General features: G+C 41.4%; 6 protein-coding genes across 13 annotated transcripts; 2 read left to right on the forward strand and 4 right to left on the reverse strand.

The window, feature by feature from the left end:
- Positions 1 to 8,709: 8,709 nt before the first annotated feature.
- On the forward strand, positions 8,710 to 19,577 carry GALK1 (galactokinase 1). The gene is made up of 8 exons (XM_075177836.1): positions 8,710 to 8,902; positions 11,321 to 11,510; positions 12,675 to 12,794; positions 14,373 to 14,508; positions 15,617 to 15,798; positions 15,891 to 16,041; positions 18,304 to 18,466; positions 19,443 to 19,577. Exons 1-8 carry the CDS (start codon positions 8,759 to 8,761, stop codon positions 19,512 to 19,514), a joined length of 1,158 nt encoding a protein of 385 aa, XP_075033937.1. The 5' UTR covers positions 8,710 to 8,758; the 3' UTR covers positions 19,515 to 19,577.
- Positions 18,632 to 88,847, reverse strand: ITGB4 (integrin subunit beta 4). Of its 3 annotated transcripts, XM_075177831.1 has the most exons (42): positions 88,515 to 88,847; positions 62,955 to 63,032; positions 59,610 to 59,692; positions 58,900 to 59,001; positions 58,481 to 58,685; positions 57,064 to 57,160; positions 56,122 to 56,293; positions 54,148 to 54,411; positions 53,168 to 53,257; positions 52,092 to 52,214; positions 51,838 to 52,005; positions 51,587 to 51,663; positions 50,455 to 50,666; positions 49,856 to 49,959; positions 49,557 to 49,655; positions 48,778 to 48,907; positions 48,502 to 48,624; positions 48,295 to 48,401; positions 47,667 to 47,700; positions 47,062 to 47,247; positions 46,852 to 46,955; positions 46,212 to 46,270; positions 46,106 to 46,129; positions 45,393 to 45,541; positions 45,130 to 45,309; positions 44,233 to 44,381; positions 43,166 to 43,373; positions 42,755 to 42,903; positions 41,653 to 41,833; positions 41,292 to 41,429; positions 39,021 to 39,203; positions 38,688 to 38,819; positions 38,281 to 38,475; positions 32,158 to 32,322; positions 27,926 to 28,072; positions 26,919 to 27,038; positions 26,686 to 26,835; positions 26,208 to 26,396; positions 24,366 to 24,521; positions 23,958 to 24,122; positions 21,091 to 21,207; positions 18,632 to 20,366 (listed from the first exon to the last, which is right to left on the reverse strand). In XM_075177831.1, exons 2-42 carry the CDS (start codon positions 63,022 to 63,024, stop codon positions 20,230 to 20,232), a joined length of 5,643 nt encoding a protein of 1,880 aa, XP_075033932.1. In that variant the 5' UTR covers positions 63,025 to 63,032; positions 88,515 to 88,847; the 3' UTR covers positions 18,632 to 20,229. The 3 variants fall into 3 exon arrangements, with proteins under 3 accessions (XP_075033932.1, XP_075033934.1, XP_075033933.1); XM_075177833.1 differs by lacking the exon at positions 38,281 to 38,475 and having other exon boundaries at positions 88,515 to 88,846; XM_075177832.1 differs by lacking the exon at positions 27,926 to 28,072 and having other exon boundaries at positions 88,515 to 88,846.
- A 14,564-nt stretch (positions 88,848 to 103,411) lies between these two features.
- On the reverse strand, positions 103,412 to 125,115 carry SAP30BP (SAP30 binding protein). 2 transcript variants are annotated; one of them, XM_075177828.1, is made up of 11 exons: positions 124,981 to 125,114; positions 124,056 to 124,159; positions 121,662 to 121,709; positions 109,473 to 109,515; positions 107,950 to 108,038; positions 106,570 to 106,661; positions 106,366 to 106,426; positions 106,003 to 106,054; positions 104,654 to 104,712; positions 104,394 to 104,478; positions 103,412 to 104,256 (listed from the first exon to the last, which is right to left on the reverse strand). In XM_075177828.1, the coding sequence occupies exons 1-11, from the start codon at positions 125,069 to 125,071 to the stop codon at positions 104,084 to 104,086; spliced, it is 897 nt and encodes a 298-aa protein (XP_075033929.1). In that variant the 5' UTR covers positions 125,072 to 125,114; the 3' UTR covers positions 103,412 to 104,083. The 2 variants fall into 2 exon arrangements, with proteins under 2 accessions (XP_075033929.1, XP_075033930.1); XM_075177829.1 differs by lacking the exon at positions 121,662 to 121,709 and having other exon boundaries at positions 124,981 to 125,115.
- A 31-nt stretch (positions 125,116 to 125,146) lies between these two features.
- Positions 125,147 to 188,201, forward strand: RECQL5 (RecQ like helicase 5). 4 transcript variants are annotated; one of them, XM_075177826.1, is made up of 20 exons: positions 125,147 to 125,229; positions 130,076 to 130,231; positions 132,529 to 132,650; positions 134,550 to 135,068; positions 137,504 to 137,609; positions 137,700 to 137,811; positions 138,858 to 139,020; positions 142,708 to 142,790; positions 167,007 to 167,240; positions 167,406 to 167,505; positions 167,593 to 167,623; positions 170,033 to 170,091; positions 178,350 to 178,423; positions 178,589 to 178,682; positions 179,197 to 179,331; positions 179,971 to 180,707; positions 180,805 to 180,859; positions 180,972 to 181,232; positions 186,990 to 187,065; positions 187,153 to 188,201. In XM_075177826.1, exons 2-20 carry the CDS (start codon positions 130,099 to 130,101, stop codon positions 187,251 to 187,253), a joined length of 3,195 nt encoding a protein of 1,064 aa, XP_075033927.1. In that variant the 5' UTR covers positions 125,147 to 125,229; positions 130,076 to 130,098; the 3' UTR covers positions 187,254 to 188,201. The 4 variants fall into 4 exon arrangements, with proteins under 4 accessions (XP_075033927.1, XP_075033925.1, XP_075033926.1 ...); XM_075177824.1 differs by having other exon boundaries at positions 125,148 to 125,216; XM_075177825.1 differs by lacking the exon at positions 125,147 to 125,229 and adding an exon at positions 125,237 to 125,623.
- Positions 152,007 to 163,481, reverse strand: SMIM5 (small integral membrane protein 5). 2 transcript variants are annotated; one of them, XM_075177823.1, is made up of 4 exons: positions 163,333 to 163,481; positions 156,540 to 156,693; positions 153,734 to 156,413; positions 152,007 to 152,564 (listed from the first exon to the last, which is right to left on the reverse strand). In XM_075177823.1, the coding sequence occupies exons 2-3, from the start codon at positions 156,664 to 156,666 to the stop codon at positions 156,319 to 156,321; spliced, it is 222 nt and encodes a 73-aa protein (XP_075033924.1). In that variant the 5' UTR covers positions 156,667 to 156,693; positions 163,333 to 163,481; the 3' UTR covers positions 152,007 to 152,564; positions 153,734 to 156,318. The 2 variants fall into 2 exon arrangements, with proteins under 2 accessions (XP_075033924.1, XP_075033922.1); XM_075177821.1 differs by having other exon boundaries at positions 156,540 to 156,697; positions 163,333 to 163,476.
- A 5,588-nt stretch (positions 188,202 to 193,789) lies between the features above and the next one.
- On the reverse strand, positions 193,790 to 233,339 carry MYO15B (myosin XVB). Its single transcript, XM_075177830.1, has 43 exons — positions 233,263 to 233,339; positions 232,812 to 232,847; positions 230,633 to 230,690; positions 228,599 to 228,729; positions 228,158 to 228,253; positions 227,830 to 228,065; positions 227,572 to 227,741; positions 224,151 to 224,223; positions 223,687 to 224,001; positions 220,956 to 221,047; positions 220,784 to 220,854; positions 220,580 to 220,667; positions 218,088 to 218,186; positions 216,735 to 216,886; positions 216,214 to 216,540; positions 215,598 to 215,682; positions 215,361 to 215,501; positions 214,933 to 215,128; positions 212,429 to 212,516; positions 212,158 to 212,290; positions 211,910 to 212,019; positions 211,682 to 211,741; positions 209,945 to 210,020; positions 209,667 to 209,785; positions 209,249 to 209,367; positions 209,029 to 209,170; positions 208,835 to 208,946; positions 207,927 to 208,072; positions 207,595 to 207,722; positions 207,017 to 207,080; positions 205,877 to 205,949; positions 205,598 to 205,671; positions 205,437 to 205,513; positions 204,458 to 204,576; positions 203,251 to 203,345; positions 203,048 to 203,125; positions 200,299 to 200,395; positions 199,701 to 199,849; positions 199,403 to 199,527; positions 198,950 to 199,083; positions 196,793 to 196,926; positions 196,136 to 196,276; positions 193,790 to 194,246 (listed from the first exon to the last, which is right to left on the reverse strand). The coding sequence occupies exons 2-43, from the start codon at positions 232,812 to 232,814 to the stop codon at positions 194,190 to 194,192; spliced, it is 4,983 nt and encodes a 1,660-aa protein (XP_075033931.1). The 5' UTR covers positions 232,815 to 232,847; positions 233,263 to 233,339; the 3' UTR covers positions 193,790 to 194,189.
- Between the last annotated feature and the right edge of the window lie 55,019 nt (positions 233,340 to 288,358).

The following is a 288,358-nucleotide window of genomic DNA, read 5'->3' on the forward strand; positions in this document are numbered from 1 at the left end:
GTTTAAAGACTACAGTAGCTATCACAGAACATGTGTTGCAAATAAGACAGACTTTAAAAAATCATTGTACAGTAGGTATTAAAATCATCTTTATGTATTTAATGTTACAAAAAAAATATTCTTTTTATATTTTTAAATAATAATTATACTTTTAAGAGTTGTTCATTTATTTTCTAATAAACATTTTTTTGTATACGTTCTGATGTGACCTTATATTGCACATATTCTTGTGTGTATACTGCAGTTTGTTCTGTGTCTGTAAGGCAAGTACCATTAAGGTACACACTGGAGGTTTTTCAGCCAACCATCGGGCCAATCACCTGATATACGACCGTTCGGTCAGATATCGCGTTAGTGTGTTTACACCTACACGATGAACGACAACTGTTCCAAAGAGCTGATCGTTGTTTCATTCGGTCAGTCGTACGGTTTAATAATCTCCTTCTAGTCACCTTCTGATCGTGCAGTGTGTATGCTCATGTTCACGGTCTCCATGGAGTTTACAGAGTCATGATATTTTCAGCCGATGGATGGCAATGAATGTCCCGGTGAATAAATGTAGAGAGTGCTGTAGACGGAATAATTTGTTCTGAGACTGAATATTTTTGTTTCAGAGTCACAGAAGCTAATGAAATTCGTTCCGACATGTGGATAGCTATAACAAGCCGGTTAATCAGTGTGACAGGAATGAATGAATGAATAAATATTGTGCTATCATTCTCTAAACGACTATAGGACCAAGATGAAGAGCACAGATCTGAAGGTACATCGTGTGTAGTGTGTACGCATGAATCACCCTACTGATCTGACCTTCTGCCATAGGTACAGTCGCTGTAGATAACACATCGGTTGTACAATTCTCCAGTGTGTACCTAGCCTTAGGCAGAGTGTACTTACACACAAGTTCGCAGTGGCGCACGCAGGGGGGGGTTTCTGAGTCTCTAGAAACCCCCCCTGCGCTAACTAAGTAGCCACTGTCCTATACAGCAGCCGCGGCGCTGTCAAAGAAGCGTCCGCGGCGGTGCTGTATTGTATACAGCACCGCCGCAGACGCTTCTTAGACAGCGCTGGCGAAACGGAGCCGCGGGCGCATGCGCAGCAGCTCTCTCTCGGTTTTTTTTTTGGGGGGGGGGGGTTTCGGTCTGCGGGGAGAAACCCCCCCCCCCCCCCCCGACAATCCTCCGTGCGCCCCTGGTTCGAAATGGAAACGCATCTTGAGATCCGCTTCTATTTGATTACAGTCAGAACTACAACTCTCGAATCTGGGCCACCGACTTTTCTTATGTGATTACCTGCATGAAATGAAATAGCACACCTGAAAAACTACATACAGTCTAGCCTACAGCTACAGGAGCTTTTATCTCGTTTAGAGGAAATTTGAGAGAAACTTATGAGACTTGTTAGTCGGATAGTTTTGTGTTTTGTTTGCTGTTGGAACGGTCTCGAGGTGTGTTATGCTATTGTATAAGTAAATCGATTGGTAAAATAGTAGCAAATGTATTAGGCTGTCAGGCTGAGATTAAAAATAGCATCCATTCATCACCAATCACTTACACAACATCATTTATTTTATATTAATAGATATTTCTCATATGTACACAGTATCAGGAGGACAGAGTTCTATGTGAATACACTACATGCATTATGAGCTATAAAGGTTGTTTGACATTTCAGACACAGTTTGCATTGTGTCATGTGAACATCATTTATATTTGCTTAGCTAAGCCTTCAATAGTTGCTAGAAAGCCACTTGCTACTGGCTGTTTACTCTGCTTGTAAGTAAATGTAATTGTTGAGGAATGTTACAAGTTGCTTTTGAAACTCTGAGCTAGTGCAGGATTTTCTTCACAGATGTTTGGATCCTAAGAAAAAAAAACCTAAAAACCTCCAATTCCAAGGTGTAACTACCACAGTGGTGCTTGCACCTCTCCTGTCCAAACCCCGTCTGATTACAGGGCTTTTTTTTCACCCTGGGGCGGTAGATGGCGGCTCTTACGGTATTTTCCTAAGGGGCCCACAAGAGTCTAGTCATGCTCCTGCTCCAATTTTATAAGGGGATGTCAACTTAAGAGAATGAATATTATACAAAAACATGGATTTGCCGATCGCTGATTAAATTAATAGGCTACGATTCCTTCCCAAGTACGCAGCCTATGGAATATCTTTCATTCCCAACACTCCACAGAGACTGCACTGACTACGGTGGTAAATGATTGTATAAAGGACAGTACTCCCTTCTAATTCTCCTGGATCTCTCTGCTGCATTTGACACTGTTGACCCCTCACCTCTCGCACAAGCAATACATTCCCTAGGTTTTCAGGACACTTCTATCCAGGTTCTCCTCTTAATTATCAAATTGCTCCTTCAGTGTTTATTTCTCTGGATTCACTTCTTCTCAGCTTCCTTTATCGTTTGGGTTATTACAAAGCTTGGTCCTATGTTCTCTTCTCTATCTACAACACTTCTCATGGAAAACTAACAAGCGCCTTTGGATTTCAGTATCAGCTCTATGCGGATGATAGTCAAATTAATCCTCACCATCTGTGTCGCTGTGTGTTACTAAGTTTTCAAACCATTTCATCTTGGATGTCTTCTTGTCACCTCAAGCTCAATCTGTTAAAAATTCAGCAAATAACATTCACAACAGTCAACAGTTGCTGCTTACTTAATTTCTCTATTTCTGCTGACAGCACAGAATACACCCTGTTCCCTCAAGCTTGTTGCCTTAACTCAAAACTGTCCTCCTTCACCACATCTAGTCCGTCTCCCAAGTCCTGTAACATGCAGCTAAGAATTAATTTAGAGACTACACACATCCTTCACCCAAGACACTGCAAAAACCTTCATTGTCGCACTCCAAATATCCCGCATTGACTATTGCAATACCTTTCTTATTAGTCTCCCTCTAATCAGACTTTCATCCCTACAGTCTATTTTGAATAGTAGTTATTCCAATTGTCCTTGCAAAATATTCTATCCTCCAAACCTTCAAGAATTCCCTGAAAACTCACCTCCTTAGGCAAGCTTATAAAATTCCTGAACCATCTACTTAACCATGCTAAAGTATTCTACCTGATTACCATCCCTCTACATAATTCACTCAAAGCTTACATTTATTCTTCTATACCATACCTGCTAACCATCACGATTTAGGCCAGACAGTCATGATTTGAGGACTCTATCCCACCTTTCCGATCGGGGCAGCTTTGTCGTGAACGCTGGGAGGTTAGGGAATTATTACTGAAGCTGGGTACACACTAAAGAAATTCCAACCAACTTTTTATGCCGAGCGATTTTACATGCGACCAATGGCCCGATCGCTCGGTCCATGGACTGCATACACACTAGGCTTGTTTAGGACGATAAAGGGAAGAGCGGACGTCCCGTTAGCGACTTTTTACAGCCATGTTGTCGTGAGCAATGACTGTAATTTTGTACTCACTGTTGTGGATCAGTCGGAAGTTTATACACACTACACAGCGGAAACGAGATTGGAACGAAAATATTAAACGGTACGACCAACCAAATGAGGCGACAATCGTCCATTTGGGCAGACTTTCGACCATCGTGTAACTGTACACACTGACCCGACTTTTGAACGAGCGGTCGTATGTCGGCTGGTTGAGCCAATTATTGGACGAAAACAGTGTAGTGTGTACCCAGCTTTATTCACTGTTGCTCTGCATGGCACAGCAGCGGTAAACGGGTAGCCTAGCACTTCAAAAGCGCTAGGAACGTCCCCTGGGGTGTGGCCACTCCTCCCCATCATGTTGTGGCTACACCCTCATTATGCAGTAGCCATGCCCCCATCCCGAGGCCACCTACCCATAAATTGGGAGTTATGCTATAATCAAACAACCATTTGACCCTGAAACCAATATGACTGTGACCAAATCACACAGCCCCACTAAACGCTTTTTCACAGTGCAATCGGTTATGATTAACTAGTGCTTGTAATGATTTGCTGAGGAGTCAGGAGTAGGTGAAAGATAGGGCATTTATTTCTGAACAAACACACAGTAGAAAAGAAATAGTGGAGCCCTGAGGCTGGAGATTGGAGCATGGGAAATATGAAAAACGGTGTCTAGTCCAGGATAACAGGATAAACAAAAACACAATCATGGTATAGCAGGAGATATATACATAAAATACCAGTCTCTGAAAAACACACAGAACAGCAAGGAAGCTGCACACTTGCAGGAATTCAGGAATATGTAGACAGAGGAACTAAATTCTGGGAAATGCAGACAAACTGTGAGCTTGAAAAGACAGTGATTCCCATGGTTAAGCCTAACGGCGAAACGCACGTCGGATATATGTCCAGGGGATGTTGGAGACCCTGAAGCTGTGGGGGCCGGCTGGCAGAGTCCAGTGGCGGCTCATGTATTTAAGTCATTTCAACACATAATAGTGAACTGGATTTTTTATGAGGGGAATATGGGAGGAAGGTTAATATTTGGTTCCCTCAGTGTATTGGTTATGTGATTAGGTCCTATGGGTTCATTACTAGCAGCATATTACATTTCAAGTAAGATTGCTATAACCTTATTAGCGTTTATACAGCATTTTCAATATGAGATATGACAATCATTCACTTAATAGGAAATGCATATATCATCATCATCACCATTTATTTATATAGCACCACTGATTCCGCAGCGCTGTACAGAGAACTCGCTCACATCAGCCCCTGCCCCATTGGAGCTTACAGTCTAAATTCCCTAACATACACAGACAGAGAGAGACTAAGGTCAATTTTGATAGCAGACAATTAACCTACTAGTATGTTTTTGGAGTGTGGGAGGAAACCGGAGCACCTGGAGAAAACCCACACAAACACGGGGAGAACAGACAAACGCCACACAGATAAGGCCATGGTTGGGAATTGAACTCATGATCCCAGCGCTGTGAGGCAGAAGTGCTAACCACTAAGCCACCAGGCTGCCTAATAGTACTATATAGAGGCTGCTCCCCTTATTAGGACCTTTTGATATAGAGCAGAGACAGCTACTACGTGTGTGTATTAGATCTCTTATTCCCCGTCATAATTATCTCACTATCTTTTGGTACTAGTATTAAACCATGGGTAGAAGTGTGTACACCAGCAAAGCTGACACAAGTGTGTGCACTTAACAAACCATTAAAGCTGATATAAGTTTGTGCAATAATCTAGTGGATATTTGTGACACATGTTATTAACACTACACTGACACTGTTCATTATATGAATCTGTGTGCAGGTGGCCAGAATAAGGCTATCCTATAGAACCTGATTATTAATACGTACAAGCTACCAATAGAGTGGACATAAGTGTGTGTATTAATAAAGTGGATATGTGTGATATGTGAGTGTATATTTACTAAACTGTGGGTTTGAAAACATGGAGATGTTGCCCATAGCAACCAATCAGATTCTAGCTATCATTTTGTAGAATGTACTAAATAAATGATAGCTAGAATCTGATTGGTTGCTATAGGCAACATCTCCACTTTTTCAACCCTGCAGTTTAGTAAACATACCCAATAGTATTTACACTGCACTGGTAATATCTACAATATGGGTTTGTGTGTTGGTGATAACGACTTGAAAAATAATACACACATATTGTGAACCCTGCAGTGGGTCTAAGCTTTTATTATTTTATTTCACTTTTTCTTTACTTTTTCACTTTCTTCATTTTATATTTCGCCTTTGGAGACCAGACTGAATATTTTAAAATGAAAACAATAAAAATAATTTTATAATTGTACTTGGACTGGAGTGCTCCAGAAACCAACTCTTTCCTGTGGTTATACCACAGGTATATGCAATTCTGTAATGACAGTAACCAGCCAGGTCCAAGGAACATGGAAACAGAACACTGGTTAACAGCATAGCCAAAGCACAAGGACAAAAGATCAGAATGGCTGGATCATGGCAGTATACCTTTCATGGAAAAGCAATCATTGACCAGTCAGGTATAGAGAATATAAAGTTAGTGATGCAGGTGATCAATGAAGGGATGGAGATTAAAGCCTGCAGGTGAGGTGCAAAAGTTCGCAAGAGCAGCACCTCTGGTAAAACAGAGGTACTACAGCACTAATAGAAAAGAGTCCTGATGCAATCTGGCTGGACCAATATGTAATATGTGGAACTCTGTGGTAATGGTATTTACAATACTGTCAACACTGACAGTGTTTACAGCTATATGATTATTACGAAACTGAACACAGCGACATGGAAAAAATAGCTACTTACCTGTAAACAGACAAAGCCAAGATCTGATGTCAGGAGAGGGCGACACTTCCAAATGACGTCACTTTCAACCGCAACTTAGACATTTCGGGTTTTAAAGTGGAAACGCACGGACCTATGTAAGTACTACCTTTACGTTAGTGGTTACGTTTAGGCAGCGGGTTAGGGTTAAGCTGCGGGTTACAGTTAGGCTGCGGGTTAGTGTTAGAAATACAATTAACATTACCATTATGAAATTGGCCCGTGCCTTGTCGCTTTAAAAAAAAGTAAATACAAATTGCGGTTGCAAGTGACGTCATTTGGAAGTGTTGCCCTCTCCTGACATCGGATCTGGGCTGTGTCTGTTTACAGGTAATTTAGTATTTTTTACATGTCTCTGTGTTCAGTATTGTAATAATTATGTAGCTGTAAACACAGTTGGTGTTTACAGCATCGTAAATTCGTACTACACCCGTGGAACTAACCCTCAAGTATCAAACTCCTATTGTGCTATAGATATACTATCCAACTGTCCCAATTTAGACGGCATATATTTCAGGTTTGCAGACTCCAAAAGGGGGGGGGACCTACAGTAAAGTGGGTGTGGTTTAATAATAAAGTAGGCATGGTGGACAGATTAAGGCGTGTGCTATATGAAATATAGCGTGTCCTGTATGGGCCCAGGCTTTTTTTTTTTTGACTGGATTAATGTTGGGAGGTTTCATGTAGATTGTAAACGTACAAGCAGGGGCCTCTTATGTCACTATCTCTAAATCTCTATTATTTCTGTGTTTCCAAATAATAAATGTTCCTAAACTTTAAAATGAATTGCTTCAAAGAACACTCGCACAAAATCATGTTTTAATTTGTTGTGTAAACCTGAGAATTCCGATTTCATCCAACACAAACAATATAAAAATTTTATATAACTAAGGTGCAATTTATTAAGCTGCGATGAGCCAAAAATCTGGAGAAACCAGCTGTTTTCTTCAGATAATGACCAACACAGCTCTTCTTTTAATTTATCAAGGAGTTAAAGCAGGAAAAATCACAGATTTCTCCTGCCTCAACCTGTTTAATACTGGTCACTACAGTCCCCATAGATTTCTATGGGGACTGCGAAGTGACCCGATTTAACAAACGGTGAAAAGCCATTAAAAACTAATGCCATCTCAAGATGGCATTAGTTTATCTTTTCAATAATCGTCCCCGGAGAAGATACCATTGATACGTCGTCTGGTCCCGTTGCTATGCGCGACCTTAGCCACGCATGCGCAATAGGCGCACAGGCGAGTTCCTCCACTTGTCGGCACCGTTAGGAGTTTTTAGTTACTTTAGGATAAGAGGTTCGCCAGGGCTCGCTAATAAGCCATGGCTTAGTAAATACCAGCGGCAGAACATTTTGTACAAAATGATACTTACTGCTGTCCAATGATAAATTGACTCCTTAATACACTTCTTTAAAGTGGACCTGTGTACTATATAAGTCCTATGTATGTCCCTGAATGCTCCCTTCACTTGAGAGGGAGGGATATCTCTGTGCATTATAGGCAACTACTGAAAAACCCATGCTGGCTCCTGCGGCTTCCTCCTATTTCACAGGTCCCCTGCGTTATATATAATGCACATATACATTTCTTGCTCTCTCCCAAGCAGACGGAATGTCAGATTACTCTTTTCTTTGTCAGACAAACATAATGGAGAATGTTCTATGTAACTCACCCTTAAGATGTCACTTGATTGGTCCTCTTTAATATACATATCTTCATTAAGATAAGAACAAATAGAAGAACTGCATTCATCAACTAAACTTCTTCTTCTGGACAGAATTAAAAACAAAGAACATTGTTACGAACTAACATTTCCAAGGATCAATCTTCAAAACCCAGGACTGTCCTGATTGGCAACTTTTACCATCCTGGAATATTTACGACAATATTCTACTTATGCTTTTCACACTAATTTTCCAAATCCATATAACTGAGCTGAATTAATTTTTTAACAATATTTATGCATTGCAATTCTCTTTCAGCGTGGCCTGAGAACGATGGGCCATCAAACACGTCGCCTTTTTTTCCCCCCAACAATGGTTTTTACTATGGTTTCCCAGTTAACAGGGTGCCAAATACAAAAAGTAAAATAGGGAACATAGAAGAGAGGAGGGGGGGGGCATCAAGGGGGAGAGGTGGGTTCAAAATGGGGGCGGTACACAGCAGCCTTTATTATTTTTAATAAAACAACAATGAAGTTATAAATATGTTATAATTGACATTATCCATCAATTGTGATCCCCATCAGGATTCTGGAGGTTGCTGAAAAGGACCATTGGCAGTTGAGGGATTATATATTGTTGAGCTCTCTGCCAGGTATTTATCCCAGGTTGCAAAAATTGTAACGTGTGAATTGCAGAATCACATTCCCTGGAAGTTAGGTAGAGGTAATAATTATATGAACAGTGCCAGGGTGGCAATACTGGGGCAAGTCACGTGTCACACGCGGGCGTGTCTATTGCAGACACGGAAGTAGTCACGTGACCGTGCTGTGATGTCTGCTCCCGAGGATGAAGCCAGGCGACTATTCGCAGAGACTTTTGGGGGGGATGCCCCGGACATCGCAGTCTTCGCCCCCGGCAGAGTGAATCTGATCGGGGAGCATACAGACTATAACGGAGGCTTCGTGCTGCCTATGGTGAGAGCTCCCCGGGACTCCGTCCTCAGCTGTGGGCAGGGGGCTAGGTCTAGTCACGTGATCAGTCACATGACACTGCTGAGCCTGACTCCTATGTGTTAGGAGATGCTAGTGGCACTGGAGCGCCATGGGGTCAGGGTGTAATGGTTGGCACAGTGCCTCAAGAATATCTTATACAAAACAGATGTGGCTGATTGAAGTATATTACCTATATACAGGATCTTTAAGTTCTCAAATCCTATTAATTATATTTCCAGAATACTGTTGGTTTCAAATAGTGACAATAATGTAGATATTTTGGGCATGATTCATTAAAGAATGTAAATGCCAATGTGTGCCACAATTTTCATTTTACCCCCTGCACATGTGCAAAACCAAAGCATATGCCAAAGAACGCAATTCATGTTTGCACATAAATGACAATTACGACAGCCTACGATATCATTGGTGGACCAGGGAGGGGAATCGGCCTATGCAGGTATTTAATGTACAGTAAGAGTGTGCCAAGCTCGAGCGCACGCAGCAGCGTCCAATTCAAGCTTTGGGTATCTCTAAGGTACCCAAAGGTCCTCTCATCTCTTCTCCATTCACACTGACTATGACATCACGCCCGACAGTCAGTGAGGAGCGCCGCAGCCAGAACAAAGCATGAAGAAAGAAGCTAATAAAAGGTAAGTAAAGAAACGGAGATGCAAGGGGAGGAAAGGGACTGCTATAAAGAAGGGGGGAGAGAGGCACAGAGTAAAAAAGAAGGGGGGAGAGAAGCACAGAGTAACAAAGAAAGGGGAGAGAGGCACAGAGTAACAAAGAAAGGGGAGAGAGGCACAGAGTAACAAAGAAGGGGGAAAGAGGCACAGAGTAACAAAGAAGGGGGAAAGAGGCACAGAGTAACAAAGAAAGGGGAGAGAGGCACAGAGTAACAAAGAAGGGGGAAAGAGGCACAGAGTAACAAAGAAGGGGGAAAGAGGCACAGAGTAACAAAGAAGGGGGAGAGGCACAGAGTGAAAAAGAAGTGGGAAGAGGCACAGAGTGAAAAAGAAGGGGGAAGAGAGGCACAGAGTGAAAAAGAAGTGGGAAGAGAGGCACATAGTGAAAAAGAAGTGGGAAGAGAGGCACATAGTGAAAAAGAAAGGGGAAGAGAGGCACAGAGTGAAAAATAAGAGGGGGAAAGAGGCACAGAGTGAAAAAAAAAAAGGGAGAGAGGCACAGAGTGAAAAAGAAGTGGGAAGAGAAGCACAGAGTGAAAAAGAAGGGGGAGACAGGCACAGAGTAAAAATAAAAAGTGGGGGAGAGGCACAGAGTGGAAAAGAAGGGGAGGAGAGGCACGGAGTAAAAAAGAAGGGAGAGAGGCACAGAGTGAAAAAGAAGGGGGGAAAGCAGCATGGAGGGCGCAGTGTGAGCATAAGGGGGCACAGTAATGTGTGTGTGATGGCACAGGGGGCTTGTTGCAATGTAGTGTGTGTGAGGTAGGTGGTGGCTAATTAATGGGTGCTATTTTGTTTGTAGGGTGATGGTGAGGCAGTGATGGTTGCGGGAAATAGGTATTGCTGGGGCTGTTTGCAGGAAGGGAAATAGGTTTATTTATTAAATGTGAATACTATTATTTTAATGTTGGGGCTGGAGGAAGGCCTAATTATTAATTGTGGGTGCTATTGATTTAACGCCGGAGCTGGCAGTAATTTTCTAAATGTAGCCATTTTTCTTCCAAATAGGTCCTCCAACATTCCAGGATCCGGACAAGCCACAACTAAAGAAACCAACAGCCACAGGTGGTGAAAGTGAGAAGAACAGGTAGGAGAGAGCAGCATAGTGTGTGAAATGTTGTGATTCTAGTAGGGACAATGGCAATTTTTGGTGAGTGTTTTGCCCAATGTAAGGTGCAGGCTAAGACTGAACTCTTTCTGTACACACTGCATTCTTTTTATACTACACAGTGGTGCTAGATGTCCTGAAAGTCAGGAGTGCTTGGACATGTGTCACGCTCCGGTAAATTCAGGACCTAGTGATTTAGATGTGCTAGCCACGCCCCCAATAGTGCATTGCCACGCCCCCAATTGTATGACCACACCCCTGAAAAATCTTGCGCCGCCGCAATTTTTTTTAGCTTACTCAACTATGAGGAGGGGCCCCATGAATTTGTTGTACCGGGACCCTGAATTCCTCTTGGCAGCCCTGGGCACTTGTTACATATTTGTGAATGTGTGTCTTCCATTTCATCTGATACATTTACCAGTTGCAGTTTTCTGGTCTGTATTGTTTAAAAGTTATTTAACATACATTAATTCAGCACGTGTTACTGCAGCCGTAAAATAATGGTGATAATGGGAGCAGAGAATTATGTAGCAGGTAAAATCGATCATCAGGTTTGGAATGGAGAATGTTGTTGTATACGAGATATAATTCTACATTCCTGTACAGGCTCTGCCTCTCATCACTGTCCTAGTGGGCAGCCAGCGGGATGATGGAAAGATCTGTATTGTGACCACAGCTGAGGGAGCTGACGAGCCGCACAAAGTAGAGTTGGAAGCCCCCAGTGAAGAAAGGACCCTAACTCCTGGGACTCCTAAGTGGGCTAACTATGTGAAGGGCGTTATTCAGCATTATAGAGGTAATGCGGGATTACGAGTCAGAACTTCTCAGTGTGTACAAAAATGGAGTTTGTCACTTGTCCTGATCTCTGCTGCATAGTCTAACCAGACTTTGAATATGTTATACATTTCTTATTGTTGGATACTGCTTCAGTTTTAAGACTTGGGGCTAGATTTACTAAAAATTGTGCATGGTGGCGGTCTTATACCGCCACACAATGCCGGCGGTCTAGTGCTCTAAACTGCTGCAGTTACTGTAGGGCGGTTTGGGGCTGCGATGTAAAATGTCTGGTGATATGTGGCAGATTGTTAACAACTAAAGACAGGGTTTGTTTTTTTATATACCTGCTTCTGATTGGCTAGTTTTTTTTTTTTTTATACCTGCTCCTGATTGGCTAGTTTTTTTTTTTTTTTTTTTTTTTATATACCTGCTTCTGATTGGCTAGTTTTTTTTTTATACCTGCTCCTGATTGGCTAGTTGTTTTTTTTTTTTTATACCTGCTTCTGATTGGCTAGTTTTTTTTTATACCTGCTTCTGATTGGTTAGTTTTTTGTTTTTTTGTTTTTTTTATATACTTGCTTCTGATTGACTTGATAGCTTGAACATGCCGTTTAAGCTATGTTGCCATTCATAACATAAGTGGAGGCACTAGTGACTTATAAATTATGTCGGACAATCATTATTTGTTGATTATTATTTATTATCATTAACTTATGGATGAACATTTTATTTCTCATTATATTAAGGTGGCGATATTATTGTTTTATTATATTATGTGGCCACATATGTGCATCATAAATAATTACATCCCCCATTAACAATCCAATAGTATTGCCAGTTAATATGATTTAAACATTTATATTTCCCCCATAATATAATACAATAATAGTGTCCCCTTAATATAATGAAAAATAAAATTTGCCCCATCACTCAATGGTAAATTAATGTAGCCCCATAATCAATAAATAATGATGTTTCCCATATTACCCAAGTCAATGATCATGGTTAAACCGGGATGGTGATTTGTAAAGTGGTGGTTTGTAAAACCTGAGGTTTTCAGCCTTTTAACTGGTGGTTTTAATAGCCAAAAACTTAGTCAAACCGCCCTTTAGTAAATCTAGCACTTACACTAAAACAAACTGAAATACTTTATCACCTTGTAACACATTCTGTCCTCCATCAGCTGGGCCTCTTCCTGGGTTTAATGCAGTGATTGCCACCAGTGTCCCGTTGGGAGGAGGTCTATCCAGTTCTGCATCTCTAGAAGTGGCTACTTATACCTTCCTACAGCAGCTACGCCAAGGTAAGAATGGCCACGTTCCTGTGTCCCTAGGCTGCTTGTGAAGGAGACTTGTGAGTACAGTGGAGTTTTCAGTGCTTACATGGGTGAGCAGGCAGGAATGGGGTTCTTATAAGAATTTATTTGCAGGAACAGAGTACCATTAAAAATGGTACATGCATACGGGATATTTCATTCAGTTGTAGAAGTTGCTGGACTTTGCCTAATGATTACAAAACATCCTGTCTGTAGTCAGCTAGGTGGGACGAATAGGAAAGGCAAGGTAAACATTTCTGGAATGTACAGAGAGCGTTGCTTGGTTGTACCATTGGATCTATATGTTAAAGAGGTTGGACAGTATGGACAGTAAACGTGGCTCTGGATTGACCAGAAGCCGTGGTCGCTTCAGTCAGGAGCTGCAATCACCACACATTCTGCTCACATAAGTGTTTGAACATCTAGATCAGTCCTCAAGGGCTACGTTTTCAGGATTCCTTTAATAATGTACAAGTGAGTTAATCTATTTGGCTGGCTCAGTAATTGCCCCACCTGTTTCTAAAGACAGAAATCCTGAAACCATGACCTGTTGGTAGCCCTTGAGGACTGAACTTGGACAGCTCTGATCTAGATAGACTGGTTTTGCCCAAACTGACAGCTGTGTTGTCTGCTGACTGTCAGTTTATGTATGAATTCTGGTTCAAGTGGAGATTTTGGGGAGAAGGGGCACTATTTAGGTACATGGGGGGGGGAGGGGGGCTATCTTTAAATAGCTCCTCTTAAAAAGCTATAAAGAATAAAAAAGAAAGTAAGACGGCAAAAAAACATATGGGGCAACGTAGTGTAATGTGTACTAAATGGCAGTGGGTCTATGCTCCGTGTAATAGGTTACAATTGACATGATAGAGTTGCAATTTCCAAAAAATCAGAACTGTCTCTATACAATTACACCCAGGGTTGAGCTGCTCTTCACTATGATCGATGCCACAGAAAGTTCAGTATAAAATGGAATATACAGAGAAAAAGATCTTGCCACAAGTGTTTAACCCAGAAGGATAGAAGTTGGGGTGAATGTGATAATATTACCATAGAAGGTGACTGCGCCCAGTATTTGCTTTGAATATCAGTGTTCCACATGTTTTGCTGAGGTCATGTCTGAGCCGCTTTCTGAACACATCCCAGTTTTGAAGTGTATTTATTTTTGCATTCTAAGTTTGATGAGATTGGTTCCATCGAGAGTTTATACAGACAGAAACTTTGAACTCTTTTTTTTTCCTTCTCCCAAACCATTTCCCAGTTAAGCTTGTCCTCTGTTTTCACTGCCTCTCCATTGCCTAAATAAATCTTGACAATCTTAAGAAACTTAGAACTGCAGAAATAGATACACTTGAAACGCTGACACAACCAGAGAGATTCTTGCATTGAGCAGCTTAGAACTCAGCGAAACAACTAGAACTCTACCATTAAAGTGAGTAGTTCTGTCTGTAGATCGAAACCTGGGGGCAGGTAACGGTAGTACCCGCACTCTTGTGGCACTCCTGTACGTTCAGTCTCTTCTTCAGTGTAAAAATGTTTATGCAGTGTTTTGTGTGTCTCTCGCCTTAGATGATGGTGATGCTGTTCAGAAAGCGCTGGCATGTCAAAAAGCTGAGCATACATTTCCTGGTGTGCCCTGTGGGATCATGGACCAGTTCATCTCAGTGATGGGAAAAGAGGAGCATGCTCTTCTCATAGACTGCAGGTCAGTGTGAGAGGCACACAGGAGTCCAGGGAACAAAAATATTTGAGTATTTTTCTTTCTTTTTTCCTTTTTGAAAGATTCTTTTTTTTTTTTTTTTTTTTTTTAATTTATTATAATTGGCATATTGATATTTGCCAATTTCACATTGACACAATAAGGATTATAACTCCTTTCTATCTGAATATTTTTCGTTCTTAAAGGATTGCTGCTCAAGCAGGTTAACTTTTTATTTACACCTCTACTGACTCTATTAACAAGGAAAGGTTAATTATATGTTAAGTATATTTTTTATATTTATTGTGATGTGATGATTGCTCTCTTAGGCTGTGTTTTAGCATCCGTGGACTGCTAAGGTTGACCCTTTTGCTGAATGCAGCTCACACCTAATATCGAACAAAGAGCATACTTGCCAACTCTCCCGGAATGTCCGGGAGACTCCCGCATTTCACGTGAGTCTAACGGACTCCCGGGAGAGTGTGGCAATCTCCCGGATCTGCCCACTACTTAGTGAAGTGGGCAGAATTAGGTCCAAAACGCCGCGATTCACTGGTAATCGCTGCTGTAAAATTATGCGGTTTAATCATTATGTCATGGGGCGGGGCCAAAATTACGCAATTTTTGGCGCCCCGCCCCCTGCACGCCCACCTTCTTCGGCAGGCTCCCGGATCATACTTGCCATAAGTTGGCAAGTATGACATAGAGTGAAATGTTGTCTATGGGAAAATACACAGGAAATATTTAAAGGGGTGCTTAGCGCAAGAAAATTCTCCTAAGAGTATTTTATTGTCATTAACATCTTTTCCATGTGTGCTTTACTATAGTTGTCTGCAGCTGCAGGTTATTAAATGCACTCTATAGGTTACAGTACCACGATAAAACTGACATCTAGGCTATAAAGGAATACATGAAATTCTCTCACACTTCAGCATTACTTCGGTGCGAAGGTTTTCCAGCCATCAAAAGAGAAGAAACACAGACAGTGATATTTGGTTGCAATGTGCTATAAGCTTAATTTTATTTCTCTATCCTACTTTGTATAGAAGATTTGTTAAGCTGCTCTAATCAGTTTTCTAATGTAGACCTTAGTTGTCTTTCCTTCGTTTTCCAGGTCTCTGGAGGTCACGCCGCTACCTCTGACAGATCCCAAACTGTCTGTGCTCATCACCAACTCCAATGTGCGTCATGAGCTGACGGGCAGCGAGTACCCAACTCGCAGGAGGCAGTGTGAGGAGGCTGCAAGGGCCCTGGGCAAGGAGACTTTGAGAGATGCCAGTATGGAAGATCTGGAAGGTAATTGGGTTTTGTTACGTCTAGCAGAGCAATCACTGCATCTGTTTATCGCACTGCTATGTATATGACCTGTCACGTGTTTCTTATTTCAGCCAAGAAGGAGAGTTTGAGTGAGGTGTGTTACAGACGAGCGCGCCATGTCATCACAGAGATCGAGCGCACATCTAAAGCAGCGCAAGCTTTGGAGAAGGGTGATTACCGATTATTCGGTATACTAATGGTGGAGAGTCACAACTCCTTAAGGTAAGAGACACGTAAGGGATTAAATGTATCCTTGTGACCCTGGAGGATCCCTCACCCTGTGCGCGTGGCTCAGACAGGTGGTGTAATGATGTAGCCAGACGAGGTCGCTGATGCGCTGGCGTATGGTGGGGATAGTAGCTCAGACAATGAGGCACGGATGCATTGGGAGGAACAGTCTGTCAGACTTGGTGAGAGACTGGCACATTTGCAGGAACAGCCACTCATATGGTGGAAGGGGGCACTTGGGACACCCATATGACCAAAATTTGCTCAGGCCATAAACACTCCATAATTTCATTTGGGTGCTCAAATACATGTAAACAGTTGTAGGAAACAATCCCCACTGATTATGTTGGTTTGGGTGCATGGATTATAGAAACGTAAGAGGGAGGTAAAGGTTTCTATGGGAGAAATGGGGACTGTCCTGGAAAACCAGGACATATAAGAGCCATACCTAGAACTGATTTGTATATTTGTTTCAGTGAGTGAATCTCTGTAGGCCTAGATCCCTGGTGATTCCTGTTTTTATGAGTGAGCTGCAGTTTCTTGATAAACTCACTTTTTTTCAGTTTAAAACAACAATCACAAACTTGTTGGACTTTGTTGTGCCCAGAGCTCCTGCCTCACTCTAGTTCCACCTCTGATCACAAGTAATTGGTGTCAACAATTATGTTCATTATATTGATATTATCAGTGATGTCACTGACGTGATGTCATTCTTATGTCATCACTGATATCACACATTTTATGTATCTCATTGTGAACCATTTATTTCTATTTCATGAGCAATCTATCAAGTTGTGATCTCACAACTTGCCCGTTGTGACCTCATCAGTGTAATACAATGTGTCTCATAGTCTGTGAGTCCCTCATTAGAGAATCTATTTTGATTTAATTGGTAGTACCATCCATATATACGTCATCAGTTAATTCACCCATTATTTCTATTTCCTCAACAATGTAACCAAGTGTTATGCTACCAGTGATATCACCAATTCTGTTGTCATTTATTTTGAGATCAATAATCATTTCTATTGTCAAGTCATTGGCCATGTTAGTGATGTCCTCTACCGTGTATGATAATCCTCTTTTCTTCCCCTTTTTTAACCAACATATCCTCTCCATTGCAGCGTGTTCGCTAAAATGTAATTTCAGGCGAAACCATTCGATGTAATATTTGATGTCCGTGTGAGATCATATATTCTGATGTCATCAGTAATGGCCTATGATGATATTTCAGTGAACCCCCATTAGCGCATCCTAATTCTGGTAAACCTTTGAAAGGTGGTGTCACCATTTCTGTTACTGCAGGATTTGGTAGGCAACAAAAACTAAACTGACAACCTCATTTAAACAATGTCACCCGTGATGTCACTCAAAGTCCTCACTCATAATATTACTTTATATCGCCCACTTTAGGCTTTAGGAACTGTTGTTTCCCATTGTAATGAATTCTGAATTCACTAATGCGGTCACTCAGTGTATGGCACCCATTGTGCACTCATCAATTGTGGTGTCATTTGTAAGGTAACCCTTCTGATCTCTGTGATATTTACTTCATTCTTGCCAACCTTATGTTGGCCAGGTCCGGGAGATCCTGTAGGGCACGAGGGGTGGATGGGCAGAGGGGGCGGGGCTTTGTGACTTGCATCATTTTGGCCCCAGCCAAAAAGACCCCAAACAAGCATTACATCACTGGGGGCAGGACCAAAATGACGCGAATCGCGAAGCACCCGCCCCTTCCGCCCGTACATGTCGCCTCTAATTTAGTGAAGTGGGCAGATGTGGGAGAATCGCCAGCTCTCCCGAAATTCCAGGAGACCTACCCGAAATTCGAGAGTCTCCAGGACATTCCGGGAGAGTTGGCATGTATGATTTTACTTACACTTTAACTTTTTAGGGGGAGATTCAATTAGCCAGTGAATCGTCCCCGGAACAGTCGCAAGACACTTTGCGGCGGAGATTTGACAGAAAATGAGCAGAGATTTCTATCGTAAGCAACTGAATCGCTCCCAAAATGTTGCTTATTATAATATCATCATCTCTGTCACTCATGTTGCATCTATGATGTAACCTTTAGTTATGTAGCAATAGAATGAGCTCCAGGTGGACTCCAGGGACTGGGTTACTCTATATTCTGGAGGACTATCACTTATTTCTTTTTAATGTAAAAATACATTCCTCTCCCATATTTGTGGCTGCGGTGTGCTCACCCTCCTCTGCTACCTCCATCCTAGTTACTTCTGTGATATTTCTCTCTAGGGATGATTATGAGGTCAGCTGCCCAGAACTGGATGAACTGGTTTCGATAGCCATCGAGGTTCCTGGCGTTTATGGCAGTAGAATGACGGGCGGAGGTTTTGGTGGCTGCACAGTGACTTTGCTGGAGACTTCGGTTGCAGAGAGAACCAAACAACAAATTCAGGTGACAGAATGATCATCCCATTGTATAATGCATTCTATGTCCTTGAATGTGAAATCAATATAGGACTATATGAAAAATAGGCACCACCCCTGCCTATATGATTTATATCCGCCTACCGCGTGTCTGTAAGATTGCAGTAAACAAAAAAGAACGTTACAAGGCAGCTGTATGAAAATGCATTTATTATTACAAAAGTTAAACCAGCTTTAAAGATGGAAATAGTTTGTAAACAAAGCAAAAAGCACTAACATTTGGACAACTGGTTTTTAATATATTTTCTAACACAATTACACACAAGTGGTCCTGGGTCCATGGGAGAGATTGCATTACCTTCTCCCAGCAGTGTTATTCATTAATCCCAATTTATAACAATTGTCCTTTTATAACTGGGCACTGTGAGTCTTCTATGACGCTAAACCAGTAGCGTGTTTAAGGCACTCGGGAACGTCGAGAGAGTCGGCTACAGCACCAAGTTACTGCTTTGTCTATGATAAAGCATTTAAACTGTTTATTTTTTATTTGTTTTCACCTGATCTGCTTCCATCCACTTACAATGTGTAACGTGTAGAAATGAAGCGCTCGCTGTAGTGTTACCAACAATACAGGTATAAGGATAGTTGAACACGTGGCTGTACTTTACACCGTATTACTACAGATCTATTTGTGTCCATTAGTTCAGAGGAATCCCATAGCTAGAACGTATAACATTAAAGGGTAGACTTAATAAAACTTCTACAAGGAAAAGTAGAAGTTTGCTCATATCAACCAATCAGATTCTAGCTATTATTGCTCTAGTACATGCTAAAAAATGATAGCTAGAATCTGATTGGTTGCTATGGGCAACACCTTCGCTTTTCTTATTTTAGTAGGTTTAGTAAATCTACCCATAAGCCTTTGCGGCATGACTGGGGAGACACGGTGGCAAAAGAGTGTGAAATACATATAACGTGACATTTTATTTCTTTTTGTACTGCAGGAGAGGTTCAGAGGATCGCCAACGTTTTACATAACCAAGCCATCCGCCGGATGTGGGGTCTTGCCACGCTAACAGTGGATAGTAAATATAACCTTCCAGTTGTGAAATAAAATCTTTTGGTTTATCTCTTCTATATTCATGTGTTGGTTGTAAATGATTCAGAACTCCTATTATGAGGTAATATAATCCTAAATAAGTGTCCTGCACCAGCGTTGGAGCCCGTGCCAGCCTTACCAGGACATACTGCCACTTGTACGGCCAGTGGACTTTTTTTTTCTATGTATCCTATTTGGTTTTCTTAATCCTCTATAGCAATATACCTGCCACCAATACGAATCCCATATACCTTCAGCAAGTTCCCTCTTTAACATATACCTCAAATGTACATAAATTCTCCCTTTGACATATATAGATATTTGTTTTTTATAAAAAAAAAGTTATTTACAGAGCATGAAAAAGAAAATATTTAAATAAAGTTTCTCCCCCTCAAAATAAGATGATTACTTTAGCACACATTAAAAAGCTAGGCGAGTGCCTTTATATGCATGGCCTGAGGAAACTTAAGATTTTTATTCCTCTGGTACCTTGTATAGCACCTGCGTCAAAAATGTTCCGGTCGTATCCTAGTCCCTACCATTTTTCTTTGCAAGATGAGCTCAGCATCCCGCATGACGTGAGCAGAAGCATAATAGCGTCTCCAGCGACATAAAGCGGTAAGTAGGAAGTGACGCCAAGCGTCGCACGCGGCTGGTAACCCATTGTCCAGTGCACCCAGGAGCCGCCTCTCTCAGGCCTCGTAGAACTGGCGCTCCACCTGCCGGCTCTGAGTTCCACCTGACATCATTGTGCGCGTGACGTACTCTTTGGTGACCTGCTGGGTGACTGTGCCAGAGCTTTCCATGCGAGTGCTGACAGACATGCCATCTGTAAGTGGAAACAGAAGCAGTCAGGAAATGTGACGCACAATCAGAGTTCAACAACAACTATAAACAGTAGATGGCGCCATTATTATCACCTATAATAAAGATGAACAATAAGGCAGTATAAACACATAGCACAGGTAAACAGCTATATGACATGGCCAACAAAAAGCACATAGGAAGTGTACCAGCTTGTATTCTAATACAATTATTTAACAAATACTTCTACGGGCTTAATACTATTTATTTTACCTCCATGGGGCACTGGGGTAAAAAACAGACATATCTTATAAGACCTGTATAACCTGAAGTGAGAGAACACCCTTCATCTCTGAACGCTGGAGTGTGACACCCGACTCCTCCTTGGAACGCTCAGACATCTGTCCAAGGAGTCTACCTTGTGCGTTTAAAAAGGCACAAGGTTCTATCTTTAGTGGATGTTGGTAGATAATCCGGCTATGTATGTATTTGTGTGCGTGTGTATAAATATATAATACATTTAGCATAGCAGATATTTTTCAGCGAGAATAATACTGCTAAAACCAAAACATTTTTGTATGTAAGTTATTCCATACCTACATAATACTGAGGCTTTTTGCTTGTTCTTTCTACTGCACATTTGTCTATAGTTGGTACACTTCAATTATAAGACTATTATGCATAGCATGGGGAGACACTGAAGGGTGAATACTACACACCTGGATGCTAGTGCTAAAAGCAGGATTTACCTGTGAAGAAGGGCTCTGACATCGTGGAGTGGGTGGTACTCATCTGACTGTACTCCCCGGGGAGATTAAAGACCTCTCTGCGTGTCATCTGCTGCGTCCCAAACTGAGAGAAATTCCCTATAAGAAAATAGATGATTAATAAATCGGAGCTACTTGTAGTCCACACACAAAAGGTATAGTCAATGAAATGGTGCTATGTGCTGTAACCAGTAGCAACGTATTGGCTGTCATTTTTTTTGTAGTGTAGTTTAAGAAGACTGAAGTCATACCAAATCTGGTTGCTATGGGTTACGACACATTTGAGCACAAAGCACCATTTCATTATTAAACGCTACATTTGCCCAATCTACAATAACTCTGTTCTTCCTGAAATAAGGAGATATCACATATTTGCTGCATCAATAGTAAGCTGTTCACAGCTTTGTCAGTCTCTGAAATAATTGTACTGAAGAAATCTGAATTGTAAGTCGCAACGGAATTACCTACCATATTGCAATTGTTCAACAATTTGCTACAGGGAATTACAGCTCATGTTTAATGCCGCAATCCAAACAGCAACCAATCAGATTCTAGCTGTCATTTTGTAGAATGTACTAAATAAATGATAACTAGAATCTGATTGGTTGTTATAGGCAACATCTCCACTCTATCAAACCTGCAGTCTAGTAAATATACCCTTAAGTCTCAATTTTCTTAAATTTGATAAGCCAGAAATAGCCCTGTAGCAAGAAACGCATCTGATTAGACAGAAGTCTCTGGTCCCCAGCTTGCCCGACACATACTACACACTACGACCAATAACGGTGGCTTTGCCATCCCTAACTTGCAGATGTATTTCCTATCTAGGTTTTCTCCTCAGCCTGGGATCTTGGAAGCGTTGGGACTTTAGATGTAAATGAATGGGCGAGGGTTAGGGGAAGATGGGGATTGGGGGGGAGGTTCTTGAATTTTTTAGAGACTTTTTTAGAGACTTTAACAGAATAAATAAAACGTTATTAAAAAGAAAATCTTGAATGATAAAATCTCCACTGCTCACCTCCATATGGATTGGAAGAGAAAAAGAGTCTTGACCTAAGAAGCACTCCAGGTATAAAGTAAATAATCAGTTAATACTAATATTTTAATGGTATGCATTAAAAGAAGTGTATGTCGGTATACAACTAGATAAAAAAGCGAAATATTTAAAAATAATAGTGTTGAAAAGAGTAGAGTTAAAAGTAGTATAACCCTGTGGTGGAGCCAATCTTGAGAGTACTGAAAATTGGGGAAGATCTGCCAGGTAGAGGTTCCTTACACATGTATATACACGATAGGTAAGGTGAGGAATAACCAAGGGAAGTGATTATAAGGTCCTATAGTATGGTAACTATGTTACATTCACCAAAACACTATTCCTGTTGTATCTATATAGACTCTAGATGGCAGTAGAACGTAAACTTCCTCCCTATAATTATAAATCACTGGAGAGTGTCCCTCTGTTATAAATAAATCAGAGTCTTAACCATAGTCAGAAGCTGAATCACTGGGTATTCCCAGATAGGCAAAACATACATAACGTGGCTTTACTTGTTCCCTTATAGCATAACTACAGGGAGACCACTCATTAGTGCAGCCTATATTATTGCCTTACCAATAAACTGTACAGTGCAATAACAAAGCGCCTTATTTTGTTATAATTGTGCACTTGTAACCAAAGGGATTCACCCTAATAGGAGACAGTGTGGTGCAATGGAAACCACTCATTCATACATCCTATATTATTGCCTTTCCACAAGGCTGCACCATGCAGCAACAAGATACCTTATTTAATGTTGTTATTGTGGATTTATAGGCAAAGGGATTCCCCTGGTAATAGGTTATATAGTACAATAATAGGTCGCTGTACTTAAATTTGGTGTGCACTTATAGAGAGAAGGATATCTACTCTAAAGGTAAGTTATTTCTTACAGCGGTAGAGCGCCGTGATTGTTATTGTTATGCGCTTGTGAGCAGAAGAATTTGTTTTATAGGTAAGTAATTCGATTCAGCGGCGAGACACCGCACTGAGAAATGTGTTAGTTTGTTTCATAAACAGAGACGTTCCCCCTAGTAGTGAGCAGTTAGATACAGCGGCACAACGCCGCGAATGGCTCTGCCCACTTCCGGGTTTGACGTCACCTATTGTGACGCCGGCCCGACGTACGTTTCGCTTAGAAGCTTAGGGAACAAGTAAAGCCACGTTATGTATGTTTTGCCTATCTGGGAATACCCAGTGATTCAGCTTCTGACTATGGTTAAGACTCTGATTTATTTATAACAGAGGGACACTCTCCAGTGATTTATAATTATAGGGAGGAAGTTTACGTTCTACTGCCATCTAGAGTCTATATAGATACAACAGGAATAGTGTTTTGGTGAATGTAACATAGTTACCATACTATAGGACTTTATAATCACTTCCCTTGGTTATTCCTCACCTTACCTATCGTGTATATACATGTGTAAGGAACCTCTACCTGGCAGATCTTCCCCAATTTTCAGTACTCTCAAGATTGGCTCCACCACAGGGTTATACTACTTTTAACTCTACTCTTTTCAACACTATTATTTTTAAATATTTCGCTTTTTTATCTAGTTGTATACCGACATACACTTCTTTTAATGCATACCATTAAAATATTAGTATTAACTGATTATTTACTTTATACCTGGAGTGCTTCTTAGGTCAAGACTCTTTTTCTCTTCCAATCCATATGTTATATATATGACCTTAGCACCCCCTCACAAAGTTTAGTTACTTAAGCAGTGAGGTTGGTCGTTGTCTAGTGCGGAGCGGTTTTTCCCTTTCCCCTATCTTCCCAGCCTTTCCCTTTGGGAATACTGCTCACCTCCATCCTGCGATTCAATTGTAATGATTCCCTCTCTCTCTGGTCCAAATCCTTGTGTAGTTTTGGCTTGTACCTTGAACTTGTAGGGCAGGTTCTCGTTCAGGAAGGGTACGGTCAAGGTGGTCTCAGGAATGTCACCTTCCACATAGATGTTCCTCGGCTCTCCTGAGATTGACATGGACAGTTGATGTAATCATGTATTTGTGTACTACTCCTATACAAATGTTTATATATGTTTTTGTAGGGTACAAGAAGGACAGCAGAATATCTATGCAAAGTCCCTAAGTGTGCATGGATTATTGACACAAATGATAACAAGTTAGTAACCCAAAAATAAAAACATTTTACCGATGATGTGTTAAGCGTTGTAGATCAGTGGTAAGTCTCAATCTACTTCAACACGCTTACCTCCTCCATGCAGCATCTCACAGGTAACCATGTACCCCAGGATTGTCCCGTTGGGTTTTCTTGGTCTCACCCAGCTCAGCTGCAAGGAGTCCGGTGTCAAAGCTGTGAAAACAAGGGGTCCGGGTGCGCTTGGGGTGCTCAGAGTGAATGGTGAACCTGAGAAGGAGAGCGACAATTAGGACATTATCCATATACTAACGCTAGTTCTCTAATTCTAAGGCAGGAGATTGTGTCTGCGGAGCATTCGTTTCATCTGTAGCAAAGGTGAACACAGGCACTGGTTAGTGGGGATCATTTTCTCTTTTAGAAAGTTAGATGCTGTACGGAAAATATCCCACCGCATCCCTAAGCTGTAACAGCTTCCACTCAAGACTATGCTGTGACTTTAGGATGTATTGTGAACGGCATTCAATTTTGTGAGGTTTAGCTTGAATTGTTTATGTGGCCGCACTGTCATTGACCATGGTCATCCAGTATGTAGAGTTAGAGGCCCAGCAAATGTCCAAGTCTTATTACAGTTCCTGTGTTATGGTGCAAGCATCTTTCAGAATTCTCTCCTTATATGTATCCATGGGGATTGCCAGTGCTCCACTGATAGGGTTCCTAAGTTTCCCTTTCACTAGTGTCATTTTCAGTTTAATGTTTCTATTTAATGGGACTCTGTGCCTGAAAAAATGCTTATTGAAATAATAATTAAAGAATACACAAAGGAGAAATACACGCCTGTTATTTGAGCCTGTATGTGGCTCGCAGTGAAGTCTTCTGCTGCACTGAGGACCTGATAACCCTACTTATAAGCCATGTGGAGGATGAGAAGACTTTTCTAGGGGCACTAACACCAAATTAGTGAAGCTTACTTGGCACTAAATAAGCAGGTTCTGTGATCACAGACAAACAGGTCCCCACTGAGATCTGAGGCACAGAGTCCAGGGTAACTAATGTTTGTAGGCTGAGCGGTGTCACCTTCACAACATTCTATTCAGTCAATGTCACCAGTTCAGTGGATTCTATCCTTCAAGTGGTTTGTAATAAGCATCCATCACTCCCATTCTGGGAGGCTTCAGGAAATCCCCATGTGCCCCAATTGCAATTTTTTTCTTTACTTGCTGTGAAATCCATTCATCCTAGGCCAGTGTTGGCTAACCTGTGACACTCCAGGTGTTGTGAAACCCTTCTAGCAAGCTGCTATATATTGGCAAAGCATGCTGGGACTTGTAGTTTCAGAACATCTGGAGTGTCACAGGTTAGCCAACACTGTCCTAGGCTAATTGCCAGATGCAGACCTCCCTTCTGAGGAATCCCTCTATTTAAGAATCAGAGCTTTCGGTTACACAGGCGTTTAGTAGTGGTCAACCAACAGGATGTGAGCACTGCAGAGGGTGGAAGTCTTCTGCTAAGCTGCCTCTAAGGGGAAGCTAAGCCCCATCGTGTCTGTGTTGGGCAATATATTTTTAGAGAAATAGATTGGAGTAATTAACAAATAAAAATAGACCCACACAGAAACTGAAAAGTGAGGGTGATATGTAACCTACACAGAGGCATAGAGCAAACCTTGTAGATATGTCCGACCATTGACAAGAACACTCATCATAGTGTTTAGCAATAAGGTGCCTGAAGTATAGCTTCATGGTTTGGTGCTAGGGTGCTAGGCAGTGCTGCTTTCATTGTCTATTCATCCTGTGTTCGTATTGCTTCTATGTGGATGCTATTTTGTAATCTCTACTTACAAATTGAAAGCATCGACCTTCATTCTCTTCCTCTGTGATACCTTATATGTGGGATCAGGATTCATGTAAAGCCAGGATAGAATTCTAGAGAACTCCTTAACTTGCTATTAGGTACCTGGTACAGGACTGAGAGGACTCTGGGGATCCACTTGTGACTCAATGGTGATGACGCCTTCTCGTTCAGGCCCCCATCCCTCATCGCTTTGTGCCTTCACCCGAAACATGTACGAATGGTTAGGGAGCAAATCTTCAACTACAACAGAGTTCTCCCTGGGGTTTGGGATGTCGATGGTTCGAGATTCACCTGATAGAAGAAAGGGTGTTGTACATCTTGACTCTTACATTACATTATAAACTATTCATGGCACAAGCTGTCAGTCAGTATTACAGTTCATAATAACATAATATTAACATATTGTTTGAGCCCTCTTTATGTCCTGTGAGAACAAGATAGATCTATTACACATAAAAGGCTCTCATACTTTTCTTGTGCCGATTAGTCCGCTAGAAACTAGAAGACAGAGCTACTTGGATCACAAACAACTACTAAGGCCATTGCTGGAACTTTGCTAGCACAAAAATTGCTTACATACCGCCATGGAGCAGCTGATAGTGGACCTTGTATCCCAGAACCTCTCGTTCACACTGAGGCTCCTGCCAGCTGACCTTTAAGGATGTAGGTCCCAATGCTGAGAACACTAAGCGGGTAGGAGTGTCAGGGATTCCGGGTGAGAGGCGGGACTCTGATTGGGTATAAGGACAGCTGTTAGTGCGGAAAATGGCTGCAGTCATAACAAGACACATCGGTAAAGTCTCCTACAGTCACCTTGTATGGCCACATCCAAGCTGCTAAGGGCATCGCGAACGTCCTCCGAGTGAGTGCGTCCTCTTCCAGTGCCAAGCATGAGTGGGGGTAGCCCCAGTCTGCTGGTTTGTCCTGATGCACCTGCGCAGACATAAGGTAGCGTTAATGGCAGTTTGGATACAAATTATACAAGGAGATCTGTAATTGTGAGCCGGGAAGTCCACATAGAGAAGAGGCTGGAAGCTCACTGGTCCGCATGCTGAGAACAAGTGCAAGACATGAGCACGGCGCTACTCGCTTGCTCAGATCCCTTTGAGAAGCAATGCTCTTGCCTAACAGCTCTGCTTCCAAAGATGTCGTTTGAACCGAGATCGAGCCGGAGTGTGAGCAAGCCTTGAGAGCCACACAACGTCTGCAGTAGGGAGCAGACACTGGACCCGCGTGCGTGGCAGGATCCAATGTTTGAGGATGGGTGGTTACAGCAGTGCAGAGTTAACCCCTCCCTGCCCAGAGACACCAGCGGTGAATTGTCTCTCTGGCTATGGAACGAGGGGCTTCAGCGGTGCATTGGGTTAAGGGGGTTATTGGGCCAGCCGCCAGGTTAACCCATTCACAATCAGAGAGGTCTGCCATGTAGTGTAAGAACGTTAAATATTTATTGCAAATGCACTGCAGGCCCGATCTGACAATGAATAAGGGAAAGCAATCCATGCATTGCATCCAGTAAACCCTGAAAAGGATTGTGTGGCATTTTAGTAATTCCCTATATAATTTGTGTTAGCTTTATTACGTCAAAGTCCCATACACTCTCGTAGATAGTTCAAACAATACTCCCCACTAGAACTCATTCCCACTTACTGCTATGGGGTCAGTCAATTGCACTTCTACTCAGGATTACTACAAAATGCAGCACAATCATTTTCACTTAGTTGGGTCTCACTGGTCAGGTGTTCGACAATGAGGATGGGATCAAGCATCCATGGAAAGCAATGACGAATCAGCATGAGCGAGACCTGTTTCCATGGTACCTATCACCGCGCGTGTCCCTCTGGGACTGTCGGCCATAACTATAGTGTCCCGGCTTGTGCAGTTGCCATGGTAACCCTTCACCTTTGCCCCAACAAGGAGTCTCTGAGGGTTCTGCATGCGAGGCAGAGACCCTCCACCACCCCGCTCTGCGGGAAGGGCAGGGAAAAGAGACAGCAGAAGATGGTGAGGAAATAATGGAAGTTTAAAAGAGTCTACAATAAAAAAGTCAAAGTACAAAAGGCAAAAATAGAGAGTGATTGAGGAAGAAAGAAAATCTGTGCAGGAATGAGATGCAGGTTATACGTGTAAGAAATATAAGTAATATTTTCATTCACGTGTTATTGGTCCCGTGCAGTTCAACCCACTCAGGAATTGTTTCTATATTTTTCAGCACATATTCTTCACTTACATGTTTCAGTCATAACATACTCATATTAACGATAAAATACTCATATAAACAAATACATTGTTATCCATACACAGAGAGAATGAGAATTCATGGACCCGTTTTCACTCACACTTTCACAACCTTGATGAATAGGTCCGGAGTGTGGGTAGGTAAATGACAGCTGGAGAGAAGAGCTATAGGAGGTGTGAGTGTGGGTAGGTAAATGACAGCTGGAGAGAAGAACTATAGGAAGTGTGAGTGTGGGTAGATAAATGACAGCTGGAGAGAAGAACTATAGGAACTGTGAGTGTGGGTAGGTAAATGACAGCTGGAGAGAAGAGCTATAGGAAGTGTGAGTGTTAGTAGGTAAATGACAGCTGGAGAGATGAACTATAGGAAGTGTGAGTGTGGGTAGGTAAATGACAGCTGGAGAGAAGAACTATAGGAAGTGTGAGTGTGGGTAGATAAATGACAGCTGGAGAGAAGAACTATAGGAACTGTGAGTGTGGGTAGGTAAATGACAGCTGGAGAGAAGAGCTATAGGAAGTGTGAGTGTTAGTAGGTAAATGACAGCTGGAGAGATGAACTATAGGAAGTGTGAGTGTGGGTAGGTAAATGACAGCTGGAGAGATGAACTATAGGAAGTGTGAGTGTGGGTAGGTAAATGACAGCTGGAGAGAAGAACTATAGGAAGTGTGAGCGTGGGTAGGTAAATGACAGCTGGAGAGAAGAGCTATAGGAAGTGTGAGCGTGGGTAGGTAAATGACAGCTGGAGAGATGAACTATAGGAAGTGTGAGTGTGGGTAGGTAAATGACAGCTGGAGAGATGAACTATAGGAAGTGTGAGTGTGGGTAGGTAAATGACAGCTGGAGAGAAGAACTATAGGAAGTGTGAGTGTGGGTAGGTAAATGACAGCTGGAGAGAAGAGCTATAGGAAGTGTGAGTGTGGGTAGGTAAATGACAGCTGGAGAGAAGAGCTATAGGAAGTGTGAGTGTTAGTAGGTAAATGACAGCTGGAGAGAAGAACTATAGGAAGTGTGAGTGTGGGTAGGTAAATGACAGCTGGAGAGATGAACTATAGGAAGTGTGAGTGTGGGTAGGTAAATGACAGCTGGAGAGAAGAACTATAGGAAGTGTGAGTGTTAGTAGGTAAATGACAGCTGGAGAGAAGAGCTATAGGAAGTGTGAGTGTGGGTAGGTAAATGACAGCTGGAGAGAAGAGCTATAGGAAGTGTGAGTGTTAGTAGGTAAATGACAGCTGGAGAGAAGAACTATAGGAAGTGTGAGTGTGGGTAGGTAAATGACAGCTGGAGAGAAGAACTATAGGAAGTGTGAGCGTGGGTAGGTAAATGACATCTGGAGAGAAGAACTATAGGAAATGTGAGCGTGGGTAGGTAAATGACAGCTGGAGAGAAGAGCTATAGGAAGTGTGAGTGTGGGTAGGTAAATGACAGCTGGAGAGAAGAGCTATAGGAAGTGTGAGCATGGGTAGGTAAATGACAGCTGGAGAGATGAACTATAGGAAGTGTGAGTGTGGGTAGGTAAATGACAGTTGGAGAGAAGAACTATAGGAAGTGTGAGCGTGGGTAGGTAAATGACAGCTGGAGAGAAGAACTATAGGAAGTGTGAGTGTTAGTAGGTAAATGACAGCTGGAGAGATGAACTATAGGAAGTGTGAGTGTGGGTAGGTAAATGACAGCTGGAGAGATGAACTATAGGAAGTGTGAGTGTGGGTAGGTAAATGACAGCTGGAGAGAAGAGCTATAGGAAGTGTGAGTGTGGGTAGGTAAATGACAGCTGGAGAGAAGAGCTATAGGAAGTGTGAGTGTTAGTAGGTAAATGACAGCTGGAGAGAAGAACTATAGGAAGTGTGAGTGTGGGTAGGTAAATGACAGCTGGAGAGAAGAGCTATAGGAAGTGTGAGTGTGGGTAGGTAAATGACAGCTGGAGAGAAGAGCTATAGGAAGTGTGAGTGTTAGTAGGTAAATGACAGCTGGAGAGAAGAGCTATAGGAAGTGTGAGTGTGGGTAGGTAAATGACAGCTGGAGAGAAGAGCTATAGGAAGTGTGAGTGTTAGTAGGTAAATGACAGCTGGAGAGAAGAACTATAGGAAGTGTGAGCGTGGGTAGGTAAATGACAGCTGGAGAGAAGAGCTATAGGAAGTGTGAGTGTTAGTAGGTAAATGACAGCTGGAGAGAAGAACTATAGGAAGTGTGAGTGTGGGTAGGTAAATGACAGCTGGAGAGAAGAACTATAGGAAGTGTGAGCGTGGGTAGGTAAATGACATCTGGAGAGAAGAACTATAGGAAATGTGAGCGTGGGTAGGTAAATGACAGCTGGAGAGAAGAACTATAGGAAGTGTGAGTGTGGGTAGGTAAATGACAGCTGGAGAGAAGAACTATAGGAAGTGTGAGCATGGGTAGGTAAATGACAGCTGGAGAGAAGAACTATAGGAAGTGTGAGCGTGGGTAGGTAAATGACAGCTGGAGAGAAGAACTATAGGAAGTGTGAGTGTGGGTAGGTAAATGACAGCTGGAGAGATGAACTATAGGAAGTGTGAGTGTGGGTAGGTAAATGACAGCTGGAGAGAAGAACTATAGGAAGTGTGAGTGTGGGTAGATAAATGACAGCTGGAGAGAAGAACTATAGGAAGTGTGAGTGTGGGTAGGTAAATGACAGCTGGAGAGAAGAGCTATAGGAAGTGTGAGTGTTAGTAGGTAAATGACAGCTGGAGAGATGAACTATTGGAAGTATGAGTGTGGGTAGGTAAATGACAGCTGGAGAGAAGAGCTATAGGAAGTGTGAGCGTGGGTAGGTAAATGACATCTGGAGAGAAGAACTATAGGAAATGTGAGCGTGGGTAGGTAAATGACAGCTGGAGAGAAGAACTATAGGAAGTGTGAGTGTGGGTAGGTAAATGACAGCTGGAGAGAAGAACTATAGGAAGTGTGAGCGTGGGTAGGTAAATGACAGCTGGAGAGAAGAACTATAGGAAGTGTGAGTGTGGGTAGGTAAATGACAGCTGGAGAGATGAACTATAGGAAGTGTGAGTGTGGGTAGGTAAATGACAGCTGGAGAGAAGAACTATAGGAAGTGTGAGTGTGGGTAGATAAATGACAGCTGGAGAGAAGAGCTATAGGAAGTGTGAGTGTGGGTAGATAAATGACAGATGGAGAGAAGAACTATAGGAAGTGTGAGTGTGGGTAGGTAAATGACAGCTGGAGAGAAGAGCTATAGGAAGTGTGAGTGTGGGTAGGTAAATGACAGCTGGAGAGAAGAACTATAGGAAGTGTGAGTGTTAGTAGGTAAATGACAGCTGGAAAGAAGAGCTATAGGAAGTGTGAGTGTGGGTAGATAAATGACAGCTGGAGAGAAGAACTATAGGAAGTGTGAGTGTGGGTAGATAAATGACAGCTGGAGAGAAGAACTATAGGAAGTGTGAGTGTGGGTAGGTAAATGACAGCTGGAGAGATGAACTATAGGAAGTGTGAGTGTGGGTAGGTAAATGACAGCTGGAGAGAAGAACTATAGGAAGTGTGAGTGGGGGTAGGTAAATGACAGCTGGAGAGAAGAACTATAGGAAGTGTGAGTGTGGGTAGGTAAATGACAGCTGGAGAGAAGAACTATAGGAAGTGTGAGTGTGGGTAGGTAAATGACAGCTGGAGAGAAGAGCTATAGGAAGTGTGAGTGTGAGGGAGGCATGAAAGCAAGACTCATATGACAGTATTTGCAAAGAGACAGGTGAGAGTTGGAGACAGTCAGAAAAGCGAGTGTGAGGGCAAGAGAAATAGACAAAGGATCATAGAAACTCCAGTGAATGTGACATCCTCCCCATCACTCACCATGTCCTGACATGACAGTTGTGTGCTGAGAACTGGTACTGCCAAACCTGTATGTCTCCTGGTGCACGCTGGGACTGAGTTGTTGGTACCCGGTAGTCACTGTGCGAGTTAGGCTGTTCCCGGAACCAGGGAAAGAAAAGTCCATGCGTCCATTGAGTAATTGTTCTGCAAGAAAAGGCGAATGGTATTGTTATTGTCATGATGAAAGAAATCTCAATGATTTTTTTCATACGATTTCGAAGTATCACAAGCCCTTGTATTTATGTGTATTATGTTTTATCCACTATAAAGCTTGAAACCGCCAAGTGGGCAGGCTGGAATGTGAGATAGTAATCTAGCAAGTATGACCTCAGGGACACTTAAAAAGATACCCTATAAATAGTGTATTTTAGCCTCCCTTGCTATATGCAACATTCTTTTATTTGTTTATTTTTTTTATGTTTGTGAACAGTTAATCGGTGCTAAACTAATGTATATGTGCTGTACTAATTACTATACACTGGCAGGCCAATGTATGAATATCAAGTCAGTATGTGCTGGGTTTTCCTATATATGTCACTGGATGTCAGAGTACAATGACCAATGGGCTTGTTAGTATTTCCTGAACTAATCAATGATTGTGTGATGTGAATTCATCCTGAGCTACCTAGTATGTGCCTACTAAACTAGTCACCAAACTACGCAATTCAGTATATTTCATTGTGTAATGAACTAGTAAATTTGTGCTGGGATGCTCATTGTGTATGTGACCTGTGGTCAGTAGGCTGTGAGGCTGGTGGATCTGTGCAGGGATCCTCATTGTGTATGTGACCTGTGGTCAGTAGGCTGTGAGACAGGTGGATCTGTGCAGGGATCCTCAATGTTTATGTGATCTGTGGTCAGTAGGGTGGGATGCTGGTGGATCTGTGCAGAGATCCTCATTGTGTATTTGATCTATGGTCTGTAGGCTGTGAGGCTGGTGGATCTGTGCAGGGATCCTCATTGTGTATGTGATCTATGGTCTGTAGGCTGTGAGGCTGGTGGATCTGTGCAGGGATCCTCATTGTGTATGTGATCTGTGGTCTGTAGGCTGTGAGGCTGGTGGATCTGTGCAGGGATCCTCATTGTGTATGTGATCTATGGTCTGTAGGCTGTGAGGCTGGTGGATCTGTGCAGGGATCCTCATTGTGTATGTGATCTATGGTCTGTAGGCTGTGAGGCTGGTGGATCTGTGCAGGGATCCTCATTGTGTATGTGATCTGTGGTCTGTAGGCTGTGAGGCTGGTGGATCTGTGCAGGGATCCTCATTGTGTATGTGATCTGTGGTCAGTAGGCTGGTGGATATGTGCAGGGATCCTCATTGTGTATGTGATCTGTGGTCTGTAGGCTGTGAGGCTGGTGGATCTGTGCAGGGATCCTCATTGTGTATGTGGTCTGTAGGCTGTGAGACTGGTGGGTCTGTGCAGGGATCCTCATTGTGTATGTGGTCTGTAGGCTGTGAGACTGGTGGGTCTGTGCAGGGATCCTCATTGTGTATGTGATCTGTAGGCTGTGAGGCTGGTGGATCTGTGCAGAGATCCTCATTGTCTATGTGATCTGTTGGCTGTGAGGCTGGTGGATCTGTGCAGGGATCCTCATTGTGTATGTGATCTATGGTCTGTAGGCTGTGAGGCTGGTGGATCTGTGCAGGGATCCTCATTGTGTATGTGATCTGTGGTCTGTAGGCTGTGAGGCTGGTGGCTCTGTGCAGGGATCCTCATTGTGTATGTGATCTGTGGTCAGTAGGCTGTGAGGCTGGTGGATCTGTGCAGGGATCCTCATTGTGTATGTGATCTGTGGTCTGTAGGCTGTGAGGCTGGTGGATCTGTGCAGGGATCCTCATTGTGTATGTGCTCTATGGTCTGTAGGCTGTGAGGCTGGTGGATCTGTGCAGGGATCCTCATTGTGTATGTGATCTGTGGTCTGTAGGCTGTGAGGCTGGTGGATCTGTGCAGGGATCCTCATTGTGTATGTGATCTATGGTCTGTAGGCTGTGAGGCTGGTTGATCTGTGCAAGGATCCTCATTGTGTATGTGATCTGTGGTCTGTAGGCTGTGAGGCTGGTGGATCTGTGCAGGGATCCTCATTGTGTATGGTGATCTTTGGTAAGTAGGCTGTGAGGCTGGTGGATCTGTGCAGGGATCCTCATTGTGTATGTGATCTGTGGTCGGTAGGCTGTGAGACAGGTGGATCTGTGAACCAGCCTTACAACCTACTGATCACGTTGGGCATTTCACTGTCATCATGTACGTTCCTCTGTGCTGCACTTATTCTTCTCCTGAGTACCTTGGCTCTCTCAAACTGGTCTTCAAAAGTCAATTTATATTAATTTTATGTTCTAAACGCCCAACAGAAGATATAGATTTCTGAATAGACATTTGTAAACATCCATATGGCAATCAGATAGCGTTAAACTTCATATATATTTTTTTATAGCTGCTGGCAAACACAGAATATAGACACAATATATGGACAAAAGTATTCTGAACACTTGACCATTACACCAACAGGGACTGTAATGTATTTAAATACATGTACTTTAATATGGAGTTGGTCTCCCTTTTGCAGTGACAACAGCTTCCACTCTTCTTGGAAGGCTTTCCACAAGATGTTGGAGTGTTTCTGTGGAAATTTGTGCCCATTCATTCTGTAGAGCATTTATGAGGCCAGGTACTGATGTAGGACAAGAAGGCCTGGATCACAATCTCCATTCCAGTTCACCCTAAAGGTGTTCGATGGGGTTGAGGTCAAGGCTCTGTGCGGGCCAGTTAAGTTCTTCCACATCAAACTCATTAAACCATGTATTTGTAGCCCTTGCTTTGTGTAGTCATGTTGGAATAGAAAAGGGCCTTCCCCAAACTTTTGTCATAAAGTTAGAAACATAGCATTGTCCAAAATGACTTGGTATGATGAAGCATTAAGATTGTCCTTCACTGGGGATAAGGGGCCTAGCCCAAGCCCTGAACAACTGCCCCATACCATTATCCCTCCTCCACCAAACTTCACAGTTGGTATAATGCAATCAGGCAGGTAACATTCTTCTGGCATCTGCCAAACCCAAACTCGCCCATCTGACTGCCAAACAGAGAAGCGTGATTCGTCACTCCACAGAACACGTTTACACCACTCCATCCGACACTTGGCATTGGTCTTGGTGATGTAAGACTTGCATACAGCTGCTTGTCCATGGAAACCCATTCCATTAAGCTCCTGCTGCACAGTTTTTGTGCTTACATTAATGCCAGTGGAAGTTCGGAACTCTTCAGCTATGGAATCAGCAGAGCGTTGGTGACTTTTACGCACCATCTGAATTAGCAATCGTTGACCATGCTCTGTGATTTTACGCGGCCTTCCTCTTCGTGGCTGAGTTGCTGTTGTTCATAAATGCTTCCATTTTCTAATAATATCCCTTACAATTGACCGTGGAATATCCAGCAGGGATGACATTTCATAAACGGGCTTATAGCAAAGGTGGCATCCTATCACAGTACTACGCTTGAAGTCACTGAGCTCTTCAGAACGACCCACTTTGTATCACAAATTTTGCAAATGGAGACTGCATGGCTAGGTGCTTGATTTTATACACCTCTGGCAACAGGTCTGAGTGATACACCTCAATTCAATAATTAACAGTTGTGGCCAAGTACTTTTGTCCATATAGTGTATATGCATTATTACTACACTATAAATAATGGTTTTATGGGCAATCTACACATTATCCGGAGAATATGAAGGCATAAGAGACCATGGGCCTTATGCAGAGTTGAAAGCAAAAACATAAGTGCAAATTCGATACTGTCTTTTACTCTGTATTAAGAGCCTTCTTAAGATACATGTGACCAGGAATAGTTCCATGTTCTGAGGTCAGGGCATTGGAAATTCCTGGTTATAAATATAACGGCTAACAGCTCATTCGCGATGTGAACCCCTAGCGGTGCCAGTCTAGCGTTGTCAATTATGTTTTTTCATTTGCCGCAGACCCGGATTATTATATCAAGATGCCAGCATTGCCAGCCCAGACAATAGAAGGGGTGAAAGAGGGTAGTATAGGGTAGTATTTATGGCACGTAAAGAATTTTTAAAAAATGGTGTGTGTTATTTGTATTTTTCTATGTCGCAATACAGGTCCCAGTGGGCATCAGTTGCTAGAGATGCTGGCACTTGTGGTTCACCAGGTGGCAGCATTCCCAACCACTCAATGGCCTGAATATTGGTTGCGAGCTTTTCTTTATTTTTTACATCAATTACAAGATCATGATCATCAACACGGATGTCGCACCAGATACACTTCCTAAATGCATATCTGCAGCTGCTTCCCACTCTACATAGTATGTGAAGAGCGTTAACACGCCCTTACTGTACTATCGCTACCCCATCCCCCTCCTACCCTCCCCCGTTCCGCCTCTATATAATGTAGAGCTGCAACGGGGAGATCTAGTGCAGACTGAAATGTATATTCCCGTTGCGCATGTGCAGTAAGGAAAAGCGCATTTTTTTTTTTGTTTCGGAGTTAGGTCCGGCTCTTCATGATCACATTGCCTGCCCAATCTATAACCTAGAATACTCACCGCACTGTGCTGGTGGGGTCTGCAGGAGGAGGAGGAGTATCAGCATTGTTCCCCTTCACCTCTCTGCTGTGTCTGTCCCCAGCCTCTACTTATTTTAAAGCAGAAAGCATGGGATGGTTAATGTAAGGGACAGGGAATTGCCATGTAGAGGCACTGAATGTTTGTGTTATGGTGACCATATTTGCAGGCAATAGGCTGGAGGCTGGCGAGGTTCGGACACTCCGTTGTATGTGTTTTGTAGTCAGTATATGTCAGTGTGCAGTGTGGTGAGTCTAGGCTGGTGTGTATAGAGACGTCATTTGTAAGCTTAGCTGCTCCCTATTGGTTCATGTGGCTAAGAACTGAAAGATGTGGGAAACAAAGACTGTACAGTGCATTGAAGGGACAATAGTGCATTACATTTCTTTATTACAGCTGTCCCCACGTTTAACGAAGCCACTTTTATAAGCAAGAATGAGAGTGTAAACTATACATATGTTTCAGTATATATTGGGCTTGGTGACTGAGCTTTATTACTAGGGAAGCGTTAGTTGGTAGAGCTACATAATAAATTAGGGAGACATAACTGGATTCAAAATTGCCAACATCTCCATAAAGAAACCCCAACCCTATTGGCTAATATAGAGAGGAGCAGAGTAAGGCAGAAGCAGTGAGAGGACGAGCTTGGAAAGATACCCGTTTTACAGCTGCTAAGGCAGGTAGTATCATACATGCAGGAATAGGAACTATAGAACTATATAACTGTAGTCAAAAGCATTGATATGAGCAAAACATTTTCATATCGAAGGTTTCATGATATTATGTAGTGTCCTGTATTGAGTTTTCTAACAGTCTTTGCCAAACCTAGCATTTCTTTTCATAATTTTAGCAGCCAAATATATTAAAATACAGCTTCAATATATCACATATCAAAATTATTTCCACACCCAGTCACTTCATCAGAAATAACAGTGAATTGCAAACAATGATTTATTATTATAATGGGACCTCCCAAAATTGTGGAATCAAAAAAACAAAAATGGGACACCAATATGACCTGGTCCTGGGAACCCTATGCATGACAAAGAAATACCGATTTGTGACATTTTGTCATATATGCGTAGATAATATCGTTTCTGTCTCCCTCTTGTGGATCCTAGGCAGATTGCATCTTCAATCCCCCTTTTTTTTTTAAATTAAAGAATATTGTAAACAGTAGATTATTTTATTTTAGTTCTTTCTGGTTACTTTGGAAATACTTTGTAAAAACAAAATCCTTGATATATTTTTTTCTCATGCAGTAGAGTCCAAGCCCACGTGTAAAATGGCAAATGTGCGCTCTAAGTATACGAGCATGACCAGGAAAGTCTTCTCATTACAGAAGTTGAACCAATAGTCCCTGTATCCGTTGACTTATGCACCACACCAATGAAACATACATCAGAATGCTGACAAGACAATCATGCAACTGCAGGCTGTTAGCACTGTACACTGATAGGGCGTTGACGGGAGGGAGGAAAACACATAGTACTGTACCCCCCCATTGTCCTGTGGTCACCTTCTGGAGTTGCACGCACGGTCCCCCTCCTCATGAGAGAGCTGGAATTGTCTGTATGGTCTTGGAGGCTCTCTGTGTCTGTGGACATGGTGCTGCTGACGGACAGCCGTGGGATGACTTCTACGGGGAGTTTCCATGAGACATGGCGCAGATCCAGTTCTGACCCCAGGAGTGGTACGAATTTCCAGCGCTTGCCTTCAAGGGACAGGGGCGTCTTAGATGGGGGGGCACATATCGGGGAGGAAGGGTGGGGTGGGAAATGGGAGATTGCAGGGTAAGGGACAGTGTGGTGCTAACAGCCAGCAGACTGAGCCTGCAGTACATGACTAGCTGGTCTGGGTACATCTTTCCACCCTTCCCACTATACTAGGTGTCATAAGGGCGGGTGTCATCAGGCAGCTCCTTACCTGACTCATCAGTGACACTAGGCCTCTTGCTTCCCACTGGAGATCTCATGACATCCGAACTATACATGAGATAACTGTCGTATTCTTCTCCTCCCTCCGCATCAATAATAGGAACATCCGGGATAATAGGAACTACAAACAACCAACAGCAGGGGCAATTCAGTAAAAAGTCATAATAACATAAATATTTCTTCCATATAATAGACAGGGTACCACTATAAAGCTGTATAGTGTATATGTTGTGTGGTAAACCACAGCTTGATGATACTGATGCAATATCGTGTGTTTAATTGTTTAATTCTAATCATAGTGTAAGTTCTGGAGGGTACTCACTGGACATTGGCCGGGCCGGCTGGGTGGCCAGGTTCATGGTGGCTTCTCTCTCTGGTCCCCAACCTGCTCCATTGCAGGCTTTCACAGTGTACCGGTACGGCTGAGATTCCCGCAAGTTCTCAATGAGAACCATTCGCTTCTTTGGACCATTGAGTTGAACTTTCTTCATAGCTGAAATAGGTTCTGCCAGAAACACCAAGACATAATATAACATAATTGATGTGTCCATATGCCACAGGGTGAAGGTACCCAGGGGTTGTGCTTTAGTAATGGATAACCTAATTCTGCACTGCGATGTCTGCACCATGTAAAGGGTTATAACTGTTAGGAACAATGTGAGTAGGTGCAATATTTGTGGGGTCCTTTTAAAGTTATTGGTTAATTCTCAACTTATCTGATAATCTATAAAAATGTTAAAACAATATTTTAAAGCAGGAAACTTTTTGCTACCCAAATCATCGGTTAAACCTAACTAGTAAAATAAATTAATTACTTTAAATCTCATATTGCTTCCATATGTTCCAAATAGGGAAAACCATTTCCAGAAGGCAAGCTACAACTGCTACCACCTCCTCCTAGCCCCCTATCATCACCTTCCAGAACACAGTACTGTACCTGCTACCACCACCACCTTGCCCCCTATCATCACCTTCCAGAACACAGCACTGTACCTGCTACCACCTCCTCCTAGGCCCAGAACACAGCACTGTACCTGCTACCACCTCCTCCTAGGCCCAGAACACAGCACTGTACCTGCTACCACCTCCTCCTAGCCCCCTATCATCACCTTCCAGAACACAGTACTGTACCTGCTACCACCACCTCCTAGCCCCCTATCATCACCTTCCAGAACACAGTACTGTACCTGCTACCACCACCTCCTAGCCCCCTATCATCACCTTCCAGAACACAGTACTGTACCTGCTACCACCACCTCCTAGCCCCCTATCATCACCTTCCAGAACACAGCACTGTACCTGCTACCACCTCCTCCTAGGCCCAGAACACAGCACTGTACCTGCTACCACCACCTCCTAGACCACTACCATCACCTTCCAGAGCACAGCACTGTACCTGCTATCACCTCCTCCTAGGCCCAGAACACAGCACTGTACCTGCTACCACCTCCTCCTAGGCCCAGAGCACAGCACTGTACCTGCTACCACCTCCTCCTAGACCACTACCATCACCTTCCAGAACACAGCACTGTACCTGCTACCACCTCCTCCTAGACCCCTACCATCACCTTTCAGATCACAGCACTGTACCTGCTACCACCTCCTCCTAGACCCCTACCATCACCTTTCAGATCACAGCACTGTACCTGCTACCACCTCCTCCTAGACCCCTACCATCACCTTTCAGATCACAGCACTGTACCTGCTACCACCTCCTCCTAGACCCCTACCATCACCTTCCAGATCACAGCACTGTACCTGCTACCACCTCCTCCTAGACCCCTACCATCACCTTCCAGAGCACAGCACTGTACCTGCTACCACCACCTCCTAGCCCCCTATCATCACCTTCCAGAACACAGCACTGTACCTGCTACCACCTCCTCCTAGGCCCAGAACACATCACTGTACCTGCTACCACCCCCTCCTAGGCCCAGAGCACAGCACTGTACCTGCTACCACCTCCTCCTAGACCACTACCATCACCTTCCAGAACACAGCACTGTACCTGCTACCACCTCCTCCCAGACCCCTACCATCACCTTCCAGATCACAGCACTGTACCTGCTACCACCTCCTCCTAGACCCCTACCATCACCTTCCAGAACACAGCACTGTACCTGCTACCACCTCCTCCTAGGCCCAGATCACAGCACTGTACCTGCTACCACCTCCTCCTAGACCACTACCATCACCTTCCACAACAATTCCTCCTATTCTGTATATAAGATGCTCGTCTCCAAATGAACCCAGATGTGGAGTATTTAAAATCCAAAATAATACATTAGAACCAAGTTCAGTTGTCACCTGAGCTTCATCTCATTCAGGGTTTCTTAATATGTTCTTATCACATAGCACCTAATGTCTATAAACGTCTACCATGTTTGGTTTTAGTTCACTTGTGTCTCTGCAATAATTGATAAAGGGAGAAATGCCTAAGTAGAATGGATCAATGTCCACCTGTAGCAACAATATAGTTAGTTGTTCATTTAAAAGCTGGTATCAAGTGAAGTGCAAAGATCTCTAGTTCGCCACATTACTGGCGGAGGAGGAGGATGAGACAGAAGTTAAATTAGTATTAGCATATACTTACGGTTGTCCTCATTGACCATGCCGTAGTTCACTTCGTAAGCTGTAATATTGCCGTTGGTCTCGGCAGGTTCTGCCCAGCTCAGCTGTGTCACCGTGCTTGAAATGACATTGAAGGCCAGACGGCCTGGTTCACTTGGGACTATGGAAGAAAAAAAATAGAGGTTACATTTACCATTGTGACAACTTTGTGGTACAGCACAGCATATGGCATCACAGAGCATGTTATAGCAGAATACATTATGAGAGCAATGCTGTGCTCATTAAATCCCAACATGGATTCAACACGTACAACAGGTAATAACGTATATGGGACATCAGTGCTCCAGTGTTCCATAAACTGACTCTGAGCACAGAGTACTTACCATCCTCCAAAGTCTGACACGTCACTATATCCGAATAAGGTCCCTCTTCCAGGGCGTTGTAGGAACACACTCGCATCTCGTAGTCACAGTACGGATATAGGTTGACCAGCTCCGCTGAAGGTACCTTGGTGTCTACTACAGTGGCATCCGACTCAGAATCTCCTTGAATCCAGTACCGCACCTAAATGGGGATAAAGGAAATGTAACAAAACTCAGGATATCACACACATTCTGTAATCAGAGTCCATGTTCTGGAGACAGTATATTTTCTACGTCTGTTCCACTGAACTGGACAATGACAGACTGAGAAGGTCTAGACGAACCACCGGCCATTCTGCCACAAGGGGCCGTGCCATTGTCATCCGTTATTCAAACCACCACAACATTTACATATGACCAGTGTGTGCTTTAAAATATAAATATTGACATTTTGAGGCATTATTAGCTCTACTACTAAGACAAATATCGCCAACTTATGTCTAAGAAATTATAATTTTTAAATTAATTTCCTTCATTTTGCTGTCCAAAATGTACTGCCTGAGACAGGCAGCAAGTTTTGGACAGCAAAATGCAGGGAATTAGAAACATCCCATTTTAGGTCAAACATCCAATAAGAATTTGAGTTGTATTTCTTAAGATTCTAGAATGTTTAGTAATTCTACTCCCTCTCCTTTAGTTATAAAGCTATTGGCATTAGAAAGTGGCTACAGAAGATTCGGAGGGCAAGTTATGGATTAGTCAATTAAGTAAGTAAAGATGGCCACATATGTGTACATCGAGTTGGCTAATTTGGCCACTGTATTACCGATATTGCAATTGCACAGTGCATGGCCCAATCTGGGAGGACAATTAGGCCTGGGGTAACAGCTAATTTTCTCATGTAATGTTTTATGTTGTCATTCTCGTTTGCTTTGATTATTGTAAACTATTAATCTATTTTTAAAAACAGAAGGTATTTTTGAAAAAACATGGCTAGCATAGTATCAAGTTTTTAAAGTAATACTGACTCAAAAAAATGTTAATTCAATATGATTAATGCAGCACTACCAAAGTGGGTTTATCACACAAACATTGGTTCACCAAGGATGACAGCGTTGCTTACTTTGTAACCAGTAATTTTTCCAGGTGGAGGCATCCAGTTGGCTCGGATTTTCCTAGCGCTAACAGCCTGGGCACTCAGATTAGCGGGAGCGCCGATCTTCCCACGCGGCGACTGGAGAGACTGTGCTGGTATCGTCTTCTGCACAACTTCTGCGGGGTTATATCAGAAAAGGAGCGGGGTATTAAAAAATAAAAACTAACTGTCGCCACTGGAGAAAATGTTCAATAACCCAAAGCGAATCAGACCCCTGCTTTCATTGTCCTACTTGTACTACATTCATGAAAGCCAATTTGTGATTGGTCACTGCATAACTGCACTCTCTTCATAAATTTTCTCCAATGTTTCCAAAGTCTTTTAACTGTTTTTGCTAGCGCCTAGAAGCCACTGCTAAGAGTTTCCGAAAAAGCTCACCTGCGCTGTCGTCAATGGTGATGGTACACTGTGGGTACTTGCCAATCTTGGCACCGTACTTTGGGTTACTCAGCTCCAACAGGAATTGTATAACCTGTCGGTTTCCCAGCAAAGTGTCCACCTCTGATCTGCCGAGCAGAGGAACCAAAATTTCTGACTGCGTTTCGTCTCCTGGGAACGTGACTTCCCCCTCGGAGAACGCGTAATCCTAAAAAAAGAAAAAGAAATGGGGTTTTTTTTTACACAGCAGCCAAAAAAAACATGGAAACAATCACAGGGACAAAGACAACATCCGATGTACCATAATGTGTATATCTCTGCAGTAAAGTGGAAAATAAAAATTCACAAAAATATTTTGAATTGTTGAAGAATTGGAGAATTGCACAACTCTGTAATTCCTTAAATGTCTGAACGGCTATTTACTCCAAAAAATCATTTAGAGGTTCCCACCACATCCAAGTCACTGCCTGATGCTTCAGAATCAGGCAGTGGTAGTATCCGTACCAGGCCCATGGGCTCTGGAGGGCTATTACCATCTTACAACGGGAGCATTCTCCACTTTGCTGTATATGGAAGAGTTTTGGCAAAGCTAAAAACAACAAGTAGTCAACAGAATCCTCTTTGATCAACTTAGATAAAACAAACACCTAGCAGCACAATGCATAATACACAAACGTATTTAATGGTACAAAACTACAACATTGCGAATATTACTACTTATATTTAAAATATGGACAAGGAATTAACGCTACTTTATGAGTTGTCTTGAATTAGAGACAAACGAGCTGTGCTTTTGGAGTGACTGTGGAAAGTTTGAGAAAAATGGTAAATGTATTATCCATATAAGTGTAACCAATAATGATCAACTGTACAAACCTTGGTTGAATGGTGTCAAAAGAGATGTGTAGATATGCGCTATGTAATCTGGTTGTAAATGACCCTTTACAGACACCCCAAAATCACACATTAAGTTACCAGTCAGCAGGTAGCGAGGTAACGGAATCATAGAATCGTGTCACATTCACACACAGGTTAGAGATACAGTTCTCCAACAGAGCAGTGCCCACCTTGCCCTCGCGAGCCGTCAGGTCCTGTGATCGGTAGGTAACCTGTGTCTTGCCACTCTGCAGAATCTCACGGGACAGTGGAACACGGGCAAATTGGTCCTGGCGGCTGTAGGTATACGCTGGCTTCACGAAGGTCACAATACTCTTAGCTGTGACATAGAGATTGTGTTACAAAGATTAATATGTCTGGTACATGGCTCTGTGATCAGCAGGAGGATGGAATAAATTGGCATATTACAAATTTAAGACAAAAGGGGGGAGAGACATACACGACGGAGAGTGTGAGAGAGCGATAGAGAGACAGACATACAGACAGAGAGTGAGAGACAAAGACAGAGAGTGAGACACAGAGAGACAGACAGAGAGAGAGACGGACAGACAGAGAGACACACACAGAGTGAGAGAGACACGCACACAGACAGAATGAGACAGAGACACATAGACAGAGAGATAAAAGCTGTAGAGAGTTAACATGTAGGAGTATAATGTCAAGTGTGTGTATATATTGATTAATAGCACTGAGGCAGTTTAATGAAGTGGAGAAACAGTAAATAACTTTATAATTGACCCTAGTCTCTCTCTCTGTCTGCGTGTCTGTCTGTCTGTGTGTATGTGTGTGTCTGTCTGTCTGTCTGTCTGTGTGTCTGTCTGTCTGTCTGTCTGTCTGTGTGTCTGTGTGTGTATGTTAGGGAATTTAGACTGTAAGCTCCAATGGGGCAGGGACTGATGTTAATGAGTTCTCTGTACAGCGCTGCGGAATCAGTGGCGCTATATAAATAAATGGTGATGATGATAAAGTATAAAGAGAATCCCAGAAAGAACATGTTGAATGATTTATAGCATAATGTACAGAAAGACATAGTGAACATATATGATATCTAACATCACTGCTCCCACCTTGCTCTTTTATGATGGTAATGTTAACATTTTTTCGTCCCAGGCGGGCAATCCCTGTGGGAACATCTAAAGCTTCCACTAACAGCTGCTTCTCGTCGTCATCCTCTGGTCTGATAAAGAGGGGAACTCTCACATCCACCATCTCCACTCCCTCCTGGAATTCCACCAAGCCGTGGGCATCTGCAACAGACACACAGGGGTGAGGAAGACGGGGAGACGTGAAGACAACGCGTAGGCCGCAGTTAGAGGACCGCTGCCCTCACCTCTGTCGGATGTGACTGTATAGTAGCCCGGGGTGACCTTCATGTCTTGGAACGCCTCTTGCGTGACATGTTTCTCCGTGACTTTAACAATTTCAGGTTCAGCCTCCCGTGGAGCCATCAATACTGTGTCTGTGATTGTGTGATCCTGTCTGAAGACAATTATGTTACTAGGTCATTTACCAGCGAAGGGCACAGAGAACACGAACCGCTATTCCTGCTGTGGCCTCACAGATCAGCAGCTACAGCTGACTTTACCGCAGAACGACATGCGCAGCAAGTTCCCTCTTTTTAAGGATGAGCAAATACTTCACACATATTCTCAATAAGAAGTCGGACTATGTGTAATGCCACAAAAACTACATCAACTTGTTTTCAGGTTCAAGATAGTAAAATCAGATTGCAGGGGAGAAAGCGACACACATTTGAAGGCGCCAGGAAGACAAATGTATTATAAAAACAGAAATCAAAGTGGAGGTGAAAACATGATAGTAGGTTGGACATTCAGATGAGAGTTTTCCTTTTCCTGACCAATCACAGTGCAGAATCTGTAATTACCAGACTAAGCATCTGCAGAGATAAACCACGAAATAGAAGAGTAGGAGAATACACCGACGTATGTGCTGTACACGTTTTGTGATTGTGCGCGTTTCACAGTTGTATGGAGAGGGACAAACAGGAAAACAAATAGCAAAATAATACGCTTTTCTTTGTACCTTTTGCCGGCATTGGACTGCAACCTAAAAGGACATAAGAAGAAGTGCTTTAATTTCATGCATTGTGCGAGGTGAAAATACTACTATAAGCAGAGGTCAGTCTTACCGGAAAGATGTCTGCTTCACCTTGTGAGTTCCAGGTATCACTTTATACACCTCGTTCAGCTGAGGGGAGAGAAGTGTGTATTAGAAGCACCGTTCCCTGACCATGGTTCCTGGTACACCAAATAGATGTGTGGACTATGGGCATCCACTAATGTCTTGGAGTTTATTTCTAGCCTTGGCCACTTTATGAAGCAGGACAGAATCCTCAGTGCCTCCGTTTCCATGAATTGATAACCAATGTAGTCAGTACTTTTGCAATGCTAATACTTGGGTTAGCAGTCATTTTTGGGGTTTTTTGCAAGAGAAGCGTAAATGTAGTAAATAGCATGAATACTGTTGTATTAATAGTGTAAGGATCTGGGGCCTGTTTCATTAGTGATCTTATCTTGTGCAAAAGATAAGATGCTTATTTTAAGAAGAAACAGGGAGATAAGAGTGAAGTTAAGATGGATTTTCATCTTAACTTAAGAAATTCTTCACTTTACGCAGTGGATTTTGCTTCTTATCTCCCTTTTCTGGGCATGAACAGAGTGGATTTGCTTAAGATAACCAAAAAACAACAGATAAGATCACTAATGAATCAGGCCCCTGGATCTCAAGTCCCAGTGTGTACATTAAACTTAATTCCCATCAACGCTCACCGTTTCCTCGACTTCTCGTCGCAGTTGGTCACATTCCCTTGTCTGAGGCTTGGACAGGTTTTCGGTAAAGAGTCGAGCCAACCGCAGCGAGACACCATATGGGACTGAGGGAGAGGAGGAGTAGAAGGATATATTACAGATACTCACTGGATACTGTTTCCTAACCTCCCTCTAATTCTGTCCCTGATCGCAGTTGTGTTTCTCTCATACCCAGCTCCTTAGGATTCAGCTCTCCCTGTGAAGGAGGTGGTCGGTGAACATTGTTTGTGATCTTCCATCTAACGGTGTCCCCTCCTTTCATGTGTCCAGATCGTACAAGCGGAGTGTTCAGGTAGTCGGAGGACATCAGGCTTTGCCGCAGCATGTAGTGGTCTTCCTTAAATCCCACCGTGCGTCCTAGGACAAAGACCAAAGTGTTTGCCTATATTGGCTCGTAATCCATCTGAGTTATATTACGCAGCGATGTACATTGAGGGGATCGTGGTATATAACAAATAAAATATAATGACATAGTACAGGACTTAAAGGTGGCCCTGCCCAAAATAGCATCCAATCCAAGAGGTGTGAGGAGCAACTGAAACAAGTTTGCGGAATACAAATTGCAGCTTGTGCTCAGGAAAGGGCGTGTGGCCACTGTAACGTGGACGGATGATCAGCCGCCAATAACAAAGCAGACATGGGCGATCATGTGCAGCTACCGACGGTGTAGTACGGTTGGAATGAGGAGAGACGGTGGAAGGTAGAGACGTGAAAGATGAACTAGCCATTGTACAAATAAAATATATTGTGGTCATTTTGGTAGGGTGACTCCTTACCTTGCCCACAACACGGCAGTAGAGCCAGACATGTCTGTAAATAAACAAAAAAAAGAATAATTCAAAAAATAAAATAAAAAGACATGGTTCAATCCCGAGGTAGGGGACAATTACCCACCCTCTTCTCTTCCATTAACAAACTGACACTCAGTAACACATATATGATTTAAGGAACATCAGGTCCACACAGTCTAGACTTTCTAACATACAGTAACTGTATCTGTTTTGACATTGTCCCACTACAATTCAAATGGTGTCATGAATCACATGCATAGTGCCCTGGGGGTAAGTTTATCAAACTGCGGGTTTGAAAAAGTGGAGATGTTGACTATAGCAACCAATCAGATTCTAGCTATCAGTTTGTAGAATGTGCTAAATAAATCATAACTAGAATCTGATTGGTTGCTATAGGCAACATCTCCACTTATTCAAACCCACTGAAAACTCTCAGTTTGATAAATTTACCCCCTGGAATTCTTTCTTCAGTATCCTTAACATGCACTAATGATGTCTATCAGATTCTGTCCATTGCGGGGGGACTTCCTAACTACTGTAAGATATTAGATTATTGATACCTCCTATAGAGCCGACACCGTCTGCTCTGTGCAGTCCAGTTTCTCATTCTTACCTTGCAGCAGGCGCAGTATTTCCAGCACAGGAGAAGTAACAGGCCAAGGAGCAGCATCAGGAATATGAGCAGAGGAATGAGCCACAGAAAGGCACCCGGGGGGCACTCTGCGGAGTAAGAGAGGAATATCTGCCATGAGTGACTGCTGGAGGCGTGAGTGCACTGGCAACGATGGGTAATGGATACAAGATGGGAAGAGTGTCTGACCTTTTTTCTTCTGCACCATGACAGTGTAGTTTGTCAATATGGAACCTATTCCCTCCACCGTGTAATGATAGGTACAGTCATCCTCTTCATCACGGAAAGAGCATTTCTCCGTCCTCTCATCAACTACAGGAACAGAAGAGGTAGACAAAATAGTGAGAACACATCAACCGGGGCACCACTGGCGACTGAGTGCAGTTATAACATAATGTGCCCATGATCATGACAGATTCTGTGTTCACCGGGCTATTAAGAGAGCGGACACCGGCATGGCTATACCTTTTGTGAGCTCATCCACCATCTTTATCTTGATTTCGCAGCCTTCGCATTTTTTGCCCTTCTTCTCTCCGGTGCCCCACGCCTGGCACTGGACGCACGTTCTTACATCCTCGCATGCCCCCAATAGGCGCTAATCATACACAGCAATAACAAAACGTTAGTCATCAGCCACACACACACAAAAAAAAAAAGTTGCCAATAGCCACAATTTTGTCCACGAGGTCGCCCTCTAGAGGTTCACAAGTGCATGTGTTAATGTGCTAAATGCTGTGAGTACACAACAGTGTTCTTACAGTAGTACAAAACACTGCAAAGTTCTTGTATGTATGCATATAAATTAATTAATATACATTATCAATAGCTATAGGCTGTAAAATTGCTAAACTTTTTCAGTTTTCACTAGTTATGGGTTTTGTTTTTAATTATTTGTTGTTATTCTTTGATATTGTTATCAATAGGGATGTTTGTGCCTGGCACCTGCTTTGTATAAAAAAGCGGGTTTGAAAAAGTGGAGATGTTGCCTATAGCAACTAATCAGATTCTAGCTGTCATTTATGTAGTGCACTCTACAAAATGACAACTTGAATCTGATTGGTTGCTATAGGCAACATCTCCACTTTTTCAAACCCGCAGTTTAGCAAATAGTAGTTTAAATATGGCATTTAGTGAGCTGCCGCTGGTGAGCTCTTTTGCAGTGTACATACAGCAGGTGAGTAATTACTACTTGTTTCATAAGCCAAATTCAGTGGATCTTATCTGTGGACATGCAGCAGACCTACCAATGAACTGCTAAATTCACACATGGCATCTGTGAACTGAAACTCGGAGTCACACTGGCAACGTCCGCACACACACTTCCCTCGGTTGTTGCACAAGCCCTGCAGAAAGAGAGATTGTATCAGCGTAGTCTTATATACAGTATGTTACCCACCAACATCAAGCACTTTACTACCCCATAACTACAAAGTTTCAAGACAAGCAGTAACTGGCGTGGTATCATGGGAGTGACTGGATGGCGTTGCGGTACATGACCTTGGCTCACTCCATGCTCATCCCCCACCATTGTACACATGCTCACCCCGTTTCTATCCAGGCAGGTTTGATTGCTGATTGGGCACTCACAGCCAGGCCCTTCCCAGCCAGGCTTACACACACAGCCTCCCATGTAACACCGGCCTCTGTCTAACAGAAAGGAGAATGACAAATATGATGATGTTATTCTACACAGTTCATTTTCTTATTGCGAAATTAAGTCATATGTCCAAATATGGGCCTGCTGCAACTGTGTGTTGTACCAATGTCTAATATTTTTGCATTGCTAGGGTGGAACAATCCTGAAACAAGACCGTCCGAATCTTCCCCTTGGGCTTTAAGATGCAAATCCTATTCTTTTTGCTATGAGTCTTCCATATATTGCTATTTATCGCTATGCTTATTCTTGGACAGGGTTAACGTCTTACCCCTGCAGGTTATAAAAAAAAATGTCTTTCTCTGAAACCACTTGAGTTATATCCACAATGCAATAAGGCCCATTCTACATGAGCTACTTTGGAACTAGTCCCAAACAGACATCACTCATTTCCAGGAAAGAACCACAAATAGCTTGTGTGAGGTTCTAGAACACCAGTGATACTTGTCAGGTGCAAGGTCGCAGCTGCAGAATAAAAGCTCTCTTACCATTGCACATAAAGCCGCTCGTGCGCGGGCACTGGAAATTATTGAACTGGCAGAATTCCCCTTCGTACTGGTGGTCTGGGGAGTCAGAGTAACATTGGCAAACTCCGCAGAGGCACTCTCCTCGTCCCGAGCAGATCTCTTGGCTCCCTGGGGCCACACATGACTGGGTGTCTACGGTTTGCCCAGATTTACAATTACAGAACTCTCCTCTCCTGTGAAACACATGGACATATCACCTTGAGCAATCTCACCATACATAATACTCATTTACTCACTACAAAAATATGACAATCTGTTAAGAGCTCAGATAAAGGCATAGTGAGAATAAATGCAGCTGTTGCCATATTCTATAAACAGACACAGAAACATACTACAAATCTATAGAATCCTGTATCCATATTACCATACATTTTTACATACACATTAGCCTAAAACCCTTGGGATCGTTTGGCATCTTATGTGATGCACCAACATACATCTCCTCTCTTGTCTCAAAATATCTCCCAACTCGGCAACTTCGTTCTGCACAAGATCTGCGTCTCTCATCCACCCTCATTACATCCTCACATTCCCGGTTACAGGTCTTTTTTTGGGCTGCACCCACACTATGGAATTCTCTCCTTCGCACAATAAGACTCTCCTCTGGTCTACAAACTTTCAAGCGTTCTCTGAAAACCCACCTCTTCAGACAAGCTTATAATATTTTTCAACCACCCTCTTAACCTCACTACATTACCCTATTACCACCCATTACACAATTTCACACAAGACAACTACCCCCTGACCAACATTGTTGTGTGACAGGATCATTTAGCCTATGAGTCACTTTTACCTTTGCAGCCTGGCTGGGGAGAAATGCAAAATGTAGACTTAGCCTTAGCCTCATGTGTCAAACGCCCATTGTCCCATAGATTGTAAGCTTGCGAGCAGGGCCTTCTCACCTCTCTGTCTGTTTTACCCAGATTGTTTATTAGTTTGCTTTGTTTGTCCCCAATTGTAAAGTGCTACGGAATATGTTGGCGCTATATAAATAAATAATGATGATGATGTATCAAGAGCTGCCACATTCTACAAAACCACATCTGTATACAGCAGGATCCCAAGAGGAAATTAAAAAGGTGAATGATCTTACCAGGGGTCCTTGCACTCACAGTGTCCACATACAAAGTCGCCATTCCCATTGCACTTTGGAGAATTTACTTCTTTTTGCTACAGACAGAAAGAATAAAAGGGTGTAAAACAGGAATGATGAAAAATCTGCCGTGGACGGCATGGGGGTTATTTATCATGATTATACTGCTGATATATATATATATATATATATATATATATATATATATATTTTGATAAAATAAGTCTACAGAAAAGGACATTCACACCCACCTGCTCACAAGGACACACGTCGCACATGATAGAGGCGTCAATCTGCAGCCCGTTGGTAAAGGTGGACGGTTTGAGGATGACATTGCCCGATTGGTCCTTCGAGGGCAGGTTGCAAACATTCTGCCCACCAACCTGCTCTAGAGCCTTCACGTTCACCTTGAACGTCCCCTGAAAGGACACGATAAGCAAACTCTTTAAGTCATCACCCTCTTTCCAGGTCTACCATAAGCAAAAGTTAATACTGTGACACTCACCACTTCACCACGGGTCACCTGGAAGGACCCAGCCTCGGTCAATTTGGCCGTATCCGACGAGACTGTAATATTCATGGAACGTGGAGTGTTATCATCTCTAATGTCCATTCTGGAACGGATTTGCTATAAATAAAGTGTAGTGTGTTAGCACCGTTTACTTCTGCTGAAAGCCCAAATCCTTTGACAAGTTCGCTCCTGTGTACCAGTGACACAACTAAAGTTGGGTACACACTACAGTAATTTCAACCAACTTTTTATGCTGAGCAATTTTACAATGCGATCAATGTTTTCGATCGCTCGGTCCATGGACTGCATACACACTAGCCTTGTTTAGGACGATAAAGGGAAGAGCGGACGTCCCTTTAGCAACTTTTTACAGCCATGTTGTGGTGAGCAATGACTGTAATTTCGTACTCACTGTTGTGGATCGGTCGGAAGTTTATACACACTACACAACGGAAACAAGATTGGAACGAAAATATTAAACGGTACGACCAACCAAATGAGGAGACAATCGTCCATTTGGGCAGACTTTCGACCATCGTGTCACTACACATACTGACCCGACTTTTGAACGAGCGGTCGTATGACGGCTGATTTAGCCGATTATTGGATGAAAACTGTGTAGTGTGTACCCAGCTTAAGTCATAAGACGATACAACATAGAAAGGTCAATAGCAGCCCAAACCCATGTGCCATAGAAGTGCAGGCTGTACGGATAACCAATCCTGGTCATCAAAACTCCCAGCAAAATCGAGAAGTGGCACCAAGTCAAGTAATACACTTTATTCAAAGCCACAGATATCAATGCAAGACTTGACCTGTCCACAATGCATTCCTCAAAGTCATTATCAGCCATAGTAGACGGTACACTGCTCATCTGTTTATATTACTGAAATCATTAAATGTATGGTAAGTGTTTCCAGAAGATGATTGGTAGAATCATAGTGAAATCACCATATCTATAAGAGATGCATTGCAGCAAATGTGCGATACGTATTTATTCATTAGATTGTAGACAATATCAAATAGACAAAAACCACGATCCGCAACTGGCCTCAAAACAACTCTCGTACCTTGAAAGCCTCTTCCAGGAGCTGAACTATGTTAGAAGAATCCTCCTGCAATACCCCAATTTCAGACACCTTAAAGTACTTGCTTAATTTCTGTGGGACCAAAAAAAGAATAGTTATCATTCACCATAGAATATGATATTCCACAGGACAGCAATCACATGACTTAACATAAATATATGGAATGAAGCACAAACATGGTACTGACAACTTTTGCCCTACATGATTAACTTAAAATTAATATGTATTAAATGTCACTTATGCTTTTCTTAATATCCGTTATGTATACCCTAGCAAAGAAATAGATATTAAAAGTGACTTTAAACTGTAGCAGAGATTGCAGAAATGAATGCATAGGAAAAGTCTTTCAGTATATTTTAACGGGGACTAAATGTACTAAATAGACCCCAAAATGTATAGTTTGCAAATATAACGTTTTCTAGATACACTCTTTAGCGGTGTAGGTTTATAGAAGGTTTATTTGATAAAAACTTCCTGGGTGCGCGTATGCTGTATGTTTACTTGATGTAGCCCTCTGTAACCTTGTTTGTATTCGCATGAATTAATAGACGACCGTAACCTTTTAGGATTTGGATACACCATAAAACAGTTGGGATGTCCGTTTTTGACCTCTTCTGGATTAAGTTTATTCTAAGTAATGCTCCCGGGTGTCTCAGCTTCTTTCCACCAATAATCTTTAATGGACAATGATTGTTTCCCCATAATTTAATCTCCTGAGGCACTCAAATAACCAGGATAAGTCACATTGGGTCCTGTAACTGCTTTACCTTAATTGGGGCCTACAAGAAAGTATGTGGTCAATTTTATGACCACAGCAAACTTTAGACTACATGGGAGTCCGCGACATACATCCTAACTAAAAAGTGTGGGCTCCAGCATCTGCCATCAGGCCCGGCACTCACATTAGCCAAACTTAGGCATTTGCCTAGGGCGCCTACTGACTTAGCACATGTACCACTTACATCATAGTAGCTATAGGAATAGTCAGTGACGGCAAAGATTGGAATGATGTTATTCTTGGCAAGAAGTCGCACAAGAGTAGGAACTGACGGATAATCCTGAAGGGTGTCGTATGTGTAAAGGCCGGTGGAGTCCAGGTGGCACTGTTCATCGTTTCTGCTCAGGATCCCGTCGAGGACGTTCATCCCATCGGCCTCGTAGTGAAAGGCTGACTCCGTGGAGAAGACCAGGATGTGAGTGCTTCCTGTTCTCCACCCGATTTGGTTCTGTGGGGAGAAGAATTGTTACTACAGGCATTAAGCTGTACTACTGCGCTCTCATAATGAATTATGTCCTGCATTTTCTTCCCTTGCCTTAGATCACCCTGTTGGATGCTATTATTAATCCCTCCATGATGCCGGATCACATGGACGCACACACTATACAATTTCATGGTCAGTGGTTAGTAAAACGCATGGCACAATATGATTAAACAGAAGTTAGGGAAATGTTCTACATTCTAATTTCCATTTAAAATATAGAAGTGTTAAAGGTTAAGGGCTAGATTTACTAAGCTGCGGGTTTGAAAAACTGGGGATGTTGCCTATAGCAACCAATCAGATTCTAGCTGTCATTTTGTAGAATGTACTAAATAAATGAAAGCTAGAATCTGATTGGTTGCTATAGACGACATCTCCACTTTTTCAAACCCTAAATCCCAAACTGACAATCCAGCACTGCGTTCACCGGAGGGTATCAGAGGATCTTATATTAGTGATCTATTGATGAAGAATGCTTTATCTACACTCAGTGTACTGCGGGAGGGACCAATCAGACAAACCTACCGACAGTCCCCAATTTCTAAGGACTGTTCTTACTTGTAAAGGGTTTCCCTGAAAATTTTTGTCTCTGGAAATGTCCCTGTTGTTAAGTATTGAGCAATAAATTCTTATTTGTTTTGGTGCATTTTGGATGCAATTCTTACCATTTATTTTTGTTATCTAGGCTTCACAAGATAACATCCATTGTAACAGACTATTTAAAATACAACAAAGTGCACTATTATCACGCTGTAAACATTTCCTCTGTATTTATTTTATGGGTGATCTGTAAACCCTTGTAGCTGGGTGCAGATGCAAAGATCAGGGCACGCACGTTGAAATGCTCTTGGAACAAATAAAGAAACAGTTCTTATCTGAATTGTCAAGGTTTTCCATACAATATAGGCTGGGCTTTTAGACTTACTAAGATTTGACCCCCACCTCAAGAAAAGAAAACGAAACCAGAAAAAAATACTGGGTCAGTATTTAGATTGTGTACAGTTTGGACAAGTCTTACTAACCCTTTACCTCCATAGCCGTTATCTGCTCACAATATAAATAATGATCACTGCAGGTCTATGCATTAATAAAATATGAAGGTGCTCTATATCTAACTTTATTATTATGGAGCACATCTGTGTCATCCCCAGGCAACTGCGTTTACTAAAGTTGGAGTAGAACAGTTAATAAGGTGAGTGCTGCTCACTGATATTGAGCAGTATTGATCACCAATCGCGGTAACTAACTTGGAGGCTGTTACCGTTCTGCTTGTTTGTGAAGGACCCTATATGACCAACTGCAAATTAGTGCTCCTGCCCAAACGTCCATATTCCCCAAGGGGTCCAGGGTGAAATTCCATGGACGTCTGCTGCAACTTTTATTGCAACAACACAGAACCCTAATGTTCATTGATTTATTCATTTCTATAGCCATAGGCAAACCGAGGGGGGGTTTTCTAGTGCCCGGAAAACCCCACCCAAGCCTGGGGCACTGTATAATTGAGGTGGCTGTGCCCTGTATATTTTGGGGATAGGAAGAGTTTGAGAGCAGCCAAGCACTGTCTAAAATTATAGCCACTCCCTCATGCATGCTTGTCACACCCACTAGCGGCATGGTGTGGAAACCCCCCTCTATAAATCCTGCGTTTGCCCCTGATAGCGGTAATAATTTCCTTACCGTACACACAGCTGTCTGAAGGATGGCATCAAACCCACCCTCAGGAGCATCCAGATTTCCAGAGATTCTCTCTTTCTTCAGCTCCTCTCGGAAGTAGTTAATATTGTCTGTGAGGCGGATGACGTTCTTAAAGGAGAAAGGGGGAGTGCTGTCGGGCCAAGGTTGTTTCAGCCTGAAATTGAAATCACACCGGATAGATTTCATTCTTGTCCCTTGAACACATAAGACCCAGAGCACGCTTCCATGACTAGCAATTATACTTCATGTCTGAAACTCCAACTAATCATATATTTCACTGAAGATGATCACGTTGGCAAATTAATGTGTACGCTAAACTTACGCACAGTCAAACAATATTCATAAGAATGCAGCCTACAACATCAGTGAATTGATGGGTTGTACTGTCATGAATATTGGTTCACCCACAGAATGGCTATATATGAGCAACTGCCATGCCTACATCTGTCCAGAGGTAGTTAAACTATTTACAGATCTTCAGAACATTGTTCTGTATTTAGTGAACCGATATATTTATGCACAAAAATAAAAGTGGTGCCCTAAAAGAGAGAACTATAAGTTCTGGATGATACAAAATGATATGCAAAATAATCCACATCCCCCGTCCATCACACCAAATGCTGCAAGGAGAACACTAGCTGGGACCCATAGTAACCGGTCAGATATAAGCGTACATTAGTCTGAGTGCACTTGTCTGCAGAAAGCGGATGTCAATCTCTCTGGTTGTTATGGGTAACAGAATGTCATCTCTCTTTGTACCATGTTATGTTCTCACTTTACCACGTGTTCTATAGCACAAAGTTTGCATTAGAGGACAACAAACGCCTAACCCCACAATCCACTTTTCTAATTAACCATCCCTCCTCATAGTGATCACGTTTTACTTCATTTCATTACCAGAACACAGCAATCTCTCCTACTTACTTCTCCAGTCTCATGTCTGTCTGAGGAACACTCACTTTATCCACAAACTTCCCAAAGCCGATAGTGTAATTACTGGAGAGTGTGCTGACCACATCAGCTGTTAAACAGGAGAGAACAAAAAGAAAATTAATAATAAGGAAGAGTTAATAAATACAATGTCGGTTCTTCATCTCCTTTTCCCCACCGCAGACATCCGAGAAGATTTTTCACTGGTTCTTAGAGCTCTCTTTTTTCACGAACGGAATTTGATTCTTCCTACACGTCTGCTCAGCCCTCCATTCTCTCCTCCTTCCCCCTATTCTTACATATCTCTATTCAGTCTTCCATCCCAGTTCCGCACTGAGGGCCCGATTCACTAAGGAACGTAAATGCCCAGAAAAGGACTATGCACCAGTGAACCAAGTACATTCAATTTCATGTTGGAATGTAAAGGACACTTCCAATAGCCTGCGATTTCATGGGCGGGAGGGGGAGGGGAATGGGCATATGCAATGTACAATATGGGAGTGCCAAGGTTGAGGGCACGCACATCCGTTCGATTCAAGCTCTGGTCATCTCTAAGGTACGTGATTTTCAGCCATATCACATGCACCAGCTACAGATCTGGGGGTAATTTCCGATTAATAGCATACTTGCCTACTTTCTCATAGCTCTTTCCGGGAGAGGGGCGTGACTGGAGGGCGGGAGGGGGCGGGGTGCGGTAGAACGCTGCATTTTGGCCCCGCCCCCAAATGTCATTGAGTCGCGGGGCCAAAATGACGCGATTCACCGCAAATCCAGTCATTTTGGGGTGCCAGTAGCAGGATGTGGGTAGATTTGCAAGCTCTCCTGGGACTCCGTGAGACCGACCCGAATTTCGGGAGTCTCCCGGACATTCCGGGAGAGTTGGCAAGTATGATTAATAGTGATGACGGCTGCGTATGTATGCTAGAACATGTGTTTGCAATCAACTGTAAAAATGCTTTTTGCATACAGCACACATTAATAACATCATGATAAATGTATTTCATGGGAGAAAAAAATTAAAAAAAAAATGACTTTTTTTAAATGTTTTTTCATTAATGACTATATTATTAACAGGTGTTAATGTATTTAATAATATTTTTTTAAATCTGTACATTCTGTTGGGACTCTATATTCCACATAAGTTATTGCAGGTATCCTGCATTGTGTTATGTCTGTCTCAATACGACGTATGTGACGTATATGCAGAGTGTACCGAGACCGTATTAAACTAGAGACGTTTCCACAGATCCGCTTGTAGTTGAATACGGACGTGCGTATGTCCCAAATTACTGGTGTTATTAAAGAAACGCACATTACACTCGTTTTGTATTCCTGTCTTAGGCCCTGTCATTCCTCTCCTCCGCTCTCTCCATCATCCCTGTTTTCCGCATCTCACAGGTACAGTCCTTACCCAAATTATCCCCCATTTTCTTAAGATTTTCCAAATCGTCAGACATTGAGTAGGAGAAGTCCATCAATATGTACAGATCCACAGGTGTGTCCAGAGGCTCAAACACACGGAGGTTAAAGGTGTGCTCCTCCCCAGCGCGCAGACGCATGGACATCCGCTGGGGGAAGACTTGTGTCCTACTTAATCTTGTGTTAATCTCTTCTTTCTGCAAAGCAATGAAGACAAAGAGAATCAGGTACAGTACTTCAGCAGTAGTGTGCAGGAGAAAGATAGGCTGGGGGCAGGTAGTAAGGTAGCGGAGGATGAGACCACCTGTGACTCTCAGATATACAAGTCCCATCATACTTTGCATGCTGGGACTTGTAGTTCCATAGCTGCTGGGTAGGGATGTACTTTTGGGATGTGCTATTATGTCTCACCAATAGAGTTTTGAATTCACTCTTCATGGCTACAATTCCTGCGTTACTGCATCCATATTGAACAAGATTCTCCCGCAGGTCACAGCGAAAATTGCGAAAACTCTATGAGAAATAAGAAAGTACTGAATGACGACCATTCCATTCCCTTTATAAACCATCATACTTTTCTGAAATATGTCATTTTTATTGTCTCAATATGACACCACAAACATATACTGAAATACTGTAAGGACCGTGTCATCACATCCTACTGAGAAATGGATGGAGAGGAGAGTAGTAACCCAGATTTCCATTGATTGTATTTTAATCCATATTCTCCCAATACATCTGGAAACCGTTTATAAGTTCTATAAAGTATTCTACCATATTTCTGGGAACGTTTGTCCAATGTAAGAGTCCCTGGTTTGGATGGATTAATAACGTGCTCTATTCTTAGCAATTCGTGCTACAACATTTTTTTATATGTTTTTTGCCTATCTATAGTCTTTTGTATTATACTATTAGAGTATTACTATTGTCATGAAGTTGTTTTTGCTGTCAGTATATACTGTACAAGGTGGAAAGGAGTACCACCCTTTTTCATAAATACCATAATAGCAATTTAGGAAATTACGCAGACGGTACACAGTGCTCATCTTCTGAATGTGGTGGTGGTAATATAAGTCTTCCACAAACTCACAGTTCAGGTGATTAATTCAGGAGCTTCTTACCTCATCTATGCAATAGGAGCAATCCTTGTCCACTCGAACACATTCTGTGCAGGTCTTTGCTCTGGAGGCCATACATCGGTTAACTGGGAACATCCAAATATTTACATAAGAAGCATGAAGTATATGGGAAGAAGAATACCCAGGTAGATAGACTTACATGCACACACAGATGTAAGGGGCTTCCCATTGATGGTAAAAAACAACAACATATTGAAATCTTATTTTAGTACAGGAACTCAATGATAATCCAGGTTTTCCCTGCGTTTAAGAGGAATCTCTCAGAAATTGCTAGAGCCAAGAATTCTACAATCTCCGATTTCTTCTTTTAAGCTAAAATATCAGTTCAGATCTGTTCCTTTGCACACTCACCCCATGTTTGTTTCTGTTTTATGACTGAAAATTGATGCCTAATCCATGCAAATAAAAGCTCATAGACCACTGGACACCCGCTCTCCAACTATAGGCTTGTAAGGTTGGCATTGTACATATATGTGTGTTCAACTTACCCCATATGTTATCTTTTCTATTTTCATATTTGTATTATGACATTGTTATGGGTCATTTTAAATGTTGCCAGGTGGGTTCTGGGTAATTATCGGGGGCGTCCCTGTCACATGATCCCCAGAGGGGCTGGAGTACCATGTCCAACCAGGAGACAGGAAGTCCTGAGCAGCTGGCAAACAGATTTTGGTAAAAGTAATGGAAGGGGCTAAATTGGGAATGGCCTGGCTCTTATGCAGAGGGCCTGTGAGTGTGTGGGTTTGGGAAGGAACATCCCGGGTAACAGCCCCTTTATGACAGCTGCCAATCACTGATAGGTCCTCTAGCTATGTGTGGCAAACCTGCCAATAAAAGTACCGCTGTACTCACTGATGTGACTTAGAAACCCTAAAAGGTACCGGTTATCCTCATGTAGCACATAAGGTGCCACGAGTGGCCAGTCAGAGTTGACCAAACCTAACGCCGGTATATTCACTGAGACTGAAACTGATCTCACCCTATGTTGACTGTAGTTTTAGGCTGTTGAACTATGGGACCACTGACGGCTTCCTTTTGTACAAAACCATCCATGCAAAATCATTGCCCAACGCACACACATTTACAGTTAGGTGTGCATGTATGACACATACTACATATAGGGTTGCTAGATCAGCCATCTACAACCAGAGGTATGAGGTCAATGTTCAGTTAGTTTCATGAGATTAATCGCTTAAGAAAACACATTTGGAATAAAAGCAATGAATCATTACAAAAGTAACTTTCCTGTGTTCCTATTTTGAAATAGCATTTCTTGTGCAGAATCGGCTAACATTGTATCCCCGACTAATTATCTATCTTATTAAATTCTATGGACACCGTTAAGCATGAGTAGTTCACTTGAGGAAACTAAACACTAAACGGCAAAAAAAAATTTTTTTCAGGTGTGAGCCATTCATGTAAAATGGGAGGTTAATTACCAGTAACAATTTGTTTAGGCCAAATTGGGGACACAGAAGAACAATTGTGTTAAGTACCACCCAGAAGACAAAGGGCACTTGCCTAAAAAAAGAGAGACCCTTTCTCTGCCTACCTAACCCTCAACCATGAAAGAAGGCATTTAGGTTCATATCATAGTGGCCAACTCTCCTGGAAAGTCCGGGAAACTCCCGAAATTCGAAATTCGGGTCAGTCTCCCGGACTCCAGCGAGAGCTGGCATTTCTCCCGCATCCCCAAATTCCGTTGTTAAAATTACGCGATTCACAGAGAATCGCGTCCTTTTGGCCCAGATCCCCTCCCCCCACCCACGACAAGACGTCATTTTACTCCCGCCCATTAGTCACGCCCCTCTCCCTACTGAAAGTAGGCAAGTATGGTTCATATAGCAACAAGTGGTAGGAAGGACCAAAACAAAAAATGTTTCTTCGCAAGTGAAACCACAAGTCTGAACAAAAAACGCTCAATAATCCAACCAAATTAGGCAAAGAGGAAGCACATCCGAGGACGGGAAGGTCTCTGTCCTCCATGTAGCCTCAGAGAAATAATTTGCTTTACATAACGACCTTCCAAACTTATCACTTTCGCTTGGTACACAATTCCCTACTAACAGTATCCTCACTCCAAAAGGAAGCACTCACTACCAGATAACACCCTGACGCCACCTAATGACTCCTAGGGGTATATTTACTAAACTACAGGCTTGAAAAAGTGGAGATGTTACCAATAGCAACCAATCAGAGTCTAGCTGTCATTTTGTAGAATGTACTAAATAAATGACTGCTAGACTCTGATTGGTTGCTATAGGCAACATCTACACTTTTTCAAACCCTAAGTTTAGTAAATATACCACCTAGTCTTCTAGTTTTGGTTAATGAGATGTTGTCAGAACTAGTGGTTGGCATTCATCACTACTTACGTGTACAATTACATTTAATTCAATGGGGAAATGATTGGGAAAAACCGAATGTGTCCTGGGTGAAGTTAATCATGTTGTCATATAATTTATGTGTTTTTGGTTTTAACTGGCTAATCTGGCAACATATGTATAAACACATAAACAGACTCTCCCAGCTGCAGAAGAAAACACAATCTGAACTGCTAACAGAGGAGGGATGTGTTTTCCCCTAATAACTTGTTTCTAAAGCTGGCTGCTATTAGACCTCTCTACCATCATAGTCATAAACATAGTTTTCTAATGTGTGACAGTCTCCCTGGGCAACACAACAAAAGGGATAAATGCAGCTGAATTTTGGCAGACTGACAGCCATTCCTATCAACTGTGAAGCTATTTAATTGGCTCTGCTCTCAATCAGCTAGAACACATCAGTTAAGAAAAATCTAGATTTACATATTCTATCCTTATGCTTTATGTAGCCTGAACACTGCTGCTTCATAGCGCAAGGAAATTTAATGCAGAGATGTAACTTGCATTCCTAACGCTACAAGTTCTTTGCGTCCGACCTATGCAGAACACATGCGGGAGAACCGTTCTGTAAAGTAGAGTGTTATGAGTTTGAAGCAGAGAGCAGTTGAACTGAATATACTTTTTACATTTCTGCAATATCTTGAATTTGGATGATAAAAGCAGACTTCTTTTAGGGCTCTAGATAAGATTAGAATGTGGACATAATGTGCACTTGGCGGCTTGAACTATTACTATGTCTGGGGTCAGGTCAAAGGTTAAGAGGTGTTTAGAGGTCTGCCTAATGATTATTTGTAGCACATGTAAAACAACTTAAAACTGACCATGAGAGAAAGACAATGTTTTTATTTAAATGCAAGTAAGAGACCATTTGTTATTTTCCAGTGCTGGTGCAAATATAATATGAAATCACAAGCAAAACAATGAGGGTGAATGAAGTACTTACTCTTAATGCTGTTGGTGACAGAGATGCTCAGAAGCAGCAGAAGAGCTCCCAGAGTGTGAGGGAGAGACATCTCCCCACCTGTAAGATAAACAAACTGCTTAGAGCGCATATTGCCATAAAGAACACAAAATAGAACACAATAGACTTGGCGGAATGTACAGGTAGAATTTGGAATAAGTTGCTGGAAAATGCATTTTTTTTCCAACCTAACTAACCAACATGTGCCAGAAATATTTTGTGTTTTGTTATATACATAAATGGTCAATGTTCAAGCACACAGACTACAGTTAATTTTGTCAGCAGCCAAATAACCTACTAGTATGTTTTTGGAGTGTGAGAGGAAACTGGAGCACCTGAAGGAAACCTACGCAAACACGGGGAGAACATACAAACTCCACACAGATAAGGCCCTGGTCGGGAATCGAACTCAAGACACCAGCACGGTCAAGCAGCGGTGCTAACCACTGTGCCACCGACTACCAAAATTAATTTTTCAACATCAATAACTTGTAGTAGAACCATGGAAATTCCATACCTGGTTTGAAAGATACTTACCAGTGGCAGAGTAAAAGAACTAGAGACCCTGGTCAGTGCTTATGTGCAGGCCCCCATATCACATACGTTTGTCAGGGGCCGGGCTGAATAATTAATGTACCCACTTTGGACCTAAGCTGAGCTTCTGTTTGGATCACTTATGACATCACCCAAAGTGTTTGAATATATAAACAACAAGCCTCGTACTTTCAGAACTTTTCGATTCATTGTGATAAAAGCACTGACCCCAGAGCTTATCACCGTTTAATGGGTATACTTGTGTGTGCCAACTGCAGCTCCTGGCCTCACCTGAAACACCCCTATTATAAACTAACTGTGGGGAAGAGAGGTTTTCTGTGGAAATAACTGGAGAGCTCCTTTAACAGAAGCAGTCACTACACAAGATAAACTGTGCACAGCAACATGTCCACTACTGGTTCCGTTCAATGGCTATTATTTAATTCTACTCAGGACTTATTTAAATATATTGCACCCCCTCCACAGCCTCCCTCCAATATCATCATCATCTATTTATTTATATAGCGCCACTAATTCCGCAGCGCTGTACAGAGAACACACTCACATAAGTCCCAAAATATCCATAGCACTCTTTGTCCCAATTCCCACCAGCATAATGTAATTAACTTGGCGCATGTTTAAATGTGTATAATAGGTTAGTAATTATTACAATTGTTTTAAACCAAAGAACATTTTAAATGTTTTTTTTACGATAATATTAACAATACAATGTTTCCTGGAAGTCGAGAGGCCTGGAAACAAGAGTGAAAAGTTTAATCTAACTCCACCCTGGACAGCTACCGTTTTGTCTGACCCTGCACAACAGACTTGTACTACACTTAATAAGACTCATTTCCATAACCCTCAGTGTAGAAGGAAACTGATAGCAGCTATTACTTATTGCGTACAAGATGACTACTGAGGACATTCAGTACATACACATCACGTGACATCACTGTCTTTACAACTTGCTGTCCCACAATACGGTGAGGATGTAGCTAGATGTCTTGCTCACAAAGCACCAATGATGCATGTGCAGGTTACTATATATATATATATATATATATATATATATATATATATATATATATATATGCGTGGGTATGTAAAATGTAATGGGAATGTAAGTTGATGAACTTCAATGGTTTTATAATTGAAGCAGTAGGAGTAGCCACCACTGTTATTTATATACACATGTAAAATGTATTTATTTATTTTTTAAAAATTATATAGTAAATATAGTATTATAATCGCAAAAAATACAAATATTATTTTAAAGAAGGCAAAGTCAGATTCCGATATAATGAAAAAATGATGAACACAACAAAACTACATTATGGTCAGTGGCTCGGTTGATGGATGGAATTCAGAATCGTCCCCTTGACAGTTTATTCTGGAACAACATTGTCCAAGACTTTAGACAAGGACCAAACAGCCTCCCATCAGATGTGGTAGAGGCTAACACAGCAGAGCAATGTAAACATGCCTGGGATAAGGGTAGCCTTACAAAGAATAAAGGATCAAATAGGGTTTGAGGTTACCATAGGTTAAAGAAATGGGCGGACTAGATGGGCCAAGCAATTCTTATTTGTCGTCAAATTCTATGTTTCTATGTAAATATACATAGGTTTTGCTTGTCCAAAAAGCAAGGTTGTTTAATAACACAATCCAAATGTGTAGTAACCAATCTGACATTTGCTTTCAGTGTCTAAGCTTTAAGCTACACAAAGGATTTCTTAAATGCGACAAAGAGTTATGGACGTATTGCAGATTGCTGTATCTTTGTCAGGTATTTGATTTTTTAAAAGTAACATTTGGGGCGTATTCAATTGTTAGCGTTAACGCTAACAAACGAGCGCTCGAAAAATCTTACCGTTAATACGGTAATTACTCGCGGAATTTCAGCTCGCCGTGAAATTCCGCACGTAAACTACCGTATTAACGCTTTTCGCGCGCAATATTACCGTATAAACGGTAACGGTAATATTTTACGAGCGCTCGTTTTGCAGCGTTAACGCTAACAATTGAATACGCCCCTAAGGGTATGTAGTCATGGTTGGCTATACAACCACATAGGCCTTGTTGAAGATGAAAACAGTTGTCACAGACCTAAAAATAGTGATCTATTGATCACTAGGAGTAAAACTTTGTCTATAGTCATTGGACAGTGATTGGCAAATACAAGATGAACAGAGTTGTAGTTAAAATATATTCTGCCACTGAACCAGTGCGTCAACTTAGAGCTGCATCTAACGTGCAGAAAGGCAGTAAAGATATTTCATTGTACAGTTACTCAATGCTGAATAAACAGAGCACTGTGAGTGGATATGAATCCTTACTAAAAGATGCAATTGGTTAAACAGTGGTACTTATCGATACCTATTATGGCTATGACCAGTAGTATGAAATGTTTGGTATTGGTATATATGAAAATATAAATATCGCCATTAAGGATTTATTCATTCATTCAAGCATTCTCTATAGAAGTACGGCCACCTAGTTCTGTTCAAGATGTGCCCCCACTTTGCAGTTTGTGCACTGAAAAATGCACATTTTGGAAATAGTGAATCGCCATTTCAAAGTGCAACATACTACCACGTTATGACTACCCACTTCATTCATTTAAAATGTTCATTTTTTCCTTCTAAAATAGTTTCATTTAGATCTTAACGAAATCTTAAGAGTTAGGGTGTGTCAAGACTTTATTTCACATGTTATTGTTATCCGTTTTAATATCTTTTGTAAATTGTTCTACATATGTCTAGAAATGTACTTCTCTCAGCAGCACAACTGGAATGTGCCTTAATGCATCTCATTAAAAGTATAGGCCAAGGAGAGAGTGTTGTGGCTGCTTGCTAGGAGAATGCCCGTTCCTGATCGCCAACAGACACCTATAAATCAGCCTGGTTCAGTAAAGAACAGTGTTGGCTAACCTGTGATACTCCTGGTGTTGTGAAACTACAAGTCCCAGCATGCTTTGCCAATATATAGCAGCTTATTGCTGGAAGGGTTTGCTGGGACTTGTAGTTTTCTCAACACCTGCAGTGTCACAGGTTAGCCAACACTGGTATAGAATCTAGAACTCAGGGAGCAAAATAAGGTAAGTTATACTTGATGGGCAATAGCCAGGCCCTCCGGCACTCCAGGCCCGCCGTCCTCCACCATATAGACTGAGGAACCACATGGTGCCCTGCAATAAACAGACTCGATAGAGGTCAAAACTGAACTAAGAGATGATATGGGGGATACTCTGCCTGAATGGAAAACTAACATTGCAGCTCTGACAAGTAAAATGATGTAGCTGGAAATTCCCATACTGCACATATTTCTATCCTGTAATCTGATCATATAACTTTATAAGCACAGCTTACAGTTATACAAGACTGTTATGAGGAACTCGAGAATCATCATAGATGAAATATTGGAATTCTGAAACGTGGCATAAAGCTCTAATGAGGTTTTTCCTTTAAACTGCCTGCAGCAAGGAATGGGGCTATACGTTTTATTCACTATATCTCAGAACCCGCTATGGATGAGGGACATGTTTTGGCAATTGCCGCGTCTTCCTTACCGTACAATACTGTATAGTTCTACTCAGGACATTTCCCTGCTCCAACCAGTTATTTACTCTTCAATGATTGTTACTAGAGGGTTACAATAGTCCTTTATTCTTCAATCTTGTTCTTCTTGACTTCAGAATAACTCACCTTTGACCTATATTATCAGACAATGTAGTGTTTCATCCTCCATTAGGATACTGCAGTCAATATTTGTTTATCCTGATGACGGACACCCAATCACATTCCTCTACACTATCTCTCCCCAGTCTGAATTATTATCCCTTCCTCTGGCTTTTCTGGAATTGAGATACCATCAGTTTATTTACTAAAAAGACCTCTTTACAACATGATCATTTATTGTATACAAACACTGGTATTAAACACAGGGGATTGTTTATCTATACAGAAACAATACGCTGTGGTGACCTGTGTTTTTAAGATAGGTGAACATTATATTTACATATTCTATACTAGGTGCATTTTTACCACTTACTATGGCCTATTATTGGGAGTAGTCTCGCTAGACAATTTTAAGATACTAATTGTCTAACTATTGAGCTTTAGGTTTTTTTTAGGAAACTTTTATCCTATTTTTTGCACTTAAGAGACTACTTAGAGTGATCTCACAGTCCTCGCCTTCACGTATATGGGTGATTATATTTTTTGTTCCTCATTTCACTTGTCCTTTTCAATGGATTCTAAAAATTCTAGCTTCAGCAACTTTAAGAGATTATCGTTGGCATAATCTCCACCTGCCTGACTCCAATTATACTCTGATTATACGCTCTTTTCAAATCCTCACCAATCATATTCGCAAACTATATTTTCACAGAGAGACACAATATGACATCTAAGGCAGGAGCCAATAAGGCTGTTGGATCAGATCACACCTCTGTCCTGTAAGGTTTTCCAAGTCTCGGGTGGTTGGCGAGGGCAGAGGTGTTTGGTCCTTTATCAATGACCCTAGGGATGCACAGCGGATTGAGTAGGCCTTGACATCGAACTTAGATTAATGACACATACCAGTTATCTCCTTTCACAATACTGTTATGCACAATAAGCAGTACTATGAGGGATCTTTATTCAAATTGCCATATGACACATGAAAGCGTCACAATTTGAAATTGACAAGCTCAGGGACCAACTCTCACTTCCCAACATAAACACAACCTAAGAAGAGGATTTTTGGAGACAAACCTGGGACTTCAGTGAATAGAAAAATTATGACAACTACACAAAAAAATCCCATACAAAATTCCATGCTACCCGACTTCTGATAGCCCTGAAACTTTTAGAGTGGCATATCATCATCATTTATTTATATAGCGCCACTGATTCCTCAGCGCTGTACAGAGAACTCACTCACATCAGTCCCCGCGTCATTGGAGCTTACAGTCTAAATCCCCTAACATACACACACACAAACACAAACACACAGAGAGACTAGGGTCAATATTGATAGCAGTCAATTAACCTACTAGTATGTTTTTGGAGTGTGGGAGGAAACCCACGCAAACATCGGGAGAACATACAAACTCCACACAGATAAGGCCATGGTCGGGAAATGAACTCATGACCCCAGTGCTGTGAGGCAGAAGTGCTAACCACTTAGCCACTGTGCTGCCCACTTTCTATTCCAAATTGTATCATGCTTGCCTACTTTTTTGGACCAGCCCTCCAGTAGATCCCAAAGGGTAAGTGTGGTGGCGTGACAGCATGACTTCCATCATCACAACCCCACCCCTCGTTATCACTCACGGCGAGGCCTGCTAACGCAAGTCAAATCATCATTGCCCCTGCCCGCTTATAAGAGGAGGTCTCCGGACAGTAGACAAGTAGGAATCGTATTTAAGTGATAAAGCTAATGATGTCAAATCCCCATACCGTCCAACTGTCCTGATTTTAGAGGGTCATACCATTTTGCGGCCTGCAAAAGGGGTGGGGCTTACCGCAAAAAGGATGGAGTTTCGCATAAATTTGTTACCATTTGTGGGTGGGGTTTGTGCAGAACAGGGGTGGGGCTTATTTTGTTTTTATTTTGGGAGATATGAATCACCTCTAAGAGTTGCTTACAAGAGGCTAATCTATCTACACACTACCGAAAATTTCTCCCGATGCGATATCTGTAACAATTTTACCCATGAAAGCCCCAATCAGCATGCCGATTCATGTGTACACACTATACAGGTTTTACACGATTTACCTTTAGATCTGTGCTCTTCATCTGTAATAACCATCGGCTGAAAAGATAGTGACCCTGTAAACTCTATGGAGATCTGCCTACACTGCAGGCCGTGAGTGCGTACACACTGCAGAATTGGAACGACATAGTACCATCGCTGAACGAGAATTTTAATTCAGTTTAATGTGATACCAGGCCGTACGTCTTTTATCGTTTGATTGGCTCAATAGTCGTCTGAAAACCCTGCAGTGTGTACCCAGCCTTAAGTGTCCCAGTAGCTGACTGTGCTTATCAAGTATTGCTTTTTGTTGATGACATTTTAAAACTGACATACCCATAACATAATTTTCAATCCTTGATCCAGAGATTTGGCAGGCTTTATATCAATGCTAATTAATCGAAAAGTCTTAAATCCCCCTCAAATGTGATTAAATTACTATATATTTTTTTTATTTACACTTGGCTTGTAACCACATACCTATATTTATTTTTTACGATTAATTTACATAATGCCACCATATTTGTGTTGGCAAACTGACAGACAACTGTAATTGAATATGCCTGCTACATTCAAACACACACTTCACCCACACTTATATATGGTGTGGCTGAATGAACGACCCCCTTTACATCTTGCTCCAATATTGCAAAATCAAGTTGAGCCGCGGCCTATCTAGCATACATTGGTTAGATATAGGAAATCATGCATGCTAACAATTTAAGATATTGTCCCGAAAAATAAATGCTTCCATGTTGGAGAAAAGTAGGTGCACTCAGGCATCAAAAGAGAACTCGGCAAGTAACGCCCCTAATCTGACAAATTGCTATCACTGGATAGTGCAAATTGGCTCGTAAATCCTTACTCTTACTTGTAAAATCGGGTACATCTTCACAAAAGTAGACCTGTTACATCATAAAAGAACAGTTTTGCACTGCAAGACTGTAGATGTAGCCTTAGTGAGAGGACATATATCTATATATATAGATATATATAGATAGATATATTGTGGAAAATATGCCCCTTTGCCACAGTTCCTCTGTAGGGGTTCTGATAAAAACACAGCTAGTCTGCAGACAGGGTTAAAGGTTCCCTGGGATCCTCTTTGAGCACACACACACACACACACACACACACACACGTGTTCCACATGGGTGTGATTGGTTTGCTGTGGTTTGTTTGTAGTGCTTGGGGTGGAGGATAAAGACACTGTCTGTATGTGTGGGTGGGACCACCGATGCCAGTAAGTGGCCGGCTTGCAGACAGGGATGTCATGTCTAGTCAGATGTAGGTGGTGGGGAGTTTTGTGTACTGTTTCTGGATATGATTGCTGAACCAGCGTTGGAACAGTTTACCATCCTGGTTCAGCATACCTGTGTCCGATTCCTGTAAATGCTGTACTTTCTCACAATATATATATATATATATATATATATATATATACAGGGCTGGACTGGCCATCTGGCACTTCTGGCAAATGCCAGAAGGGCCGATGGCCAGATGGGCCGGTCCGCATGTCCGCTGAGCAGCAACACTCTGCGCGCTGCTCGGCGGACGGAGAATCAGTGACAGCCGCCTATGCAGTAATCACCTGTCACGTGGTGCCGTCCCATGTGACTGCTCGCATAAGCGGCTGTCACTGATTCTCTTTCCGCCGGGCTCCGCGCATAGTGCTGCTGCTGGAAGTAAGGTAAGTGTCTGTGTGTGCGTGTGTAATATGTCTGTGTGGCAAATAGTGTGTGTGGGGCTATTAGTGTGGCTGTGTAGCAAATAGTGAGTGTGGCTATTGTGTGGCAAATAGTGTGTCTGTGTGGCTAATAGTGTGTGTGGCTAATAGCGTGTCTGTGTGGGTAATAGTGTGGCAAATAGTGTGTGTGGCTAATAGCGTGGCTGTGTGGCTAATAGCGTGTCTGTGTGGCAAATAGTGTGTGTGTGGCAAATAGTGTGTCTGGCTAATAGTGTGTCTGTGGGGCAAATTGTGTGGCTAATAGTGTGTCTGTGTGGCAAATAGTGTGTGTGGCAAATTGTGTGGCAAATAGCGTGTCTGTGTGGCAAATAGCGTGTCTGTGTGGCTAATAGCGTGTCTGTGTGGCTAATAGTGTGTCTGTGGGGCAAATTGTGTGGCTAGTAGTGTGTCTGTGTGGCAAATAGTGTGTGTGGCTAATAGTGTGGCTGTGTGGCAAATTGTGTGGCTAATAGTGTGGCTGTGTAGCTAATAGCGTGTCTGTGTGTGTAATAGTGTGGCTAATAGTGTGGCTGTGTGGCAATTAGCGTGTCTGTGTGGCAAATAGTGTGTCTGTGTGGCTAATAGTGTGCGTGGCTAATAGTGTGGCTGTGTGGCAAATAGTGTCTGTGTGGCTAATAGTGTGGCTGTGTGGCTAATAGCATGTTTGTGTGGGTAATAGTGTGGCTGTGTGGCTAATAGTGTGTCTGTGGGGCAAATTGTGTGGCTAGTAGTGTGTCTGTGTGGCAAATAGTGTGTGTGGCTAATAGTGTGGCTGTGTGGCAAATTGTGTGGCTAATAGTGTGGCTGTGTAGCTAATAGCGTGTCTGTGTGGGTAATAGTGTGGCTAATAGTGTGGCTGTGTGGCAATTAGCGTGTCTGTGTGGGTAATAGTGTGGCTAATAGTGTGGCTGTGTGGCAATTAGCGTGTCTGTGTGGCTGATAGTGTGTCTGTGTGGCTAATAGTGTGCATGGCTAATAGTGTGGCTGTGTGGCAAATAGTGTCTGTGTGGCTAATAGAGTGGCTGTGTGGCTAATAGCATGTTTGTGTGGGTAATAGTGTGGCTGTGTGGCAAACAGCGTGTGTGGCTAATAGTGTGTCTGTGGGGCAAATTATGTGGCTAATAGTGTGTCTGTGTGGCAAATAGTGTGTGTGGCTAATAGTGTGGCTGTGTGGCTAATAGTGTTTCTGTGTGGCCCCATGTTGTTATAGTGTGCGTATGTGTGCGCGCGTGCAGTATTTTAATATAATATGTGAGGGAAGGGAGGATCTTAATATAGTGTGGGAGGTATGCTATTTAATGGTAGAGTGTAGCTGGGGGCTAATTATTTAAGGTGAGGTGAAGGAACCTTTAATTTAATGCTGGGGTGGTTTAGGGCTATCAGTTGAATATGGGGCTGATTTTGGGAAGGAGGGCTATTTATTAAATGTGAATATGAATTATTTATTGTCGGGGATGGTTGTGAAAAATGGCTATATTTATTAAACTTTAATGCTATTTAAATTTATTGCTGTTTGGAGGAAGGGAAATATGTTTTGAGTAAATGGGTATACTGTTAATTTAATGTTGGAGCTGGTTGGAGGGAAATAGGTCTACTTATTAAATGTGAATATTATTATTGTGTGGACTGGATGGAGGCCTAATTATAAAACGTGAGTGCTATTGTTTTAACACCGGGGAGTTTTCCAAATCTCATGTACCCATTTTTTTTTCAAAATAGGGCATCCAATATTCCAGGATCAAGACTGAGCTAAAGAAAACAGCTGCTACAAGTGGTGAAAGTGACCAAGACAGGTAGGAGAGAGCAGGACAGTCTGCCAACTGTCCTGAATCTGGTGGGGCAGTCCTGAATTTGGGTGAATGTCTCCCTTAGTCAGGATTTGGTCCGACTGCAAGGACAGTTGGGAGGTATGTCCCGCTTCACAACATACTGCTTGTGAAGGCAAAGCTGTGTGCTTCTAACAGTAGTGCCTGTGTATTTGTCTAAAATGATAAATGTAATGTATTATTATAATGTATGTATCAATGCCCCATGTTGGCCACACCCACAACACAATGAGGTCACGCCCTGCTCGGCGCTGCTGCTGTGCGGTGGCACATGTTTTCTTTCCTGCTAGAGCTAAGGTGGGCCTGTGTACTTTAAATGCCAGGGCTGATTTTTAGTCCCAGTCCAGCCCTGTATATATATATATAAAATTTGGAAGTCGGTCAGTATTGGAAATTGGGACAAATCTGTAGAGCCTAGGACTGTCTCACGAAAGTAGAGGTCTAGTGTCTGTGGCCTGGGATAACTGCTTGAATAAAAGGATACAGCTCCATGCCCCTGGCATTATTATTTTTTTGGCTCATATCTGTGTGCAAATCCATTTATAGTTCCACCCAGCATAAGGAATATTGGCTTGAGATGATTTGAAGACAGAAGAGTGTGTCTAGTGTTAATAAGATCACATGTATCCAGTTTGTCTAATCCAATTGTGAAGGTAATTGTAACTAGATCTGGGGAGAAGGAGAAGACATTCTGATCACTGACTGTATGGGTAAACTCAGAAGACTGAACGAAGATAAGATAAAATAAAATATACTTATTTATAATTAATAGACAGCTAAAATGTGCTTCATAAAACAATCTCTACATCCATACACATAGAGGGATTTCACAACATTCCTTAATTGGATACAATCATTGGGGAGCTTGTCCCACATGGATTGGAAATTGTCGAGAGTGGTTTTGAAGGAGAGAGATCTGTGCGTGTCACTTGTACTGTACATGTAAGCTCTATGGGCTAGTCTCAAGGTCCATTTTACAGAGTTTTTATTTTATTTTACAGATTCACTGTTCAACCTGACAAATGAGAGATTACTGGAGTTGAACGGAACTTTCACACCGTAGAGGACACACTTATGAAATGTACTACGGAATGTGATTACACAAGGCCATTATTGCTCACAATTCACACTGTACCAAAACTTCACCAAAAACAGAGTATTGTAGAATTAAACGGCAACTGAATGACATGATATAACCCATCCGATAGAGATCAATATCTGCTATGGTTATAATTTAGTTGTAATACTCAATACCCTGTGAGACACTTTAATAAAACCTTAGTTCCTGCCTCCGTCTCTAATGCATCCTCGTATGTTCTTAGGGGCCAATCATCCATGAGCCAAGCTTCCTCTGAAGATGTACATTTTGATGCATTGCTGCTAATGGGACAACCCAATGGAAATGTAAGTCCTAGGAAATGTCCCTATTTATCAATACAGAGAAATACCAGTCAATGAACAGTGCAGCGTTTATCCTTCTGTACACAAAGAATAAGAGAAGAAAAATGCGCCATCATCACCATTTATTTATATAGCGCCACTGATTCCGCAGCGCTGTACAGAGAGCTCATTCACATCAGTCCCTGCCCCATTGGAGCTTACAGTCTAAATTCGCTAACATACATACACAGACAGACAGACAGAGAGAGACTAGGGTCAATTTTGGTAGCAGTCATTTAACCTACCAGTATGTTTTAGGAGTGTGGGAGGAAACCGGAGCACCCGGAGGAAACCCACGCAAACACAGGGAGAACATACAAACTACACACAGGTAAGGCCATGGTCGGGAATTGAACTCATGACCCCAGTGCTATAAGGCAGAAGTGCTAACCACTTAGCCAACGTGCAATCTGAAGGTACAGGGAAGCTACGTATCCAAAAGGTTCTCCAGTAAAATCCACAAACAATAAATATATGGAAACGATCCACAGTCCAAATAGTCCATATTACATATGTCTATAATCTTCAATATGCACATTAATACCAATTAAGATTTTCTCTATCAACGACAATTCCAGCTTCCTCAGGGAAGAGCAAAATCCAGATCAGGCTTATTCAGAGTTAAACCAGACTATTGCTAGTATGTCGTTTAATATAGTTTTACTAAAAGTGTATAAAACTTCAACCATTTGAAATGGTTTTGGAACTGTGTTTGCAGACTCCAATTATCCCTCCAAGCAGTAACATCATTTGCATTATTACAAATATCTCTGATTTCAAAACAGAAATCGAGGTGATTCAAGCGCTTCAAATATTCCCCATATAGAAATGTGATAAACACACATGAATTGAATAAACGTTATACTTAAATTCAATGTATACTTCTAAGTTTCTTCTTATGTTGATAGTGAGCATCCAATGCGGATCAGATAGACAAAAAATAGGTAATATAGTGTAATAATATCAAAATACCAATGATGAAATATAATGTGAATATTGGATTATTTAAATGCTGCTCTTCAATATTTTCGGGGTAGTGGGTCCACAATCCCCAATGGTATTGCACTCACTAAAAGAAGTAAAAAGTTGCGCCTCAAACATATGTCATGAACTCCTCTCTTATGTGGATCTTGGAGATGAATGGTACTAATCCCCTCATTGATCGATCGTAGTAGATAGAAAAAGAAGAAAAACGGGGGGAGAAAGCCTTGTGTGATATTGTATGAGAAATTTTAATAAAAATACACAAAAACACACCTAATACGCATATTATAGAACATGATATAATATCCTAAAATAAATGTGCAGAATACTCGTACCGATAAATAGGATTATTCAAGCAGAAAAAGATCTTATGTCCTTCCAGGGATAGGACCGATGGCAAGGAATAGTCCCAGCAGGCGATAGTATGGATCGGTCAGTACATCTGCAATCTTATCCTCTATCTATCCATGATATTTACTTTTTAAATATCTCTGATTGCCGTTGTCTGTGGAGCTCCTAAGAGGGAGCTCCACAGACAACGGCTTTGTACCTTCAGGAAGTCCCGTGTACAGAAACTCAACATTTCCTTCCCTGGTTCCTGTGAGTGAGACTGCTGTCTGATCTTGGATATATGCTTTCATTACTGATTCCTTTTGGAGAGTGCAACTTTTTGCTAATATCTTTCTGCACAATGCCCTGGTCATAAGAACCATCTCTTCTCTATTTGGGAACATCCTGATTGGTATTGCCACGGCCACCAAGATGAATTTTGGGCCCCGCTATATCAACTTCTCAGGGTCCCTACCATAGCCCCGCAAAATGGGTGTGGCCAGACCACTTTGGTGGCTCCTCCCACTACACAGACAGGTCTGCCCCTCCCTCTCTCTATGCCTCTAGGGGGGGTATTCAATTGTTAGCGAGATGCGTTAAAATTTCGCGCTCGAAAAAAAAAAAAATGCCCTAGTTTTTTCCTGTTTGAGCGTGCGTTTAAACCCCCCCCCCTCAATTCAATTGTTTTTTTGCATTCACCCCCTCGCGCTCTATTATTGGTCCTAGCGAGTTTGAAATGAGGAGTGGTTAAGGCACTCATTTTACTATAAAAAAATAAAAGTAAATTAATGCAATCAAGAATGGCCCCAGCACTGCAAAGGAGATTGGGCCCCTACACTGCAATCAAGAAGGGCCCCAGCACTGCACAAGAGAATGGGCCCCCACACTGCAATGAAGAAGGGCCCCAGCACTGCAAGCAACAATGGCCCCCCCTGTACAGCAGAATTAAAGATTTTACAAGGAGGTACATTTTTTGAAATTTACAAACATTTGAACACTGGGCAAGCATGGACATTTGTAAGGTACAAATATTTGTGGGACAGTGGGCAAGCCGGACCTTTCTTCGAAGGTAAAAATATTTGTTGGGACTTTGCGTAAATGAGTGTGTGTAAGTAAAGCATCATAAAACTGAGGATTTCGTCCATGGTGAATATTTTTTTTTTTTATTAAAATCTATGGTGTACATGAGGGTGTTTACTGTATTTCTTGGGGTTTTATTATTTTTAATAAAGATTTGTGGTTGGAATGAGGGTGTTGTGCTTTTATTTAACATTTTGCTTTGTGGAACTACAGATCACAGCCAGCCGTGGGTGTAAGAGCATGTTGGCACTTGTGGTTCTACTACAAGTACAAACATGCCCTGGGTGCTATGGGTACGCTGGTGCTTGTAGTTAGACAAGTAGCAGCATGCCCACACTATTTAGGACAACATGGCTGGCTGGGACATGTAGTTCCACAAGTAAAAAAAAAATGTGGGGTTTTTTTCATACAAAATCCCCATTTATTAGGGGTAGTAGGAAGAGCCCTAGTGCTATCGGCACTGGCCTGGGTGTCCCTAGGGGGGTGGGCCGCTTACATTTTTCAGCGGACCACAATCCCTAGGGAATCCAGGCCAGCGCTGAACAGTCTGTGGGTGTTTAGTCATTATGGCCGTGGGACCCAAACTGTTTCCCCTCCCCCCTGTTATAGTGCCTATCACCCCGGCTGGTTTGCCTAGTGCTGGTTCAATTAAATTAGGGGGAACCCTACGTCAAATTTTTCACACATCAATAGCCTGCCAGCACTAGGGCGAAGACTAAATAGAGTGGGGAGCAAATGATTCTGCTTTTAAAAAAAAAACAAAAAAAAAAACAAAAAAAAACATGATACTTTTTGGCACAACCACCCCCTCCCCCCCCCCTTTAAAAACAAAAAAATAATATATAAAAAAGTTTAAATACATGCACCACTATGGTTTTTTCTAAAGGGGGAAATTTCCAAAAATTATTAATTATTATACACTTTTTTTAGTACTTTTCTTTTTTTAGGTTACTTTTATGAACTTTTACACCTATTTTCTCAGTTTAATGTTTAAAGGCAGCATTTTACGTTTCAGGTGAACACTGTACAACGTATTTTAATTTTACCTTTATGATTCATATCTGAAAATTTAAATTTTTGGGCTTAGTGGTCAGCGGACCAGTGTCAGAGTGTCACTCGGTGAGTGTCAGAGTAACTTGTGTGCTACCTGTCTCCTGTTCTCTTCGTAGATCTCTGTGCTCTCCAGTTCCTGTGTACCAGTGCTGCCTGTGTGACTATTCTCATTCTCCTGTCCCTTTGTACCGACCCGGCTTGCTGACCATTCTCTATTGTTATCCGGTGCCCCTGACCCGGCTTGTTGACGCTGCTACCGTCCTCTGTCTTGTACCTCTGCCGCCAGCCTGTGTACCAAATCTGGATATCCCTCACGCTGATTCTGTACGGCGTTGCTCCATTGTGTACCAGTCCCGGCTGTCTGACTACATTCTCTACTTGCTCCTCCCTCCGCTACACTACATCTCGAGGCGAAGAGGTGGGCCACGACCAGCGGCTCCCGGCAGCTAAGCCCATCCCGCCTTGCCGCAGTTCTTGGTGAACAACGGGGAGTTCTTTAGACTCCTTTGGTAAGTCAGTGTCAATCAAGATTAGTATCTTATCTAGCTTATCCGTTACACCCTTTAAGTGGGAAGTAGAGCATTTTGGACCGGGATGTGTCATGTTGACCATATATTGGTGACAACCACCAGTGCAATGCAGAACTTATTCTGTTGATCCCCCCACCCAGTTCACTCAGTGCACTCCATGAATACAAGTGTATCCTTTGTACAATGCAGAGCATAAAATATCGGTGACAGTATCCCCTATCAGGACAATGCAGACTGTAGTCTGCCCCCGCTCCCTATTGAAAAGGAAATACTCTTTACCGCTGGTTCCAGTTACAACACAGGTCCGAAGGCTCAGGGTAGCTTTTGATGTCAAAGACAAGCAGTGTTCTCAGCCAATCAAACGCATTATAGCAGACTCTCTGGTTGTGCAGATGAAACCAGGTCTGTGTCCCGTTCCCTGATTTATTGGGACAGGAAACCCAACAGGTGGAAATCCTAGGCTTTGTATTCTATAGTGGTCATCATAGATGGCTGACTTGTATTTAATATTAGCTCTTTGCAATGTCATTTTGTTTACATTAGCTGCACAATGTAAAACTATGGGGCCTATTTATGAAACAATTTGGTTCCTTAAACTCTTAAACTTCTGTTTTTGTAGGATTATGGCAAAATCAAGTATGGTGGCTGTTTATGAAGACTCTAACGTCGTTGTTATCACAGATATCTCTGGTGTTCACTCTAGTTTCCATCGCTACCACCAGCCACATATAGAACAATGGCCAATTTGCTTTTCGGAACTTGCCCTCTTTCCTATCTGAGAGCAGCATTAGCAGCTCTGCTGAAAATGAGCAATCTGCGTATGAATGGACTATTAGCCACGTATGTGCAGTACACAGAGGCGTCTTTTGCCACTTATTTACATTGGGCAATTGGGAGGGTATGTGTTCACAGGAACAGCCATTTATCAGAAGCACTGTCCCAGTTGAACAACATAAATGCCTTTCCCACTCTTTTTGCTGAGGCAGGCTTAGCATGTCACAAGAGTATCCAATGTCAGTACTCCAGGGTCACTGTCACATATAAAAAACATGTGCACTGTCTTTGTTACAAAAACCGCAGACATGCAGTACGTACCTGAACTAGTTAAAAAGTAAGAATAGTGCCTGCAGCCCCAATAATGAAACATTTAAACCAATCACTGCTGACAGGTATAATTCCAAGAGATTGGAGAATTGCATTTAGACCCCATGGAGCTACAGACAAGATTCTGGTCTGTGCCCCCTTTTACCCTTCCATTTTTTAAAAAATAAAACACACATAAAAACAAGTTACAGCAATGTCAGGCCCTCAGTATAACACTAGACCTATAAGTCTCAATTCTAGGCAGATTCATGGTCAAACAATATAATATCCAAGGCTTTGCATTTGCTGCTGGGTGATCATTTTACACGTTTATTTTGTCTTGTCAACTGAGCATACTTGCCAACTCTCCCTGAATGTCAGGGAGACTCCCTGAAATAGGGGTGATCTCCCTCACTCCCTGAAGAGTCTGGCATTCTCCCTGATGCTGAGCCAGTACAAGACGTGGTTGGCTTCACCATCTGTGGCAGGATGACACAGTTCGGAAACGCTCAGCAGGTCATTGTTACCTATCATCCTGTCTTGTTAAAAGAAAGACGAACTACATAAATAACGCAACCAGCATTTCATTAAGGAAACTTATGTAAATTTTGTTAAAGCTTAAATTTAAGTTAAGTGTAGAGAAATATCACATCTTGATGTTACATTTTCTGATGCAATATCTTAAGACGTTTTGGGGCCAGCTAGGATCAGTGGACTGGGCTACCCCCTGACCACATGAATGTCAGAATCTGTATAAAAAGAGCACTGTTTGACCATGTAATGTATCATTCCATCTGTAACTTCTGGAAAGATCGCTAGTACCACAAACCGGCGTGTAACTGTCCTTATTAAGACTACGTGAGCTAATAAAACATCACATCAGATCCTGCTTTGACGATTACTTACCTGTGCTGTAATTCCTGTGACCTACAGATTACACCAATCTAATCCGTTAGCCGACTGTTCTGAAGTTGGGACCCAGCATCCAGTACCAACACTCTGCCCGCTACCCACAGCTCTGGCCAGTGTGAAAGGCCAGGGGGAACCATCCACAGCAACCCTGATCTAAAGGAAGACGTCAGGTGTACCAGCAAGGGGGTACACTAGCAGCGAGAGTTACCCAGAAGGAACTGGTTTTAGATACTGGTGAAGTAGCTTAGTAGAGGCAGCAGCAAGCCCCTCCTACTGCGTTTAGAGGAGCGCAATTTGGGATAAAGAAAGAGGACAGTGGCAAGGCAAGCCCAGCCCGTCCCCAACAGCACAGACAGGATGGCATAGGAGGTCAGTCCTGTCAAACCAACTTTCCTGGAATGTCTGGAAAACTCCTGAATTAGGTGGATCCCTCTCTGACTCCCATGCGAGAAGGCAATTCTCTGTGGGTGAGCCCATGAGGCAAAATGTACTGTCAAGCACCCTAGTAAATTCCTAGTGGCACCATGGGTATCAAATACCTGTTAGAATGCCCATGTGGTTTAAAGTACATAGGAAGGACCATTTGCAAAGCCCGACAACCAGAACATAAACATAACATTATAAAATGTCTAGAAATGCACAGTGTATCCCAACATTACTAAGTAAACCTTAACTGTGACCTCTCCAACCCCAAATTCAAAGCCATCCAGGAAGTAAATAAGAACTGGAGAGGTGACATCTAAAAAATATCAACCATATGTAGACTAAGTGAATTTACACACTGAAAACATTAACCCCTACTGGTTTAAAGATTGATTTAGATTTTAACTCCTTCATATATTGAGAATATTACACCCCATAAACACATAAGACAGACACACACAGACACACACACACACACTCTCCTCGCTACTCTCCGCCTGACACCCCGAGAAAACATGAAATTCTTAACAATAATTTAATATTTAGTATTTTATTATGTAATTTTTTTAAATAATTGACTTATAACTACACCTTCTCCTGCTAGATTGCATCATACTTGCCAACTCTCCGGGAATGTCTGGGAGACTCCCGAAATTCTGGTAGGTCTCCCGGACTCCCGGGAGAGCAGGCAAGTATCCCACATACTGCAACTTGCTTCTTAAAATGACGCCTTTCGCTGTGAATTGAGTCATTTTGGGCCCGCCACCCGCGACAAAACCAGCATTTTTTCGCAGGGGGCGGGGCCAAAATGATGTGATTGACCGCGCCCCGCCCCTCCCGCCCTCCAACCACGCCCCCTGCCCGGGATCTCCTGGAATTAAATTTTCAAAGGTCGGCAAGTATGCAATGATTGCATATATTTTCCATATACCAATGATTCCATTTTCTATTTTCCTATAACTTTATCTAATTAATATTTTTATTGTTAAAATGGCTATATTTTACTGTATTTATTCTGAAACGGATTTACACTTGTGATATTTTTCTTTTCAAAAAGTCCTTTTATTCAGGTTACATTAGAGAGATGCATATAACTATAATATGATGATTTCACGCTTACAATTATTACCAATATATTACAACTGTGAATGGTAACACTTTCAAATACTGTTGTATACCTTCTTCTAAACTACTGCATTTAAGCAGTCCTAGATACCCCCCATATTCAGGCAGCGATGAAAACTGCTATATAGCATGCAGAGTCCAGGTTGTGATGCTGCAATTTAGATCAGCTCTGTGTCCCAATTCCCATTGTCTCACAAATATGAAGCTGTTAAAACATTGTGAAGGTAGTGTGAACTTGCACGGAGGTGCTGAGCAGTGTCATCACACCGAAGACAGTGTTGTTTTGAAGATCTACTTGAATATCACCTCAATTCGCCTGGATCAGAGTTCAAAGGTCATTGTCGGATATAGCTTCTTTAATACTTTTGGCTGCCTTGTATATTCAGCTACCTTATACATCAATTGTTCCCTACACCACTTAGCTTTGTAAACTAATTTGGGCAGGTCCATCTTTACCTTCTTTTTCATGTCACTGTATGTAATGTGTTTGAACCCCCTCAATGTACAGCACAATGTAATATGTTGGCGCTTTATAAAGAAAAGATAATAACATTTGTATCTGTATTTAAACAAGATCCAAGCGCCAGGGGCAAATGCAGGATTTGTAGAGGGGGGTTTCCACACCACGCCACCAGTGGGCGTGACCAGCATGCATTGGGGCATGACTATAATATTAGACAGTGCTTGGCTGCTCTCCAACTCTTCCTATCCCCATAATATACATGGGCAATGCTGCATGGACTACTGTTAGGTGCACTCAGCTCTCCCTTTTCAAGCAGAGCCATGTGAAGCGGGGGCAGGGTCCTGCCACCTCAATTATACAGTGCCCCAGGCTTGCAGGGGGTTTCCAGGCAGTGGAACCCCCTCGGTTTGCCTATGAAGCGCTCTGCAGACTTTTTATGTGTAAAGCAGTGGAAGAAGGTGATAACGTCAGAGAAGGGGTTCTGGTGGTACCGTAACGCTGTGGGAGTATGACATGGTTTGGTGCAGCCATTCCCTTAGAAGGCAAGGTCAATGCTAATTTCTACTTCATTTCTACTTCATGGTGCAGACTAACATCCTTATTCCATGTTACAGCATCTCTTTCCTGACAGGAGGCGATGTCTTCCAGGATGACAATGCCCTATCTAAAGCAGGTCTCCCAAACCTTTGATGAAAATGACATTGATGTTAACCATGTCATGGTCTTGATAATCAACATATTGGAACCCAGTAGAGAATTTATTGCATATTCCTAAATGAACCTTTAGACCATACTTGTCAACTTTGGAGATCACCCTCCAGGAGACCTCCAAAGTTAGCCCTGTCTTGGCGGTGTGGGCATGCTAATTGCATCATTATGACTCTGCTATACAATACCAATTTTGGCCTATTATAGCAGAGGGTGTAGCCAGGATGATGCAATTAGCCTCCCCCCCACACACATACACTTCACCAACGAAGCAGACAGGATTCGGGAGGTTGCCCTGCTCTCACGGCAGTCCGGGAGAGCGCCCAAAACTTCGGGAGTCTCCCGGACATTACAGGAGAATAGGCCTTAGACTGTGTTTTCCACACCCACTAGTTAAGCGACTTTCATACAGAAGAATGGTGCTGCACCCCTCCTGCGCAATTCCAGATGCCGGTAGACTCAATACCATGGCCAAGTGACTTAGTATTTCCATTTATTGTCTGCTACCTGTATATGTATATATGACAGCATCTCCCACTATCTGTATGGATCTTTAACAGAGCACACATATTGTGCTTCTCTATAAACCACTAAAATAAATTAAGGGCAATATCGGTGGTGTTGCACTACGATATTAAAACAAAATAGGTGGAATTAAGTGCTCCCTATCCACTCCTCTCTATACTGCCCCCCCCCCCCTCCCCACCAAAAAAATGAAGAAAGGCAACATAAAAAAATTTGCAGAGTGAAAATCAACTTCCTATTTGTCCACAAAAAAAGTGGGTAGACAACGAAATATTATTATTATTATTATTATTATTATTAATTTTTATTTATAGGGCGCCACAAAGTATCCGTAGCGCCGTACAAGGACAAACAATGGCACAGTACAAGGTGAAACAGCACAGTACAAGTAACAGTAAGCACTATAACTCTGGGGGCTCAGGCACAGCATGAAAGAGAGGGAGGGAGGGGAAAAGTGAGTATAGGCAGGTAACTTGGGCCCAAGAGGGTGGGCACGGATGACAGGTTGAGAGTCACTGAGGGGAGCGGAGAGAAGCGAGAGGAGACAGAGGGCAGAGGGACTGAGAGGAGGTGAGCTGAGTAGCTGGAGAGCGCAGTTAAAAGTGATGGAAACAGAAGGTAGGAGAGCCCTGCTCAAAGGAGCGAACAATCTAAAGGGAGGGGAAGACAGACAGACACATGGATGAGACGGAGAGACGGGAGAGACGGAGTCGAGGAAGGGGGAGAAGGGAAGAAGGGATGAGAAAGAGAGGTAGCCGACCGGTGGGAGTTTAGGCATGAGACTGGAAGGCTTTAAGGAAAAGGTGGGTTTTTAATGTACGTTTGAAAGAGGACAGATTAGGGGAAGTTCTGATGGAGCGGGGGAGCTTGTTCCAATGGAGGGGAGCAGCGCGGGAGAAGTCTTGGATACGTGCATGAGAGGAGGTAATCAGAGGGGAAGAGAGGCGACGATCGTTGGACGATCGCAGTGAGCGGGAGGGAGTGTGAATAGAGATAAGGTTAGAGATGTAGGGAGCAGTGGAGTTGGCGAGGGCCTTGTAAGTCAGAGTGAGGAGCTTGAAAAGGATTCTGTAGGGGAAGGGGAGCCAGTGAAGGGCTTGGTAGAGTGGGGATACAGAGGTGGAACGGCGAGAGAGGAAAATAAGCCTAGCAGCGGCGTTAAGTACAGATCTAAGGGGAGCGAGATGAGAGAGGGGGAGGCCAATAAGGAGAAGGTTGCAGTAGTCCAAGCGGGAGATAATCAGAGAGTGGACGAGAGATTTGGTGGCATCCTGGGAGAGGAAGGGCCGAATGCGGGCAATGTTGCGAAGCTGGAAACGGCAGGATTTGGCGAGAGAGTGAATGTGAGGGGCAAAGGAGAGAGAGGAGTCGAAATAATGTTGTCATCAGTGTAATCAAGGTGTGAAACATATATATGGTCATAAAGACATTTGCTAAGACATCTTGGAGTAGATTTACTACACCTACTAAAACATAAGAATGGAGGTGTTGCCCATAGCAACCAATCAGATTATCATTTACTGGTATATACTAGATAAAAAAGCTAGAAGCCGATTGGTTGCTATGGGCAACACCTCCACATTTCCTTTTCAGGAGGTTTAGTAAATCCACCCCTTTGTGTCCTCATTACAGGTGGGAAACACCTAGTCAGGTGTAATATTAATGCATTTGTATTATGGCAACCATAATATGTAACAGATGCAATAAGATTACAAGAAATTGTTGTTGTTCAACAGTACTCTTATGGTGATATGTCACACCTCTGCTTACACTGGGGTCTGTTAGAGTGCTTTAAAGATGACTACATAACACAAATACACAGTGAGCTATGTATGAGTATACACAAACAAGTTGTGCATAGACAGGGACAAAGTAATAGGATACAAAACATGTTTGTTTGAGGAATTTAACAAATGACACTGAAAGTAATGGAATTTGACCAAATTTAGAACATATTGTGCACTTTCAGCAATGTTTGAATTTGCCACGACTATGTGATACCACACACCTCCACATTACGTTTAGCACGCAGTGTTATGAATTTGACAGAAAAAGTCCACACACACACACACACACACACACACACACACACACACACACACACACACACACACACACACACACACACACAATAGATAGTGCAAATAGCACTTTTTTTAGTTTGAGGACATGATGCTGAAACCATATTAAATTTTAGGCACCTTGTAGCCAATGCCTATAAACAGCACAGGAGGTCATTTGATTGGCTAAAACCAACATTTATGGGAATACAGTCTATCACTTTGTGTGTCAGTGATGTCACTAGTTCTCATAGGCTGCATTCTCACAAACAGTGGCTCAGCGCACAAAATGGCTGCCTGCGCTGTGTGTGGGAAGTGGGCGCACCTCAAGACTGTAAGACTTATATTACTACATAGTCCTTGCAGAACTGGTACTGTAACCAATAGCATCCAATAAGATATTAGCTTTAATTCATCTGAGTAGGCTACATTAGACTGCTTAAAGCTGACAGTGGTTGCTGTGGGTTACAGCACACATTACTCTTAACAGCGTGTTATTAAACTAGCCTATAAATGTTATTTTGTTTGTATTGCTATTTTAGCTTTTGAGAAGTGATAGAGAACTAATCCTGGCTGAAGAAGATGTGTTTGGAAGACGAAGACAGGCACACAGCAGCAGGAAGACGAAGACAGGGCACACAACAGCAGGAAGACGAAGGCACAATGTTAGTAGTACAGGTAAATAAAACGTTTTACTTCTTTATTGTAGCATTTCACAATAAAAAATATAATTTACCGGTGTTCTTTAAAAAAACAAGAACATTAAATTACTTATGTGCACGGGAAATACGCTTCTACAGTATCCCTATTTCTACATGTACTTTGTATGGTTGATTGGTTTAAGAAACAAACAACTGTTATCTCTCTTTATGGTAAGCATAGATATTGCAACCAAAGACTTCTTTTCAGTGACCTTTCCAGAGTGTTTTTCACAAGTCGGCAGTGGAAGCTGGGATTGTATATTCACTTACTGAAACAATGCCCCCAGTATAGTAGACAATGTTCCCTTGCTGTCATATAAAAGCTGCCTAAAGCCAGTTCTGCAGTCATAAAACTGTCTGACATTTTGCCCCTTATTCTGGGATAAGTTGTTTTATTACCTAATGCCAATTTCCTACATTGATGAACCCCTGTGAACAAGACATTTGTGTGTCCAGGGCATATCTCTCTGCCGCTTACCCCAAATGCCTTTGGATAGTCTTTATTTGTAAAAATGCCAGATTACACTCATAGGGGTATATTTACTAGGCTGCGGGTTTGAAAAAGTGGAGATGTTGCCTGTTGCAATCAATCAGATTCTAGCTATCATTTATTTAGTGCATTCTACATAATGAAAGCTAGAATATGATTGGTTGCTATAGGCGACATCTCCACTTCTTCAAACCCGCAGTTTAGCAAATCTAGCCCATAATCTCAGCGGTGATTTACCTTCCAGGTTAAAATTTGTGGTCACAATTATTCACTATAAAGTAACATGTTGGACCTAGTGCGAATGTCTGTGGCAGTGAGTATATATATATATATATATATATATATATACACACACACACTCTAAAAAAAACATACTAGCAGGTCAATTGGCTGCTACTGAATTGACCTTAGTCTCCCTCTGTATTTATGTGTGTATGCTAGGGAATCCAGACTGTAAGCTCCAATGGGGGCAAGGACTGATGTTAGTGGCGCTAAATAGCTGATGATGATAATGATGATTTTATATATATATATATATATATATATATATATATATATATATATACACACACACACATATATACACACACCCAGTAACACTGCCTGCAGCAAAATCAATGCACCATACAAACCACAGTACTCAGTTCAACATTCAAAGACAATGCCTGCAGCCATGATTTCTGCTGACATGTACCTGCTCACACCCATTAGTCTTGAACTTAAAGCATCTAGTTACAATGAAAGAGGAGTTATAACAGAACGACCATTGTATAATTTATGTGCCCTATCACACAACTATTTCCCATGCAGCAACAAGTTGAGACACTGAATTTTAATGAAGCATTTTAACCAAGCAGTGCAGTCAGAAACCTTTTCAGAGGCAAAACTTGTGGAAAACCTTAGAAAGTTCAACATTAGGGAAAGAAAGTAGAAGCAATCTACCCTCTCTTCTAATTCAACTGCATGGGACACTAAGGTGATTAAATCAAACTGTTATGCAACATCAGGTTGATGGGTTTTTGTGTAGAAAATCAGAATTTGGTGTTATTTAATACAGCCCCCCCCCCCTGCCCACCTTCACATTATACTATGTGGGTAGCTAAGATTGACGTCATTTGGATTGCAAGCTCTTCTCACAAGTAAACTCCACAGTCCTAATTACCAGCCCTATTTACTACCCCATGTATTAAACATTGCAACCATTGTCCTCTATAATCGCAGTTCTCTCACAATCATTTGTAACTGCTTAAAAATAAATCGATACTGCCAGTTCATGGTGGCATTATTAATTAGAGGCATTAGTAATCTACTGTCCAATGTATGCATTTGTACAATAATGTCATTTGTTTTCCAGTTCCACAGCGCACATGTTAAACTGACCATGTACTAACATGCATATGTAAGACCAGATGGCAACACGTCATTATATACTGTACTAAAAAAATAAAGATTCAATTAGAATTGAGAGCAAGAGATTACCTGTAAAACCTGACTGTAAGGAAACATTAACCCTTGCAATCTGTCACGTTACAGTATTCTATGATAAGGTATTGCTCCTTCTCTTGTACACCACTAAGGAGTATGTTGGTGCTTTGTAAATAAAGAATTACAAGGCTAGCCTGTTAACTGAGGGCAGCTCAGTTTCTGTTATTCCATCTTCAGCTTCCATGTTATTGTATTTTGTTTTAATTTCCATGCACAGTAAAGTGACAGGGTCAAGTGACATTGTCAAAAAAAATCTGATTTTTATTTATTTATTTTTTTTAAAAGTCAAGGGGCTTTACAAAAAATATTATTTAAAGTACTTACCAGAGACGAGTTTCCTCCAAATCAGAACCAAAACCCAAGCAGTTCGCCTCTGATCCTGCGCAGAACCAGAGAAGTACAAAAAGACTATATAGGTATCCCACCAAATCTCAGCTCTGCCCTTTTGTAATCCTTCACGGCTGATGGGGTCCTATTCAAAACAAGGTCCAGAGAGAAAGTTTGGAGCCCAGTCTGCAGCTGGAGAGACAGGTCTTTCCCTCTCCTTTTGTGTTAAAGTGCAGAAGAGGGAGAGAGAGGGAAATGTTTTATGGAGCGCTGTGCGTGACTCAGACCTTGCTCTGCTGTCTCCGACATTCCACAGCGCTGTGCACACCTGGAGGGCAGGTACAGAGCAGGAACAGCCCTACCTCCCCCTAAACATGTGCCCCCCTCCCCTCCCCTCACTTTCTCTCCACACCCGTGTTGCTGGAAGGAAGACAAATCCAGCCACCGACTATTGAGCCTTTCAATCCACACAGTTACTGCAAAAAAAAACGATTGTTTGGTGGGGAGGAGGCATGGAGGGGGCAGGGGGGAGAACAAAAGGCAAAACAGTGCATGAAACTATCCTCCCCCCTGTCGGGAATACAGAATTTTGATCAACCGAACAGCTACGCTTCATTGATTTTACACTCAACACTCTGCAGTTGTTAACAATGTTACTGCAAGTGTCAGAAACATGTACTGTATATGGATGTTGGGGTCTGCAAACCTGAAAAACTGAAAAATGTCACCTATTTATTCTCTGAATTCTAATCCTACTGCAGAAAATAAGAGTGCAGATTCCCTGATTTCATATCTAGCTTATTACATGTAATTTTTTTTATGTCCCATAGATTGTGGGCTTGTGAGCAGGGCCCTCTTACCTCTCTATGGGGTCTATTTATCAAAGTTTTCTCCCCTTGTAAACACTAGAAAACAACGTTTTCGGGGATTTACCGGGAAAATCCGTATGTATTATTCCAGCATCGCGATATCTGCTGCTTTGCACCTATTAGTGTTTTTCTGAGCACTGCAGATTACCAGTGGCGCACGCAGGGGGGTTTCTGAGTCTCTAGAAACCCCCCCTGCGCTAACTAAGTGGCCACTGTCCTATACAGCAGCCGCGGCGCTGTCAAAGAAGCGTCTGCGGCGGTGCTGTGTATTGTATACAGCACCGCTGCAGACGCTTCTTAGACAGCGCCGCGGCTGCTGTATAGGACAGCGCTGGCGAAATGGAGCTGGGTTTTTTTGGGGGTCGGCGGGGGGGGGAGAACCCCCCCCCCCCCCCCCGACAATCCTCCGTGCGCCCCTGATAACAGTGTATGGGGAGTGCTCAGTATCGCTATGTATGAACGTGTGGCCATTGAAAAGTTTCTCATTTTCTACATGTTAATCTACACCATCTGAAGCTGGCGTACATTAACATATCTGAAAAGTTTCGCAGCTGTCAGCTCTGCTCTGAAGAGCAGGGCTGGACAGCACATGTGTGGAGGGATCATGTGATCCCTCCCTGTCACTTATCGTACCTTGTGAATTCCAAGATGTTAGTGCGCATGCACCAACTTTTTCGGTTGGCGCATGCGCACTAACAAAAATAAGAAAAAAAATAAGAGAAGATCACCGCAGCCTTCAAAATTGAGAAAAGACTGCGATGATCAGGTGAGTCACTACTGTCCCTAAGAAGTTTTTTTTAATACATTGCCGTTACTTTTCAATCCTTATCAAGGAGATAAGGATTGAAAAGTATCAACTGAAAAAAAAAAGGGTCATAAATAGACCACTGTATGTATTACCCAGTATTGTTTTATTACTGTTTGTTCCCAATGCTAAGGTGCTACAGAATTTGCTGGCGCTATATAAATAAATGATGATGATGATGATGATGTGAGTCTCTATAAGAATTCAGTATGTGACCGGGCTGTGTACTTTTGCATTGAATTCTGGGGTGTAGCGATTGTGTGCTTTATGTTATCCGTGTCTGAACCTAACCAGGGGAAAGACATAAATTACAAAGGATTAAATCGAATGCGATAAGAGATGATTTAATAATGTATCTTATGTAGAATCATATTCTACATTACTGTATAACAGAAAACAGATGGGAATAGTCGCAAAAGCAGTTATACTGGAGAGCCTTTAGGTCCTTAGTGTATAATATGAATCAAGACACAAAGTAATATTACTATTTCCCAGTGGATTGATGGCTGCATTCTCATTGGTTCAGTCCGCAACTTGTTCGCCTGCATTGTGGCAAGGTGACTGGTTACGTTAACTCTGCCATGATTTCTTAGAGCATTATACTATGGCGTAGAACATTGCAAAACTGTGCATGGCTTCACATCATAATTGATTGCTAAAGTAATAGTTTGGTCTTCTGTACATAGCAAAGATGGGTAGTTGTAATAACCGCATAGGCGGTAGCTGTAGCTTTTGTTAGAAGCCTCCCAAAAATTCTACACACAGCTGGGAGAGAGTTCAACACATTGGCCATTGTTCAGGGAAAATCTCAACAATATGGATCATGTCAAAATGTGGATAATGTCAATATTATCCAAATCATACTGGATTAGCCAACCATCATTTTAAAATATTTTTTTGGTAAGTCTACTTGCTCTTGGGGACTTTATTTCTGTCAAACATTGTAGGTGGGATATATGGCTATTGGATATATACAGCAGGGCCATCTTAACAACATTATGGGCCCCCGGGCAAAGCAGTGCACCGGGGCCCCTTAGATATAGATATATATATATATATATAGATGTATACAGATATAGATATAGATATATAGAGATAGATAGATGTACTTGCTCAGTTACCCTTGAAGTTTTTTTTTGCAGGTTTTTTTCTTTTGCAGGATTATTTATTCTCATTAAGAGCCGTGCCTATGGGGCCCCCTTGCCCGTGGGGCCCCCGGGCAGCTGCCCATCGTGCCCAATGGAAAAGATGGCCCTGATATACAGGGCCATTGAGTACACAGGGGTGGAGGTGATGACATACCGAAAAAGTACTTGCAGGATTTGTCTGCTCAGTCTGCGCTTCATAGACCTCTGTCTGCTCCCCTGCCCGGCAGCTATAAATCAAAACTTATTTCCCCTTCACTTCTCAAATTCCTGTGATCTTTTCTGGATACTGGTCTGGTTTTCCCTTCCCTGCTTATCAGTAAACCCAGAGATAAAAAAAGGTCAATACAAAATCTTCACTTTACTAGAAAAACATTTACAACAACCATTGGGTATGACTCTTACACCTTCATGGTTTATACACACATTTATAACCCATTGCATTTCCCATCTAAAAATATCCGTTTAATCCATAGCGCCTAAAGCTGGGAACACACTACAGGGTTTTTGGCCAATAATCGGCTCAACCAGCTGACATACGACCGCTCGTTCAAAAGTCAGGTCAGTGTGTACAGTGACACGATGGTCGCAAGTCTGCCCAAATGGACGATTGTCGCCTCATTTGGTTGGTCGTACCGTTAAATATTTTCGTTCCAATCTTGTTTCCATTGTGTAGTGTGTATAAACTTCCGACCGACTGCTGCTTCAGTGTGTACGAAATTGCAATCATTGCTCACGACAACATGGCTGTAAAAAGTCGCTAAAGGGACGTCTGCTCTTCCCTTTATCGTCCTACACAAGGCTAGTGTGTATGCAGTCCATGGACCGAGCGATCGGACCATCGATTGGATGTAAAATCGATCGGCATAAAAATTTGTTGGAAAATTCTGTAGTGTGTACCCAGCTTTACACTGAATCAAGCTTTTAATAACATGAAGATAAACCACCTTGTTAACTGTCAGTAAATTTACTGACAATCACTAACAATTAGACATAATGTTCTAAAAAGATAGAAAACTTCATTAATTCTAATAGACATAACCCTTCTAAATAGGATTAAGGATTAATTCCTGTGTATTTAATAATGACATGTGATTTAATTATTTATATTGTGAGGAATGCAACCCTAACACATATACACAAATAAAATAATACATTATATAGCATTTATTAGAAGCAAATATACAAACATTGTCCTATTAGATGTTGTGGATCCCCTGGGTTAGAATTAACCTCGTCATATATCCCTTTTGCATTCTTTTCTTATTTCTCACATCTATCATTTTCATTTATATTTTGCTAAAGGACAACATAGTTGGGAATAAGAATTTTAAGGATTTGTAATAATAACTTAACGAATAATGGGCAGCACGGTGTCTCAGTGGTTACACTAACAATTAGCCACATTTTTGTCCATCAGTAGCAAAAGAAAATAAAAAAAATATAGATTAATAAAAAAAAAAAATGACAGTACTGAATTTCACATAGCATTCACCCCACTAATGGCTTGGGGTTTAGTCCCTTATTTTCCATCCCTGTCCCCATTTTCCTCTAGACCTTGCTACACTGCTGAAACATTTTACAATTACACGTGTCAGTAAAAAAAAATGTTGGCCACTAAAAAGTTTTTGGTAAAATTTCCAAGGGATAGCAATCCTGGTTATGACTTTGAAATCATGTGTTTCACATAGCCCGGCCCCTGTTTCATGGTGTAGAGTCTGGCAAAGGGCGGAGGATTGGGGCACCCAGCATACCAAGACTTATTTGAATAATAATTGAGCGCCTTGAAGTTATTGTGCTGAGCAGGCAGTGACCTTTGAGCGGTGACGGGACAGAGTGTGTGGGAACAGGAGAGCCGCAGAAGCTATCCTTCCTTTCTGACTAGAAGCAGCAAAATATTCTTAAGTGTATCGTATTCTTTAGGGGAATAGAGTGGGCATTTGGAGTTTGTTTTGTCTTTTGTGGGTGGTGACACTTGTCCGTCAGAACCACACAAACACAGGAGTGGCACTTTGTCATTCACTAGCACAGTCCCTCAGTCAGCCAACCCCTTACATTTACATGAAGCCTTTCTGGGGCCTTTAATTTCTTTCTGCCACACTGAATGTTGGACACAGTCTCACACACAGGTTTAGGGATATTCCAGAGAGAGTTAAGATCAGCTCTTCACGTCCTCAATTGATATCCAAGGTTGTAAATGGAGAAAGTTATTGGATACCTAAAAAAATAGAATTTATTCACCTGCACCTAAAATCTAAACATTTAAAGCAGATATAAAGTTGATAATGAAAATGTCTGTTAAACTGTGTAGGATGCATCTGTTCTTGCTTTTGGAGGAAGTAAATGTGCTATGTACTCTACATAGGAGTGGAATGGCATCAAACCAGCTGTGGAGGGGGGCAGCACAAAAGCAAAAGCCTTCTCTAGAACCAGCAGAGGAGAGATTCAGTGGGTGGTAGTCAACATTCCGCTACTAATATTGCCGACCCTGACATCTGCGACATCAAAATTCCGAACAGTAATAGGGCGACATGTCAGAAATACAGACTTACCAACACACACACACACACACACACACACACACCTTGAATAAATTAAGAGTATAGAAAAGGCCGGCAGTTTAAATTGACATCACTTCAAAAGGCGACACTGACATTTCTGGTTTTAAAGCAGCAATGCAAGGACCCGACGCAGTATAATCTAATCTAAGGGTTAGGTTTAGGGTTAGGGTTAACATTAGGGTCAAGCGCTGGGTCCCAGCATTGCCGCTTTAAAACTGGAAATGTCAGTGTCGCCTTTTAAAGTGACGTCAATTTAAACTGCCGGCCATTTCTATAGTAGCAATTTATTCAAGCAGTGTCGGAAAGGTTGTGTGTGTGTGTGTGTGTGTGTCTGATGGTAAGTCTGTATTTCTTACATGTCGCCCTGTTAGTCTTCGGAATTTTGATGTCGCAGATGTCAGTGTCGGCAATATCAGTATCAAAAAAGCGTACCCCACCTGATTCAGTTACTTTCCCGACCAGCAACTACAATTGCTAGTCTGCTACCTTGCCTCCCAACATTTGGAAATCTGGCATCGGGCCAAGGGGCAGGGGCGGATCTAGAGAATACTTCTACCCGGGGCGATTTAGGCCCCGCCTCCTTTTTGACATCTGAGGCTGCCAGCGGCTGCATACTATGTGCATCTGAGGCTGCTGGCGGCTGCATACTATTGTGTTTAAAACACAATCAGAGCGGCCGGGCAGCACATTGTCCCTGCCTGTCACTGCCGAACGGACCTGCACATAGTGTGCAGCCGCCGGCAACAAGCCCCTGCTAGATCTCCCCCCCCCTGGATCCGCCCAAGGGGCGTGGTCATGTCACAATGGGGGCTGTGGCTACATCAAGATTTGGGTCATGGCCACACAACCTGGGGGGCGCACCTAGCGCTTTTCAAGTGGGGCAGCACAGTGGCTTAGTGGTTAGCACTTCTGCCTCACGGCGCTGGGGTCATGCTTTCGATTCCTGACCATGGCCTTATCTGTGTGGAGTTTGTATGTTCTCCCTGTGTTTGGAAGGAAACATCCAGAGGAAACCCACACACACTCCAAAAACATACTAGTAGGTTAATTGACTGCTATCAAAATTGACCCTAGTCTGTCTGTATGTCTGTGTATGTTGGGGAATTTAGACTGTAAGCTCCAATGAGGCAGGGACTGATGTGAGTGTGTTTTCTGTACAGTGCTGCGGAATTAGTGGCGCTATATAAATAAATGATGATGATGATGATGAAGTTCTAGGCTGCAACGTCCTCTCCTTCCCTCCAAACACCTTGATTGCCATGCAGAGCAGCAGTGAATGACACATACCTCTCAAATTTCCCCGCAGGACAAAGCTGTCTTGAACTTGGTTGGGGGGCAGAGCCTTTAGATTGGGACTACCCCGCCTTAATCTGGACAGTTGGGAGATATGTGCTACTTTATATATGAAGTGTTCCCCTCACCTCTTAGATTGTAAGCTCACTTGGCCAGGGTCATATTTACCTTCTGTCTTTGGCATTTGTTTGTGTCATAATTTCTCTGTGGTACAGCACTGTCAGCACCTTATAAATAGAAGATAATATTAATAATAATGATTTGGCAATGCATTGCTCTGATAGACTGCTCAGAAAATATAATCAGGGCTTCATTGGGTGCAACATCTATAGTTGCCAATTGTCTCTAATATCCAAGAACTGTCCCCAGTTTTAAAGATTTGTTAGTGGAAAAATGTGTCTCTGTGAGTCAGTGTTGACATCTACACAGTGCAATGCCTGTTGTTTTGCATACTGGATGCAATTCTCACGATCCGTTCTTATTCTTTTGGCTTTCCATTTATTGAATAGGAGCATAAAAAAATTAAAATTAATTACTTTATAACAAAGTTCAAAAAGCATGATAGGGAAAGCATTCCTCGAATGTGTACCTCGACTGTGCCACATGTGTCATGGAGATGATTTCTAAATTGTTGGCAACTACGGATGTCTATTGAACAGTAAAGGTATTCTAGTAAGAGGTTTCTAGAGTAAACACATAGATTCTGATAATTAAGCAGAAATAGTGCATTTTTCTACTGTAAGAACAAATTAAAACTTTGCTTTTCTTTAAAGATTTTGATCATGTTGTGTTTTGAGTTTCCACATGAAATATATACCCCCTGTGACAGTACTCACAGGGGGTATATTTACTAAACCGCTGGTTTGAAAAAGTGGAGATGTTACCTATAGCAACCAATCAGATTCTAGTTATTTATTTAGTACATTCTACAAAATGACAGCTAGAATCTGATTGGCTGTTATAGGAAACATCTCCACTTTCTCAAACCCGCAGTTTAGTAAATATACCCCACAGTCTGTCACAGTACTACACAAGACCAGAATGCCAGAAAATGCAAAAACTCATTTAAAAGAATGTCTTGGCGTTGCTTAAGTGCACAAAATGGTTAGACCTTGGCCAAACTAGAAGTGTGATTAGGTTTGCAGAGAGACGGAACAATCTGAGGCTCATTGTGCAAAAATTTAAACATCACATAAACATTTAACCCCCAACCATATTACAACTCCCCCTTTTATGACAATAAACACGGCATCTCAGCTGTTTTGCTCTACGTAAATAGGGCTCAAAGACGACAGAACATTTTAATGTGTGAGTGCAACTTTAGCCAGATTTTCCCCTCTGTTATTGGAACACAATGTCTGTCAATGTCATGCACAACCTTCCTTCTCATGAGACGTACAGAATTTCGAGTTAGTCTAAGGGATGAGTCTGGGCTCGATCTGCTAGAGGCGACAGATTTAGAGGAATGAGGGAGGAGTCGCTATGACGCGTGTCAAGAGAGTTTGCCAGTACAATGTGATCCTGAACGGCGCTACCTCAGGGCTCTCCTGAAATCAGGGCTGGGTTGTTTTATGTATTCCCCAGATATGTAATGTCAGTACTGCTATTCTTCCAAAGGCAAAGAACTTGTTTTCACAAAATGAGGCATTGGTAAGCTTTCTACCTGCACGCTCCAATGGGGAAACTCCATGATGGGCCAAAAATGAAAGTTTATTCTATTAAAACTCTCCAAAAAGCTTCAGTCCAGTGTTCTGCAGAAATGAGGTCCTGTAGCACCAGGGTTTTCAATCCTGGTTATTGAAAAGGGGGCAGCCCAACATCCTAGCTCAGACTTGCACCCAGAAAATGCAAATGGCTGTGGACAAGACCATAGGAAACGTATCATTACAATCCAATGGAAATATATATTTTTTTGCCCTGCTATGGAAAATACTGTTTGCTCAAAATGGACTCTTAAGGCAAATATTTCACTGGTGTAACAGTCTGTAGACCAAGCATGTCTAACTGAGAACTGTATGAACAAATGAAGTGCCAACAACCATTATTCTGGATAGTTAAGGACAACTGCAGAGAACCGTTTCTCTTGTTTCCTAGTATCTTCTTTTCCTGTTTTGACTCTGGAAATTAGTGATAACAGGCAGAGCAACTCATACCTATCACTTCTCACCACCCTACATCCACAGTCCACTAAGGGCTAGATTTACTAAACTGCGGGTTTGAAAAAGTGGAGATGTTGCCTATAGCAACCAATCAGATTCTAGCTGTCATTTTGTAGAATGCACTAAAGAAATGAAAGCTAGAATCTGATTGGTTGCTATAGGCAACATCTCCACTTTTTCAAACCCGCACTTTAGTAAATATACCCCTAAAAGTTTAAGCTGCTTCATGAACAAAGTTCTACCACAAGGCACATAGGACTAATTGTCATCTATGAAAAAGTTGACATGGAGCGCTGTAATTGGTGTTGAACACAAGAAAATGCTAAATTCTGCTTGTTCATAGAGGACAAATTGTCCTATTTTACTTTTTTCTAGAATACCACAGATACTAGGAAGAACCATATGTAAACAGTCCTAACGCACGCCAATTTTGAAGTTCTCAACCCCAATTGGTGGGTGTGTGTGTGACTGCTAAAATGATATTATATTCTTGTTCTTTTAGGCTGAAAAAGTGAGAATTATGCTCTTAATAATTCATTCTCCATGAAAGAATCAATGGCCGCCAAAACTCTAGTTGGATTACAGTTTAAGTAAAGACAGGTTAAAACACACACCCCAGACCAGGGGTAAGCAACCTGCGGCTCTCCAGGTGTTGTGAAACTACAAATCCCAGCATGCCTTGCCACCTATGTGCTGGTTATCTACTGGCAAAGCATGCTGGGACTTGTAGTTTCACCACACCTGGCGAGCCGCAGGTTGCCTACCCCTGCCCCAGACGGTATATATAGCAGATACTCCTCTTCCCCTATGTATTTGAGTCATGGAGACTTTAGAGGAGAAGGAATTATTGGTATCGGTTTTGCACTACAGTCCTCCATGGCAGACATAACTCTGGGATGTGCCAAAGCAACACAGTAGGGAGGTAAACACATGACGACCAAAACCAGCCATATATGCTGCAAATGAAAAATGTATTTTTTGGCTGAACTTAGGACAGGTCTAATGACTAGCAACAGTATGAATAGATGAGTATCCAGCCGCTTTGGAAAGCCACACTGCAGATGCCTGAGCATTTGCTTGCCCAAAATGTTGCCACTGCTTGGGTTGAGTGGGCAGCGAGAGGATCTTTGGTACCATATGCCCATTATTGTACATTATGCTTGTATGATATCGTATCTGATCCACCTGCAAATGGCTTGTTTAGAAGGAGCACATCTTCTCTAGGCCCAGCCAGCATCACAAAGAGTTTTTCTGTGTTTCTGTCCTGGACAGATATATGGAAATTGTTCCCTATAAGTCAGGGAACGCAGTTTTGTCATTTTCATCCTTTGGCTGTGGACAATAAGATGCAAGAACAACCTCCTGATTAATGTGGAGCGTAACACTAGGTCTATCTAGAAATTCTGGATTGGCTCTAAGCGCCACTTTATCCATATAGACAGAAATGGCTCTAAAGCAGTGTTGGCTAACCTGTGACACTCCAGGTGTTGTGAAACTACAAGTCCCAGCATGCTTTGCCAATATATAGCAGCTTATTGCTGGAAGGGTATGCTGGGACTTGTAGTTTCACAAACACCTGGAGTGTCACAGGTTAGCTAACATTGGTTTAAAGTGTCTCCAACTTTGCGAGCAGATGTAATTGCCAGGAAAGTCACCCACAGTGTCATCCATAGCAATTAAACTTCTTGCAGTGGTTCACAAGGGTTAGACATCAGAGTGTTTAGAACTAAGGGTCCCATGGAGCCACAAAGGATCTGATGGAGGGACAAATTCTCTTCACTGCTTGGTACAGGCAGATAATCAAATCTTCTGAGACGAACTTGGCATCTCAAAACACAATGAAAGCACACTTGCACCTTGAGTGTAAATAAAGCAAGACCTTTACTGAAACCATCCTGGAAGGATCTGTGGAATGGTTGTTGCTGCTGGATTAAATTTAGAGTTACACCATGCAATACATTTCTTCCTGTAAAAGAGATCTTAAGGATTTTTCTTCCTTGCTGGTAACAGTGTTGATTACTTGTTCCGAGACTCCGTTTTTCCCCCAGCAGCTTCTGCTCAATCTCCATGCCCTCAAAGCCAGCCCCTCTGGATTTGGATAAAGAACTGAGACTTGATGCAGTAGGTCTGAACGAATAGGCAGAGACCAGGGTTCCAAGGCTACAGGAAACCATGGATGGTGAGACCAAAATGGAAGAATTGCTATCACTTCCGCTTTTTATTTTTTTTGTTAACAAGTGAATGAGCGTTAATGGAGGGAATACAGATCTCTGGAGTCCTTCATGAAGAACTGGAAACTTTTGCCATTATGACCACTTGAAGAAGCCCACCTGGAACACCTCATGATGGAGGAACAATTCTCTTGGGCGAATCTGCCTGAGGTCATCTGCTAATACATTCTGCTTTCCTGCTACATGCAACGCTGAGAATGCCTTCAAATTTCTCTATGCCCAGAACATAATCTTTGTTACTACTCCCATCAACGTCCAGCTACTGGTACCTCCCTGGCGATTTATGAAGGCTGCCACTATCCTGCTGTCTTGAGCATGTTCTGAGATACTTCCCATTTAGATGAAAGTGTTGAAGTGCCTTCCACACTGCTCTCAAGTTCATAACATTCATGGAAAAACTTTTTGGGTTCTGTGACCAAGTGCCTTGAGCCATATCTTGGTTCCTCGTTTCCTCAACTCTAACATCAGAGTGATTTGCACCTTGGCAAAAGTTCTTGTAGATGTTGCCAGCCCAAAGGACATGCAGTTGAACTGAAAGTGTTGGCCATGATCCTGAATCTGAGGAATTTCCTTTGCCGAACTGCAACAGGGATATGAAAATAGGCATCATGTAGTTCTATGAATGCAATAAAAGTTTCCTTTGCCAATGGCCGTGAAGATAGAATTCAGAGGTGAAAAGCCCCTGATGACTTTGACAAGGAAGAGTCTGGAATTTAAGCCTGTATCAATTTGATCTGGAGGAACAAGATAAATTAGTAATGGTTGCGGTTTTCTAAGGCTGCCAATTCTGCCTTGGTTGAGAGAGCCCGGGACGGAATAAAGAAGCTCGATTTGGGATACAGATGAAACTATCTTGTACCCATTCCGTACAATGTCCAACACCGACTGATCTATGATGGAGTGGGCCCATATCTGTGATTCTGCCCCCTAGTGATGCCACTGGGGACTGATCCTGATAATCATTGTGGAGTCTTCTGATTTGATTTCTTTTCTTTGGTCCTAAAAGGACTTTTTGGATGTGATAGGCATTTGTTGTCTGCCATAATGTCTCCCTGGCTTATAGCTTTTTACCCCTCTGATGAGCCAAGATAGAATACCTAGTCCTCCTATCTAGCCTTTAAAAAGGGATCGATACATTTCAATGGAATAATTTTCTTGATCCACTCCCATAGGTTTGTAAATACGCTTAATAAAAAGTTCCTCATTGTCCAGATTAAACATCCTAGGTGACACTTTAATTTCTCCAGACGTCACCACTGGAGGAATCGCCCAATGCACTGGTGAATCACACTCTGCTCACTTCACTTGTCAGTGGTTTTAATGTTGTGACTGATCGGTGTATATAGTGTTGCCAGAAGTTCGAAAGAAATTAGCACTAGGCCATTAAAGGCTGCTGCACGACTGATTGTTTGGGAAAACGAGACACCCTGGGGTAAGTACAAGTCTGTATTTTACATTACCATTAGGGACCTGCACGCGTAACTAAATGTTGAGTTTTGGATGGAGTTCTTCTTAAAATATAAACAGAAGTTATTTTGGGTAATTACTAAACTACATAATACATTTTCTTTGATATACTGTAAATTGTTCTTTAGAAAGCAAACTATCATTAAAAAAGATTAAATTGAATTACTATACAAGGACATTATATGTAACATCATTTAAGATATTCCAACATACCAAATTACTACATGGGACCAGAGCGGCTCACTCGTGCCTATTGGCAATATGTTGCCGGTGGACATCTTTATGGCGGTCTGAAAGAATACTGGGTTTGCTAGTGTGAGGCAGACATGAGAGAAGCGAGGGGAGAGTACAAGACATCCGAGGACTCATCACATGGTGGAATTATTCCTAAAAAGAACTGAGAACTCCCAAAGCTGAATGATAAACGAGAATTGATCTTGTATAAAAAACAAAATACAAAACGTGGCATTTATTATTGAAAAGTCTCTTTTGAAAATGGACAGATAAGTTCTCCCTAGGGTGTGGAACGTGCTCAATGAGCGAGGGGAGATACCACTTGCCACGCTCACCTATAGACCAGCATTTCTTAACGCCAGTTCTCACACCTCCCTAACAGGTCATGTTTTCATGATTTTATTAATCGTGCACAGGTGAGTTAATCTATTTGGCTGGGTCAGTAATTCATCCCAGTGGCAGAAATCTTCAAAACATGAGCTGTTGGGGAGGTGTGAGTAGTGGCGTTAAGAAACGTAGCTTTAGACATATACAGTTATGTCAAGGTGTAAAAAACATTTGTAATATTATTAATGCCTTCCAGTCTCATGCCTAAACTCCCACTGGTCGGCTTCCTCTCTTTCTCATCCCTTCTCCCCCTTCCTCGACTCAGTCTCCGTCTCTCCCGTCTTATCCATGTGTCTGTCTGTCTTCCCCTCCCTTTAGATTGTACACTCCTTTGAGCAGGGCTCTCCTACCTCCTGTTTCCATCACTTTTAACTGCGCTATCCAGCTACTCAGCTCACGTCCTCTCAGTCCCTCTGCCTCCTCTCGCTTCTCTCCGCTCCCCTCAGTGGCTCTTAACCTGTAATCCGTGCCCACCCTCTTGGGCCATAGTTACCTGCCTGTACTCACTTTTCCCCTCCCTCCCTCCCTCTCTCCCTCTCTCTCTCTCTTTCATGCTGTGCCTGAGCCCCCAGAGTTATAGTGCTTACTGTTACTTGTACTGTGCCATTGTTTGTCCTTGTACTGTGCCATTGTTTGTCCTTGAACGGCGCTACGGATACTTTGTGGCGCCCTATAAAAAAAATTAATAATAATAATAATAATAATAATAATAATAATAATAATGCTTGTGTCTGGAATCTTGCTGCTGACTGCCAGTTGGCTATTTGACATGGTTGCATCCACTTATGACCGGTCATTACATAAAATTGATCCAACTTATTTGGAACTTCACTATATACTACTCATAGGTAAGACAAAAGGTGCATTTATCATCATCAATTTATATAGCGCCACTAATTCCGCAGCGCTGTACAGAGATCTCATTCACATCAGTCCCTGCCCCATTGGAGCTTACAGTCTAAATTCCCTAATGTACAGAGAGAGAGAGACAGACAGAGAGGGAGGGAGACAGAGGGAGAGACTAGGGTCAATTTTGATAGTAGCCAATTAACCAACTAGTATGGTTTTAGAGTGGAGGAAACCGGAGCACTCAGAGGAAACCCATGCAAACACGGGGAGAACATACAAACTCCTCACAGATAAGGCCATGGTTGGGAACCAAAACTTATGACCCCAGTGCTGTGAGGCAGAAGAGCTAAGCACTAGGCCACTGTGCTCCCCACTTATCCTATAAATAAGTCTAAAATAAGGATAGCAAACAAGCAAAATAGAACTCTATCAGACATGGCACAAACCTTGAAATTGGGATTATCTGTGTCCGTTTGGAAGACTGGTCTGTACAACACCATTGTGGAAAACATAAATTTTGTATGCCAATAGATCCCTACTGTTAATGTTCTCATCCTTATGTCAGCCAGAGGGAGAGTGATTGTCTTTCTGATAATGTGGAAGTCAGCGAACAGTTTGAAAGCTCACTTTCATGTGGACCTAGCTAAAGTCACCAGTTATCTACTGTGCTCAACCATTTCGCCTGTCACTAAGTAGTTGTCAGACATTTGGTGCGCCAGCCTGGAGTTCAAAAATCTACTTTGTAGAATGTACTAAATAAATTACAACTGGAATCTGATTGGTTGCTATAGGCAACATCTCCACTTTTTCAAACCATCAGTTTAGTAAATATATCCCCAGGTCTGGTAGAGCAGAATGTGTTTGTGGTGCATCATACACAAGCAGTACTGCATGGAGAGTTGATAAGTTTATCAAACAAGCCATGAAATGAACAATTGCAGTTGCCATTTTATAGCATAGACAAGGCCTGTAAAAAGCATATAAAACGCATTATTATTTTGCTGAAGCACATTTTACATACAGTTTTTAATGGTAAATGAAGAGTGGCCTTGGTCAAAAACAAACACGTGAAACGTGTTCCGAGAGTGCAATGCAGTAAAAATGTATTATAATCCCACAGATTTGAACTATAAGAAAAACTTAAATACACCAGACCCTATTTTTCATGATTTTCTTTCAGTTAGGTCTACTTCAGCTTTATGATATTACTAGTACCACGTAACTGGATTCCTGATTTCTGAAATGGGGAAAACAGTTCAGAGAGGAGGAAATAATTATATTAAAGTAGAAAATAAGAGAGTTTAATTGGGGATAAAAGAAAAAGAAAAAAAAAATTGTCTTTTATACATCTGAGAAATAATTTCCCAATCTATACATAATTTTCCCAGCTGAAGAAATCCTGCTCCTCTGGCGGTAAAAAGTGGGAAACACGGTCCCCATCCCAATTACTGTCCTGGGATCATGTTGCAAGAAAACGCTCCAGCTGCTGGTACATCCATAAACCGTCCGTGTCAGGAAACATCATGTTTATCAGCAGAGTCCAGGATGTTATGTCCCCTACCCATGTCACTGCTTGGCCTTCTTTACAATGGTGCCCACAGCGGAGATGACCGTAGTCTTTGATCCGCTTGCACTGGTGGTTACCGTGACGACGGAAGGCAATGTGGCAGTGGTGGTGAGGATGGTGGGCTGGGCAATTGGTATCGCGGAGTCCCACTTGCTTTTCCTTTTTTGTGCATCTGTAATAAAAAAGAGGAGACACACAACATACGTTGCTATAAGTGATCTGAATATCTGGTAAAAAAACCTAGGTGAACACAATACATTTTTCCAGCAGCCTTCCTGCTCTCACTCAACACTGCAAGTGTGTATGTACCTGCTGTGGCCGTAGTGGTTGTGCTGGTTGTCCCAGTAGGTGCGCTGGTAGTTGTACCTTTCTTGGTGCCAACCACAAACTCAATCTGAAAAAGTCACAAAAAAGTGTCAGCATCAGCAGATTATATATATATATATATATATATATATATATATATATATATATATATACACCCATATAGAGTGCAGCGCTCACTATATAGATCAACCTGCAGGACGGAGCTCTACCTGTACGTGTACAAGAGACACAGCGACACTCACCTTTGTTCGTTCCTTTTTGGCTTTTTCAAGCTTGTCCATTTCAATCTTCTGGGCTTTTGCTACAATTAGAAGGAAAAAAAATTTAAATAAAATATCACTACTATTTCACACTTTCCATCTCATTAAGATGCAATGTAGGCCCTGGATAACATTTAAGTTAGTCTATTAAAATAAAAATGTACATGCACAAACCAAAAGTATAAAATATGTATAAACCACCCCAGCTAGCAAATCAGTGCACGTTCCAATGTAAAGTCCTTGTGATGTTGAGCGTATGTTCACGTTATCCTTCAGGTTGAGTGATTATAGTATAGATGTGTGTACAAGTATAATGACAGTGTCACAAGTGTACCAAGCACTTTACACAATAAGTACAAATAAATGAGACTTTTTGGGTGCTGTAAGAGGTTTCTATAGAGGGCTGAGCAGCGGCACGGGAGCGTCACCGCCTAAACATTGCTGACGAGTTTGGAAGATTTTTTTTGTTTTTAATAATTAAAGTTCATTCTTCCATTTAAACAAATATCCTGTTTGTTTTGAATAAAAGTCTATGCATTAATCATATCAATGGACATTAATTGTATATGCACAGACATTATATTTTTAGACTGAATACCAAATGCTTTTATAAGCAATTAGGCCAAACTCTACCTAATTTGCATACTAACATATAGCAGAAGTCTAAATGATAGGATTTCATTATTTGTCAACTCCTGAAAGTATTACATTATGGAGCATTTCAATTCACCTGTGTTATTCTAGCGATAATGCGGCCTGCACACTATTAACGTTACTATGGCAAAAATCTGGATTATAATTACAGTATTAACTGTAATACAATTAGTGCCACATTATTCCTACACCAACTTGACCGAACTGAATCGGCCCCTATAATCAATACCCTAAGGGGGCTTTTGAAGTAAGGCAAGTATGGGAGCTATGAGTGGCACAATTACACTCTTTCCTCCATATTTGCTTTGCAAGGCCACATAGTCCAGCCTTCTGCCAGGCGTGTGTCCAATAGAAGAGGTGTTAGAAGAACACGCCCCTTACGCAGATTGCTCCTGTCCTCATTGTGCTGAAATCCTCCATCACCTCTGCTCCCTGTCTATAGTACAGCTGTGTTATATACAATACCTAAATATGCCGTATTACACTACTTTGTGCCAAAAACAGTACAGTCGTACACAGAGCCTGAAAACTACAGAGGAATCAAGGTATAGATGCTGTTGACCTTCTCCTAAAGAGCCAAAACAGAATATTGCTAAAAACAAAACCCAGACGGAATCCTGGATTCTGTGCACCCAGAATACTAATACTCTAGGATGACAAGGAAATGAGATACATACCAAGACCCTCATAGTAAGAATCTTCTGACCACCCGTGAGGATCAAACATATCCTGTAACAGAAAACATAGCACTATCAAACAAAGTGGTGAATAAAGTAATGCAATTCCCCGGTTACCCATCACCAAACATGAGCTGAAAAATTGGTGGTGTTGCCCATAGCAACCAATGAGATTAGACGTGACATTTTTCTAATGGAGTTTACGGAAAGTAAAACATCTCATTGGTTGAAAGGTACGGATATTGGCGGCCATAGGGTTCTCACTTGGATCATTGCTTTTAGCTGTCTAGCTATTTATATAACTCTTTCTGGCAAACGAGTGAACGTTACAGTAACAAGAGACCAAGTGGTTCTCTCACTCACCTTAGGATAATTAGTGCCAAGTTCATCAATGGAACAAAATTGGATGAGTTTTTCATAAATACTGAAAGTGGAAAAAAAAACAAAATTAAGACTGCAGAAGATTATCCAGTAGTCAATCTGCAGAATACAGTAGTCACAATGCCCTTTGCTGCTGTATATATTCTATGCCTGGCTAGTAGCATCTTCCCATCGGCTCACACTCACCTGGGGTTCCGGAACTCTTTTTTTTTCTGGATCATTTGATTCATGTCTGTCCCTTCTTTCAGTTTCTTTTCATATAATCTGTGAATTTTCTCCTAGGAAGAAGTGAACAATCACTTACATGAATAAATAAATAGGACCAATTGTGCATGCAAAGGTCAACGGCCATTTCTGGACGCCTCTGGTACCCTAGTTGTTATCTGGAGCTCTCTTATTGCTCACTGATGAGAGATCACTCCATGCAGGAAACAGTTAAGGTATTAACCACTGGGGAGGGGTGGGGCAATAGGACACTAAGCCCACAGACTGACTGTAATCTTCTATTGCTGACCCAATCCTGGTATTTATCATGGCTGGTAAAACGGATTTGTAACTCTGCAAAGAAGGCATCAGAGGGTCACACACCACCTCTGACAGATATGTGGAAGTCACTGCACAGAAAATTCTGTTTACAGGATTCAGACATGTGAACTGCCCTTGAGTAAACCAATATTTCTTTAGCCATCAATCATATTGGCGCGAGTTATAGTCAGCTATTGGCTGAAGTTATTTCCTTACACTACAGCCAGAATCCAGGTAACATGTTTATTGCAAAAAGTTGGTTAAAGAAAGAAATGGTTTAAATCACCATTTTATTCTGCAATGTCATAAACGTTTCCCTAGCATGGTATTAATGAATTTAAATAAAAAGGTCTCATGTGCATTTTACAAACACTACTTCTACTACTATGCTATTAAATGTTATATAATATCATTATGCTGAAAAACGTGGGTGAGTTTCCACTTTCGGGTGTATTTTCAATAAATGGGATATATTGGTGAGGAAAACAATAAAATGAAATAACATTCTATAGCAGGAAGGTGTTGGAGTGACTGGGAAGGGAGGGGGGATATGTGTTGGTATACATGGCTATCTAACTGGCACATGGGTGCCAGACTGACATAATGCGAATATATACAAATATATAGCAGAATTAGCGTACATGTAAATAATACCAATTTATATGTATGCTGCAAAGCTTTCAGAGGGGACAGAATAGACAAATGTGGGAATGGTTACGGGACATTAGCAGAAGTATTTCCATCTAGTGGATTATAGTCAGCGCACACAGAATACCGATGCACTCTGGGTATGTGAGACGGAGGGCATGCTTCAGCACGCACCGCTCAGAGGGGTAGAGACAGATGAGCTGCCTCTGTCCTCACTGGCCTCTCACACCTACATACTGCATTCTTCACAGACATACGTGGCCACTCCATACCCCCTTCCCCTCAAATGTGGTATCCACAACACAAAGTAACAGTGTTTCATGCATGTGTGTTCCAGGTTCCAATCCTGCAGTGGACAAATATAGGGGTAGTAGCTGTGTCCTTGTGTGTTACCTGAAGGTGATTAGAGCAACGGCCTGGTGGTTCTGGGGGGATTTTGATGTCGTCGGGTGACATGTTTCGGACCCTCTCTGAGAAGGATGCTAAATACAGAGAAAGAACAAAATACACATAAGAAAGGGGTGAGTGCAGTGTGTGTGATAGCTCGGCAACAGACAGTGATCTCATGTGGTCAGGCTGCTAAAGGGTTAACAGGTGCTGGGGTGATAAACATGACATTTCAGTGCTGCCAAATTGCAGGATTATTTCTACCGCTCTGATGTGGAGGGGTGGGGGAGGCAGACACACCCACTCACTGCTTTATTCTTACTGCCTCTGGCTTCTGCACCCTCCACCCCTTTTCCCAATGCACGGGAACAATCGCCCTCTGTGTGGCCCTGAACACTGCAGAAAGTTACGTATCAGGTGTTGGGATGACAACAAAGTCTATATGGCCTTTCTGCAGACACCACAACCAATAGATCATGTTAGGAGGTCTCCCTGACACCAATTCAAATATTAAAATTTCAACAATTCACTGCAGACATGTCTGCATTTCAAGTCTTTACACACCTATCTGGCAGCAGTGACGCAGGACTCATTTTTGCCAAAGTAGTAAAGTTGATTAGAACAGGTTCGGTCAAGAGCACATAGGAGGTGGCCTTTCCCCTCTATACACAAAAGAACAGTGTGTGTGCTCGTGATAAGGAGAAGGCATGAAAACATCAGCACTGGAGCAGAAGAGAGCCTTGGATTGTTGGGCATCTAAAAGGTCACAGGGCCTGCAGCAGCATTGGCTTGTTCAGTGGATGACAGAACAAAGCCTCACACTCTTCCTTTAAAGCCAGGCATCGAGCCCTGGACACAACACAAAACGGACTGGGCAACCCCAGTCTGATCTTTATCAGCAGTACACATAGGCAATGTAACGGCAGGACACAGGTCATGGGTTCCCATTGGCTGACATTTCAGAAAGATTAAGGCAGACTTAGAAGCAATTTGTAGGAACATATAACCAATGTTGGAAGTCATCTAATTATGCATAGGGTTAATCCCACTCATGCCAAACTTGGAGGAACAGCAATGCCTACACATGTCAAACACTCCTCTCCTTTGCAAGCACACACACAGGATGTATTACAGTGGTTGTTCATATACACACAGTCAGTATATGTGTCCTGCGGCTTGAAGCTTTACAGAAGGCTGCAGGGTGTGTCAGGCCCTGTACACACCCTGGTACAGTCATATCCGCACGATGAAGCCTCAGAGTGTGCTGCATTTGTGTGTCATCTATGATGGTTCCGTTTAGAATGATTGGACAAGACGCGGTAACCACCAAGTTCCAACACTGGATTATAAACTTTGCTGAACAAATAAAGCTGTAGCTGCCAAAAATATGTATGTACATTGAGGTCTCAGATGGAAGATAAAACAAGGTTTTGCTACACCTGTGACACTAGCAACATAAACTGGATACTTGTATGTAAAATGCCCACTTCAAAACAAATCATCAATGACTGTGCAGCAGAGACACTTACCCACCAACTCCTGGGGGTCTTTCTTCTCCAGCTCTGACTGTTCCTGGAAGAGCAAGAAAAGACCGATTATCACCAGTACCTTCAGGTGGTGGAAAGTGTAACATTAGTAAGCACTGAGTGTGTTGTGGAGGTCAAAACTAGCAGGTCAGGAACGAAGAAGGTGAATGACGGGGCCATAGGAGCAATAAGGCAGAGTGCACAGACCCAGAAGACAGAGGATGGTAGGAGCGGTGGGACATGGAACAAGGAGAAACATTGCAGAAAAATAGGACAGAAGAAAATACCAAAACAAAAAGCTCAATCACACATTGCTGTTATTTTCATTCATCCTTCGAGCAGTACCTCTTATTAAACGACCCAATCAAATGTCTTTATCACCTACAAGAATAGCCTCTTAAAAAGAGACATACCCACTTGTACCCTCCATGACCCTCATAGTGTGTGTGTGTGTGTGTGTGTGTTGCCTATTAGTGGGGTGTACAGATACAACACCACCGATACATGGCAGGGACACTGTATGGCAGCTGAGTAATGAAGGGTTCCCAGTCTTTAGTATACAAAGAGATCTGTGAATTTAAATACACAATGACACCGCTGATTATTTTATACTTCTCTCTGCCCAATCTTACAAGAAATCTGACAAATGAAAACATGAGCCTTGGAAATGTACAACCCATCAGATTTGGTAATTTTTGTAGCACACTTCATGAGCGCACATGCCTGATTATTTGCTATGGTTTCTGCACTGTTTTGCAGTTAATCTATGCACCAATACTCATGAAAGCCTTGGCTGCATCTAACCAGTGACACAGACCACTATGTTGCTTCCAATGAGTGATTCATATATTAGATGAATAGCATGTTATAACTGAACCAATATGCATGTTCTGGTAGCAGTGTAACATACCATACATGACACAAACCACTAGAGTTCAATCATTGCACAGGTAAAGTTGGGATTCCCCAGCCACAAGTGCCAGTAATGAGGGAGACGTAACTGCTCTGCCAGATGCAACAAGGACATAGGCAAATTCTCAGGCTCTTCAAACACAGTCCTCAGCAATTTATGCAAAGGAGTGAGAGGAACAGTTACTGTGAGTTCGAACGGCTATTAAGGACAGTTATAAAAGATGTATGGAAGATTATACATATTCACAGAGGTGTAATGAAAAGTATAAGAAAGTAGCACAACGTTCACTTTTCTCCACATTCTATAGTGGCACAGAAATAAACTACAATTCAGCTTTGAATGGTGATGCTAGATCGAGAGTTAAACACAGGGCAGCACGACTGGAAGGACGGCATAATGCCAGAAATATGCCAAGAATAAAATATAAAGACCTGATCAGAACTTTCCTCATTACTCCAATGCAGTTTTACATCTTCCACGAATCACTGCAGAATTTACATTAGGACTGTGCTTCATTTTTGTTACTGACTATGTGTCTAAAGCTGGAGCAGGCAGCCAGGGTACGAAATCTCCAGGCCCCACTTTGTCCTATTCCAACCTTGTATCATCAGAGCAGGTTAACAGAAGAAACTCTACTCTTTTGTAATGCACGTGGTGCTCTAAATAACCCCATCCTCTCCACCACCAGGCTGCTACTCCGTACAGAGCCTTGGAGCAGCGCAGAAGGAAGGGAGGGTGGGGGCTGAAGATGTGAGATTCCTCCCCAGACACTGTGGCTATTCAGGGTACACAATGTATTTCAGTGTTGCCTGGTAACCTGGCTGCGGGGAGGAGGATCGCTGGGCCACGGAGTGGACAAGGAAGTATGTTCGCATCTCTCCTGAACACAACACAGCATAGGAATGTACCAATCGCTCTCTTGTATTCCCAGCATTCCAACATCAAACACTGTACTCTGGGTACAAATGTGTAAGGAGACAATTTAATAGGGCAATGATTATCCCTGCGATATTAGTCCCCCAACCATGGACATTTTCTTTAATATAAAAAATAGTGAGCTCTCATATACAGGGGCCCTCTCTGTTTTCCTTATGTAATTTTGCAGGTATTAATGTAATTATGTAAACTTGTTTGCATTAATGTCACTTTTGTACTTATATTATTTTGTTGTATGGTCTAACGCCTATATACAGCGCTGCAGAACACTTGTGGAATAATAAATATTAATAATCTAATAAATCATGACAAACATTACATTGATTTAACAATGAAATAATTCTGCTTGTCAAATAATAATTTAGCTGCTGGGCTTATTGCAGTCTATGGCTGATAGCTGACTTTGCCCTGACACATCAAGCAGTATATAGCTGCTCCTACTCACACTTATAAATATAAAAGCATTAAATATTCTCTGTGCAGAATGACAAGTACACATCTCTTGCTACATCACTACATATAACAATGATTAATGAAATAACCGGTTTCAGGTCCCTCTGTGATAGAAAAACACCGCACTAGACAAACAAAAAAAACCCCATATATTTTATTTTTATGGCTTTACAGAGGAGAATGAGCCACTTTCCATTGTAAACAGACCAGACAGACAGGACCGGAGTGCCTGGGATAGTTCATATTCACAGAGTCATTGCCCCTGGGATGGAGTGATCTACAACCTGCAGGCTTCCTGCCTATATCCTGTCTGGTAGGGCCAGCTGCCAGGAGCACAGGGGCAGGGGCTGGTGGGTACTGGGATGGAATGGAAGCAAAAGGTGCACTATGCCAGGGAAATGGGAGGGACGACAGAGCACAACCAGCTGGGAATGTGAGTCGGGAAGGGGATGGGTGGAAGCATGTGCCAAGTCATGTCTGCTGAGAGGCTAGAGAGAATAGCTGCATCCCATCCAGGTACAGACCTGCAGTCTGTGTTTCTGAAAGTGTATAAAAGTATAAAATGTCAGAACTGGGATATTCCAACCAATCACTGCTGTGTAGCAGAGACCATACAATATGCCAAGTAACAAGTGCAATGATCCTGGGATATCTGTAACAAAACAAAACGCTACTCAGACATCATGGTAATTAAAAGTAGAACTAAAAAGGATTTTTTTTTTTTTTCATTATAAAAAAAAAACAAGTGTAATTTGTTTTAGGTCAACTGCAGCTCTTTACTTGTGACTTCAGATTTACTACCTTCCTAAACCAGGAACTTTAGCAGCAAGCACCACCATTCTTCTATAATGTATTAAAGTCACATGATGCATAACGTTTCCCAGGCATCATGAAGTGCATGCAGGAGGCGAGGCCCTAGGTGATGAAGTTTGATGCAGAACATACAGAGATAGTAAGACTGGCTTCCTGCCCTCCTCCCAGTTTGTAAGCAGTGGTAAAGACATGCCTGTATGAGCAACGGCAGGTATCCAGCTCTGCGGGGCAGGAATGGTATGCAGGAGCATGCACATGCCTGCCGGGCAACTTTTCTGATGCCAGGTATGGCTCATTAATCAACTCTTTCACTGCCAGTAGGTAGTAATACTTCAATCAGTCACAGGGCATGGATAAGGGGAAATAAACATTTGCTGTGGGTGTCACTAAAGAGGTCTGCTCATTATTTCCACTCTGACCCTTGGCCTAGAACTTTATGCTGCACAACATATCCAGCCAGATAAACGGCTGGATGTTCCCTTATCTAGTCCATCACATCTACTGGGGGCTGCTCCCCTTGGGTGTCCTCCAGGCTGCAGACACAGTCACTAGACTTTAGGACCATGCACCAAGTACCTCTCAATGCAACAGGTGCTGAGGGAGGGGCACTGCAGGGTGTGGTGCGGTGTCTGGGACTTCTCATGTAATCAGAGCCTGCAGGTTAATGATTCCTAAAGGTGAGTAATCCAGGAGGTGAGTACAGAGGAAGGGCTAGGTCTCAGGCTTACAGCTGAATACTTTACAACTAGGTGACATGTTCCATGTACTTTACTCACTGTGTAAACTGACAATCCGACAACGTTATTTTACACAGTTTTTAGGCACTATGAAATACTTAGGGCTAGATTTACTAAGCTGCGGGTTTGAAAAAGTGGGGATGTTGCCTATAGCAACCAATCAGATTCTAGCTGTCATTTATTTAGTGCATTCTCCAAAATGACAGCTAGAATCTGATTGGTTGCTATAGGCAACATCCCCACTTTTTCAAACCCGCAGCTTAGTAAATCTAGCCCTTAGAGACCAAAAACAAATAAAAAAAATAAAATAAAAAAATCCATCTGTGTTTTAACAGATTCTTGTACATTAAATAGACAAACATCCCATAGTAATATTGAGGGTTTGTTTGTACAGATGTTCAATATCTTCTCCTCTACATATAATGTACATCAAAACCAAATTTATTTTATGGATAGGTATGTGTTCCTCTTAGTTTATTGGCGTCACTGGAAATTGCATTCATAGAGGTAAAATAATAGAGAGGCGACAGTTTTTCAAGAATATTTCGCTCTAAACACAGACAAATACTACTATAATTGCTGCGAGATCAAAAGGGAGTTTTCCATGTTTGTGTAAGAAACCGTTCCCAGTACAGACCCCCCGGGAGGAAGGGCCTCTGACACCCGCTAGCAGCATCAGCCCGATTAATAAAAGGAAATTAAAGTTTTGATAACTCCCTTTGGCGGGACAGTTTCAGAAGTCTGTCTCGCATATGGGGAGGAAACCAATGATATCCCCTTCCTGACAACAAAACAGCTATATATTCTGTGCATTTATGAAATGAATATATCTATCTGTAGCCTTTCAGTCATTGGCCAGTCTCATGTGCAATCCTCGATACTATTATGATTCCATATTTACTATACTTTATTTTGTTGATTCATTTGCATACAAGCTACAGAAATCCATACATACCAGACTATTGCAAAAATGTTTTAGACTGTTTAATTTTGCTTTTAACTTTTCAGGGTGGTTCTAGTCACTGCTCCCAAATCTTGAATGGATTCCAAGTGCCCAGCAAATACTATTGATCCGACTCCTTATTCCTCCTACCCTGGAGCACCGAGATGTCAAATATACTTAGTACTATGCAGCACCAAAGCCCCAAGATGTTATTGTGGGTGACAATGGCTCCCATGTGACAAAGGAGAAATGTGTCACTAAGGAAGTGATTCAGCTCTTCAGACATGTAAACACTGCCGTGTAGGCATAGAGCTAGCACAACTCATTTTATAGGGAAACCCTGTAAACGCTGCCACAGACAGTGAACATGGGGCACTCTTCCCTCACAGCTCCTGAAACAGTCTGGTCTGTGGTTCATGCAAAACAAACTAGATTATAATGAGCGTGATGTCATATAGAAGAAATGTATATGGTAATAAATGTCACTTGTACATTACAATCTTTGTATAGGATAGGCTCATAGGGATGCAATGAGGATTCCTTTCTGACACTTGTTGATGAGTATGTGCGAATATGTAGCACAGAGCTGCGTAAACATGGGTAAGATTAATCACCATTTCCTCAATCGGGCTTCCTATGGTTTCACTGTAAACAAACACGGCCGAACTGCACAGAGATTAGATGGGCAGCCGGCCATGGGAGATATCACGGAAGCTTGTGCACAATACTGCCGTGTCCAATAGGCTTTACAGGACAAGAAACTATGGCAATCTAGCATTTGTATTTTACTCTGTAGAAGCCATGATGTGAACGCGCACCGCTTCATGTCCTCCATCACGTCTCACGTTCAGTTGTGCAGATCCATTTTGAGTCAATGTAAAACTTTTTTTCTTTTTACGTTTTATTAATGCTGCATGAACATAAACCACATCTTCTATTTAATGGGATAATATCACCACCCAGTGGCCAAATGATGAAAGTGACACAAAAGGATTTAAAACACACAACTGGTTTAGAACAGAACAGGAAACATTAAAAACAACACTATGAAACAGGAGGCGGCAACCATTAAAAACTGTACGATCTCCATAATGCTCCAACATTATGCTTAAAATCCTCATCTAAAATCAGGTTGAGGCACTGTGGATCTCCATTTAATGGGGGAACTACAAATCACAGCATACCTGCAGCCAGAGGCTGTCAAGGATTGCAATGACCCGTTGTCTAGATGCTGCTATAATTAAATAAAATATACACAGTATCATATAGATTTCCCATTTCTAAAAACAATGGTATTTATAATTAATTAGTTTGACACTTTTCTATTGTTAGTTTCTTTTACTGAAAATATTGGACTGATATTATTGATTAATGGAACCTATTATAATTCAAGGCTGCCTCTTCTACCTCAATCTTGTGGCACCAGTAACTAGCCTACTGTCCTATTTGAACGACTTACTGCTAACACCCCCTAGCTCAGTGGTTCCCAAACTTTTGAAGTTCGCGGCACCCTTAGAGTCTCCAAATTTTTTCAAGGCACCCCTCCAAAATAATTATTGAGCAGTCCTGTTTTAGAAGTAGTTGGGTCAAAAAATTGTAATAAGTATTTAGGTCAGGACAGAAATACTTATTTAGTTATATGCAAAAATGCCCCCTCTGCATCCAGACACTCTGCCCTCATGCACTCTGCCCCCTCTGCATCCAAACACACTGCCCCCTCTGCATCCAGACACACTGTCCTCTCTCACACTGCCCCCTCTGCCCTCTGTCACGCTGTCCTCCCTCCTCTGCCCTCTCTCACGCTGTGTCCCCCAACACTGCCCCTGTCACGCTGTGCCCCCCAACACTGCCCCTGTCACGCTGTGCCCCCTCCTCTGCCCTCTCACGCTGTGCCCCCCAACACTGTCCCTGTCACGCTGTGTCCCCCAACACTGCCCCTGTCACGCTGTGCCCCCCAACACTGCCCCTGTCACGCTGTGCCCCCCCACACTGCCCCTGTCACGCTGTGCCCCCCCACACCGCCCCTGTCACGCTGTGCCCCCCCACACCGCCCCTGTCACGCTGTGCCCCCCCACACCGCCCCTGTCACGCTGTGCCCCCCCAACACCGCCCCTGTCACGCTGTGCCTCCCCAACACCGCCCCTGTCACGCTGTGTCCCCCAACACTGCCCCTGTCACGCTGTGCCCCCAACACTGCCCCTGTCACGCTGTCCCCCCTCCTCTGCCCTCTCTCACGCTGTGTCCCCCCTCCTCTGCCCTCTCTCACGCTGTGTCCCCCAACACTGCCCTTGTCACGCTGTGTCCCCCAACACTGCCCTTGTCACGCTGTGCCCCCCAACACTGCCCATCATACACTGCCCCTGTCACGCTGTGCCCCCCAACACTGCCCTTTCACGCTGTCCCCCCTCCTCTGCCCTCTCACGCTGTGTCCCCCAACACTGCCCCTGTCACGCTGTGTCCCCCAACACTGCCCCTGTCACGCTGTGTCCCCCAACACTGCCCCTGTCACGCTGTGTCCCCCAACACTGCCCCTGTCACGCTGTGTCCCCCAACACTGCCCCTGTCACGCTGTGTCCCCCAACACTGCCCCTGTCACGCTGTGTCCCCCAACACTGCCCCTGTCACGCTGTGTCCCCCAACACTGCCCCTGTCACGATCCCTCTCACTCCTCTGCCGCGCGCCAGCCATAGAAAAAAAAAGAAGAAAGAACACAAAAACTTACCAATCCGCCGGCCGCCGGGACCCTGTAGTCTCCTCTCTCCCGCAGCTGTCACTGAATATCGACGTCAGTGACAAGCTGCTGCGGGAGAGAGGAGGCTGCAGGGCCCCGGCGCCCGGCGGGTTGGTAAGTTTTTGTGTTCTTTCTTTTTGCTATGTCTGGCCCGCGGCACCCCAATGACAGCGCCGCGGCACCCCTGGGAGCCGCGGCGCACACTTTGGGAACCGCCGCCCTAGCTTCATTTATAATGTAGCAGGTCTTGTTTGTATACCACATTATTTTATAAACATTCTGTTAAGCATACATAAATAATAATGGCCTGGTGGGGTATACTGCACAAGCAGTGATTACACATACAATGTAAATGAGCATGCTTCTCCCATGAACAATGGACTTGCCTGGCCACCATGATAGAGAAGATAAGTCTCTCTCACCACATGCAAACACTCTTCCTGCAAGGGCCGCTGCCCCCATTTAATCTGCAGCTACCAGTGTCACGTGCAGTTTACAGACTGTCCCCAATTTCTAGAGGCAGTCCCACATTACACATGTCAAGACTAGGGATACGGTTGCAGTCGCTTGAGAGCGCTAAAATCAGTCTCAAGGCCTTGTAGATTGACATATTTATGCAATGTGGAAAATTATAGCACAATATTTTCTGCTTACAAAGGGGTTTAAACACACTGGCAGAATATCTGGGTAAAGCTGTGCAGTCTTACTTCAGATGCAATTTCTGTAACGATTGCTCCAACGACTGAAAGTCCCGATGAGCATGCTGATTTGTGTGTACACACCTACACAATTTACCTTCATATCTCATGACCATCTGCTGAAAAGATTGTGACACTGCACACAACAGATATCTGCCTGCACTGCTGGTCACGAGTGCGTACACACTTCCATATACGCATCACATTGTTCCACCTTGATCGTCATTTTTTGGAAGTTTATAAAACCAAGAGATTTGATGCGTTTTGGTACAACACACTCTTGCAATATCTGACCAAACGTGTGATCTGCACGATAACTGCACACATGTGTACTGAATTTAAGATGGAGGTAAGGCTCAAAACATAGAAATCAAAAAAGAGTTTATTATCCCTCATCCTCTCCTAACCCCCCCCCCCACACACACTGTTGGCAACACCACCAATTCCTCAGTCTCCCCAGCCCGCTGCCTTGGTATCAGCATCACTTCTCACATCCAGTCTCTCAGAACATAGCTAGCATAGACTCTGTCCTATCCAGGACTTATTCATGATCATATCACGCCTACTGCAGTCTTCTATATGGCACGCCACTCACTCATCTGCCCTAGCTTTAGTCAGTACTAACCTTCCCTATTGTCAACACTCCACCACCACTGCAAAACCTTACACTAGCTCCCCATATCCTCCAGAATACAACACAAAATACTCACCCGAACATCCCTTCATACATCTCAAACCTCATCTCGAAATACTCTCCCTCACGCCCTGATGCCTCTGACCTGGTAACAACTGTCTTCTCTATGATAATGACCCATCACTGCTGCTTACAGGACTTCTCCTATGGGCTCCCCACCAAAGGATCCCCTACCACGCGTGATCGGACTCTCCTCCAGCTTTCCAACGTTTAAAAGCGCTCTGAAAAGCCATCTCTTTATTAGAGCCTATCGTATGCACACTGGTACACCCTGACTGTTGTCCATCTCCATTCGGAGTCCTTTTTCCCCCAGTACATTGTAACCTCTCATGAGCAGGGCCCTCCAGACACTTTGCTTTTATATCTGCACTTCTACCGCTTATGTCCCTGTTTTATGAATTATCTGTTTTCCCCACTGTCAGGGCAGAGCTTTGTGGCAAATCAATATACAATAATCATAATAAACTGAGAAATGAATATTACTTGCTCAGCCAAGACTGATTGAATATGATCCACAGACAACTGGCCAAATCAGATTTAAAAAAAAAAACAAAAAACAAAACAAAACACTGAAAATACCATATTACCTTCATGGATTTCACTGGCAAAGTTTCTATATATAGATCAAGCAGCAAACAATAGGAAATAGTAACAGCAATCTCTGCCAATTCTAATATATTGTAGTGTTCATTCAGCCCTGCAAGAATGTGCTGTGTACACACAGAACATCAGCATGAAATACCTGCATAAAAGACAATGCTAGTTAAGGAACAACTGACACGTGTTTCAATTCAGGAACAATGACTTCCCGAAGCAAAAACAATGATCTTCCAGACACACAAATAGGGAGTGTTCAGTGAAAGGTAAAACTTGTTCATGACCATTCACACTTTCCTATTAATGGAGGGTGCCAGTAATACTGGAAATTACATCATCCCTTAGTCTACGCTGGGCAACTAGCCGAATAGAGTAAAGAACTAGCCGAATAGAATATGTATATCTGGCTTGATAAGAAATTGGGGGAAATGCACTAACTATGACTGTTCTACCAACTAGTGCAGCCCCATAAATAGTTCCCTAAAGGTGTTTAGAAAATTAACTTTTATACCCAATTGATTTTCTACCCTAAGACTTTTTTTTTTTAGCCATTAGTGCTGCAGCCTGAAAGTGATTGTGCAATCACAGCCATCAAGAGGTTCCATCATAAATCATTTCTTTCTTTTCCAATGGACTGGTTAGAGACAACACTAGAAAAAAAAGTCTGAAAATGATGACATATGGCTGACTTACAGTAATAACTTATTTACAGAATCTCAGAGTCAGATTCAGAGAGGTCTACAACACACTATTTTGTTTCAATGCCGCAACTTCAATTGTAATGCAACAGAATGCAACGGTTTGACTTGTAATGTCTCCCATGTAGTCCTTCTCCTCAGTCCTTTCATAAAACTTATTCCATTTTAGAAACATTGTAACAATATTTAAAATGGAATGTTCACCTTTAACTACAATCCCTCATCCCTTTCACTCTCAGATTGGTACGAGTCCCTACATGTAGGACCCTGTAAGTTGTTGTCTGGAGCCCATGTACAGTCCTGTTCAAGGTACTGGGACAGAGTATTAGGTAAGAATGCACCTAATTGGATATGTTCAGACCTTCATCTAAGTCATGAAAATTGAGAAAGAAAACTAAAAAAATAAATCACACATTCTGTTTCTTTGTCAGGAACAACTATGTGAACCCATGCTGTCAGTAACTGGTGTGACTGCCACCAGCAACAATGACTTCAAATCAAACATTTACGATAATTGTTGATCAGTCTCGCACATAGGCTTGGAGAAATTTTGGCCCATCCTTTCTTACAGAACTGCTTCAACTCATGGATGTTGATGGGCTTTCTTGAATGAACACCCAGCTTGAGGTCCTGCCGCGACATTTCAAATGAATTAAAGTCTAGGCTTTGACTCGGCCCTTTCAAAACAAAAAAGTCTTGACGAGTGCTTCAACCATTTTTTTTGGTGGACCAACTACTGTTTTTAGGATTGTTGTCTTGCTGCAAGACCCACCACCTTGCATTGAGCTTCAGTTCCCATAGATTGTAAGCCTGTCAGCAGGGCCTTCTGACCCCTGCTCTATATAAATAAATACTGATGATGAAGTTGATGGATACCCTGACATTCTCCTCTAGAATTTGCAGGTACAATCCAGAATTCATAGATCCATCAATAATGGCAAACATGTCCAGTGGCAGCAAGACAGCCCCAAACCATGATGCTGCCACTACTGAGTATCATGCTGGGGATAAGGTCCTTATGTCGGAATGCAGGATTTGGTTTTCTCCAAGCATAGCATGCGCATAAAATTTTTCCAGCCCATTCAGGTGGTCTTTAGCAAACTTTAAACAGGTAGCAATGTTCTTCTTAGCCAGTGCAGTGCCCTTCGCATTAACCTGGGGTTCCTTGTGACCTCCCGGATTATTATATACACTCCTTGTAAGTGTAACAATGGTATTGAATTCTCTCCATTTGTACAATATCAACCCAATAATTGTTTTGTAACAATTATTGTTTTGTAAACTTTTCCAGCCATTTGAGCAAGGACAACTCTTCTTCCGAGGTCCTCAGAGATCTCCTTTGTCCACATTTTATTAATACCACAGAGCCACCCAAACTCACACCTTGGGGTAAATGTATTAATGTCCGGATTCTTCAACTCCGGCGTGTTCAGCGTCTTCGGCGATTAAATTTAAAGCGGCGCTGCATTGTAAAGGGAAACTTCCCTTTACAATGCAGCGCCGCTTTAATGCCCAGAGTGTGCATCAAACTACACTTGGTATTAAAAGAAACAAAGTCTGTTAAGATATCAAGCAATTTACAGAAAAACATCAGGCTGGATAATCTGACTCGTCAAACTAGATTCAATAAGGCAACCGTCAAATAAGAAACAGAACATAACAGGGCATGGACAATTGGTACTTCGTTTTTTTGAGAGCATGTAAGTAAGGATTAGACAGTGTCTGCATGTTATACATGTAATAAAACACAGAGTGGAGAGGGAACAAGGACTAAAAGCTAGATAGACATAGCAGAGACAGGCAGGGGGTATAGTGACTTCCGTTAGACTGAAGATGTACACTGTACAGCCAAATCTAACGTTATACATAACTTTCAGGAGCGGTTTTGCTCCCTAGGAGACAAGGAAGGGTGTTAGCAGGACAGAGGACACACAGGAGCCATGCTGTTAAATGTCTCTGCTACCCTCTCCCAAAAATACCTTTGTTTCATCAGTCTCCTGATTCTCATTCTCTGAATCTTCCTCTTCCTACAAAAACAAAAATGTACATTGTTTAAGGAACGGGCTGTTGGAGTCCACATATGAAGCCAGAGTTGACGCATCAGATAGAGGCTGAAATAACTGCACACAGTTATGGTTGTAAACCACAACCACAGAAGGAACGATATTTCTATTAACGCAGACGACACATTAGAAAGGTGATTATGATCACCTAACTGTAGACAGACTTAATTGATAAAAGGAGGCCATGCTCTGAAGCTTGAGTGTAGGGTAATATAGGACTAATTTAGATACCAAGCAGCTAAACAACAGACACATCCAAGTGGTTGTATTAACTTTGTTCAATTCTGGCTATAAAGCTGCAGTGTTCAACTGTTTGCGTTAAGGAAAGGACCATTTGGCTTATCCAATAAGAGGCTTATCTCATGAGCAATCTTGATGGGAAAGGGCGCACTCAGGGAAACAACAAGGGAGGAATAATTATCTTACTGTTGATGCAAAAACATTCATATGAAAACGTTCGTCATGAAGAAGACATCTGGTTTCATATGCACAAACAGAATAGCTTGAACTTTTCAACCAGTTTGATTCATATTACCAAATAAACATCTTTAAAGAGATCATTTCCATACGAATGTCTTACTGTTGGTGCCCTTTACCATCAAGATTGGTGCTATTATTTGAGTTGCTAGGGGAAAGAGACACCCCTATTAGGGCTGTGGCAGCATTCAAAGATCCTATCCCCCTACCTGAGGTAGCACCCACCTAATATATCTAACTTAGGTGTATTTATCTAATAAGAGGTTTGCTGTCTTTCTACATTAGAATAATGAAATTGAAGCTCCCACAACTTATAAATGAAGTAATAGAAACTATTTGTGCATCAACTTTAAAGTGGATCTTTGCTTATAATCTATAGGTCAGCCTGTACATGCTATTTTATAGGAAATGGCAAAAAAAAAAAATTGCTGCAGATGGTGGGAACAATTGTTGATACATCAATGTATATTTATGAAAGTTGTCAATAGAGATAGCTATTCACTACAGCCTGGTAGGGGCATCCCTAGGTAGCACTTTTACAAAGTCAAGGATGTGGATTATATTATCGTATTTTGTCTCTACTCCTTTTCTGCTTTGACAAAACTTCATCTTGTCAGAATTAGGCTGCATAACCACAGATTCTGTAGCACACTAACTTTGGAACAAAGGGCTAAATGTAGCAGAGGCCTCATGTGCGTTAGAATGACTTGTTATCTATGGGGATGTACACATGGAACACTGTAAGGGCTTTGACCACAAGAAAATGCTTCAATGGGTATTTTCTTGATCAAGACCCATTCCAGCAGTCAGTGCGACGTTACCCACTGAGAATAACTCACTATTTGTGTCATGCAGAACATGCCGTGTTCAGCATGTGGTTGAACGGACGTCATAACTAGTGCATCACGAGCACTACGAGAATAAAGCTTTGAAAATACTCCCTTGAACTTTCACAAGCAGCTGCCCTCTCAGAATGCATAATGTTCCTACACCTGCCCCAGTTGTACAAAGCAGAAGTAACAAAAATATTTCCAGCAAATCTATCAACCTGTCTGGCTTATTATTTTGCAAAGCTGGTGTTTAAGGAGGCGAGCCTGGATAAGTGATCTATAGACAAGACATGAGCACACATTTAAAATTGATCAGAGCCCAAAACACAATAGTAACAATTATTACTATATAGTTGCAAGTGATTATTGCCTGTAAGAATGTGGTTCCATCCACCAAAATGTAAATGGAAAGCATGTCATGGATCTGGATTTTATATTGTTCTGCCATAGGAAGTGACATATATAATGTAGCAACCAAACATTCAATCCACCAAAGTAAAAGTAATATTAGAAGTATAGAAAGAGTCTCTGTTAATGGCTAGATTTCAATTGATGAATTATAGAGGGAATATCAACAAAGAATAAGACATTATGTATCCCGAATTGTCAAAGAATATAGCTTAACACATTTTTATGGGGATTAAAAAAAAAAAAAAAAAAAAAAAGAAGACAACCCAGCTACGATTTACCACTAGTTCCTATGAATTGTTAGGAATTGTATTGCCATGTTGTTTCACTTTTTTTGTGTAAAATAGTCTTGCTTTTACACTAGATAGTCAAAACAAACAAAAAATGTACCGTTTCATCGGGGATACATAATTTTAGTTGTTCTTAGTCTGCAGCATCAAAAGCAGATGCAAAGTTTAAAAAAAATAATCTAAACAGTTCAAACAATTCTATTCATAATTGTCTCCAAATATGTCAAATACCTGAATTGATGAGACTGAGTCTACACACCAAGTCAGGTCAACTGCTCTCCAAACGACAGAACACAATTACTTACAGAGCGCAGACTAATATCATCCTCTTCCTTGTTGGATCCATCCTCTTCCACCCGGGACATATCACCCAGTCCATAGGATCTAGATACCAGACCTCCTTTGTCATCTGAAACAGACAATCACACTGATTACAATTTGTCCTGCATCCCTGTAAGCTGGAACCTAAGAGGCAGAATCAGATGAACCCTACAGAAACAACAATCTTTTCTAACCTAATAAAGTGGCTTGGGTTTTAAAGTATTAGCTATAGCCACAACTCTGTATTATAAAGCTCTCACAAGCAGGGCCCTCTCTACCCTCCATTTCATCAATGCACCTTTGGATCAGGATGCCTAAATTACAAATACAGTATTCTTAAAAACTTAGCTCTCTGATCCATCTCCTGCACAATATATATTGGTTTTACCCTTATTGTTTATAAAATAGACAATCAGAAAATCCCTTTGTAGCGCTCCTGCACAGTGGCTGCCACTATACGGAAGAGAAACCACCAAATCTCAATAGTACAACAATAAAAAGAAATACATACATGTGGCCGCACACCAAGATTTATAATGTATGGAGATGTCTTATAGGAGTCCTACTAAAGCCCAAAGGAACTTTAATTGGACTTAGTAGGACTCCTATAAGACATTTTCATACATATTACATCCCGCTGTGCGCCACATGTATGTATCTTTTTTTTTTTTTTTTTTGTTACCCAGTTTGTTTATTAGTTTACTGTGTCTGTCCCCAATTGTAAAGCGCCACGGAATATGTTGGCGCTATATATATATATATATATATATATATATATATATATATATGAATGAGATATCTGTGCTCAACACATATCCCAGACCTCCGACATCAGGTTGATGTCCCCCTTCTCTGGCAGTAATCCCCCCCACTTTATCCATCTCCCCCAGGCTCCCGCCTGTGTCTCACCATCAGCCTCCACATCACTGTCCGGCTCAGGCTCCGAGTCCCCGGCATACACCGCCAGGGAGGACAGCACATTCTTCTTGTTGGCAGCCATCTCTTTTTTGTCGCCTCTGTGACGTATATCTGGTGGCCGGAAGGAAGTGGTGGCGCGTCGCCATAGTAACCAGGTCTGGTGATGTCATCGGTGCGCGCCGGGACCGGCGGAAGTTGGGAAGGAAGTTTGCCAGGAGCTTCTCCACGTCTGTATAGTTTGTGTGTATTGAGGGGAGGGGGACAGGGACACAAAGTACATGTGCAGGGGGTGGTCACTGTTATACACACCATACTCACCAGTTATACGGACAGTCACACCTGGCACATGCTATATGCACATGTATGTGGTCTGACAGCTGTTATACAGACTGGGCCAGACCCCATCTGCCTGACTGGTGACATCAGGGTGATATTGTATTACAAATGGGGTCACTGAGGGTGAAGCCAGCACACGCATGTATATTGGGGAAACTAGTAGGCAATCTCCAGCTGTTGTGGGACTACAAGTCCCAGGCTGGCAGTGCATGCTGAGGCTTGTAGATCTAAAGCTACAGGTTGCTTAGACTTAATGTGTTCACTAAAGATGTGTGACATCAATATTTCCCTGTTCCTAGTAAGTATATGTTGCTGTTCGTGGAATTTCGAATACAATAAAAGAGAAGTATATATATATATATATATATATATATATATATATATATATATAGTAAGATAAGCAATAAACAATGGTGCTCACAACAGTATTGTATAGGTCTAATGTACAAAAAAGTCCACTTATAAAGTCCATATATATATATATATATATATATATATAAGTCTAGAAGCCTATACAGTGAAATTATTTGTTATATTTTAGTACCATTTTTGTTATATTGTAAAGTGCTTCTGAATATGGTGGCACTATATATATGCTTATTATTAATGATAGAGAGTTTAGTTTGGTAAGTTATGAAATCCCTTGCATTACAGTACAATAGTACTTTAATATTTTATTATTTTCTTACCTTGTTATACTTTTCCACTCCCGTGCATTGTAGTGTCAGTCCCATGGAAGAGTTTTGTTTTTTTATGTTGTGCTTTCTTAGAGCAAAACTAATCTCAAAGTTGTAACCAGCCATTTATATTAACTCTGGTGTGAAAACGATTGTTTCCGCTGATTATTCCATGTTTGTAACTGTCAGAATACAGAAGTAGTGAATATTCTCACTGAATGCGTGATATTGATGATTTGAAAAACATAGTGACATTTACAAAAAAAACATTGCAAAGGAAAAAAAAACCTCTTTGCATTAATTTTCTAAACCAGGCCTGGCCAACCTGTGACTCTCCACCTTTCATGAAACTACGAATTCCAGCTGTTCACTGATTATTTACTGGCAAAGCATGCTGGGGTTTGCAGTTTCACAACACCTGGGGTAAATATATCAAGCTGTGGGTTTGAAAAAGTGGAGATGTTGCCTATAGCAACCAATCAGATTCTAACTGTCATTTTGTAGAATGTACTAAATAACTAGAATCTGATTGGTTTCTATAGGCAACATGTCCACTTTTTCAAACCCGCAGCTCGATAAATTTACCCCCTTAGAGAGGCTCAGGTTAGCCAGGCTTGTTCTAAACCGTTATAAAATTTTCTCTAGAGCCCAAAACAGATGAAATTGTGGTTATTTATTTTACTTGGAGAGTGTTGGCCTTGTTAACGTTTTTCATATTTACACCTATTGAATTTGATTGAGAGAGAGAGATGCATTTAGACATATGGATGTTTTAGAAAGCTAGCAATGCATCCTTCGCGTATGCTTAGGGCACTGGTCGTTGCACAATAGTATTTGAAAGTATGGTATCTCTGTAGTGTACTGTACTGTCTATGGTAGAACAAATATGTTTTCAATACCCTTGTAACAAAAGGACATTGTATAGTGTCAAGTGAAACTTGTTTGTTTATAGTGCGTCTTTAAATGGACATTATATTAAAATACTTTGCTTGAAAATAGTATGTTGTGTGTGACACTTCTTTTTGTACATAAAACAGTGTTCCAAAGTCTGACATATGATTTGTTTTAAAGATGTTGCTTAGTTATTTTGAGCTTATGTTTTATTTTTTGTTGTTGTTGTGGCTTTGCAGTATAGCTGTTAACAAATCTAGATACAGACAGAAATACAGTTTCCAATGCTTTTTATCGCCTGTCCACATATCATGGGGGGGGGGGGGGACGGACAGTTACAGGGATACATGTTATATAAAAATAAACTATATATATATATTATACTTAAACAAAATTTTCTGAAAAAATTATATGTACAAGTGACCATGCATTTCAACTGGTCATCTCAGAAATATTTTTTTCTTAATTTCAGAGGAAGATAAGAAAAACGCTAAATCAAACACTGCAGCATACAGTATAGCTTACTAAATTAGTTGAATTCATCATTTAAAGTATTTCATGAAGTTCTGTTTATCCACACAATCCTTTCTTAAAGTTATCCGTCAATACTAATGTAGATATGTAATTTATTTTAATGCCTTGTGATTTTTTTAATTGTATTTCTAGATCCTTGAACACATGTAGTGTGATTAGTATACCTTCCAGAAATAGGCTGAGGTTGGCGTTGAGGGCTTGTGTTTATGAACATGTGAAAATTGCAAAAAAAAATCTCATGAATTTACACTCACCACCAGTACAAATAGATGGTATTGGTAGAAGGGCTACTCATGTAAACATATGAAATACTTATTACCAAAACACAGCTAAAGTACATGTTGGTTAACGGACATTTTTATCCATTTTCCCTGCGTATATCAATACACAAGTCTTGAAAGTTATAACGGGGTCTGTTGACAGTACCCAAGCTTCAGCAGGCCATTGCGGCATGTTAGACAAACGTTTTAAACATGAATTTGCAAATATAGCCCTTACCGTACGTCTAATCATTTGCTAGATACTTGTAGCAGAGTGTATCTAGCGCATACCTTTCCTGGCTGGCAAGGATGAGGGTTTGGGGAAACTGGTCACAAGCAATCTAGAAATTAAGATGGTGAGATTGGATTAGAGAAGCAGCGGTCAGTACCCTGTCAAAAACTACAAATAGCATCCCTGGGCCTATGGTTAGAAGCAAGGGGCACGTTGGTAAAACATTTCCCTAGGTGCTAGTGTAGCTTTAAGGAGAGTCCAAAATGCTAACGGGAACATACATCATAGCGAAGCTATAAATATATTCACAAGCAACTAATGTCGGCTTTAATTTTACATTTAAATGTCTTGTGCCAGGGGGTAAGTCTATTAAGCTGCGAGTTTCCGGCGGGTTTGAAAAGTGGTTGCTATAGGCAACATCTCCAATTAAATATTCAAAAAACAATGTGTATCTGAGATGTAAACTGTAAAACATATAAACATAGAAGTACAATCCTCCATATGCAAGATAACTCATAGGTACAGTCCAATAATATGTAATCTTGAACAAAAGAATCATTGTCCTAATATTGTCCCTTAAAATTCATACGTCGTTCCAAAGTAATTGTAGATTAGTTCATAATGATAGTCTCCCGATCGGGTAAAAAAGAAAAAAAATACATAACAATGTCAAATTAGGTAGTAGAATCAGATATAATGATGACTATATAGCTACAATATCCTTTTTAATAAAAATAACAAAGAGTTTAAGCACTTCAAACAAATATGTGCCATACAATGTCGGGTCAGCCGCCCCTTCACATGCACTTTGTGCAAATCAATTCGTAGGCTGATTAGTTACGATTTTCAGCTCCAATCAGATTCTAGCTTTCATTTTGTAGTATGTACTAAATAAATAACTAGAATCTGATTGGTTCCTATAGGCAACATCTCCACTCTTCAAACCCGCCGCAAACTCGCAGCTTGATACATTCACCCCTAGATCTGTGTAATAAAGGAGCTATTCTCAATATCTATTCTTTTCTGTATGCTCAGTGTGACTCTTCTAGTACTTTTGCACATTTTCTATTCAAAATAAGGCTATTAGCTTGTGGTTTGGGGAGGGTGGGGTACATGGGGGCATGGCCTAAAATGTTGCATCTAGGTAAGATCTAATTATAAACTGTATGAAGTAACAGACAAAGGGTGCATTGGAAGATGTTCCCAACCTACATTGGGGAGACTCGCAAAGCAAATGATGTGATAAAAAGTTAATAGAGCAGGAAATTGTCTGAGTGTTCTGAGAACATTCTATTGAAGAAAGGACTTTATGATATCATCATCACCATTTATTTATATAGCGCCACTGATTCTGCAGTGCTGTACAGAGAACTCACTCACATCAGTCCCTGCCCCATTGGAGCTTACAGTCTAAATTCTCTAACACACACGTCAATTTTGATAGCAGCCAGTTAACCTACCAGTATGCTTTTGGAGTGATACGGATTTGGATAGTATGATATGGAGAAGTGATGCATGTAGAGTTAGGTTGGCTAATCGGAGGATCCTGCTGGACCACATCTTATGTAGAACAAAGCTGCAGGAAACATCTCAAACTTCCATAGCTCTAGGCACCACATGTCACAAATCTACAGCCATAGTTCAGTAAACTGGCAGGGGTTTAGATGTGTTATACGTTGTGATGCAATGTGGTGTACGCTTTACAAGAGGGACGTTCTTCACAAGTGGACACCTCATTTGGATTGCTAGTTAGTTATGTGTCTTTGTGTATGGCACCAGTAAAAAAAAATAATGATGTTAAAATAAAACTAGTATCATAACAAGCTAATTATTATACAAAGATGCGAGGCAAAGGAAATCTAAAAGCATTGTGTAACATGTATATTTCAATATTTTGTCTGAAATTAGGTAATATTGCCATTGTCATGGAAATATGCATAGTTTGGATGATGCTTATACTTTGGATCCAGCTGAGGCTATACACTCTCATGATCTTTATTGATGCTTCACCACCAGTGATACTTTCTATAGAGACCAAAGGTCTATTCTGCCACCTGTATTAGTTACATTTGAAATTGCAATAAAACTTTGATGCTTCTAGCACTTTAATGTCATTGTGCAGATATTGTCTCTTGATGCCTATCTGTTTGTTACAGGAATATTAGGTGGCTTCAGAAAGATGAGCGCCAAGCCTTCCTCTTCCTCATCCGGTCGCCCCAAGTGCCGAGTACTTTCTGCTCTCGGAAAGGTCTTCGGGTTTGATTCCTTCCGATCAGATTTGCAGGAGAATGCAACACGCACCGTGGTTAAAGGTAATATATATATTTCTTTCCTCCTATCCTTTTAAGAAAAAATTGTAGAACTGTGTATCAAGGGCACTCTTAAGTCTAAATTAATAATTATAAATCTTTATTGATATGCATTAAAAATGTTCCTATATCTAGAACATTCCTTATTTCTTAATACAAATGTAGTATATTTAAAAAAAGGGGGAAATGTAAGCAATTTAATGTTTACATTAAATTGCTTACATTTCCCCCTTTTTTTAAATATTTCGCTACTACATTTGTATTAAGAAATAAGGAATGTTCTAGATATAGGAACATTTTTAATGCATATCAATAAAGATTTATAATTATTAATTTAGACCTAAGAGTGCCATTGATACACAGTTCTACAATTTTTTATTTTTTATTAAAATGATGACTTCATGTGTGGGTGCACCTGTCCTCTGGAACTCTTTAAATATAAAGTGATTAAATAAAAAATTGGTAAAACAAGGAGGGAAGAGGATTTGTCTACCTGGTGCGATATATGTCTCTTTGCCACTCCTATCCTGTCTGAGTTCATTATTCGTTTGTTTGGACTCAGGTTTAAGTTTCAGTTGTGATGTTGAAAGTGGCCAACTGCTGGAAATCCGTCCTTACCTTGCTTAGAGCGGACCGTGTTGTGTCTGCTGAATGAATATGTCCCAATCTCTTTCTCACTTTGTTTTATGCTCGGAAAGCAATTGTTTGTCGGTGGAAGAGATCTAACAAGCTTGTTAATTGTCATTGACTCAGTTTGGTTAATGACTCCGTCCACTTTTACAAAACAACTTATGCTAACCGTAGCCGTTGTAAGAAATGTGATAAGATCTAAGATGTGTTTATTCAAAGCTTATATGAAGAGATTTGACATCTTTTATACTGCCTTATTTTTCAGCAGTGCATCATCATCATCATCATTTATTTATATAGCGCCACCAATTCCGCAGCGCTGTACAGAGAATATTTGTAAATCACTTCATTCCCTGACCCCATTGGGGCTTACAATCTAAATTATCTAACAAATGCAAACATAGACTATGGTTAATTTTGTCAGCAGCCAATTACCCTACTAGTATGTTTTTGGAGTGTGGGAGGAAACCCACAGAAAATGTGTCGAACATACAAACTCCACACAGATAAGGCCATGGTCGGGAATCAATCTTATGACTCCAAAAAGAACCTGCTAACTACAGAGCCACCGTGCTGTGTATACAAAATGACGTGTGTTCCCCTTCTTCATTTGAGCCATTTCACTGATATTTTTTTGTCTTGCCACTGAGTACATAATACTATTAATGCTTGCAGTGGTAGGGGAGTATTGATAAAGCTTGGTGAATACTGCACAGCCGTTCTGTCCAGAGGGGATTCTGCTAAAAGATTCCTATTTTGTGAACCTCAGTGGAGCTGTTCTGGGAGGAAAATCGCTAATTATATTTCATCCCAAGGGGGAGGTTCAATTGCCGTTGATGTGGCGCACGGACATCGTGCTGCTTTACAATCCCAGCAGTTACGGTAGGAATTACAGAGATTTCAGCCATAACATCGGCACAAGGTGTCTCTGGAGCCACTTCTTGCTGAATTGAATCTCCTCCCAAGAGTTTACTTACTTGGGCTCCAGTGGTATTGGCAGGTTCCTGACATCCTGCACACCCCTGCTGCCCCTCGACTGACCCCTATACGGACCGCAGTGCATCCTAAAGTGTTTCCCTGTACGTTACCAGATTTATTGTTTTTATTGAGATTCAATAAAAGTTTAGTGTTAATTTTGTTGTGATTAGGTGCTGTATCGCTGCCTTCTATCCTCCTAGATGGTGTATTGGGTGGAGTTTGTTTTGCTTAAATGGAGCTTTGACTATTGCGCTTCTGTGTGCACTGCGCGCGCTGATGCTGTTGCTGCATCCCAATCAGTTATGCTGCTGGTTAAGGTGGCCTTATTTCTTTATTCCTTTGTTAAATGTTATATTATATTGTATACAACAGCAAAAGCAATTAGAGCAAGAGGTACAACTAATACTGTTCACTCTAAATTTATATGATTATTCTTTTATCTCAGTCAAATAATTATAATTTTACCCCCCTCGGAAAAATAGTTATTCCAGATTTGTTGCCACAAGGAAGCAGCATGCAGTGTGGTATTCTTTCTTTTAATGTGTAACTGTTAGCAATTTCCCTGACTGGTGAAGCTTGAACTGGCCTGACATGGCAGATCCGGCCAATGAGATTGGACAGCTAGATTAGCTTTAATTATACTTTCGCAAGTTTAATCCTCATTGCTGATTCAGCTGTTATTTTCTCCCTAGGTGACAGAGATGTGTTTGTGTGCATGCCGACTGGAGCAGGCAAGTCCCTGTGTTATCAGCTCCCGGCCGTCCTTGCACCAGGAATTACCATTGTCATCTCTCCCCTGATCGCTCTGATTCAGGTAACACATCTGCAATCACATAATACGCTGTCCATCATATTAGTTGTGTGATTAAATAAACTGTGGCTAAAAGTCTAACATAGCACATCATACTAGAAGAACCTTATTCAGTCAAGAGCTAGTAAAATACCAGCATATGCACACAGAACCAGCAGGCTTGACCATCTGTACCCAGGAATTGTAGGTAGAGACATTCAAATGAATAGGTGTCAACTTCCCTGTCTATACCCACAAGTTCTTTTCTGATCATGATGAGATGTTGACTAGAGCATGGAATGTGAGAACAGCTAAAAGAACAGTTTACTTTTATAAATGAGTTACTAGCAACATACACAAGTAATATATGGAAATTTTTTTTTGAATTTGCCAGAACTTGAGATTCCGTTGTGGTTGGGAATCTCATTTTTAAGCCCATTTAAGGACATTAAAGAGAGCTTGTATAAAACAGTGACTGATAGCCGAGGACAGTGGCTTGCACTTAGCATCAAATATGGCTAGATATGAAAAGTGTAAATGAGTGCACATGTTAAAGTTTGACTATTCAGCCTGATCGCTGGGCGACCAGACCTGTCACCGGTTTGGTGATTTTGGCTGATGTCATAAATTGGCCAACAGAACCTTAAAATCGAAGACACAAGGGCAGGTCTTGTTGGCTAATTTGGTTATCTTGCACAGAACAGATGTGACACTGCACATTACTCCTATTGACCTTTGTTTGAGGTCACTGACCAACCTAGAAGTGGCTGGTTCCCCCTTTACTCGGTCATCATGTCTTTCAATCTAAAATTGGAACAACTAGATCTGTGCAATTTGGTTCTGTGGGCGTGTGTTAGGTTGCCTACACAGCAGGTCATTTCGTGAACAGATTAAATGGCCAGACTGAGCACTGTGTGCAGCTTCGATATAGTATATCGAATTAACTTAAAAATAGACAGCTACAGCTTTACCACTTGGGACAACATTATCATCATCTATTTATTTATATAGCGCCACTAATTTCACAGCGCTGTACAGAGAACTCACTCACATCAGTCCCTGCCCCATTGGAGCTTACAGTCTAAATCCCCTAATATACACACACACATACTAAGAGCGACTAAGGGCAATTTAATAGCAGCCAATTGTTAGCCAATTGTTTTTGGAGTGTGGGAGGAAAATCACGCAAACACGGGGAGAACATACAAACCCCACACTTATTATTGATCCAAGGGAAACTCACTCGCGGCCTGCAGGAAATGGAGGCAAATTTGTGTTGTTTGAGAGTCCCTTCATCATCATTATCACCATTTATTTATATAGCGCCACTGATTCTGCAGCGCTGTACAGAGAACTCACTCACATCAGTTCCTGCCCCTTTGGGGCTCACAGTCTAAATTCCCTAACACACACACACACACACACAGACAGACACACACACACAGACTAGGGTCCGTTTGTTAGCAGCCAATTAACCTACCAGTATGTTTTTTGGAGTGAGCAAGGAAACCGGAGCACCCGGAAGAAACCCACGCAAACACGGGGAGAACATACGAACTCCACACAGATAAGGCCATGGTCGGGAATTGAACTCATGACCCCAGCACTGAGAGGCAGAAGTGCTAACCACTAAGCCACCGTGCTGCCCAGAATGTAACATGTAGATACCCAGCTAAGCCAGTACATGTTTATCATGCACTCCTAAACCATTGCAATGAGTTGTTTAATGTACAATATTACACTGTCATTTTTTTCTTAATATATTTGTATTTATATTATATGTACACTATGCAGATAGATAGATATATAACCTGGCAGTTTTTGTTTGCAGAATTGTGAAGGTGGAATTTCCCCTATGATAATCCCGTACATGTCTCTGACAGCAGTAATGACAGACTCCTCACTCTTCTCCCCCATATACAGGATCAAGTAGATCACCTTGTAACCCTGAAGATTAAAGCCTGCTCCCTGAACTCCAAGCTGCCATCAGCCGAACGTAAGAAAATCCTGCAGGACCTGGAGAGCGAGACCCCGCAGATCAGGCTTCTGTACATAACCCCAGAAATGGCTGCCGCCTCGTCCTTCCAGCCCACCCTGAACATGCTGCTTTCCCGGGGCCTGCTCTCCTACTTCATCATAGACGAAGCCCACTGTGTTTCCGAGTGGGGGCATGATTTCCGCCCCGATTACCATCGCTTGGGCGCCCTCCGATCCCGCTTGCCCCAGACACCATGCGTGGCTCTGACCGCCACCGCCACCAAACAAGTGCAGGATGACATCATAGCATCGCTGAAACTGCGGCAGCCTATTGCAATGTTCAAAAAACCCTGCTTCCGGGTTAACTTGTTCTATGATATACAGATCAAAGAGTTACTGCCCGATCCTTATAAGAACCTGAAGGACTTCTGCCTGAAAGCTTTGGGAGAGAAGAAACCCTCTGGGGTAGGTAGATATGAAGTCATGATGCAACGGCAATAGAGGGAGTAAAATCATATTTAATCTTGATCAAATAATTACACAAAACAGACCTTAATTAAACAATATTACAAAGGGAAATAATAGTAAGTGCAGGTGAAATATGTACATATATCCTTAGTGCACAAACAGAAGTTCATGGTTTAAACAATCTCATCAGGGACTCTAACAATCAGTCCAGTTCATCGCCACTAATTCCGCTAGAGAGCACTCAATCTCCAATTTCGGACCAACGGTGGCTTAGTGGTTAGCACTTCTGCCTCACAGCACTGGGGTCATGAGTTTGATTCCCAACCATGGCCTTATCTGTGTGGAGTTTTGTATGTTCTACCCGTGTTTGCATGGGTTTCCTGCGGGTGCTCCGGTTTCCTCCCAAATTCCAAAAACATATTATTAGGTTAATTGGCTGCTATCAAATTGACCCTAGTCTCTCTCTGTCTATGTGTGTGTGTTAGGGAATTTAGACTGTAAGCTCCAATGGAGCAGGGACTCATGTGAGTGAGTTCTCTGTACAGTGCTGCGGAACTAGTAGCGCTATATAAAAAGCTGATGATGATGATATTTGTTAGGTCACTTGTTGACTAACTAGGATATTCTCCTAGTTACGGTATCAAATGCAAAGCATTAATGTTTAGTACCCGGCAGATAGCATCCAGGGCTCGGCAGTAGGACTTTTATCTGTCCTGACAATATCTTACTAACGCGTTTTGTCTGTGCGTGCTGACTTCAAAGCATAGAATTTGAGGTATTCTTTGAGGATGGCGTATAAAATCGGGCTCTGGATCAGTAACGATCGTGTACTCTGGAAATCCTTCAGCTGTTTTAGGCCATTGTAATTGTATACTGTAGGTTCTTTGTGATGGATTTGAATAATGAGAGCAGGTCTGACTGACATTACGGCGGCTTATCAAGTGGATCTAACTAGCGTAGCTTGCCAGTTAAATTGAACTCAAACCTTTGAAATCTTTTAGTTTTAATTAAGCAACAGGCTTATTCATGCACACACATTAGCGTTAGCATGTATACATGTTTATATGTGCATAACTATATAGTTATATGTGCATTTATGTGATTTTGCATATACCCAGCACTTAGGTCTACTTAAAAGATACGTTTATCAATAATAGACACCTTGGGTTTATTTTATTATATATTTTCTTCCTATTTGTTTTTAAATTCTATTAATATTATTTAGTATTTATAATTCTAATTTTTTTTTTTTTTCATTTTGACTTTTTTCTGGGATTCAATTTCTATATAATAATATTTATTCAAATTATTAAATTATAGATACTTTTCTAGAATATAATTATCAGGTGTATAGTTTTATAACATTACGATTATTAATAATATTTTCAATCACAATATACACTTTAGTTTTATTTAGCATGAAACAAATATCAGTCAAGAGTATGATTCACTTTAAGTATTTTTGGCCTGTTGTGGTCCTTTTTAATATCATTGTATTAATTTGTGTTGAGTTATACACTTTTTCAGTAAAAAATAGGTCCCTCTGTATTAATTAAGGTGTTTAAGCTGCAGAGGATTAAGTTCTATACTGCTGAACTACTCTGGCGTTTCTGTGTTCTGTTGGGAAAAGACACACGTGGCTAGCATGCATAGGTCATCCTTATATAATGTGTTTGTGAAAGGTATTAGACCTATGTTTATTAACATTGCAAGGAAAGATGTTTTCTTGCAGTGATTAAGCTGTTAAAATCACAGCGGATAAAGAAGCATTTTGCTGAACTTTTTAAATTCCTTGTGTTTCTTCGACTAGATACATGATGACAGCATATTTAAGCCTTCCCTATACAAAGTTGTTGAATTATAAACTTAATTTATACATTCTTTATGTATATTTTAACTTTTATATTGTGTTTTGTAATTTCTTTTTATTTTTTTGCTTTGCATGTACAAATATATTTATTTACATGGTACCATAGTACTGTACATAGCTGACACTGGTAAATCCAGAAAATACAAAACAATACAAGGACACTAGGTAAAACCTGTAGGAAGAAGGTGGGGGGTGAGAGTAACCCTTAAACTGCAGGCAAGAGTTTGTGGGTGTTTTGTAATTATTTAACATCTTTTAATGATGATTTAGTAGTTTGAAATGTGGATTGACACAGATGTTGACTAATTGGTTAATTAACGGAGAGGATAGTCTATTTGGTTATACTATTTAAAACTCCTCTAGTTTCTAGAGATACAGGGCCTGGTTATACAAAATATAAGAGAATAAGAGACAAGGGCACACATAAAATACTCAGACCATACTGGACACAATATAACATACTGTAATACATCCCTGCAATGTTGCTGTTTAACACTCAAATTGTGATTTGACAAACTAATATGTGTGATCTGACGTCACCGTGGTGTCCTGTCGCACACAGGGATTCTCAGGCTGTGGAATAGTCTACTGCCGAACCAGGGAGGCTTGTGAAGAGGTAGCGACTCAGTTGTCCCAGCGAGGAGTCCCTTCCAAAGCTTATCACGCTGGTGAGTGATGATCTATTGACCTTATTACATCTAATTCTGTTTCAATACTTAGTGTGCAGCAGAAAGGTTAAATACATGTTTGTCAATCAGGTCTAAAAGCCGCAGACCGAGTGTCCATTCAGAATGATTGGATGGAGGAGGCTGTTCCAGTTATTGTGGCCACCATCAGTTTTGGAATGGGGGTGGATAAAGCCAATGTAAGGTGTGTTACTTGTCCTATTCTATCTTTTCTGCCTTTTTTCAATGTGGAAGGAGGGTTATAGCCAACCAACCTCAAATTCATATGAAAAAAGGTTAAATAAATATAAAACACTATATACCAAAATAAAAATAAGCCTCGGAAATGTGAATTATATTTTGCAGCATTGTGTTCAATATCTGTATTTAGCCTCATTCACAAAACTTCCTCTACATCAAGAAGCAACACATAGGAGATCTATAGAGAAACAGCAACAACAAAAAAAGTTTACGTTTTGCTTGTTTATTTGAGTTACAGGGAAGTTACAGCAATGAATTGAACCCCCTGTTGTAGCTGTTTTTGTATCATTACATAAAACATGTCTTACATATAGTGACAATAATAATTGTTATCCATGTCCTGCAACAGTATTTAATTTGTATAATAACATATATGGATGTGAGTGAGTTCTCTGTACAGCGCTGCGGAATTAGTGGCGCTATACAAACAGCTGATGATGATGATGATGTGGTGAAGCCTCTTGGCCAGTGTTACTTTGTTGTTGTCATCGTGCTCCTATTACTTGCACGAATAATAACATTTAAGGAGCATTAAAACTCCGGTTTCCTCGACCAAATTTTGGATTCACAAATCTAGTAACCTGCTACTTACCTCTCGTAAACTTATATCATTTTTTTATTTTTTTGGCCCTTATTATAAATTTGTCTTGCCCTACAGTGATTTCACAATCGTCCACTGTTAGACATACAGCTATCTCTTTGTTTTGTTATTTGTCGCATGGTTCACTATGCTGTCTTTAGGCCTCTTATGTTCTATTTGGTATTTTGTGTATTTATATTTTGGGTACAGGCTAGTGCAGTGTTGGCTAACCTGCGACACTCCAGGTGTTGTGAAACTACAAGCCCCAGCATGCTTTGCCTGTAGATAACTAGCTGATAGCTGGCAAAACATGCTGGGGCTTGTAGTTTCACAACACCTGGAGTGTCGCAGGCTAGACATCACTGGGCTAGTGCTTTGTCCCAGGCTGACACAGTTTTCATATGTGGCAGGTTTGTAGCTCACTGGAATATCGCCAAGTCCATGGCCGGGTACTACCAGGAGTCGGGGAGAGCAGGCCGAGATGGCAAGCCGTCCTTTTGTCGGTTATATTATTCCAGGACAGATCGGGACCAAGTCAGCTTTCTGATAAAAAAGGATATCACAAAAGCCCAGGTAAGTTTTCGGGACAGAGCTCGTTGTCTTATTTCCTTGTGGTGTTAGGTCTGCAACAACAGATCCCAATTCATGAGGTGAGAATTCATTATAGGCATTGTTAATACTTTGTTAAGCTGCAGGATATTATGAGGGAACTATTTTTTTATTTTTATTTTTTAAGTTTTTTAATTATCCTTCCTACTCTGGAAAGAAAGTCATCACACTTGCACTGTGTTCAGTACTGCATATGTCCATTCATGTGAATAGCAGATGATAAAATAACGTTGTTCTTTCTGTAAGGCAGAAGTGTCCCATGTAGTTGACCACAATTTCTGAGCATTACAGAAAGGAGATAACATCTACCCCAACACCCATCTACCCCAACACCCATCTACCCCAACACCCATCTACCCCAACACCCATTTTTACAAGATCTTATCGCATTGAGACAAGGCTTAAGAAGTATAGATCAATAAGTTTCACAATCCAAAGCATAGTTAAGATCTGAGCCAGGTTTATTAATGTTGGGCCATAAAGATCGCTATTTGGGGCCTCCTGACAGTTATCACTTGGACCAGACTGCTGGAGACATTTCTGTGTTGTTGAACTGATTAAATGTTATCTTCACTATAAATCACATATTGCATAGAGTTCATATTAAACGTTAGGTAGCCCAGAATCAAGTCTCCATGGCAATTGAAAATGCTCCTCTGGATCTCTACGGCTACTTTTCAGGCGATAGAATCAACTCGGACAAGACAGAAGTCCTAGACTTTTATGTCCTCTCTAGCGACAAGTTGTTGCTCGAGAGCTCCTTCCCATTCAACTGGCGCCTCCAAAAACTCAAATAGCGTGGTGTCTATTTCTCCAAACGGCAGCAACAGCTCTTCCAATCTAACATCTCACACATTTTGGCTCAAATAAAAACAGACCTCAACACCTGGTCACAGCACTATATTTCTTGGAATGGCCGCATTAATGCTGCTAAAATGAATATTATCCCCAGACTTCTCTATCTCTTTGAGACTCTCCCCATTCATGTCCCCCATTATGTTTTCAAGTTCCTTCATTTCCATGTCTCTAGATTTATTTGGTCAGGCAAACGCCCATGGGTCCGTTTCAAGCTCCTACAGAGACCCTTGCTTGGAGGGGGACTGGGAATTCCCATTTTAGACGCTATTATATCTGGGAATGCTCTCTCCGTCAACTCTCCTCTGGCTCCCATGGGCTCGTTGCCCGAAACGCTCCCAGCTTCATCTGGTCATTTCATATTCCCTAACAATTTGGGGCTCGTCCTCTCAAAAATATGGCCTTTCTCCTAACCCCTCTCCAACGATACTACTATTTAATTCTCCAAAGTTCTCCCCAGGCCTCTCCCCCAAAATGTTTCTGACATGGCTCTCACAAGGAGAGCGTTTTCTAATTGAACTAACCTCCACGACAATTTTCCTTCAATTCTCTGATGTTCAATCCCGCTTACACATTCCCTCAAAATACTTTTACCAATACCTACAGCTGCGTCACTTTCGTAATACAGTAAAAGCTCGCCTATCCTCCCGTTCTCTAACCACCTTGGAAAATCTTTGTCTCCGTCACTCATCTACGAAAGGCCTCATCTCCACTCTATACTGTGCACTTTACCCGCCTACACTAGATCTCAGAGACCCTCATGAACTTACCTGGGAATGTGATCTGGGTGAAACCTTGTTAAACGAAGAATGGTCAGAGATACACGAGAAAACTGCTTCCATCTCCATCTGCATTAGAATAAAAGAGAACGCCTACAAGGTATTATACCTGTGCTACTATGTGTCCTCCCGGCTCCACAGAATACTCCCTGACTCTTCTAACCATTATTGGCGGGGATGCTCCCAAGAAGGTACCTTCCTCTTTGTATGGTGGACCTGTCCAAGCTTCTGGGTTGATGCCAAACAATTGATTCAATTGGTACTCCAACTTGATGTGCCATTTGAGCCTAAATTTCTTCTCCTCTCTTTGGGAGTTCCTTCGGCGACTTGGCACCAGAACAAGCTGGCTAGACATATTCTCTCGGCAGCTACTTGACAAATTGCAACAGACTGGCGTCAGCAGTCTCCCCCATCCCTTCAGGTTATTATTAACAGTATGGCAAATACATCAAATGGAATATATGACTAGTATTCTTAATAAATGTTCCAAATCGTTCACCAGACTAGGTGAACCCATGGCTTTCGTTCTTTCAGACTAGGGGGTAAATGTATCAAGCTGAGAGTTTTCCGGCAGGTTTGAAAAATCAAGATTCTAGCTGTCACTTATTTAGTTCATTCTACAAAATGACAGCTAGAATCTGATTGGTTGCTATAGGCAACATCTCCACTTTTCAAACCCGTCGGAAAACTCTCAGCTTTATACATTTACCCCCTGATCTCCTTTCTCCTGAGATTTAATAGCTATTAGTCCTTCTCTTCCCTACCTCCTTATCTTCCTCCCTCCTCAGCTCCGAAACTATCCTGATGTAGATTTTTGCCTCCTTATCCCTCTCTCTTTTCCGCTTCTTTCTTCTTCTTTTCTCTTCCTCCTTTTTCTTGGTGTTAAAAAAACAAAACCCTTAGTCATCATTACTACTCTCAATGCGATACCTTTATATACAATTGTTAAGAAGATACGCTGGTCGTATCATTTGGCTTCTAACTATGTAGTCTTTTGTTAACTCTTCATACTGGTTGTATATTTGTTTGACCTTGTATAAATAAACCTTTATAAAAGAAAAAAGAAAATGCTCCTCTGTATTTGCTGGAATCTCCCGTGACGTCCCAACACTATGTATATAATAGTACAGTGTAGTGCTGGAGTTACGTGTCACTTCTAATTGCTGGGAAACAGTTGTATTGTCTCTTAGAAAATGCGATGTATAGGAGGGAAGAGCAGGAGATACTAAGGGTGCCACGGGCTGGGACGGCGCGCGGCAGAGGGTGCCACGGGCTGGGACGGCGCGCGGCAGAGGGTGCCACGGGCTGGGACGGCGCGCGGCAGAGGGTGCCACGGGCTGGGACGGCGCGCGGCAGAGGGTGGGACGGCGCGTGCAGAGTTTTGGAACAGTACGCAATGGGTGCCGCAGGCTGGAACAGTGTGAGCGGCTGGCACCACAAGCTGTAGTAATGCATTATAGGTGCCACGATAATCCATAAATTGTTTATAGACAAAGATGCAATAAAGGAAGAAAAAAAGGTGGGACGTATACGCCCTAGTATGTCCTAGTTTGACATTTGAAATCCAATGGTTTATGGTAAGATTAAAGTATGATTGTGTCTTAGTTTTACATCCTCATTAAATGTTCATGGAATAATTTGTCCTTCACATTAAAGGTGAGCATTATTATTGTTGGTGACTGTTTCTTTTCTTTCAGTAATACCTTTGAAATATTAATGATTTTGCATCATTACATTATTTATTTATATTTTGTAACTTGATTTGATCAAATTGCCTCAAAATCGTATATTACAAAAGGAAAGATATTGCTTCTTGGTCTATAAATGTTTTAGCAGTCAACTGAAAGGACAACCTTTATCAGTGAATGTTATGTGTTCCCTAGTGAGACACAATCATCTTACCTACTAACACAGCTTGTGAGGTCATCTCCTCCTCCAGTGCAGTGTGATTTCCCCATCTGTACTTATGGTGTATACTATCTAGTAGTAATCATTCATTGTATGTGTCCTATTTCAGGCAAAGAGAGGAGACACCAAAGCATCTGACAGAGCCGCCATGGCTGGATTTGAGGCAATGGTGAGCTTTTGTGAGGAGATGGGGTAAGTGCCCTTATCATTACCTTTATTATAACGGCTCAAAATGTCATTACAGTATTTGCAAATGTTAAACATCACCCTAAGAGAACTGTCTCTGTAATATGCTATTTACTGCAATGTGGCTAAATGGGGCGCCAACTGCAGTGTCCTTAAATGGGATTACTGATAGAAAACTACTATTTATAGGGAAGAATCTCCTCTCAAGGTCACAACCTTGTCGCAGATCATTTGTCTTCTGATATACCCCTGACACTTTCAAATACTATATAGATTAGGACATTTTTATGGAAAACAAATATATTTTGTTTAGTGGTCCCTTTTAAAATGCTGATAGCAGGTGTAAGCACATTATGTAGTGGCAGCACTGATGGTATAGGGGGCAGTATCTCCGCATGGAGTTGGAGAGTTACGTTAAGCAGGATGAGGGTTTGGATGGAAGAACCAGTGAGAGAGAACAGTGTAAGCTCTGGAAGTGGATGTTGCACAAGGTTCTATAAGAGAGAAGGATGTTTGATTTGGACTAAGGAGGTATTGGGCTTAATTAGTAGTTGTGAAACTTCAATAGGGAGCAGGATATTACTCTTGCACTTTGTTAGAGATTTGGGTATTCAAGGTTTGAAAGACTGAGGACATGTATGATTTTAATGCTGACTTAGTCTATCTGAAATAGATCTAATATATGCCACAAACAATCGTTTTGTTTAGTAATTATTATTGTGATCCCAGAAATACATTTTTAATGGGCTTCAGTGAATCCCTGTAAGAGTACATATCATTACAAAATACAGTTTCTTCTGGGTAACATGCAACCTGCAGTGACATCACTGCTCAGTATGCAGTAACTGTGGTAGGAACTACATGTACCATGATGCATTGCAGCAGCACCTGGCACTCCCATGTGACATCACCAAGCTGCTAGCAGCATGTTTGGAGCAGGTAGTGTTTTACTCCCATCTGTGCTGAACTAACGGGTATAGATAAGGTAACGCCAAATTAAGATTAAAGTGGGAGGGGCGAGTCAATTATGTATGGTTGGGCCTAATAGATTAATTTGAAGCCACTTGTTTGAAAGTGGACATGTTTTTTAAATAGCCAAAATAGAGTAAAAGAGTTACAGGCAAATCCCCAGCAATGTATGAGGTTACTGCTCAAGAAAGTTTGGTCCTGAATTCAACAATCTCGCACTATAGTGTAGGGACTTGGGCCGAGTCATACATGCACATGCTGATTTTACATTGTTAAAATATTTCTATGTTTGGTGTAAAATGTGAACTCATAACCTATAAAGTTTCTAACACACACTGCAAAAAGTGTGAGTGCTAATGAAGTGTTTTCTGGAACTGATTATATCTGCATTTAATTGCCCTTCGCAGTCCGATTTGGGAAAGGGTTTTTACAAAACCAAAATTCACAAGAGCTCTCTAGTGTTGTGAAAGAGTGACTCAGTACAGTAAGTGCTCATGTGATTACTACATGGTTCTTGATTTTAGAGAACTCGTTGTTTTAGTTTTGTGCTTGTATCCATGTGTTGCAAATAAACAAGATGTGAAACAAATTGCTTCCAAATGCTTCTCGCTGTTTCCCATTTAGGGGTAACTGTATCAAGCTGAGAGTTTTCCGGTGGGTTTGAAAAGTGGAGATGTTGCCTATAGCAACCAATCACATTCCAGCTGTCATTTTCTAGAATGTGCTAAATAAATGATAGCTAGAATCTGATTGGTTTTTCAAACCCGCCGGAATATTCTCAGCTTGATACATTTACCCCTTAGTCTCATTACTCGTGCTACAAAATGCTGTTTGTTGTGGCTGGAAAAACACAGTGTTAATTATCCCTTGTTACCTCGATCTAATACATTTAGGTAGACCTGGCTTCAAGTGCAAATCACAAATCTACTGGGTTAATGAAGTAGGCTAATAAAATGCAGTGTTCATTTGTATTTCACTTGTCATATTTTGATGATAACATTCCTTTATATGTGACCTGTGTTTTTATGTGTAATTAATAGATGCGGGCATTAGCGATAATACAGTGTGCCATAGTTTTAGTGCTTATTTATGATGTAATGTGTTGGTCAGTTTGTGTCTTAAGGAAACGTGTACATATGAGCTATCTTGTCAGTGTAACAGAATGTGTCCTCAATTGCATTATGTTGAAAGGGAGTATTATTTTTATTATTACACAATGTTACTGATTTGACTGATACGCTATTAGTGTAATAGTAGTTAGTCATACAACAGTCCTTAAATAAGCCTGATAGATCACTGCATTTTAATGGTGTTTGAAGCATATAGGTCATGGTAGAACCTGCATAAACCTTAACGCTGGGATACAGGCTTAAATGTTTTGAGAAAAATCTGAACCTCATGTTTTCATTTTGCTAGATACACACAGATATCCAGTGTTAAGGACAAGTGCTGACTACAACTGTATTTTAGTTTTTATTCTAGGCATTTGCCTGTTGTGTGATTGATCATAGTTGGTTTTGTAGTAGCTCCTGCTTACTCTTGTGCTGTCCAGAGAGAGGCTAGGTAAAGATCGATGGAATAAAATTGATCAGGAACGCATTCAAGTAGGTGTTGGCAGTGGAAAAGGTCTCATTGTAAAGAGTACTGCACAAATCACAAAATTGTCTTAATCTACTGGTGAACACAGCCGTAGCTGTAACTAACTCAGCCACGTCCGGGTAAGTCAGGCTCTGCTGTGTGCAGAGGTGAAATTTACTTAAAATAGAAACAATCTGACCAACAAATGGTGTCTTGTCGTTGTACAGATAGCCCTGGTAGGCTGGGGCATGTGTGAGAGGATGTGATCGATGGGTAACACTAAGAGATGGGAGAAAGTGCTTTGTAGATATCTGAATCCATGTGTGCTAGGCCAGAGCTGATTGCTGCTATTTTGTTATTTGACCTCATCAGACCAGCACTGCTAAGCAAGGAGCTACAACCTACCATGATATGTATGGTAGCTATAGCTCAGGAGGAAATTAAATATAAGGACAGGCTTGCAAGTGGTTACTCCCACAACTTTTTGCCAGGAGATGGAAAAAACCTGAAATGGAACACTTTTTATAAAGCGCTGTGACTGGAGCTACATTGTTGGCTCCTTCTATGTTTGTGGACCTTTCAAACTCATCCAAGCAAGTCTTCCTTAATTCTGTGTGTACATCTGTAACTAAGGTCGTTACATACCGGTGCTAAGAAAAATGGCAGCTACACGGAGAGTCAAACATGATTGTTTTGGCATGTGGCGTGGAACCAACTCCTACATCTGAAGGGTGTGGGGGATAGCGGGAAGAAAAGGAGGGTGGGATCAGTGGAGGACTCTGCTATGCTGTCACCATTCCAAAACCCAGGCGCAAGAGGAAGTGGCTATGAGTTAAGTTTAACCAGTAATGCGACTCTCTGTCTACTGGTGAGCAGTAGTGCTTTTTACCGAGGATATGTAAACAAAGTGGTAAAACAACCAGCATCTTGCCTATGACCACTTCTATACTAATACAACAACATATAATTTCTGTATCATATTGTGTACTAATAATAGTGCTTGTTTTCATAACCATGTTCATCAAAATGCAAATTCTGTACCCGTCTGCATGGTTTTATTAATGTTTAAAAATGCTAGTAAAAGCATGTGGTTTAATGCCGGTGGGTAACCAGCCGAGCGTAATCTTTTCAGCTCATTTTCTTTTCTCTGTACGTTTCGTATAGGTGGAGAACTCTTGTTATCACACGTATGAGTGCTATACTTAGAGCCATTATATGTCACATGTTAATTTTACTTGCAACAAATAGTGTGTGTTCTATTAAATAGAACATCTCTGCTAACCATATGTTGGCTACACAAAAGGACATGTTTGCAGAACTCTGGAGAAATGTTTTAAACTCCTTTAAATGTCTAAAAAATTATATTCACTTAAGGAGAGTCCAAATGCAGCTCTTGTGATCAAAAACTCATGGTAGAATGTTGTTTTCTGCCATGTGTTCAATGTTGCTAAAGCGGGCAGGGAACACTGCAAACAATAAATACATCATGTCTTGTAACTCGACCATTGTGAAATCAAATCATGAGTCATACATTAAAGGAAATATTCTGAAAGTGGCCTAATGTTTGTAGACCGAGCCATATTGTCAGTAGGCTGGGTCAAGTCGTCATTAGGATAGTCCACGAAGGGACCGCCACTTAATTTCGGCCGGAGTGGGCAAGGGCAATGGCTATTGCTTTAGACTGCGCCAGGCTACACTCCAACCCCTTCCCTCACTTCTCAAACAAAGCAGCAGTGGCAGAATGTTGGGGAACCATTTGGGAAAGTTATGGGCTTAAATCACCTTCTGGAAAGCAGAGCAATGAGTGAATATTCATATTTAATAAATAGGCCTCCTTCCCCCAACCAACCCAGTGATAAATGAATAGCATTCACATTGATTAAGTAGACTTATTTTGCCCTAACAAGCCCCGACATTAAATTTAATAGCATTTATGTTTGATTGGGCCCCCTTCCACCCAACATCTGCCCCTCACTAAATGAATAGACCTCATTACCCCCAATGTGGCTCCACATTAATTTAATAGCCCCTAAATCACCCCAGCAATAAATAGCCCTCACTGCCACTCCACAAATACATTAATAGTCCATACCCACCATTAAATGAATAACTGCCTCCCTCACACCACCAATAAATTAAAAGTCCACACCCCCAGCTTATCAACACCAGCCACATTACATTAAGAGCCCCCTACCACCACACAGTCCTTCTTCCTATAAGCTGTAGAAGACAGACTCCTCTGTTTGCCTCCCTTACTGCCTGCACATGTTAGCTGATAAGTGTGTGGCAGGAGGTAACTTGCTGCCAGTGGACTCGGAGGTGGAGGACGGGCTAACGGAGACCAAACCTAAGGTCTGGGCTTGACTGTTTCACTCCATAATAATAAAAATAAACTGACAGTGGCCACATGATTCTTTAGAGCCCCCGGCCTCACAGGACATCTCTGGCGAGGTCTATGGCCAATGTGCTACTGGTCTGGACTAACCAGATAGTTTACAGTTATGTCTAGATGTATACAGTGGATGGACAATGAATTAGGAATTTTTTCAGTTTCTTGTAAAATTTTGACAAATAATGGCAAATACACATATTTACTACTTTATATAAACTTATTTGTTTTACTTAACAGCTTTTGCATGCATTAGGTTAGCATACACCTCCGCTAGTACTTGGTTGGGCCACCCTCCTCTTTGATAATGACTTTTACCCGGCGTGACATGCCCTTCAATGTGTTTCTTAGCTAATTTTTGGAGTCTATCATCGCGATGCCAAACCTGAATAAATCGTTCAATCAGCTGTCACTTATTTGTACAGCCAATTTCACTGGGGGATCAGAAGACTGTTAACAAACTCAATTGTACTGCTCCTTTCTCATTGTGGCTTTAACAATGTACAAACCTTAATAATATGCAAAAGTTTCCTAACTGATTGTCCAACCACTGTATGTACCAACAACACAGGGGATATTGCTGGGAACAGATGGTCTGTCTGCATCACATTTAACCCCACAGGTTGTGCCCAAATATTTCTGGCTGGTTGTATTGTATAGAAGCTGTACCTAACTTACATCACTTCTCATCTCACCTGTGAAAGTAATGTATTACTGACTATACAAATACTAGTGGGCCTGGTATTTAGAACTGTTTTGGACTAATTGGTACTTAACTTCTTATATAACCTATATTTTACTTTTATGCACATGTGCATCTAGAGCAGGAAACGGATGCCTGAAGCATATCGGATTAGCAATGCCAGATTCCTTACTTACCCCCCTGACCTGTGTTTTCATTATTGCTATATAGATATATTTCTTGTTTAGCTAACAGGTTGTATTGATCGGTTGTAGCATGACTAAAGCTGGGTACACACTACAGAGATTACCACCAACTTTTTATGCCGAGCGATTTTACATGCGATCGATGTTCCGATCACTCAGTCCATGGACTGCATACACACTAGCCCTGTTTAGGACGATAAAGGGAAGAGCGGACGTCCCTTTAGCGACTTTTTACAGCCATGTTGTCGTGAGCAATGACTGTAATTTCATACGCACTGTTGTGGATTGGTCGGAAGTCTATACACACTACACAACGGAAACAAGATTGGAACAAAAATATTTAACTGTACGACCAACCAAATGAGGCGACAATCGTCCACTTGGGCAGACTTTCGACCATCGTGTCACTGCACACACTGACCCGACTTTTGAACGAGCGGTCGTATGTCGGCTGATTGAGCCGATTATTGGAGGAAAAACGTGTAGTGTGTACCCAGCTTTAGAGGAGAAGAGTGAGAGTAGAGGCTCATTGGCCAGACTTTGTCAGTATCAGAAATAATTGACTGATAAAGACATTTTGAACAACAGAGGGTATAATTGAAGATAAAGCTATAGGACCTCAGGCAAAAGATGATCCACTCCACGTAATAGTTGTATTGTATCCCCACCTGAATGTGTGTTACAGCCTAGCTCATATAGTTATTCTGCTAGATACAATGACTCAATTGTTACTGCATAGGGAAAACCTTAAACAAGTACAAACTTGCCTGACAAAAGAAATTGAGAGCTTTTTCTGTCCAGCCTCAACGTCCCTATTTGTAATTACACCCACAGAGACATCATTCGGTAATGAATGGAGAGAGGATACTCCCTGGCAGGTCTCACGCTAAGCAGAGAGGCTGGTTTGGCTGCATTGTACTTCAGCTCTTATTGACTTCATTGAAACTAGGTCTTTTGAAGTTTTGACCTAGTTTGTAAACCACACCCATGCTAGGCCTAATTACTTAACAAAGACATATAGGGCTAGATTTACTAAGCTGCGGGTTTGAAAAAGTGGGGATGTTGCCTATAGCAACCAATCAGATTCTAGCTATCATTTTGTAGAAGGTACTAAATAAATGAAAGCTAGAATCTGATTGGTTGCTATAGGCAACATCCCCACTTTTTCAAACCCGCAGCTTAGTAAATCTAGCCCATAGTCTGTCTTCCACCAGGCATTTGGATATAACATTAATTGGCTAATAGTCACATATTCACCTATAGCGTAGGGAATATACTGCATGCCTGCACACTCCATTCAAAGTTAGTTGTTCGTTACAGCTAGATTTTTACCCTGTTCATGCAACACACCTGTAATTTCTCAGAACATTAGTAGCAAACAAGTTGATTGAATATGCTGTCCTCCCCTTTTGGCTGGCCACCATAACCCACACTCAAATAAGTTCTTGTTTACATTTATTTCTGTTGACGGAACATCATCATCATCATCATTTATTTATATAGCGCCACTAATTCCGCAGCGCTGTACAGAGAACTCATTCACATCAGTCCCTGCCCCATTGGAGCTTACAGTCTAAATTCCCTAATATAGACACACACACAGACAGACAAAGAGGGAGATAGACAGACAAGGAGACAGACAGACAGAGACTAGGGTCAATTTTTGATAGCAGCCAATTAACCTACCAGTATGTTTTTGGATAGTTGTGTGTATTATTGTAAATGCACAAAATGTATTAAGGTACTGACTTTTTTGGTGTATGGTGCTTTTTATGTTACGGTGGGTGATTCTGTAACACAGGATATGGCATGTTTGTTGTGTATCTGGCCTGAGCCGAGGAAGGGAGATTGTGTTACCTTAACCATTACATTGTTGTGGTTGAGTGCACAATGGGGAGTTTTCCCTGTGTAAGGGTAGGTTAGTATCATAATGGTAAGCCATACCTATTTTGACATGCAAGGAAAGGAATTACAAAATACTGTAAATTGTACTAAAGTCCCATTCTTAAGACACCCATTGTTCCCTGTACCCAGAGCTACACCCTGATGCCAAACATCAGTATGTTGTGTCACTGGGTTGAAAGGTCTGTCCTCTTGTCTAACCAGCGTCCATTGGCCCAGTTGAATTTAGTCCCTTTTGCACACAAAGGAACTTATTTGAAAGATCTTAATCAAAAAATAGCGTTCAGAAACATGGCCATCCAAGATTTAGTTGTTTGATTCATCAATACTTGAAAATAATGAAGTCTCTGTGTGTGGCGAGATTGAATGATCATTACCAAGCAATCTCTTTTCTGTATATATCACTATATATATATATATATATATATATATATATATATATATATATATGTTTATATATATATATGTTTATCAGACTGTACAAATCCTTCAATGTAAAGATTGCCAGTTTATTGGGTATGTAAGTACCTGAAGTCATGCTGAGCTTTCATGTTCACATTAACATATTGCGTGGTATGTAGAGAATTACTGTACTCCTGTTGTATTCCATGTACCTTTTCTCCCACCTCTTAATAGGATTATGCACCTGTGTGTTTGTCATAACGGTAAAGAGGCCATAGACAGGGATATATATATATATATATATATATATATATATATATATATATATATATATCCCTGTCTATGGCCTCTTTACCGTTACCCGTCTGAACTGCAGCTTGAAGTTTTAGTGTGCACATCTACTTCGCCATCTTAATTCCACTACCAATGTTTTATATGTTCCTTAAAGAGAAATTCACAACTGGATTTTCCTTGTAGTTGTTCTGCGTTTTAATTACTCTCCCGCCTCTCTGATTGCACTTCCACCATTCCTTGCATATAGCTGGCACTGCTGCAGCTGGGGTGAGAGATCCGACGCAGTGGTTGTAAATAAAAGGTAGCTACATATTTGAGGTGCGGGTGCTTCCTCAATGGGCTTCCAGCATTCACTAACAGCCACTATGTCTGATCTCTCCAGCCACAGAGACGCCTGAGCAGCTGTGAGGGTGAACGGCAGTGCTTCCAGCTATATCGGGGTACTGAGACCCTCTTATATACAGTACAACATATTAAGGGAGTCCACTTGGTAGAAATAAAGTACTTTACGAGCAGTGTTCTCCCCAGAAAAGTTTGCCAGCCGGGTGGTATTAAGAAGCAGCCGGGAGGGGGCAGTTGTAATACTTTGCAATAATATAGAAAAATGTTGGAGGTTATTGCCCACAGCTGCCAGGACTGATCAGACTGGTGGTCAGTGGTCTAACACACACTGCTGGCTGTAGTGCTCACATAGTGCCTATTATACTAGGAGAAACAATGGTTTATTCTATTATAATAGGTGCTGGGGAGAACACTGACGAGGGAGGGCAATTAAAGGTATATATTAAAGAAGAAAGCCCTTTAATTGTGTCTCAGAGCTGTTCAATCCTGTTTATTTGCACAGACAACAACAACTATAACAATCCCTGCATGTGTGTTTTTACATCACAAATGTTCTGCTCTTCCATAATGTATGTTCTGCTGTGTGTGTACAGATCGTAGCTCATCTTCTCTCCATTCATCTTCATCAGTGTTCTTAGTGCATAGTTCCTGGTGTTCCCTTTGGCCCACCTTGTCACTTCCACAAGCATGTCTCATCTGTTTTTTCTCCAGTCCTCCATGGTCCATGTCCCTTACAGCTGTTCCTCCCTGTGTAACCATTGTGCAATGTTGTACATAGAAGAAATCCCGGAGACTGGAAACCTGCCTGTTTTTAGCTTATGGAGACTGATTTGTGTTTCTGGCAGGGACAGCAACTGAACACGAAAGCAAACATAAACAAAGTCAGGAACAGCAGACAAAATGATCCGATCACCACTAGACCTCCCAGAGCCCAGTAATCCCCCAGAATTCTGTTCTTTATGTTCTCCAGCATGGGAGAAGCTGGGTCTAAGATCTGGGTCGTATCTTGTCCCATCCTGTAAAGAGAAAAAAATAGATATTGATAAGAGGGAATCTGTGTGATCGTAACTGGGAAACAAAAACGGTTACACAGAAGCCTGATCTTCTGAGTTGCAGCCATGCTAAGGACGCCTATAGATGCCCACACAAGTACAAGGAAGGCATGTTCAGTTTTCTACCTATCACATGTATAAACTTGTTGCACGTTCAATGGACACATTTTGGAAAATGTTTGAGCAACAGGTCATTTGAGATTATGCCTATCAAAATCCATATAGCATTGGCTTCCTTTATTTCAGTTTCATTTTATTAGAATAGATATTTAGTATTGGAGTTAGACATGTCCCAAAGTTAGGGACTGATGACGCGGAGAAGTTTAATCTAAGGGGTATATTTACTAAACTGCAGGTTTGAAAAAGTGGAGATGTTGCCTATAGCAACCAATCAGATTCTAGCTGTCATTTTGTAGAATGCACTAAATACATGATAACTAGAATCTGATTGGTTGCTATAGGCAACATCTCCAGTTTTTCAAACCCGCAGTTTAGTAAATATTTCCCTAAAACTCCCACACTGTATTATACTCTTCTTCCCCCTTGAGGAATAGAAGTAAGCATTAAACTCCGCAAGCTATATATATATATATATATATATATATATATATATATATATATATATGTATATAATTTGCATTGATTGTGTCTGAGGTTAGAGATTTGGTTAATAGATTAAGGGTAGGGACCAAAATGTTACATAAAAATCTAAGAAAATTCATATTTAATATTAACGAAAGCTCATTTCCTTTATTACATATACTTAATTCTATTTATACCACAATTTCTTAAGATGCTCCTAACATACAACAATTTGGCCACAAGTCTGTGATTGTGTGTTTTGCACTTACCACTATAGAGGAAAGGAATAAAAAAGTAATTACATTATTTTATTTTATGAGATTAAGAAGACTTATTTGAGCAATTATTTGATGTTCTACAGGCAGCACTATCCATTTCTGTGGTTGTATTTTATATATATATATATATATATATATATATATATATATATATATATATATATATATATATATTCTAATCAGAGAAATGACTCTGGCTGTTTAAATGCTACCATAGCACAGCAATAAGCCTGGTTACAAGGTCAGACAATTTAGCACACAATAACTTATTACCTTGTGTAGATCTAGCCAGTGATGGGGTTTCTTCTCTCTTCTGCTGTGCTTATAATGTCCCCTTTTACGGCCTTTTCCTTGCTGGAGAATTTCCTCCTCCTCCTCCCAGCCACTGTTAATGTTTTACTGCTGTGTCAGTGTTAAATTATCTTTGGAGAAAAACAGGCCTATTCCTAATGCAGTTATCTGCAGGCGTTGTCCAATCATGATTAAATATGAAATCGGCCTTCTCCCTCCCCATAGGTTAATGGGTTGATAACTGCTTATGACATGTAGTGTGTTGTTTACAAATCCTGGCACAGAATGAACAGAATGTCAGTGTGCTGGGGGATTTAAAGACACAGTCTCTTGACATTTCGATATCCTTTTTTCTTCTAAATATTATGCATATGTATGTAAAATTATAGTATATAGTATTGTGCAAGTTTATCAGGTCAACAGGGTTAATAATCCGGAACCAATGTACATAAATTCCCCAAAGACCACTAATGAGGTCAGGTTTTATTGATTATTCTTTGAGGATACCTGGTTCCATCTCAGATCTGTCGGTGGGTCTGTGGTTTCTAATGATACTTGACAAGTGCAGTGTTTATTAGCAGCAAAGGAAAGTAGCTGTGTGCAGGTTTCTCTATCAATACAACTGGTTCAAATACCCAGTAGACACCGTTTATGAAATTATGGTACTGTTTGCTTTATGTTTGTTTTTTTTTTGTTTTTTTTATATAAATACCTTCACTATTCTCCCCTTCCCCTAGAAACACTGCTACATACTGAGGGCGCTACTGGCTGGTGGGTACGTAACCCGGCAATTCTCACCTCCCACCAGTCTCAGTAATTGGGACAAATGGTTGTTCCTGAACAAACAGGCCTGCAGCATGAATTCTGTTTTGTGATGTTGTGCCTTGTTTTCTGTACAGCTTGGTGTTTTAGTACGTCAGTGACTGCTTTGGTAGATTGTTTGGTAGATTAGGAGATTGTGTGTTCAGGTAGTGTTTCTGTTTAAGTAGGCGGTGCAGAGCCTTTTTGTCCTTCTTAAAAAAATGTTCACGCATCATCGGAGGTGGCAGCATTGGATGATATACTTTCAATGGGTTTGCCTTTTGCGACATCCAGGTGTAATTTAGATTTTTATTTATTTGCTGTCATTTACAAAGGATATGTACCCTCAGGGAATTCCATTGTCTACAATTTTGTTTATCTTCCATTGCACTTAAATAAGACAACAGAATCCAAACATTAATCTGTTTGAAAACCTGTAGTAAGACCTCAAACTTTCATCGCTGCTAACCTGACAACTAACCTCACTCGGCTTGTGCAGTTTTGGATGGAGGAATGGGCAAATATTGGTCCTTCCTTGTGCTCAAAGTTAAGAGACTAATCCAAAAAGATTACTGGCTGTGATAGCTGGCAAGAATTGGGCATTCTTAGAAAACAAGAATCTCTGATGGTAGACTTTTTCAGTGTTTAAAAAGCGGTGGGGACAGATGGCGCTAAGCATAACGCGTTCCAGTCCATTGTCTTTCTAGAAGCACAAGTTTAAAAAAAAAAAAAGTAATCCTTGTCTCCCAATTCTTCAGGGTACACTAATCACATTAAGACCAGATTGAAGCTGTTCTTGAGATGAATATAGATTAAATCAGGCTACATGAATTTTATCCATTGCACAATCCTCTGATATCCCCTGACCTACCCACAAAGGGTCAATTGTAATTGTTTTTTGGAAACCCTTGGAATTTGCCTCTCTGGTTCCTCTACATGTAACGAAATTTTGGTACATATTTTACGAAAAAATTCTGTACAGTTTAATCATATTTCGCTCCACATAATGTAAGCCAGTGTCTTTATCTCATCAAATGAATACATTAGTAATTTATAGCAGTACTCCTTGACAGAAAATGAATTGCATGTCTGGACACAAACTCTTTAACCTCTAACTTATACTGTGTGATTACACTTGCGCTCGGTGGATCTGTATATGGGTTTTATTTTGGTCTATGTAATAACCATATTAAGGCATATCAAGTAAACTAGCACTGGCTAATAAAAAACTATCAGTACAAAAAGAGAACTATGGTACTCAAAGATTTTACAAAGTATTGCGCATATATATATATATATATATATATATATATATATATATATATCTATATCTATATCTAGTGGAAACAAGTGTTGCCTCATGTATTTATAAACATCCTGAAAATAGGGTTTACTTTTGGGTTTTACAACATGTGTGGTTGTACGGATAGACTGTGAATGATAACGGATGTAAAGCAATGTACATCAAGGTATACATTGTAAGATTGCTTTGTGGTTGTTTCGTGTCCGTAGCATAGGTGCAAAAGGGTAATAATTGTCTTTTCTCAGAGTCCTGAAATTAGTATGTTTCTTGTAATGCGTCATCTTTGGTGCCAGTAGGTGAGTTGTGTTGTTGATCTCTTGCCATAAAAACTAGAGTTGTCCGTTCAAGTGTATTTCAACAGTTTAATGCTTTCTCTTGTAAGTCCACATATTGATTCCTCCTCTTGGTAAATAGCTTCAGATGGAATAGTGAGGCAGACAGGTATGGCCTCCAAGGTTCACTTTTACAATGCAGTTTTTGGCTGCACCCTGACGGAACGGTGCTTGGTGCAGCAGCAGCAGCAAGAGCATGCCAGGATTGCCATCAACACCACCGTGGCTGGGGGAGAGAAGAGACACGTCATAATGTTACCATGGGGTCTAGATCATGCCATGCGCATCTGTCTTTGTGTAATGTGTGTATTGATAATGAGTGCGCCGAGTGATAGATCACGTCTCTACTCACCAATAAAGACAATGATGATGGTGAATGAAATAATTTCCAATGTGTCCGCCTGAGGGAGTCGCTGTAATCTCACCAGAAGTCTTAGTCCCATGTTCTGCATCTCGGCTGTCACATCTTGGGAAGACATTGTGGCACGCTGGACTAATTGCCTTATCTGCCTGAAATACAAAGTGAATGAATGCAATTGTCCTGTGCTTAGGTTCATGTGTGGTATTGTATGTTGTGATATTGTAGTGACATTACATAGAGCTTAGATGGACCATGCTACACTGCGCGGAACCTCAGATAGGTTTCACAACTGTTACTTATTGTTATGTTTCAACAACAGTCAATTCTTCAATGTGTTGATACTGAATACATCATAATCTGAAACTGCAAGGATTTATTATTTATTAACCATTATTTATATACCACATACTAAATATTAGCGGCACTCAATAATTTTCTTGCCATCCTGCACTCTATATGGTTCTATCTGTAGGGCTAGTGAATGGTGAGTCTTATATTATTGTGGTGGAAGGATTCTAGGAAACCTCTGTCTTCCTCTTGGCTACACAAGAACTGTGGAATTCTACATAGGGTCAGGTGGTGATGGTCTAACAACTCCATCTCTGTAACTTCATTCATTTTTCCCACTTACAAAGATGACGATCTTGGTTGTTTTTTATTCACTCTCCTTTTCCATGTTAGTGAAGCTGTTCATTTAGCGCTTTTATAATACCAGTTCTGCCATAGTCCAAAAACATACTGGTAATTGGCTGCTGACTAAAATATAGTGTGTGAAATAGGGAATTTAGACTAGGCTTTAGTGGGGGGATTGATGTGCATGATTAAATATTACCCTTACAGTGCTACATAATAAAGTTGGTGCCACTAAATAAAGTTGTGATGTCTCTCTCTTTCAGTGGCTCTTCCTTTCCCACCTTTTGCCTCTCGCCCCGCCGCTGCGCCTCTTCCTTTTCCACCTTTTGCCTCTCTCCCCGCGGCTGCGGCTCTTCCTTTCCCACCTTTTGCGGCTCTCGCTGCGGCTCTTGCTTTCCCACCTTTTGCCTCTCTCCCTGCCACTGTGGCTCTTCCTTTCCCACCTTTTGTCTCTCTCCCTGCCACTGTGACTCTTCCTTTCCCACCTTTTGCCTCTCTCCCCGCGGCTGCGGCTCTTCCTTTCCCACCTTTTGCTCCTCTCGCTGCGGCTCTTGCTTTCCCACCTTTTGCCTCTCTCCCTGCCACTGTGGCTCTTCCTTTCCCACCTTTTGTCTCTCCCTTTCCCACCTTTTGTCTCTCTCCCTGCCACTGTGACTCTTCCTTTCCCACCTTTTGCCTCTCTCCCCGCGGCTGCGGCTCTTCCTTTCCCACCTTTTGCTCCTCTCGCTGCGGCTCTTCCTTTCCCACCTTTTGCCTCTCTCCCTGCCACTGTGGCTCTTCCTTTCCCACCTTTTGTCTCTCTCCCTGCCACTGTGACTCTTCCTTTCCCACCTTTTGCCTCTCTCCCCGCGGCTGCGGCTCTTCCTTTCCCACCTTTTGCTCCTCTCGCTGCGGCTCTTGCTTTCCCACCTTTTGCCTCTCTCCCTGCCACTGTGGCTCTTCCTTTCCCACCTTTTGTCTCTCCCTTTCCCACCTCTTGTCTCTCTCCCTGCCACTGCGGCTCTTCCTTTCCCACCTTTTGCCTCTCTCCCCGCGGCTGCGGCTCTTCCTTTCCCACCTTTTGCCTCTCTCCCTGCGGCTGCGGCTCTTGCTTTCCCACCTTTTGCCTCTCTTCCTGCCACTGTGGCTCTTCCTTTCCCACCTTTTGCCTCTCTCCCCGCCACTGTGGCTCTTCCTTTCCCACCTTTTGCCTCTCTCCCCGCCACTGTGGCTCTTCCTTTCCCACATTTTGCCTCTCTCCCCGCCACTGTGGCCCTTTTTTCCCCCCACCTTTTGCCTCTCTCCCCACCACAGTATCTGTCTCACTCTCCTTTTCCCTTCAGATTCCTTCATCTTCTCTTCTCCACTGTTGCTCATCATCTCCTCCTGGACATATACGCTCTATAGTTAGTATAATTACAATGCAATGGCTTCTACCCAGGCTGGGTGACCTTGGGACACTGGCTAATGACGAGCAGTCACTTCAGAGTTGCCATGCAGCAAATCTACCACTGGACTGCGTACTGTGGTGACATGGGGAAGCGACATCAATTTAGGTGACCAATTGATTTGACAAGCAGACATAGCATAATAAGTATGCAGAAGGTGCTTCAATCTGCTGCTTGGATTGGTAGCAGCAGAAGAAGTTAGGTTTCTGCTTTGCATCTTCTTAGCTCCTTATCCTGCACAAGACTGAAGTACAAGACTCTCACTGCATAGTTACTGTAATAAAGCAGTGTGCTCTATTATAGATATTACTCAGCGCTGTATACTGAAAGGATTGGGATACAAACAACATACAATGACATTAAAGCAGAAGGTAAAGATGCCCCTGTCCAAATGAGCTTACTATCTAAGAGATGTAGCAAACACTTGTTACGTAAGGTAGCAGAATAACATTTGTAGCTATTGGTGGATACAGGTACTATGTTAGTTCCTGACTCCGGGCAGTTAATAACCACAGACAGAGCGCAAATTGCTAGCAGTTGGTAATTCCTGGCTGTATGTAGTTATTGGACACAGGCACTGTGCTAGTGCCAGACTCCAGCCAGTTGATCATCTCATGTACTGTGCTACTTTCTGGTTCCAGACAGTTATTACAAGTACAGTGCTAATTCCTGGCTGTAAGTAGTGGGTGGACACAGGCACTGTGCTAGCTCCAGACTCCAGCCAGTTGATCATCTCATGTACTGTGCTACTTTCTGGTTCTGGACAGTTATTACAAGTACAGTGCTAATTCCTGGCTGTAAGTAGTGGGTGGGCACTGTGCTTGTGCCAGACTCCAGCCAGTTGATCATCTCATGTATTGTGCTACTTTCTGGTTCCGGGCAGTTATTACATGTACAGTGCTAATTCCTGGCTGTATGTAGTTATTGGACACAGGCACTGTGCTAGTGCCAGACTCCAGCCAGTTGATCATCTCATGTACTGTGCTACTTTCTGGTTCCGGGTAGTTATTACAAGTACAATGCTAATTCCTGGCTGTAAGTAGTGGGTGGACACAGGCACTGTGCTAGCTCCAGACTCCAGCCAGTTGATCATCTCATGTACTGTGCTACTTTCTGGTTCCGGTTAGTTATTACAAGTACAATGCTAATTCCTGGCTGTAAGTAGTGGGTGGACACAGGCACTGTGCTAGCTCCAGACTCCAGCCAGTTGATCATCTCATGTACTGTGCTACTTTCTGGTTCCGGGTAGTTATTACAAGTACAGTGCTAATTCCTGGCTCCAGCAAATTGATAATTGCAGGCACATTGTTAGTTTTGGCTCTGGGCTGGACTGGACTTGGTGGTTACAGACACTTTACTAGTTTCTGGCTGCAAGCCATTGGTAATTGCGGGTACAGCACTACCTCCTGGTTCTGGCCATTTGTTAATTACAGGCACTTTCACTGGGATTAACTTTTTATTATTGTTTACTAGAATACTCATATGAATTTTGCCTTTTTCTGGAGAAAACATGCTTTCATATAATAGCATATTAATGTAGATTACAATGTGTCCTAAATGTTTTATATTAATGGTGTTTGTGTGTATGGGTCAGTGACACATGATTTGACACAATGTAGTTATTTTCTACACTTATAGCACCTTTTTTAGTGTTACTGTTGAGTCTAAGTCTTTCATTATAAGAAGTCTATACTATTATTGCCGCCATGCACACACTATATCACAGCTGATATTGGTCCATTATCACAGCGTTTATAGCCTGAAGACAAAGCAATGCCCAATAATGATACTAACGAGATTTATGGGATAAATATGGGGCATGTTTATTAATGTAGTCTTGCAGCTGCACTGACAGGTCCCAGTGATGCAGGAGTGGGTGAACATCGCCCAATTTGACCTCTTACACATGCGGCTAAACTGGACCTTAATCCTTTCATCATCATCATCATCATCATCATCATCAATAGTGCTGTACAAATAGATATATATTTTTAGTGAGCTTGAGGAATTTCTCTTCTGTTTAGGAGGATTCACATTATCCAGACCGAGCTCATTATGTAACTAATTCCACTACAACTGCTGCCTCCTTTCTATAGTGAGCGGTGACTGCAGAACATCTTGCTGGTTGGTCTATATGAGTGACAGTCCGTGCGTTTTATCTATAACAGTTGTATTATACCTGTCTGCTGGTTTGTGCATTAACATGACCACATGTACTCTCGATAAACTGATAGCGTACTTTAAGGTGAAGCATCTGTTAATAAGACAGATTTTCTGGTAATTATATAAACTGATCAGAAATGCTGAATGCCAGTATATGCTAATTGTTTACACTTATTCTTTTCTCAGAAGGAGGTATTGGCCAAACGGTTACAAGCAAAACAACAGTGAATCCCAGCACTGTGATTATCTGCTATACAATGTCACATTATGATAGAAGGCATTAGTGTAGCTTGGTTTAGTTGCTAGGTGTAATGATGGCAACACAACTACAGCTTATAAGCTTACCAGCATGCTATGAGGAAATAGGCTAGTTTTTTAGTTTATGTAGGTTACATGTTATGTATCTTAAAGGGGATGTAGCTTTATTTTTTTGGCCAAGCGGCCGTGGCGACCTTGACATTTACTTGAGGCTTGCAAGGCCGTAACAAGCAGCGCATTTTGAACAAAGCATTTCCCAATATTAAATATAGGAACAAAAATTTCCAGGGACCAATATATAAAGTTTAAAGCAGTATTTGTTAATTCTGGGAGGTACAGCAACCCAATTAGAAGAGCATATGATGGTTCCCCTACATTGGTACCACCTAATATGTAGGGATCTATCCAGAGCTCACTTCTGTGTACGTTGGCCTTACTGCCCTTGAAGGATCATGTGATTTAGTGTGAGGATTATACTGGCAGCGCAGTTTCATGAACATAACAGCTAATCACCAAAGATCGTGCACACACATACCTAGTCTTTTCCATAGTTTTCCCTTCTCCTTTATGCACTGCACATTTATCTCCTCCTTGTCCTTTTCACGTGCATCATTGTTTGCATTTCTCTAATATATTTCCTTTTCACTTTTTCCCTGGTCTCTCACTTTCTACACATGCTTTGTATATAATATGGGCTGCTAGACAAGGCACATTTGGCCTGCACATCCCTGTTTTTATCCTGTTTTCCTTTTTCCCATCATACACACTACAGGCTGGTGTTCCTACACCCCTCCCATTACTCTCAGACCTTGTGCTGTTCTCTGTTTTTATTCATCATTGTTTTTTTTGCTTCTCTCTCTGTGCATGATTTTGTGAAACTTCTGTATATCCCCATTCTTTCTCATTATTCATGTATGTCTTTATTCCTTGATGACCTTACCTGCTGCCTCCTCTTACATCACTCCTTTATCTCCTTTCACCTTTTCTGCAGTCTCTCTCTTTGTCTCTGCTCTCAGTACAGTAGTTGGTTACTACAATGTCTCAAAGGCAGGGCAGGGAACATGCAACTTCCCAGCCTTTCCTACTATTAAAAAATAAGTCCTAGCATCAGAGAGCTTAAGTCGCTAGTGGGTGGCTTATGTTCCCCATGAGAATACATTGTACCTGACCTAGATTAATGAGATCAGTATAGCACATCGGTTTGCAGAAGGTAGCAATCATTAACAACGCAGTTAAGTGGTTACTGGTTAGCAATGAATACCAGCACTTTTCCTGGCACCTGTTGCTTGTTTAATGATCCACTGCCCAGCTCCAATGAACAGTACTGTGGTACTACAGCTGTTCGCTGCAATAATCCTGCATTGTGCTGTCAGTGAGATAGTAGGTAAATACTATGGTGTGTCCCGCTGGGTACACAGACAAGATTAAGTTACTTATGGGACACAATAGGTCTTAGCAGTCATAAAGATCTGTGTGTGTTTTTAAATTAACATGTATATAACCAGTAATATTCATTGTACACATATTAGAATGCTACATGTAAAGCTGGGTACACACTACACAGTTTTCATCCAATAATCGGCTCAAACAGCCGACATACGACCGCTCGTTCAAAAGTCGGGTCAGTGTGTGCAGTGACACGATGGTCGAAAGTCTGCCCAAATGGACGATTGTTGCATCATTTGGTTGGTCGTACCGTTTAATATTTTCGTTCCAATCTCGTTTCCGCTGTGTAGTGTGTATAAACTTCCGACCGATCCACAACAGTGAGTACGAAATTACAGTCATTGCTCACGACAACATGGCTGTAAAAAGTCGCTTAAGGGACGTCCGCTCTTCCCTTTATCATCCTAAACAAGGCTAGTGTGTATGCAGTCCATGGACCGAGCGATCGGAACATCGATCGCATGTAAAATCGATCGGCATAAAAAGTTGGTGGAAATTTCTGTAGTGTGTACCCAGCTTTACAGACCAATCCATAAGTCCATGCCTGATACAGTCTATATATTTTAGATGGACAGACTGCTTGGACACAGGTTTGTGTAGGCAACATACAGAATCCTACGCCAGGTATATCTCTTATAACTCTATATACCCAGCCAGCACTCAGTGCATACCAATAACTCATCATTAAGCTTAGAGGTTTCACGTTAGACATTATATATAAAAAAAATAAATGCCAAGTTAGGTAGGTAAATATGAAACAAACGTCTGTGCAGTTGTTTTAAGTAGCTGTGTACCAGTAAGTATTGGATGTGTATAACAAGTAGACAAGTTGGGAGATGGACATAGAAATGACTTACCCCTGCACTCTCTCTTCTCTTTCACCCCATGCAGCCAGAGCTGGTTGGTGCTCCCTCTGACAGCTGCCTCTACCCCTTGGCACTTTGTGGCTCACTCTGTTGCCCTGGAGAAGGGAGGTTTTAAATTACAGTCCTTCTGAAAAGGCAGGGAAGGGGGTTTGTCTCTGGGTGTGTGTATGTACAAGAGAGGGAGGTAGAGAGAAACAGCTGGGACTGGCTTGAGGATTAAATCATTATGCCACATTTCATGATTCCTCTGTGAATGTCTTCACACACCACATTCCAAGGCATTTAAACTCCAGAATGGCTATTGAACCATGTCCTACAAACGTCATTTAACCACTTTGATTCAGACAGTGGGTGAATAGGCTCTCAGAAGTGATTAAGCAGCCTGTAAGGGAATGGTCATACAGCATGTGATGTCCTGAACACAGCAGAAGAGACAGTGACAAGCTGTGTAGGAGGTTTAATGCACGTACTGTAGTACATCAGTACTAAGACGAGGTGGGACAAGCCTGTCCTATCTGCGGTCACACACTGTATGTCTGATGGAACAGATATGCACAGACATACTCTGTAGCTCTGTATGGATAGCAGGTTGATGTTATAGCTGTGCCCATGCTGACTGCTGGAGGACAGAAGCTTTTTGTCTGGCATATGACTCGCTGCTTCTGAAAGGCGCTTTTCTTCGGTTTGCAAGCGGACTCCTTATAGTTCAGTCAGTGAAAGAAATCTTTGTGGGGTTGTAGATGGCAGCCCCTTCCTAAGGACTGGCAGGACGTCATCCACCACATTAATGGAAACTGTACCCTATCTACGTTTACATGTACAGTCTTTGGAACCAGAGCATTAAGCTAATAGAGGCTGTAGCAAAGCTGGTGGATGCACAAACGTGTTGTAACTGGGTCCTTTGTACACACAATCAGTGTGCTCTAATCATCAATTGCTGCTTGATATCTCACTACTAACCTAAAACACTTGGTTGTCTGTTATGTGAAAGATGTATTAAAATATATTCCTCCAGAGTCTCTCATTTTTCTTCTGTTTGATGACTTTGACTATTGGAGCGTTGCCAGGACCCTAATCCAACACTCCTAGATACCGAGTGTCTTTACAGGTCATTTGTTTTGGTTTTAGTCCAGCAGTGCTGAGAAAATGCCAATGTTTCCATAGCAGGGTCAGTTCAACTGCACAAAGCAATTTGTATTGCTTATATAATACAATATTTCAAACCGTAAAATAATGTTGATATAGCCTACGTCTTCTACATTTGTGTTTGTTGGTTGTCCTGACACTAATAACACATGATACAATAACACTATTCATATATAATACAGTGCCCTCTCATTCTACCACCAGGTATATTCTCTGCTCAGAAGTGCAGTAACATTTATGAATTCCATTTTCCCCATCTTTATAACGACACCCTCACTATAACACCAGTTTGTGTTTAAGGCTGGTATTATAAAGACTAAGCACTGTATTAGCAGGTGGAAGCAGTCAGTCTGCAATTAATCCCAAACATTTGCGTTTAATTAACATCGTGGGTTCAGGATAATTGTGGCTGCCGTGATTCTCTTGTATCTAGTATTATAGGACAAACCAGTAATTTGCCCCTGTAGTTATGAGACAGTACACTTAGTATGTTCTGGGTTTAAGTGAGAGTTTGACAGGGGCCGGTGTCTGGAATCCCATTATAGGATAACCTTCCCAAGACTGTACTGAAATACTTTGACTGTGGAGCGTGCTCTCGCATCTCTGATAGACTGCAGCCTGCAGGTGCTTGCTTGTTCCTGATCACGCACACCATGCTCGTGTTCTTATTGAAGGTTATTTACAAATACAGCTCTTTTAGGCAGTTTGTTGAGGTTAGTGGTTATTGGAGGGTTATCAGGTTTTTAGTTAATCTCTGTTGATCTATGATTAAAACAGTGAGTCCATGGGACTCTCATTACTGTCTCAAAGTTACATTGCTGCTAACGAGGGAAACCACTTGTGTTCAAATGACTGGCTAAGGGGAGTCCTGGTCAATTAGAATTGAGGAATTGAGTTATGACAACCATAAAAATGTATTCTACACATAACACACTTTTATATTAACACCAGTAATAATACAAAAAGACACAAATAGACATGGAGCTCAATCCAATTGATGTCTATGTTACTGTCCGGCCATGGAAAGGTGAAATATAACAAGGAAAGGGCTATGACTTGTCTTTCACCTATTCCGGAACAACTATAAGTACTCCGCATTCTAAACAATTATTACATATTAATTACATAAGGTAATTTTAAATATCTGTAGGCTTTTTAGTCTGTTATTTTTTTTTTTTTTATAAAAGAAAACTTTTGTTGAAGAAACTTTGTGCAGAACACCGCACGGCCTCCCCCGGGCTCCCCTCTGCGCGGCCTCCCCCCTGGGCTCCCCTCTGCGCGGCCTCCCCCGGGCTCCCCTCTGCGCGGCCTCCCCCGGGCTCCCCTCTGCGCGGCCTCCCCCGGGCTCCCCTCTGTACGGTCTCCCCCGGGCTCCCCTCTGTACATAATAATAATATTATGTCATGCAAGATGCAGAGACTCTCATATGCTTGTATACAGTGTGCGTGATATACAGTGTGCGTGATATACAGTGTGCGTGATATACAGTGTGCGTGATATACAGTGTGTGTGATAAACCATATGTCAGGGAACCTTGCATCCAGAAGCTTGCAATATTAGATTGTAAGCTTTCGAGCAGGGTTCTCTTACCTCTCTGTCTGTATGTATTACCCAGTATTGTCTTATTAATGTTTGTTCCCAATTCTAAAGCGCTACGGAATTTGCTGGCGCTATATAAATAAATGTTGATGAATATTATGTTACAATGATAGCAATGCAGTTGAGAACCTATTGTCTGATTTGATGGGATGCCCGGTGTAACGACCTGCACTGTTAATCTGTATGATAACTCTTTCAAACAGAGCCTTTCATTACATCTGACCGTGTTCCTGTATAAGCGATCTCAGTCCCTAATCTGTAAAATTACCAGAAGCAATACTGTCAGGTAGATGGGTATTTGGTTTCTACCTCTACATCTCACAAGCATCTCACTGAGATGCTTGCTGGGGTGTGCACCTTCCCAAACCATTCAATGCTCTGTTATGGTTGTGTCTCTCCTGAGGGTATTTTCCTGGTGATTTACATCCCAAGGGAACTAATAAGCGGTGTCTGTGTGGTAAATGTAGCGCATTCTGCATAAAGCGAACACAAGGAGTAGGACATAAAGCTGCTAAGCTCCGACCCTAACAGTTGTCCTTTTTGCAGGTCTCTTCTTACTCTAAAAATATCCTGAAAAACTATCCTACATAACATTAACCAAGCTGCCAGGGCACATGCTGTTGGCTTAAACATACTTTAACGTGATGCTTTCAAGAAGCAACTTGTTTCCTTAGAAAGTTCTGGTTTCTTAATATTATTAGTTAATCCAACAACCCCACAATGTCACATGTCAAGTTGCTATCATGTTTATTTTCTTTTTCTTCCTCTGGTTTAAAAATGTGATCATGATTAGGGGCTAAACTTGAGCTGCTTCGCCCTTGAAACTTCATCATTATCCACGTGTTTCCCTCTGCGTCTGCTACAGTTTAATGTTTTGTTCTTTTGCGGATACTAGTAACACGTGTGCCTGTCTCCCCCAGGTGCCGCCATGCTGCTATCGCATCTTATTTTGGGGACGAGAAGCCGCTGTGTAACATGTGTTGTGACTGCTGTAAGAATCCACGGGCAGTGAAGCAGCAGATCGAACACTTACAAGGCTTGCTGCTGAACGGAAGAAGCAGGACCTGCATCCAGCAGCCGGGAGCTCCAACTGGACCATTTGGATATGAGTCTGATCTTTATGAAGGGGGCAGGAAAGGGTATGGATTTGCCAGGTGGGTACTTGATAGATGGGTGGATTAGCGGTGTTAGTCTTTCAGAGGTATTTGTGTCAGTGTTTAGACATATAATGTTGTTTAATCTTCTATTCGTTTCAACCTTAAATATTGGATAGCTGATTCGTTTATTACCCCGTCGTTCTGCCTTTCTCTCTCTTCTAGATATGATAATGAAGATTCTGATGGAGAACAGAGGGATCCTGCTGACAATCACAAGCGAGTGTGGAACAGTTTCTATCAGAAGCAGATGAATATGAGGAAGGTGAGGGTGGAATCTGAAGCTTTCTGGAGCCAGGTGGACAAGCTGAGTCATTTCATTTAATCTTCCTGGTGTTTTCTTTTTTTCCAGGGCAAAGAGCTGGAAGAATTTATTCCTCCAAGTAGGTGAAAAAGTGTAAAAGAACTCTCTGCGTAAAGTTTTATCCTATGTAGTCTTCATTTCTCAAAAACTTCCTCTGCCGAATTGTGCAGGAATGTATATGCCTGACTTATAATATACTTCACCTTTGATCGTATCACACACATCCCTTGCCATTACACTTGAGGACATTACACTATGTCCCCAAGCTTATTCTATGGTGAGAGGATGATCACACCGCACTTAGATTGATAACACGCTTTGCCAACAGATGACCAATGATTGAAAAACAATGGTTAAACGGTGAGCTCTGCAAGCAGGTTTTCTCGCACCATCATCGAAGCAAGGAAAAAGTCCTATATTAAGAATGCCTGTATGTATTCGTCCATTTATACCTACACTAGACCATTCCAAAGGGTATTTAAAACAAATATAGGACAGAGTCCCTTTTAATATACATGTTGATACATTCTTCATACAAATATTTTGGGAGGCTGAGGATTTTGGGGTTTCTTTACCCAACAATACCTGGCCAACACCTGTTTACATTGGGTGGGCATGACCTTTACATCGATATGCTATGTTTTTTGCAACCAAATGCCAGCTACACGCTGCCATGTGCTAAGACCACAGAGAGACTGTAAGTAACTGTTCATAATGGCCCCAGCATTTTGGTATATACTGTCACGTTTTTGTCTCCCCTGGTGATCACATGATGGTATAGAGCTCTAGTGGGCCTAAGGTGACACAGATAGGCCCTCAGAGTAAAACTGTTAGCTCCAGTTAGCGTAAGCAGTGTCTGTAAAGCTAAAAATTCATCTGTAGCGTCTTCCGAGGTTTATTCTGTCTGATGCACATGCTATTAAATAAAACCCTATAACATTCCCTAAACTAGAGAAAATGGCCCATATTAGGTATCAAAATAAACGGGAGAAATAGAAGAATACAGGTAAGGACATATTTCTAGTTGCATTAATTTCTTGAAAGTAATCATGGGAAAATATTTATTTTTAATGTACAATTATATGATAATATTACATTATATGGGACAACTGCTCTTTAATCCAGATCAAAAATGTTAACCCCATATTGACCAGGGTACTTTGTAGCTTCATAACCAGACACATCCGAGTGATTTTGCTATGGGGTAGATTTATCAAACCTTCTGAAAAAGGAAAAGTGGAGGTGTTGCACATGCTAGCCAATCAGATTCTAGCTATCATTTTCTTGAATGTAATACATAAATGGTAGCTAGAATCTGATTGGCTCCTCCACCTTTTCTTTGTAAAGGTTTGATAAATCTACCCCAATAACTTTTATTTGTCAGGGTATCAGGTATGTTTTTTTTATGACAGATAGGGGTGTCTTTTGGCAGTGCATTCAAATAAATAACCATACATTGCATGTTTTGGCACTTGCAGCCCCCATCCCACCTGGTACTCCTGTTATGAGCTGGTTTAGTCAGTATGCACAAGCCAGCAGTGTCATAATCATTGACACAATCAGTTCCTGCTGCCTTGCGAACACACAATAGCGGTAGCACTTCTCTTGTTCATTTTATTTCCACTTGTCTTGCTGGCAATTCCAGCAATAACCAAGCAGTATACATAAGGCCTGCTTTACACAATGCAAAAGGACCAAGGCACCTTGCAAAATCTCTTTGGTAATGGGGCGCCTAGTTTTCTAAATGGGATGTCGTTTCTGCTGGGTTAGATTATAAAAAAGAGGGAGGCGAGGGCTTCGTTTTTATGTTCTCTCCTTACTGTATAGAGTGGGACTTCTTGCACCAGCTCAGAGCTATTGGATATTGGGTCGTTCCTATTCTTATAGCGGGATGCACTGCTGCTCTCACTTTGTCCCATGTAAAACAAAGCTTCAAGCACACAGAGTACCACACGTAGTAGTCCTCTAACTGAGCAGTGTCTTAGGAGAAAAATGTAAACTTTTTAATTGAAGACAGTGAGTTCTAATGTGATAAAAGGTTTCTCATGTGACACTGCACAATGAGCCTCTGTAGGTTTTTCTACCTCTTTGCCAACCTAGGCACAATTCTAGTTTGTAGACGTGCACCTTGGTATGATCTGAGTGACCATCTAGGCGCACTGGTTAGAAATCAAGGTGTTTTGCACTGTGCATCCAATGCTCTTCATGTGACTTTTACTGTATTGTGTGGCCACATATATTATATTATCATACATCAGGGAGACAGGAGAGCCGCATGGACACACAGGTCTGAAGCCTTTTAAACAGAAAATATTATTTCTCAGATCAGGGCTGTGGATTCTATTTGTTTGCTTAAAATACATGAAAAGTAGATGAAAAACTGTAATTGAATGAGACATTTTGCTTTTAAGGTGAACGTTATATCCAGCGTTGTTTTGTTTCTATTTACTGTATGTTATTCACAATTTTGTATCTTTCCCGGTGCTAGGTGAGGACTGTCTACTTAAGGATGGGGCTAATGACAAAATCCCCAAACTTACTGTTAAGGTAAGTGACCATCCCATCATTTTACAGGTCATTATGTAGTTTGTCTTCGCTGCTCCTGGCCTCCACCTGTCTGAGACACTAAAGACCCCCATGTGGAGAGAGCGATGTGATGGGTATAGGCGTGAAGTAATGTTGAGAATAAATGGGCATCCAGTGGCACAGTGGTTAACATTGCTCCCTCATGGCACTGGGGTCATGAGTTTGATTCCTACCATGGCCTTATCTGTTTGGAGTTTGTATATTCTCCCCGTACATGTGTGTTTCTTCCATGTACTCCGGTTTCCTCCCACAAAGTCCAAAAACATACTGGTAAATATATTACATTCTTATATTGCAAGACATTTGAGTGTGTGCATGGAAGATAATTTAGACTGTAAGCTCCAGTGGAGCAGGGACTGATGTAAATGATTCTGTAATATAGCACAGACCTGGCCAGCCTGTATATCTCCAGGCGTTGTGAAACTACAAGTCCCAGCATGCTCTGCCAGCTTTCGTCTGGCTGTAATAGCAAGAGACTGCCTCACCCTCTGTAACAATGTAAAGTACTGTGTGTCCTTTTGGGAGAACAGAACTATACAATTATTATTATTATTATTATTAATAATAATAATAAATAATTTAATAAATGTAGTTACCTCCAGTAAATTCAGTGGTGGGTTATAATATGTTTATTGAGGCATTAGTCCAAGGCCCAAGGACCCTTCCATATATGACATTGAGAATAGATTATGCTGGGGAAATGGGACTTAGGAGTATATTTACTAAACTGTGGGTTTGAAAAAGTGGAGATGTTGCCTATAGCAACCAATCAGATTCTAGCTGTCATTTTGTAGAGTGTACTAAATAAATGACAGCTAGACTCTGATTGGATGCTATAAGCAACATCTCTACTTTTTCAAACCAGCAGTTTAGTAAATCTAGCCCTTAATGTTTATTCCAAGGAACTTGGGAATACTTGCTGTTTATTGCAAGATACTTAGGAGTATGAGGTTTATGATTATTAATGCATAGGTTAGAGGCTTGCTGCTTGTTCTTATGAAATTGGATGAAAAATAGTGTTCCTTGGGACCAAACAAAGAATTAATTCACATAGAATTAATTATCCCCCCATTCCCCATCCCACATGTTTTTAAAATTAATTCTGCTTAATTTTGTTTTCACTTGTCTAGTTGGCAATTCCAGCAATAACCATCAGTGTACGTACCCATAAGGCCTACTTTGCAAAATGTAAAAGGGCCAAGACACAGTGCAAAGTCTTCTTTTCCAAAATATTTTTTATTATAGCATTGAAAAGTGCAAAAAGAAAAACTATATATGTTGAAATAAGACGCAAGTGGTAGATGGGTGATTTTCTATCACTGTGATAAGCAGTGTTATTAACATGCGCTGACGAAGCTGGTTTTCTAAGTAGAGCCCTTTGTTTCTTGTACCCCTGTCCTGGATGTGAGATGATTGGAAAGAAACACCAGGTCAGCAATATATCAAGTGAGAATACTTTATTTATACTTTAAAAATCAAATTCTTATGCACTTATGATGTGGATGCCACTCTGATTGACACAATATTGACGGTTTATGGCTAATATTGTGTCAATTCAGCAATACAATATACCTACATATCAGTGAGGTCAGAATTCATCAGAAAGGGGTCAAAAGTTGATATGGTCTGAAAAGATACATTCTTAAGCTGGGTACACACTACAGAATTTTCCACCAACTTTTTATGCCAATCGATTTTACATGCGATCGATGGTCCGATCGCTCGGTCCATGGACTGCATACACACTAGCCTTGTTTTAAAATATAAAGGGAAGAGCGGCCGTCCCGTTAGCGACTTTTTTTACAGCCATGGTGTCGTGAGCAATAATTTTAATTTCATACACACTGAAGCATCATTTGCAGGGGCATGTAACAATATACCAAAGACATTAGCATAAAGGGGCAGAGCTTTCACTATAGTTAACACCCAAAGCAGCATAAAAAGAGAAGGCAACACTCTCTCTTCATTCATTCCTATAAAATAGAAATTTATTACCATACGTAAAATTTAGAAAAAATGGTCTGCAGCCAGACAGGTGCAATACACATCTATACAAAACACAAGCCTGTGATGTGCGGATACCGCACCACGTGGGACTGGTGCAGGCACCACAAATTTACATACACACGGCCCCCCCAGGTCGAGGAAGTATCGGAGGATTGCCGTGGATCGGTCGGAAATTTATACACACTACACAACAGAAAAGAGATTGGAATGAAAATATTGAACGGTACGACCAACCAAATGAGGTGACAAACGTCCATTTGGGCAGACTTTCGACCATCGTGTCCCTACACACACTGACCCGACTTTTGAATGAGTGGTCGTATGTCGGCTGGTTGTGCCAATTATTGGACAAAAACCCTGTAGTGTGTACCCAGCTTTAGGCTGGGTACACTCCCCAGGTTTTTCATCCGATTATTGGGCCAACCACACGATAAGCGACTGTTCGGCCCGATATCGCGTTAGTGTGTACGCTCCAGTGATCAATGATTATCGTTCCAAACCACATCATATTGTTTCATTTTATTTTATAAACGGTCTAAAAATCTTTGTGAACGATATACTCACAACCAACAGTGTCCATAGATCTCCATGGAGTTTACAGAGTCAGAATCTTTTCAGCAGATAGTTATGACAGTTGAAGAGCACAGATCTGAAGGTAAATCATGTATGGTGTGTACACAGGAATCGGCAGGCTCATCTGGACTTTTAGTCGTTGATAAAATCGTTACTGATATGGCATCTGGAGAAATTATCTAGGCTGGGTACACACTACACAGTTTTCAATGAATAATTGGCTAAATCAGCCGACATACGACCGCTCGTTCAAAAGTCGGGTCAGTGTGGGCAGTGACACGGTGGTCGAAAGTTTGCCCAAATGGACGATTGTCGCCTCATTTGGTTGGTCGTACCGTTTAATATTTTCGTTCCAATCTCGTTTCCGCTGTGTAGTGTGTATAAACTTCCAACCGATCCACAACAGTCAGTATGAAAATACAGTCATTGCTCACGACAACATAGCTGTAAAAAGTCGCTAAAGGGACGTCCGCTCTTCCCTTTCTCGTCCTAAACAAGGCTAGTGTGTATGCAGTCCATGGACCGAGCGATCGGACCATCCATCGCATGTAAAATCACTCGGCATAAAAAGTTGGTCGGAATTTCTGTAGTGTGTACCCAGCTTTAGTGACAGCTGGACAAACTTATTTACCTTTAGGTTTAAGAAAGGACAATGAGAAAGGTCAAGCAAAATAAGGTGAAGTGAGATTTACGATGCCACCACATATGCTTAAACAATGTTGATGTTTGCTGTGTCTTTATCTCAAGGTAGCCAATGTGAATTTGAAACTTGTTTTCCATATTAGGAAACTGTGAATAAGAGTAATGATCATTACATTGTGTAACAGGTGTTGTTAAAATGTGTAAAAGCTGGTACTTGTCTGTACAAGGACACACCTCTCTCTGCTTGAGAAGTGTCCACATCTGATGTGAATGCAATAAAGACTTCATATCTACTTCAGAAGACTTTGTTAAGCTGGGTACACACTACATGGTTTTCGTCCAATAATTGGCTAAATCAGCCGACATATGACCGCTCGTTCAAAAGTCGGGTCAGTGTGTACAGTGACACGATGGTCGAATGTCTGCCCAAATGGACGATTGTCGCCTCATTTGGTTGGTCGTACCGTTTAATATTTTTGTTCCAATCTCGTTTCCGCTGTGTAGTGTGTATAAGTTTCCGACCGACCCACAACAGTGAGTACGAAATTACAGTCATTGCTCACGACAACATGGCGGTAAAAAGTCGCTAAAGGGACGTCCGCTCTTCCCTTTGTCGTCCTAAACAAGGCTAGTGTGTATGCAGTCCATGGACCGAGCGATCGGAACATCGATCGCATGTAAAATCGATCAGCATAAAAAGTTGGTGGAAAATTCTGTAGTGTGTACCTAGCTTAAGAATTGTAATATGTGTCTAATCTACAGAAACTGTATCTGCATGAGAAAGTCCTTTCGCTAGCAGTTTGTATACTGTGTTCCCCTAGAATCCCTGGATTGTCCAGGGTAGACCCCATTCAAAACATTTGCCTGCATTCTAATGAGATGGGATCATAAATACTCCCGGTAGTTGCTCGAGCATCAAGGATCTTGTAATTCAGCACTTCCCAATTTACTTGCCCAATACATGTTTAGGAAAATTCATTGTGATCTCTCTTGTTTTACATGGCAGTAACTGCCTGGACCCTGATGGAAGCTGCATTAAAACCCCAGGGTCCTTTTTATTCTACTCCTCCCGTCTCTGCCACATAACGTATTGGTTGACCTTGGAAAGGAAAAGAGTTGACAAGTTGTTCCTCAGTGATCTGAGCCCACCTTACTGATTGGCTGGAAGAGCGGCTGTACTAAATAGATAGGTTCTCTGTGGGTGGGTTACTGTGTGCTTCCTACATTATACAAAGGGGGTAGACAAATACATCCCACTGTGACATCACCTTATGGTGCCAGACATGTAGTCTATCCCTGGCACCGAGATACGGGCTGTGTATGATGTAAAATACCCACGGCAGGTTTATAAGGGGATAGGACACGTGTCCTCAAGAAGTGGTAATCGTAAAACAACGAAGAACCTTGATAATAGTATTATATTGTGGTAACTCCGACATACGTCTATAATTACCGTCACTGAGAGGTGAGCACATTTCTTGTTTTAATGTATTACTTTGTATGGGCTTTATAGGGTATGTTCATCTTAATACACCTTATCTGCCAGTGTCCCAGAATTGTGGGGTACTGGGAGCAAATGCTGACGTGCCTTAATGACAGCCTGTGAGTGGTGGGGCTCAGTGGGGCACCACTCAGTGTAGTGACTTGGGTAAGGTTCTTGCTTTTGTATACTGAGCAGGGGGAGAGTGAGTGGAAGTAGGTGTGCGTGGGAGGAGGGCACATGGCTTAGTAACCAATTGTCATATAAGTGTTTATGTCTGTACTAGTGTGTATTTCTTGCTTAGTTGGTTGGTACAGTGTCTTTGTTATACCAGTGTGCGTGTCACAGTGAGAGAGCAGATACTTACAGGTCTGTCTGGATAATAGGGGCCAATTTACCTTGTGTTATTGTGATACAACGGTTTCATTCCTTGCATAGATTTGTCCCGTGACTGGATCAAGCTTCCATTTGTTTGGATTTAGCAGTGTTTCACCTACTACAGTTCAGTTTTATTTATATACATTTTTTTATATTGTGTCTGTAACAAACTTGCTCCCATCTATGATCTTTTCCCCTCTTGCTCCTTTAACCTCCTTGCCCTCACTGAAACCTGGATACATCATCTGACACTGTCCCCGATGCTGCTCTCCCATTTGGCGGTCTATCAGTTACACACACTCTACGTTATGACAGCTGCCAAGGTGGTGGTGTAGGCATCCTGTTATCTGCTAACTGTACCTTCAGCATTGTTTCCCCTGTCTCTTCCCTCGCCGTGTCTTCCTTTCAGTCATCTACCCCCCCTTGCTCACTTCTCACTTTTTTGACAATTTTTCCGCCTGGCTCTGCCGTTTCCTTTCCTCCGACCTACCCACCCTTGTCCTTGGGGACTTCAACATCCCCGTTGATAACCCCGATGGTAATTCTACCTCCAAAATCCTCTCCTTTACTTCTGCCCATGGTCTCACCAAGTGGACCTCTTCTCCCACACACTGTGATGGGCATTCCCTTGACCTCGTATTCTCTCACCTCTGTGAAATCTGACTTCTCTAATTCACCATTCACATTTTTTGGCCACCTCCCACTATCTCCAACTCCCCCTTTTGCACAATCTCCTATCTGTCTTGCCCTAACGCAGCAGCCTCCTTTTATAGATCCACCATCTCTGCAGCCCTCGATGAAGCTTCCCTGCCACCACACTTTACCTGCGTCATTCTAAGCCCCTTGGCACTGCTAGCTCACTCGCTACCTTCACAGATGCTCCTGTTCTGCTGAGCTCCTCTGGAGCTGGTCCCGCTCCGACCCAGAATTTATTCATTTCAAATTCATCCTGTCATCCTATTATACTGCCATCTCTCTTGCAAAGCAGTCCTACTTCACAGCCCTTACCTCCTCCCAGTCCAACAACCCCAGTCGCCTATTCTCCACCATCATGAGATTGCTATGACGTTCTATTTATTTATAATGTCTGCAACATTAGAGTATTTTTGTTTTTGTTTTCTTTTTAATTTAAGAAGCTGTAGGGTAGATAGATATGTTTTAGGCCACATTTTTATATCCAACAGGGCAGCTATTGCCGAAACTTGGCAAAATCCTTTACCTCCAACTCTTAATAAAATAATCTCTAAGGTGCAGCTCAGCTTTGCACTGGAAATGCTCGGTATGCCCTACTCAGATGAGACTTCCTTGCCCCTGATTAAATTGTTCAGTTGGCATAAATATCTCACAGGACCCAGTCTACCAACTTGTCCTATGTTAGAATCACCATAAGCATCACAAGCTGAGAGCCATAATTGTGTTGGCAAGTCCACAAACTGTTATATGCTACCTGCAGCACAGGAAATGTTTTGGGCACTATGAGCTTGCGATTTTGTTCCCCACTATAACCCCTTCCCCCTTTCTCCATCTCTCATGTATCACCTATCCTCCCTATTTTACTTTCTGGTCTCCTCAAGTTTGGTCAAAATACAATAAAAATATTTGTTTGTTTTATTTAAAGTTTCTAGGACTTAAAAGTACACATCTAGGGCCTGATTCATTAAGGATCTTAACTTGAGAAACTTCTTATTTCAGTCTCCTGGACAAAACCATGTTACAATGCTAGGGGTGCAAATTAGATTTTGTTTTGCACATAAGTTAAATACTGACTGTTTTTTCATGTAGCACACAAATACTTGATAGCTTATTTGTACATTGAAATTTAAAGTTGATATTTGTGTGCTACATGAAAAAACAGTCAGTATTTAACTTATAAAATAGATTGTGGGGGATCCGCGCTATCCGCGTGTGGGATGAAATGGGCAGCCAGAGGAACAAACAGAAGAGGTGGTCTTAAACCCCTATGGGATACAACAACAATGGATTCCCCAGCGCGATAAAGGGATAGAAAAAAAAGGGGGGGGGGGGTTGGTGTCAGTGAAAAGCAAAGTGGGAGAGATATGTAAATGTATACAGATGTGACAGTATTAAAATAAACGTTAACTTACTGATAAAAACATTAAGGCATCTCTAAAGTAAAAGATATCCGTTTATATGTAGGAGACAGGTTGCTACTTGTATATGTCTCACAGTCCAAAATAGCAACTGCCAGTCTATGGGTACTGATAAAACAATGTCACAGAGAAACAAAGGGGCCACAAGTCTGGGAAGGTTGGGTAGTGCACTTACCTCCCTCCCCAGATGATGTGTCCAGATCGTCCGTATAGAGGTCCTCCTTCTAGGTAGCGATCCTATTTCTAGAAAGTTGGTGCTTCTAGCGATGTAACAGAAAACAGTCTCAAAGTCTCTGCATCCACGTAAGTTACAACGGTAATGTTGGTGAGACCAAACTGAAGTGTTTCCGGGCAGTAAGAAGCTGTTACTTTCTGTTGTAGAGTCTATCACCCAGGTAGCAAACCCGCTCCTAGACGTAGTGTAATCCTCACAAAAGGCCGGAAAGACAATCTCAGGGTCCGCGCATAACTTATGTGCAAAACAAAATCTAATTTGCACCCCTTGCATTGTAACATGGTTTTGTCCAGGAGACTGAAATAAGAAGTTTCTCAATTTAAGATCCTTAATGAATCAGGCCCCTATACAATATGTTTTAGGGTATACTGCAAAGGTAATCATGAAAATTGACTGGGTCATAGAGGTGTTAATCCACTTCTGGTTTTAGAGGAGCAACATAACGTTTGCTGTTTTGTATTGTTTTCAATAAAAAAAAAAAATCTATCCCTATTCTTTTATATCATTTTGCATTCAGAAAATGTAATTTGGAATGTCAGTTTAACGCCACTTCTAGCGTACACCACGTTTGTAAAGTAAATCAACAAACTAACTGAAAGTGTATACGATGACCAAAATATCATTTAAAATAGAATATCTACTTTTATTTATTAAACAGTAACTGTTGAACAAAAAATTTCTATCAAAGTCCCATTGTTTAATTCAACCAAAAGAGCTCTGTAGTATACATTGCTGTAGAATACGCAATGGTCAGTGTAAGGCTTTGCTGCACTGTTCTCTCCTGTGCCCACAGGCCCGGGAGCACTGCCTGAAGATGCTGGAGGAAGCGCTGAGTAAAAATGTACAGGGGACTGATAACCTGCACAGGTAGGAAGGTGTTATTCCTTCTGTTCCACAGTTGTATTGTGGGTTTGATCTATGGGCATGTGTGCGTGTGTGTTACCAGGTCACATTGTATATGGTATATCCATAAGATGCTCCACTCTCTCACAGTGTTTGTACTCCTCACAATCATATCTATGTTCATTACAGAACTGACGTGGCTTCATCTGCCGTGGACTTAGAATATGATGTCTTCCGCAGCAGCAAGATGTCAAACCTCTATAAAGCGGCAGTGTTGAAAAAGGTAAAGACTAAAAAGTAGATGTACAGGCCTAGGAAAGTGTTGTTTCAGAGTGAAAGGTGACATTTTGTTCGGACATAGACAAAGAGCCTGGTGTAGAAAGAATGAAAACAAAATTGTAACAAATTCCAGTAAAAAGAAAAAACATTGCACCACAAATTTTTACTGTGAAACACAATCACCAAATTGATTGTGTGCGATAGTTGGCCTGGTTTCATGATAGCAAAAAAAAAAAAGGAAAGTAAATACCAAAAATGAAACAAATGCATAAAATAAAATTACTGAAGCAGCATTTAATTGGTTATGAAGCAGGGAAGGTGGCACATGATTGGTGGAAGCAGCCTACAATTACTCAAATGGTTTTCTCTCCTGAACTTAACCTCCGCTTCACCGACAATTGACGTTAAAGTCAGCTCTCTTCATTTAACACACAGGGTATATACAACTCTTTTTAAAATTCACACTCTAAGAGCATGCCTCATTTTGGGGGTTCACTCCATCTACATTTCCCCCCCAGGTGTCTGAGATAAATAAGGCATCTAAGGATGGCCAGCTGTACGTTGTGTTTGGGTTTACTGACTGCACACAGAAGACAGAAACAAAGGTGGATACACATGAAGACGGATTTGTTCCTGCGTCTCAGCTGCATACGGTTTGTAAGAGTATTTGGCGTTGACCTCCCTTATCCTGACATCCCCATGGGAGTCGCTGTTTTTGAAATGGTAAAAAATGTGACAGACCTTAAGGTGGAATAACCTTAACTTTTAAGGAACAAAAGAACAAATCTAGCTTAAGGGTGCAAACCTGGGGGTAAATGTATCAAGCTGAGAGTTTTCCGGCGAGTTTGAAAAGTGGAGATGTTGCCTATAGCAACCAATCAGATTCTAGCTATCATTTTGTAGTGTGTACTAAATAAATAATAGCTAGAATCTGATTGGTTTTTCAAACTCGCCGGAAAACTCTCAGCTTGATACATTTACCCCCTGGACAGACCATATTGCGAGAAAATTTATTTTTATATACTGGGCAGCTTTATTTTTACGCCATGATTTAGAGTTGATCTAGGATGTATTCCTCCCAACTCTTAATTTGTGTACGCAATTTAAATTTCGCCTCTCTACCTCCCCTCCCAGAGCACATAGTTTTGCCAAGGTGCAAACAGACACCTTCTAGACTTACTCCTAACTTTAAATGAGGCTCTTTGTTGTTAACTGCTCCTTATACCTGAACTGTGCACCTGTAGGCTGCTCATGGTAGTGCCTTTATGATAACGTTGTCATTTCTCATTCAGTTTAAAGGTAAAAGAGTTGGGGCACCGTCTGTCTTTCAAACGGCATCCAATTTGCTACAAACCCAAAAGTTGGAAACTGCCCCACCGCAGTCGTGTCCTGGGTCCTCCCAGCAACTCGACCCTACCAGTACCAGCTCACTTCCGAAGATCACGGAGAGCCCCAGCAAAAAAGTTATCAGTCCAAACAAAAAGGACCGGCCTAGCAAGAAGAAGCAGGAGCTGGCCTCCACTGCTGCTAAAGACTCACAAGACATTTCCAAGTTTTTCTCAACAAAAGGTAAATCGAAATCCGTATATAGCGGCCCTAGTTTGGAGAAAAGTATCAGTCCTACCGTTCCTGAGAGCCCGTCTGTCAGTACCTCTCAAAACCAAGATGCCTTCTGCTCAGACATATTGAATGGACATCAGGGTAGTAATGAAGAACCATATGGAAGCATAACAGGTCCAAGCGTCTCAGGAAGCCCTGTTTTCCAACCATCGGAAAAAAACAATCGCTTATCGGACAACCTAACTGAAAAGTCATTGGTTGCAAAAAGCCTCACTGGCACTCTGTCTGTACATAGCTTAAAACCTACAGATGTCCAAGTCCAAAATATGCAGCTGTCGGAAAGAAGTGTTGGAGATTCGCCGAACATAACACCATTAGGTAATCAGAAACTGCCTAATGATTCTTTCTATCAGGAAATTTCACAGGAGAAGGGAGAGGCGAACTCCAGTACATACCAAGAGCACAGTAGGTAAGCCTGTTTAGTTGTTTTACTGTTGTTTAAATGATTTATTGTTTTTTTACCCTTTTTTTGTTTTTTAAAAACAATTACTCTGCTTCAAACATAGCTCCAGCCTACCAGGATCCCCTGAGCCCAAGCGGAAGGCATCAGAGGAGGAGCAGGTCAGTTGTCTGAGATGTTTTTCTAGGAGTCTGCGTAGTTCACATATTCAGTATACTGTAATATATTCTGGAATATTGGGAAAACTAAGTTTAACGCCAACTGTCTGGCCAGGATACTGGGGAACCATCCAGGAAGAGGCTGAGAAGAGAAGAGAAAGCATCCTCCATCTTGTATCACTCCGAGAAAGGTGGTGGCGGCCAAGGGAAAAAGAAAGTGACCTTTGACCCAAACCTCAGCCAAGAAGACAAGGAAGGAACAGCCAAAATCTTGCAACCACCTACTGGGAATAAAGTGATCAACCTGAAAGAGACAGCTGACATAGTAGTGAAATACTTAACCCCTTTGTTTCGTGATGGAAAGTTTGCATCTAAGGTAACTGTGACCTTTCAGTCCCTCTCATTTGTCTTTGAAAATTCAGATCTGGATGGAATTCCATATGTAAGACATTGATGTAAAATATAACTTGCATGCATTCATGTTTTGTTCTGGGGTTTTTTTTTAGTAAGTAAAACACACGCTCAAAGTTACAAATTACTACATATTAGCACAAGTAGATCAAGAGTAATTTATACAAATTATTATTATTATTATTATCATTTCAGTTTACTGTCTAAATTACACATAAAGACAGAGACACACACACACACGCACCCATTTTATTAGAAGACAATTATTCTACCTGTATGTAATCAGGAAACATAAACGGAACACGGAGTTCAACAACGGAGTACATATGTATTCCGACATCCGTTAACTGTAAAAGCAGTAGTACGCGGAGGTGATGGAGACAGTCCAAGTTCCCTCGTTACACACCTAAAGGTTAGGAGGCAAACTGTCCCACATTATAATTAATCTACCCTTTCCAGGTTACTCTCTCTTGAATAGAGATAAAAAAAAAGAGGTGGGGAGATATAAAAAAAGGAAACGCATCCTCCTACACAGAACTAGGTCTATAATAGCACATGTAGTAGAGGGCAGCTCAGGGACAGCAGTGTTGTCACTTGGCAGTTCAACCAGTTTCTGGCACACCTTAAATTTAAGCTCAGAAACAGCAGAGAGTCCATAAATTTGTGTAAATCTTACACTCATTTGCAAAAACATATCATCAGTGGGCAGTCCCCCAACTGGGGTAAAGTTGGCCTCATCGCTGTGACACTTGGGGCACCCGTCTTACTGTTGTCCGGGAACGGTTGTTGTGGAGTGTGTTCAGGCGACATTCTGTGGGACATTTTAGCAGAGAGGACCTCTGCTAGATTCCTCAATCAGGAAGTCCTTAGGCCTTTGACCTAATATTGTGCCTTGGACTGTTCTGGTCATCGGCATGCCTTTGCAAGTACGTGATCTGTTACTGCTATTGTCTGAGATCAGCCTGCAGCGTGTATTGTTTAACTAATGGAACCCCACCCAAAACGGAATTTAAGTGGAGTTATATTTTTAAATGTCAACATTTATTTTTGTTTTGAGTAAAGATTCCCAGGGCACAAAGTGTACAATTATTATGTTGAATGCAATGTAAGGGTATACTAGGTTCCCAGCAAAATGTAAGGGTTGCTTGATGTAATCTGCAGTCTCTACCTATGTCCGTGTCTCTGCTGGCCTATACAGATTTTTCCTTTAACCCACTGGTGTCTGTTTGCAGAGTGGTAGTCTGTTTCGTGTGGTGCTAGTTAGTATTTTCTGGCAATGTTCTTTTAGTCCTGGAATCTGGTGTTGAATCGTGGCTTCAATCAAAACGTGGACTGGTGGTTGCAGGCAGGCTAGTGTGTTGTTAGTCTGCCTGAGCTTTCGTGTCACTCGGTGTGTATGCCACCGGCAGTGGAGCCACAGCAGAGTGGCCGCAGCCCTCACTTAAGGTGATGCAGTCGCTTTGCTTTTCAGCACCATATGCTGAAGGTATGTTTGCTGGTGCGCGACCCACCCAACCGGTGCTAGTGGTGAGTAAGCTGACTGGAACGGAGCTGGCACTTCTTCATTCTTCAGCTGCATGCTGCTATATATAGCGGTTAACCTGCTTTGCTTTCAGAGGTGGATTTGAGTGTGGTCAATCAATAGTTGATGGTCTTTAGTATAGCAAAAGAATGATAAAAGGATATGTATATTACCAACGTGTTTCACCCTTTATTGGCCTTCCTCAGGGATGTATAGAGTTGGAGTGTTCCGTGTGCAGCAATTTTATAGTCGGTGGAAAGGTGGAGGGAGCCTTCGATAGGTTAATAGCCTTTGAGGCCAGGTGCAACACATGTGGAGTTGACATTCCTGAGCCAACAGAAGTGATTAGAATTACAAGTTAAGTAGGCACTTTAGGAATATCTATTATTGTTTCAAATGTAAAATTACATAATCGCATAACATGCTTAAAACCAGTATGTAAATATACAGAAAAGGTAATTGTCTCACCGATTCTGGCAAGTTTATTGATGAAATGATGTACAGTGGAATATTTCAAAGCCATTTCTTATGGTGTTTACTGTCTGCCGGTATCTTTGTTGAGTATATTAATACCAACAATCTATATCTGAAGTTCATCTTGATATTTTACATCAAAAACAGTAAGATTAAAACAAAGACTTTCAAAAAACAAGCCGACTGTAACTCATACCCTCAGACAGTAACCACCCAAAGAAATGGCTTGAAAACATTCCGAAGGGGCAGGTACTAGACTAAGGAGAAGTTGTCCTACTATATCAGCATAACACACAAGCAGAGACACTGAAAAAGAGATTGACAAATAATTAGTAGACATGGCCTAAATCGCAGTTAGGGACTCTGTCCGAGAAAATCTACTTATGCCTTACAATCAACATAATAATGATTGCAATCTTTACTCAAAAGTTACTACTTGGAGGGTTGGCGTTTCCCCTCTTTTTTTCTGTTCCGTTAGTGACGGCAAACCACATCTTGACAATCAGGAAGCGCGGACCCCCCACTCTTTACCTACTATATTTATTTTTGTTTGTTTTTTATTTTGAGTTACATTTGTTGATGTTTCCTTTTTTTTTTGCACTTTATTTAAGAAATGGCACTGCCCTCCATTGCTGCTGCTCATTGCTTTTTCAATAATAGTAGAAAGTGGTTCTCTTAAGTATTGTGTTACAGGAATGCTTTTAGTAAAAAAAATGTCTGACTCATGATTGAAACCAGAAGCACTTCTCTTATTTACTGTATACAACTCACTCATTTATTTGACGCTGACCTTTATTGAGACTGATACAAGGTGAAAAGAATTAGTGTGTATGACGGCCTAAATCTATATATTCTTCTTAAAATTGTGACATGCCTGCCGCAGTTGGTAGATTTTTGTATGGTAAAAGCACAGTGAGTAAACCCTTATCAGTGGACATCTTTCACCTCCTGATTGGACGTCACCCTTTTTTATTGACCAGGATCCTGAAAGTTATACACTAGGTTATTCCTTTGATCTATTAGATCAAGAGGACCAAAGAGGAATAGAACCCTTGGATACTATAGATCTTTCTTCATAGCTCACAAGTTTACAGGCCCGCATGGTATTCTGAAAAATGTGGAATTGATCCCTGGTTTAAAGAAGGATCCTGAGGATTTTGTTTTGGCTTGCCTAGAGCTGGTCCTCTTTCCTTTTCCAGTTTCCAGTTAGCCCTGTACTTGCATCTCTATGAACTCACCTTCCACCTCCCTAACAATTTTTCAAATCGTTTCTCTAAAATGTGCCTTTGTATCCCTCTGCCAAGCCATCTGCCTCTCTCAGCTAGACTGGATATTAAACAGATCATTGTACTTCATAGCATGCCTCTTCATAGTGTCCAGAATCGAGGGTTACAGTTTGTTTCTAGGTATTGGAGAGCCTTCTGTAAAAGAACTTGGTGCGACACTGGACTTTGACTTACCTTCCTCAATATAATAAGCAAACAGAGAAGGTTAATAGGAGCCAATCAGCAGAGATGGGCAACATGATCATCTTTGTTGTGAGAGCAGGGTACCGGGCATATTGAGATAAAAGTTAAGCCCACCTGGCAGCCCCTCTCGTCTGTATTGTAAGAGTGACCCTGTGCTGATATGTATTGCTGTGTATGGCGATGGTATGTTTTCACATGTATAGGTACCACTAAATTCTTCATCATGTCCCCTTCATCTATTGTCATCTGGGCTTATTAGGACACCCAGTCAACCGGAGGCACTAAGAGGAGTTGCGCCAAAAGCTGGCTCATGGTTTTGCGGGCCTTCCTCCACTAGCCATTGACCATGTTGAGTAGGAAGTGCCAATTAGCTAGAGAGCCACTTTTGCCAAAAAAGACAGTCATGGAATAACTCAGGGCTGGAACATGGAATTAAGTGATTCGTTTTTGTGGTTAAAAAAATAGGTTCCCATTGGGAAGCCTAGCTAAAGCTGGAAAGAACAGAGACCCTCTGCAGAGTGCCTGCCCCAATCTGAGTACTTGAGGGAGGCACAGTGGGTGGTCTCTGATGTACATGCCAAATCAAGTGGAGAATTGTTATCCAACCAGACTGTGGAAACTGGAGGAGGTTTAAAAGAGGGAGCTCGGACATCCAAATGTGGGTCTGCCTTCTACTTTGGGCATTCTGACTAAGGGTTATAGCTGCTATTGGATTGGTATTGGATAGTGACGCAGATTTTGCTACTTTGTGGGCCTGCCAAAAGCAGTAGGATATCGGGCTTGGTCCTTGCATTGCGGCATGAACAGTGTTGCTTGGTGGCCGGGACAGCTCCCCGAGAGGAGTAATGAATATAGCCCCTTTAAGGTAAGGTAGTCTGGTAGGCTATGTACAGTCATGGCCAAAAGTTTGGAGAATGACACAAATATTATTTTTTACAAAGTCTGCTACCTCAGTTTTTATGATGGCAATTTTCATATGCTCCAGAATGTCATGAAGAGTGATCAGATGAATTTCAATTAATTATGAAGTCCCTCTTTGCCATTATAATGAACTTTATCCCAAAAACAACATTTCCACTGCATTTCAGCCTAATACCGCACTGTGTTTGCACAGTGTTTTTAAATCTCTCTGGAGGGCTGTATGAAAAAGAAAGGAACGGGATGAAGGAAACTTATGATCCATCATATATAAATGTATATATAACGCTTTTTAGGAACACCATCTTCTCGCCCTATTTGGAATTGGGACCTACTATAATGTACTAACTAGTGTGTGTGTGTATGTGTGTATATATATATATATATATATATATATATATATATATATATATATATATATATATATATATAATTATACATTATGTGTTTCTTAGTGATATTAGTTTGCTTACTGATGTATTTTTTTATTGTGTTATTTTTCGACTAATCCCTCTTTTTTTCTATATTATTACCATATTATGTTTTGCTCTGTAGGTATAATAATCTTCACAGCGCTGTTCTTTTGTGTTTTTATTAGTGTTTTTTTATCCTAGTAAACGGCAGAGGGGACACTGATTTGGGAGCCTTTGAAGGTGACATAGTAAACGACTAGGAACTGGTCCAGGGAGGTAGGGTTGATGGGGAAGCTGAGAAGGTGTGGATTAATGATTAGATGAATGTAGGGTTGAGTAACAGATGGACAAGGGACGTGTGTTGTGCTGGAGGAATAGATCAGACAGGGAGCCAATGTTTAAGTTTACAGATTGCTACTCAGGCACCTAGACAGAGGCATGGATTAATCCAGACTGTGCTCAGTAACTAGGCATAATAGTGACCCATATCCTCTTCACCTTTCTGCACAACACTGCACTTCCTCTGCTGAGCCCCTAATATCCACGGGCTTCATAGCAGTTGGAAATGTACAAAAAAATAAAATAACAAAAATGCTAGTCTCCCTGAATGACTGGCGAGTGTCATTATTAATGTAGTGACGTTTTGAGTCTTTCACCAAACGTTGTTTGCTGAGAAATGTTCAGATCCATATGGGAGGGGTGTTAAACTTTCAGAACCTGCGTGGGAGATACCTCTTTTTTATCTTGTCATATAGGAAATCATTACAGTATTTACTAAATATAAATGCTTACATTCAGAGGGAAAATTGGGATGAAGTCATAAGATATGAAATCCAATTGGGCAGCTTTGCATATTGTCTGGAATAAGTCTTATGGATGAGTGTTCTCAGTCTGTCATACTGAATGTATCTTTCTTCTTCTCACAGGACCTCTTTAAAGGATTCGCCAGGCAGCTGTCTCATCACCTAGCGGGGGATAATAAGACACCTCTGCGTAAACACGGTAAGCTGCTTTCTTGTAAGGTTTGATACAGCTACACATCATCTTGCAGTGCCCATAATAACGTGTTATTGTCCTTTCCTTCCTCAGTAAAAGAAGAAGCCCAGAGACTCATCAAGACATTTTTTAAGAACCGGACATCATGTGACAGTGAAACAGACTGGCAGGAGATGCTGCGTACTGCCACCTGATGCCACCACAGAAGGCCTGGGTGCGGTGGCATCAATGATCCTATTGACATGGAACATGTGTTATCTATGCACGTGAGCTCAGAGACACACACACACGGCTACCTCACACAAGTGTGCTGGGGAGAGGCTTATAGACACTCAGCTGCTAAATGCTATCTGTACTATTCCACATTGTAATGTTTTACATGGAATCTTTTCCTATCCAACTGGTTTTCATCCAGTCTGCTGAGCTTACTGTAAACATCAGTGTACATCACTACTATGTAATTATGAACAGTCCTCCATTAAAATATGCCGTACAGTGCTGCAGTGGCCGAAAAGAGACCACAACATTACCACGTTTTGTCTGCAATCCAAACAATAATTGAAATGAGTAATGATGTATGCTGTAACAAGCTTAGATCTAGAAACTGTCTTAACGTGTTTTCACATTTCCTCAGCTAAGGTGCTTCAAATAGAGGAGAACCAAAGGTACAAGCATGAGGCTTGCTAAGCGGACTCCGTTTTACCTGCTGCTAGGTGTCATTGAGCAAATATCTCCGTTATTGCTAGGACAGTGCCATCTTGTGGATGGCAATGGCATAGCGTTGATGTCAATCTTGCGCTATCTTGGCTACTGCTATTTCCTCATGCTTAATGGATTAACAATAGCCTGTTAATCTGTTTATTCGCCGGTGCTTTTATCCCTGCAATTCTGTCCTTCTCCCTCTTACTAAACAAAGCAAGAGTTATGTAGTTATCTAAATTCTTCAGGTATTGTATTAAATACATATTGTTTTGGGCCTAGAAATGAACTTATGTTCAAGGGAGAGAAATATAGTTTATAATTTAATAATTAAACAAAACTGGTGTGTGAATTATTGTGTGATTTTACTGTGGATGTTACAGTGTCAGAGTGTTTTGCACATTTACACTGTTCCTGTGTATTTGGTCTTTCTGCATTTTTTTTTTTTTTAAATCTTTATTTATAGAAATTGACAAATAGGCGAATACATTAAACAGAAATAAAAAACAAATGAGCAGTTGAGCATTATATAATAGAAACAAACATAACAGGTGAATAATCTTTTAAGTAGCATTGGCGTTTAGACGCTGGGAGCCGAAGGGTTATAAAAAGGCTTAGTTTCTAGTCACCTACCTATTTGTTGAACATTTTTACGTTTTTGAAATCTTAAATGGATTTGGGATTATCGAGATGGGGAAATTCATGGGAGGGGAGGAATGCATTTGGGAGTAGGGGAGGTGGGAGGGACGGGGATTTGCCAGAAAGGAGGCTCTAAGTATTGACTGCTCAGATGGATCCCAGGAGCGTAGCATTGTAAAACATGTACCAAAGATTCCAAGAAAGCCGATACCCTGTTAAGTAGACTGGATAAATATCCCATTGACATTGAGACATACCGTGTTAGATTTAACAGAGCCTGTCTATTTGGAGGGGCCTGCCTCTTCCATTCTGTAGCGATTTAAGTTCTAGCTGCGTAGCTTATATGGACAATGAGCCTATCACCATGTTTGGTCAGTGAGGTAATTGGTTTAATTAAGAGTAGTACATCAGGTACCTGAAAGTCCGTTATCTGGTAGATTAGGTTAATTACCATATCCCAAAATTGGGCAATAAGAGGGCACTCCCACCAGATGTGACCCACACCTCCATAGCCTCTCCAACATAAGTCAGAGGACTGGGGATACGTCTCCCGCAATTTAGAAGGAACAAAATACCATCTGATATATATTTTGTGTGCGGTTTCTCTCGTAGCTACATTGATTGAAGCTATAGCCATTCTGTGCTTGATCCCCAGTCCTCGCCTCTACGATGATGTTCAGATCTCTCTCCTGTTTGGGCCTTCTGAGGTTCCAGATTTTGTTGTAGAGGATGGATATTAGATTTACAGAGTAAATACAGGTACGGTCTATTTTATTTAATTGTCTTAATTTGGATGATTTCATCTTTTGGATGAAATCTTTAATTTGTATGTATTGATAAAAGGATGACTGATGTCATATTTGAGTATTGGTCCCAGACACTTAGCGTTAATTTAATTGTTGGAATGTCATAGGCCGAGGCTGGACGGAAGCCTTTGGCAAGCCATGGAAGATAGTCCAGATTGTCCTCTCCCAGGAGGAATCTTTCAATCTCCTCCCATTATTAATCAGTAGTGGAAGACCCAGTCCACCAGAGGATAGTCCGAACTCTGGGTTTTTTATTGGCCCATATAAATGTATTGAACTCATTTTGGAGGGATTGAAGGGATGGGTTTTGGGAAACGGATAAGGAGACATTGAAGAAGGTAAAGTAGTCATGCCTGGTCTTTCTGCATTTTGAGGGGAGGTTAATTGCCCAGTTGTAAAGAGAATCTCTCAACGGGTTCTACATTGGCTGTTTCTTTATTACATTGTGCTTTATGTTCTATGTATTTCATAGAATAAAGGGGGTTTATCCCGGAGAGAACACTTATAGCTGTCTGCATATTCTATGCTTCCTTCTGTCCATCTTCTTCCGTACTGTACAGCTCTCCTGCTGTGAGCAATAGAGGAAGCTGGCATTTGATAAACACCACACTCTATGCTCTCTCCCAGGGTATAGGAGAACCCCTTTCTATTGGTGGTTGTTAAATACATAGTGCCTAAGGAACTCCAATAAAGAAGTAAACAGACAATAGAGAATCTGTTCATATGTTCTCTTTGTAATGTTTAATATATGGTGAACAATGAAAAAGGATTGCAGTCCAGTAATAAAGTTGAGAGATTGCTCACCCCCAATATGAGCGATGTACACCATGAACAGGTCCAAATAAATCCTGTCCGGTCACTTGTTAGTCTTCAAAGTCAGGGAGTGTTAGAATGTTGGCATAATTTATTATACATGTTTCAATACCACACCGATGTAGCTGATTAGCATGAATGAAATGAAAAGCCTAAGTATTACATAGGACTGTACTATTTACAAATGATGTATAATAAAAACTGACCTGGGTCTCTCATTGCACCCCCCTCCCCCAATCGAGGGCCCCTTTACTTACCTTGCAGTGGCCGGCGCTGTTCTGCAGCATCGCTCCTTGCAGCTTAGATGGATCAGACAGGAAGTGAATAGGACCCCAGTCAGCAGCAGGCATCCTCGCGATTGACTGTATGTTGCTGTCCTCTGACCACCAATTCATTTCAACGCGACACTCCCCTCCCCAGCCCCTAACCAGTGACAAAGTAATAATAATAAAAAAATGTAAAACCTGATACGGCCTGGCGGTGCAGCTGCAACAGGCCTCATTATCTCCATGAGCCCCGGTGCCTTGCACTGCCTGCACCACCGGTAGTTCCGCCTCTGCCTGATGGAAACAAAATAATAATTCTATAATGTCATTCCATTCCATTTATTTGGGGTTTCATGACAGACTTATAGTTGTCCACTCCCAAATGTGAGCCTCTTCTAGTTATTCCCTGTAGTAACACCAAGTTCCAAGGTTGGGACAACTAGAGATGTCTTGGACTTTTAATTTGATAGTGAAAAATATGGTGGTTTCCTACATTGCAGAAGTCTTCATTGTTGATTGCTCCAGATCACGTCAGAAGACATCATGTGTATACAGCATATGTATGCTTTGTAGCTTATCCTGTATGTTTTGCCTAATGGATCTACCTGTCGGTGCTGATGGGTTCATGATACGTCTTCATAAATGCAATGTTTAGCCCTCTATACTGTAGCAACTAAGCAACCTGAGCTTTCGGGGATCATCACTGTTATGTGTGTACTCAAGAAGACATAAATACATACATTAGATTAACTACGCATCTATACACAGATGGGGGGGGGTATATTGATTCACAGCCCACTATTACCTATTCATATTTTAATTCCCTATATAGGAAATACAACTGCACAATCGTAATACTGGATTTAATGCTGCTCTGTACTGTAGACGTAGAATAATTTGTTATATGTTATTCACACTTTACATATTGCAAACTAATTGTTTAGTGTGCAGAGCGAATCTAAAGAATACCTTCCTTCCCAGAAAGTGTTATATTATTCTCGCTCCCTAAAATTTGTACTTGTTTTAGTAGGTTGCTATTTTTAATTGTATAGTTCTATTTTTCCATAGAGTTCTTTTGTTACTAATGATATTCTAGACTCAGTTATGGGCAGTTCATCATTTACATTTAAAAATTCTTAATACATTATGAATCTCATTGATCATGATTATTCGTTATAAATACTTGCAATAGATAAAACTCTATAGTGCTATAAATTCTGGTACTATAGTTTTTAGAAATAGACCCTTTTGTTGTGTTGTTGAGGTCATGCACATCACATTTTATATAATAGATTATCTAATAGGGTGGAGGGAGAGATGCATTGTTACTACTGGCAGAATAGATTATTTATAGTATTTATACACATGGAATGTTGTGGATATTTGGGCCACGGATCTCTGACACCAATCTGGGGGAACATAGCAAGAAAAAGCCACGGAGGGGCAGAAACCTTCCGCCCAGTCATAGACCTGATCTGGTCATGACATGAATGTGATTTTATTTCTATCTTCAGACGCTTACACCCTCCACCACCTCTGGCTTATACTTTCATCACTTATTAGTAACATGAGGTCAAAGCCAATTATGACATCACAGAAGGTGACAGTTTCCATGGAGACCAGGACATTGTGATGAAATGATCATGAGACTGATATAAGGACCAGAAGCTGCTACAGTCAGTGAGTCGGAAGGTTGAAGCCCAGGATCACTGACAGGACCAATGAATCAGTATATACAGGGCATTATAAGAACTTGTTCATGTGACTATTACGCCGTGGGATCCGCTGCTCTCACCTTGACTTAGCGTAAATATAATAATATACATTATTTTCCATAAAAAAATGCTTCTGTACAGGATAATGCAAGCAGAATTCTAGCTGCAGGATTATGTGAGCTTTACAGCCAAGACCTGATCACATTGTAACCAGTTCTAGTATATGGATGATGTTTTGTCATTGCTAATGTAAAGGTAAGTGAGAAGAAAGACATTGTATCTGTGCATGCTCCCTCTCCCCTTCTGTATAGATGAATCAAATTGTAATCCTTAGCGGGTAACATTCATCTCATTAGATTGTAAGCTCATATGAGCAGGGTGCTCTTCCCTTATGTCTCTACAGAGATATACAGCAATATGCTGTTATACATGTGATCCAGGATAAAAATCGATTGCCATACGTGGAGTCAGGAAGGAAATTTTTTCTCTCTGAGAAAAATGAAATATCTCCAGGGGTTTTCTTCCGCTTCCTCTGGATCTATAGATCAGTAACTCTGAAACCAGATCCCAGGGAGCCCTAAACATGACCTGAACAATGGCTATTACAGAAACACAGTTGAATTGAACAAAATAACTGCACCTCGACATTTGGGGTTCCCTGGGCACTGGCAGTGTTCGTCAATAAATAAAACTTCAGCCATACTTTAATTGCATCTCTGCATATTGTTAAATAAAAAATTTTTTTAAAATAAACTTTGAGTGTGTGCATATTAATTTAAGCAAGAGTCACATAAACACAATGGTGAAATTAGGTATAACTAGGTAACTGGTTGGTTATCAATGTAGTTCCACCAGGCGAGGTGATGATTGGGTGAGGACAGATATGGGAGCCTGATTGTGGGTAGGGGAGAGCGACTGAGAGAATGAATAGCTTCCTACTGGTCTGTAGGGTCACCCCCATAAGAAACACCCGCCTACACTCCTAGCCGCCCCCTCCGCTTTGCCTGTGACCACCACCTCACTACTTCACTGATCACCTCCTCTCACTCTCGTCTTCAGGACTTTGCCCGGGCTGCTCCCCAGCTGTGGAACGATCTTCCACGTTCTATCAGGTTAGCATCTACTCTCAAAGGCTTAAAGCGTGCCCTTAAAACTCATTTCTTTATTCAAGTCTATCAGTCCTCCTAACTTCCTTGTCCTGGCTCTCTCCCCCAGTTAGTACCACCCTATTTGTGTCTCCCCCTTCCCTTTAGGATGTAAGCTCTCATGAGCAGGGCTCTTTCCTTGTGTGCTCCTTCTGTTCCTTCACCCTCTGTACCTCTTGGCCTGCATCCCTAGCCCTGTTTTCCCTGTCTTCGTAAGCTTTGACCTTCTTCTCGCTGATTTCTACCATCCCTTTCACTATCTGTCCCAGATTTAATCTGGTTTGCTTTACCCTGTCACCTGTGTTTGTATATATTTGTGTATCATGTTGTGTCTTGGCTCTGTTTTCTGTATATGTAATGTACGGCGCTGCGGACCCTTTGTGGCGCCTTATAAGTCAAAGATAATAATAATAATAATTTACCTGAAAAAAACCATTAACCAGATCACTCTGAAAATAAGGAAGAATGTAATAATTATATATGTTAGATTTCATATACAAAGCTCTTATTTGCATTTCATTTGTGTGCATGATGGGTACAATGGTGGCAGCCAGCAATACATGTTTTCTAACCAGTGTGTGGCTTTTATGTTAAGCTAGGACTAGCATTTCAGTGATATTCAGTAGACTGTATATTGTATATATTTTTATTATTGTTTTATTGTCGTACAATGGAGACGTGCTTTTTACCAAATGATTTCCCCAAACACATGATCAGCAGTTGTCATTGTAAGAAAGAGTTCTTTAAACAAGAAATATGACATCTCTTTATAACCACAGGACTGTGATCATGAAACAAAAAGGCTGAAATGTCTAATAGATTAGACTATACCACCTAGTAGCATCTTACATTAAGGGTAAGATTGAGATTACCTCAACTGATCCTAGTCCGCGTTGAACGCCACGGACATTCCCAGTTGTAATCATAGATTGTGTACACAGCTTATATAAGACTGAGCTGTACAGGCAGGTTTTTCCTTTTAGATCATAAAAACTATTAAAATGTAAATAAAATGTTTATACATTAGATGAGAAAGGCCTCGGGGCTTTAGGGAGTATCTTGGTTTTCCATGATTATGGTTAGTGTGTGGTACAGCTCTTTAGCCTAGAAAAAATAAAAAGCAGATTAATTATAGATCTGAAAAATCAAAAATCATTAGGTTTATTTTGTAAAGTTCCCTACATATTTATTATAAGCATCGAGATTCTAAACAATGTCTCCTGAGCCCCACTCATTCAACAGATAATGCAGTTAGTGCTCCTGTTTTGTATTTGGAAATAATGTTGTATTCCTGCAAAGCTTTTAATAAATGTGCCTTTATAAATTGCTGGGATGTATAGAGTTTACCAATGTGTATTGTAAATTGACATAAGCCACACCTCGACCCACCCAAACTCCACCCAGATACATAAAGTCACTCCCACATTCCACCAAAATTACATCAGATCACACTAAGCCGTGCCCATTACAGGATACAGTTCCTTTTATGTCTGAATCTTTGAAAGGTATAAAACTGCACCTTTGTAATCTGGAAATGGTACTTTAGCTACAACGGTAGAAAAACAACAACAAACAAAAAGTCACATCTAGGCCCCGAGTCATTGAGGAACGTATCTGCCAATTTTGTGCATATCATCTGTACATTCACTCTGAACGCAGCCGCGTCCTAGTCATCTTCCAGCACAAACGACATTTACTAGAGCCTGCAATTTCAGGGGGGAACGGGGTGGGGAAAGGGCGGATGCACGGAGGCAATGTACAGGAAGGGCGTTCCGGTGCAGCCGCGTCCTGGCCGCACTCAGTAGAAAACGAGCACACTACTGTGTGTGCCTGTTTTTCTTGCACCAACTAGAGGTCTAGTCTAAGTTTTGAATACTAGTTATAATGGCTGAGTATGCATGCTATAACATGTGTTTGCATCAGGAGCAAATGTAAACATGTCTGTTATGTACTGTAGACATTAAGTACACCCTAATAAATGTTTTTCTATAAAAAAATATATATATATATCTTTAAAAAAAATATATATATAATCACAAATGAATAATATTGACAGGTAACATTAATTGAATTTATTTATTTTTGTGCGCGTTCTTTTGAGATGTTCTATTCCACATAGGTATTGTATGTATCATGCAGTGTCTGGTCTAGAAGAGCATAGTAAACCTACACCCGTAGTCACGTGTATCTTGAGATCCGTTCCTTGTGGACTCTGGGAGTACGGAGAGCCGAGTTAAGTGCAGTTTTAAACAAACGCATGCAGCGCTCAGTATACATCGTCAATGACTGAGGCCCCTAGCATGCAATAGTATTTACTTTCATGACAGTTCTGCACAGTTGTTCTTGCTATAAAGGTTCCTAGAGATTTGTTATTTTCCTCTACAGATGCTCTGGTTGCATTTGCAAATAAAATAATTTTTGACAAAAGTCTCCCTGTGCAGGTTGTTTGTGGCCAATAAATTAAATCATATGCAGCTGAAAGTTCAAGAGGTTAAGGTAGTAAATAAATCTGCCCGGCCTAAATGCCTAGATCTTGGTGACATGTATAAAAAACTGAATAGGGACAAGAGCTTCCTCAGCTTGTGTCACTCTTAAATGAAGAGGGAGAACAGGAAAGTGCACAGAAGCCTAAACCATCATTGATCTGAGTGATAAATTGTCAGTCTTGCAGATTATTTGATTCAAACCCATAAGAACAACTGCTGATGTCACTACCAGTATACTGCAGCCATCTCTGTAGTTGCATATACATTGACTTTATATTTTATTTAGTTGTTTGTGTAGACACACGGCATCTTGGTTCAAATGTCATAATCTGTTTTTATGGGGGGTTTTTCTTCATGAAAACACCATGGGAAACCAAGTCATATAATATTACCATGGTCTGTGGTGAAACATCCCTGAAAATGAATTGCATTTTACCTTGGACACCATGGGTTGATTGTAATATTAGCCACATTGCAGGCCAGCTTAGCACAATGACATCCACTTACCTCCTGGAGGTCCATCCAGAGTGTGTGAGGATTGGTGGCTGTGCCGTAATGCAGCTCCACCCCCGGCAGGGTGTTGTCATCCAGAGGGCGCATTGTACGCATACCCTGGATGTCTTGTAGTTTGACGGTCTTGCGCGGTTTCTGCACACAAAGGATCAAGTCAATATGATTATATAAAACCAAGTCGCCCATGTGGACATAGCCTTATAGATAATATGGGAACGGATGGGGAATACCTCCAGTACTTAACGGAGATATCGGGGAACAGGCAGGTGAGGCAGCTGCCTTGTACACAGCCTCTGAAACACTAATAGTATGGGGAATATTTACCGTATATAACAATATAGTGATGCCACATAGCCGTCACCTTGCCATAAGAGGAGTTTTTCTAATAGGACTGGGTTTCAGCTGCAGTGATGTTACTAGTGATGTGATAGGCAGCATGGCCTCCACCACGTTTAGGTGAGAGGTTCACTTATAACTATAATATGTGCCAGCAAGAATATAGTGGAGTTATTTTTCGCCATAACGGCAGCATAGGTTGTGGTTACAAGATGCCTTCTCTTCTGGAGGTGCCACCACTCAACTGACAGACCGGCAGAGCGTCCAGAGGATAGATGTGACTTTGTAGGGTTAGACCGTACAGCATTTACATACCTGGCTGTTGTTTTCTATCACTAGAAGCTCTTGATGATTGACCGCCACAAAGCAAGGGGTGATCACTCCAGGTTCACTGATCCTCTTTACGACGAATATGTTGTACTCAAACAGAGGTAGCGCAGACACGGTCTCTGAAGAAAACAAGAAGAGGTCGTCTGAGCACCGGTTCCCCAGTTTAGGCTCTTGGTGCTGAAGTTTGTTTAATATGAACTGATCAGACTACTTCCTGTTGAAGTGGTCTGAGATTTGCAGTATTTTGTTATTCGATTATATATTTTTTTACTATTATGTTTTTTCTATTCTATTCTTTTACGAAGCTTGTTAATGTAGCCTACCCACAGACCGACAAAGGTGTGTGATTGAGTGAGCAGGTGTTCCTAGGAGAGATTAGTTAGATTTATTGTTTTACAGTCACAGGAGGTGTCCCGTATGATAGTAGGACTTGACAGGCTAGGTCTACCATGTGTGCTAAGGAGACCAAGCCTGTCCTTTATAAAGCCACTCCCGCCACTTTGAGTGTTGGAGATATTTGGTGTTAGAGGTCATGTAATAGAAGCATACGATTGGACAGACACCTATAATGATGTCATTTTTATAGATTACATTTTATATACACAGTTTTATTTTTTTCCCAAGCAAATCAGCACTCACTTAATAAACAGGAAATTATTTTGTCTGAAGAGACTAGATAGAAACTATAAAAATGTCTTATTTAAAAAAAAAAAAAAAAAAAAGTGAACATATTTTCTTAAGATATAAAAGTGTATCCCAAGTGAGGACTCTCTAATACAATGGATTAATTACTATATCATTTTAAACCATAAAGCTATTTTATGAACATTTTCAGATTTCCTCACTTTCATATTATACTCCCCAATAGGTTACTAAATTAGATCCCTATGTGTCCCAAACATAAAATATTAAAGTTGCTTGGAAAAAAATAAGTAAATTCTGGCTAAACTATGATAATAGATCTGGACATAGAGATGTAAACCGCCTTTGGCAGTGAAGGAGTTAAGATACCACCCTGAAACATTTTAGGGTGATGGTTTCCAGCTGATTGGGAAAGATGCATCTTATGTCTGTCCAATCAGCTGTGACCATACATCCATTTCTCAGCAACAGCTACTTTAAAAGTGCTCCAGGCATAGATACCGAATAGCAGAGGGTATATTATTTACAATTTGCCCCAAGTTATTCCTATAGCTCTTAAATCATTATCAGATCGACCATTATCTCCCCACAATGCACTTAATTAACCCTAGTGTCCTAGCTGTATATGATCTTAAATAAAAATATTGCTTGGTGCTGGAAGCTAACAGCACAATTAAATGTGGCTGTTGCTGAAACCAATAGTGTTAATTGTACATCCATGTTCAAGAAAAGTTTGTTTCAGTTTATGAAGATATGACCACAGCAACACACCAATTAACCCTAATCTCCAAAGGGTACAATGTGAATTCTGTGACCTACATCCTCTTATGTGAGCCTGCCCGAAGGAGCTCAACACAGGGATCCTGCTGTTACCTGAGGACTGGGGAGGGGGGGGGGGAGCTAAGAGTCAGCCCCTCAGATAAGCAGACTTCAATCAAAGGGCAGGTGAGTTATTGAAGCACTGCACTGCTAAGCCAAACCATGATAGCATAAAAAAAGATCTTTCTTGTTGCCCTGCACGTGGATGCCTCTGTGGACTTTGTGAGCCCGCAAAAAAGCGGGGAGACATTGGACTTGGTCCCTACCTTGCACCTTTGTCGGTAGAGGAGCGGAAGATCATGGCTCAGCAGCCGGGACAGCACTACATTGTAGCTATAGCTTCTTTTAGTTAGGGTTGTATGTTCGATTTGGTGCGGTGACCCACTGGTGTTTGTTAATGTAAAGCGACATAATCCCATGGGTTCTGACAATAAAGTTCTCCTTACTTTACCTATTAATTGTCTAGGTGATTTCATACCCATTTAGGAGGTACTGGATAAGTCAGGCCATCACATAAGGCAGCTTTCGGACAAACCAAGCAAAAGATCTCACTATCAGCCACGTTATCTTCACAATTGTGTTGCACATAATAATGCATAAATACTGGAGAGCATACTATCAAGCATCAGTTATCACACTAGATTAAATAAAAAAAAAAAAGTTTTCTTTTATTGTCCTCACCCAAGAAGCGTATCTTTGCCTGCTGAATATTAATACTCTCCAAAGCTTTTAACTCCTGCAAGACGCACTGTTGTACAACCTGTAGATTGAGACGATTCTGCACAGAGGTGGGAATGTATGTCAGCAGCTCCTGTCTGTAGAAGAGGAAATATATAATATGAGATCATGTTTCACATGCAAATGGTATCGGCAGTAACCGTCTACAACAGGCCTGTCCAACCTGCGGCCCTCCAGGTGTTGTGAAACTACAAGCCCCAGCATGCTTTGCCAGTAGACAACCTGTTGATAGCTGGAATGGCATGCTGGGACTTGTAGTTTCACAACATCTGGAGGGCCGCAGGTTGGACAGGCCTGGTCTACAACATTTGAATCTAGTATTGGCATACGGCAGTACAGCATCAGGCTATGAGTTCATGCTGCAGCGTCCAGCTCACAATCAGTGGTTTTACTCACTTGTTTGGGGGAGTGGTAGTTCCCTTTATCCGATGCATAATAGCAGCCATTGTCCCTGTGTACGTCTCCAGCTTTTCCCGGGGGCTCAATAACAGAGCTTTTCCCTCCATGTAATCATGACGTACCTAGAGGGTGACAAGCGTCCCTTACTGCACATCATAAATAATATACTTAAGTGAGTAATGATAATTTGGGGACAACCTGCGTAATGTCCAGGGTTGACCTCTGGCTCACTAGCTATGTTAATGTGATACCAGAGGGCAATGACATGGTGTCACGGACGGCTGCTTGTGCTCACCTGGTTGTAATGCACTTGCACATACACCTCACTGCGCCCTCTCAAAGTGGCTTTCCATATAATTCTTCTGAACTCAAAGGTCACAGAGTTGTCCTGGAGAAGGAAATCATGAATATATTCCCCTGGACGCAAGGGCCGCACCACCTCACCTACAAGAAGCAAACCGATCACTAAATTATGCCTATATATCATCATCATCATCACCATTTATTTATATAGCGCCACTAATTCTGCAGCGCTGTACAGAGAACTCATTCACATCAGTCCCTGCCCCATTGGAGCTTACAGTCTAAATTTCCTAACATACACAGAGACATAGAGAGAGATTAGGGTCAATTTAATAGCAGCCAATTAACCTAACAGTATGTTTTTAGAGTGTGGGAGGAAACCCATGCAAACACGGGGAGAACATACAAACTCCACACAGATAAGGCCATGGTCGGGAATTGAATTCATGACCCCAGTGCTGTCAGGCAGAAGTGCTAACCACTAAGCCACCGTGCTGCCCACTATACAAATCCACTGGATCTGCCAACAGATGATCCTTTTAGCTACTGCACCCCTGTTCCTCCACAATATTATAGGGTCTAACAATTACCTTTGTTCTTGTTGGCAAATAGAGCAAACTCTTCCATCTCGTTTTGGTCAGTGATCAGCAGCTCTTCACAGATCTCTGGGATGACATCAGCTGCCACCTGGTGGGAAGAGTGGGAGATACATACAGTCATGAGGTCATTTTAATATTACCCATGGGCAACCAGGATTTTAATAAGAAGCTTCTTTCAGTTGCCACCCCCCAATCAGGTTCATAGTATCTCCTCTTTTCTTGTACACTGTGTATTAAAGATGAATATTTACAGAGCAATGCAACTGTATTGTGACCATATCCAGCAGTTTGGTCATGTTGGTATATACAATGTCCCATGTATCCAACACAGTACACATTCGGACACATAACAGCAAAGTGTAATTGGAAGTAGTTTAAATACCGTTCTGCTATTTTGGGGTTAGTGTGAAAAGTCAATTGTGATCAAAAGACAAAGAAACACATATTTATGTAAATAAATGTATTAGGTGTCTATTTTTACTCCTGGCACAAATGTACGTTAAGTGAACCAATAAAAATGGGGTAGTATTCCTGTCAGGAGACCCGTAGCTATTGATGGCAGTCGGGCAAACAAAAAAAAAGTCAAATTATTTCTGGGACAGTGAGTGAAAGTGATGGTAGAAATCAGTGAGAAGAAGGCCAAAGCTTAAGAAGACAGAGCTAGGGAAGCAGGCCAAGAGGTACAGGGGGTGATGGAATAGTAGAAGGAGCACACAAGGAAAGAGGGCCCTGCTCCTGAGAGCTTACAACCTAAACGAAAAGGGGAGACACAAATAGGGTGGTACTAACTGGGGGAGAGAGTTGGGACAAGGGAGTTAGGAGGAGGACTGATAGACTTGAATAAAGAAATGAGTCTTAAGGGCACGCTTGAAGCCTTTGAGAGTAGAAGCTACCCTGATGGAATGTGGAAGATTGTTCCACAGCGGGAGCAGCCCGGGCAAAGTCCTGGAGATGGGAGTGGGAAGAGGTGATCAGTGAAGTAGTGAGGCGGCAGAGCAGAGGGGGCGGCTAGGAGTGTAGGTAGAGATGAGATTGGAGATGTAGGGAGGGGAGGATTGATTAAGAGCTTTAAAGGTGAGGGTGAGGAGTTTAAATTTAATTCTGTAGGCCATGGGGAGCCATTTAGTGACTGTTGGAGGGAGACAGCAGAGATGGAGAGACTGGAGAGAAAAATGAGGCGGGCAGCAACAGTGAAGATAGACTTAAGAGGGTCAAGGTGAGAATCAGGTAGGCCAGAGAGAAGGAGGTTACAGTAGTCAAGGCGAGAGATTACAAGTGAGTAAACAAGGGTTTTCATAGCTTCCGTGGTGAGAAAGGGGCGTATCTTGGATATATTCTGAATGTGGAAGTGGCAGGATTTTGAGAGGGACAGAATATGAGGCTTGAAGGAAAGGGAGGAATCGAGGATGGCCCCAAGGCATCGGACTTGAGGGACAGAGGCGAGGGTAGTGTTATTAACAAAAATAGAGAGGGGGAGGTGGGAGGGTCCTGGAAGAGGGGAAGACGATAAGTTCAGTCTTGGAGATATTGAGTTTAAGGAAGCATTGGGACATTCAAGATGAGATGGCCGAGAGACAGCAGGAGACACGAGACAGAAGGGAAGGGGAGAGGTCAGGGGATGAAAGATAGATTTGGGTATCATCAGCATAGAGGTGGTACTGGAGGCCAAAGGAGCGGATGAGGACACCAAGGGAGGAGGTGTAGAGGGAGAAAAGCAGTGGGCCTAGAACGGAACCTTGAGGAACGCCAACAGGTAAGGGGAGAGGGGGGGATGTAGAGTCATGTGTAGAGACTGACTAGAAAAGGTAACTTGACGTGGCAGGTTGTCTAGTTTAAAAAATGGTATGACCTTCACCACATTTGTTTTTTTGTGCCTCTGTGACCTTTATAATGCAGACATGTAATATTGGAAGGGAGGGAAATCACACAAAAAGAGTAGCAATGTAGAGGATGCCTAGAGTAAAAATATATGCAAGTCAATGGGGTACCATTGTTATTGGGAGATCTGCAACTCTTCAGAAATGTATGACAATCTGTTTGCCCAACTTTTTTTTTTTTTTTTTTTGTATTAAGTAAATCATTGAAATATGTCTTATTTCCCCTCTAGTGCGCCACTTTACAGAAATGACTGGATGATAAAGAAATTGGGTTATAAAGAAACCAATGGTATTTCCAAAAATACAAATTCTTCCTGATTCTGAAAGAAGGTATGATTTCTCAGAAAAAAATACTGATAATGATGTCTGATGAGTCCAAAATAACCAAAATAGGCTCAAATACAGGGATGGAAAATACCTGAGCAGGGAAGGGGTTAACACCTCTTTTATCCTCAAATTATGGCGAGCTCAGGGAGGACAGAAACCTCCCGTGACACCTCCTGCTTAAAACCCAAAAAAGTCAAAAGAATCGTGAGGCCCCGCTTTCACGGTCTGTATTCATACTGAAAATCAAGATCAAGAGAGCTTTTACCCTTCTGAACCACGGGAGGTTTCTGTGCTCCCTGAGCGCTCCTGTAGGACTCTCTTCATATATTAGTAATTTCACTATTTTTAACAACCTTAAATAAACCAGTTGGAAAACATCAGCACCAAACTGCTTAATAGTACAAAACATTTGACATGAAACATTTAAATGGATGAGGTCCACATTTTATTAAATTCATGAGGGTGCAAGGTTGGTATACATGCTATAAAACAGTAACTGTGATCGGACAAGTAGCTATAGGCCTTCTAATACTCACAGTAAAAGTCTTGATTTTTGTGGAAAACTCAGCTCCCCCTGCTAACGTTACCACAAAACGTCGCGATACTCTTCCACTCTGTTGAGAGAATAATTTAATGTAGCATATGCTCTGCTTACCAAAGACTGACATAAATTCAAATTTGCTCTGTCAGACCAATATATACAGCATCCACCCAGCACCCTCCCATAAATGGTAGTTACCAGCAGCGCCTCCAGCTCTTTGCGCGGTGGGAGGTGTCTGCGTCCGTGGTACAACACAGTGTGACGGAGGTGCTCCTGACAGCTCCGAGAGATCTCTGGATATAGAAGCAAAGGTTATAAATATTCTACATATAAGTTGTCACGTGATAAAGGTTCCCGTCCCATAGGTAGGGTCACACTCGGATCCCAGCCTGTGTTCATGATGTACCCATATAGTTAACAAGTAACCTTTCATTTTAATAAATCAATACAAATAGTTGAAACAGTACTGCATTAAATAAAAAGCTTTATTCCAAGAATAAAGCCTTTTAATGCTTCTGTTCTGGTGTTATCAGGCATCAAGGCCGTACTACTTGTCCTGGTAAGTAGGCTTGCCCATTGTTTTCTCCAGCAAAAGAACTTTTCGACATTCCATTAAATGGCCCCTATGTTCTAAACCAAAGACCATCCTTTAATAACGATGGGCTGCTCTCATGTACTTGCCGCCCAAACAAAGAGAAGATTTTGGCAAATGAAATCCATTTAATGTAAACATTAAAACAGTCGGTCTATAAACACAGAACTGGAACACAGCCTCTGTAGTATGAGATACAAATAATCAGTGACATTACAGTAACTTTGGGACGGTCTTGTAATGTGGGTGGAACACAGGTAGGTACAGGCCAGATTTGGAGCAGGACTTGGGGCACCCGGTTGCTCAGTTTCCACATTTTTTTATTTTATTTTACATATTACAAACATATAACCTTGGTCTCAAAAGGGACAGATTTATCAAGTTACTTCATAGCTCACAACATTCCCCATAGGAACAAATTAGGCCATGGCCCCGATGCACCCAAACCACAATCTAATCCCCCCACGTCATGCCTCTGCCCTTTAAATATCGGAACTGTCTTGCAAAAACTTGGGACTGTTTTGATGTGTGGATGCAATCAGTATTGTGACCATGCAGAGATACAACAGTGGAGAGGCGTGGGTATATAATTGCACATACAAAGTACCGTAGGATAGCTAAACGTAAACCCGGGACTTGGGGTGATCAGATCTGTCTTTGCATGTTTGCCGCTAGAGTAAATGGATCATGCACGAGTGGTTGCAATCCCATCTTATACAGCAGAAAATCCAGAGCTTTCATGCAGACATAATTAGGACCACGGCATTTAACTACAGGTAAATATTGCTTTTCCCCTCATTTTTAGTGACCCACCTTGATAAGCGCCAACAGTGTCCTGAAGGTACTTTGTGATACACGGCAGTAATGTGTTGGTGGGAAGGAAGTATCCAGTCAGCAGGCTTAGGAGAATCCAGCCTCGGTTACAGCTCTCCCTGTGGGGTATAGAGACCCGTCTTAGAAGGCAGCTTTATAAAGAAGTTACGGTGGAGTGGATTATGGTGTGTTGGAATCTGCATTTTGTGCTGGAGACTAATACAATAACCCAATTATAACATATGCGCCAGGTGTTGTGTTTATCCAATTATAACATATATCAGCATGGTGGCTCAGTGGGTAGCACTTCTGCCTCACAGCACTGGGGTCATGAGTTCAATTCCCATGGCCTTATCTGTGTGGAGTTTGTATGTTCTCCCCGTGTTTGCGTGGGTTTCCTCCGGGTGCTCCGGTTTCCTCCCACACTCCAAAAACATACTGGTAGGTTAATTGGCTGCTAACAAATTGACTCTAGTCTTGGTCTGTGTGCGTATGTTAGGGAATTTAGACTGTAAGCTCCAATGGGGCATGGACTGATGTGAGTGAGTTCAGCGCTGCGGAATTAGTGGCGCTATATAAATAAATGGTGATGATGATGATGATGATGATATCAGTTAATGTATTATATAGTTAGATTCTTCTATAGAAAAGAAACTATTTACAATCCTGGAACTATGTATTGCAGAAAGAAGAATCTGGGGCAAACACCGTCTATGCCCTACCCTACATCCAGTCCTAAGGATTATATAAAACAAAGGGCAAGTCAAGATGCAGACTACTAGTCTATAATGTCTGTGTACTAATTAGGAGAGAAGATTATGTACATGGTGGGAGACTGATAACATTGGGCACATAAAGTTATAGATGTCAGAAAGCGGCTGACATAATGTTCTTGCTGAGGACACATCATTCCCCATAGACAAGCTCTGGCATCTATGATATTGTAGATAACCACAGTAAGAGTTTTGGGGGTACTCACTGTTTGGGGTTCTCCGTAATCTGTTTCAGCACTTGACAGTAAACCTCATCTCTCAGGACGGTTTTCTCTCTACTGAGCTGCAGGACGAAATATATATTTAATATTTCTTCTAAACATTTACCTCTCCCAGCACCATATATCCATATATATCCAATTCTCACCAGCAGAATCTCATAGATACACTTCACATCATCCGGCTCTCGGTACTGCTGGTCTCCCATGAATCTCATCAGAGCTAGAGTGGGGGACACAGACAGGTGGTCGATAAACTGAACTGTACTCAGAACAGACATTACGTTGGGCTGACAAACACTGGTTATATTTCAATAAAAAAATTATTTGCTTCCAGTGATGCTCCATGGTGCTTATTTTTTTCCCCACGTGCCCAAACCAGTGCTCAATACTTATCTACACACTTGACCATGCAGTGAGGTACGTACTCATGAAATTATTAGTTGATTGCTCATTCATATCTTTATCGGTGTAATAGATCAAAGACTCCTGGATTGGAATCTGGAAAGAATGAAAGTGATGCAAGAGACGTTATGTGGATTGAGAAAAGACATGCTTGAGATGGTGGTGTGTAGTAAGGCATGGTGGGGAGGATGGTGGTGTGTAGTAAGGCATGGTGGGGAGGATGGTGGTGTGTAGTAAGGCATGGTGGGGAGGATGGTGGTGTGTGTTGGAGGTGGCATTGTGGGGAGGATGGTGGTGTGTGTTGGAGGTGGCATTGTGGGGAGGATGGTGGTGTGTGTTGGAGGTGGCATTGTGAGGAGGATGGTGGTGTGTGTTGGAGGTGGCATTGTGGGGAGGATGGTGGTGTGTAGTAAGGCATGGTGGGGAGGATGGTGGTGTGTGTTGGAGGTGGTATTGTGGGGAGGATGGTGGTGTGTAGTAAGGCATGGTGGGGAGGATGGTGGTGTGTGTTGGAGGTGGCATTGTGAGGAGGGTGGTGGTGTGTGTTGGAGGTGGTATTGTGGGGAGGGTGGTGGTGTGTGTTGCTGGTGGCATTGTGAGGAGTGTGGTGGTGTGTGTTGGAGGTGGCATTGTGGGGAGGATGGTGGCGTGTGTTGGAGGTGGCATTGTGGGGAGGATGGTGGTGTGTGTTGGAGGTGGCATTGTGAGGAGGATGTTGGTGTGTGTTGGAGGTGGTATTGTGAGGAGAGTGGTGCTGTGTGTTGGAGGTAGCATTGTGAGGATGGTGGTGCTGTGTGTTGGAGGTAGCATTGTGAGGATTGTGGCATTGTGAGGAGGATGGTGGTGTGTGTTGGAGGTGGCATTGTAAGGATGGTGGTGTTGTGTGTTGGAGGTGGTGTGTGTTGGAGGTGGTGTGTGTTGGAGGTAGTATTGTGGGGAGGATTTTGGTGTGTGTTGGAGGTGGTATTGTGGGGAGGATAGTGGTGTGTGTTGAAGGTGGCATTATGGGGAGGGTGGTGATGTGTGTTGGAGGTGGTATTGTGAGGAGGATGGTGGTGTGTGTTGGAGGTGGTATTGTGGGAAATGATGTGGTGTGTGTCGGAGATGGCAATATAAGGAGAAGATAATGCTATAACAGGAGTCTATGGTAGTCAATATCTTACCTTTGTGTGTTGCACCAATTCAAATGGTTTCTTTCCTTCAGCAGCCATCCCCTTCCAGCCAAGCCTGCAGGGCAAAAGTTTGAATGGATCAGTAGTTTAAATGTATGACTTTCAGTAACAGGGACACATCTCCCGATGTAAATCTCTTGTCTCATTTAGTCCTCTATTATACTGTGTATATGATCATTGATATAAAACCTTACTTGCTCCCAAGCTATTATCTTGCACAAAGATTCTACATAATACAGTTATTATTCTGCAAGTTCTAGTGTGTTGCAGTGGTTATAGTTTTGCCTATTAATGTGAACGTATAATGTGAATGTCTGCTTCTCTACATTAAATATCAGATTCCACTGTTTCATTAAAATTAATTTGTTCCATTCTTAGTATTATTATAATAATATGCCTTTGCTTGGAAAACATCTAAATGTATAATTTTCTGACTTGCTACAGTCATCATAAAATTTATCTGCAATAATTTAATAAAAATGAATTGGAAAATAGTGCAGTGTTCCCTATTAAGCTGCCCTGATCATCTGAAGGCTTCACATATATACAGTAGTTGAGGAATCGCTCACATTGCTTGCGCTTCCCGAAAATACTTCAATGCGAACTCAATCATGGTGTAATGTGCCGCTTCGGTGGGTATGATTGAGGGTATGATTGAGGGACTGCTTGCAGGGACGATCTCGCTTATCGGTCCACTCTGTCAGAATAAAACACCTCTATTTATGTTCTGTACTTGAAAGACTAGACATAGTACACATGGCACAGTCAACCCTGCTTACAAGTAACAAGGGAGTAACTGACTAGAGAGAATAAGCCATGTAAAATGTTGTATTTTAGCAAGGTCTTCATTGTGCAATCCAGTTATGCTCCAGCTTTTTCCATGCGTTTGCTGTGCACTCACATCTTTACTAGTGGTCCTCCGGAGTCCTCTAGGTCTAGTCGTGCTTTCTCTCTTCACCTCGCTATAGTGATCTGGAGCTGCGACTGGTTGCACAAACTTGGAGGGGAAAAGACCTGAGCGCCCTCCAGTAGAACCAAACTGCCAACCTGCAGCAGATAGATGGGACAAAGCATTAGCAACCACAGCAGAGATTGTAAGCTCTTCAGCATTCCCTGCACCTACTGTAAGGCATCACTTTATATTTGTATGCAGGGTTTTTTTTGCTCCATTTTATCTATGTGTTTGTCTCTGTTCGATTCTACAGGAATAAATACATCCTAATATACATACAATCAATTTAAATGTAGTAAAAATGGTTTTGTCTATCTAAATCCGTTAGTCCTTTGCATCCTCCAGTTATTTGTAAATGTTGTTTATGTGCATTTGGACAGATAACGTAAAAAACAAAAAAAAACAAAAAAAAAAAAAATAAAACCACACAAAATATGCAAATAAAATAATAAAAACAGAAACAAAAAATAAATATGGAGTAAAAACATATGCCTGTCCATTGTTCAGTAAGCGACATATACCTGAAGGCAATTTAATACGGTTACATGTATATAGGGATTAACTGTTTGGATACAATGCTGGAAATTCTAACACAATTAAAAAAAAAAAAAAAAGGATTTTCCTGAATTGCTAATTTCTGTTAAGTGGACAGTCCCCAGTCTATCCCACTGTTGGGAACTGAAGTTGCTGATGCGCCTTAGCGACTCGTTGCTAGTGAATTGATAGTATTTCAGCAGACAGAATGTCGGCCCCCACGACAACCAACGAAAGCTCTTTAAACAAGCTGCCTGTCCACGCGCTATTCTGATGTCCCCTCCATCATACAAACACAGCCATGCCATTCCTTCTGTAAGTACCTGACTGCAGTCCGTCCATGGGCAGCACTTTGATAATGTCACCCTTTTTGAAGTATAGAAGACTTTTGTCATCCGTGATATGACTACGGAGTGCGACCACGTGATTTGAGTCCTAGGATAATAAATAGAGATTAACGCGAGGTCATATATACAGCATTCCAACCCAAGGAAGCCATCAGTATCCTCATCCTGACCTTCATCAATTCCTGCAGGAAGATTTCCACCAGAGACTTGAGTGCCTGAGCTCTGTTAGAGTGCAGAAGAAGATCCTCATTGCGAAGGAGGAAGCGCAGGGTGCTGGAACCAGTCATTTCAATGGAGAGGAGGTCTGCAAAACTGTGGGATAAAAGGAATGTAGGTATTTATAGCAAGACGCTCATTACTAGATATTTCTCTCCACGTTCTTCACCCCACCTGTAACTGCTCAGAGTCTTCAAATGATTCTGATGGATTCCTGTTGCGGTCACTTCTTTCACGAGCCTGAAACCTCGGTGAGAGACTCCCAGTAGCAGCTGATCTGCTTCATCATCCATCTGCATATAAACAAGGATGATATTGTTCTAGATAGTCAACAGCTGGACAAGTAAGGAGCAGCATCATATAACATAAGCTCAGAAATAAATAATAAATATAGACATGAGCATGACAGAGGTTCAAGAAGTGTTGGTGAGCCTAGAGCAGGACAAAGGGCAATTGCATGGCCCACACAATACACCAACCATCACAGACAAACAAGGAAATCACCATAGCAATGCCAAAGTAAAGCACCGCAGTATAACAGTGCTGCAAAAAGGCTGATAGATCTTTATTACTGAATTTATTTTTGACTCACAGTGACAGGGTAGAGGCGGGAAAAGTAATTCTCCCAGTTATCCCGGGCGGACATAACAATGCGTTTCTTGATGGAATCCTCTAGGATGGAACTGGCGTCACTTCCCACTTGGGACTCATCTGATCAATAAGGTTTAGAAGATAGTTACAATATATACTGCAGCTAAGTGTTACATTACTATGATTCCGATAGCCTTGAGATTGACCAGCGGTATCAACAATCTCTCCTCTTCTCACAGACAAATCACAGGATAACCTTTAAATGGTCCACATACTTACTTAAAAAGTCTCTCATCTTCTTCCTCTCCTCCCGCGTCAGCTTGAAAGAAGTCTCGGAGAAGGTGTCCCGAATTATCTGGGATGACCACAGAGAGAAAAATGTACATCACTTCATCACAGAAACAGGCTCAATAGTGTATAAAAATGTAGCTATTACTGCCGGTAGGTTACTTTGACTTGTAGTTATATATTAGCACTAGTGGCCCATAGATTAGCTAGAATAGGCTGGATAGAGGGCATATGAAGAACAATGACAGTTGCCAATCTTCTGTGAAGTGGGTGTCCCAGTAACTTCACCCAAAAATCAGAGTCTATAAAGCCCTGAGAATTTGAGAATAACCCAAAAGCTACATCCAGGTATATACACCAGGTATAGTCCACCTTAAGAAGAAGTATGGATTTCATGGAAGGGTAGCCAAGAGGAAACCTAATATTAACTATCAAGAACAATGGTGGTGGGGTGATGAATTCGGGTTGTATTGTAGCCACGGGACCTGGATAATTTGCAATAATTGAGTCCACCTTTTACCACAGAAATTTAGAGGAAAGTGTGAGGGCATCTGTCGAACACAGTGAAAGTGGATCATGAAACTGGACAATAAAATAATCAAGATGGTGTAAAGAGCAGGGAGCCAAAATTCCTCAAATATTTTCTGAGAAGCTCATACATAAAACAATTACTTCAAGTTATCGCTGATAAAGGTGGTTCTATAAGCTACTGTAGTATGGGGTGTACGCTTTTTCAGATATGATCGATGTTCTGCCCACAAGTAGTTAATGTCTCACAAGCATCAGTGTCCAAGGTGATATCAGCAGGGAGCTCAAAGGAAAAAACATTATCAGCAAAGGGCAACAGTAGTTAGAAGTGTAGACTCATAGCTATCATTGTATTAATTTGAAGTGCATGGCAAATCAGGCAAGCAACTAACGATCCCATGACTACAAATTTCAACCTGTGGCGTGCACATCCAGTTTAATGAATAGTGGTCCGAAGGGAACGCCACAGAACAGGATATCGCAGTGAGGTTGCACTACATAAGGAGCTCATCACACATGGCAATGCACCATTGTGAGTTCAGTATTGCCAAGAGCACAGGAAATATGCTACTACGCAATGGAGGAAGGTGATAGAGCCAACGACGATTAATTCACTTTATGTGGATGTTTCTATTTTTGTCTAGATAGATTGTTTGTGAACTATATGTCCATTACTATCGATAAGACTGATACATTTGTAGCTTTCACTCCTAAATCCTTGCAATGTGTCTATACATTTTATTTGGGTGGTGTAGGTGTGTGATGTAATTGTCACTATATCACATACATATACTAAGGGCAACAACTTAGGGAAGCACGGTGGCTCAGTGGTTAGCACTTCTGCCTTACAGCGCTGGGGTCATGAGTTTAATTCCCGACTATGGCCTTATCTGTGTGGAGTTTGTATGTTCTCCCTGTGTTTGCGTGGGTTTCCTCCGGCTGCTCCAGTTTCCTCCCACACTCCAAAAACATACTAGTAGGTTAATTGGCTGCTATCAAAATTGACCCTAGTCTCTCTGTCTCTGTCTCTGTCTGTCTCTCTCTCTCTCTCTCTCTCTCTGTTTGTCTGTGTGTGTTAGGGAATTTAGACTGTAAGCTCCAATGGGGCAGGGACTGATGTGAGTGAGTTCTCTGTACAGAGCTGCGGAATTAGTGGTGATATATAAATAAATGATGATGATGTCTATCCCTGTCCTTTACCTGTTCACACAGAAGATTCAGGTAATACGGGTGAGTGAATTTTTCTTTCGGATAAAAGATCTACAAGAAACAAAGAACACAATGCATAAGGGAAATTGCTATATATCCGTATGGGGATATCCACTGTATTTGCTATGTTGTTGTTATTAAAGTACAGACTTTGTATTGATTGTGGTTTCACATGACGTACTTATTTAGTCATTAGAACAGTGTCATATCTTAAGTTACCTCCTTCCGCACGTAAAGTCTCCAGCTGACATCACTGTATGAGAAGTAGACACTGGCTGTGTGCTTGCTGATAGCAGTTTTGATGTTGTGATCACCCTCAAGAGTTCGCACTTAAAGCAAGAGAGCGAATTGGGTGTGAGTGCGACAGAAATGCAGAATGGAAACGGAAGAGGACGATAGAGAGATATCTCAGTTTGCAGGAAACTAAAGCACAGAAGCAGGAGTACATGTTAAGAGACATTCTTCACCTGGACCCTTGGGTACGGTTGGAGCAGGAGGTAAATTTTGAAAAAGGCCTAAAAGTGGCTTCTGCTTCTCCCGAATAGAATTCTGCTTCTTCGCTGCCGGAGGAGGGGGAGGTGGTGGTGGTTTCGGGGTATCCTTGGAGGAAAAGAAGTAGTCATTTTTGTACCCATCATATTATGTCAGATTCAAGGTATACACTGTACATACCCTAATCTGATATTAAGGTAAGATAATAAAAACATAAATCACATGCTAATGTGTTTCCTTTCTTACCGAGGACGGAGGGGGCTCAGCATTTTGGAGTCTCTCTAGTGCCTCTTCTTTGGGGTCTTTCTTCTTTATGAAGGTCTGTATTGATCTCCTGCAGGATGAAGAGTTTGATCACTCACAATATAATGCCAGCACTCAGCAGGACACAAACGTATTTGAATTGTTCTCATGAATGACTGCTCTGTAGACTACTTCTCCTTGACGACCACGGTTTCCTCAAACACATCGATATCGCTCAGTTGTCAGTAACGCAGTGTTTCTTGGATCACTGTAACTGAGAGAAGATTCTGGGCCTGATGCAGAGTAGAATGCAACTGGGACTTAATATCCGGACCAAGAACATGTGCACAAAAATAACGTATCGCTGAGTCGCATGTACCTCAAGATGCTTCCAGCACTGCCTTTGTAGCATATGTGCCAACTTTACGGCAGGTGTACACCCACATACACCTATGCTACTAGGCTCCATATAATACAGCAGATAAAACCTTCCTACTGGTGGTTGCACAATTATGTTTAAATACACTCATAAAACTCTATAACACATGCAAGATCAATGAAGAAATCACCCAGCAGGTGAAATCGCAAAGGTGTTTCCTAATCTGCTTTTTCTTTGTTTATCTGATTTCGTTCCCTTTATCTCCTCTATGATGTCTCACCTGACTGGTTGGAATAATTTAAGCTCCTCTATGATGTCTCAGCTGACTGGTTGGAATAATTTAAGCTCTTCTATGATGTCTCACCTGACTAGACGAAAGAGTATAGGCTCCTCTATGATGTCTCATCTGACTGGTTGGAATGGTTTAGGCTCATCTATGATGTCTCACCTGACTAGTTGGAATGGTTTAGGCTCCTCTATGATGTCTCACCTGACTAGATGGAATGGTTTAGGCTCCTCTATGATGTCTCACCTGACTAGATGGAAGAGTATAGGCACCTCTATGATGTCTCACCTGACTGGTAGGAATGGTTTAGGCTCCTTTATGATGTCTCACCTGACTGCTTGGAATGGTTTAGGCTTCTCTATGATGTCTCACCTGACTAGATGGAATGGTTTAGGCTCCTCTATGATGTCTCACCTGACTAGATGGAAGGGTTTAGGCTCCTCTATGATGTCTTACCTGACTAGATGGAAGAGTATAGGCACCTCTATGATGTCTCACCTGACTGGTTGGAATGGTTTAGGCTCCTCTATGATGTCTCACCTGACTGCTTGGAATGGTTTAGGCTCCTCTATGATGTCTCACCTGACTAGATGGAAGGGTTTAGGCTCCTCTATGATGTCCTACCTGACTAGATGGAAGAGTATAGGCACCTCTATGATGTCTCACCTGACTGGTTGGAATGGTTTAGGCTCCTCTATGATGTCTCACCTGACTGGTTGGAATGGTTTAGGCTTCTCTATGTTGTCTCACCTGACTAGACGGAAGAGTATAGGCTCCTCTACGATGTCTCATCTGACTGGTTGGAATGGTTTAGGCTCCTCTACGATGTCTCATCTGACTGGTTGGAATGGTTTAGGCTCCTCTATGATGTCTCATCTGACTGGTTGGAATGGTTTAGGCTCCTCTATGATGTCTCACCTGACTGGTTGGAATAGTTTAGGCTCCTCTATGATGTCTCACCTGACTGGTTGGAATGGTTTAAGCACCTCTATGATGTCTTACCTGACTAGATGGAAGAGTATAGGCACCTCTATGATGTCTCACCTGACTGGTTGGAATGGTTTAGGCTCCTCTATGATGTCTCACCTGACTGGTTGGAATAGTTTAGGCTCCTCTATGATGTCTCACCTGACTGGTTGGAATGGTTTAGGCTCCTTTATGATGTCTCACCTGACTGCTTGGAATGGTTTAGGCTTCTCTATGATGTCTCACCTGACTAGATGGAATGGTTTAGGCTCCTCTATGATGTCTCACCTGACTAGATGGAAGGGTTTAGGCTCCTCTATGATGTCTTACCTGACTAGATGGAAGAGTATAGGCACCTCTATGATGTCTCACCTGACTGGTTGGAATGGTTTAGGCTCCTCTATGATGTCTCACCTGACTGCTTGGAATGGTTTAGGCTCCTCTATGATGTCTCACCTGACTAGATGGAAGGGTTTAGGCTCCTCTATGATGTCCTACCTGACTAGATGGAAGAGTATAGGCACCTCTATGATGTCTCACCTGACTGGTTGGAATGGTTTAGGCTCCTCTATGATGTCTCACCTGACTGGTTGGAATGGTTTAGGCTTCTCTATGTTGTCTCACCTGACTAGACGGAAGAGTATAGGCTCCTCTACGATGTCTCATCTGACTGGTTGGAATGGTTTAGGCTCCTCTATGATGTCTCATCTGACTGGTTGGAATGGTTTAGGCTCCTCTATGATGTCTCACCTGACTGGTTGGAATAGTTTAGGCTCCTCTATGATGTCTCACCTGACTGGTTGGAATGGTTTAAGCACCTCTATGATGTCTCACCTGACTGGTTGGAATGGTTTAAGCACCTCTATGATGTCTCACCTGACTGGTTGAAATGGTTTAGGCTCCTCTAGAGGGCGGCTTTGATACATCTTGATTATTTCTCCTATATGTCGACTGGGTTGTGGTCTAGGGGCTGGTTTTATTAAACCCCCTTTCTGTAGCTCTTTCTCTGCAGTCTCTGGTCTGTTGGGCGCAAGAGGTGGCACAAACTGTGGTACCTTTGGAGTTGGTTCTTCTGTAAAGATGAAGCACAGAACCATATAATTGCCTGTCCCTTCTGTAACAAAAGTTTTGATCTAGAGATCACATCTTTGTATTTTAGTAACATAATGGATTGATCGATCTTGGCATACCATATATGGGACTGGTTGCTAGACGCTAGTGTTAGATTGATTGAGGTCTGCATTTTGTAAGACCTTGCAACATACTAATGCAATACTTAATTAGTGAGGACTGAAGACCATCACCTGGTTGGGGCTCTGGTTGGGGCTCTGGTTCGGGAGGTTCAGGAGGCTCCTCGTCACTTTCATCCTCCGGCACGGATAAAGGAATTGGAAGCAGGATTTTAGAAGGAGGCTTAAGTGACTTTACTCGAATCTCTTGATCTTCTAAAAAAAAAAAAATACAATAACAAAACTTGTTAGTTCTCATCTACACCTATGTTCATAAATCCACTTAGTGCTAGTTTGTGATCCGTGACTAACCCATCTTTTGGAAGAACTGTCTCTTCTGCTGGAATGTTTTTTTCTGATAAGAAAACTCTGACTCATCCACTTCATCCCAATACACCTAGAAGATAAGTACTAAAATAACAATATGCTTTTCGTGCTGCCTAGGTTACACGTATATGACACAATCCCCAATCTCACAGTTCATGTAATTGATTCTCCCCAACATTCTAATGTTTGCGGTGGACTCTGAATTCGAGCAAGAGCTCCCAGTGCAGAGCTGGGGAGAGGCTGCGTCTGATTCTTCTAACCTTAGGGCTATACTTGCCATACCTCTGCTACTGCATCGGATACTTGGGGGCAAGAGCTGTGCAATCTGCACCCATATACTGTACTATAGCTGGGTAATTACGTCTATCTGGCTAGTCAGAGCAAAATGCTTTGTGCCGCCGGCCTTGTGCGATGGAGCTGAATATGCGAAGATTCTTCCTGTTATTTTGTCATTCAAACAGTGTTAATGTAGATTGGGGAATTTAGAGGGTACTGCCCAGGTGATCTTAACAGACCAGCAGGTTCCCTCCTTTCCTATAAGTTATAATATTTTGGTAGTAGTCAGGTACTGCTGAGAAAATGTATTATCCACACATATTACCTCTCTTGGTCTTTCTGATTGCTGAGGCACTGACATGGGAACAGGAGCTGGAGGCGGAGCAGATGCTGGAGCAGGAGCTGGAGGTGGAGCTGGAGGTGGAGCAGGTGCTGGAGGTGGAGCAGGTGCTGGAGGCGGAGGCGGAGCAGGTGCTGCGGCCGGGGCAGGAGCTGGGGCTGATTTGGGTGCTGGGATAGGCGCAGAGGTGGGTTTAGGTGCAAGTTTAGGTAAAGGTTTGGCAACACGTGGGGGGGAAGGCTCTCTGTTTTCCCGACGTTGTGGTTGCTGCTGCTGAGACAGCATTGTGGCCTGAAGGGTCATCTGTTGGGCCTAGAGAAAGCATGAAACAGAGGAATCATAACCAGCAGCTCAGGATAACCGGACACACACTATAGAAAACATAGAGATCAGGAATAATGTTAGAAACAGGTATCTCTGTACGATCACATGACGATAGGGAGACCAGAGTGCAGTAAAAACACAGTTAGCGCCTCCCAGTGACACACAGGGATAAGCGCACATACCAATAGCAGGGCCTGTTGCTGAATAAAAGCTTGTTGCTGCGCTGCTACTTGTGCGGGGTCCACAGCAGGCATCTGTGGCATCATCTGCGGCATCATCTGCGGCATCATTTGCGGCATCATTCCCTGGGGCATCATTCCCTGGGGCATCATACCTATAATAAAAGTATTTATTACAAAAGATGGCCATGGTCCTGTCCTCTCTAACAAAATGGGTTATTTACAAACTACAAAAGTGTAAAATTGCAACACCAATATTTTCTTGTAATGTAACGTCCCACTCTGTCATACAGGGAAGCACATGGATTTTAGGGCCAAGATAGTGGATTCCACTGTGGAGCAAAATTCTGCACCAGGGAGAGGGGGCGGGGTGGAGCAGATTAATGTACTGTTGTACCTGCTCTGTGGGAGTTTGCAACAGTCTTTTCCTGCCCCTATAAATGACTTGAATTCCCCACCACATTGCACATCTGGGGGGGGGGGGGGGGCTTGGGGGGATTTTCATCATTGAGCAAAGGGGAGCAGGGTTTACTGGGTGCTGTGTATTCCAGTCGGCGTATCTGGCATCAGCAATTCAATCATCGTTTTGATGATGACTACCAGGGTTTACTGATGTGAGTCATGTCATCAAGGTTCTGCCCACCCACTTCACAAGCAGGATCTGGGAAGGAGACTACTCTCCTGGGAAGTCTGGGGGGATACCCCAACATTCTGGAGTCTCCCAAACATTCTGGGAGACTCCAGAATTTACGTATCTGTAAATGACCCTTAGTGAGAGTTACACTACACAATAGCACTGAAAATGACAAAAGAAAACCCATAGAAATGATGCTGAAAACTATGTAATCCTCAGGAAATCCTTAAGAAATCACGCTGTATTTCCATAATGGTGAATTGTATCTAGTGTTCAGATACGTTCCCACATTTTTTTCAAGATATGTCCTTAGAAATGTTATTGTTTTTTTTATTAACAATGTCCCTCCTTTGTAATCTTCCAGTTTCTCTTCTTCTGCATATAGAATGCAATCCTCATGTTCTAGTGCATTACTAAAATAAAGTGTTTACATTCAATATATGTAGACAGGGTCATGTCATAGTGGGGATGTAGTGCTAGTCTTTCCACAGGCGTAGATGGAACTGGCTGCAGCAACGTCTCCCTGGATATTGTAGCCATCCTAATTTAGACCAGCCATCAAGGTGTCATTTTTTTTCTCCAAACAATAGTTTAATTTATAAAAAAACAAGCCCTGTATATGCCAACCCATGTTTTCTATATAAGACACATCAGTCATATCTAATTTAATTAGGAATGCCAAACCAAATCACTGTACATCAATAAGGCTGCTTTAGTCTCACCTGGCATGGAGGGCATCATTGGCATGTTCCCCATTGCAGGCATCATTCCATTCATTCCATTCATCATTGGCATATTGTACGCGGGCATTCCTGTATAACCTAAGGGCAAGTGCATTTGTACTCAAAATACAAGTAAACTATAGGATTGTTGATATGTTATAAACAGAGTAAAATGTTGTCACCTCATCATCATCATCATCATTTATTTATATAGCGCCACTAATTCCGCAGCGCTGTACAGAGAACTCATTCACATCAGTCCCTGCCCCATTGGAGCTTACAGTCTAAATTCCCTAATATAGACACACACTCACACACACATAGACATATACATACAGACAGAGAGGTAGAGACTAGGATCAATTTTTGATAGCAGCCAATTAACCTACCAGTATGTTTTTGGAGTGTGGGAGGAAACCGGAGCACCCGGAGGAAACCCAGGCAAACACAGGGAGAACATACAAACTCCACACAGATAAGGCCATGGTCGGGAATCGAACTCATGACCCCAGTGCTGCGAGGCACAAGTGCTAACCACTAGGCCACTGTGCTGCCCATGGCATCCTTACTTTTATACTAAGCTCCCTTCACCATGTGCTACCTGTACACACTACCCCCTTTAGTACATACTAAGACATTACTAGTCTCATCTCTTAGACACTGAAACCGACCAATCAGAATAAAGCTTTTTGATTGTCATTGGAACATACTGTACTGCAATATCTAAGCCTGGGAGGCACAGATAATCTGATCTGACCGTCCTTATATTATTAAAGCAGAGCCTTATGAATTGTGCTCCAATGTTAGCCCATGTTGTAGTTGCAGTTTCCTTACTGTATTGTGTAACAACTGTTTTCATTTTTATACAACATGTAATTTACCAAAGGTCGTATTATGCAACTAGTCAGCAGAGAACACCAGAGCAGGTTATATATTCTCTACGCTATATCTGAATCACGATACATTTGTAAGATTATGTGTCAAAATCTGTAAAAATTGCATTATGGGTCTACAGACAGTAGCTCACCGACCCTAATTTGTAGATTACGGATAACAACTACTGACATAAACTTTATAACTGATGGTAAGAGGTCTTCACCTATAGCAGCTGCTTTTCCCGTAGAGCTAAGTGCATTCATGGGTACTCTGATGCCCCCAGGTCTTAACTAGCGTAGTAAACAGGTAGGAGGCAGATGGCAGACAGATACCAGCAACAGACCAAGGGATGTGGGTCAGTAGTAAACAGGTTAGTCTGGGACCAGCCCAAAAGATCAGGTTAGGTAGCAAGCTGGGAGAATCCAAAAGACAAAGCCAAAGGTCAGGGGCAATCAGAATACAAGCAGGGTCCAGAAACAAGCCAGGGGTCACAACTGGAGTCAATCAGAATTCAGACAGAGTATCCACAGGAAACTGGAGCAGGTCAGCTAATGTGTGGCACAAACGCTATAACTGGCAGGGAGGCTAAGCTCTCCTCGCCTTAAGTACAAAAATAGACCAATCACAGAGAGCAGAATGGAACAGCCTCTAAGAGACACATCGGAACAGAACTTGGCATGCCAGCTGATGCTAGTGACTGGGACGCAGGGGCAATGAGGAGCATCCCAGTCACCCTGCTAACAGCCAAGATGTGTGGGCGGAAGCCACATCCAAGGTGTTTATAGTCGAGCCGCGGCAGCTCGTAATAGGAACCAGCAGCATACAGAGCAGTAGAAGTAGGGACAAGCATATGCCAACAGTGAATCACCAGCAGAGCAGGAATCAGGAGCAGGACAGGTAAGAGCCAGCAGTAGGGAGAACCAGCAGGTGGGGTATTGGGGCAAACAGTAACCTAGAGACTAGAGCCAGGTCAGTGGTTGTGATAAAAGCTGTTTTAATAAAGGTGATCTACCCTGGGCCCACCATTAAACTTTCTAGTAACTGTGGCTGGATAGGCCCTAAAAGAGCTTGTGCTCTATGATAACAATAGAGACTCAAGAAAAAGAATGTTAAACTCAACATTAACCTAATAGTCTTAATATTAATACGGCCACAGCCTTGACCCAAACTCTAGCTAGCACTTAACCTAATCAAAGTTTTCAGATATAAGCCAAGTCATCAGTGCAAACTCACTGGATCTCTGATCTTACCAGATTCAAAAACCATAAGAACCCTTTACACAGCATATTTTAAACAGCCTAGCGATAGAGTGGCAAAGTCCCCCTTGTGCTTTCAAATGAGGTATGGGTGCCCGCTAAGGAGATCTTCAACCCTAGGCCCATTAACCTATTAATGATGAGATGACGAGCAATTGTAGCGATTTTCCAGTGAGCAATTGCCCTGTGAAGCTATTTTACAAGTAATTGTGAAGGTTGCTCATGGGGAATTGCCTGCGTATAACTGTAATAAGGCAAATATATAACAGCTAGATCACAGGTCAGAATTCTGTATAATTTTACAGCAAATCTGATAAAAGTAAATATTGACGCAGATTCCTCTTCAACCTCTGTACTCACCTGGGGAGGGGAATGAATTCTGTCGTGTGGGTCCAACACCTCCACCACCCTTCATACGCCTGTTGAGGTTTTGAGACCTATCTAAATCCTGTAGGGAGCAAACAACTGGTGAGAAGATACAGGTACCAAGTATGAAGTAGAGAACTTTCAGGATTGAATTAAAAAAAATTAGGGGCAAGCTAATGTGACACCAGGATGACTCACTGTAGCTGAAGACAACACAGGATTGAAGAGCTGGTCCAAATAGTTCTCCACTCTTTGTTGACCGCCGTTGCCTGTAAACATGGCAGTGGTTAGGTTGTGTTTCATAGAGACTGAAGTGAGACTTAAGAAAAAATTAATGAAGGCTAAAATGGAACTCTAAAATGGACATTACCTCTGTTACCGGGAAGTGAATATATCTCTTCTAGGTCTGATGTTTGTGGCAGAGGAGGTGCCTGCATGGGTGGGGCTGGTGGAATATCTCCTCTGTAACCAGAAATATTCAGAATTAAATTCAGATCAATTTTCGATCTTTGCAAAAGCAGAACTACCATCATCATCATAATTATCATCATCATCTATTTATATAGCGCCACTAATTCCGCAGCGCTGTACAGAGAACTCACTCACATCAGTCCCTGCCCCATTGGAGCTTACATTCTAAATCCCCTAACATATATACACACACACAGAGACTGGGGTCAATTTGATAGCAGCCAATTAACCTACCAGTATGTTTTTGGAGTGTGGGAGGAAACAGGAGCACCCGGAGGAAACCCACGCAAACACGGGGAGAACATACAAACTCCACACAGATAAGACCATGGCTGGTAATTGAACTCATGACACCAGCGCTGTGAGGCAGAAGTGCTAACCACTAAGCCACCGTGCTGCCCATAAACATTAATCTGTATAGTTACCACTAAAATATGTTAAACTCATCCAAACCACTAACCTATAGCTGACATGCTCAGCCAGCCATCATATGGCACTGCCCAAATATGCCTGATCATATTATTCTCTGTTCATCATTACAAATACATAATCATAAACATATAATCATGATGCTCAATGTCAACATAAGCGGCATATACAATCACATCACCGTACTCTCACGTTTATAGGTATGTTCCAAAGGGATTAAAAGCACCTACCTCATTCAATCTTCAAAATAAGGGACTCATATATCACACAGCATTAAAGTGAACAGGATTAAAACAAGCAGTGTTGACAATCGGGTCATTGAATGTTAACAGGAGAAGCACAGAGTATTGCAGCTCAGTCAGCCCCTACATGGCCATGTATAGGCGAGTTTAAAACAAGAGGACTTAAGCCACGTGTAGCCAATCTTGGTTTTAAACATGAACAACAAAACAGAGTAGTAATATGGGTCTCCTGTAGCGGAAAGATATATATGAAGCCAAGTGAAACCAAGCATTATCATAATTATAGTGTCATGGTGTAGTGACATATCACCGGTATCCATACTAAGTATGCCCATCGGTTTAGCCAGTCTCTAGTGTTAATGATCTTGGAGAGCAAATGTATACATATTTCCTCACGTATATCATTATACAGTAGAAATTTCACTTTTCCACTTTTCTAAGTCTAATAGGAACAATGGTGACACATAGCTTGAGAAATATTGTGACTAGCTTTACCTCTGACACAGTATAACATTCTAAGATTACGTCCATCAGCACCACTTATGATCCAACAGTGTGCGCAGATAAATACTAAGAGTTAGGGATAGAAAACTGTTCTTGAAACGATTGTTCCCATTGGCATAAACTTGACCCAGGAGCCCAAAGCAGAGTTCTATTTTAATATAAAGTTTCTATGTTTATATAACTTCCCTATTAGAGCTAATGCAGTGACCCAGGTGTATCTCTTTTCAGCTGAGTGACTGAATTACTACAGAGGGAGGAAGACATTATCTTATCTAGGGCATCCAAAACAATTAGAATTGAAATACCAATTAGCCAATATACCCCAATCGCTTAATAAGGTTCAGTATTCAGAGTTATACTGTAACTTAAAATGCAATCAGAACAGTGCTATCCGCAATCATTGCCACACAAAGAGGAAAGGGAATCTTATGTGCAACGTGTTGGATCACTGGTTATCATTACTGCCTCGCAGCACTAGAGCCACTATCTGTGTAGAGTTCGCTGTGTTCTATTCATGTAGTTTCCTCTGGGTGATCCAGTTTCCCCCCCACAGTCCTTGGCTTTGAACCTAGAATTTAGACTGTAAGCTCCACTGATGTGAATCATTATCCACAGTAAAGCACTGCATAATGTCTTTGCACTATATAAATAAAAGATAACGCTTTATCATCCATTCCGAATGGAAAATTATATCTATATTAATAGGACTGGGACATATTGATCCCCCTACTAGAAAAATGAACACAGAGTGACCAGAACAGCGCCAACTAGTGGTCAGTTAAACAACAATATTTCAAACCTCTTTTCATAGGCTAAGCTAGTGGTTCCCAAACTGTGTGCCTAGGCTTCCTGGGGTGCCTCGGCGATCTCACAGGGGTGCCTCATCCAGGGCCAGTGGTAAGCAAGACGGGGGACTACTTGGTAATTATTTTGGCTTAGGGGTGCCTTCAAAAAATTATGGAGACCCTAAGGGTGCTTTGAACTGAAAAAGTTTGGAATCCATTGGGCTAAGCTAAAATAATTGACTTTCTCTCATATAAATTATTAGCATTGCCACACATTAATACTGTAACAGCTTTACAGTATTAACCACACACCTTATTTGCCAAGGCATAGAAAACATTGATAATGGAGCAAAGAACTGCAGCCCCCCCAGCTTTACCTTTACATTACATTACTAGCTCTAAATATCTGTTCTAGTTATGGAACACATATCACAAACAAGTAGAACACTATCATCCTCCAATCAATCATTATTAGAACACTGTAACTTTGCCATTACAGATCAATATTCAGTCATGTTCATTGTCCAGTCTCATTATCACCACTGGGCACCATAATCATGTTCTCTAGTCACTGCCTTGGTTACTAAAATACAACGTACCCTATGTCAACAGGAACTGTCTATGGAAATTTGTTTCTGTAGTTCACAGTTCCATATGTAAATTTTCTCACCTTTCAAAAGTTGAAGGCATGGGTGGAGGTGCAGGAGGAGCTCCAGGTGGGAATGGCGGTGCAGGACCAGAAGGGAATCCAGGAGCAGGGAAAGGGGGAAATTCAGAAGGGAGCTGTGGTGCAAAGTCAAAAGGAGGCAGTGGAATCCCTCCATTATCTCCAAAAGGGTAATCAGGTGTTTCATAAGCATCAGAAGGCGCGCCGTCTTCCACCACGGCAATCACGTCCATCAAGAATTCATCTCCAGCCAGATCAAACCACTGATCGCCATCCAGAATGGAGACTGTCCAACCTCGGGTGCTATCCACAACACCTCTTCGTTTAGAAGTATAGTGAAAAAATACAAACACATAAGTATTTTGCAATGATTGTTCATGTCAGAAATGTCAACAACTTTTGCAGTTATGATATTATCTAGAACATATAAACATACACATGTTATAAGTTATATAGCACACGCTTACTTAGACTGCAATAGCCAGCCTGCTAATTGTTCTGCTGTGGTCCAAGAGTCCACTTCTGCACTGTATTTCTCCTCTGTAGTGAAAAAAAAAAGAAGCAAAAAATAAAATACATTAGAGGTTTCTTACGCATATCCAGGCCCTGTATACAACCCCCTCGGCTAAAGTCATGGTTAATGGCAATCAATCAGATCCAGTTTTCATTGTTAATGGGACTAGACAGAGTTGTCAACACTCTGGTCATAGAACCCTTAGGAGCATTGATCAGGACCTCCTGCCCTGTACATGGAGTAGAGGTGGGAGGTCGCCAATTTAAAGTCTCTCTTTTGACAATGACATTCTTCTCTTCCTTACCCGGAATCGGCCCATAACATAAAGTGGCAGAAATAAAAGATAAAGTATTTGGGGGGAGTTCATTACCTCTTTCTTTGAACATCTATACCAGGAAAATTTTCCCCATGTTCTAACAAAACTTAAATCAGACTTACTATCTTGCAAAAAGCTTATGTCATGGTTGAACATGATAAAGGCACTCAAAGTTCCGAACCTGGTCTACAGGGAGCTTCAGTTGGCATTCCTTAGGTTCACTTGGAATGCAAACCCCAAAGAACATCCCTTTTCATACTCAAAAAGCCAAGAAATAGAAGCGATAGGAGATTTCCTGATATAGCTATACCATCTGGCTACCTTTGCCCCCAAAGACACAATTGGCTAGATATTGTAATGCACTCCATCAATCTAACCTTTCTTGCATCTCTGTTGGGGATTACCTAAAACCTAGAGGCCCCCCCTCAACCAAACCTTCAAGCTTCTCTCAAATTCTCTTTGGATATTTGGGATTTCTGTAAGACCTGTTTCAAGCTCTGCTCTGAGACCTCACCTATGATCCTGATTAGGACAATCCAGATTTCTCTCTGGGATTATCAGGATTTTAAACTCTGAAAGCAGACACATACTAGATTTGTTAATTCTACAGCTGTCCAGAGACATTGGGCATCTCTCCAAGATATCCAAGTTCTCCTCATTTACATTTTTCCAGATAACATATTTAATTATGTAGATGTGTTCCAGAACCTAACTCCATTTGAGGGTATCTGTCTGAAGTCTCCACTGAGGAAAGGAATGATCTCATCCCTGTATAATCTGTTAATTGACGTTACCCTTGACTCTCAGAATCGTCATGAGAAAGAGTGGGAGAGAGACTTGGGTCTCCCACCTGATTAGTCATGCTTGGGGGACGGCTAGAGGAAATTGCCACAAGCTCCATTTCCACTAGAATCAAAGAAACCAGATACAAAATCTACTGAAAGTGGTACTATACCTCTGACAGACTCTCTAAAATGTGCTAACTGCTGGCATAAATGTGGCCACAGGGGAACTATGTATCACGTCTGGTGGACTAGCCCCCGAATAGTCCCGTTCTGGGACAGGGTACACTCCATCTTCAAAGATTCCTGGTGCTTTCTACTCTCTCAACCATCCCCAGGATGTTAGTGTATCTAGCCAAAAAACTGGCCTCTCATCTCCTGGCTGATAGCTAAAAGTTGGAAGCAACCAGACTCCCCCTCCATTGTGACCTTTAAGAAATATATCTGGAACATCACATGCACAGAGATTTTATTTTTTCCCGTCTCCTGTATTACGATAACGTTTTATTGTAATGTACCTTATCATTTCTATTATTTTGTCAACTGAGTTAAACATTGCACGTTCCTTATTCTTACCCCCCTTCTCTCTCTCCTTTTCCCTTTCTGCACATAAAAATCTTTTATAATTGATTTGAAGTAGAGATGCTCGGGCTCGGTTTCCTGGAAATCAAGCCCACCCGAACTTAGGGTATCCGAGTAGGCTCGCGAGCCGGCTCAGTACCTTTGCGCGCTCTCGGATCTGAATCGAGGCAAAACGTCATTGTTGTGTTTTTGGATCTCGTAGGTTTTGGATTCCATAAGTACCTCCCTCCCCAGGAGATCCAGCGCCATTGCTCACACAGAAACAAAGGTAGTAGTGTTCTTGTCACTCTCCAGTCTCCAGTGACATTGCTCAGTGCCATTGCTCACACAGAGACATGGGTAGCAGTGTTCTTGTCACTCTCCAGTGCCATTGCTCATACAGAAACAGGATGGGTAGCAGTGTTCTTGTCACTTGACAAAAATTGATTGGAAATCACTGGAAATTAATGTTATTGAGGTTAATAATAATGTAGAAATTCTGTGATTTTAGAAAAAAAATAGGGATCCAAAACCAAAACACATGAGAGCGGTTTTACCAAAACCAAAACCAAAACACGAAGTTAATCCAGTTCCAAAACCAAAATACAGGAGTCAGTGAACATCTCTAATTTGAAGACGTGATTGGTCTATAAAGTATAAGGATTTTTTCTCTATCTTTTTTGTATTATTTCAACAATAAAATTTAATTTAGTTTAAAAAAAATTATTGTGATGGTCATAGTCCCAATCCACACTCCCTATCTACTAAGTACATTTTTCTAAGCTTCACCCTACCCTAGGCGGTGCCTATATGGGCCGCTCCATGCAGCCAAAGCCCCGGAAAAAATGTCTACAAGCTCTGATAAAGTCATGCAGCTTTAAGAGAATAAAAGAAAGTTATTGAACACAAAACCATAAAAACATAGCTTTATAAAGATTGATTGATGTGTGTAAACTGACTCTTCCCATTGTTTTTATTTGTTCAGCAGGAAACTCAACATGTGATAGTCAGGTAGGCATTTAGCAAAATACACAGGCCTGGATTTGTTAGAAGACAAAAATCTGGGCCTAACTTTTACTGGGTATCAGCTCCCTCCGCCACATTTTGTTTTGATAAATAGCGATAGGACCACAATAAGCAGCGATGAAAAAAATCAACCTTATCGCCACGGTTTTTTCTGTACCGCAGACTAATACAGATTGACTGAGTGAAAGGGGAACAAATCCTCTTTTGTGTATTTCTAAATGAGTGGTTTCAAGTTCCTTGTTAGTAAATCTAGTAAAAAGTGACAGTGACACTTGTTTTGTATATTGTACATTGTGGTAGTTGGTGTAATGGGAGGACTAGGACATCAATGCAGTTGCCATCTCAGGAGCAGAGTATTACTGGCGAGAGGCACAGATCAGAGGGGAAGACGGATAGGAGTAGAATAAGGACACCCAAAGTACAGTAAGAATTTTGCATCTCCTTCCAATTGGCCGATTACTCAGGTTGGACGAATGAGTTCTGATTAAAGTGACATCTTTACCTACAAACCACTACTAATTAATTCAGAGACCTCCCAAAATAGGACTGCAAAAACTAGTAACCCTATGGACAAGAGAAAAAGGATGTAGGGATAATGTGCAGGAGGACCTGAGAGTCATAGGGGGACCCTAGAGAGTCAATGAGCACAATACGCACAGGGCCTATGGTAGCGGAACATTCCACCTTACCGTTGTACGTAAAGACATCCATTATCATCTTCCCTTTTCTCTCATTGGCTGTCCACTCAAGCAGAGTTGGGGCATGTGAGCGGAATTCATCAAAGATGTTTTGCTTGGCTCGAAGCAACTTGCTCTGGCATATAGCCTTGTATCCTTCAAAGCCTTGGTCCGAGACATATCTATACAAGAAGACGATAAAGAGGGACCTTACAAAACAGGGACAGATTTTGGACAAATTGCTGTCTATTGATGAATCCCATTACTTACTTAAGCAGAGGCTTCTCTAGAGTCGGTGAAGGGATGAGGCAGCTGAGTAGGCCTGAAAGGAGGAGCCATGCCCGCTGGTTTTGCTCCTCGTTGTTGTTGTGCACTGTCAGGCTAGCTGCTTGACATAGCACCTCATCTCTAAGCGAAGGCTGGCGCAAGCAGCGTTCCACAATGTAATTACCAATAATCCTCTGCTGCCAGGGGGGCATTGTTGTGTTGCCCATGAAACGCAAAGCCTAGGATGAGTACAGGAGAATGTGAGCGGCTAGTGTGGCTTAATCAAGGTGACGTAAACAAACAATATATTAGTTCACTTAGTGTCCCTCACCAGTTTGTAGAGTTCCAGTGCAGCGCCATGATCATTCTGTGATACGCGAGTTAGAGGGTCCTGTAGAGGCTGCCCCAAAGGTGGCAGGGTAGGATCCTGCGAAGCCACGAAATTGAAGACAAACAATTTTAAGAATGAATATATTATGGTCTTAGGTATATCATTGAATATTAACACCAGTAGAAATGGGGATATGTGATATGTGAGTACTTAAACTTGATGGATATATCACAGTGGTTCCCAAACTTGGTGCCGTGGCTCCCTGGGGTGCCGCGAAGAATTCTGGAGACCCTAAGGGTCATATCATGTAGACTGTAGTTTTTTGTTTTTTTTAAATAACCAATAATTACCATCTATGCAAATAACTGTACATTGGCATGGATGTGCAAAGCATAAATTAGAAGAGATTAATTGACAAACGGGACACACATAGGCACATACCTTAAAATACGAGCGAATGAAGATGGAGAACGGAAAGTTGTTTATGTCAGGAGCAAGAGTAAAGACACAGTGAGCCTTTACTTGTGGTGGAGACACTTCTGTGATCTGCGTACCTTCTGCATGGGACTTTGCTGTAGGGGTAACAGCACGTAAAGGACTTATTGACGGTCTCCGATTATATGCAAAGAAACACTAACACCCAGTAAGTAAAACATCATAACACAAATTTGGCAATTTATCAAAGGACAGAAAGCACCATGGTTGACAAAAACGGTTGTTTGCAGCAGCAATAGGGCTAATCATGATATATAAAGGAGTCGCAGGTTTCATCTGCAATACTAGGAAAGCCTTTTTAACAAGCATGTATACATAACACATGTACCGCTGCAATACTTTGTCACGAACAGCACTCACCTGAGCCTGCGTGATGCGTGTGTGACACAGGGTTAACCAAAAAACAACCAACTGGTCTGTCTAAAATGATTAAATCCTGCCCTATCTATGCCACACACTAGCTTTGCGGTACTAACTATGCCACCACCAAAGTTTATTCTGACAAGAGCTGACACTCTTATTTAGGAAGCCTTCGGTTCTCCCTAGCATTAATCTAACACAATTTACTTTAATCAGAGTTCACATAAACCGCAATGTTCTCCCCGTTTCAATTATGTAGCGTCTTGACCAAACTGTTGCGTGAATTCGTAAGAACACAGAGACTTGAACTTATTAAATGTAATTTAATATGGAAAATACATCCACAATGCTTAAGATAAAACAGTTAATAAAAAGGCATACAAATATAAAGCAATTGTTTCTTATAAAATAAAAAGGATGAAATACAGAATTGATACCTCACTTATAATCAAGTTTCTGGTGCTGGGGAGAAGCAGGAAAAATGGGACCCTCTTCAATATCAAATTGACTCCCTCAAGAATGAACAGCATGGGCATTCCCGAACATGGCCTTATCTGTGAGGAGTTTGTATGTTCTCCCCGTGTTTGCGTGGGTTTCCTCCAGGTGCTCTGGTTTCCTCCCACACTCCAAAAACATACTGGTAGATTAATTGGCTGCTAACAAATTGACCCTAGTCTGTGTCTCTCTCTGTGTGTCTGTCTGTGTATGTTAGGGAATTTAGAATGTAAGCCCCAATGGGGCAGGGACTGATGTGAGTGAGTTCTCGTGCAGCGCTGCGGAATTAGTGGCGCTATATAAATAAATGGTGATGATGATGATGATGATGATGATGAATACTTATATCAAGATGGCGACAACAGAAGTAAATGAATAAAAAAATGCTTTTATCCTTTTTTTTTTTCTCTTTCCAGCGGCCATAAAAAAAAGATCAGCATTACAGCCGTTTAGTGATAAATGGTCCCTTTAGTCTAGAAACACAGATCTTGGATCACTGCCATTTAAGACAATGTACTTAAGGGGATACAGTACTAAATCATAATAAGGAGGGCATATATAGTACTAGCTAATGTTTGTATCGGGCTGAATAGATGCAATCTTGTCTTAAGTGAAATATGATTGTTTGAAATGTTGCTTGGGTTATCTGAATCGGATTTGCAGTTGCTCAGCTTTCAGACAAGAAGGACCTGATTCATTAAGGAATGTAAAGCAAAAAAAAAAAATGAGTCACTTTGCACCTTGGCAAAACCATGTTGCATTGGAGGGGGGAGGTAAATTTAAAAGTTAGGGACAGATTTATAGTTGGGGTAGGGCATGTCGACCTAGAACAACTTTAAATTTTCAGTGTAAAAATAAATGTATCAAGTATTTGTGCGCTATATGAAGAAAACAGCCAGTATTTATCTTATGTGCAAAATAATAAACTAATTTGCACCACTTTGCATTGCAACATGGTTTTTCCAGGAGAAAACTTACTCATTTTTTTGCCTTACTATCTTTAATAAATCAGGCCTGAAGGGTTAACTTAATAAAAGACAAAGGGACAAAGTTCTATTGAGGAATGTAAATACAGCACCGCTTCATTCCATTTATGATATGATAGTTTCTAATCACAGAACTCACCCTGTGCAGACCTCAAAACAGCGGCTAATTCAGCCGGCACATCTAGCGCTGACAGATCCTATAGAAGAACAAAAAGACAGTGATATTAACAGCACCAGCTAGATCAGGGATGTATAACATTTATATGGTGAAAATGCATTAATGCAGCTCCTTATACTAAATACATGTTAATCGGAGCAGTAAATGGTTATTCTCAGAAACCTTTATTACCATTCACATCACATTTGAGGTTTATTTACCAATATTGCCTATAGTTTTATATTTGCAGTAAGCCTCACGACTTTTATCTGGTTAAAGCAAGCGAGACAATGAAGGCAAATGTCTGATGATACGGTTCAGTGCAAATAGATTTTAATGTTCTTAATAGTTCTCACTGACAGATCTGGGGGTAAATGTATCAAGCAGAGAATTTTCCAGCGGGTTTGAAAAGTGGAGATGTTGCCTATAGCAACCAATCAGATTCTAGCTATCATTTTGTAGAATGTACTAATTAAATGATAGCTAGAATCTGATTGGTTTTTCAAACCCGCCGGAAAACTCTCAGCTTGATACATTTACCCCCTGGTGTCCATACATGAAAAGTTATTCTACATATTATTACTATAAGCCAAAGCCTTCATTGCTAACACAGTCAAGTTGGCAGGGCCCGACTACAGGCTGAAAATCAAAGTACTGAATAGAGATGAGTGAAGTTCAGCGTAATTTAGCGCAAATTGTATTTCACGGCGAAATAATGGATTCTGTGTGGGACTCTTAAGAATAAATTACATCAAAGAAACGGGCAAAATTCTGCGGATTGAAGTGGGAATATTGTGTTTTGAAAGTTTCACTCATTGCTAACGGTGAATATGCTGTACAAAATGATGGACCTTTCTTAAATGAAAATAAAAATATATTCGTGAAACACGGATTTGTTTTTGATTTTTCTAGTTGAGTAAATATTTTTCCTTATTATCTATTATGCTGTCAGTACAAATAAATGTCTTGGTTTTTTTTAATGACCTAGGATGCTTTGCTTGAGATTACAGCCTTGGGGGCATAGTCAATTGTTGGCGGTTTCCGCCGCAGAAAAAGTAGTACCGTTATTACGGTAATACTAAGCCGGATTTTAGCTCGCAGCTCCCTGAGCGTGATAAGTACCGTTATGACGGTAATAGTGCGCGAGACGCGTTACTTCCGGCTGTAACGCCAACAATTGAATATGCCCCTTGGACTTCTAGTGCTATTGTCTAGGAACCACCCCTATCCAATAGCCTATTTAGTAACATTTTATTACGCCATAATGGAATTGCAACCAAGTGCGACAGTATGTAAATGCAATATAAACATTAATAATATAACAATGCCAAAGTACTCTGACATACGTATATAATGACGATAAGGAGTGCCATCACAAAACAATTAATATAATCAGAAGAATAAATATCCCCTTTATCTCATCTCTGTGATCTAGTGGGAATATTGTGATCTCATAAGTACCATGTACCTCACCATTAATCTTACATGTACATGCCTTTGTCATTTGTGGCAGTCATAAAAAGTGGGATTGGTTAGCAGCAGGTATCATAGGTTTCAGTTCAGTTCGTACTTCTGACAGAGCTATCTTACCTCCCACATTCCAGATCATCACAAAGGACATAATACGCACCTACCATTCTTATACTGTATTCTCTATTTAAAGTGCCCATTACACATTGTATGGGCGGCATCAAGGGTGTAAACAGACATTTCTGGGTCCCATAGCAAAATAGGGCCCCTGAGTACTGCCCAAGGCTGAAAAACCACCTATACACATAGGGCTTTGACCCCCTCCCCAATAGCTGACCTAATGATACTATGGCGGTTTGTTCTTTGGCTAGTGTGATAGAGATAAACATGAGAAAAGATTCAATACGCGAAAAAATAAAAGAATCATCAACTCTACTTGCTCAACGTCCAACCTCACAATATATCTATCTGCAGACCAAACACTATCGAGGAAAAGGATGAACAGTCTGCAAAGAGAAGACTGACCTAGAAAGAAAGCACTTCTGAGATAGATTAATTTCAATACTTTCAGTCTTTTCTAAATGTTCTGAAACATAAAAGCCTCCAATTCCTTAATAGAACCCCCCCCCCCCTCCTCTTTTCGCTCTCACCCCAGACTAAAAGTTGCCAGCCCTATGTTTGTCATACTTACCATGATGGGAAGGGGCTCCTCACCTGTGGCTTTTAGCTGTAGAAGACAAAAAGCATTAATTAGTGCACTGATTAATACACAGAGAGAGAGAGAGAGAGAGGCTGACACATTCACACAGACGCAGAAAAGAAGACAGACTGATACACAGACAGAAACATATCAACATGATCTAATAATGCTACTCTTCATTAGCATAAACATTTCTAAGTGAAAACACCGAATAAGACAAATATACAAGAGATACACACACAATCCAACGCACCAAATTGAGACACACACCGTCCTCATTGAATAAACATAAATAAAAGTCTATAGACAACACTGACGCACAATCCTCGGTGGGTCAACAACACCTGTGTTACCCGACGCACGCCATTCATCAGTCTCCCAATCTATTTTACAACAGTTGCACAACACCCGATGCATGCAATCTTCCTATTAATTTCCATACCCCCCAGTAAAAGAGCCAGGTAGCCCCTCCGAAAGAGTTCTCATGTACTGCTTGCCGCTGTGTGACAGTAATGACACAGAGAGTCACACCCAGAGAGTAAGGAAGGACAAAGTCCAAAAAAGGGAAAAAAAAAAAAGCAAGAGAGAGAGAGAATATACACAGATCACCAAGAAAACAGCAAATGCTTCAAGAGCGTCTCATTGAGAAATGTGGACTTTGGCATGTTATGGATGCCAGTGAGAGGCAAAAGAAACATAAAGATTACAAAACTAGGTGTAAACGGAGAAGTGCAGGGAGAAGACACATCACCATTACACTGAGTGGAGAGGGTTTTAGTCTACATGAGCATATGGAACATAGAATGTTCCTGCTTTAGGACAATTGGAGATCTAACGCATAAAGGTATAAGGTGTTCTATCTCTCACCTGGCAGATCCGCCTGTGCATGGAAGGAATTCTGGAGATCAGGAGGACCGCCCCAAATTGCACTCGGGTGTGCTTCAGTCTCCTGTAGCGTCTCCTACATTCAAAACAACCAATCAACCCAATAACACATCATTACCCATTTAGCATATTTCAATGTGTTGAGTTTAGGGTTTAAATTACCCCCCTACACTAAGAACATGCCTAAGGCCCAACCTGCTCAGATGGCTTCTAGTTTTATTATATATTTAATTTTTATTATATTTATATAGTTGGTTTTTACAAACCACCTATTTTTTACCCACTAAACATAATTAAAGAGGTTGGTGTTATATTGGAAAGAGAGGTGCACAGTTACTAATTTAGGGCAGAGTCACTCACAAGGTCTAGGTTCACATCATCAATATCACCGTTTATTTATATAGCGCCACTAATTCCACAGCGCTGTACAGAAAACTCACTCACATCAGTCCCTGCCTCATTGGGGCTTACAGTCTAAATTTCCTAACACACATACACACACAGCCAGACACAAACTAGGGTCAATTTGCTAGCAGCCAATTAACCTACCAGTATGTTTTTGGAGTGTAGGAGGAAACTGGAGCACCCGGAGGAAACCCATACAAACTCCTCACAGATAATCATAAGGCCATGGTTGATAATTGAGCTCATGACTCCAGTGTTGTAAGGCAGAAGTGCTAATCACTTAGCCACCGTGCTGCCCAATAAATACGACCGATGGTACCCACCTGGCTTGGTGTCCTCTCACATGCGCCTGAATAACGGTGATCTTGTGACGGTATGCCTGGAAATTTTTACGGTTAAGGAATCCTCTAAGATTTTTCTGTAGCGTAAGAGCCGCCAGACCCTGAACCTCTTCCCATTTTCTCTGCAGTATCTCTCTTCCACGCTCCTTCAGGAAGACCTGGGCAATATAAACAATTACTGTGCTGGTCTCTGACGATCGGCCAACATACATTGCATATAAGCTGTTCTGTTATAATACTATTGTTCTGATACATCCTTCTGGTGATTATAAAACCAGTAGTGCAGCGTAATTCTGGAATACCTTAAATAGTGGTAAATATCAGAAGGCGCTAAAGTCAGCAATATGAAGTTATTTCTGTTTTTGGAGACTATGTTATAAGACATTTCAAAACACCATCCATATACTATATAAAAGGTAGGTAAAACGTGACACTAGGGTAATCTTCTGACTTAACCACACAAAGGAGGACATGTTCTTTTGGAGCCCTGTCTACAGGGGAGGGCTGGCAAATTTTAGCCCGGAGTGCAAGACTCGACTCAGCAACCTGGCCCAATGATCCAGCCCAAGGTGGCCCACTATGGGACCGACCTGGGCCCACCTGCCCAGCCAGCTCCTGCTTGTCTAGCAATCTGTAAAATCCACTTTCATCCAACATTTACTCTACTCTAATGAACCCGAAAACACCTGAATCGAATCAGCATAGAGTGTAACACTGGCCAGTGGGATTTACGGATTATGTGGGCTCCCTGTGGCCTACTGACCACGCAGCTGGTCCCCAGCAACAGATATTACACACTAGAACTAGTACAGAGGCACATCCCTATCTTAAAATTGCATAGTGAGCGCCCCGGTGATTCCCGCTTGACAGGGTGGACTTTTCCTTTCCATGTTGTGTAGGCCTTATGGCCGCAACTTTTGGCTTGTTCGGTCCCTAGTCTCCAGGGCTGCACATGGGGCCTAGTACCAGTAAAGCCAACTCACGCTTTCAAGAGACTGTGTAACTTAGTATGACCGACCCAGGCATGACAGCGGAGCCCCAGGCCGCACAGTCGGCCCGTGGCTACATCGGAGGCTCCCATTCAAGCTGCCACGTCTTCCCGCCAACAGCACCATCAGAGATGGATCCATCTGGGCTAGTAGCACGGGAGACTAATAACTGTTTTATACATTACTAGGGGCAAGTAGAGACCTTAATCACAAACTCAAGAATATCTGATGCCCCAATCAAAATTCACCATTACCATAGCACCCTATACACATAGGATAATGGACCTACTTACTTGTAGAGGTGCACCAATTAATATGCTTATAGCATATGCAGGCATTTTTAAAAATATCAGTCCTAAGACAGGCATATACTTAGCCCAGCCCCACTCATCACACACTGTCCTTGGTAGTCTGATAGGCATTGCTATTTATTTGGTCAAGCCACAGACTGCTAATTTGAGTGGCCACCACTTTAATGAGCAGCAAGTCACTAAGTTTGAATCTGTGATTACACAACATCATTCCGCATCTATCACTCACCGTTCCATTGTGTGTGGCATCTTTTCGATATCACTAATACCTGTGCTAGCAACTAAGGAAGGAGAAAGACGGAATGTTCGTACTGTGGACTAAGGAACAGATTTTATTTATATGCACTCTTCCCAGGTCCCTGCCACTAACAATTGCTATATTATGTAAACATGGGCGGAAATAATGCTAATATGACACTTTGAAAAATCTGTTGTTACATATCTGTCAGTAAAACTTCACTGTATATATCCCTGTTCCATTCCATGTTGTCACATCGCTTGAGGCTTTATATGAACCATCAATTGAGGCTTTTGAACCTTGCGTAATGCCCAGTGACAAAGGTCAGCTGAACGAGATCCTCCAAGGAATCAAATAGCTTCCTAACAAGCAAGTCCCCTGACTTGATGTAACAGGCGTTGTCTGTTGTTCTATATCTATCTATATCTTGAAATAGTCTAATCGCCAGTACACATAAGGTTGTTATATATGTCTATCTACACTATGCATAGATAGGGAAAGTAGACTGAGATAGAGAGAATTTTGAAACTCAAGGCCATATAAAGTAGTTGCATATACAAAGAGTTAGAGTGATCAAAGAAAGTTCAAGATGTGATATTTGTTTACATGTGTAACTGAATAAATATGTATATATGTATTATAAGTTCTGTTTTGATTTTAATATCAAAAACATGGTTAGTGTGGTAGCAGGTATACTTGTATACGGTGAAATAATGCTTTGATATTGGATAAAGAACTCTCTGAGGGGTTTGTGTTTTTTAATGTAGTGAAAGGACTGCTGTGTGTGAAAAAATGTGAGTTGGCAATGAGTCTATCTAAGTATACAGAGATACTGGGCCTGATTTATCAAGGAACGCAAAGTAAACACAATTTGCGTTTTAGTAAAAAATTAAACGGAAATTACAAGCAGGTACGCCCGTATTTAACAACAAGAGGATCGCAAGAAACTTTTCTAGTTGAATATGGGTATAAGTACGCTATGCCCATATAGCACTTGCTGTATTCAGACAAGCACAACACAGGATACGTACAATGCATATGTATATATGTTTTCTTACAAGCCTTGTTCTATACAGGAACCCCACAGCTAAGATCAAAATCAGTAGCTCACTGTCAGAGCCCTTTAACATTAAAAATGGTACTAGACAAGGCTGCCCTGTCTCCATTAAGCTTTGTACTATGTATGAAGGTACTGGCTAGATCTATAAGAATAAGTTCAGATGTTACAGGCACCTGGATGAAAAATTTTGGGATCCACTGGGTTAGTGCCTTCTTTCTTTAGGTACAGACAGGAAATAATAAATGCCCCCAGGTATTATATAATGCAGCTCCTTCTCTTCCCATTTGTCTTTTCTTGTCTGTAGCTGAAGTTAGAGAGGACAGGTAGTAGTTTGTTGTTTTTTGGTGTGCATAGGAGCTGACCTGTTTAGGGAGTTTTTGGCATTTTGTTGGAAGTATCCCAGTGGCGTCCTGCTGGTAGTGGAAGCCAAACCAAAGGGCTAGCTACCCGGGGACCGCTATTTGCTATCTCTTGGTAGCAAACATGGCAGAAATAAAGAGGTATTAAAAATGTACATTTGAAAATGGTGCAAATGCGAAGATGCAGGTTCTGTGCACATGTGCATGTGCCACTTCCAGGGTCAGTGGATGCCAATATGGAGGATCAGGCAACAGGACCTTGAAACAGCTACTACAGCATTCCCTGCTCCAGGAGAGCACTGCTGGTACCGAAAACGGAGCACAGGAGCATTACCAGCAGGGTGGAGCTAAAGTCCAACCCATAACAGCCAATGAGCACCGGCCCTAGGTAAGCCCACAAGTTAGGGGTGTTTATTTTATTCTGGATTGTAGATAGTTATTTCATAATACTCTCCAATATACAAACTCTTGTAGAGCCTGTGGTTCTAAAGAAAAAAAAGCATAGCCCAGCAGCATAGAGTGTGTGGAGCCTATGACAAGTCATTATTTCCTGATTATGATGGGGTGTTTTATGCAAAATGTATTTCCCAACCACAAGGAAGCAATACGAAGCTCCCTGCGCAATTTAAAGACTTGCTAGCCTGGATGAATAAACCATTTGTGACTAAAGTGGATTTATATGGTATGCAGGGGGTGAAGAGAACAAGGTACCAGATAAATATGGATTTAGAGTACAAAGGTTCCCAGTCAGAAGTGAACGCTCTAGAGGATATCGATGAACCCTCTAATAGTGCATCAGGGAAATTGAAAGTAGACAATTGAATGTGGGGATACTTTAAAGATTCTGCACAGGCACACATATGAGAATGACTGAAGAATCAGCCTCCACCGTATCCCTCTTTGAGGATCACAGTAAAAGATATATAGTTTTTCCAATGCACCAGGTAGTAAAGAATTTAATTAATAGAGAATGGGATCAAGTGTAAAGATCTAATCAGAAAAGATTAGAACGCAGGAATCCCTTCAGTGATGAAGGCACAGAAATGGAGATCAGTTCCAAAGGCGGAGGAAGCAATAACCAGTTTATCAGCCAGAACCACTATTTCTTGACAAGACGGTGGCCCTGCAAGAGATCCTATATATATATAGGAAGATGGAAAGTTGTTTTATAAAGCATCTAATTTTCTCTGAAACAACTTTGAAATCAGGGCTAGAACACTCAGACTATGGGGTGATGCTCTTTATACAGGAAAATGTTAGCAGATAACACTTGTTGAAGAGAGGAATATATTTCCTTTGTGCGGCATCATTAGATACATTACCTTTTCTGTCAGAACCATGGCTACAATGGTGATAGCTAGAAGAGCTCTCTGGCTGCATCTATGAGCAGCAGATGCTCAATATAAAAATAACCAAGCAATACTAGCATTGGAAGGTTCTTTGCTCTTTGGGGATAAACAGACACCATGATTAACAAACTTTTTGGAGATAAATCTAACAAGCTCCCTCAGGATCGGAAGGTGAAGTATTTTCTATCCTCCTCATCTAGACAACTCTTCAAAGATGTAAGAAGTTGTAAGCCTGGAAGGCAATACACCAGACAAGGTGAAACCACTGCATTCAAACAACCCTTTTGAGCATTCTGACTTAAAGAACGGAGATAGAAAATCCCTTTAGTCCCAGCAGAATTGGAAGCTCTCTACTGCAGTCTGCAAACATTGCAAGAAGCTCTTACGATCTCACTTGACCCACCCGTCTTGCACAGGCTTTTATTCCAGACTCTTTCTGGTCAGAAAATCCTTTGGGATCATTTTGTACTGTCCCTAGATTTATGGAGGCTCAATGTCTTCATCCATGCAAGACATTTCCAAATTGAGTCTCATTGCATAAGTGATTTTTTGGCATCCATAGATCTTCAGGATGCCTATTCCATATTCCAGCTGCAGCTCATCCTCAGAGGTTCCTCAGGGTCTGTGTCTTGAGAAAGCATTTCCAGTTCACTTGCCTTCCAGTTAGTCAGCCAACATCCATGAGAACTTCTGTCAAGGTGTTAAGTACACTGGTGGCGGAATTGCAGAAACACTCTCTATTTGGATGACATCCTAGTGGCAGGAAAGTCAGAGCAGATGGTGCGATCTAGGATAGCTTAAGTACTGACTTTTTTGCAGGAACACAGCTGGATTATAAACTAAACAGAGAGTCATCTTGCGCCATCACAGCAGATAACATTTGTGGTAGCTCAAACAGATACGACACAAAACAACCTCAACCAAAAGGAAAGATAGATCAAGACCCAGTCTTTAGCTCATCAATTGCAAGCCCAACATCAGGTTAAATTTAAAGCAGCAATGGTTTTAAAAGTACAACTTGCCTTTTAAAGCCATTGCCGCTATAAATTTCCCCTGCAAAGTCGCCGATATTCGGTGACTTGCAAAATGCGCAGTTTCATATATTTACCCCCTAGGGTGAGGAATTCACTTAGTCTTCAGTGCCAATCAGCGTAGTACGGTAGTACATTAGGTCCGTCGAATCATCCAGTGAGAAATTCCAAAATAATCAGTCCAGATAATTCAAGTATAAAGAGAAATCACATAATATGGGCTTTTTAACTGTATTTGGGAATATTGAGAACACCACAGTGGTGTTCCCAATAATAGTGATCCCAATTCTCCCCCCCCCCACCTCTCAAACCCCGGTTTGTTTCTGTTTTCTACGTACGTATCTACCTTGTAAACATGTCCAATTCTTTGTGGTGTTAATGGTCAATAAATAGAGAGTGTACAAAAAAGGAGGCCTTTTTTTGGCAAATAGATGCCTACTCTGCTAAGCATTGATAATATGTTCAAGTATACTGGTTTCAGAGTATGTAGGTTTTACAAAAAGGAAAAATGATAGGACCTTTTTTTCATTTTATTTTTAGGTTTTTCTGTCTTTCCTCTTCCCCTATACATCATTTTGCATGTATAGAGGGACCCCACTGTACGTGGTAATGCCAGGCTGCTGCCCATACCTTTGAGATCCCGATTTGATATAATGCCGAAGATTCCCCAAGTATCTTGGAGAGAACAGCGGCACAGCTCCCTCTGTCATCAGAGAAAGAGATGCCTCTCCCTGCCAGGTGACCGTATCTGAAAGATAAATAAGCCATTAACATTTTCTTGCTGGCAGCTGGGATGTCATAGGCAACATATAGGATTCCGAGCTCAAAGGTCACAGCACCTGATATGAAGATAGGTCATAGAATAAAGGATTCCTGAAATGCTCACCTGTTCACAAACTGTTTCAGTGGGATGCGGATAGGACATCCGTCCTTCATCAGCTGTACAGCTTCCAATATCCCAGAATTCCTCAGCTGGGCGCTAACAAACTCCACATCAAATATACCTGGGAGCTAGAACAAAGCATCATGAAACAGAATGGCGTTTGTGGGATTGGCCATATTGTCACAAACAAATGCTGTGTCAGGGCAACGTTAATAAAAAAGGAGACGTTAAAGGTTGTAGATGAAGATAGGGACACTTGGGAGTGATTGTGTCAATAAAATGGAAAATGGAAGAAGGTAAAAAGTGAAATGGTGAGGGGGGAAAACAGTAACGCAGATGTTACCAAAATAATACCAAATAAAAATACAGCCTGCTTTTGAATAACCACAATCCTTAAAAGCATAATAAGCAGGGGCCTGATTCATCAAGGTACGCAAACTCATGTTTCATACTTTGAGTGATGCAAACCCTTATATTTGCGTTGGAGTTTGAGATTGAGTTGACTTTGAGTGCCGTATCTGCTCTGTTTGCGCTGCGTATGTGGTGTTTTACGTAGCTCAAGTCCCGTTTAGCAGATGCGTATGAGTTTGCATACCTTGATGAATCAGGCCCCAGGTGACTGTAGCGTAGGGGACGTCAGCTTCCATGTCTATCATCAATTAGAGAAATTATATACAATGGAACTAGTGATGGAGTAATGTTACTGCCATCAGAACAGAAAACAAAAAAAAGACACCTTCAATAGGAAGTTAAGTCATTTTAGCTTTATCCTACCCCTCACAATTTAATGGGCAAATATGGATTTGTTATAAAAACACAGCTACAAAATACTAAAATACACTAGAACATACAATATTAATTGATGGACGATCCTAGAAATGGCCAAACTCTCCGTTTTGGGAGTGTACTCGGCTCTTAAAAGAGTCACAGTGAAAGAAAGTAATAGGAGATATGGTTAAAGAGAGTGATTGACCTTCTAAATCAGGGGTGTAGGCTTTATAGCTGCAATGTGCCATTTCTGTACAGCATTATAGATATACATTATCATTATGGGTACCTCTGTGTGTGTCAGGGAATTTAGACTGTAAGCCCCAATGAAGCAGGGACTGATGTGAGTTCTCTGTACAGCGCTGCGGAATTAGTGGCGCTATATAAATAAATGGTGATGATGACGATACATCTATGTACACCAGGGGCAAACGCAGGATTTGTAGAGGGGGGTTTCCACATCACGCCGCCAGTGGGCGTGACCAGCATGCATGGGGGCGTGGTTATAATTTTAGACAGTGCTTGGCTGCTCTCCAACTCTTCCTATCCCCATAATATACATGGGCAATGCTGCATGCACTACTGTTAGGTGCACGCAGCTCTCCCTTTTCAAGCAGAGCTGTGTGAAGCAGGAGCAGGGTCCCGCCTCAGTTATACAGTGGCCCAGGCTTGGAGGGGGGCTTCCAGGCACTAGGCACCCCCACCCCTTGGTTTGGCTATGTACACCTTGCAGTATGCCCAGAGCTTTGCACCTTAAACCTGCTTTAAACTAAGCGCTATACAGCTTATTTATTTTCTTTATTCTTTATTTCAAGTATTTGAGCATATTTATTTTGTAACTTAACATAGTAACATAGTAACATAGTTGATGAGGTTGAAAAAAGACACCAGTCCATCAAGTTCAACCTATTTTGGATCTCCTGCGATCCTGCACTTATATTTGAAATTAATCCAGAGTAAGCAACTGCCAATCTGTTTCAATTGTGAAAATCTCCCCAGACTCAATATTGCAATCCTATTTTTACCCTATATCCACTACTATCCTTTATTTTAAATTAACGGTCGTATCCCTGGATACACCTTTCCGCTAAAAATTTGTCTAACCCTTTCTTAAACATATCTATTGAATCTGCCATCACAACCTTCCCTGGCAATGAATTCCATATCTTGACTGCCCTTACTGTAAAGAACCCCTTCCTTTGCTGGTTGTGAAATTTCCTCTCCTCTAACCTTAGGGGATGACCACGTGTCCTGTGTATGGTCCTTGGGGTAAAAAGTTCCCATGAAAGCTCTCTGTATTGACCCCTAATGTATTTGTACATAGTAATCATATCTCCCCTTAGACGCCTCTTTTCCAAAGTAAACATGCCTAAACTGGCTAACCTTTCCTCATAACCTAATGACTCCATACCCTTTATCAATTTTGTCGCCCTTCTCTGAACCCTTTCTAGTTCCAAATTATCTTTTTTATAGAGTGGTGCCCAGAACTGTACTGCATATTCAAGATGAGGTCTTACCAACGATTTATACAGTGGCAAAATTACACTGTCTTCCCTTGTATCTATGCCCCTTTTTATGCATGCCAATACTTTGTTTGCCCTTGCAGCTGCTGCTTGACATTGAGCACTATTGCTAAGTCTACTGTCTACGAGCACTCCCAAATCCTTTTCCATTATAGATTATCCCAAATTAATTCCATTTAATTTATAGATTGCGTTCTTGTTTTTGATCCCTGAATGCATAACCTTACATTTATCTGTGTTAAACCTCATATTCCATTTAGCCGCCTAATCCTCCAGTTTATTTAAGTCCCTCTGTAGAGAAGCTACATCTTGCTCTGATTTTATTACCTTACAGAGTTTAGTGTCATCTGCAAAAATAGAAACTTTACTCTCTAAACCATCACCAAGGTCATTAATAAATATATTAAAAATGAGTGGTCCCAGCACGGAACCTTGAGGTACTCCACTTAAGACCTTTGACCAATTAGAAAATGTTCCATTTATCACAACTCTCTGTTCCCTATTCTCTAACCAGTTTTCGATCCAAGTACAAATTTTGATTTCTAGACCCAGTTCCCTTATTTTGTAAACCAACCTCTTGTGTGGCACTGTATCAAAGGCCTTTGCAAAATCTAAGTAGACCACATCTACTGTCCTGCCCTGGTCTAAGTTCCCACTAACTTCCTCGTAGAAACTAATTAGATTAGTTTGACATGACCTATCCCTCACAAATCCATGTTGATTCCCACTAATAATTTTATTGCGTACCAAGTAATCCTGAATACTGTCCCTTAAAATACCTTCCAGTAGTTTCCCCACTATTGATGTCAGGCTTACAGGTCTATAATTCTCTGGTTGTGATCTCGTCCCCTTTTTAAACAACGGCACCACATCTGCTATTCGCCAATCCCTTGGTACTGAGCCTGATGAGATTGAATCTCTGAAAATTAAGATTAGCGGTCTAGCTATTTCCAAATTTAACTCCATAAGGACCCTTGGGTGTATGCCATCTGGACCTGGAGCTTTATTTATCTTAATATGTACATCTACACATTAGGGAACACATAGCACTTTGCCTCAGGTGCAGGGCTGCATGTACCAGAAAGACCCAGCAAGCAATGTGACCCAGCATACGTTGTATATGCAGAATAAGTCAAGCCCCAAATCACGTACATCAACCAATAATTACCTTTTTGGGGTTAGGGGAGATGCAGCGAACAAACAATGTATGACTCCTATGAAGAGAGAGAGATTTGTTGGGGAAATATATATTATTTATGGTGTGCATTGAATAGATATAATGAGCCCGATTCATTAAGACAAGCAAAACGCATGTAAATCGGGCATACACACGTCCGTATTCAACAAGGAGCGCATATGAAGATACGTCTATTGTTGAATACAGATCTAGGTGCCCTCTGCTCTAACAGACAATACACTGCAGGATACGTACAATACATATGTAGAATATAAAGTCCCAAATGAATGCATGGTAAAAAAAATAATATTCAATTAATGTAATCTGGTAATTATATACTCATTAATGACAAAACGTGTTTTTATCTCCCCCATCCCATAACATACAATTGTCAGGTTGTTATGAATGTCTACTGTACATAAGATACATTTTTACAGTAGTGATTGCAAACACATGCTCTAGCATGTATACACGATTGTCATCACTATCACTCAGCACTTACACCAGACCTGTATTTGGTGTAAGGGATATAACAGGAAAACACTTACCTTTGAGATTCCCAAAGCTTGAATTAAGCATTGCTGCGTGCGCTCGAGTTTGGCCTGGCCTTACTGTACATTCACTACCTGCATTCACCCAGTCCCCACCCCGTTCCACCCATGAATTCATAGGCTGTACTTTGTGTCCTTTGCGCTAGATTGGTTTGTTGCTGCATTTACTGGTGTATGGTCCAATTCTGGGCAAAATGTGGCACGTAGCGGCATTTACAGTCCTTAATGAATCACGCCAAAATATTTGCATATTAATATTATTATTATTATTATTATTAATAATAATAATACATATGGCCTGGGTGATCTGTCATATTAAATGTTGCTTTATCCTTCTGTGACCCTCACCAATGCATTTATACCATCCAGGCACTGTTTATTTAAGCTGCCTTTGGATACGACACAAATCTACAATTGCATCCACGGCACAGATCTGAACTGTGTTGATCTGAGAGAAACACAAACAACTGGCACATATAAAATCCTTGTTAAAGAAACAAAGAGAAAAAACACAGAACTAAGTCATAAAGGTAAAATAACGTATTTAGTAAATGTAACAGGTGATCTTGTACAGACAGAGGAAGACTTCTTCCATTTATGTTAAAAATTAACACGTGTCATGTTATAAAACACCAGCGGGTGGAGCACTGACTCACAGGTAATAATGGCATTTTATCGAGGTCACTTCTCCTTTTGGAGAAACGTATTTCCACTACTTGACATTCTCACGATTGTTACTTATTGCTCTAGTGAGGCTGTTAAAAAGGAAGTGTCAGCTCTGACATTCTATAGGGCGACACTAGCAAGAGAAGACTATGTGAGAGTCTACAGATTACCCATACTTGCCAACATTTTTGTTTGGGCTTCCGGGAGATGCCGGCGGGGACGTGGGCGTGCAGGGGGCGGGGCGCTGAAATCGCGTCATTTTGGCCCCGCCACGATTACGGGTGAATCGCAGCATTTGAACCGAATTCTGCTCACTTCACTAGGAAGTGAGCAGATCAGGGAGATTGCCACACTCTCCCGGGAGTCCGGGAGACTCACGCGAAATGCGGCAGTCTCCCGGACATTCCGGGAGAGTTGGCAAGTATGAGATTACCAAATGGTCATCTTCAAAAATTAAACAATAATAAAGCTGAAGGTCTAACACATTATATTCCTGAAGACTGTGTCATCTGGAAAATCCAGTCTAGGACAGCATTAGTTACTTTTATTTAGAGATGCTTCCTGACCCCCATGAACTGGTTTTGGATCTGGATTAGCTTCGTCTTTTGGCTTTGGCAAAACCACACTCGTGTGTTTTTGTTTTTGTTTTGGATTTTTTTTAAAAAAATCCTAAAATATGCTAAAATCACATAATTTTGCTCTTTTTTTGTTCCTACATTATTATTAACCTCAATAACACTAATTTCAAGTCATTTTCAGTCAATTTAGAGCACCTCACAGGTCACAATATCATTTTCATACACTTTAAAACAAATACTGCAGCGACCTGGCTGGATGGTAAGCGACAGAGCAATGACACAAACACACGGCAGTTCCTAGCACATCTAGGACACATTGGCACACAGCAGTGGCAGAAAAGAAAAATGGGGGTCCGCCCTCCCTCCCACCCACCATTATGTTGGATTTTTAAAAGGGATTCCAAACTCGCGAGATCCGATGATGTTACGATAACGTTTTGCCTCGTTTTCAATTCCGAGGGCGCGCAGCAGTACCGAGCCGGCTCGGCTCAGTACTCGGATGCCCTAAGTTTGGATGTGTTCGGTTTTTGAGGAACCGAGCCTGAGCATCTCTACTTTTATCCATTACCAATTCCTGACAATTTTACTATTTTTGTATATAATAAAAATATAAAGGGGTCTGTTTATTAAGCTGTGCTGAACCAAAATTCCATAACAGTTTCTCTATCAATTTATTAAGGGGTTAAAGCAGTGGTCGAAGTCATTTAAAAGTTTCAGGCTGGAAAATATAATGGGAATGCAAGTAAATGTAATTTTATAGTTTTACAATGAAGGCGGTAGAAGAAGTGGCGGTATGGCGCACCCCCACTTCTATCACTGGGTTAAAGCAGGAGAAATCAGAGATTTCCCCTGCCTTAACCTATTTTCTTTGGTCACTGCGGTTCCCAGAGACCTCTATAGGGACTGCGTTGTGACCCCATTTCAGGGGTGCACGGAGGATTTTTCAGGGAGGGTTTCCTCCACCCCCGAAAAACAAACAAACCCTAGAGAGCTCCGTTTCGGCTGCATTGTACTATACAGCAGCCACGGTGCTGTCAAAGAAGCTTCCACGGCTGCTGTATAGTACAGTGCCAATATGTAGGGCACTTTTTTAGTGGAGGGGGGGTTTCTGGAGACCCATAAAGGTGTGCGCCACTGCATTTAACCGTGAGCAGCAAAAAAAAAACTAATGCCATCTCCAGATGGCACTAGCTTACCTTTTCAATGGAGGCCATAGGTCTCCATCGCCGCCGTAGAAGCCTCTCTGGATCCCACACCAGGTTCCATCAGCTATTTGCATGCGCAAACTTAGCCACGCATGTGCAGTAGCCAAACAGGGGTCACTTCCTGCTTTCGCCTGTATTGTTACGTTGCCAGTGAGTTTTTAGTTACCTTAGGAGGCAGAGCAGCAGTACTATGATACTTACAGCTGCCCACTGAGCACCAATGATAAATAGACCCCTACGCGTGTGGAGCTGTGAATTGTGAACATTAGAACCAGAGTAATTAAATATTATTGCACTATATCTCACCAGTTTAAAAAAAAAAGTGAATACACAATTTCCTCATAATTCTGTCTATCATACCTCTTCAGATGACTGATCAATTCCTGCAGAGATAGCTGAAACTTCCCCGCTAAAGTAGGTCCTGGGCACTTGCCCTGAGATGTTCCTGGATGAGGCTGGTGAACATTGCTAGACCTCTTGAAAAGGTCAGAGAGTAGCTGGGTAAAAAAAGGAGAGAAATATGACAATATAAAGTAAGTTCCAGGATTATACTAGATGGTAAGATATTGAAGAACAAGAGAACTAGGGCAGTCGGGGATATTAAGTATTGAAGGAAAGAAAGGATGCACCCACTCTATGGAATTCTCTCCCTCGCACATTAAGACTCTCCTCTGGTCTACAAGCTTTCAAGCGTTATCTGAAAACCTACCTCTTCAGATAAGCTTATAATATTCCTCAACCACCCTCTTAACCTCACTACATTACCCTATTACCACCCGTTATACAACTACCCCTTGACCAACATTGTTGTGTGACAGGATCATTTAGCTTATGAGTCACTTTTACCTTTGCAGTCTGGCTGGGCCGACTGCAAATGTAGACTTAACCTCATGTGTCAAACTCCCATTGTCCCATAGATTGTAAGCTTGTGAGCAAGGCCTTCTCACCTCTTTTTCTGTTTTACCCAGTTTGTTTATTAGTTTATTATGTTTGTCCCCAATTGTAAAGCGCTATGGAATATGTTGGCGCTATATAAATAACTGATGATGATGATGGAAGAAATAAAATATTGTCTCACAAAAGGGAACTTAGAACATGAGAGATCTAGATAGGACATATTCAGATACAGAATGCGGAAACTAATTGGTGAGACAAAAGAGCTTTCTTACTCTCAACCGACTCTGAGCCAAGACATCTCTGGCAACCGCTGGAAGTCTGTCTCTATTCTTGCTCAAGAAGTTATGAACCTGCAGAATATGAGAAAATAGTTTGATCCACATTCCTATAAGTCACACACAGCAAGAAATCAAAGGATGGAATAGATCACCTGGTACGTGACAGGTCCAGAATAATGTTGCAGAGTGAACACAGGTAAGGGGAGTTTGGGTTTTACGTAGCCGCTTCTGTCACTGTGGTGATAGTGACACTTCTGCAGAAAAGTATGGTCTGTAGCCTAGGTAAGAAGAGAAGAGCTCATGTAACCCTAACATGTACACACACATCAACAGTAGAGACATCAACGTGGGATGAAGAAAACAAGGGGAACTTTTGTGGCAAAGCCGGCACGACCAAAGTACGTGTAGTTTCTCTGATGTGTCTGGTTCTTTGCAGCCGACCCTATGAAATGTAGAAAATTAACTTTAAAAAGCCTCTAAATCCAATACAATGCAGCCCCCACATGACCAGTATGCAGTGTATTACAGTGTCAGATATGGCATATAGAGAGCATTCTGGTGACTGATATAAAATACGCAGAGTATTCTTGTGACCTCTATACAACAAAGATTGCATTCTAGCAACAACTATACACAACAGAATATAATCTAGGAACCACTGTGCAATGCAAACCATATTCTGACCATTATACGAGGCAAACCATTTACAATGCAGTCCCTATATTTTATATACAAATGAGAAGGGTGCCCCTGGTGGCCTAAGCTGCAATTACAAGCGGTCGTTGTTGCCCCAGGTAGCTTGTGAGTATGGGCAAACAATACCAGAGGACCCCTGAACACAGTCTTACATGTGGGCGGACACTAGTATGGTGGTGCGGTGCGGTGCAAATGCAATTGGATACCTGGCCATCTCAGAACAAACATGTAATATAAATGTTATTTCACCCATCTTCCTCCAGCACAATAGGTATAACAGTTGCAAGAATATTTGCCAATAAACACCAGTCTCCTTCTGCATATTGCTTCAGCAGATGTTAATGCTCTATCTACTCCTCACATTCCTGCACAGTACTTTACCAGCATGTTACATACCAGCCGCTGCTGGGAGCACAGTTCCACAGGGCTCCTCACACAGGCTTCTGGGCTTACCCAATAACAGGCATGCAGGAGGTCACCTCACAGATCCTCCAAGACCTCCATCTCAATATCCAGGGACTCTGGTTTAGTGAGGTGCAACCATCCCCTCATCCAGGGACCCCTCTATCACACACTCATCCTCCCTTCCAGCAACGCTACGATACATATATATATATACTCCTGAAGTTGTGGTTCCCCCAATTGATCACACTGACAGGACTTTACTTCCTGGGGCCTTCCTCCTCTATATAACATACCTGCCCTCATGGCAGCCGCCATGCACCCACTCCCAAGAAGTTGGATTATTGGGGTAGAGAGGTGCATAGGAATGTCAGTTGCATTTCCAAACTGAGGGACTATTATAGTAATACCAATGCACGTGGATGGTATCTAGTATGTCTGATCTGCGGATATGAATTATGTAGCTTCGAATTCCTGACTTTATCTAATTATTTTCGATTTACACTCCCTGTATCTCTTAGCACGTTTTGATATGGGAGTTATATGCAAGAAACTCCAAAATGCAGATCCCATTTATTTATACGGGGGCTAGGTTATGAACTCCGAGATAGGTTTAAGTTCATATGCTCCACACTGCAACAGTTTATATGGATGAACATTGTACCCTATCCCTTCGTTAGGGGTCTTTTTTGGAGCATATATCCTTTTTCCAGTCCCTAGACATTTCTAAATTTTGAGTTGGGCACCACGGCCGCATCTATATCCAGTGTTACGTTTATGTATTAAGACAATATTGTGTTGCTGTGGAGGGGATATCTTGCAAATCTATAGACATGTCTTTATATTGGGTCACAGTAATTACGGATTGGATACATTTTTTGCTCTCCTCTGTGGGCATATACACATTTTAAAACACTTTTGGTTAGTTGTGGATGTAAATTTGATCCACAACAGTATTTTATTCATGCTTTTAAATATTTCACTTTCTATTGACTAGGGCAGTGTTAGCTAACCTGTGAAACTCCAGCGGTTGTGAAACTACAAGTCCCAGCATGCTTTGCCAATATATAGCAGCTTATTGCTGGAAGGGTATGCTGGGGCTTGTAGTTTCACAACACCTGGAGTGTCACAGGTTAGCCAACACTGGACTAGGAGATTATTTTTACATTGTGCAATAAAAGTTAAGTTTTAATATCGCCTAATACTAAGTCCTAGGGCTAGATTTACTAAGCTGCGGGTTTGAAAAAGTGGGGATGTTTAACCTATAGGTGCTCTTGATACGGTCAAAAAGCTAACACTGACTGAAAGACAAAATGAAAACAAAAATTTTCTGATAAACAGAACATAATTTTCTAATTTCCTTTTCATTTTTTCTTCATTTTAATTTAAACGTTTTATTGAAAACACATTGCTTGACATTCACATCTTGGATATACATTTTACCATTAAGAAACAAACAAAAAAGAAATGAAAACAGCTCATTTATAGACGGGAAATAATCCCTATAATGAGGATATACTTTATAGCATATTCCTTTTATTATTGTGTGCAGAATGTAGAGAATGTACATTCTCAGCATATTTGCTTTCATATATATATACGTTCCTTGGCTGTAGCTGTCTTATATAAGACCTGGAGCTATAATAAAACCTTTAGCACATTCTATCCAGCTGTAACATTATCATAACAGATACTTCCATAGTGACAAGAAGAATTTGATTCGTTTGTGGCAACTACCAATCAGAAGGCGAGAATTCCCCCCGTGGTACCATATAGATTTATAGGAACAGACTTAGGCAGAAGGCACTAACAGCAGCAATGAAGCACATTTGTGTTAGTGATTTGCTGTAGGATAATTTCAGGACATGAAGCCTAAGCCATACTGTTAGAAACATAAGTCATGTGTTCTACCGTACGTAGTCTACCTTGGGAATCTCTTGAAGTATTGGGCAGTATTAAGCTGCTGGATCTTTGAAATCTTGGGTTTGGTCATCCATATCAGTGGGCATATCAGTTCGACATGTGATTGGCTACCACAACTAGTGGTTAGCACTTCTGCCTCACAGTGCTGAGGTCATGAGTTCAATTCGACCATGGCCTGTGTGGAGTTTGTATGTTCTCCCTGTGTTTGCGTGGGTTTCCTCCAGGGGCTCCGGTTTCCTCCCACACTCCAAAAACATACTAGTAGGTTAATTGGCTGCTATCAAAATTGACCCTAGTCCCTCTCTCTCTCTGTCTGTCTGTGTGGAATTTAGTCTGTAAGCCCCAATGGGGCAGGGACTGATGTGAGTGAGTTCTCTGTACAGCGCTGCGGAATCAGTGGCGCTATATAAATAAATGGTGATAATGATGATAATGATGAAGTATTATTATTTTAGAGGTAAATGCACAAGGTAAAATGTGACCTTTTACATTACTTTATCCACGATTGCTTGGACTAGGCCTGCTGTGAGGAACCACAACTGGAGGTGTTTTGTCACATGGAGAGAGGCCTTCATGACGGAGTGCTGTGTTAGCGCTCTGAGGAGGCAGCGTTCGGTGTCATGGATCGGCTCCCTGCTACTGGACCTTAAAGAAATTGACACCCCAGATAGCCTTACATTCTGGAGCGTCAACCAGAGAGTCCCCTTGGGTAGCCAAGGAGCCGACAGAAGAAGTAATGCAGGAGGACCGGCTGGACAACGCTGGCTGGCCCACAATTCTAAAAAAAATGTTTCAAAATATTTTCAAACCAAGTGAATATTATGTTAAATGGCTGCTATTAAATTGACCTTAGTGTGTGTGTGTGTGTGTGTGTGTGTGTGTATATTACGGAATTTAGACTGTAAGCTCCAATGGGGCAGGGACTGATGTGAGTGAGTTCTCTGTACAGCGCTGTGGAATTAGTGGCGCTATATAAATAGCTGATGATGATGTTTCCAAAATGAGAACATTAGCAGGTAATTTGCACAAAGGACAAACAAGGTAGCCATGAAGACAAGAACCAACTATAGCGAATCAAAAATGAGTATCTCCACACTAGTGCCAATGAAGAAACAGCGTGGACATGCCCATAAGTCAGTCAATAAGTTACTAATATAAATGTATTTTTGTTTGAATAAGCTTGTTGTAGTTGTTCTTGTACTTTTTCATTAGAAATACCCTATGCCACTTCAGCAATGCAGAAAGAAAAACGAGCAAGGACTATTAAAGAAAGAAGAGTGTTCAATGAAGAATGGAAGCTGAAATTTGTCTGTGAATGATAAAATGGTTTGTTTGCTTTGTGATTCTGTAAATGCCACTACAGAGAGATACAATGCAAATCAGCGTTATCAGACTCATGGGCATCACAAACATGCACCCATAGAAGGATAAGGTCAGAAAGCTACTGTGGCGATTATGTATTGCACCTAATCACTGTTAGTTATTTATCCCTGAATATTCATGTATGACAATGTGTATATTTAATCGCCACAGCTACCATGGACTGAAATAGAATAAGATGCAGCAACAACATATATTTAGTAAAGTTCGGGAAACACAAATAAAGCCATTATAGTTTTAATTATGTCTCATTGTTTATTGATTTGTATTTATATGAAACAGAAGAATGATATCATACACTCTACCTGTGCTAGCTTGCTCTGCTCCTCCAGGATGTGAAGAATGCCATGTGGACGATCAGTAAGGAGCGCCAAGCAGGATGCGCTCTGCTCTGCGGAGAGCGGAACCCAGCACAGCCCTTCTTTGGCATACTCAGTCTATGAAAATATTAGATCAGCATTAAAGTGAATGCACCAGGTACGCTGCCTACTGCTGGTTGCTCTGGGTACTGCACCTGTTCCTGAGAGACCAGTTTCTCTATGCTGTGACACTGGATTTGTTCATTGGCAAAGTTCCTGCATAGCTGCTCCAAGCTATTAACCCCCAGGTTCTGTAACACAAGCAGAAATCGTCAGGATAGAAAAAACAGCTAAACTTTATTGGAGACAGGAAAGAATATTGCAACAGTCATGAAGTACAGGCACTAAAGCAAACACATAAAAAATGACTATTCACGCCAGGGGGTACTGGCTTTGACCTCAACTACCCATTCCCTAATTCCCACCCCACTCCTACCCCATCCCATCCCTCAATATACTATTACACCCACTATTATAGCTGGTTATTTATGTATTTCTTATCACAGATATTAACAAGCACCTGCTGTTCCTTCCTTTGTACTATTTTGAATAGTTATCTGATGTCTTGTCTTTCAATTTGCTTACTAATTTGCACAACTTTTGCTATTCTGGTCTCTGGAAATTAATAATGCTTTTTATATTATATTTAAAAACATAAATAAAATTCTTTAAAAAAAAAGAAAAGAAAGAAAAATAAGTATTTACCACTAATATTTTATATTCAATAGTATATCATAAATAATACATTGTACTAACCAATTATTCAAGAAACATTTACTATTGTAAAAGAAAAAGTTTTAAAAGAAAAGAACTTGTCTTTGCCTCTCCCTTATGTAACTATAGTATTAAATAGAATGGGAAGAAGGACACAGCAAGCCTTACCGTGCTTTAAACACTAAGTAGGCTTTATCATCATCATCATCATTTATTTATATAGGGCCAACATATTCCGTAGCGCTTTACAATTGGGGACAAACACAGTAAACTAATAAACAAACTGGGTACAACAGACAAAGAGGTGAAAGGGCCCTGCTCGCAAGCTTACAATCTATGGGACAATGGGAGTTTGATACATGAGGTTAAGTCTACATTTTGCATTTCGGTCCAGCCAGACTGCAAAGGTAAAAGTGACTCATAAGCTAAATGATCCTGTCACACAACAATGTTGGTCAGGGGGTAGTTGTCTTGTGTGAAATTGTGTAACGGGTGGTAATAGGGTAATATAGTGAGGTTAAGAGGGTGGTTGAGGAATATTATAAGCTTGTCTGAATAGGTGGGTTTTCAGAGAACGTTTTAAAGTTTGTAGACCAGTGGAGAGTCTTATTGTGCGAGGAGGAGAATTCCTTAGAGTGGGTGCAGTCCGAAAAAAGTCCTGTAACAGGGAATGGGAGGATGCAATGAGAGTGGATGAGAGACGTAGATCTTGTGCAGAACGGAGTTGCCGAGTTGGGAGGCTTTAGACTGTAAGTTCCAATGGGGCAGGGACTGATGTGAGCGAGTTCTCTGAACAGCGCTGAGGAATTAGTGGCGCTAAATAAATAGCTGCTGATGAAAGACTAAAAAGAGAACTACCATTTGGTTTTAAATGCACAAATGGAAAGGACCCTTTACATGATGTTTTAATGATATGAATGCTGTTTTATGTGCTGAAGACAATTAAGCATTAAAATTTATATATCATACACAGCACTGTACCTCAAAGCCACAGATGTCTATTATGCCCAAAGAACTATCAGTGTCCCGGGCACAGAGCCAATCATTTCCCTTCTCCAAGAGCCAATCAAAGAGCAGTCCATAGAGTGACTGTGAGATTGCATCCCTAGGATGACAAATACAACGTCCAGTCAAACATTATGCTCTCCCTCAGGCAGACAACGAGCCATCAAACACATTACTGACCATTGTTATATTTATCTATTGAATACTGTTCCGCAACATACTTACCGAACATCTATGGAGGCCTCCACCGAGAGAGGGGACAGAACTCCATCATAAGCAGTCATCTTAGGAGAGAAATATCTAATTAATACAATTCATATTAAATAAATTTGCTTTATGCAAAAATGTTGGCCCCCATGGTCAATTTGTATGTTTTACTGAATCTCTAAATGAACAGGAGTTACTACAACTTTTGCTGGGCGCAAACTGAAACATGATATATGTGCACTTTTCATGTAGATTTAACATTTATTTTCTGAGTTTATTGGATTGAACACAATAAAACAATGAATGTGGCACGTGCAAAGGTTTGAGCACCCAGTCAGTACTTAATCACAACCTCTTTTGGTTCCATACAATTATTGTAGCCAGCTTAGAATCTTGTATTCTTTGTGGAATGTTCCCACTCTCCTTTGCAGAAATTTTCAAGCTCAGAAATATAAAATTGCTCCTTGCACTAGATGTTTGAGATCTCTACACAGATTTTCAATAATATTCAAGTCTGGAGACTGAAGGCATTCCAATACATTAATCTTCATTCCTTTAAGTACTTCATAGTAGATCTGTTTTGGATCACAGTCTTGCTGAAATATTTAAGCTCTTTGCAGCTTCAATTTCTATACTGACTCTTCATTAGCTTATAGGATTTAGTGATATTCTTACTTCTAACATTACATTTCCCATGCCACTCACTGCCACACAGCTCCAAAGCATAAAAGATCAACCCCCCATTCTTCCTCATCATCACATTATTTGTAAAGTGCCCACAAAATTCTGCAGCACAAGAGCAACGTGAAGCAGGACAGTCGGGAAAAAGTCCCAATAGCACAGGGCAGTCCAGAAAATTGGGACCTCTCCACCAGAATTAGAGTTGCCAGACTCTCCGCCAAAAATGCATAAATGGCTGGGGAAAAAAAGGAGGGGGGAAAAATGACTAATGCTGACGTGTTCTGGCATTCAGGGGCACCGTGATGATCTGAGTGAGGATTGGCTCAGAGCCTCTCTGACTGTCATTGTTAGTATTCAGTGTGACAGTCAGAGTAGACCTGAGCTACTCATTACTCATATCTGAGCCGGGCCCCCCTTCAGCCACGCCGCTCTAGTTACCATCCTGGTTGAGATATCAACTTTTGTGATGAGGTCATAAGAAAGGTTTCTTTCAGACAACTCTTCCATGCAGACAACAGTATCACATGTAATAAAGACATTCCTGATTTCCTCTCACACCCAAGATTAATTTAAGCCATACATAAGGCTTAAAAATGCAATATTTTAGGAGAAAAATAGAAATCTTGACATTAATAAAAGGGGTGGTCCTATAGGGGTAATAGATGTGACACTTTTACTGTGCCCACGCTCCTTTTCAGGTTTGACTAGACAGTGTTTCCAAATACTGTAAGGTGGGCATGCTTCTGGAAATGTGCTTAGTGGACAAGAAGGCACACTTGTATAGACAAAGAAGAATTGTAGGTTCACATATTCCGCAGTTAGTAAATGAACCTTATTGTTTCACTTGTGCACATCAAGTGCATTTTAATCCCCCCAATGCCGCTTGTAAATGGATAAGACAGCAAGCGGAATATTCTACTAAATTCCACAACAAGCGAGTGTTCCAAAAACCAAAGCACAGTAATAAAATCAATCATTTAGGCCAGTCTGCATGTGGCTTAGGGGTAGATTTACTAAAGCTTCTAAAAAAAAGGAAAAGTGGAGGTGTTGCCCATAGCAACCAATCAGATTCTAGCTATTACTTTCTAGACTGTACTAGAAAAATCACATCTAGAATCTGATTGGTTGCTATGGGCAACACCTCCACTTTTCTGTTTTAGAAGCTATAGTAAATCTACCCCTTCGTCTAAAGCCATATTTTACCACTTGAGATAAACCTGAACCACGGAATTTGGGCGAAGCAGCACTGGGCACTAGTGGCACCACAACTATCTGTATGTAACAAGAGGCAGCTCAGTGTCCCCTGGGCTGGGTCACTGGGCTGCCTTTAATTTTTTTCCTTTAAAATATTCCTAATAGGCTGCTGTGCAGTCACCCCCCACGGACCCCTATTTATATGAACAGTTTAATTCCACTGTTATTTTTTGCAATTTTTTTGTTTAGTATTTCATTTTATACAATATTTACACTGGTGAGTAAACATTTTCTTGAGCGTTTATGGATACACTGATATATACCAAAGTGTAAAGAGACATGGAAACTATAATCTATAAATTGTCCAGTTAGAAACCGCAATGCTATTATACAATTTGCACATATTTAAGAACTAAATATTTGTCTATCTTAATACTTGTCTTTACAGTGAGCAATGTGAGTTCTACTAAGAGTTATACAAAATGATTTCACTATAGCCCGCTCTATAAAGAAAAAAGAAAAGAGAGAATGCATTGGAGTACATTTACAGGCAAATAAAGGATGTTTCTGTGGAATATCCTAAACAAAACTTATTTCACTCCCACAGGCAGAGTTTTTGTCCATGAACAACATGCTGCTTGTCTGACAAAAGACAGAGGGCCTGATTCATTAAGGGAAGTAAGGCAAAAAATGAGTAGGTTTTCTCCTGGACAAAACCATGTTACAATTCGAGGGGTGCAAGTTAGTTTATTATTTTGCACATAAGTTAAATACCAGCTGTTTTGTCTTCTAGCACACAAATACTTGATAGCTTTATTTGTACACTGAAATTTAAAGTTGATCTAGAACATGCCCTATCCCAACTATAAATCTGTCCACATATTTTGAATTTACCTCCCCCTCCAATGCAACATTGTTTTGCAAAGGTGCAAAGTTACTCATTTTTTTTGCTCTACTTTCCTTAATGAATCAGGCCCAGAGTCTGTGAAAAGCCACAAGCAACATGTCAGAAGATTCACCAGATAACATGAATACTGACCACCAGATGAGTAAGGTTTAGGAACCGGAATTCAATTATGACACTCCATGCAAAACTGAATTTTTTTTTCATTTAATGATTTATTTATTTTTTAGGAATCATGCTTTAGAAGATGCAATAGCCAGTTTTAGATTAGTCTAGCTAAGTCTTCAATAAACTGCACAAACAGGGGGGAATTCAAATCCCCCCAAAGTAGTGCTGTGAAAACTCTATTACTGTTATTACGGTAAATTTAACCCGGCTTTCTGCTCAACAGATCAGGGAGCTTTGAGCAAAAGCCGGTGTTGAAACTACCGTAATAACAGTATTTAAGCACACTCTTACCGTAATAACGGTAATAGTGCGCAGGCTGCGTTTTACAGTAACAGTAACACGGCCAATTGAATTCCCCCCATGGTATTCTTTATGAAGAGCAAAATGGCCAAGGTGTAAAACCCTGTCTGGTAGTGTGTACTGTGTACATCGTCTTGCGGAGGTGCACCGAGAGCTCTGCCGAAAGAACATGGTGGCATTTGCAGAGGTGCAGAGATTTGCACTGGCCAATATGTGCCTTAAAAGACCTAGCTGCATTCCTTGCCACGTAGAGTGGTGCAGAAACAAAAATGATTGAAATGATATAAAAGTGTGGTGAGAGCACATTTTAGAGTGTTCCTCGCAGTACAGAGGGGCCCACAATCATTTCCAAGATTTTTACACCACCTCAGAGTTGGTGGAGATGGGGTTTCGTCTTATACTTTTAGTAGCATGCATTTTGTGCCTTCCAGTACATTTATAAGCACACTTTGCCCAACGTAAAAAAAGTGCCACATTTTTTTAAATTAATCATGTTTGGTTTCAGTGGTCCATTGTAAGAGAGACGGAGCTGAAAAGTTTAATTTCATGAAAGGGGTGGTTTAAACATTATAGGAGCTGGACATTGATCTGACATTTACAAATCTGCACGGTGAACCTTTTGAGATTTTTACACCCCCACCCCACCACCACCCACACCCCCACAAACCGAGGAGAACTTCTGGATTGCAGAGTCATTTCCTGTGAGCACAGAGTAGGCGTACACCTTCACACTCTCTGAGAGGGCCCTCTACACACAACTGTGGAAAAACCAAGGTGGGTGGGCTGTTTAATTACTTTGGGACAGTAGAGATGTAAGAGATGACAACCCAAAGGTTCTGTTGTTCCTTAATAAGATGTCATGGAAAACAATTTTCAATGAATTGCCCTAATGATGTATATTTAACAGTTATTAAGCGGCTGGACCTTTGAAATCGTGGGTTTGGTCATCCATATCAGTGGACATTCGACATGTGATTGGCTACCACAACTAGTGCTTAGCACTTCTGCCTGACAGCACTGGGGTCATGAGTTTAATTCCCGACCATGGCCTTATCTGTGTGGAGTTTATATGTTCTCCCCGTGTTTGCGTGGGTTTCCTCCGGGTGCTCCGGTTTCCTTCCACACTCCAAAAACATAGTAGTAAGTTAATTGGCTGCTAACATATTTAACCTAGTCTGTGTGTGTTTGTGTTACGGAATTTAGACTGTAAGTTCTCTGTACAGCGCTGCAGAATTAGTGGCGCTATATAAATAAATGGTGATGATGATGATCACCTAACCCCTTACAAATTGAGAAATACAGTGATGAGCTATTGCAACAGGATGGAGGAGCAACCCTTTATTATAAAATACTAATCTAAGTTGTCGCCAGAGGAACAAGTTAATTTCATTACTATTGGAATAAGATATATAAGGATTATTTATGAAAAACTGTGCACAGCTAACTGTACACAAAAGGAAAGGGAAGGTTATATATGGTTACATTGTGGCAAGATCTAGTACTGGTCTTTGGAGCTGCAGTTCTCCAATTTTGGATGACAGCTGTAACATATGTAATATTTACTTATTACACACAATGCAGTTCTGCTCAGAGATAGTGACCAAGGATTAGTCCCTGCCGAAATCCAATCCATCCACACCATAATTTGCCACTGTCAGGGCGTTTAGGGAGGCTGTGAACCCGCCCCAACAACCCTCTCAGTGCATGTGATCACTGGTACACACTGCTACTGCTAATGGTATGTGCTGTTGCTTTGTAATTTCCAATAGCGGAATGATTAATACTCACAGTCACTCGTTGAGTTATTGCTTTCTGAAGTCCCTCAGGGGATATCTGTAGAAGACCAGCCACAATTCTGATCTCGGTGATCCTGAAACCAGCTGCTGAGCCAAAGGCATCCCTCTGGAATCACACGTAAATCATCATTAATTGTGGGTGTTAGAATCAAAGTGCGCAAATAAAAAAAAAAATCACGACTCTTACGTGAAATGAATTAAAGCAGATGTTTCCCAATTGCAGGATGGCACTCAGAATAGCCCAGATGGAAGACAGCTGATTGTCTGCAAGGCCAATCCCACGGAGGTATTTTTGAAGCAACACGAAGTCCATGTTGTCATTTTTCAGCGGAAGATCACATGCTCGACCCTCAAAATTCACCAAGGTAACACATTACTCTAACGTAATTCAAAAACTGGGTTCAGTTTAGCTGGACTCATCACACGTCTACAGTACACATGCTTAGTAGCCTACAATTTTCATTTCCCTCAAATGTGAGACAGAAAAAGATGAACAAAAAAAAGTGTATAGGTACATTATAGATAGATTGGGAAAAGTAAAAAAAAAAAAAAATAGGATTGTGGTTCCATCTCACCTGATTAAGATAATAATAGGTTTCTGGTTCTTGCAAATATAATCCCTGCTTCTCTTTCTCAGGAAGTCCCTCAAGCAGTTCGTAAAAAATGTGGAAGCCCCGCTCACCCAGAGCCTGCCATAAGAATGTGGTAAGACGAATGGGTAACCAGCTCGCTTACTTGCACTTTATTAAATGTTTACTATATTCACCAACCTGGAAGACAACGCGTGACTTCTCCAGGAGGTAGTGGGACACAGAGCAGCCTACCACAACACCCCTAAAACAAATAGAAGGAGGGCACCATTCAAGGGGATTGGATCCAAGATCACAGAATAACAAAAACTTTTACAATTTTGACCAACGGACAATGCTTTCATTATGTGTATGTACACAGGGCTGTCACTTCAAATCTGATTTCTAGCTTCTGTTGTGATCTTAATCTATGCATTTATGATATATGAAACATGAGTGGGCAGTATTCACTAGGCTTCAAACCAAAACGGTCAGAAACCTGGGTCAAGCGCTAATGCTGGGACAGAAGGACTTGCATGCACACTTTGGAGCTCAGTTGGCGTTGGATGTATTTGTGTATTGAACGCATGTAGGAGGAAGCTCTTATGGGTATAATTATGCGTCTAGCTCAAATAGGCTGCGAGTTGCGGCAGACGTACATCAGGGGCTAAATGTTTCAAGCTGAGAGTTTTCCGACTGGTTTGAAAAGTGGAGATGTTGCCTATAGTAACCAATCAGAATCTAGCTATCATTATGTAGAATGTACTAAATAAAATGATAGCTAGAATCTGAGTGGTTTTTAAACCCGCCGGAAAACTCTCAGCTTGATACATTTACCCCCAGGTGTATAAGTGTGTATAGTTACACCTATGATAGCGTATTGATGTCAATCTAGTAGTAAATGCCCTGTTTGTGGAGGTAAGTTCTGAGGCAAAACATAATAATAATGTAATAAAGTGTAAAAACACGAGATAATAGTATATAGTTATTCATAAATGCAAAAGTTTTTATATAAAATGTAATGAAATACAAACAACCCCACAACTGTTGCTTTCCCTATTAAAATCAAATTTTCTTTCCTGCAGTAGTCTGACCGGAAATGGCAATTAACTAGAACGAATAGACAGCAGCGACTTCATATAATATAGCCACAACACTAAGGAATTAAGTGCTGTGAGCTAGATAGTGCTGCTGACAGTAATCACTTTTGCATACCATTGCACCAGCCCCCCAGTACCCACTAGAGATACATACGTGTCTTAAAAGACCTAGCCGCACAAGCATCCAACACAAATACACAAAAATCAGGTTCAAATATAACAAAAACTGTCCTTTTTTTCATTGGGTATATTAAAAACAATACAGAATGATTTAAAAAGAAGCTTTAGAAAAATCTTTGTTCTCATACTCTAAATAATCATATTTTTAAAAATCAGGAGATCATTTACGAAGCGGAGCAAAATTCAGCAGTGGACCTGGACGGAACACCCAGTGCTCTTTAAAGCTCATTCCTACCCTCTGCTCTCAGTAGATGCCTCCACAACCTAGAAGGGGGCCTAGGTGTGTGGAGAGTCAAAAGATTTTGAAGAGGCACTTTATGCAATAGTGTAATCATCACATGAAAGTCCAGCCTTCTATCAGTTTAATGCCACTCATTTCAACAACATAGGCAAATTATGTTTACTGTTAATTTAATTTCCTCGAAGACACCATGGCTGTCCTTACAATGGGTTACTCCATAGTCAGCTGAGCAGAGACAGGAAAAGGAAAAACACTTCCAGAGGGTATATATAGTGTGATATCTCCTTCCTATAGTTCCCAAACTGCCCCTGAAAAATATAAACAGACAACATGGGTGGGAAAATCAGGGCTGTCTTGGTGTCTTTAAGGAAATAAAAACATAATTTGCCTATTTCCTCTTTAGCCTCCATGGCAGCCCTTACAATGGGATGCACCCAAGCAATATCACCATAGGTTGGACTCATAAGTAAACCAACAGTGAATTTGTAATGCATATAAATAATTGTATTGATCCACTGCTTGAGAGATCTTCTTTCTGAACTGGTATGAAGTTATGACCATCCCGCTGCTCTACAAAGATTGTTCACCAAGGCCTGAGCCCTGCGTGCCCAAGAGCTTGCTATGGCCCTTGTGGATTGTGCACTTAGGATCCAGGCACCCTACATTCTTTCCCCCTATAGGCTTATGTAATAACTTCTCCAATCCATCTTGCAAGAGTATCTTTATATAGTGCATGGTCTTACTCCAGTATTAAGGATAAAGGGCTGGTTCGTAGTTCTAAATTCCTTTGTTCTGGTAAGATACATTGAAATGACTTTCACAATGTCTACAGTATGTAATAATTTTTCACTTTCATTGGTTGGCTGTGGACAAAGAGATGGAAGTCTGATCTCTTGATTAATATGAAAAGGGGACAATACCTTCGGTTAGAAGGCAGGATTAGTTCACACCATTATCTTACCCGGATGAAATGGTTCTTCACACCACCGTAGCAGACGTGATTGCTACTAGGAATAATACTTTGAGTGTGAGCCATTTAAGAGAGACATCTTATAAAACAGTTCAAAAGGACACCAATGCTTGTAGGATGAAATTAAGAACCCAAGGTGCTACAAAGGACCTAATAAACGGACACATTTTTGCTTGAAAAAACCTCACAAGATCATTTGCTGCCAAATATCTGTATCCGCTAAGCGCTGATACCTGAACTTTTAGAGTATTAGGTGCAAGACCTTTTCTAAACCTCCAGTAAACCACTTATGTATGTGCGTACCCCAGCCTCTGAAGCTGGAGTCTGTGGTTAGCACCAACCATTCCAGTTCTGAAAGAGTAACTCCTTCAATTTCCAGTGTTAGGTTTTGCCACCAGTAGAGTGAAGTGACTTCCTGGTGTTTTTGGTGAGCTTGACACTCTGGTCAAGAGACTTTGAATTGCAATCTCATTGACTGAGGAGAACCAGCTGCAGCTTCCTCAAATGCCACCTTGCCCATGGAAGGATGCGATCACGATGCACAACATTCCTAAGAGTCTGAGAAAGATACCAATGGAAGACTGTTGATGTGTTTGAACCTGCTGTGCCAGACATTGGATTTTGAATTCTCTCCTCTGACAGCGAGATTTTGCCTCTAAATGTGTCTGTTCTCCAAAGAGTTGCAGCTGCTGAGAATGCACAGGGTGATTTTTTGTTATATCTATGATAGAACTGTGTTCCTGTATTAAAAGGTATCACCTTGACCATCCTGGTTGGAATGATGGACCTTGATGTCTCTGCCATCATATCTTCTATAAGGGCAAGACTGCAATTCTTCGCTTTCCAAGGGCTGCCGCAAAAGTACTTCAGTGAAGGTCCTTGAGGATGTGGGCAGGCCGAATGGCAGACAAGTAAACTGGAAATGTCTACTTAGAACAATATTCTGAGCAAATGAGGATCTGTGCTTCCATTGGGATAGGAATCCTGTAAGTCAATGGATGTGAGAAAACCTCTTTTCTTTATTGCATGAAGAAGAATTGAGAAATCTCCACATAGAGATTCTTTATAGTCCTAAAATAGTTCCTTATCACATGTTGCACAAATACGACTGTAATCTTAATTCCTATTTTTTCCCCGACAAACTGGGGTATTAAGAAGAGAAAAAAATACTACAAACTAACTGACTGAGATATGAAAATAGTACTCCTGACTAGCGGCTTACCGAAGATGAGTGCTCATCAGCTATTTTGGGACAGGTTCTGGTTCCATAGTCACTGGCTGTGTTGCACTGCTGACTGCTATTCACAAAGTAGGCCTCTGCTGCTGCTTGTTGTGCACTTTCCGCACCAATTAGAGATGGGCGGGCTCGGTTCCCCGAAATCCGAACTCACCCGAACTTCGCCTATCAGAGTACCGAGCCGAGCCGCTAATTCGGATTCGAAATCGAGGCAAAACGTCATTGTGACGTAGTCGGATCTCAGAGCTCGGTTCTCGCGATATTTGAAATGCATAAATACCCGCCTACACAGCAATCCATCGCCATTTGACAGAGGGAGAGAGCAGGGTTAGGTCACAGGCTGTATTAGAGCAGGGACAGAGCAATAATTGTATACCTTATTCTTTCTATTATTATTTCAATTCTGATACCAATTCTATTAGCAATTGTTAGAGCAGGAAGAGAGGAGGATAGAGGAGGCATTTTTTCCCCCGATATTTTGCACTACAAAAAGCAGTATCTATACAATATTTTGCACTACAAGTGCTTTGGGATGTCCCATATTCCCCAGTGTGAAACAGTAATTTTTCTGGCTGCAAAAAAACATATTTAGCAGCAGTATCTATACAATATTTTGCACTACAAGTGCTTTGGGGTGTCCCATATTCCCCAGTGTGAAACACTAATTTTTCTGGCTGTAAAAAGTCATATCTAGCAGCAGTATCTATTGAATATTTTGCACTACAAGTGATTTGGGCTCATTAAAATGGATTCAAAGCAGTCCACATATGAGCAGAATCAGCAAGCAGGTGCTGTCACCAGTCTTGATGGTAGTCTTCCCTGTACTTCATCTGGTAAAGCCTATGTAAAAGTACATAGTCTTTTTAAAAATCAGGGAAAAAAACACACCCAAAAATAAATAAGTATACTTATATGTATAAGTATAAGTATAAGTGTAGGGTGCAATCTATCCCCAAATAGGAAAGAGACTTGGGGCATTTCTATATCACGTACAGTATTGAAAGGCTGCTGTTTTGGCAATTTCTCAATAAGGGTAGGGTGTCATACACAGACTGACCCCAAACTGGCTTTGTCCATTTCAATGTATATTGTACAGTCTATAATGGCTGAATTTTTTACTATTTTCTACAAGTGGAGGGGGGCCTATAGAGACAGAAACCAAACTGCCTTTGTCCATTTCTTTATATATTTAACTATAAGTGTAGGGTGTAATATACACCCAAAGACGATGGCTGCATTGCCAATAGGCATAGATGCTGAGGAAGACAATCTGGTTTATGTGTAGAATTAATGACGGCCTACCAGGAATTAAACTGTTTTTTTCATAATTTATTAGCTTTACAATTACCTTACTTATCCAAGAAACAGGTGGAGCACTAAATTAGTTTATTTTAGGCCCCAAAAAATAGATTTTAAACAAAATTGCAAAACAAAACCAAACAAAACCAAAACACGCAAGGTGGTTTTGCCAAAATCAAAACCAAAACCCAAAGGTAATCCAGATCCAAAACCAAAACACGGGGACCATCTCTACCACCAATACATGCACCACACGGAAGTGACATTAGTGTGGCACTGCTGATGACAAGGCATGGTCAGTTCATGACCACCATGCCTGGTCTTTAACAGAGTTTGAATAATTAGCGTTTTCTGCCTATGGCTGCAACTAGCAGTCCAGGAAGCCACTCTAGTCCATGGCTAGCAGTCCCCCCAGGCTGCGACACCAGAACCCTCCGGATCTGTCTGGGAACATTTCCAAACATTTCTCTTTGCCTGACTACACAGTAGACATGATTACCTTATCCTGGGCCTGGATGAAGCGCTAGAGGAGATGTAATGTATTCAGTGTTTTTGTACTTTCCTGCTTAATTGTATTATCTTTTATGCGTAATAATGGCTTGCTGTAAATCCTGCTATATTTTGCAATTAAATATCTTTGTGCTTTGAAACCACAACAATCGCATTGGACAATGTTTTATTGGTAAGCAATAAAATGATTTTAATAGTCCACATACATAAAAAAATAAAATGACCTCTCTACTACTACTTGCCACCAGCAAGGCTTGCTCAGCTGGAGAGTCAGGAAAAAGACACCTAATAGAAGGAGGAGTCACACTATATACCCCCTGGAGGTGTTTACCTCCTCCTGTCTCTGCTGAGCTTACCAAGCAGTTCATTGCAAGGGCCGCCATGAACTCTGAAGAGGAAATAAAAATTTTCACATAAAATACTGCTCAGTTTGGCCTCATATATAGCTTATGGTAGTCATGAGAATGAGGAAACCACTTTTCTAAAATGACCATTGTGTGTGCAGCTTTGTATTAAATTGACCAATACGTGTCTGTAAATTCACTTCTCTGAAGTAATATGCCCCATTAAATTAAAAAGACGAGACCTGAAGACCATCAGCTCTAAACTCCCTTAGCGCAGTGGAGTCGGTGGTGAGCCCTTCTGCATGACAAGACAAGCGCCTAATACCTTTACTACCCAGTTGCCTCACTACAATAATCATGCTTCATAATATCGAATCTTGTTCTGCACTACTCTGCAAAAGCAGTGTATCAGTAGTGTATCAGTGTGCTTACGCCTTCACTGTACCCTACTGCTCCCTTCTGCCTATGCAATCTTCTGCTTCTCCACAAATGTGTCCATCTTGCTCTGTAAGTGTCTATGTGCCCCAGGCTGAAATCTAGGCTTAATGGTGCAAACCGAAGTGCACTGCATGTCAAAGGCTGCTTGTAAGCTGCATAGTGACTTAGTTTTGCTTCGTCAATGACCTCCACATGGTGCATTACACTGAGGAAGACTATTATGGGCCTGACAGACAGTGTGTGTTACAGCACTAATCATTTATGCCATCACGCTTCATAATCAATTATCTAATCTACACGTGACTACATTCTAATGCCGACTATGGCTATGGCTGTAGAGCAGTGCTTCTCAACTCCAGTCCTCAGATGACGAGTAAAATAATTATACCACCTGCTACACTGTGTCAGTCAGTAATGAATACACTTGTGTTCCAGCAAGGAGATATGGAAAACATGTACTGCTAGGGGGTCCTGAGGACTGGAGTTGAGAAACACTGCTGTAGAGTATATTAGCCTGACATAAGAAAACACAAATGATCTTGTATGTGGGCACTCACAGCTGTAAGACTGGAGATATTTATATGATCTTTACCTTTGAAAGTACATCCGAAGAATCTGACCAAAACGAGTGGAATTACTGTTCAACACAGTTTTGGCATTTCCAAAACTTTCCAACACCATGAGGAAGTCAAGAAGCTATGAAATAAAGAAAGCAAGAAAAATATGACACAATATGAGGATTAAGGTAAGCAACATTAGTGTATGTTGATGGAGCATTCAAACACACCCAGAGCTGGCTGGCAAATTTTAGCCCGAGGAGCGAGACTCGGATCAGCAGGAACATTATAAAGAAATAAATGCAGGTAGCCCAGAGTTCAAGCCCAATGTAGGCCAGTGTCCCAGCCCAATGTAGCCCACTATGGGACCGGCGAGGGGGACAGATCAGATGTCCCCCTGCCCCACAGCCCAGCCAGCCCCTTAACATACCAAATATCTTGAACTGACTTAACCGTTCCCCAACATCAACTCTTATCTTTTTCCCTTTCTGTCCAAGAATGTGTCTTACCTGTAAGATCCTGTCCCCTTGTCTCCTTTGGGGTGTTGTTAAGTACCGTGAGATAACTTTAACAGCCTCTGTCTTACCAGAACCTGTGTGCCCACTGCAGGCAGCGGAACATGGAATGAAAGATGAACACTTGAAAGAGGTAAGAGAAATATAATAATGATGATAGAGACAAAGGAAAGAGAATAATTATGCAAATAGCATGTAGTACAAGATGACAACAAGCAGCAGGTGTCTGGGTGTGTGACTTCAGGGGTTCTACACACATTTGGGCAGCACGATGACTAAGTGGTTAGACAGCCCTGATATATATATATATATATATATATATATATATATATATATATATACTGTATATACAAAGAGCACTAAATGTATTTTCTCTGTTTTTAGGAACACACGGTGAAAGATTATTTATACAGAAGATCATTAAGATTTAGTTAAATATCACTTTCCGATTTACAGATTTTTAATTACACAGTGTGCACTAATGTTCCTTTATTATTTTATTTTTTATGCCTTTTCACTGAGGAAAAACAACTGATCCACCTTGAAAGTGTCAGGCTACTCACATTGTAAGAAATATCTTACAACTTTTTCTAATGTCGTGACTCGCACTGTTAAAAGATTTTATATTACCTTCTTTAGGTCAGCATATATGCTTAGGGGCATATTCAATTGTTTGAATATCCCGCGGCGTAAAAAGTATTACCGTTATTACGGTAATACTAAGCCGGATTTCAGCTCGCAGCTCCCTGAGCCGCAAGCTGAAATCCAGCGTGAAAGGTACCGTAATAACGGTATTTACGCGCATTATTACCGTAATGATGGTAATAGTGCGCGCACCGCGTTGCTTTAGGCCAGTGGTCAGGGAACAGGGGTAAATTACCCCAAATGGGGTAAAAATGAAATTCCTGGGGGTAATGCTGCAGATTCTCATGCTGCCAGTTGTATTGTAGACCCCTTTAAATGTGAAATTGCTGTTGTACCAGAAGAGCCTCAAGGGTTGGCAGAATCACTTCTTGAGCTTTGATGGAATAATGAAGAACATATTGCATTTGAAAACAAAGCAGATCTGTCATATATAAATAAATGGTGATGATGATGATGTCAACAGCTGCAAAGGCATTCAAAATTGCACATGAGGAGGCAGTCAAAAAGTTGCTGCATTTTGCAACAATCTACCTTTGCGAACAAGGATTTTCTACTCTAACGAACATAAAAATAAAGCAGAGAAATCGATTGGACGCTGAAGACTGTATCCAAATTGCTCTGATATCAAAATGCCCTGATATTGATGCTCTCGTATCAAAAATGAAGCAACATAATTTCTCCAAAAGCTGAAGTTTTCAAGTTGAAGCTTTCAAAGAAATTTTGAATAGATTCAATAAAATTTTGAATTCCAATAATTAATAATATATGACATCCTTCCTTTCAAATCAAGTGGGTAACGTTGGCGTATCTAAATATATTTGGGGGTAAAAGGTAAAAAAGTTCCCTGACCCCTGCTTTAGGCAGTAACGCCAACAATTGAATATGCCCCTTAATTTAAAATCATATGTGACAGTGGGTACTAGGTTATTCCTGATGGGGGAAAGGAAAGGACAGTTGAAAGACGTCCGACAATGAAGAGATGAATAAGGATTTTGATGGGAAGTAGCTAATTAAGTTTTCTTACAAACCCTTCTTTTCTCTAACTCCAATCATGCATAAAAGAAGAGTGCATTACGGAGGTGCATGAATGGTTGATCTTAACAATGACAGTAATGAATTCTACAAGAGCTCTACATTTATCTAAAGACAGAAGAGGGGACATGTAGCTGGTAGGCTCCATAGCCATGTTCTGATCCACATACAGCTTCTCACCCAATGTGTCTCAACTGGCCAATTTTCTACTGGAGCTTAAGTCTTAATAGCCAGAGCAGCAATTAAGGTGGTGGCCCAGCTAAAGCTAGAAGTATGTACTTCTTAGTTCTCATGCTGGGTACACACTACAGAAATTTCAACCAACTTTTTATGCCGAGCAATTTTACATGCGATTGATGGTCCGATCGCTCGGTCCATGGACTGCATACACACTAGTCTTGTTTAGGACGATAAAGGGAAGAGCGGACCTCACGTTAGCGACTTTTTACAGCCATGTTGTCTTGAGCAATGACTGTAATTTCGTACTCACTGTTGTGGATCGGTCGGAAACTTATACACACTACACAACGGAAACGAGATTGGAACGAAAATATTAAAAGGTACGACCAACCACAGATGCCCTAGCCTGCTTGCTAAGATGTTTCCGGGGCAGTCAAATATGTGCTGGCGATGCCAGATGGCGCCGGGTACCCCATTACATATATGGTGGGAGTGCACTGTGCTTAGACCCTTCTGGGATGCGGTTCTCCTTCTAGCTAAAGCTATAGTTGGTGTGGAGCTACCTAATTGCCCTAAATATTGGCTACTGAATGACAATAAAATGACCATCCCCCATTATAAAAATATCAACAGTTAAAAATCTCTGTAATGCGGCGAAGGCCGTGATCCCGGTCCACTGGAGATCGCCAAACGCTCCTACCATTAAAGAATGGTTTACACGTTTGGAGTTCTACAGAACAATGGATGAGATGTTTTACTCATCAATGGATAAATATAGAGAATATTATTATGTGTGGTTCGAGTGGCTTGAATTCAAGGGTAAACCATTATATACTCAGTGGAATAATTGACCTCTCTTATATATTCCCTCTAGACCTAGACCTACCTTTCCTTCCCCCTTGTACCCATCTTTCTTCTCTCCCCCATCCTTCCAATTCTCATTACTAAATAACATATTACATGTTTGTTGTTTGTAATGGTATTTAATGTCACCCGTAATCTATTGTCTATTGAAAGACATGTATGTTTGTATAAGGTGTTCTACTACCAATAAAAAAGAGATTTACAAAAAAAAAAGGTACGACCAACCAAATGAGGCGACAATCGTCCATTTGGGCAGACTTTCGACCATCGTGTCACTGCATACACTGACCCGACTTTTGAACGAGCGGTCGTATGTCGGCTGTGTGAGCCGAAAACCGTGTAGTGTGTACCCAGCTTAAGAGTGTAACCTAAATGTCTACCCTGATTGTGAAAGCATTGACTGACTTTCAGATTGCTCTGAGTGAATGTGCTAAAATAACAACCTGTGTGGGGGTCACAAGTTCTGCCGTTCAAAGGAAGCCATTGTAAGTCTTATTTTATTTTGAAACAGTATCTTTATTAACTGCTGTAGCCAGAATAAACATAGGATAGCCCTATCATATCAGCTGTGGTAGCCCCCCAGCTGGTGGAGAGATTAGCCCGCCTTTCCCATATAAAGCATTGGGAAGCCTTTTCAACAAGGACTGCGGTGGTACATGTACCATCCCAATCCTCCTTTCACTATCACCATCTCAGGATGAATAAATAGGTGAAAGAAAAGTAAATAAAGAAACCAAACACCATATGCCCCAACATTTATACATGCAAAATCGGGACATAATACCCGCCCCTAACCCTGTCCACAAACTGCTCAAAATGCTTCGCTCACTTGGGTGTTTGCCCAGTGACTTTTTGGCTTTTGTGAATCATGACTGCCCCACCTAAATTAGTGGAGGTATGCAACTCTAGGGGGTTAATGTATCAAGCTGCAAGGTTCTGGCGGGTTTGAAAAGTGGAGATGTTGCTTATAGCAACCAATCAGATTCTAGCTGTCATTTGGTAGAATGCACTAAATAAATGATAACTAGAATCTAAATGGTTGCTGTAGGCAACATTTCCACTTTTCAAACCCGCCGGAAACTCACAGCTTGATAAACTTACCCCTAGGAGTGAAAGATAATACAACATTTTGTCCAACCAATAAAGCGGGCAGCATGTAACTACAGAATGACACTGATGCTCTCACCTGAGAAGGATGTTCGGAGGGTGTTCAGAAATCTTGGAGAGAGTATATGCTTCTTCTACCACTGCAAAAATATGACTGAGGAGAAGTACAGGCTCACTGAGTTCTTGACATATTTACTCACACAGCAATGTATTCAAGTGTAGAGTTTACATAAAAAAGGGCAGTGAGAAAAGTGAATGTAGTATATTTACAAAGTAGTTTGAGGCACGGATATATGTACAGCCCTACATATTTTATAAACAAATGCAGTGGTCGAAGTGTGCTTGGTATACAACGGTATGTTATACTAGCACTTCTCAGTCTAACTCACCACTTGGTGAACAATTGTCCCAATGGAATGTGTCTGCAATGCAGAAGGTACAGTGGCTGACCTATTTACATAGGCTTCAGTGCTTTGGGGGCTCCAGAAAAATGGCTACCACATGTAAAAGACAGTAATGGAGAAACACTGTAAAATAGAAGGTTATTTTTACCTGATGATATGGCCAAATGTTATTTAGGAACTTCCTTTCAGCATAAAGAACTAACCAAGAGTTCTTCATTACTCAACACCATTGTAGCATGTCTCAGGACACAGGCAGATACTTTTAAGATGCTTTTTTTTTTTTTAACACTATTTAGTAAAACACAAAGTGCTATTACTTAATAAGTCTTTGAATGTTACTCGTGTTAAAAGGCATCTGATATTAGGGCTAACATTAATTTAAACCTATCAAATTCCCTAACGTTTTGGGGGCTAGGTTCCTTGCCCATCCAGTTACATTTACTATACCGCCACGTCTAAATTTTCACTTTGACCACTGAATATACAAGAATGATGCTAAATGAATAAAATAACGTGATCGTTTGAGGATTTACTTCTGAACATTTAAGTGTGTTGAACTAAGGGCTGCTGAGTGTTATCTAATAATATTACTCAAAGATGCAAAACTGTACTAAGACCATCGCAAACAGCCAGCAATTAGCTTTTTATGTCTAATGCAAGTAAGACAATAAAAAGGACAAACTGATTGGCTGTGATGGGTTTAACACAAATTTGCACCTTCCAGCAATGTTAATAAATGACCCTTACTTGTGGCAAATCTTTGAGGGGTAGTTGTAATACTGTGCACACCCATTCATGGCTCCTTTAGGGGTCATTTATGAAGTGCATCTTTGGACCTGCTGTGTGCCTTGATCTCCGCTGGAGCCCATAGGTTTGCAGAGTAAGACGTCCGCTTTTGCAGAGGGACAGTAGTTTGCAGAGACAAAGGAAAGGAGTTGGGCAGAATGGAGTAGGTGCAGGAGTCCCTAGTAAAGTTCCGCAAAGGTGCCAATGTGTCGTGCTTGGCGGAGCTGTGCAGGATTTGTGGAGTGGGGGCATTTTCAGGGGCATGCCTTGCCATGCACTGCCATTACAACTGTGGCTGGCTATTGAAGGAGACTTGAGGCTAGATTTACTAAACTGCGGGTTTGAAAAAGTAGAGATGTTGCCTATAGCAACCAATCAGATTCTAGCTGTCATTTATTTAGTGCATTGTACAAAATAACAGCTAGAATCTGATTGGTTGCTATAGGCAACATCTCCACTTTTTCAAACCCGTAGTTTAGTAAATATACCCCCTGGTCACTACCATATAATCATTTTGCATCTGTCAGCTGTGCAGGTCGCTTGTTTGTTTTTTACAGTGATTTTTGGGCATTTTTTCCATTTGGACTAAAATAAAAATATACACATGTCCATTATACTGGAACCATTGCAGTGGCCAGTACAGTAGTCCCAATCTTCTTAATTACTCCCATCCCCACAGCCTAGGAGTATCAAGAAGAGCATGGCTGTTAGCCACTGGTATGGGGGGTGCTCTTTTATCATGTGACTTACCCCATAGAGGCACCAGCCCTGCGTTGACTAGCGTAGAACAGGTTTTCAATTTGGAAATGGTCCCCATGCATAATATTTCTGTCATAGAGGAATTCAGACCAGGCTGTCTATAGCGGAGATGGTTGAGAGTTTGGGGCGGCACACTACCCCTTTTTTTCAACGTTTTCATTACAGATGACAATTTTGTCTGTGACATGTATTCTCTGCCAAACTGGTCCCATTAAAAGTCTAGGACTAGGCGTGATTGTCAGCTTTCCGCGAAGAAAGGCATTACTAGATGCACCCAGAGCAATGTAAACAAAAGCCTCATGCACAGAAGAGTGGCATATGTAATAAAAATAGTTCTGATGTCCCCTCAACCTCATTATTTATTTAAGTGATAAATAAGACAGTATTGTAGGAGAAATGGATGGGAGTTTGGACTTTGATGTAAGTTTTACAAGTTTGCACAGTGCACCTCCTAAAGTCTGTACTACCTTCTCGTACAATAAGGCACACTTTATTTTGAGGAGGCTGCTATTGAATGCAAGGGGAGCTGTATACCTTAATGTGCACTGGGGAAATAATTGGTGCAACTATTCAATGCCAGGGAATATTGCTGTGCACCTTGGGTGCACTTCATAAATGACCTCCTCTATCCTTACTACCACTGTGAGCCACAAATCCACAAATAAGAGGCTACTATTATGAAATGTTTAGCATTTAGCTTCAATTGCTAAATCACAATCGTTCCATAATTATGCATTTGCACAATAGAGAAAACCACTGCACGGACAAAACTGGGCAATGACTTGATGTTACAGAAAGCTGGTATGATATTGTATATTGACAGCGGTATTAAAGTACTATATTTAATCATTATTTTTTTTAATTAGACCACACCATAAATGCAGAATATCATTTAGAGCATAAACACAAAAATGGGAGTATAAATTTAGGTTCTGGTGTTATTCATGTAATGACGCTGTAGGACTAACATAGACTATAGTGCAGGATGTTCTACAAAGTGATAATAGGGGAACACACATTCAAAGTGTATAAGTGTTTGACTAGGAGGGTACTCATACTCACGGTGGTCTCTCCGCAATTTTGCTATCCTGATATATTTTAGCCATGTCTAAGCTGTAAATATTCAGCGGTTTAAAAGGATTCACTGACAGCAGGATGTGACGAATTGATGTCTGAAACATAAAGAAGCCGATATAAACATGCTGTATAAATAACTGTTCAGACACAAGGAAGGTCAACCAACCGCATACACATAAGTACATTGCACGGTGCAGACAGCAAGGCTTGGGCATATTCAGCAAACATTAAATAAATCTACTTTTTATTATTTTTCCCAAGTAAATGTATATGTGCTAAAATCAATCTGTGCAACTTTTTTTGTATAACATGATGTTCAACATTGCATAATAAGCATATATAAGACCATAAACACAGCTGAATTTATTTTCCGGGCAGCCAAGGCCATTTAAATAAAGGGCCAAAAGCCCTGAGCCCACCAGGTAATAGAGTCTGGATTAGATGGTCCCTATGAGCTTCTATCTTGGCCCCCTGGTGTGCTAGGAAGAAGAGACCCCTCTTTCAATTGAAATGTAAATGAAAAACTTTTAAGTCAAAAATATACTAGCCTCAGCTTTATAATTTAAATGCTAACCCATGCATTGGCCTATCATTAGCCCAATCCTAAATCTGAATATACATCATTTTAGATCTAACCCAAACCTAATGATAAACCCTGTGCAAGTTCTAAAACAATTCCAAGTCCTAACAGATCTGTGACTCTGCTCCTCAAATTCAGAAAGTGAAGTAAACCAGAACAGATCAATGTGGACTAATGAAAATTATTTTGAACCTGAGAAAACTTCTCTTGTTAGGGAACATTACTGTAGTATTTCTAAACAGCTTCCAAAGGTTCCATTGCGCTCATGGCAGAAGTGGAGGAATTTAGAGGGTCTTATAAATCACACACTCATATAAAACATCAACCCATCCCACATTTATTTTCATCTGCTCTAGAAGGGAGTCTTTAGTAATAAACGTCTCCTTCAGCAGGAGAGGTAACATACAGTATTGTTCAAATGTATACTTCATTCACACTACCTTACATCATGTAGGTATCTTCTCATTACTCACGTAAATAGCATCACGATGAAACCTCTTCTTCAGACATAATAGGACAGCACTTTCACAAACATCCCTAGGAGTATGACAACATATTAAACATTTCTGTCTCTTCAACTCCAACTTTTGAATTTTATCCAAGACAGGTTTAAGGGTGGACTTTCACAGTCAAAACATGTTGGGCCTGATTCATTAAGGAAAGTAAGGGGAAAAAAGGAGTAAGTTTTCTTCTGGACAAAACCAGTTTACAATGCCAGGGGTGTAAATTAGTTTATTATTTTGCACATAAGTTAAATACTAGGTTTGTCTTCATGTAGCACACAAATACTTGATAGCTTTATTTTTGCACTGAAATTTAAAAGTTAATCTAGGACATGTCCTACCCCAACTGTAAATCTGTCCCCAAATTTTAAATTTACCTCCCCCCTCCAATACAACATGGTTTCCCCCAGGTGCAAAGTTACTTGTTTGTTTTGCTTTCCTTTCCTTAATTAATCAGACCCATTACATCTAGTTACATTATCACCCATCATATCGGAAAGGGCTGGTGGATTTTAGCCTGGGGGGCAAGACTTGCCTCAGCAACCTATTTTAAACTAAATAAAATGGAGGTGGCCCAGTCACCCAGCCCAAAGTAGCCAACTATGGGACCAACCCGGGGGCCAGATGCCAGCCCTGTCCATCATACTACATCTTCCAGTTCAGCACTTAAGCATATTTCTTTACTTACATGAAATTTTTACATATCCTTATCTAGATTTTGTTGCTAATCCTGACAATTGGTGGTGTTGCCATATTTGCCACAGATCACTCACCTATGGACAATTACAGGTGTCCATAGCTATGTGTTAGCATGTAAATCCTTATTCAACTCAAACTTACTAAAAGCTACCTACCTACACAACAATTCCTCACATTTTAGCCAGTAATTATCAGTTACTGATAGCCACTTAGAATTACAATGCCACCCCACCACAAACCTCAATGTAACCACAGGACATACTTACTGTAAATAGCACAAATCAGACAACTCCTCCACTTCCGGGCACCCCTCCCCATCCCGAACCTGAATCACAAAAGGATGGGGCTTACCAGATTGAACATTCTGTAGAGAGCACTTTCAGTTTGGTAAAATATATGCATTTTATAATGTCTAGGCTACAGGTTACCCTTATCATTTTAATGAGATACACAGAAGGCATTAGAGTTTCACTGAAACTAGGTGAACATGCAATGCAAGTTAGAAATTATAATATACAAGTCCTTACATTTTCAGTTCAATGTGAAAATATGCAGAATTACGGGCAGATGATTCTTAGTACTGGTGATTCACTGTATCACACCTGTTACCATGTTTCTTAAAATACATATAGGTTAATCTAGCAAGCGATTTGTTCCCATAAGTTTTAACTCTGACACTTTATCAGTCCTCTTCTCAAATATCCGAAGTAGACCAGGTTTATGCCAAGTAGGAAAACACATGGTACTAAATAATTACTGACCGTGGCATTTAGATTAAATGAAATGCCCAGTTAAAAGCAGCATTTTCCTTTAAGTAATGTGATTTTATTTTTATTTACACTTATCTACCTGGCGACCCGGCACTGATCAAGCAATGAGCAAGAAGCAGGTATTTTTGTCCACACATTACTTACTTTTCTGCTCCCTGCATGGTATTGGGTGCATATTAGGATGAAGTAAACAGACAGGAAAGCTGCACGGTAATGTAGGTGTACAGGCTCATCAAGCGCATTACCATGCAGACAGATTGTAAGAAGGGGTGGGTGAGAGGGAAGAAGGCCCCGGCGTGGGGAAGAGGTGGGTGCCACCAGGCTTCACCAGCTGAGAGAGATTTTGCTTGTCTCCCACTGTCACGGCATAACTTGTGTCGGAATGTATTCCAACATTTTGCCTGCATCCCAGGAAGTTATGTTTTTTTTCCCCACTTAGGGATGAATGGAAGGGGGTGTGCAGAGGAGAGTGATCATCCATTTATTAAACTGTTTTAATGATATCTGTATTTTTTTCAAGTCTCTAATTTACAGTCATTTAAAAAAATAATGATATACATTAAATTTTGGCTAACAGTAAAGTTATTTAGAAGAAATTCATTATTCACAACCATTCAAAACCATGGATCCCAGAGTTCATACATAATCTGGGTCCGATGTGCACACATTTTTTGCAAACCTCTGCTCTATTGTAAACATGTAATTGTAAACTTTTTGCGAGATGCTAACACATTTCTATATTAGTCTTTAGATACAATTATGAAGTAAACAATACCTGTTTCTTGTTCATTGCCATTTGTAGCATGTCTTCTGTGGAATCTTCAGCCTCCCACCGGTCCTTGGGGGGTTGCAGGGGTTGTGAAGCTTTGGTATGAGGTATCTCCTGGTACATTGTCCACTTACTGAGGTTTTCTATGGTAAGACGTGGTAGTAGTGTCTCTGAACTCAGCCAGCTGATAGGATCACCCCTACCAGGTACACTTTGTGCCCAGTGGACATGTGTTGTGGCTTCATAAGAAGGACTATGCTCCACTTCCTCTTCAACATTTGGTGTAGAACTCACAAAGGAAGAGCCAACCTCAGTGTCAGCAAGTGCTGTTCCAACTATGGATGGAGTTTGAGTTTGGCTGTTACTCTGTTCATGATCCTCCTTGCTGGGCTTGACTTTTGAAAACTCAACTGAACCCTGTGGCTCTTCATTAGCTTCCAATGCCTGTCCAATGTTGGATCTAGACTCCACTACCTGTAAGGGTCGGTACCTGTGTGAGTTATCTGATTGATTTTGACTGTTCTTCTTGGTGTCGTTGACAACACTCTCTGAGCTCCTGTTGGATGTGGCAGGCTGCACAGACGCCACCACTCTCTGTCCAGTGTTGGGCGTAGACCTCTGGGTAGCAGGATTAATCTTTATAGTCTTTGCAAGGTGGTGAATTCTTGGAAAAACTATAGCATATTTTGCATCCACTGCACTAGTGGCTTCTTCAGCTTCTGGGGCTTTCTTAATACCTGCTGGAGAGTTGAGCTTTTTCTCAGTGTTGCAATTCTTTCTATTAGTTCTTTTTAGCGAACCTTCATCATTTTCTTTTGTTGTTTTATCAATGCTAGACTTTTTTACAGGGCCTTGACTGGATTGAGTCACAAGCCTAGATGTGCTTAGTAACCTCATGGCTGTTCTTCTTTTCAGGTCACACTGTCTACGCTTTTTTCTATTTCTGAATGTCTTGGACAGCCAGTCTGTGATGCCAATAGCTCGTGCAACACTAGCTAGACGTTCCTTCAAGTTAGACTTCTTGGGTGGAACTCTCCTAAGCCACCCAGTCACCCTACGAAAGGTTGATATAGAACAGGCTGTCTTGGCCTCTTTAGTTTGTCCAGGAGAATTCTCCAGTTTTTGATCACCTTTCTTTTCCTCTGTAATCATTTCTTTCTTTTCAGAAGACTCTTGTACATATTGATACCTTTTCTGTATTACTGTGCCCTTAACTTGTCCTATCTTATGTTCTCCATGATTTCTGTTACTTTGAACCTTGGCAGTTGAATGACTGGAGTGCTGCTCTTCTAATAAATGATCTTCATCTGGAGAATTCTCTACTTTAATCACCCCATCACTTGAAGTCACGTGCTGGGCTTCCACCCCCCTACTCAACACCTTTTCCCTGGCCTCTCTTTGTCTCCTCCTGAGATTTGTGATTATGTGAGACTGTGCAGTTAAATTATGTTTTGGCCCTGCAGATAACTGTGGAATAAATTCTTCTCTAACTTTCAAACGGGTAGATGAATGCTGACCTTTTTTCTTCACACTCATTTGTTTCTTGACAACTATGCTTTCCTCAGATTCTGTTTTAATTTGGTTGGAATGTTTAATTAGGCTCATAAATCCTTTATCACACTTAGGAACATTTTTTACCTCCCCCAATGGTGTCCCAAGCTTGATGTGAAGAAGTTTGGCTTTTACACCACTTGGAAGGGGTTTCCTCTTGGGCAATGACACCTTTGTGTTCACTATCTTCTTTTCTTCAGACTCTTCATCAGATTCAGAAACAGAGGTAGATGCTTCTTTCCCAATTTCTACTGCAACACTTTGCCTTCTCTCATCTTCACCTGATCCATCTTCCTCATCATCATTTTCCAATGCCTCCACTTCATTTTCTTCATTTCTTTCATCAACTTCCTGAGCAAGTACATCTTCTTTCTCATCTTGCTTCATATCGTCCACTTCACTTTCTAGGTCACTATCTTCTTCACTTGCAGACTGATCCTTAATGCCATCTTTCTTAGATGTGTCACTGTCTGAAGCTTCACTGGAAGCCTCACTAACATCTTCATTGCTTCCACCACCAGCCACCTGTTCTCTACTGCTTGTACTTTTAATACTTTTCTTCTCTGTTTCACCCGCTTCTTCAGAGGAGTCAGATGAGCTATCCTCCTCTTCACTCTCACTTTTACCACTTGTTGAGCTCTCCTTGTGTACCTGTAGTATTGCTGGGACTTCTACTTTTGTTCTCACTGTCTCTTCTTCTGAGCTGCTATCGGAGCTTGATCTTTTCCCACTCTCCAACTTCGGCTCTTCAGTTTCTTCATTGGAGTCATGGTCAGTTCTTTGGTTGGAAACATATTTTGCTTTCTCTCTGTCCTTGGCTGCATACTTGCCTTTTTGTTTTAATGTACTGCCATTTGGCTTTTCTTTGCATATTTCAGATGACATATTGTTCTTTTCAGTTGTCTTCATGCCCCTCTCTCCCTTGATTTCTATATGTTTGGTTTCTTTTGTCTTCGACAAAAAAGTTGGAGCACTTTGTTTGTTGTTGGAAGTAGACGGGGTTCCTGCCTTCATTTTTTTGCTGGATGGAGCCAGAGGACCTGCCTTGTCTGAAGCTGAACATTTTATGTCACTCTGTGAACCAGCTTGCATTACTTTTGTTGTTGTAGATTCAGTTTTTTCCCCTGTTTTGGTGGTCCACTGGGTGTCCTCTTCTTCCTTTGTGTTAAATGGAGTATCTGTTGCAGTGTTGATTGACTGAGCTCTGCAATTCTTCATATTTGGTGATTTTTCTCTTTCTTTCTCTGTGTCAACTATGGTTAATCGTTTCTTTTTTTTTGCTGAAGCTTCTTCATTTATTTTCATGGGGATTTTAGTTTCCTCATTAATCGTGGTATTATATGGCTTTTCTTTTTCTGTCTTGAGTATGGATGAAGATTTCCTGCTTCTTGCTGACGCAAGTCCCATTTCTTTATCTCTGTTGTTATTGCATACTATTTCCTCATTAGATTTTGAGATGGATGGCATTTCTCTTTCGGTTTTATAGTTTGGAGATGTTCCTTTCTCAGCCTCAGCTCTATGTGGCGAGATCTTCTTTAGTTTGTTATTACATAAAACTTCAGCCTTTGTCTTTGATTCATTTGGCACTAGTGACTCTACAATTATGTCCGCTGAAGCTTCGACCTTTTCTTTCTTTAATTTAGTGTTTGGTAAAGCCTCCACCACTACTTTGGGATTCAGGTGGACTACTTTGGTTGTTTTACGGTGGGATGAAGTTTCTTGAACAGCCTCGAGTTCAGCTTTGCTTTCCAATTTGATTTTAGACAGACCATCGTTCTCTGCGCTCACCTTAGGCAATATTTCTAGTTTCTCTTTGACATTTGGAGGGTGTATGCTTACTTTGGATGACCTGTTTCTCCTGTTACTTGAAGATGATTTTGAAGATGATGTGGTTTCACTATTTGTTTTTGCAATGGGTGCAGAAGTTTGACTTGATTTGGTGATGGTTGGAGACTGTCTGTCTGATTTGGTGATGGAAGTAGTTTTTCGCTCTGATTTTCTGACTGCTGGCGATTTTTTAATGGATTTGGCAATTGGAGATTCTCTGCCTGTTTTTGCATTGGACAGAGCATCTTTTCTTGGTTCGGAACTGGAGGAAATCTCTCCGTTAACTTTGAAGTGTATTTTAACTGGTCCTTCTGTACCAGCTGGCGAAGCGACCAATCTACTGGTCTTTGAGTTCAGTGTAGGGCTTTGATCTTTTTTCTTATGTTTGTTTATGAGTCTATGTCTCTTGTGCCCAGTACTTGGACCAGGTTGGTCCACATCAGAGGTGCTTGGTTTTCTACCAGTGGAATACATTGTATTATTTATGGAAATACCCTCTCTGTCCTCAGAGCTTACCTCGCATTTCTCTAACGATCTTCCTCTCATCACCCTATTTCTCTTTCTGAGATCTCGTTCAGCGATTATATCCTCCTCTCCCAATTGTTCATCACTGCTTTGTTCCAGTATGTTTCCTCTACTTTTACTGTTGCCTTCATTTATTCTACTTTTTGGCTCGTATCTTCTATTTTTTCCATCTGATTTTAGCTCCGAGGTAGGGTGCCTCTTATTTTTCTTAAGATTATTCTCATTTGTCTTGTTTTTCCCCCGGTTCTTGCTTTTTTTCTTAAGCCCAGCCTGTGAACGATGCATGGAAACAGAATTTTGGGCTCTTATTATGAATTGACCTGGAAAAGAAGCAGAAAACACACTTTACGGCAGGTTGTATTATAATCTTACTGAAGTTCACTTACAACTGTACACTCTTAAACTCAAATCAAAAATTCTAATTCTGGAAATGATTGAGTTAAATTTTTTAAAAAAAATTAATAGTACAAGTGACTGGGGTTACTGTTAACATGTATCCATAATTAAATGATTTGATTATTTGATAATCTAAGCATTCAATTACGCAAATATTATTATTACTTATTTATAAGGCGCCACAGATTCCTTTTAAATGATTTTAAAATTCCTTTGCATCTTCTTTCTCCTTTATACTTAGGAAGTAACAAAGAGAATTCAATAAGCATTAAAAACTATAGATAATGGTACTGAGTGACTATAACTGCATAAAGCTCTGAAGCACTAAGGGCTAGATTTACTAAACTGCGGGTTTGAAAAAGTGGAGACGTTGCCTATAGCAACCAATCAGATTCTAGCTGTCATTTATTTAGTGCACTCTACAAAATGACAGCTAGAATCTGATTGGTTGCTATAGGCAACGTCTCCACTTTTTCAAACCCGCAGTTTAGTAAATCTAGCCCTAAGTGCTTTCTCACCATTCCTTCTTCTCGGTCACTAAAGAATAGTCCAGTTTTAAATAAATGTGACTAATCCCATTGTAGTAACTGTTGTTTTTTTAGAAGTGGAAATCATATTTGACCTAAGTAATTGCTACAAATCACACCTATAATGGAATCTGTATACTAGTACAAATAGACCAATGATATCCATACAGTACAGCATCTGAATAAAATCTATTAGCATACACCTGTAACCTGCCTTAAAGGAAACCATGATTTCAAATTGTGCTTAAGACCTATTAACTATGTATCTTTATATATACTTTCCTAATACACAACATAACTGCAAGTTTGAAAGAAACTTACTAAGAGAGAGACATATCTAACAGATAAGCAACTCAATATGTTTAGAATTGTAAATTGTGAACAGTGATATAGTATTACTAAATGTGTCCACAAGAGAGAAACAAACTATTTATATCATTGTAGCATTAATATATAGTTATTTTCTAATTCCCTTCATGTACCCCTCATCCAAACCGGCTATATGAGGCATCAGGTTTGCCTCAATGTTGGAACTCCTCTCTGTGTGCAAGATAGCTCAACTGGCATTCAAGCTATACTATATATTCTATCATCCATAATAAAGTCATAATGCCACTCTGAATCCAGGAACCCACATACACAGGAACTCACCGGCAACCGAGTCCAGCAGTAATTCCCACTCTGAATCTTCTCCTGTTCTGCTCCAAACATGGAGAACATTAATAATTTACATTCCCAAGACAGCTGAAACAGGCAGAGACCTGTGATCAGAAAGGAGCGTCGTACCCACCTCAAATATCAACATAGAAGTCAGCTGTTCGGGGCAGTACAATGCAGAATTTCCTGGGGTACTATTATAAAATTATTAGCACAGGAAATGTATGCAAAATAGATGCTGCTATGAATGACCAACATTTACAAAACGATACTAACAGTGGTTTAAATGTGCTCCAAACTGCACCGTGCGCTTGTTCTATGCCACCTAAGACCTGACTTAGAATAAGTAACAAATTTTTGTTAAAAAGTGTCCAGTTTTAGTGCTGCATTCCATCAATAAACTGCACTCCTTTTTCCTCGCTGAGACGCAGAATATTATAGATATGACAATACTGATATGACACTACTGAGCAGCCTTATAGTGAAGGAATCATTTTGCAAGTCACTTATCAAATGTGGAGAGAGAGACAGGGGCATTTATAAAACGGATTCACAAGCACTGATAAAGAAAGTCTGGCTAACTTGATTTATATAATATGAACAGCGGGTCTAGCTCATTTTTCAGAATGTCCTGACTCTCTTACACTGTTCCATGTATATCTCTCCAGGCTGGTTGACAACTAAATTTTAAATGAAGATAGAATTCTGGGAAAATTTGGCAGTGCTACATGTAAAGTAGAATTTTGATTATCCCACCATCTGCGATATGTTGTGACTGACACCTTTTTCTATCAGTGTGTCCATTCAAGTCCAGGGGCTAGATTTCCTAACTGCGGGTTTGAAAAAGTGGAGATGTAGCCTATAGCAACCAATCAGATTCTAGCTGTCATTTATTTAGTGCACTCTACAAAATGACAGCTAGAATCTGATTGGTTGCTATAGGCAACATCTCCACTTTTTCAAACCCGCAGTTTAGTAAATATGTCCCAAGGTGTGCTAGTTCTATGTATGTGTGTATATGTATAGTGGGAATGTAAGTGAATGGAATTTTATGGTTATAGAATGAAAGCAGTAGGAGAAGTGGTGGTATGGCAGACCACGGTTTTTACCCCCACTTCCGCGACTATATATATTATATGTATATAAAATACATTTCATTATTTCTTATTTTATCATGCTGATAACGTGATCATATTAATAGTTATGGGACCAAGAAATACTATTCATACTATGTCACCCAGTATATAAAAATGCCGGTGTTTATCACTCAAAAATGTGGAAATGCTGACATGAATTAAGAATTAATAGCCCCTAAATCCCCATGCCCTAAACATAGATGTTTCATTTCGGTGGCTAAGTGGTTAGCACTTCTGCCTTGCAGCACTGGGGTCATGAGTTCAATTCCCAACCTTAGCTGTGAAGAATTTGAATGTTCTTCCCGTGTTTGCATGGGTTTCCTCCGGGTGATCCGGTTTCCTCCCACACTCCAAAAACATACTGGTAGGTTAATTGGCTGCTAACAAATTGACCCTAGTCTGTTTGTGTGTGTGTGGTTAGGGAATTTAGACTGTAAGTCCCAATGCGGCAGGGACTGATGTGAGCGAGTTCTCTGTACAGCGCTGCCGAATTAGTGGCGCTATATAAATAAATGGTAATTAATAATAATAATAATAATAAAAATAATAATTTGAAAAATAAAAAACTAAAAGAGTGCAGATATACACTACATGGCCCAAAATATGTGAAGCAAAGTTCATTAAGATCTTCATGGATTGAGTTTTCTGTGGCCGAGCAATCACACACAAGCCTCGGCTCAGTATATGCAATGTCAAACGTCAACTGGAGTGGTATAAAGCACACCATCATTGGATTCTGGAGCAGTGGAAATGCATTCTCTGGAATGACTATTCACGCTTCACCCACTGGCAGTCTGATGTGCGAATATGGGTTTGGTGGATGCCAAGAGAACGCTTCCTACCCAAATGTGTGCTGCCAACTGTAAAGTGAAATGTTGAGAAGCTCACAGGAATCATTCCGCCTAGTCAGCCGATCCTGCAAGCGTCTGAGTGATCCGGCTTTCCAGTTTCATATGTGTGCGGTGGAAATGGAAGACCTGGCTTGGGCTTCTAATTACACCAGAGTTTCTTACCTCCAGTCCTCACACACCCCCAACAGCTCATGTTTTCAGGATTTCTTTAGTCATGCGTAGGTGACTTAGGGGTATATGTACTAAACTGCGGTTTTAAAAAAGTGGAGATGTTGCCTATTGCCTATGCTTCAGCTATATCTTTCCTTTATAATGCATGAACATAATTTAGCCTAAATTTATCAAGCTGTGGGTTTGAAAAAGTGGCAAGCAATCAGATTCTAGTTATCGTTTATTTAGTGCATTCTACAAAATGACAGCTAGAATCTGATTGGTTGCTATAGGCAACATCTCCACTTTTTCAAACCCGCAGTTTAGTAAATATATCCCCTTGTGTTCATATAGTCTGTGTTTAATGCTTCGTCATGCCAACATATTGATTCCAAATTCCAATGGGCACACCATAGCAGGTAAACCTATCTATACATATCACAATGATGGTAATGTTGCCGGGAGAAGTCATGTGACACGGGCTGGGAGGAGGGCGTGGTGACATTTTGCGTCACTAGAGCCCCACACCCACTATAGGAAAGCCGAAAATCGCGGCATTGTATCCCTCAGCCTGAATTTTACTTCAAGTTCTTTTACTGTTTATTTTTCTTGTATACTGTAAAGCTCGTCTTTTTTGTCCCCTAATGTCCCCTAAATTGAATTATTCCATTGAGACCGTTTCCCTTTTCCTGTCACCCTTCTCTCTTCTGTACCACCCCCCCCCCCCATCTTATTACTGTTATAGAAATACCTAATAAAATATATTTTCATAGATAGATCTCAGAATTGGTTGTCCCATATGATCTACCAATTACCAGAAATGATCCTTTGAAAATTCAGCTATAATAGAACTAACAACCAAGGGGTTATTTCCTTTCTCAATAAATCTTTGTATGAGGAATGCTGTCTGTGCTTGATATCCTTCAGTATCAGTACATACTGACCCGTAACCATAATAGGGCATATCAGTACAAAGATATTATTAGTCAACAAAGATATCAATTTATTTTTATTTTTTTAAAAGAAGAGAGTTATAATAGTGATATTACATGTGTAAATGCTATTAAAATAATTAATAAACAATCCTAAAGTACCAATATTCCCGCTCCAAATGAATATCAGATCATCTACATATCTCCTCCAAATTATTAGACATTTTTTTAATATATTTTATATGGGGCTGATCTCAGCTTCAAACACAATTTGCGGTTGAAAAAAAACCTGCACGTAAATTGCACGCATGTCTCCATTGGAATCTGGGTATAAGACTGCTCTGGCTTTACGATACTTGTTGTATGCAGACAGACAGCACAGTGCAGGATACACACATACTTATGTAGTGTCCCATCAGAATGCATGCAAAAAAAAAAAAAAATGTAAGCAAATAAAATTTACACCTGCTCATGCAGTTGCATTCATTGGTGTAAAGTCCGTTTCTGAGCATGCGCAGAGCAATTTCACGCAAGATACGGCATGGAATGGGACTTACATCCAAAGGTGATTTAGCACCATTATGTTTTCCCAATATTTCAATAAAACTAGGCACAGCTGAGCTTTGCAACTACGTTTAATGGTTTCTAAAAAAGAAATATCTTTAAAAACAAAATAAAAAAATATTGGTGCAAATAAAAAATTAACATGTTTGTACTGACCATCATTTTTAAGACAAATTAGGAGATTTAGTGGGATGAGAGTGTTCATTGACAGTGGTTATATCTTATATCTGACATAAAATCGCTTTGCAAATAATATTTTTATCCCATACAATATTTTCACCAAATGTTATCACATCCATGTAGTCTTTCAAAAAATACTTTAAATTAGTCACAAATGGGTTTTAAAACAAAACCACCCCTATATATCTGGACAAGTTTGCAAAAAGAGAATTAATATGACAATAGAACTCTCAGGATGATTAGCCATGTGCTTTAAACACACGGAGTTCTACATGAGTCAGTCAGATGCTGTCTCCTAATGTATGTCTGTGAGCGCTCAGGTTGCAGTGAGAGTTTACAGCTCCTTAGTCAGACTCGGTCACTGCCAGCACTGGTAAATGTGGACAAACAACAGCAGTACCTGCTGATTCTGATTGGCAGTGCTTCTATCTATTCTCCTAGATTCATTATATATATATGGTAGTTATCATTTTGTTGGTTTAATTTCATGGATTTATAATTGCATGCTAAATGTTAATCAATGTTTTTCTATGCACAGTGACTTCAGTCCTAGGGGTATATTTACTAAGCGAGGGTTCGGACGAACCACCGATTCTCGGCTCTTTGCCTTTATTATTTTAAAACTGCAATTTTTTTTAAAGGTAAAACCCGATGGTCTTTGTCTTTAATACAATTGACAATTTAAAAAACGACGGTTCGTCAGAACCACAGCTTAGTAAATATACCGCTAGTCTTCAGCCGCCTTGCTAGCTGTATGTGGGTGGGTGCATAATTATTAAAGCGAGGTGGATTTAGTATGATAGGATAGAAAAATTGGCAATTCACTACAATAATTCCTTTCTTAACTGGTCTTATTCGATCTTTGACATGAACGCCAATTTTTT

Source organism: Mixophyes fleayi, chromosome 6 (assembly GCF_038048845.1).
Source record: "Mixophyes fleayi isolate aMixFle1 chromosome 6, aMixFle1.hap1, whole genome shotgun sequence".
In the NCBI taxonomy this organism is placed as follows: Eukaryota; Metazoa; Chordata; class Amphibia; order Anura; family Limnodynastidae; genus Mixophyes; species Mixophyes fleayi.

What these genes read in the sequence shown, in the direction of transcription:
- GALK1 (XM_075177836.1), top strand. Translation starts at nt 8,759, where the DNA reads ATGTCTGCTCCCGAGGATGAAGCCAGGCGACTATTCGCAGAGACTTTT. An exon ending in CCTACAGCAGCTACGCCAAG is followed by an intron (nt 12,795 to 14,372) that starts GTAAGAATGGCC and finishes CTCTCGCCTTAG; the next exon opens with ATGATGGTGATGCTGTTCAG. An exon ending in CAGTATGGAAGATCTGGAAG is followed by an intron (nt 15,799 to 15,890) that starts GTAATTGGGTTT and finishes TTCTTATTTCAG; the next exon opens with CCAAGAAGGAGAGTTTGAGT.
- ITGB4 (XM_075177831.1), bottom strand. Translation starts at nt 63,024, where the DNA reads ATGTCTCTCCCTCACACTCTGGGAGCTCTTCTGCTGCTTCTGAGCATC. An exon ending in CTTGGATGTGGCCATACAAG is followed by an intron (nt 26,836 to 26,918) that starts GTGACTGTAGGA and finishes ATACCCAATCAG; the next exon opens with AGTCCCGCCTCTCACCCGGA. An exon ending in CTATCAGCTGCTCCATGGCG is followed by an intron (nt 26,397 to 26,685) that starts GTATGTAAGCAA and finishes TTCTTCTATCAG; the next exon opens with GTGAATCTCGAACCATCGAC.
- SAP30BP (XM_075177828.1), bottom strand. Translation starts at nt 125,071, where the DNA reads ATGGCTGCCAACAAGAAGAATGTGCTGTCCTCCCTGGCGGTGTATGCC. An exon ending in AGACCCCCAGGAGTTGGTGG is followed by an intron (nt 108,039 to 109,472) that starts GTAAGTGTCTCT and finishes CTCTGTATTTAG; the next exon opens with CATCCTTCTCAGAGAGGGTC. An exon ending in GTTGCTCTAATCACCTTCAG is followed by an intron (nt 106,662 to 107,949) that starts GTAACACACAAG and finishes ACTTCTTCCTAG; the next exon opens with GAGAAAATTCACAGATTATA.
- RECQL5 (XM_075177824.1), top strand. Translation starts at nt 125,153, where the DNA reads ATGTCATCGGTGCGCGCCGGGACCGGCGGAAGTTGGGAAGGAAGTTTG. An exon ending in TTTGCCAGGAGCTTCTCCAC is followed by an intron (nt 125,217 to 130,075) that starts GTCTGTATAGTT and finishes TGTTTGTTACAG; the next exon opens with GAATATTAGGTGGCTTCAGA. An exon ending in CCCTGATCGCTCTGATTCAG is followed by an intron (nt 132,651 to 134,549) that starts GTAACACATCTG and finishes CCCCATATACAG; the next exon opens with GATCAAGTAGATCACCTTGT.
- SMIM5 (XM_075177823.1), bottom strand. Translation starts at nt 156,666, where the DNA reads ATGTCTTCCCAAGATGTGACAGCCGAGATGCAGAACATGGGACTAAGA. An exon ending in CATCATCATTGTCTTTATTG is followed by an intron (nt 156,414 to 156,539) that starts GTGAGTAGAGAC and finishes TCTCTCCCCCAG; the next exon opens with CCACGGTGGTGTTGATGGCA.
- MYO15B (XM_075177830.1), bottom strand. An exon ending in TTCACTTCCCGGTAACAGAG is followed by an intron (nt 220,855 to 220,955) that starts GTAATGTCCATT and finishes CCATGTTTACAG; the next exon opens with GCAACGGCGGTCAACAAAGA. An exon ending in TTTCGGGAAGCGCAAGCAAT is followed by an intron (nt 207,081 to 207,594) that starts GTGAGCGATTCC and finishes TTTGCCCTGCAG; the next exon opens with GCTTGGCTGGAAGGGGATGG.